At 40.3% G+C, this 271,648-nt stretch overlaps 2 protein-coding genes across 3 annotated transcripts; both read left to right on the top strand.

The window, feature by feature from the left end:
* The first annotated feature begins 33,850 nt into the window (after positions 1–33,850).
* On the top strand, positions 33,851–171,720 carry cntn5 (contactin 5). 2 transcript variants are annotated; one of them, XM_028574571.1, is made up of 25 exons: positions 33,851–33,936; positions 34,133–34,548; positions 68,315–68,433; positions 79,679–79,885; positions 85,644–85,767; positions 85,875–86,050; positions 100,728–100,823; positions 114,109–114,312; positions 120,064–120,166; positions 125,881–126,062; positions 132,755–132,891; positions 133,047–133,176; positions 135,908–136,052; positions 142,874–143,001; positions 143,404–143,579; positions 146,524–146,644; positions 148,592–148,750; positions 156,948–157,097; positions 158,445–158,515; positions 165,485–165,719; positions 165,814–165,923; positions 166,406–166,592; positions 166,750–166,862; positions 167,852–168,020; positions 170,824–171,720. In XM_028574571.1, exons 3-25 carry the CDS (start codon positions 68,379–68,381, stop codon positions 170,925–170,927), a joined length of 3,282 nt encoding a protein of 1,093 aa, XP_028430372.1. In that variant the 5' UTR covers positions 33,851–33,936; positions 34,133–34,548; positions 68,315–68,378; the 3' UTR covers positions 170,928–171,720. The 2 variants fall into 2 exon arrangements, with proteins under 2 accessions (XP_028430372.1, XP_028430371.1); XM_028574570.1 differs by having other exon boundaries at positions 143,404–143,591.
* Positions 171,721–212,726: 41,006 nt separating this feature from the next.
* LOC114552206 (rho GTPase-activating protein 42-like) lies at positions 212,727–247,811 on the top strand. The gene is made up of 3 exons (XM_028572839.1): positions 212,727–212,994; positions 243,302–243,397; positions 247,723–247,811. Exons 1-3 carry the CDS (start codon positions 212,841–212,843, stop codon positions 247,809–247,811), a joined length of 339 nt encoding a protein of 112 aa, XP_028428640.1. The 5' UTR covers positions 212,727–212,840.
* Positions 247,812–271,648: the final 23,837 nt, after the last annotated feature.

The raw sequence follows: 271,648 nt of genomic DNA, 5'->3' as shown, positions 1-271,648 counted from the left end.
GGCAGCAGCGGGTAGCTCCTCCTCGCTAGCAGCGGTGCGGCCGTGATGGTGCTTGTAGCATGGGTTGTAGCGTTGTTGTCACTGTCAGCGGCGGGCATCACGAAGAAGTTTGTTAACTTCGGCAATTTAAAAAACAAAATGTTTTGCTTTCCTCCCGCTTCCTCCTTTTTTCAGCACCGCTTGGGTAGTTTCGCTTCATTACTCTACTCTGTCCACTGTCTGTCACTCTGCACACACACTCTGTCTGTCTCAATACATACATGGTCTGTCTCTTTCTTTTCTCCGTTTTTTGGCGCAGTACATTACAGCCTTGTCACTTTCGCAGATGCGCAGTAAGTGAGATAATGGAATAGTCCAATGTAGTGAGGTGTGGGGGGGGGGGGTGGGGCCCTCCGCTCTGCGAAACTAATGATTTGATGCCATTTTTTGCAAATGGAGTTTTAGAAATATATAATTTGCGAAAAGTAAAAAAAACAAACAACCTTAACCATAAGTTAATGGGGCATTTTGGGGGCCCCTAGGCAATTGCCGACCTTTGCCTAATGGTAAAGTCCGCCCCTGGATTTACTGCAGCAGGAACATTGATATTGGCAAACAGATGACCCAAGTACAGGTGAGTTTGTGAGCAGGGTTATGATATGAACTAAAATAAAGATAAGATAAGCCTAGTGTTCACAAGAGGGATAATTCAGGTATTGCAACACAAATTAAGAATAATTAAATTCAATATGAGATATATACAACTAGTAGAAGATAAATGAACCATACAAGAGCAATTAAGGAAAAATTATGAGGTAGTGGCAGGCTAAAATGACATATAATCAATAACAGGGAGTCAAGTCAACAGTGTACACCAGAATAATATATACTGTGATTAAGTAATGATACTTACTATCTGTACTAATATAACAAAACAGAAAAATAATATAATGTATGATGCAGTATGAAGAACAACCGAGTCCCATATGACCCCAAGAGACTTTAAGTGCAGCTGTTGATGATGTTCACTACAAACAAAACTTACAGATGGTTGTAGTCTGTAGCCAGCCGTGCAGTAGGTCGATCTGGAGCAGCAGGGTGACTTCTAGCTTTCATGGGTTGGTGATAAGACACTGTGCAGCTATGATGCTGGTCAAACAGTGGTCGAGCCCTTCAGCCCCAACTGGAAGAGTAAAAGAAAATACTTGTTTTTTCTGTTCAGTTTGCTTTGTATTAATTAACCCTTGTGTTGACTTCCGGTCACAATGACCTGTTTTCAATTTTTGTTTTATATCAGAAAATATGGGACGTAGAAATAAGTGCTGAAAATGTGTACAAGAAAAACATAACAATTTAAAACGTTGGGAAAAGCAAAAACAAACGTCGAGAAAAAATAGTGTTTTTTTCAATGTTGATGGGAAGACAACACAAGGGTTAAAAAAATAACCGCTATTTAAGGAGCAAATAAGAAAGCATATCATTTTACTATATTGGTGAAATTGTACTTAACGTTACAACTTTTTAAACAGACAGATATGAATTAATAATTTTAGGACTAATGTTATATGAAGGAATGAAGACTAAATTATGATGACCAACACACAACAGTAATGCAAAAACTGATACAAACAATCCAGTTTCTTGTGTTCCTTCAGTTATATTACAGTTTAGGTTTTACTATTGGCTCTAATATGAAATTAGCCAAATCCCCAGGAACATGGTTAACCAAACAAGGAAAAAATACAAAGTGGGGTCATCACATATACACATAGGCCTACTGTCCGTCATATGTCGTTCAATCTAGCTAAACTCTATAAAGAAAATCTAATTGTTTATGGACATCAAGCTAGGCTATATGCTAGCACCATATGCTATGTGCTTAATTTATGTTACTCACCCTCGTATTTGTGGATGTAACTTGATATGTCCCACTTCAAACCTTTCTCCCGTTTCCTGATGGGTGCAGGTGAAAGTGCGTCGACCATTCCATGCACATTGTTGACATATACTAATAATAAAGCGATGGACGTTCTAACGTTAAGTGAACGCACCCTCAACGGGGCAGGGATCATTTCATTGGTCAACACTACAGCTGGCATTCTATTGGTTGGGGAAATTTGACAAGGCGCGCAGAGTCAGCCGGAAATCTGTCCAAGCAACAACATATCTTAGTCCAAGCAGAAAGTTTGAGCACAAGCAGAGCAAATCCAAGCGCGAGCAGTGGCTATTTGAGTGTGAAAGCAAAGTTTTGAGGGAAATTATTACAAAATCTGAATGTAAAATCAGTGGCAAATGCTGTCAAATTGAAAGAATGCGCTGTTGAATATAGATAGGAATAATACTCCATACTACGATACGTTTTTACAGTTTATGAAACTTTTACTACTGATACACGGCAGTGCAGCCTGCCGCGTAGACAGACAGCAGTTTGAGCTCTGACAGAAGGACAGCTCTGCGTCCGTCAGCATTGGTTTCTCACTGCGCCGCCGATCCCCAAAGCAGCATGGTCACCGGGAGAGTCTGCTACAGCCTGACTCTGCAAACAGAGATACCATTAGCGCTATACAGCGGAGTGTTCAGATCCAGTCAAATCAGCGGCAGCCGCATGTGTACATACAGTACAGTAGTTGCTGTGGATGAGAAGGAGGCTGGCTGCTGTAAATCAGACGTTTTTCGCGGCCGTGATTTTCCTTTGGCGTTGACTAAAACCTCTTTGGGGGGCGGCCAACACTTTTTCTATGCATGACAAACCCTGGAGACAATGGAGGTGTTTATGGCGAATTCTGCGAGTTTAACCTTTAGATGGAGGTGGCTCAAAATTGACACAGCTAGTCTGATGTTTTTGATTTACCTTTTTACCTTTTACCTTTTCTTTTAATTTTGTATTAAAAAGAGACTAACTTTGGAACACAGATCACTTGATTTGACTTCCACAGACTGCTGAAGCCTCTTATGTCTGCAGTACTTTTAGTACGTTTGCACAAAACGAGGACTGTGTCCCTCATCACTTATATTGGAAGTGCATTAAGAATGGCCAGTATGAACAGGAGGAATGTTAAAGCAAGCAAAACCGATTTTTATGTCCATATGGGCACCTGGCTATTGTTTAAAGACAGACTTGAACATTTTCAAACTTTAAGTTTTTGTATTACTCATTTTCCATAAGTGGGTCAAAAAGTTACCTGAATGCATTTCCTATGGAAATGTATAGGGATCTTTCATTAGTTACTTTTACTGTGCACCATATTTGCATCACCACTTACTTAGCCTACATTATTTTACACAGCAAGATCATTTTGCATTTGATAAATGTGTTATCTATATTCTAACCTCAGAAAGAAATTATATCACTAAATCGGTAACTGCTTTACAGAACATTTACACTACATATTACCTTGCCAGCTGATATTTTTGTTGATGTGTATTAACTGTAGCCGTAACTACACAGCTTAGTTAGCTTAGTAACTAAGTAGCATAACTTGGAGAGAAGAACTTCAACTGTAATTTTTTTTTCATTCTAAACAACCCAAACAAATTTGTATTTATTTTGTATTCAGGTGGTGAATATATGGATATGGGGTAGAGGTAAGTGTGGAATGTATTTCTTTGGTAATTTGGGTGAACCAGCCATCAAATTGTTCAGTAAAATACCTCAACATCTTAATTGCAGTTCCTTACAGAGATGCTCATTTTCATTCTGAAGTTGTCCCTCCAAATGAATATGTATATTACATTGTTTGAATAATGGCAGTCACAAGGTGTTGCAGACAGTGTATTTATTCAGCAATATGCTGTTGTAAAGCAGAACACTTAATGGGGATGGGATTAATGTTTTCAAGTCTTGGCTCGGGAGACAAAACAGCTCTAAAATGAGCTACACACCATTTGATAAATCATTCATGGAGTCAGACCAATGCATTTTAGTGGTAGAGCACTCAGTCCTATAAGACCCCCCTGAGGTTGACGTCATTTGTTTAGTTTGCTTTTGCTGAAAAAATATGATAATGTACAGGAAGAGCTATTTAGGGAGTGGAATGGCTAACAGCTGCCCAGAGGTGAGGTTCAGGGATATCACTGTGTTAGTTCAGGGTGTTCCTCCATCATCTTTAAAATAAGACGGGACAAGAAGATGTGTATGGGAGTATCCACGTTAAAAGAGAGGAGGGAATAGAAGGTATTGATTTATGGCGGCTTGCAGCTTTTTCCCCTCATTTATCATGCTGTCCCTGCGCACGCTGCCTTCACTCCCTGGTAGGGAGCTTCCCTTCCTCTCTGTACAGCCGGCCAGTCATCCTCATGTCTGAGTAACAAGCTGTGTGCTCAGACCCCCAGCACTTTCCTCCAACCCCCTTCCTCCCCACTTTACTGTCACACTTCTGAACCCAGAGACACACCATGACAGGATTACTCACAACACACTAGGCTCTGAAATATGGCAAAGCCAGATATGTGTGGACCAATACCTCCTGTCATAGCCCATCAAATAGCTTTTTAATTCCCAATTCATCAACAGAATTTGTTTTCACTCAATGTTTGTCTTGCATAGGCATAATTACATGATTGGTTTCATAGAGGATCTTGTCGTTTCACCCGAAAATGTAGCTCCGTGAAGATAACACATACGACTGATATTTGCACGTGGCCTTCCAGAGAGCAGGTCTGACTTCCCTGCACAGATCTCAGGTACAAGGAGTAACAAGCCCTTGAAACAAGTGTCAGCTCCTTCATAATTCAACAAAACAAAGTGACAATTGCACCTGTGTGATACTGGCTTCGTCTCATCATGCTGAAGTAGTCTGATGCTAATTAGCACAATTTCTCGCTGTGGGAGGTCTAAATAATTTAATTGCTCAACTTCATCGCTACATTCAGGGAGCTATTCCTCTAAAAGCATTTATTATTCCCTCAAATTTTAATGACCTCCTCCAGAACGTCGTACACTTTTATTGCGATTTTTACTGCTGCATTCATTTAAAAAAAAAAAAATTGTGTGTTTTATTAATGCATTCAAACGCAGAGGTCTACAGAACCCTGTTTATGAATATTCAAATCTGGCTTTGCCCTTTTAATAAGTAAAAAAGATGGCACAGCCTTTAGTGATATGCCGTCAAGGGAAGAAAAAAGAATCTTGAGGAATATAACACTGGGCCATATTCTCTTAGTTTTTCTTTTCATTTTCAAGCTTCTGTTTTGCATCTAGAAAAGATAACATGATGACATGAAGCAAACTTATATTTTTCTTTCTGGTCAATGATGGGAACGGGAGTGTCAACTCAGTTTGACGCTCCCGTTTGAGTGAGATCTAACTCTTCATTCACGGTGATGCCAGTGGCTGGGGTCATCTGCCCTTCACCCTTACAAAGGTTTCATGAAGCTTCGCCGCCTCCCTCACCTAACATTACCATTGCTGCATCACCTCATCTTCCATGAATAGTATCCTGCAGCATAGCAACAGCACGTTCTCATTCCTTTCCCTTCCTTCAAGGCCCTCGCAAAGTCAACCCCAATTTATTCGCGAGGGATGGACTTATCGTGGCTCTTGCCTACCTCTCTCCGCCTCGCTCCACTCTGCATAGGGATAACAAAGTCCTGCTGCTCATTCACATGCAGCTGTTCATACTGTATTTCATATATCTTGACTCTGAGTCACAATGATCCCTGCTCAGTTCGACTAAATTAAAAACAGCAGCTGCATTCAGATGAATGGGAATTAATAATTTAAACGATAGAGTTAAATGCCTGCAATTCAGTGGAATATTACATCCCTTCTGTATCATTTTAAATATCCATTCACCGAATAATCCTTCTCTGGGGACAAGATTTTAGGTGTAGTTTCTACCAAATTGTAACTAGGTACCTCTATCTAGCAATGCAGATAGTGTTGGTTCTACTTTTCCAGGCTAACATTTATGAGGATTTCTATTTGTTTTCATTTTGGTGAGCACCACAAATTAAATTCCATTCACCCTTGATATAGTGGGCCGTATGCTGAAATCTCTCAAAACGTGGGCAAATAAACCAGGGGTCCATTTCAGAAAGCAGGTTTAGTGAAAACTCTGAGTTTGAGGGAAACTCTGGGTTTTCTGTTTCAGAAAGAGAGGTAACTTAATCTCAGAGTCAGTTACTATGGCAACTGAGCCTGTGAACCTAAGGGGGTAAGCTTCACTTCAGAACTCAAACCTCCGATGGCGCCATTTTGTTGCTACAAAGGTATCACCTCCTGTTATTGTTCCACTGACCGCCATTTTTTTTTTACGTCACTTGACTGCGAATAACTTTACATCTGAAGCGTTTAAAGACTCTATTTGTCCATTGTTTATTTCTAAAGAAACACGACAATGTATAAAAGGCTCCATTACCTTGTACCTCACGTTATGGCTCCGTAGCAGACGTTTTTGTAAAAATAGGCTAACGATTGTGTCATAACGATTGTGTCAAGTGACTTACTGTCGCACAGTAGAGGAATTACCGTATAGTACAGGAGAAGCTCGCAGGCAGTTTCGACTTACATTAGCTGTTTAGGTTTAACGTTAACTTGCATGTTAATTAGCAATAATTAGCCTGTGCTTATGTTATCTCTTTACATATAGATACACTGTCCGTCTCTGTAAGATTGGAAATGATTGAGATTTCTCTTGGCACAGCTACCAGAAGACTTACAACTTTCAGACACGTTGCTCACGTTACATTTACGTTGTCTCTGTCAGTTGGAGGCTGCGCAGTAAAGCAAGAGATCACCGGAAAAGTGCTTCTAATAGCCTTCACTGGTCTCCGTCCAGAGCAACGGGGTCTATTGGTCCATTATATATATGTCAATGTGTGAACCTAACCGGGTTGGGAGCAGGTTTTCTTCAATAAACCTCAAGTCTCCTCCTTCTGACACAGCGCTCTTTCATTTCCTCATTCATTCATTCAGTCTGTTCAGGCGCATTTTAGTGCAGTTTGTTATCTGCATGAATAAAATAAACCAGACTATAAAACTTTGTTATGTTATATAATTACACAAACCAGTAAGAGCCATTAAAAAGGAGTTCCACAGTATTGCAGGTGAATGATGTAAACCCTTTGAAATAAACGATTATGAATTATAATTCTGTTAATGATGGTGCTGCCGCCTCAGAATGGGATTAGTAGGCGTAAGACTTTTTCGCTCGCAGGATGCACCTAAATTAAATAGATTATAGATTCAATACCATTTCACCGGTTATACTATACTTATGACTAAATATGATATTAATACACTATATAGGAACTTACGCATTTACTCAAGCAGCAACTTTCTCCCGCGCAAATTCTCTCTTTGCGGCAGCCGCTGTGTTGCTTTTTTAACAAAATACATGTTCAAATAACTGTATGTGCGCATGAGTATTTCCACCAACTAGTTTGTTTTTGGTTGTTACCATGGTGAATCGTAGTATCATGGCTCCATTCATGCTGCCTTTTTATAGTGGTGGTGCACAAGCTTAACTTTGAGTGAACCTACTCTGAGTAGATTGAACCAACTAAAAATCAGCTGTTCTGGAACCAAAAACTCAGAGTTTCCCATCTCAGGGTAAATCAACTCAGAGTTCAGGGTTAGACTCACAGTTTGTTAAACCTCCTTCCTGAAACGGGCCCCAGAAATATCTGCATGGCTACAAACTTCTACGAGTAAGTTAGGAAATGTGTGGTTTTTCGTTGCTGTAATTTGCATGAACTGACCTTTTAAATTGTTTGTTTTGTAAGGAAAAGTAAAATGTGTCTGAATTAGGGCTGGGCCATCGGGAGAAAATCAGATATCACAATATTCTTGACCAAATACCTCAATATCGATGTTGCGGCGATATTCTAGGGTTGACAATTGGTGCTTTAACTAAATATCTTCACACAGCTAGAACAGTCTGGTAAGTTCAGAAAAGTACATCACTTTACTGTAATGCAGCCTTTAAAACCAGGAAAAGCGATCACGATATTACAATATCCAAAATCTAAGACGATATTGAGTGTAATATCACAATATCGATTTAATATCGATATATTGCCCAGTCCTAGTCTGAATCAATCAATGTTCTGTCTACTTTCAATTTGCAGCTGCAACAGACTTTCCATGCAAATATACAGTATATCAACGTGTTTCTAAGACTGTTTTTGAATAACGTTGGGCGGTTCATGTCTAACAACAGCACCACTGAAATGCCAAGGCTTTTCTCCTCTTGACTGTCGAGTGTGGATGTCAAGCAACCGGAGGGCTTGACATCCTCATCCTTTATTCACCCTTACAGCAAGGTGGTGTGGTTTTATCTGCTTTGTAAATTGACAAGCCAAGAGGATGGAGAAGAAATGCAATTTCTCCCCGGGATCAACCCCCATTATTAGTATAAAACATGTTATTTTTTTTTCTTTTTGCCATCACCTCATGTTGAAACAAAACCTACTATCTCCATGAATCTCCATACTATCTTCAAAATCTCCTCAAAAACATCATCAGACAACAGAAATAAACATGTCAAACAAATCTTTTCCGGGGGGGAACATTTTACTTTGAATTTGAAGACTCAATTCTCCCTCTCTTTTCAAACAGGTTTCCCCAGCAGAATGCAACTAAATCAGGTGCCTCTCCGCTCAAGGACAGAGAACTTTCGAGGGAAAAGACTGGAGCACACTGATTGATTTGCAGCCTTTAATTGTGCAAACAGACTAACGTTTCCCCCATTTTGTGCCAGCGTGGCTATCCCACTGTGAGCATTGTCAGTCTTTGATATTTCAGTCTGAATAGTATCAACCTGGGCCAGCAGCTGCTGCTTCTGGATTTGCTGTGTTGGCTGACTGATTCCGAAGTAGGAAAATGCATCCAGATCTTCCCCTAGATTTTACTGTACCCACATCATGCCAGCCTCCCAATTTGGTGAATACCAATTCCTTCAAGAAGAATTCTATTCTGACTAATGAAGCCAAGCTGATTCAAAGGCAACTGGGCTGCACAAATTGAGCACAGCATGCCTTTCATTCCATCTCCTACCAGGAACAATGTTCCTGTTAGAATTTATTTTGAGATTTTTTCTTTGTTCACTAATGTGTTGCCGCACGCTCTTCTTTGACAGGCTCCGGATGCCAAAATGAATATGTTAGCATTTTTTAAATGGCAAATCTTCATTACAGACAGATAAAACACCAGATCCCCCTTTGCCTCTGTTACATGATCCGATGGAGCATGTCAAATCCAAGTAGCAGCTTGTAGCGAGCAGATCCATTTCAAAGGTCTGCTTCATCCTGTCCACGCCGCTGCTGTCTCCGGGTGATGGAGCGCATGTGTCTGTGGCCACGCGTGCTGGCGAGTGCTCCAGATCACCCGCTGCAGGCGTGACCTTCCCTCTCTCGCTGCTTAACCTAATCAATTATGGTTCAGAACAGAAGCCAGGAGAGAAGGGAGACAGAAAGCCCACGACCTTGTCAGAGCCCTGAGGAGACTGTGAATAATTCCCTTTGAGCCCCATAAAGAAGGTTTCCATGGCAGGGGGAGAAGAGTAAAGGTAGCTTGTTAAGCACAAGGGAAGAAAGCTGAACAATAACATGTAACGTACATACGAAGGTAAGATCAGGAGCCACTCGATAATCAGAGGAAACCACAAGCCTGAATCATGTCAGCTATTTAGTCTGGTGTAGTAGTCTGGATCAAAAGATTTCCAGGATAATTTCCTGACATCCCTCCGCTCTGTGTGTTCCCTTTGCTTCGGGAAGCAACAACAAACTTCGACTGCTGAAAATGGCAAGTTTTGAAGAACATTTAAAGTGTACAACAAGGCAGGCCTGCTTGGTTCTTTCGGGGAATGATTGTAAAGATTTACAAAGATTATGTTTATGGCATTTACCCTCTAACCAAGATTATTATAGTTTAGCATTTTTCATTAGTTTTTATTTTTCATTTCATTTTGACTTTTTGTCAATTCAGTTTAGTTTTTAGTTTTTAAAGCGGGTTTGCTAGTTTAGTTTTTGAAAATGCTTAGTTTTAGTTTAGTTTTAGTGTTAGTTTCTTTTTTTGTAATATGGGTTATTTTTCGGGGGGTTCAAAAAGGTCAGAAAAAGTATTGTGTAATAATAACTCAACAAAAACATCGTACAATTTCAGAAATATGTATTCACAATGTATTCAACAATAACACCAGTACATAAAGTGTAGCCTACATATGGTCATAAATATGTAAACAGTCTACACACAACCCAGTCTCATGGCAGTTCGTGAAATGGTCACGTTATTTAATCTATTGATACGTGTTCACGGGGACGTTTTTATTGTTTTTTTCGTGGTGGCCAGCAAGAAATGTAAACTAATGTATTGAAATGGGAAGCATATGTCGTGGTCACAGCATGACTACGGTAGCGAGTAGTATGAAATGCTGAAAATCCGCGTAAGGAGGTTGTTTGGGGTGGTGGATGGGTCAAACAATTCTGGACTTTCACCCTGGAGGCCGGGAATCGCGTCCCGCGTGTGGCGTTTTGTTTCCCCGTTAACAGTCCCGTTATTGTCGCGCGTTCCCTGCGGTCGTCTCCCGGCGTGTGAGGCGTCCTTTCCCCGTTGTTTTTTTCCTTAACCCAACCTCCGCCATCCCATTATTGTCGCGCGTCCCCCGCAGGCCGTGTCCCGGCATGTGAGGCGTCCTCCCCCGCGCCCGTGTCCCGGCGTGTAAGGCGTCCTTTCCCCGTTGTTGTTTTCCTAAAACCAACCTCCGCCATCCCGTTATTGTCGCATGTCACCCGCTGCTGTCTCCCGGCGTGTGAGGCGTCCTCCCCCGGGGTGTGGCGTTTGCTTTCCCCATTAATCTCCCCATAGACCATTTTGTGTTGGCCATCACAAAACAAACGACAAAAATGTCCCCGTGAACACGAATCAATAGATTAAAAATAACATGACCATTTCACAAACTGCTGTGAGACCGCGTTGCAACACAAGACGCCACAGTAAGTGCAAAATGTGCAAGTGACGTGTTCCAGGAAAAAAAACTCAGCAGCCAACAGACTAAAGAGGACATACATAAACAGGTGTTTTGAACTTTGGTTCGAGTAAAGTGGCAAACCCTTTTGAAGTCAATCGACACAGTTGTGTACACATCCCAGTATTAATGCACATATTAACCCCCACTTCCTCCCGCTATTGGCGTTACTGCATATTTACTAACCACCAACGGGTCGCCGGTGAAAGCACGCCTGTAGTGTTCTCTGAGGCTTTGTGTTCTCCTTTACCTTGTTAAGGTAAGCTAGGTTAGCCTCCTTGTGTGCGCTTCTCAAATGTACTTTCAAATTCGTTGGGTTTTTCCCTTTAATAAATTGTCCACATATTTTACCACCTTCCACTGCAAGGCACTTGCTTTTATCTGACACAGTCATAATCAAATAGGACTCCGCCATGATGCCAGTCGGACATGTTGTGTTCAATTTGACGTGGAATGTCGGAATTTCTGGGTTCCCAGTCGGAAACTACATGTCTACGGAAAATGTCATGGTCAGAAAGATATAATGTTCTTTGCTCTGTGAAAGACATTGACAAAGACGAAAACTAAGGACATTTACTCGATAATTTTATTTTTAGTTAGTTAGTTAAACAGACACTACAGTTTTAGTTTAGTTGTCGTTTTTTTGTAATGCCTCATTTTCATTTTTATTTCAGTTAACGAGAGTGTATTTTCCCACCTAGTTTTCGTTATTTCGTTCATTTTCGTTAGCGATTATAACCTTGCCTCTAACAGGGATGTTTTGGGACCGATTGCTGTGGACAAAGTACACATGGTAAACTGGTAAGCAAATGACATTTAACCATGTATCCAGCTAATTTAAATAGTTCACGTTACTGTAGTGTGTAAACAGTTAACTTTATTTAATATTGTATGTGGCGTTTTCTTTTGTGGGGTGCAAATGTTCCACAAAAACAAGTTCCTTCCTAAGACTATTGTACAGAGCCACCGTCGCTGCGTCAACGATTGTGATTGGTTTAAAGAAATGCAAACAACCCACAGCATTTTTTTTCTCATATCCCAGAATGTATGTGTGGTGTAGCCAGACCATACTCCACAGTGCTGTATTATGTATACCATATTAAAGCGGTGGAGTGGAGTTCATGTCCTGGAAGAAGAAAACACAAGACTTTCACCCAGGAAACTGGTGTTTGTGTCCCGGGAGTACTACTTGAGGGGGCCGGTGTTTTAACCCAAACCACAATCTTTTCCTAAGTAATCGTTTTGGTGTCATCACTGCAGGACAGTCACCTTTCAAACTGAACTGCAAGGGCCGCCAAAAGGACCATCACCTCACGGTGTTCTGTACCTGGCTCACAGTCACTTTTTTTCCTCTTTAATTTAACTGTAAATACCGCTAAACTTGATTGTCATGGCTGTTGTGGTTATGATCACATGTTTATGTTAAAGTGCAACTTGTTCACATTTTATTAACATATTATAAATGTGTGTTTTTATGTTGTGTTTACTCATAACTTTAAATGACTTGATGTTTCATTTAGCCTGGCCCAGGCAGGTTCAAATCTGTTGGATCTCTGTTCTAATGAGCCAACGACTCTCCACTATTCAGAAAGTGTGACTTTTTCTATTTGTGTTAATTAAAGGTACACCATAAGGTGTGCCAGAAATCTGTAGATATGTACAGACGAGAGGAGACACTATAGCGCTCACTGACTCCTTTATGTAATGCATTTGTAAATCATAAATTATATTAAATTAGCACGTAGTTAGCTTGGGTGAGAAACATTTTTTTTCGACGCTATTAACACCTTCAAGCAATGACAGGATCTGCAGCAGGAAATTGTTGTCTATTTATCAAAACAGTGTTATAAGTGTTGATGCAGCTTAAAGCTCAGTGGCCTGGATCTCCACTGCGCTGCAGAGCTGCGACTCCACCCCTCAGACAGGTACAGTAATTAAACAGGCCACAGTGCAACAAGTCTTCCAAACCATACGGTCATGTGGGTTGTTTGTCTACCAGAGAATGTAACCTAACCAGAGAATGTCGGTTGTCGTTTGGAACATAACGGTTGTGGTTTTAAAAAGGTTGTTAACGTTGTGAAACGGTCAGTTTGGTTATATTTAGGCACCAAAACTACTTAGTTAACTTAAGAAAAACATTTGGGTTTTGGTTAAATTCAGACATGACTTGACTCCGTTGAGCCAGGATAACTGGGAAATCCCAGCTTAATCCGCCATCTAGGTTTTGTGAAATAGCCCTCAGCCACACCCGTCGCTATGGGCGACGGGTGTGGCCGGGCCAGCCCCCAAAAATGCTTGTGCCCCCCCACTTGAGGCACAGATCTCTTCTCTTCTAAAAAATGACTTTTATTTTATATTATCATAGTTGCTAATTTTGTGTTGCATTAATGTTGCATTCTTTATCATTAAAACATAAAAAATATAAATAATGGTGTGATTTTTGTTTGATTGATGGGAATCTACACTGCAACAGCCTATCACGGCCTTACTAAAAAGAAAGTTAGGCTACGACGTGACGTAGCCTACGTCAGTGTAGCCGCTCAACAGTTAGCGCACATTTTTTGAAAGCTGGATGAGTTTTTGCCGGCTTACTCGCTTCAGTTAGTCACGGATATCCGTAAGTGGTTGAAAAGCCCACCAACATTCTCCTCTGCCAAATTGGATACGACACCGACGCCTCCTGATGTTGTCGTTGGAGAAGGAGCCCCTGGACGACAGTCTGAGCCTGATGCTAGTAGCTCCATGGAGCCCAACCCTGGGCCTGGCAGGACCTGCAGGTCAAGTGCAACTGCGACTGGGGCAGCATTTGGGCCACAACTAACTGTTGAATCAGGGGGTGTGACGGACAAACCCAAACAGGTTGTGTTGAGGAAATATCCAGTCAAAATGTTTGGTTAAAAAAAAACGATAATTTTCCTCTAGCTGGTATTTGAACAGGGACTGGCTTGCGTAGGATACTCGGTGGAAAAGGACTCCGCATTTTGTTATTCCTGCAGGCAATTCACATCTGTATCGGACGCCACCTTCTTCATTAAGGGGTTTAAGATTTACAGACAAGGGCTTGAATAAGCATGCAGCTTCAAATGACAGGAGGGACTGGAGAGAGGACAGGCTGCCTCCACTCAAAGTACCGGTTGGTTCAAAGTCTCTGTGTGTGTGTGTGTGTGTGTGTGTGTGTGTGTGTGTGCGCGTGGATGTCTCATGGCACATGCATTGCAAGGCATATCCTTCTGTTGACTGCTTTAAAATGCAATGTTTGAGAGATGCTTCTGGTGTTACATCTAATATGTTGTATAGTCAAGTGTTTTATGGATATTCATAACATTGCTTCTATGTAATGTGTTGTAGGCTATATAGGCTACCTGGTCATATTGCTGTTGGTTATGTTTAACGTGATGATTACGTACGAATAGTATAACAAGAGTATATGATTATTATAAATATACATACTGTACGCTAATAATAATTGTGCCCTCCCATGTATTTCATATGCCCGCCTTAAGACTGAGGTCTGGCGACGGGTCTGCCCTCAGCTCTCCTGGGTAAAAGCATAGACAGTATATAAGAATGGACCAACAGATCCCGTTGCTCTGGACAGGGACCAGTGAAGGCTATTAGAAGCACTTTTCCGGTGATAGCCAGATTTACTGCGCAGCATTCAACTGAAAGAGACAACGTAAATGTGACGTGAGCAACGTGTCTGAAAGTTGTAAGTCTTCTGGTAGCTGTGCCAAGAGAAATCTCAATCATTCCCAATCTTACAGAGACGGAGAGGGTAGATATATGTAAGGAGATAACATGGGCACAGGCTAATTATTGCTAACTAAAATGCTAGTTAACATTAGTAATTAAACCTAAACAGCTCATGTAAGTCAAAACTGAAATCTGCTGAACAGAGTCTACACTCATCTGGACACGCCTGCGAGCACTGTGAGAGTCATGTTCTTTGACTTCTCCAGTGCTTTCAACAGCTCATGTAAGTCGAAACTGCCTGCGAGCTTCTCCTGTACTATATGGTAATTCCTCTACTATGTGACACAGTCGTTAGCCTATTTTTACAAAAACGTCTGCTACGGAGCCATAACGTGAGATACAAGGTAATGAAGCCTTTTATACATTGTCGTGTTTCTTTAGAACTAAACAATGGACAAATAGAGTCTTTAAACGCTTCAAATGTAAAGTTATTCACTGTCAAGTGATGTCAAAATGAATGGCAGTCAGTGGAATGCTAACGGGAGGTGATGGCTTTGTAGCATCAACATGGCGCCATAGGAGGTTCGAGTTCTGAAGCGAAGCTTACCCCCTTGGGTAAAAGTCCGGTGTTTGTTTGACACTTCCACCACCCCAACCTGCTTCCATATGAGGAAGTTGGTACTCTTACACTTTGTCACATTACTTCCTGCTTTGCTCCCATCATAATTACTAGGGCCACTAGACATCGCCACCACTATGAACAAAAAGAGGAGTCATTCGTTCAGTCATGGTACTGGGTTGAAAACATGTAGTTGAAATATATCATTGATGCTGTCCCTAGGCTGCCTGCACTCACAGCCCACTCTTTTATTTATTTATTATTGCAGACCACTATTCTCTATCGTGCAGCCCACTACAGACCGCAGTCTGGTTATCATGACGTGCCGTGTTTTGACACAAATTGTCACCTTGTACACTTCAATCAGTGGTGCTTGTGAGGATGCCACCGCGACATGAGAGCAAAAAGAAGCTATAAAAAGGAATAACAGCAAGCGCAAAGGCGGCGTTGAAAAGGCGAGAAGCTCTAGAAAGTGACGCAGCCACTGAAGACTGAGCAACTTTTGCTGCAGTCTTCAGTGGCTGCGTCACTAACTTTTGCTGCAAACCAGCGTTCATGTTTATGAATCAAACTTTTTCTTGTAGATCCTCAGCAGCAGCCACTAGTCCAGTTTGCTGCTAACAGTGAAGACCCAAGCAGCAGCCATGAGCCCATAACTCCAGAGTGGACAGGTAGGATTGTTCATAAGCACTAGAATTAAAATAAAGAGTATGGTGTAGACCTGAAAAATGCCCAGAGATAATGATGCCAGACGATTCACACTGATGAAACTTACTTGACTTGATTTAGAAAGCTTGGTAAAAACGGGAGATTTGTGCTTTTTTTAAGTGTCAAAGTGTGCATAGCTGCTGTCAGTGTGGTAAGTTGTTGTACCACAGTGTGTGAACAAGTAAACATAATCAGATTAGTTACAGTATAACCACATTATATGCCCAAATGTTACTTGTGACCCATTATGCTTATCATCAAAAGCAGTATAGCAAAGCTCACGACTGAAGGGGAATAGGATACATGTGACATGAAATATTTCACAGATTTTATTTTTTATTTTTATTTCCTTTCAAGGTTTGGATATCTGATAGATTTCTGATATTGTTGAACATCACTGTGTTGTTGTAAAGATGTTAACTGTTATAATAAATCTACATTGTGAAGCAACACTTACTGTGTTTGCACTGAATTTGAAATTATATTCTACAAAAATACACTGAATTACAAGAGAACCGTGCTCTATTGCGGACTTCTATACTAAGGTTTTAACTACATTATTTTAATATAGTCAGTCGTGAAATAAACTGGGCCGATCTAAGGCATGAAACTCCAGTGCTGAAAATGAGTCTCACTCCGGCCCTGGTTGAGTGCATAGCATTTTTATACTTCTTAAAACATGTCTGGAGGGGATCTTTAATAAAGATTGTTTTCTTTATGGGGGTGTGGCCTTGACCAGCTGCCACTTTGCTCGTTTGAAAGCCATGATGTCTCTCTCTCATGGGTGGGCCAAATTCTCTGGGCAGGCAAAGCAGAGAAGGGGAGGTAATAATGAGGAGATTCCACATCGGCCCATCTGAGCTTTCATTTCCTCAAAGGCAGAGCAGGATACCCAGGGCTCGGTTTACACCTATTGCCATTTCTAGCCACTGGGGGAACGCATATTAATGTTAAAAAACCTCATTGAAATTTTCATGCAATGGGACCTTTAAATGAACCTTGCTCCGTAGTTTTGTGAACATGCAAGCATTCTGTTGCTTATTTCACACTCAACCAGCTCCACACACAGAACTGGAGGCTGCATTTAGGGCTCAGGGGAACCATTTTAAAGGGCACATCATTGCTTTGTGCTAAAGGAATTTGTTTGGGGATTGCAACCAGCAACCTTTACAGTCCTTGTGCTCAGCCTACATCACCCTGGTTTAACATAATCATCTGTAATGACTGCAGAGCTCTCTTTGACAAACATTGCTACATCCTTTTTATAAGGCAGTTTAAAAAGCAGGGTAGAATTATACGAGTTTATGTTTTACACAGCAGTCATTCATTTGAAATTGTTTCGCTGAAGGGTTGTGTTGTAATGCAACTCGGAGCTATTTCAACAGCTTGTCTCGGCATGAATTCTTGTCTTTAGAGCAGCTTATTACCTTTCACTGCTGTACTGTAGCCTGGGGAGGGCAGAATGTTGAGTTTGCATTACTACACAACCAATTCTAGAAGGTTTTTTAGATACCCTACAGTCTAGTGGGTATTTTACATCAGCAAAGTTTCTTTTTAATAGACAAATGCAACAGCAAATCATGCAGCGTGACACGGAATATAAAACATGTTTTCTTTTATGCACAAGTATATTGACAGGAAATTTGTGTCCTGCTACTGTCTTTCATTCTTGATTTGTTTGACAGTTTACAGTTCAGTGAACCAGAGGCAAACTGTGACCTGATCAAGAGTCAGATCTTAACTTAGGATATCAGGGTGATCAAGTATGCACATTCCCCTTACCACCTTGACCCAAAGAGCTGCAAACCACACAAATAATTTCATTAGTAAAGGCTCAATTGGAGGGTTGACACTTCCCATCATCTAAGTCAGTGATTTTCAACCACTGTGCCGCGGCACACTAGTGTGCCGTGAGAGATCGTCCTGTGTGCCGTGGGAAATTATCCGATTTTAATTAATTGGTCCAACAAATTTTCTTATTGAGTTACTGCAAATAATTTTCCATTGTTGCGCATCTGTGCCTCAATATGACTGGCAGAGAAATTAAATACTATTCTGTGTCAGTAGGTGGCAGTATAGCACAATAATGACCTTGTTGATTTAAGACAATAGAATTACTGCCTGCCGGGCAGTAATTTTGCGACCAAAATTTGAGAGTGTGCGACTGAATTTTACATCCAGTCGCACATGTGCGACCAGTAAATTTGCCCCCTTTTTTTACACGTTAAACGTTGACATTTCGGTACCTGAGAGCGCGTAAGCGCAAGCTTATCTGTCCTCTCTGAAAATTGACAGAGAGCAGAGCTCTGACACACACGCACACACGCAGAGCTGCAGACGATGCAAACTACGTCGGCTCTGCAGTTTTGTTGAAGTCACAGTGAGTCACGGAAATGCCGATAAAGTGGTTTCAAGTGTGGTTACTGTTTTTCATAACTTCAAGCAGACAGCGTTTGCTGTGATATGATATTAATGGCGAGCCGAAAGCGGTCGCGGTGATGTTGATGTTACACTTCCTCGGAGCCGAGCAGGCACAGCAGTGCTTTCTGTGCCCTGGTGACTGACTGATAGGCTGAGGTTGTAAGGCAAGGTAACTTTATTTCTACAGCACCTTTTGGTTGTGCCCCTAAAATTTTCAGTTGGGGGCCACTATGCTCCTAATGAAAAAAGTTAGTCTGGAGCCCTGCTGCCACCTTTCGCGCGCATCCCGCAGTGACAGGATGTAAGCAGTATGGCCGAGATCATCGATGTAAGCCTGCAAAAGCGATGGATACATTTTAAAAAAGGAAAAATGCAGATTCTGATTATTAGGCTGTAATGTATCATTTTTGGTTGGTGGTGTGCCGCGGGATTTTTTTAATGTAAAAACTGTGCCGTGGCTCAAAAAAGGTTGAAAACCACTGATCTAAGTGCTTTTTCTGAAGCTTTTCCATGCTGCCAAAAAAAAAAGATACTGAAGGAAACCCTGCTTTATGCCCTTTATCCAATTGAGTGAGCAAGACAACCATAGGTCTTTGTTCAAGCAGCAATTACAACTCATATTTATGTTTTATAAGTGGCAGAGCCCTCTTGTGGCCTCCCATAATTATTATGTGAGCAAAGCAGGAAGTAAGCTCAAGTATAAGAGCACCAAATTCCACGTAAGGAGGCAGGTTAGGGTGGTGGATAGGTCAAACAAACACAGGACCTTCACGGTCAGTGTAACGCTTATCAGTTCAATTTTCTAGGCACAAACGGACATTTGGAAAAACAGAAAAAAGGGTTCCAATATCCAATTTTTCATTTTTTTCCACATAAACAAATTAAAAAATTGGATCTTTAAATGGGTGATAGAATGCAAAACCGATTTTACCCTGTCATTTCAGTGGGTAAATAGGACATACATAAAAGCTCAAAATCCCATTGACACCCCTTTACTATGAAAATCTCATATTTTGAAACTGCCGCTGAAAACGGGCGAATCTCAACAAAGCTAGTTGCTTCCCAAGACCAGTACCTTTGTCACGCCCATGGGTGTATTAAGAGAACAGTCACACCCCCAACATTTACATAGGCTACACAACTGACCTGAGATCAGGTAGTCTTCTGAATCTAGGTCGCGCAGATCTCTGCTATTCCATTACAAAATTCACTTCTGAAACTTTTTTATGCGAGAAATCTGTGTTGAGCTCAAATATGGGCCGCTTTACTAAAATGGATGGCTAATTGCAAATTTTGTCCTAATGTGTGTCGGAGTTCAGCGGCCGGTGCTGCCTGTGTTGTTGCCTCGCCGCCTGGCCTGCCTTCCTTCACAGACCCCGGCCTGCTGTGAGCTCGATTGAGCTCCGTTACGGCTGGCAGCCCACAGCACTCCATACCCGCACCCTTTTTTGGGCTAATGGACTACCAAACGCAGCTGCTCTGACAGAGCTCCAGGGCCTGCAACTCCCCTCTTCCTGCTAGCTAAATGCCTGGTGTATGTGAGTGAGAGCGCGGTCAGCGAGCTTGTTACGCTAGCAATCTCTTACCACAGGTTCCAGTTAATATTTTAATGTGTGTAATTATAATTTGTTGAGTTATTTAAACAAACGATTGGGGAAATAAACGCCGCTTGTCCGCGAGTCTCATTGATAGAGCCTGCGGCTGGATGTAGCTCTATCAATGAGAGCTAGCTAGCCTCCTCTTAGAATTCCTCTGAAATTCACAAACATTCATTAACTTGAAATCGGACACCGTTGTTAGCTTTATAAGACTAGATGGCGCTCTCTGTTCAAAGAAAAAGGTTAAAAGGAATGGCAATTCAGTGTGTTTTCAACCCTTTGTTGAACAGAGAGCGCCATCTAGTGAGCTCAGAAAATAAAGACAGTGGTTCACGAAGCTTCATTTGACCATCACTAGTAAGCTGACATCAAAAGTATATACATGGCATTTAGGAAACCTTTATTGCAACCTTGGCGCGGCAAGATGTGCAGACATAGTGCAACAGTAATTTTCGTTTTTTAATGTCCTGCTGCTCGCATCGTCAGCCAGGAATTATTCTTTTTTTACTAAAGCAGTATATGGAATCAGATGTAATATTTATAAAATATCTGGTCATGTCAGATATAATTATTCCACTCATTTTTTAAACAATGCAATTACCTGTTTAAGCCGCCAGGGGGGCAGTGCTCCCCCTGCCCCACAGCAAACTCATGGGTCAGACCCATCTGGTAGCGAAGGAGGGCCGAGACTGAGAGCTAACTTCCTTTTCTACAATATGTAGTAGGGGGTCCCTCATCCGTCTCTCTTTCAGTTAAGGGGTCCTTGGTTTAAAAAGCGTTGAAGTCCCCTGTCCTAGACCTTGGTCCCAAGGGGCCGCTGAAATCAACACAAACTGAAAGTTACATAAAGCCACTTTAAGACATGAGGACGGAAAACACTCCTGTGGGTCGTATTAGAGGATAGGAATAAACGAGCTATATCATAGTATGGTTTGGAAGACTTGTTGTAATTGCTGATAATTACAGTAAGGCATGACTATAAGTAATTAAACACTTCTTCTTTCTTTGGATTCATGTAAAGAAGGCTGCGATCAGAGCGATAATCATATTGTGTGGTCAAATCCAAGTGTTTGAAATTCTGGAGAGCAAAAAAATTCATTTCTGTGACACGACTCTGATCTCATCCAGTGAGAGATCCCAAAAGGTGTAAGCAAGAAAAGCGTGTTTAAAGAGCAAACCACACATGAATAGTCTGTCATCAGGAAGACAATGCACATATGGTGGAATGAATCCCCTGTCTGCTTAATTCTGCAGTTGGTTTACCTGCAGTTTGTCTGGCCTCCACACTGATTCCGGCATCAGCCGATGGTAGCTTGTTTGTTTCTAACACATCAATCATAGTCACCTCCTAATGACTTATTCATTAACTTCTCCAAAACACACATCTTGATGACTGGAAGGAGCATGTTTCAAGACACACTGTTGCCGAGTCTGCAGTCAGCATTCTGTGGAATTAAAGCCACTATTAATCAATTTTAGCCGAGCTGGAACCGATCCCAGACGCATGATCCTAAGAGCAAAAGACTGAGAAATGTGGGGGTGGAGGGAAGGCAAATTCAAATACTAATGATGCCTTGTAGACCACAAATAAACCACGATAACAGCAGATAGATGGATACATACTGTAGACGATCCGATAGAAATTTGGCTGGATGTTTGCCTCAAAGATTCCCTGATGCTTGCACTCCTACACTGCTAAATTCTTAGCTAAATGTATAGTGATACCACCATAGCAAGTGTCATGACTTGCAATTTGTTTTTACAGCTCTGGGACGGAGATATTGCTGTGATCAGACCTGGATTCAAAGCGTTGCTCTAGGATACAGAACGCCTTTCCTGAGCTTCCTGCAGGGAAAGGAGGACAACATGTGTCCAGCTGTCAGGCACAGCTGCAGGCCTCTGAAGTGATACCGTGGGTGGCTGCAGCCTGCAGTGGGTGGTTGCAACACAACTCATGAGGTGGCCCCATCAATTGGGTTATGACAGTGCTGCAACCCTGTTCATTGTGTCCTTGGGTTTGTGCTGTTGGGTTACAAGTAGGGATGTCTATAGAAATATGGCTTCAGTAGTTTTCTCTTTTAAAGGAATCTATGTCATTTGGTGTAACATTGCATGCAGCTCCAGCAAAATGAATGAATACATCAGAAGGAGGCAAAAACAGCTCTATTTGAATAAGCACAAGTAATTTCAAAGCAGCAATTATACTAGTTTGTGTGTTTTCTTCCGCCCTTGGAAGAAATTGGTCAGTTTTCTTTATTGGTAGCATGACATGTTGTGTTTGTTTTTTTTGTCTCTAGGGACAAATTTTTTTTCATTGTTCAGGCCAAAATTCTGCATTGCCTTCAGCTTTGAAAAACAGAGCTGAGACAACTTGACTTAATATACTTGTCTCTGTGAAACACTGTCTATCACTCGACTTTGACGATGGCTGTCACATATTCTTTTGTATATGCTCACTTTATCAGAGCTGTGATTTGGATTGGATTCACAGGTGGAGTGAGCGCTGCCTCTCTCATTAAAACGGCTCTTGGCTGTGCTTTGACACATGGATAATCCAACAAGGAATCAATCATTACATAGTTACTGAGGTAATAGGTGAGCAAATATGTTTCCTGGTGGCTGTCCTTATTATTCTGGCGCTAGTGGGACCCCAGGAGACAGTAGAGCCAGATGGAATTGAGGTGTTGTCACTACTGAGTGAACAGGTAATGAATTACTCCAGGACAAATGGGCCGCCACATGGGAGATGAGGAATCCTCCCACAAAGAGTAGAGACAAACGGTGAATATCAGCATCCACTAACACTCTTTTGCCTCAACGTCATTCCTGTATAGATATGATTTGTTTTCTCTAAATTGACAAAAAAATAATTGAATGGCAGGGGGTGTGAATGACTAGAAGAATGAATGACTTAGGTAAGAACCCTCTGTGATGGAGATAAAGGCACAAAACAAATATCTTCCAACTAGGGCTGAGTAATATATCGATATATAATCAATATATGAGACTAGATATTGTCTTAGGTTTTGGATATCGTAACATGGCTTAAGTGTTGTCTTTTCCTGGTTTTACAGGCTGCATTACTGTAAAGTGATGTCATTTCTGATCTTACCAGAGTGTTCTAGCTGTTCTATTATTTGCCTTTAACTACTTAGTCATTATATTCACATAACTGATGATTAATTATCTAAAATCTAGGCTAATTGTGAAGCTATTTTGTTAAAGCACCAATTGTAAAAGCTAGAATATCTTCGCAATATCGACATCGAGGTATTTGGTCAAGAATATTGTGATATCGGATTTTCTCCACATTGCCCAGCCCTACTTCCAACCTACTTTGGTATTGTAAAACCCAATTTCAGATGCAACCAAAGGGATTCTGACATGTCTTTTTCAGAACTGCTTGAAATTCCACGATGCATGACACTGAACCTTTCCAATTATAGAGTCCAAGCTCTCCTCCCTTTTTTTTTTTCTGGCTCCTGTTCTTGAAACCATCTGATTTGTTATGACATTAGAGTAATGGTATTTCTCTGGTGACAGTCATTGCTGAGGGATATGATTACGCTGTGGTAATTATGATTGTTATTTCCAATCACAGCTGAATGGAGTCAGAGTGTATTATTTCGGCAGCACAGACAGCACCAGAGTGACTATCTACACTAGATGATTCTGATGCGAGCGATTTGAGATACAAGCGTTCTGCTGTCCCAAGCACTGACAGATGCATTCTGTATTTCTGCAGGGAGACAGCAGACAATCTCACATTCTCTGCAGGTGGATCTACTGGTCGCTGAGGCAGCTAGATGACTTTGACAACATTTCAGTAAGGGGAGAGTGGCGCACAGAGTGGAGTGGGATCTTATATTCAACATAAGCATAAAACTTTGAGCCGTATTCTTCCATCCATGCGAGAGACGTTACCACCTATTAGACATTTTAAAAAGTATTTGAAAGCATTTCTTTAATGCTTTAAAAGTCTTGTAAATGTTATACATACATACATTTAATTTTATTACATGGACACACAACATATAATGTGGGTAGACAGAGATAGGGAGAGGTTCTTTTTGATGGTGGTTGAATAAAATCTAACAAGATGCACTTTTGTGCAGTGTTGATCCAATAGCATCAGAACAGCGTGAAAACCAAGACACTCTTGTTGAACAAAAAGTTAAAAAGCCTTTATTTATACGACTATTGCATAGCAAAGAGTAAGATATACGCACCAACCCATTGCGACACACAGGCCTTCTTTAGGGTGAATGGTAGACACAAGAGTGCCTTGGTTTTCACACTGTTCTAAAACAATATAAAATGTGATGATTTTAGGATTAGACCAAGCTATCATCTGTTGAGTTATTGGACTGAAATTAAACTTTAGTTTACCATTGACATTTTAGCCTTGTTTTATTTTGATATGGTAAACACATTAGCACACTTGCCTATTAACACATCCAGCAGACACAGAACAGCATTAGTTGTGTTTGTGTGCTCCTGATGAACTCTGTTTTGGTCTCCACCAACTCCTGAGGGAAATATCTGGCTCTTTAGTTGCTAAATGCTCCACAATGTTCACCAGTCTCTTAATGTGTCTGTCTGCTTTTTGATGCAGAGTTGTTTAACTAAAAACAGCTGTCTGCTGCGGGTAAAAACAACATTATGAGATTGGTGGAAGTGAACCAGAAAAGAAAACGGAATGATGAGCAGAAAGATGCTACAAAGCTAGTAGAGCTGAGGGAAACGAAGAAGGAAGAGTCAGCTGATAATTCTTTGTGGGTTAATCAGTAGGAGCGACCCCTTTCATATTACACATTTGGCCCATTGTTAATGTAAGAATATTGATTATAGTTGTTAAACATGTATTGGCCATTGATGTCACTCATTGCTGAACTAAAGACATTTGCAGTTAAATTTGACTTTCTGTATGCATTTTATATTTTCATCATAGGAGTTTTTTCATCCTGTAGTAATTATTTAAAGTGGGTAATGTATGTCAGAGAGCCATGTAAACATGTTTCATCCTGCTATGTATTTTGTCATAAGGACCTGATAACCTAACATGCTTACCCAATAATTATGTTATTGTAAGGTATAGAAGAGAAGTTCTATTAGGTTAAATCATATAATTAAACAAATTTACATTTGTTTATATATGTATTATTAAAAATAGGTCTAGTATTACAGCAGTTGGGCTAAATCTACATTTTTGATTTTCCTCACATTTACATTTACATTTAATTTCGTCTTTGTCGTTTTTGATTGGCTAGCTCAGAGACATTTACCTTACTGTAAGAATCACAGGATGACATATCACATTAAAATCTGTGTAACAAACCATCTGTTAGGTTACAGACACATGAGATGAGAACAAGGAAGTGTTGTTGTGAAGCTGATGAAGTGTGAGGAACATGAAAAGCTGGTTAAGGACGAGATCCGTTATGGTCCTGCTGTTTTTTTCTCTTTAAAGCTCTAGTGCGTAACTTTTTGATATTAATGAACATCCGTTATATTCAAGCCATTGTCAAATGAGTTGCTACAAAGCTAATTAAGGCCCTGTTTACACGATGACGCTCGCGGGTGAAAACAAAAAAAATATTTTATCGGATGTGCCTTTCGTTAATACGGTGACAGTGTTTTTGGGGCTTAAAAACGCAAAAAAGTGAAACCACCCTCCAGAGTGGAAATCTTAAAAACGCTCCACTGTCGCGTTACCGTTTAAAGGGTAAAAACGCAAAAGTCTGAAGACAGAGGTGTGGAGATAGACGAGAAAAATGCTTCCAGGTAGTCTGTTGTTACGGAGTAGGCTACAGAAATTATAGGCTCCTGTTATCTAAAAGAAGAAGCACAATCTTTAAATGCAGAGGAGGGCCTGCTTCAGCCTCTTCTGCCCACTGCCTCTCGCTCTCAAGCAGCGGCTGAAGGTCCGCGAGGCTCAGGGTATTGGTAGTGCTCCCGTGGGTGCTGTGCTGTGGCTTATCACGGTCAACTGTGCCAGTCATCATCAGTCAAACATGCAACTCCACTTCCTTGTCTTTCCAGACAAGCTTTTGTTGTTCGCTAGGGAGAGAAGTAGAAGGAAGGTTCTACATAGGCGCGCGGACTTGGTGGTGTATACATATAGTATACCTGCATACTATATCGAATTTCACACACTTTTGCGTCACCATATGCACGCAGATTCCCCTCCCCCCCCAAAAAAAAACAACAACTCTCGTCTAAACGCAGAATAAAAAATGAGAACGCAACGCCACTTTTGCGTTTTCACTTCAGATTGTTTCTGTCTAAACATAGCCTAAGACTATCAACTCCACAAAAACTTTCTCTGTATTTCTCTATGTTCAGAGGATTGTGGCATCTGGCGACTTTACCACGCAGAAACTTGAGTGAAGAAATGACCTCTTCTGAAGAATCCATCATGTTTTTTTAATCCTCCGTGTCCTCCTTGACTACTAGCGACAGAAACTACCCACTATAGCTTTAAGGGTGATCCAACCACCACAGTTAAATTAGTAATAGTGTTCTCCATCCTGCCAAGAAAAACTGCATGCGGTGACAGTATAGTTTTTGTTACCCTTTCATGAAAAGGAAATTATCTTTTCTGGAGCTTCCAGCCGATGGGCTCAGTTGTCATTGTGTGACATGCATGGAATGTGTACTTCAGGAGATCGTAACCTCTGTCTCTGTACAAAAATGATGTGAACGTTGTCCCTGGTCTTCCTCTGGCTGTCCATTGACTCTTTGATCATTCCCACTATCAGGGCTGTGAGCAGTTTAGCTCTGCTGTTCACACACAGATGATGTTTCCCGGTCGTAAGAGCAAGGTATAGTTTAAGATTTTTGTGGTCATTTATGGTAATTAGTGCACCTGGTGGTGGCGAAGGAAGCAAGAGTGATCTGTTCTTCTGTGTGGTTTTTGTGAATGAGAGAGGGGGTGACGGGGGAAGTCTTATTTCTGCTGACTGCTGTAGAACGCTTTTCTAGCGCTGTTTTTCCGCTGTTTAATGCCGTTTTTCATATGACCTTTGGACACCTTTCTGTATGCCAATAAAACACTTGATGGAATGTCTTGGATACACAGCTGTTTGTTTCTCTTGCAAATAAATCAACAAAACACAGTCATTTGGATCCGTGATCATTAACAGCAAGCGCATCTGGCAAGTTAGTTTCCCCTACTCAGCCTCTCTGCGGCTAAGATTTTGGCTTTCAGATAGTCCACCGGTATCTGTGTTTCTTTTTTATTGTCCAGGATCTTTGAATGATCCACACATCTGTCACATGTGATGTCATACACCACTCCAGTCTTCATCTCAGCAAAAAGATAACGGGTGGACCTTGACTTGAGATTATTTTGATCCCAAGGTCAGTATATTATATACTGGTTATGTTAAATTCTAAATATTGGCACTAAGTATATCAATGCCATGTGGCGTTGGAGCAAAACGGGCTTTTGTACCCTTAAGCAAAAAATAAATTCACATCAAGGACCCTTCAACTGACACAAATTAGACCATGGACTCCATTTGATAAGATTTTGTCCCAGGGTCCTGCATCTGATAGGATTTTTGCTTTTAGATGTTTTATTACAGAAAGTGTATGAAACCCATGACCAAAATAGCCATACATCCTTAATTGTGTTACTTATTGATGGAATTATAGGAAAAATATTCCTCTTTTGGCTAGGGATCCCCTGGAAGCCCTTCAGGGACCCCTGGGGGTCCCCGGGCCCACTTTGGGAACCACTGCCTTAAAGAGTTTCCTAATGAAAACATAGCGTCCTTTACTTTTTAAGTGACTGTAAATTTGTCTCCAGCTCCCTGACAGGTTTGATATCTTTAATTAATTCAAACTGTGCTCTGATTTCTGTTGTTCTCTCCGCCCCACACACTTGCTTTAAATAGACTTTAAATATTTCATCCCTCAGTGAGACTTCTTGCACTCCCTTTGCATACATAAGCACTATACCCAGCAGATGTTGGTGTTACCAGTAATGAAAAGAATCAGTCCACCAACCAAATTATAATTTACCACATCTATCTAGTCAGCATCTGCTGAGCAATAAATATAAATTGCTTAAATTTGCTAAGCATGTTAATGTAAAACTCACCATCTGTACTAGTACCTTAATGCTTTCCTTATATTTATACGTATAAGCCAGAGACTGTGAACGCCAGACAGATGCAAGACTTACATCAGCAATAATAAAACACACTTTCTATCTTAACTTACTAAATTAACTTAAATATCATCCATATATTAATTAAACAGAAATGTATAATATATAAACATACATTTCATTAAATTGCATCAAAGATAAATGCTATCTTTCCATGTTGGAATCAGAAGTTGGTGCAGCAGCCTGTGCAGTAGTGAAGTGGAGAGCAGTGTAGCACAACACAGCTCTCAGGGGTGTGTAATGAAGATAAATTAAGACGTTTTGTTCGTGGATACTAGTGCTGTGTTTGCTCAAATGCTGAGGATTGCCATCTCCTTAGCCTTTTCTTGGGAAATTAGGATTCAGTCAGCTGCAACATCACACACCACCTTGCAAACCGTAGATGTCAGATACTTGCGTCTTTAGAAGTGTGAAAGTGTTCATTCCCACACTGACAGAATGAGACAGACTTGAGTGAAGGAAGATTATGTAAAGAACAGGTTCTGCCAAGCGATATGACGGATCAGACAGCTGTTGCAGACGTGCTGTTGATTCCTATATGACACCGCTACAGTAACCTTTAGGACTGGATGCTCTCAGAGCGCTATTCCAGTTTGGAATAAGGTGCATCTATTATAAAGGAGGACAATTTAAACCTTTATACAGTTCCATTCATCTGCTCAACAGTACACAAGACAAGTCCACCATTCAGAAAGTGAGCTTCACTGTTTAGCTGATGACTAGAGGTGACAGAGCTGTTGAAACAGAGGCTTCTGCACTGTGGAATGCTTTGCCTCATGTTTTAAGAGTGATGGCCTCTGTTAATATTTTTAGAAAAGCAGCTAAAAGATGCATCTTTTTAGTCAGGCATTGGTTTAGTCACATTGTTGACTGTATTGCTATGTACTTTACACCTTTGTGATTTATTGTGATTTACTTTTTTGTAGTTTATAATGATTATCAATTTGTTTTAATGAAATTATTTATTTTGCCTGTAAAACACTTTGTGATTCTGTCTGTCATAAGTGCTATATAGATAAACTTTACGTACTCTAGTGGTCTTCTAGTGAGCCTACATAAAATTGAAATGATGGGTTGTGTTGGAAATTTTAGTTTCCTCCGTTTTTTCAACAGCTCACAGATTTTACCCGCCAACGTCATATAAAGTTTGGCTAACAGTTTAGAAAGTCCTGCATCCTGTCATACAACTCATGTCCACACGTGTTTGTCAGGCCATAATTTCTAATAATTTTCTTGCTGAAGAGTACCACCTCTCTAATTATGTGTGACTGCTGTGTTCTTACCACCAACATGTTGTAATTTTCTTCATTTTGGAGGAGTTTTTTTGGGACCTTACTAAACTATAACAGTGAAAGTTTAAGCTTTCTTGTTTACTATAATCCTTGTAATTATGTTAATTACGTGTTCACAGTTGATTACAATGTTCAAGAGAGGAAAGAAAAGGCAGATCAGACAAGGGGTAGAGGGATACCTTTGTGTAAAATCAGCATGGGAGCTTCGCTAAATGTGTCCTTTACTCCATTTAGTATGTCATTATATACAGTAGTCTAACATTTTTTAGGTAGTACCTAAGTTCCGAAGGTACCTTAGGTACCTTAGGTACCTTCGGGCCCCTCGGTACCTTGCAACTGCCTCCGGAGTCCTCTGGGATAACATATCCCGAAAAGACTCCTTCTTCAGTCGGACAGCTTCCCTGACCACCGGTGTCCACCACGGTGTTCGTGGGTTACCGCCCCTTGAGGCACCTAAGACCCTAAGACCACAGCTCCTAGCCGCGGCTTCAGCAATGGAAACTTTGAACATTGTCCACTCGGGTTCAATGCCCCCAGCTTCCATAGGGATGCACGAAAAGCTCCGCCGGAGGTGTGAGTTGAAAGTCTGTCGGACAGGGGCCTCCTCCAGACGTTCCCAATTTACCCGCACTACCCGTTTGGGCTTACCAGGTCTGTCCAGAGTCTTCCCCCTGACCCAACTCACCACTAGATGGTGATCAGTTGACAGATCCGCCCCTCTCTTCACCCGAGTGTCCAAAACACACGGCCTCAGATCAGATGAAACAATTATAAAATCGATCATTGACCTTTGTGCCTAGGGTGCTCTGGTACCAAGTACACTTACGAGCATCCCTATGTTTGAACATGGTGTTTGTTATAGACAATCCATGACTAGCACAGAAGTCCAACAACAAACAACCACTCTGGTTTAGATCAGGGAGGCCGTTCCTCCCAATCACGCCTCTCCATGTGTCTCCATCATTGCCCACGTGTGCGTTGAAGTCCCCCAGCAGAACTATGGAGTCCCCCATACAGGACTCCACTCAAGGTCTCCAAGAAGGCCGAATACTCCAAACTCTTGTTTGGTGCATATGCACAAACAACAGTCAGAGTTTTCCCCCCCCACAACCCGCAGGCGTAGGGAGGCGACCCTCTCGTCCACCGGGGTAAACTCCAACATAGCGGCGCTCAGCTTAGGTAGTGTGGTTGGCCCAATTACAACAACTAGCCTAACTGCAAATGAGTTACAGCAACATCTACAGACAATCCAGATTTACTTCCTCATAAAAACTTTGATTCAAGCTCTCAGGTATTATGGTCACCATGACAGTCTAAAGCCTGCAGTATACTGCAAACAAATCCCATCTCACAGGCAATATAGCAAGTTTTCATCTAAAAAAAAGATGCTGCAGTGGACTCTTGGTATCGCAGGCTTGGTATCGTATTCCTGTTGCCTGGTTAACAAATTCATGTGATTAGTGGTGCTTTTAACATATGGCTTTAAGGAGCATGTTTCTGATTTATCTTTGGTTTAATTACACCTTATCTTAATTGGACGTAAGGTAGGTGGACCAGCAACATAAATCAGCTGCAGAAAACTCAGAAAGAAATCCATCCACTGAATCTGGCTCCTGAATGTGTAAATACTGTTGTTTTTACAGTTTTATCCACATTGTAAAGCTTCACAATAATGTACTCCATCCCAAATATATTACTGTAGAGTCAAAACATAGCGTTTGAGACAGAACCGAGTTCATAATTATTAATTGACTGCTTGTGTTTATTGCTTCAGGACCTTTTCTTTTGTCATTTTTGCATGTGGGAAGAGGACTGCTCTGCTGAAAGGATGCCACTGCATTAGAGATAATTGTATAGTATATATTCACTGTGTTGAAAAGATAACATTTTCCTGCCATGTAGTTTTAAAGTACAAAACAAATTGAATACACCATATCCGTTGAATCTAAAACATTACTCAGCACTGGTGGGCAGAGCCCAAAACTACTAAGCTTAAGCTAACAGACATCCAAGATAATATTCCCGTCCTGTGAAATATATTTCACTGTGCATACTAGAAGCAAAGCTCTCCAAATGATATCAATGCCAACAATCAACGCTGTTAAAAGGACTCTTAAAAGACTGCTTTTAAAAAGATGTCAGCGAGCTGATAAAAGCTACAAGCATTGGAATGGATCAATTGTGCAATAGGAAGAGCACTCAGTCATGGGCACTGTTTAATTAATGATGGAGGATAGAGATAGGCTGTTAGCTCCATATTGTCAGTCAAAGACTCACAGCAGAGGGTGGCAATATGAGCTATGTAACTGACACGTGAAACAGAAGGAACTAATCTATACTCCCCAGTCTAGTACCATTAATGTTCTGTTAAGAGGTTGGCTGCATGACACACATTCATTTCTTCTGAATGCAGATGACTAAACACAATTAATAAATTCATCATAAAGGATAAAATACATAGAGTTTTTGTGCTGCTTCACACTGGACTGAACATAAAACCTTAATCTTGTCCATACTTAATTTAATTGACAGAAAACATCCCACCTTTTAAGCTTTACACAACTATTTATGCCAATGTACAGTACAAACAGGTAATCCAACAGATGGAAATAATACAACTCATTTTCTTTCATGTTAGGCTATATATTAATTATGTTCACATTATCAGTCTGGTGGTTCGCCAATATATTCACCCTTTTATTTAACATTTCTTACTATTTCTAGTCTCTAAATGAAAAATGAACATAGTATTGAATAAGAGCATGAGAGAGCTGCTTCAAAATAAACAAATAATTCAATAGGCAGGCTACAAATGGAACAACAAAGAAGAAAAAAGCTGAACTAAGTGTCTCAAGCTTCAAACAAAAGTCCTTTCCAATCTGATTCTGAACCTCAATTAGGTAGTAAAGCGGCCTATTGATTAGTAAAGATTGGATCTGCGGCCAATAGCGACCACTGACCATTAATAGATACTCATCCTGTCAAAATATCTCTGTGCAAGACAACAAACCCCTACTTGTCACCTTCACACTAATAGAAGTTAGTTTGTGGTGAACAGCTTGTCAATATCATTTGAAAGGAAACAAAGACATGATGATTGGAAAAAGGTCACATTAAGTCACAATGTTCAGTGCACACAAGTGTAAACAGTCAGACAGACCCAATAATGAATAGTAGAACTTTCGCTTAATACCTTTAAAATAAATACAACACACTTGCAGTTATGCACTGTGGCCACTGCAATGGGGACTGACCAAGGGGAACTTTTTCAAAATCGACAGAGATGTAGTTACGTACTGTGACCACTGAAGGGACACGCGTTATTATAGTCAATGGGCAGAGGTCTATACATATGCACTGTGACTACCTTAATCAATTTTGTCTGAAACGGTAGCTAACGTTAAATAGTTTTAACCCAACTGGAAAAAACGTTTTCAAATAGGAACAAGTGGCTGAAACGGGTAATTGCATTGTTTTAAAAAAATGAGTGGAATAATGGCATGACCAGATATTTAAAATAAATATCTTAGCTAAATAACACAAAACAACTAAATGGTGGTAGGTAATACATCTGATTTTATATACTGCTTTTGTAAAAAAAAAAATATCTCATGAAAATATATATAAAAACGAAAATGAATGTTGCTAGTCTGGACATCTTACCGTGCCAAGGTTGCAATAAAGGTTTCCTAAATGCCACATGTGATGTCAGCTTACTAATTGATTGCGGGTTTTGTGTAGATTTGGAATTACGTTTATTCCACTTTGTTTAAACTGCGAAGTGGAGGAAGCCATAGTGAGGAGTCCATAGCAACCAGTTTGTGTGTTGAATGTTACCCAGTGTCCTTTGCTGAATGGTCTCAATGTTTTATTGTTTTGTTTCATGTGCATACTAGTTTACTGGAGGTAATGCAGTAATGCAGGAAGTGTGCATTTAGTTTCCATGCTTATTGTGTTTCCACAACAACGTTAGTGAGTTAATCTACTGAAATGGCCACCACACCATAACAGAGGAGTGGGATGCGTCAGATTAGAAAGCAGAGGTATAACCTCACATGTTGTTGATGTAAAAATCTAAACTAATCTGTATATTTTTGCTAAACGCAAACAAATGCAGAAGATGTCGATAAACTATTTGGGGAGAAACTATTACTGGCGAGGGTAGGGTCATGTTTATTTTAACTAAAGTTCCCAAAACTCCTCCGGTGGCCTCATAAATAAATAACGAATAGTCCCTAAAATGCTTGGTTGTTTTTAACAACTCTAAACAATTTTGATTAATAAATACTGAACAAGCTTGCTAAAAAAAATCACAGCAGTAACAGTTATCGCTGCAGATGATAACGTTAGTCTAACTATAATTTTAGCAGTTCATGTCCTTCTCTCCAAAGTAACGTGCTAAAATTGGTTGTCAAAACAGCCAAAATCAGCCTTGTTGCCTGCACCTGCTATAGTGGAAATGTGCTTTTTGCACACAGCACAGGTAACGTTATTGTTTTTACTCCTTTCGTTAAACCAACTTTACTAACGTTAGCTATTCTGCCTTTTCAGAACGGCAACAACCCGCAAAGAAACAAACAAACAAACAGACACATTTAGACAAGGATAACCAACGTTACGCAGTGGCAGAAAATGATGCCACTCCTTCTAACTAACTGAGGGCCACCTTTTTTCCTCAGCACCAGTGAGAGGGGATGCTGCACAGCAGAACGAGCCTCAGCCGGCTGCAGCGGTGGAGGCTGACTGAGAAGAGACCAACGTTACACCAAAGCTCCGTCCACCACGACGCACAGCCCCGGCAGTAAGCTCCCTAAAGTGGAAGAAAAGGTTTGGTTTCGCTCGAAGGGGAAAGCGCTGGACACCGAAAGAAAGAATGTCTATGAATTCGTATTTTTGTACTTGAGGATGTACTGTTTACGCTGGCTAACCAGATAGAGCGACAGAGACGAGGACCCGGACTTGATATTCTTAATACCGCTGCCATTCCGCTGTTTGGGTCGGGAGGGAGAGATCACTACGGCGGTCACCACAACCAGGATAACCTGGGAGAGAAGAGCAAAAGAGACGAGGGGCGACTTTTTTTAATTTTATTTCCGTGAGTAAAGTATTTTACTTTCGGCTTTCCATTTGTTTTGTTCATGTTGTAACGTTAATGTAGCTGCAGCTGTATGGGTGAACACAGGTTGTTCAAAGAGAGTTCTGCTGACAATGCTCGTGATAATAGTATTAATAATTCCACCTAAAAAGAGCTGAATATTTTTGGATGGTGTCATTTAGCTAGATATCAAAGTTCATGTGGTTTTGATTGACAGCCTCATGCTCTTCAGTCTGGGTTATTTCTCCCCATGTTGTTTCAATAACTTCTGGCTTTTCATAAGGAGTGGAGTCCAAATTAAGCATGTGGGCGATGGAGAGTGTCAATATGCCCAAACACACCACAAAGTGTTACAATTAAACATGCTGTGTATTATGCCTAAGGGGAATAACCTTTTCAGGTTTGTGCTCAAATTAAAGGTGTCATACACTGAACCATCAACAGCCTTAAAAAAAGAGAGACTTTGAAATGTGTTAAATACAAAAGTGGGTTTGAGGTCAAGCTGCTTTTGATAGGAGCTTAAAAGGATCCATGAACATAATTTGTGAAAGAAGAGAGCTCCCCTGTAAGGGCAGAGGCAGGTCTTTTTTAGTTTTTTGGAAGTGCATCTTTAGGTTAGCAGAGCAGGAGGCATCTAACAAACCACTTACCACACAAGTAGACCCACAGGATTTATCTAATCAGAGATATGCAAATTTCTCAAACTCTAATTTTGTGGCTTTGCTGCGGTTGAATGTTTAGTATAATGCTCTCATCTGACTGTGCTGGTGACAGTCGAGTTGTGCATCATGGCTTGGGGGCGCGCAGACTCTTGTTTGATCTTATTGATTTGGCTTTTCCAGGACTGTTTTTGGAGGCTGCTCAGAGAGCATGTGGTATTATTAAGCCATTATTCAATTAGGAATATTATTTCCAATTTATTCTCGAAGTTGATGTGACTTTCTTTTAAATGACAGCAATTAGCCAAATGTTGGCAGATAGAATAGAGTCTGCCAGAGGAAAATACAACCTTTAAAAGTGTGTCTGCTGTCAGTGAATCCCCCTGCTGCTTTTAGAGACACTTAGGAGCAACATCATATTATTTTAAGGCCAGTATCTAATTTTAAATCCACTAAGTATGTTACTACAATATCCAAGACTCCTGAAGATTTAAACTACAAACCTTTGGACCAGTTTCCATTTCTAAAAATACCAAAACCAATGTATGCATGCTTTGTTTGGTCTCTCCAGAATTTGACTCAAATATAGTTGTACTTTGGAAACATTAGGGCTGGGCAATATAGATTGATATTATATGGATCTCGTCATATGAGACTAGATATCATTTTAGATTATAGTATGACATATAACATAAGTGTTGTCTTTTCCTGGTTTTAAAGGCTGCATTAAAGTAACGTGATGCTATTTTCTGAACTTACCAGACTGTTGTAGCTATTATTTGCCTTTACTTAGTTAGTCATTATATAGCCACATTATTGGATTAATATTAGGGCTGTCCTCGACTAAAGATATTCTTAGTCGAGTAACACTTATACAATTTTGTCGACTAATTGATTAGTTGATTTAATTGACAGAGCTCTGCGCTTTGAGAGGTGGTTAAGACTAGAAAAGCACAATATAAATATAGTTAATTAACCATCTGTAAAACTGAGTTTCTTCACAATTAATCCTGCAAAAGCACCACTTTAAATCTTGTGTTTACCATAAATGTGCTCAGAAGTTTCTTAGAAATGAGTAATTAAGCATGAATAAGCATAAAAAATCAACTAAGAGGTGGCAGCCCTAATTAATATTATATTAATTGTGAAAATGTTTTGTGAAAGCACTAATTGTCAACCCTACAATATCGTTGCAATATAGATATCGAGGTATTGGGTCAAGAATATCATATTTGATTTTCTCCATATGGCCCAACCCTAGGAAACACTGCTGATCAAACATCACTGATGTAAATGGCATCAGAGAACATGACAGATGTACTGTACAATTCCAACATGTGGCTTATAGAAATGTTCAACAATAAGAGGAGAAAATGTGATAGTAATTTGTTTCTACGGAAGAAATATCTGTTTTCTTGTATTCTATGAATTGTGCTGCTCAAAATTCTCGTGTTGCATGTGGTGGGTCCTGATCGCCAGGTTGAGTTACATATGTGGTGTATATGTACAGTAAGTGTGTAAGTGAGAGTGGGACATGCACAGAGAAAAGTAGCCTACTCAGTCTTTTCTTGCTTCAAGCACAATTCCATTCACATTCTTTGAAGGATTGTGAGTTGAGCACATCTTCTGAGGTTATGTCACATGTACTGTACTGTAGTTGTTTTATATTGTTTTGCTACATGGACGCAATCAATATTCAATTTTGCGACTATTTAAAGAAATTGTTGCAGAGTCAGGAAAATCATTGTTTTTTTGTTTTTTTTACTTACACATACTGCTCTCTTGACTTTTTGTCAGGTTATTTTGTACTGACATCAACCAGTAAATCATTTCACTGTACAGGCAGGCACAGTATAAGCTAACACTTTAATTAAAGAATAGGAGCCTGTTTGACTCTGGAGTGCTTAACATACACTATGTTACCATGCAACAAATATTAAAGGTCTGTCCATAATTTACAGCAATATAACTATTTCTTTGGATCTTACCTATGCGGCCGTAAATCAGTGTTAACATCTTGTAACCTACGTCACAGTCTAATGCTGCCACGATTTCCTGTTAGTGTTATACAGTACAGCATCCATTAAGACTTAATGATGGAAGCCTTGCAAGGCATGCTTGTGATTTCAAATGGGCCATAATTTGCCATAATGTTAATCTAGATATATATATTACATGAGACCTAATGTGCTTAAACGGTTTTTATATCAGCCCACTACACTGCTTAGTTTAATTTCCTGAGATCATCTGAAAATGGTTAATCTCCCCAAGAGATGTATAGTTAAAGTCGCCTGGCATAGTCCTAATCACAAGGAGCTTCACCTGCATTCACCTGCATATCAGGGGAATAGATGGAGGGAATGAACAGCTGGGCCTGTTTTACTTGGCATGAATTAGAGGTTACCCCTATCCTTATCGGATGTAAATCAGTTTATTTGCTTGCAATACATGCTGTAAAATGTTTGTAAATCCACCGCAGGTGTGAGATGAAATGCAAATTGGTAGATTGGCTAACCTTGATTGAAAATTGAATATGTCTTAAAGTTACAGCTGTCCCATCTTCTTAAATGAAATCATTATTGACGAGAGCCAACGGACATGGATTTACAGTATAGCTAATTGAAAATGACGACTCTGGTGGAGGCAAGGCCTGAAAGGCCCTTGGGACACTTGAGAAAAATGCACACAAGCAGTGACAAGAGAGGCTATGGATAGAAACTGTCTCAGTAAAACATTGGCACCCAAGGGAGTCCTATTTTCACTTACAAATCTGAGACTAATAAAAGGAAAATGGACAAAAAATGTCATGCAGATTACACTTTGTACTCAACATGTCCCTCGTGTGTTTTTCTTACGTTGTTTGCAAATATATTCAAAGGCAGTGGCACAGGCTTTACAGTATACAGAGCACTATGTGTGTATTCCTCTATGGTGACACAAGTGATGCTAAGAAGTGTTGGGAAGTTGCTGAGCATCCTGAAATCTGTAAACAACATTTTTTTTCACTGTCCAGAGAATGCAAGTGTGCAACTTTGCTCTCAAAACACAACAGTGACTAAGAATGTAGGTCCTGGGCCTCTTTCCCTGGTAAGATTTGAGATGACATGCATTTGCTAGATTATGGACTTTCTTTTTAAGGAATGTTGGCAATCTTGACAGTGGCTAACCTTTCATTGGCTTCCCTCCTATCTAGCACTTTGTAAAGGAGGCCCACTGCTGGTCTCGCAGAGCCGGGAAGACAAACGTCCCCCAGGACCCATCTGACAACTTAATTTATATAATTGCTCAGAAGCATCTGCGTAAGAAAGACTGACTTTCAGCACCCTCCTCCACTCCACTTGTCACTGTTATGAATGACTTGGATTTGATGTCCAATGAATCAAACCGACAATCTCAAGTCACGCTGATCTTGCCATACCGAAGCATGTGCGAACTACATAAGAAGCACTGCTAATTTGATTACAGTGTTGCATCCTTCTGATGGAAAGCAGTTTCAGTCTCCTATCCTTAATCTTGTATTTTTGTCAGTGCTCTGATCTTGCTCTTGTGATGCAGCCAGCAGATTTTTATACAATAAATCCTTGCACCACGGAAAATGTGTACATATGTTAAGCAGTAATCTAATTAAAATGAGTGACATGACAGCATCAACGTGCGGCTCTTCTCTCTTGATTTATTTGCAGTGTACAGTTGCTTTGATAGTTAGCAGCTGATCTAAATGGCTGAAATAACTTGTTTTGGTTGGCTACTATGTCCCACAGCCTGGGGTTGGTTAATTATGCAGTCCCTTTATCTGTTTGTCTTTGTGCTGTCCTCATTGTGTTAACTGTGAGCAAGTCATCTGCAGATACCTGCAGGCTCATGTGCCACAGCTGAAATGCGTGGTTGGGAAAACGTTTATTAATTGCATTTATGTAACGAGGCTGTGGGATTTTGAGTAGTATTTGAAAAAAGAAAAGCTCACACATGAAAACGTGGTCAGTATTTGTTAAGATATTACGATCTATTGGGACATAACAACCGTTGCCTCTAATATAAAAAAATTGTAACATAGCACCCTTTACACAAAGGATTAGGGCTGAAAAGATTAATCGATTACTTGTCACTCTTGTAATTTAAATTAATTGCCAACTTTTTTGATAATCGGTTTGAGAGATTTTATATGAAAATATTTATGATTCCAGTTTGTTATGTGAATATTTTCCGGTTTCTTCTCTCCTCTGTGACATTAAACTGAATATCTTTTGAGTTGTCCTCAAAACATTTGAGGATGTCATCTTGGGCTTCGGGAAACACTGATCCACATTTGTCACAATTTTCTGACATTTTAGAGAGCAAACAACTAATCCATTAATCGAGAAAATAATCGACAGATTTATCGACAATGAAAATAATCTTTAGTTGCAGCCCTACAAAGGATTTCTACATCAGTCACGTTACTCGTGTTAAAATGTGGTACTGAAGTAGGTTTGATTTGTCTTTGGAACTAGTTTGTCAGTGAAGTGAACACCAAGTGTTTGGAGATGGTGTGGAGAGAGTAGTGATGATGGTGATGGTAGGGAATAGCCTGGGGATGGAGTGTTTTTCAGTAGGCAGCTCCTGATTTTATGTGACAGTAAAGGGCCTTATCTTCCAGGGCCATGATGAAGCACAACACCCTTAGATTTTTGTAATCTTATGAACGTCTAACAATCTCATGCTTTAGACAGATTAGTGGGATGAAGGTGTAAAACGGGCTATGCGGTTTCAGGGGAGTCAAATACAGGGTCTCAGGCGATATCTGCATCATGCTGATAGTAAAAATTGAAAGATTAGCTGAAATTACTGATGCACTTCTGACCTTCAGGTTCAGGGAGTCAAATAATATGATTCGTTTTATGACATGTTTTGATTATGGTTTCGCTAGTAAACAATTCTGTGTGTGGCAGACAGTGTATGGCACTGTATCTGTGTCTAAAATGTTGGAAAAGCTAGAGCAGAGAAAACATAAATTACACTCAAAAAACTTAAAGACCAAACTTGTTAAAGAAGTCCACTGGGGACCAACTTACAGTCATTAGAATTGAGAAAAGTCTTTTAGGTAGTTTTCATGCTCACATTTATTCAGCTTAGGTCGTGCCCAAAATGGCTTGGGTGCTGCAGCTAAGCCTTATTATGGTAGGGAAAACCCAGCAATAGCATGAGAGAGCTTCTCACTCCCAGTCTCTTTTGTACTCTACATTTAATTCTGTTTCTCATTACCTCAGACAGGGCATTTATCCCCTAAAGAATAAGTTGGGGGTGTTTTTTAGTTTTTTTACCCACTTAAAATTCATTGGAGCCCAAACCTTTCTTAACAAGTCTTTTTCTTTGTCTGTGGTATCTTAATAAGTCAAACCTCCAAAGACATAACAGAGTAACTCTGGGCCAGCATCAGTAGTGTCGACAGAAATCAAAGGCACCTCGAGAGATCAATGAATTTTTTTCACGTAATTTGTTATTATACCTGATTATGTGTAATTACCTTGTTACATTTTGATCTTTAACCCTAATAAAAAATGTCTTTAGGCCCTGTTGGTTAACAATCCTCTTTGCCAGCTCGTTAATGTCAAATGGCTTCTCAGCTTCTTGTAAAAGCATGTCCTAAAACAAAGAACATGCAACATCCTTGCACATTATATTTATTAGATCCTAAACCCTGTGTTGCTGCATGATTCATATGTTTTTATTGGGATTTTCCTTTTCACCCATCTTAACAAAGCATCAGATGAGTAAGATTTAGTTTGGCTCATGTGACAGACTGAACCAAACCAGTTTTTGAATCCATAACCCGTAACCCCTCAGGTCAAAATACTACTCAATAATGATCAGATATTTATTTTTTAGTCAATCCCTTCTTAGTGCCTTCATGATGAAAATGCAAAGGGGCATCTTTTGCAACCCAGTGGGCATTTTTTTAAAAGAAAGCAGAGATGCTGTGCTGTACATTAATAGGAGGAGGATTGTTTTAGGGTAACCTTTCTTACAGTACTAAGTCATGCATCCTGCAGACTCATGAGTTGCTACAGTACGTTCCACTTTAATGCCTCCTTTCTCCCGAGAGATGAAATGTGTATGGTGGTATCTGTCAGAATACAACTAACAGGGCTGCTGTGCTTAGCTGTGCTTGTGCAGTACCTCCGTGTTCATCGGCGTGTGACAAACACTGGATTTATTCTACTAAAGTGTGGGAGATGTAGAATAATTTCCTCAATATCGTTCTATAATGCCATGACATAACGGCACTCATATGAATAGGCTAGATAATGGTTGATGTTTAGTGCTTTTATGTTTTCTACCAGTGACTTTCTGATGAAAATCTGATAGATTGACTGTACAGAAAGTGAATGACCCATGTGTAAACTGGCAATATTATACAAAAAACGGCATCATATTCTACAGGAATGTCAGTAAATAGAATACATGCTTTTACAAATGTAGGACTGAAAACCAGTAAAATGTCCTCCAGATATTAGCATGATGTGAAACTTCATTAGTCATTGAGATAAGACGGAAGCACTGACGCATTTTACAGGAAATAAAGAAAAGCAAGCTGCCCAATGAAGCATTTATTCAAAGCTACTATTGTGTGGGGAATGCTGAGGTTTGATTTGACACAGTTTCCTTATCAGCTGTCAGCTTGCTGTGGGTAACATCATGGCTGCAGTGATCCTTAAAAAAAACTGAATAATATTACAAAAACATTACTTTGTGCTGTGATGGTATTTCTCAGATTTTAAATTATTGTTCTGCATTTCAAGGTAGCTCTGGCCGTTATTTCAATATGCACAGTTGTTTCTTCACATGGTTGACATTTTAATTTACAAGTCAAAGTTCACCCTTCCTTGTAACGTCTCTCACAATGATTAGCCCTTAAAGGTCCAATATGTAATATTTGTAATGTAATAAATCCAAAAATGACACCAATGCCTCATCAGATATTAAGGAAACGTGTTAAACTGAAATACTATCTTTTCTGACAACAATGCTAATGTCAGTATTTTTTCTTTTTGAAATTTACATTCCGTGACGGAATTTATGTTTATGTTTTGATCTGTGTGTTGTTATCAACGGCCCAGTTTGACAGGCAGGCCGGGTTGCCAGATATACCTGTAAAAACGCAAACCCAGCACGCTACAGCTGTAACGGTAGTACAGCCATGAAAGCAGCAAACAAACGAACAGGATCAACGGAGATAGATTCTACATGACATAAAAAAAAAGAAAACAGCATGTTTCTAACAGTTGCGTGACCAGAGACGTAACAACCCCCTGGTAAATATTGGAGATGTATTTGAAAGATGGAGACAGCTTAGAGCCCAAAAGGACGCAGAGTTTGCTTATTTTCTCCTGAACAGGTAAGCATTAGCTTCAGGCTAATTTATCACAGCTACTAGGGATGGGCATTTTTTGTCATTTCAACATTTGTGTACTCACATTGAATTATATAGTTAGAGTACCCGAGTTGGTTACTCGCAAAAACAATTGAAACATAGCCAGTAAAGTGATCCCGACTGGTCCTGGCTAACGCCGTTATGCTAACCCTCCTAACTGTTAACGTTACCGGGAGGACCAGGCAAGCAGCCCATGGCTGTTTACAGCGTGTAGCCTCTTCAGCGGCCGACAACGGTGAGTTATTTTAAACCACGAGAGGGGGGCTGTAAATCGGAAAGAGAGGACTGTGAGTTTGCAGTGTGTTTAGCGATTGTTGCCGTAATTCTAAACCAATGAAGTGTGTTCCGTCGGCAAGGTAGTGGTATTTTTAGCGTTTCGTATTGTAATTCTAAGCCGAGGAAGTGTGCCTGACTGGCGTGTGGAGAGGACAGTGAGGTTGTTGTGTTTTTAGCGGTTCATACTGTAATTTTAAGCCGAAAAAGTGTGTCTGTCAGTTGGTTACAGAGCTCCGCGTGAGCACGGGCTTTTATGACTGTCAATATAGCCAGCATCTACCGTTAGCTACTCAGCTGTGCTGTGGAGTAATGTCTGGCTATGTGAGACTAGCATCTACCGTTAGCTACTCCGCTGTGCTGTGGAGTAATGTCTGGCTATGTGAGACTAGCATCTACCGTTAGCTACTCCGCTGTGCTGTGGAGTAATGTCTGGCTATGTGAGACTAGCATCTACCGTTAGCTACTCGGCTGTGCTGTGGAGTAATGTCTGGCTATGTGAGACTAGCATCTACCGTTAGCTACTCCCCTGTGCTGTGGAGTAATGTCTGGCTATGTGAGACTAGCATCTACCGTTAGCTACTCCCCTGTGCTGTGGAGTAATGTCTGGCTATGTGAGACTAGCATCTACCGTTAGCTACTCCGCTGTGCTGTGGAGTAATGTCTGGCTATGTGAGAAAAGCGTCTAGCAACATTGTTGGGAATGCTGCAGTCTCAGCCTGGCAACCAACGTGAACTTCGAGTCTGGGCAGGAGGGGGCGGGGGAAACGACTCTCCAGTATTTTGAATTGGTAGTGCAGTAACTATTTTAACCGCTAGCTGCCAGTATTACATACAATATTACATATTGCACCTTTAATAAAAAAAAAATAAGACGAGCAACCTGTGAGCAACGGCTGAGAGGCTACTAAACTGTCTTAATTTTCCAGCAGTCCGGTAGATCAGTAAATGTAGCCTAATAGTTAACATAATGGAAGATTAAGGGGAGTTGTGACAGCAACAATATTGGTAGCAGATAAATTGAAATAGCGAAACACAGCTTTACACTATCAGAATAACAGAAACCATTTAGGTCATAGTCTGTTGTAAAAACAACAACAACTTTCATTTAACAATGTAACGTTAGCTTTTTAAATTATTCAAATGACTCACTGAATTCTCATCTGAGCCTTTTGATAAGCAGCTTCCAATTGGTCAACAACTGGAGGTTTGTAGTTAATCGGCTACTTAAAACATCTGCTGCAGAGTATGGTGGTGTATGTATCTGCTGAATCTAGTTAGTTTAATTAGTCTTTCAACTTTAATTTATTCATTATTTAAAACTTTCATTTATTCATTCACACACACAACATCTATGCTTTGGCTACATACTGTACTGTTTTATTAGGTGATTTAAAGTAAGCTGCTGTAAAAACAGCCTGAAGAAGAGTTATCAGCCATATTGATTATGGTGTCTTTTTAGCTAATATAATCGGCCAAATGTTTTTGTCTAATGCAGTTTGAATGACTGAAACACATTTTTGAATCTTATAGTTTAGGATAAAGATTTCTATTTGCATTAATCAATTTTATTGGTGCATCATCATCATCACATTTACCTTAACAACTATCTATAATTTGTTCATTACAATAAATGATCATCGATGTAAAGAATTATGCAAAATGGAAACCTCCAATTCAGTTGCTAATGTTAGCCAGCAACATCTTCACTGTATTCTCCATAGAAGAGATGAAGGCACTTGATCACTTAGGGAGCCAGACAGCGGAGATCACATTCAAATAAATGGAGAATTAATTAGTTCTATATATCATTGCCGTTGCTGCAAATGTGCCATGGGACTGTCCATAATTGTACTGGGGATGAGTGTGTAACACAGAAACTCACGGCTACATGAGTGGCTGTGGTGCTCTACTTTTCAGCCGTGACTCTTAAAAAGTGATGGCACGTTTACAATGCTGATTCCCGTCACAACACTATCACAATTCTATGAAAGCAATTTTTCGAGGATGACAGGAGATTGCAGGATTTTCCAAAAGCACCTTTGCCACTATACGTTACTTTACTATAGTTACCATAGCAACTTGTGCCCTTTTGATTTGAGGAGGAGAAATCAGGTCGAATTATGGCTATGTTAGATGTGAGCTTTACCTCACAATAAATGTAATGGTCGGTTTCCTCTTTCCAACCTGTCACTCAGTGTGCATCTCTGCTTCTTACCTTAATTTCCTGCATTCAGTCCGATATCAACATAATTAAGAAACATTCATTTGAATTAGGAATAAAAGCATTTTTGCTATTTCACAGAGATTCTACCATCAAAGCAAGGACTTTTAAAAGACCATCTGTGCCTTCACTTTTTCTCTTTGCCTTAAGTATGCCATCAGGGGATATTTTAGTTTGTACCTCTGCTATCTCATTGTTAAATGGAATTTGTTAAAGACTTGATAAGTGGGAGCATATAGCACCGCTACAGAGGGAAACATGTCATATTCAGATATATTGTAAGATTGTGTAACATACAGGAGAGGAAAACTTGTACACAAACCTAAACGATACACTGAGTCGATTGCCAAGGACTCCCAAAACGACATATATGACATTTAACATTGTGAAACATTATGCATTATACTGCATTGTGGCCGTTTGTAACACGTGACCGCTGTGGCGGTTTGAGTCACGTGAGCGTTCAATTAAACGCAACAGTCACAGTTTTAGGGGATTGGATTAAAATTAGTCACGGATGTAACTATGTCATGCACTTAGGTCAGTAACAAAGTCGGTTATTTAAAAATGTGACCGTTGATTTTAAACGGGACACGAACACCAGCCTCCTTGGTGAAAGTCCTGTGTTTGTTTGACCCTTCATTTAACCACCCCAACCACCTTCGCTCCTTTTTCCCCTTGATAACTACTATGGCCACTAGTTGTCGCAGCCTAACGACAAACATAAATATGGATCGGTATATAAGCTGCTTGCACAGTCAACCTCTATGACTGTTTTCTGGGTGAGGACATTCCGCTAAGAAGCAACTCCAGCAGATAGTTTAAAATTTACGTGGCTCACGTGAATAGCTGACGGTGTTGCTATGTGATAAGTTATGGTTTCATTTGTTATTCAAACTTGCTGTAACCAGAAGGTGTAAAGTCACTGATAGCTGTGATTTTCTTTAAATTAGTCATGACCATTTAGTTTTGCATCTCAGTTGGCCAATCTTCTATCTTTATTATTGTTATTATTGTTTTTTTCCCTTTGTTTTTTATCCATCCTTATACATCCAGTTAATGCTAGTCTGTATACGACTTAACAGAATAAAACATCATTGATATTGAGATTGTTTGTTGGATTCAGATGAATTCATTTTAAGTAGCCAGTCCTTTTGATGCTGACAGTGTGACACCATGCACAAGTGGGTGTATTAATTACTAACCTGAGCTGTAGAGATCCAACAAAGAGCCTTGAGACAGTCCCATCATGTGCCAGATCACATACTCATTAAAGCTCAATTTTCGGCAGAGCTCACACAATACTAGTGAGACACGCAGGACCTGTGTTATTTAGTTTCCTGTGAATAAGGACAAATTCAAGCGCTAAGCTTCAGGTGCTCAACACTGGGATGTGTGTGGATCTCCAGGAGCCTATGAAGGCCAACCTTATGATTCTGCAAAACTGTGGGTGCTAAGATGTAAAGTAGATGCTTGGAATATTCTGTATGTAAATGTGATGTATACAGTATCAGGCTTAGAATATGTTTGTGCAAAGACAGCCTCTTTTCAATGCAAAAGTTAAAAGAAGGTTAAGCGCCCAACACAGAGATATATTACGTAGGATATTTCTGGGTTGATGGGTCATTTAGTGTGTGCCAGCCACTGCCTTTAGCAACGCAACATTTTGTAATTGTTTTAAAGAAGGAATTGATTAATTCATATATATTCTCCAAGGAAAGAAATTTAGATTGTAGGTCTTTTTTTAGGGGTTGTGCCCTTTGGCTGATTTAAGTGTGATATTCTAAATGTGTTTCATTTTAATTACAACGATTGTGCAACTGCAAAATGTAATTTATATCAGGCTACATTGCATAATCTACAAATTGGGCGTAGCAATTTATTGAGCACGGACAGATGTAGCCCCGCAAGCCATTTTAGAGCCAGTAAATTCACCATATTGCATTACTTTTCTGCCCTCCTTCATCTGATAGGAGACTTGGAAAAAAACAGAACTGTTACCTCTTTGAAGGATTAGGACCCCGACATGCCGTTTGGTGCCACTGGGCCATCAATGATTATCTACAGCCGACCATTGCCCAATTGTTTTAAGTTGTGCTTTTGAGACGACACGCTACTACCAGCTGTAATGCTTATTATGAATGAATACATAATTGAACTTGAAATGTAATCTGACATGGTTTAGTTCAAGACTGCTTTAATCTTTTGGAGCCTTCAGCTGTTTACACTGTTCCACTCCAGACAACTTTGATTGTTACAATACATAACAGCTTTAACCTGCTGAGTTGGCTAATTTAAGGATTCAGGGTAATATGTAGGCTCTGGTGTTTTTCAGCAGTTTCTTAGGGTACTGATTATTATTATTTTCTTATTTGAAGGGTCAGCTGCCCTATTACAGTACCTTATTGTCCTTATTATGGATGGTATATGTGGAAACTCTTGGGTAACACAGCATGTGTTAAACATTAGCAAGAGTTGGTGCAGTGTTAGTTCTTTACTTTTTTTTTTACCGCAGAAGATGTTCTCCAACAAATACTTACCATGAACGAGATGTAGCATCTGATGTTGAGAACAACTATAGCCATGCATGTGGTGTTAGGAATGAGTCTGGCTTTTACTGTGTGAAGCAGGTGCAGGAAGTGTGTTAATGTTGTAGTTTCTATTAACAGCAAAATAACATCACAGTGGGTCAGCCGTTAACTCCAACAGCTTGTATTCGCTAGCTTCTGCACACACCTGCAGGATGTTTGTGTGTGTTATCGATTTTTCTCAAAGGGCCATGCTGATTGGCTGTCAAACTTTACATACTAGATACAATGAGTTTTTGTTTACTTTAAAGTAAGCCGAAGAAAGAATGGCAACACTATGTCCAATAAGCAAACTTGAATCACAACACATCAGCAGGTTTTTAGCTTACAGCTTTATTTTTACTCTGAAGCAGAGTTTTATCACAATATCCTACTATTAGAAAAAATCAACGTAAGACAAGCCTTCTGTTTATCTTCCTGAAACTAGTAAATATAACATGTCCGAAGATTCCTCAGGAAGATGCACCACTCGAAGTGGGAGGCAGTGTTCATGAATGACAAACAATAAAAGAGCGAGTGGTACATCCTTGTCTTTGACTTAACTCAAGTGGGTGAGCATGCACAGAGAGAGTTATTTTCGGAAAACAGAGTTTAAATGGAGAACATTTACCTGGCAACACCTTTCTATTAGACTAAGAAAGGGTTCAAATTAATTTTGGAAAGTTCGGATCAAATTGTTTATACATCTCTGACTGAGTTCTTATTTTGATTTATTGGGGAATTAAAAGGGCTGATTTAAACCCAGCGATTAATAAGGTTGATATGAGACTGGAAAGGAAAGGGATGGCAAACAATTACAATTTATCAAATGAATGGCCAGAAATGTTGATTAATTAAAATAAAACAAAATCATGAAAAACCAAAATATATAAATGAATTATCAAAGAGCAACCTAAGATAATTTCTCAAATTTGAACATGCAAAGTAAAGCGTATCCCAACAAATCACCAGCTGCTCATTAGATCCAATGAACCGGAGCAAAGTTGGCTCCTTGATTAAGCTCAGGTGTGGGTAATCAGGCTGTTGCTGGAGGTAAACATGCCATTTACAGCCCTGAAGGTCTTCCAGTGCAGTTAACACTCTACAATCTGTTTTTGCTGTGTCACAAATGGGAATCTAGTAAAATAATATATCAAAAGAAATAAGGCCACCTTAGATGGACTCATGCTAGGGATGTTAATAATTAACCGTTTAACCATTAACTGACAATTAATTTCTGACTTATTAATCAGTTAAAAGTATAATATGCAGGGATTTACTTATAAACAATATATAGAAAAAGTCAATCATCTCAATCATTACTTATGACCCACTAGAAGTGTGTGGTGGTGTCTGTACAGTCATGTGAAAAAATTAGGACACCCATGCTAAAGTTCACTAAAAAAGGGAATACAAAAATCATCTTTTGGAAATTGATCTTAATGCCTTAATTAAAAAAATTAGGAAAAATCCAATCTTTAAGGACACCAGTTTTCTTTGTGAATGAATAATGTATTGTAAATAAATAAATGTTCTTCCTTAAAATACAGGGGGCATAAGTAGTACACCCCTATGTTAAATTCCCATAGAGACAGGCAGATTGTTATTTTTAAAGGCCAGTTATTTCATGGATCCAGGATAATGCATCCTGATAAAGTTCCCTTGGCCTTTGGAATTAAAATAGCCCCACATCATCACATAGCCTTCACCATTGATTTGCATTGAGAGATGATTTTATGGAAAGTACCCCATGCCAATCTCTTTTTCTTATTTTGCTGTTTGCAGGAAGTTTTAGGGCGTGGTCAAAGAGCTTTTGGGCCATCAGTGGGTGTCTAACCCCCAGCCAATAACAGCGTGCAGCCAGTTCTCATTCCCAACCGCCACTTTGCCCCTCAGCCTCTCACATTGCTGCACAAGTCTGACACATGCACAGACAGGATGAAGCTCTGCATTAACTCATAATCTGACAATGTGGCACTTTCCCATGGAGGTGTGGGTGTGATTATTTGTGCTTTAGAAAAAAAAACTGCTGCGAAACAATCAGAAAATAGTGTATATTCCCCTGACTACTGCTTAACATGGCACCCTATCTCTTCATTCACTCTCTAGCTCGTTCAACAACCGCTCTCTCTCTCTCTCTCTCTCTCTCTCTCTCGCTCTCTCACACACACACACACACACACACACACACACACACACACACACACACACACACACACACACACACACACTGTCTCTCTGTTTCTCTCTCTCTCTCTCACACACACACACACACACACACACACACACACACACACACACACACACACTCTGTCTCTCTATGCCTCTCTCATGCTCTCAAACAGTAAAGCTATACTCACTACATATACCTTTACAAATATAAAAAAAAAAGTAATTAAAAAAGGTTTGTTGCATGGGAAAAGAAAAATAGGCTGTACAATCTCTCTCTTGAACACAATTTGGGTCAGCTTACTAGAAAATATCACAGGTTTAGGCAGGCGTAGGCATGGGCCAGTTACCGTTTTCAAGTTATACCGGGGTTTGAAAAAGTCAAGGTTTCAAAACCACATACCGTTCCTAAGGTATGAGCTGTTTTTTGTGGACAGAAAGTGCAGTTTAGAAATCTTTTTCCCTGCCAGTGTACAGTGTGTTTAAAAATAAAATATGTTCAATGGAATAAAAATGTTTTTTACCTAGACATTTAAAAAAATAATAAATTTCAAAGCTGTAATTGCAATACCGTGGAACCGTGATATTTTTGCTGAAGGTTATCATATCGACTCATGCCTAGGCGGGCAGGTCAAAATGTGACAGCAGTGCTCAGAGAAAGCTTATTATAACGTATGTCTACAGAAACATTGCATGCAATCCTCCGCCTTCTCTGTCTCTTACTCTGAAACACACACAAACCTTGGAGAGCGCCTAACTCTTCCTAGCGCGGCTAGCAAGTTGTGTTTTAAAGGGGTGGTTCAGAATTTTGGACATAGGACCTCATTTCCAAGTTAGCCACGGTGTTATTTATCCTTTATTAACCGGCTTCCTCGGTAGCCTAGGTAATATCACTCCGCCGCTGCTGTAGCCTATGCTACCAACTACAGGGAACCAAGTATAACTATTGCAATGCGATTGCAGGGTAGTTTTATTTAACATTATTCTATCAACACAGACATTTACATCAATAGTCTGGCGTTATAATTTATTTGCCTCGGGTGTACTGTGGAGTGGGTAAGTAAAGGGTTTTAAGTGGCAGGCTAGCAGATACTGTTGATGACTGGATGAAAAGTGTTGAAAACGTTCTCCACTGATAAAGGCTAACTTGGAAATGAGGTCCTATGTCCAAAATTCTGAAGCACCCCTTTAAGCTCTTTCTTTCTGCAAAGTTTGTGGTTCTCATGACCGACTGCTAGACAACGCTCACAACAGAGAGCTATTGACAATTCCATGCCACTATATCGATGAGGACTGGCAGGTGAAATCAGCTGTCCTACTAACACGAAGTGTGTCAGGCAGACACACAGCTGACAACCTCGAAGCTGAACTAATTGATGCGGTGGAGACTTGGGGACTGGGAAAGCTGCTAACTCTCCCAGACCGGTGAGCTGGGACTCAGTTGGCTGCTTGTCCGTTAACGGTTAATGATCGGTTAACGAGGGTCAGCTATCGGTCAGAAAAAGGGCAGAGAGGGCAGATGTTTCTGTCCAGGTCTAGGCAAGTCAAGGCAGGTTTTTCTATATAGCACACTGAGCAAAAAGGCAATTTAAAGGGCTCAACATAAAACATTCAGGAGCAATTAAAATCAATTAAATTCATTCAAACATTGAAAAAAAAAAAAGCTAAATAGAACAAGACAGGTCTTCAGCTGCAGTTATTTAGTTAATGACATGGCTTTTCCTCATGTGCCACTTTTACTGGACTTCTAGTGTTGCTATAGCAGGGGGTATTCAATTAAAATTCAAAAAATGGTCCAGTTACTAAAATTTCCTCCCAGCAAATGTCAGAACCTCATAATGTCTAAATTGCATTGCATGGGCCTGTGACTGCCCTGCCAGTAGTTTGTAACTGGGTTTGAATGGAGGTAGTGCCATTCTAATGCACATGTGCAGGTGCTCATTGGTGAGCCTGGAACGGTACTTGATTTTAGTAATCATAGACCGACCATGGAAAATGGTCTCAGACACAGTGTGTAGGCAGAGGGCAGCAGGTCAGTTGCTTCATGCTCCATGCTGTCGTCTCTCTCACTTCTCTCTGTTGTTCTCTCTAGCGCAGTTTTTCCCAACCTTTTTACTTGACCCCTTTTTCTTTCATTGAATAAACTGACAACCCCTGACTAAAGTACTGTACATATTGTATGGATATTTCATAGAATATTGTATATAAATATAAATATTCAATGCATAACAATAGTTGTATAGAACAACTGATAAACTGTACAATTAACCCAAATAGGGCAAATAATGCAATAACCGCTGGAAGTTTGTGTAAAACAAGCGATTTGGATGAATTTTGAGCAGATTATGTCCTGGGAATATTGCATCCGAGATGCGGTTTCCTCTTATTTTTAATACAATTATCTGAATTATATGTTATGTATTTTGTATTTTTATTTTTATATATATAATACTATAGGCTTCTTTATTGACAAATTCAGTGTTTTCTTCTACCTGACGCCTTGCCATGGTTCTATTTTTGGCCATTGCTCTTTGGTTGTTGTTGTTTTTTGGCAGAGAGGGAAGGCTCTGGGTATAAAGCTTGTTTTCATAATAATCCAAACTTTAAAAATAACTTTCATTTAGTTTTTCTTTAAAGAAATGAATGAAAGGCTGAGATGAACTGTATATTAAAAAAAAGAAAGTTTTTTCACAACTGTTAAAATCAAGAAAGCCTTCCAACCCTCCTTGAAGCTTTGGCTAAAGTCTGGCTATACACCACAGATGCATTATGGGATAGGAGAAAAAAACACTGGGTTGTTTGCATTTCTTTAAACCAATCACAATCGTCTCTCGCTAATCTCCAGAGGCAGCGGCGGTGTCAACGAATATTCTAAATTCAAATATATATTCAAATAGTAAAAAGAAACAGACCTTAGAATGTGAAAATGTATATTGGAATATTATAAGAGGGTAAAGAAACAGCACTACCAATTTCAGTTAGTCATGCAGTGTCTGCTTTTATTGAAATACAGATCCATACTTGCAACTTTTTTTATCAAGTGTAGCTAATTAACTTTAATTGTGTAAGATGAAAATCAGGACTGATGTCTGGTGTGCTCTCTGCAAGATGGCGTCAATACTGTTTAGCCTTGACTACAGATGGTTTCCTAGTGAAAGAAACAACACTTGGTTAGTCAGTTCTACAACTAAATGCTTTGGCAGAACTCTTTAGTGAACTTGTTTGTGTCCATGTACAATCATGCACAAAGTGAGTGCTGACCAGTTGTTCTGATTTTAAACTATCGCAGCAAAAAAAATCAATTTCTTTTAATTACAGATCTCTACAATAACAGAGCAATGCTGTTATCTAATGCTTGCTTTTAAAATGGAGATCATTTTGGAAAAGGCACAATGTTGCCCTTGTAAAACACAATGGAGTGGGTCGGGTGTACCAGCATTACTCAGCCACAGTCGGTTTCAAAGAAACCTTTCATCTAAGGCATATTGATTGGTTTCAGAATTTATTTTGTAAATGCACTTTCAGTAGAAATAAAGACTAGATCCACTTACTTGCTTAAATATCACATTTCTTATCCAGAGCAGTAGCCTATAATGTCAAATGTGCTGGAAAGATGTAAAGCGACAAAAAAATTGTTAAACTGACTGTGTTGACATCAAAACTGTCCAAGCTTTATAGTTTTGAAAATGAGCTTTATACTTGTACATTGGCATGGTGTGGTATTACTTATTGTTATCAATTTCTCTAGACAGTGTGTTTTGTTGCTTAATTGTTTTAAATCATAGGATTATTACAAATGTTACTATTATTATTAGTTTTGACCTCACATGCTTTATTATTAGGAAAGACTTTCACTGCTTATGCACACAAACCTGTGGTGTACTGTGAGTAACCCAATAGGTTTGGGATCATGCATTTTCTGGCTTAATGGTTTTGGCCCTATAGCCTCATATGTTCATAAACATAAGCATGTACAGTATATCTACGTTTACTATACATACAAAAATTTCACCAGCTTACGTTTCCTTATATTTTGAAGACAACCCCTGGATTTATGAGCCATGGTGAAATGGCTAGATACATCATTTTGTTTAATGCCACTTTTCAACCTTTAACAGGCTTCATGATGGTGTGTGCTCCCCTGGCAACCATCTCTAGCTCACGTCTGTGCAATTCCCTAAGTGGCCTCTGCAGTGAATCCAAAGTTAGAATGACTTGACATCCTGGTTGTTTGAAGAAAATAATACAGTACATTGTTTGGAAGAGAGAGGTGAGTGGAAAAACGGTAATAGGGTACATCAGTAAGAATAAATCACTTTTAAAAAAAAAAGGATTTATTCGGATTTTATTTGTTTGGCCAGTTACAAATAGTTTGAGTGGTCTCAAATGAGAGACTAGATGGCAGAGATGACAAGACAGGTGACATTTAAAAGTGACATTTTAAAATGTGTCTAACTGAGTAGGAATGGAGTTTTTGCGATACATAATATTATATCATATCATATAAACTATTCATTTCAGTTCAACTTTGCTCACTTAAATATATTACCCAGCATTTCCAACAGCTATTTTATGTTTTTTTTATTTCGTTGAGATATGCATTTGGCCATCTCTTCATAAATACACAAAATAACAGTTTTTCCTTCCTGTAATCCCCGACAGCTGCAGAGATGATGAACACCTTTGTGACTTACTCCTCCCTCAGTCCGGGAAATGACTGTCATTTCGCCATGCAGTCTCAGTGTGCATCCCTGCATTGATTCTTGTAACAAACAGTGATGGATTTTAACAACCTCAGACTAGTCATGTCATGATGATTTAGGTTAATGGAATATGCCTCATTTTACTACTGACATTTGGCACAATCAATAATTGGCGGACTGCAAGGTAATGTTAAGGGAATTTAAAAAAAATGAGTTTCAGTTACTTAATAAGAGAGGAGTGTATGCTTGCAGTCCCTCTTAACCTATTTTCCAACTCATTTCGGCTTGCCCTGAATTCCTCCACATAACTTCTTGTATGTGTGCCACTTCAAACAGTAGCACCTTGCTCATCGGGCTTTGAAGTGTCAGCTGTGTCAAGTTCTCATATTCAGTCTTCTCTAAGGAAACATAAGCATTTCAGGCACATACTTCATGCTCCCTCCTTTTGTCACGAAAGCCATCACTGGCTGATCATGTAATTTTACCACTGTGAATGGTGCTAGCTCCATTCAGGTGTGCTCTATCGCGTGTTGAACACAATAACTGCCTGTGCTGCTCTTCTCTTTAGTAATTGTCTTTTGATTGAGGTCATCGGGACAATTAAAACCATTGAGGGGTGAAAAGTGGTAGCAAGAGACTTGATACAGCTATACTAGGTAGTAGAAAGGATGAACAAAACGTACAGAAGAGATAATTGTGTTGGGAGCCCCGCTGAAGTCAGGATAAGGCACTGTACAAAATGGCTTTGTCTGAGCTGCTTTATCACAGCATATTAATCATAGCCTTATTCAAAGAATCTATCAAAGGTGTCATCAGTGATCAAGGGAGCTTAATTTTCTGATATGAAGTTATATTTCTGTAATGTCATGAATTCTCTTCGACCTCAGTTCGAGTGCCACAATGGCATAGCACTTTTTATGAACATGAACAATTTGGTGCCAAATGGCGAGTCTAAATTATCATGACTTGAATCTGTGATGTCCCTCTAACATAAAACAAGAGACTGACAAATATGCTGTCAACCAGCAATAATGGCAACATCCACTTTGTTTCTTAAATCTGGAAAAACACAATTGGTTGTGTCAGTACGGGAACATTTTCTCATGATGATTCGCATCTCTACAAAATTCCATGGTGGTATGTCAAACGCGACGGGAGATATGATTTCCCTTATTTGCTGCAGGTCAGTTTAGGCAAATCATTGTAATTTTGTGAAATGCTGGTTCTTAAGCATACGACACATCACTCAAGCAAGTTTTGTCAATATTGGGTCAGTAGTTTCTGGGATGTCGCTATTGACGAACGAGATAGAGACGGATAAACTGTTCAAATAATGAATAGTTTCTGAACATTCACACACCGTTTGACTCAAGTGTAGCAGTCAGCTGAATGTCACGTATGAAACCAGAGTTTGAAAATATACACTCATCTCCAGGAATTCCTCCTGTGTTGTGTGACAATCACATTTTATTTGTTATCTACCCTGGCCATTCTGTGTTTATGTGTACCAGTGAAGCGTGGGCAGAACAAAGTTGTCTCTGTGTGGGAGATGGCGGTGGATCTGTACTAATACACACTAAATAGTCTGAGGGTGTATGAGAAACAATGTTCAGGCTGAAGATTTGTAGTTTTCATGATGATTTATTGCAGGGCTACCAAAAATAGACTTAATTGTCTTTGTTACAAACAGTGGCAGCAATCGTCCAGTTTACACTATATACAAGGTTTTGGGGCCTGATTTGAACCAAACGTCTAGACATCCTTTCCAGCTGAATGGATGATAAAGCATCAAAAACAGCAATGAATCAAAAAGCATTCTCATGAACAGGTTTGTGTGATATTGTACGATAACTGTTGCACAACCATTTGTGTGATTTCATACAAAATGATAACTTCTTCCGGGACACAAACTCCGCTCCACCGCTTGGAAACCCTGTGTTTCAGGACCCACCCCGACCTCCTCCCTGCATGGATCTTTGTGGTTTAATACAGCGGCAATCAGTCAATGTGCTGCATACAGTAATAAATTCGTGGAAAACATACCAATTACTCTGTATTACTTTTCGTAGCTATGTACGAATGGTTCATGAGAACAGCCTGAATAAATACACCAATTGAAAGCATCTCACTGAGGCTTAAGGACATAGCCCTGATGGTTATAACATTGCAAATTTCCTAAAGACCAACTAATTAACAAAGTGTTTACCTCAATTAGATTTTCATTACCCATTTGGATAACCATCAATGACCCTTTTTTAATAATCATCCCTGGAGTTGGATTGTTAAAAGAGTCTGTTATAAGGCCTGTCTTCACACTCATTGGAGAGTTGTTATGAATAACAAAAAAGGCTTTAAATGGAAAGATGTCATTTCTCTTGGGAATGCTGATAGGCACTATTGTTCCATTCATAGATTGTATGCCTGTAAACCTCATCAATAAAACACTCATCAGGAACATTCACGTTGCTCTTGTTAGTCCAGATGCAGGACGGTGTTATCTTTCTCATCAATGTCAGCCTGTAACTGAGACTGAATAGGGTGTAAATGATTGGCTACTTGATACCACTTAACAAGAATACTTGTAAATGTTCCAATTTCAGTGAACATGTACAATGACAATAAAGACTATTCTTGAAGAGAAATTTCACCCGAAACTGAACAAAGATTATGCTTTTCAGAATATTTTGAACAGCAAATTCAGCACAGTGCCTCCCTAAGCTGTAAAGCTGAGCATCAAGACTTGAATCATGATGTCATCAGGTGACCTTTTTGGAGCTGATCCAGTGAAACTGAATTAATGAATGATGCTGTGGGCTCAGAGGATTTTCGTCTTAAATATTGCATCCAAATGAGTTTCATTTGAATGTAGGGCTTTCAGCTGTGATTCAGAAAATGTCCCCGTGTCCCAGTAAAATCACCATGGGTGCTGTCGTCCTGTCCCAGGAGTTGTGTCATTATTCACTGTCCATGAAGCAGCTCCAGGATTTGCCTGTAAATGACATTACTACATTCTGACTCTGCTTTTCAAGGACAGACTATTCATATTCAGTTTATTAAGCTGTGGACTGCAGTAGTAAAAAAAACATGTTTGAAAAGTGCGTGTCCCCTTTCAGTGGTCAGTAAATGAAATGTAGCTTGTGCCACTTAATAATCAGTAACAATAGTAAAAGTAATAGTCTGTTATAGTCCCTTAATAAAAAGTCAATTTGGGGCACACATTTAATCGTCTATCTTTAACCGTCTCTTTTAATTGGTGAATGTCCTATGCCAACACAGCATATCCCCGACCCGTATATGTTTACGTGGTAATGAAATAAACCTATAGAACTGTTTCAGCCTAGTTTTCTGTTGCACAAACAAGTGCATGCTGTTTCCTCTAGATTTGCTCTGGATTTCCTCAGGCAAAATAGAGATTTTCTGGTATGTGTGGTGTAGGCCTAGGTGCAGATATCCACAGGCATGCCATTATGCATATCCGAGTCATATCAGAGGTAGCAGGAAATTAAGTGAAGTGTATTTTCTTCACTTTACACTTGTTGACACCTTGCTTTGATGATTTCAAGTTTTCAGGATTTTGAACTTTGCGGTAATTATAATAAATTATTTGGCAAAACCCTGAACTTTTACAGCTCTTCCTTCTGCCTTGAGTTTTCTCAGTGGAAAATAAACCACTAACCACTTTGGCCACATCCACATTTATAATTTTTTTATTTTGTCTAAAATGTTTTTAAAACAAAAAAAGTTGAATGCTTTTCAAAGATGAATGTTTGTAATTCATTTATTTTATTTATTGTTATTAGTCCACATTCTTCGAGCTCTTAAGGAATGGCACTTGATTACTTATTGAAAAAAGAAAACATTGGCAGAGAACATACTAACTAATTTTTTACTACACTTTTACTAAACCTTTTTACTTTACATTGCTGAGCAACTTTACTACAATCTGGTTTCGACGTTTTCTCTCTTCATTGAAGGAAAACCATTTCTTTCATTCCTTATTCACACACACAAAGAACTAGTTCTAAGAATAGAAACATGTACTGTACGTAAACATGACATTAAATGTTTAATGAGTCACTCCCGTTACGCTGCTTAGTGTACTGTACAAGGCAGTTGCAGAGAATTCTCTTCAGATTTTCCTTTCATAATGTAGTGCATTCTCTATGGTAGAGGTTTGCATTAATTAATACAGGTCTTTCTGGTCCGAATGCAGTTTTGAGTAGTGTAGGCATGTTTTAATAGTTGTGAGCAGTGAAGTTGGAACGCTTTGGGTGTGATTTAAAAAATATAATGAATGTAGTTTATGTGGAGATAGTGGGATATTTTATTGATAAGCTTGACCCCAGTCAGACATTGCCAGAAGGTTGAGATGATGGAAAAATAAAAAAAATCTTGTTAATCTATGTAAGCTTTTTTCAACAAATAAATAATGCAGCAAATTAATTTCATTTCCCACTGTTTGCTTGAAATTGGCTTTTCAATGATTTTATTTGCATTTAATTTCCTGGTGTTTCTAATATGGGCCCAGTCAAGAAGTCTACTGGCCACAGCTTCTGGAACAATGGGGAAAAGACAATAGAGCACCAGAATTTGGAAATGTGCAGCAGACAGGACCCGTTCTAAAACAATATGAACACTGACATTGCTCATAGATTTGGCTGTGTTCACCAGCTGCTTCCACAGTGCCTTTGATGGCTTTATATATGCTGTTTACCTCATCCCCGGGCTACGTGCCATTTCTAAGTAGACAAGTGAAGGAATGGGAACTCAACCAACTGAGGGGGTTGATAGTGAGTCAAATGATACACAACCTGCCTTAAAGGATAAAGTTGCGTACTAGCTTTCATTCTATTTGAACCCCTTCTTAATCTGCTAACTTCTTGCTACTGTGTAGCTCCATTGGTATTTGCTGAGGGAGGGAAGAGCTCAATTTAAGTTACTCATCTACTACTACTCATCCTATTAGTTGTTTTTAAGAGTTTGCTATGGCTTTAACACGACTTAGCTAAAGGCTAATCTAGAAATTATGCTCATTTAACAAAGAGCTTGTTTTGGTCAAAAGGAGTGAAACTGCGAGAGTAATCCCCCCCGCATTATCATGTTTTAACTTCATCCCCTTGCACTCGGATTAAAACCTCCAGTGTGTGTAACGAGACTCATCCTAGTCGCTTGTATAGGCTGGAATACAAAAATGGCTCCAGCAATTTGTTGTCTTTAAACTATTATTAAACTATTTTATTTTTTTCTGAGAAACACTTGAGTAGATAGGACAACGTGTAAAACAGATTGTTTAGTTGTGCAGCTTGACTGTTGCTGAAACCCATTTAGACATATGCTTTTCTTAAAATACTGTCCTTGTTGTTTAATGTTTATTCAATATCAAACTAGTTCCAAGGCGTTTACAATATGATAACAATAAACCCCCTCACAACCACGCAAAAAAATCCTAATATTTTATGAATTACTTCTAATTACACAGAAACTAACCTGCCACAATAACTTATAATTGTGATTAATCACTAGGTCTGTGAATCTTCACTGGTCCCACGATTCAATACCACGATGCGTCACCTCCTCAATATTATATATTGCTATACATGGTTTTCATCAACAAATCCAAGCAGTCAGATATATATGAACTCCCCTTTTTTATTGTATCTGCTCTTAAAAAAGACACTTCCTGAATGTAGCGGAGTCTGAACACAGAAGACATCAGACAGGCATAAATTTAAAAAAAAGCAGCGACCGGAAAATCCACAAGTGACATCGTAAGGCAATAATCGATTATGGTCTGTCACTGCATCGGTGCAGAATCGTCCAGGTCGGCATCGCGATGCATTGATGCAATGATTAATTTCAACCTCCCTAGTAATCACCATTTTGAAATGGTTGTATATATTATTCACATCAAGCTCCCTATCAGGCTTTTATCTTTGATACAGACAAAAGCCTTAACTTTGTGTGCTTTACACTAACATGTTGCTGCTTTTGTTCACACTACTGTAGAGCCATGGAGGGAGAGTTACACAGATCTACTCAGGCCTGGAGTTGGCATAGTAACTTAAAGGGTAAATCCTCACCAGCTCTAGTTTTATGCATGATGACATGCACAATTTCCTTAACATTTACAGTTGAAAGTGTATATGAGGGGATGGAGAGACCCTGTATTGTCCAGGACCAAGTGTCAACCAAGCTTTGAAGTAGGTCAAGGTATGCTTGCGGGGGGGAGGGGGCTCTTCAAATGAACTCTGCTACACTGGCATGTGGTGCTTCTGTGTCTGCTTTGTTCCAGGTCTGTGTCCACCTGCAATATAGGCAAATGTATCTCCATGTACAAAATTGTAGAACTAATTAGCTATGCAATTTCAAATATTTACAATATTACAATGCATTAGTTCTACACAAAAAACTAAGTCTGATATTCATATTAGTAGAGCAATTGCTAATGGGGATTTGTACAAAATATCTGTAATGTACACACTCTGTCTTCAAGTGTTCGTGTCACAATATCCACAATCAATGAGCAAGCACAGCAGAGATAAGTATCACAGAGAGCAGTGAAGTGGCATTCACTCACTGCCTCTTACACATATTTTTCAGGATGATTATATTCAAATGGTTACTGAGGAGAAAGATGTTTGCTTCTGGTACTGCTAGGTTCTTGTTCTGCTGCTATTGGTTCCATTACAGATGCTATTAAAACTGTGCTATTACTATCATTACCACTACTGTAATCACTACTGCCTCTACCACTTATTATTGTCATTAGCACAAATTACATGGTTGGTGTAAGCGCTTGCATCTAGTATTTGTAAGAAAAACCAAAAGCTAAAATGTTATCCCTTTTTTATCATTTACTTTATATGTATTTCATATAAATACTCAACTGATTGTCATCGTACATTTTTCATCTGTTCTAAATGTACTTTAAAAAGGATATTTATTTAAGTTTTTAATGCTCAAGTGGTATTTGAGACTCGATGTCCGTGTACTCTACTACAATGGCACGGATTACATTCCTGGTCTCATTCTAAGATCGACTCACCTTCCTTGATGCACAAAATGTATGCTAATTAAAATGTTTAAAGGTGAGATATACGATACGTGTGCAAACGATAATTACATTATTATTATTATTATTAGATCTGGGTATCTTGGTAATACAATTGTCATCCTGGCCTCCGCTTGCCTTTATCACTCAACCTTTGTTGCTCTTATACCTTTGGTAGAAAAATAAAAAGGTTAGATCCATGACATCTTTCAATAGAGAGACAGCCTAGTTGTTAAATAATCCATAACAAGTTGGTGAATTTCCCCAATAATACCCGAAATGTCAGTGCTGACAAACATGGAACATATACAATAACAGTACAGAAATACAGGCTCACAATGCAGTGATCAGATCATTCATACAATTTTAACAAGGCTGTCAGAAGCACACTACTATGTCGCTTTCTTGTATTGTCTTGAAATTACACAATAATATTGCTACAAGCGGCCGATGAGAATAGAGATACTGTGGTTATCAGGCGATGTTTGTGACTTGTGTCTAACCTCACCCTGGGAAACCAAGTCTGCTTTTGTTTCATGTGTAACAAGCCCTGCGCAAACACAGGCATGAGATTAAAGTAGAGGCATTGCATTCAGAACCGTCAGTGCACCCTGCGACCCCCCTCATTAATGTCCATCTGGCTGGGCTGTGATCGATGGACAGAACTGTGGCAGAATCCAGCTCTACAGCGCCCTAATGTGCATAATATAGCACATACCTGGAACAGTTCCAGGGTACTATGGGGTGCGCTGTTTTGAAGGATATTCAAATTAGAATAATTGTCTGTAGAAGTGGTGGATTGTGTATTTGTTATTGTAGTGACCCATTTAGCTATAAAAAGAAATGCCACCACGGTTGCTGATTGATAGCCTCTTTGTTTTAGTTTTAGCAATCGATGACGAAATGTGCAGGGGTTTCAATACAAAGACAATTGGAAAAAACGACTGCCCCAACTGGCAGGCGGTTCAAAACAAACACAACCAAAAAAACATTAACCGAAATGTCTCTTACAGTTAGGCCATGTTTATGCTTTGCTTGTCATTCATGGCATGTCTCGTAGGCTACCTAATTGAGCCTACTTTTTCATGTCATTATGGCTCTATGCCTATACGCCTTGCATAAATTAGTCTCTTGTGAATCACAAAAAGATTCTACCATTTATTTCTCCTGTATAAAGTATATGGTTGACTGGAAAGTGAAAGCTGAGACCACAAAGGACATGTCTGGCAGAGTTCTGTGAGACACTGAGCAGTCAAGGAGGGTGAACTTTACATTGTCTGAGTGCAGACCAACTTTATTTGATATACACAAGGGACACATGCTCTCCGATAAAAACTTGACAGTAGACAAGCGAGATTCACTTCCCAAACCTCAGTTACTGTAACTCACAGGTAATTAAAGAAGTAGTATTTTCAAGATAATGCATCTTCGCTCAACATTTTGTTTCCACATTTACTGTAATCATGACTTATACTTTACATCTAATGTGCATTTGCAATACGATGTGTTTTGACACCTTTGCAACTTGGTGGTCATTTTTTCTGGGTCTGGTGGACCCACCACATTATTAGGCTTTTAATTCAATACAGCCATAACAATTTATGTAAAAATACTTAATAGATGTTTACTTTAGCTCAATTACCAATGATATATACATCATTTATGGTTCATATTTGCCATTTAACCCTGTGAGATCTCATTTATGATCATATGATCATTTTCATTTTTTACGAGAAAATAAGGAAATTCAATTATAAAAAAGGTAAAAAAAATAGAAACAAGATTTTTGATCATCATTGGTGCTTATTTCTTAGAACTTAATCAGAACAGGTGAAAGTGCTTTTTAACATTGTGTGGGAATAGCAGGTGCAGAAAGACAACATAGCCTACAATTAAATACACTCGGGTCCAGTAGACCCCAACACCTCATATGTAATAGTTATTTGTAGGGGTGTACCGTGTGCAGTCATTGAAAATAAGTTTTTTTTTTTTTTTCTTCACAGAAAATGAGCCAAGGCCAATGAGTTTGAGTTAGAAGAAATAATAAATAGCATACTTTTTCTTTTAGCAAACATTGAAAACGGTTCCCACAGACCCGAACAACACAAGGGTTGAATATTAGATTATTTCTTACCACTTTTTAACAATGAGTATATGTTCATATCAATGCTAATCTGACGGTCATTCCTTCCTACTCTCCTTCTTCCTAAACTGTGAATAAGCCACTCAAATGCACCTTGCTTGTGTGTGAGCTAGAGCTGCAACTAACAATTATTTTAATTGTTGATTAATCTGTCAATTTTTTTTCTAGATGAATGGATTAGTTGTTTGGTCTATAAAATGTCAAAAAACTTTGAAAAAGTCGATCAGTGTTTCCCAAAGCCGAAGATGACGTCCTAAAATGTCTTGTTTTGTCCCCAACTCAAAGATATTCAGTTGACTGTCACAGAGGAGAGAAGAACCTAGAACATATTCACATTTAACAAGTTGGAATCATTTATTATTAAAAACAGATTTAAACAATTGGTGGATTATCAAAATAGTTCCCGATTAATTTAATTGTTGACCACTACCTGATAAATCTTTGCAGCTCTAGTGTCAGCCGTGAAACATTTAAGCTTGGTGCGCCGCTTTTTGTAAGACGAAACATCAAACTATGTTTTTCAAGGCCAGTACCGATACTGATTATTAGTAGTTAATGGAATTGATATTTGGAACCAATATGCATTTACTGTGCAGTAAAAATGAAAATCTTTTAGTCAAAATTAATTAATTATTTGGAATGTTACAAACTCTAACACAAAAGTTTGTTTAAATGCTTTAGGCAATTATTTAATAAAACTGAAATTTTAAACATAATGCACCGTCAAAAATAAATAAATTAAACCCCCCAAAATAGCTTCCTGAAGTTTTAACGTGCTAACAATTTGTTTGCAGGCGTTGCAGACTGTTAACAGAGCTGTAGTTGAGCCAAAGTAGCGCACCTTTTAATGAATTAACTTTATTGGTTATCTGTCAAATAAAACACTGATGCAGATAATCTGCAAATTGCCAAATATCGACCCCGTAAAGTAATATATTAAATACATTACAGTCAGCTCCACATTCACTAGCTGAAACATTAAAATGATGAACACATACATGTGTCAATAATTTTAGTCCTAAAATATATATTATAATGCAATATAAACTTTTTTGAAATATAATTTCAAACCTGTCAAAAGTGCACCTGCCACCCAATCCATTTTGTTATGTCAGCTTTTCCAAAATGACATATGTCATATGTAAACAACATTAATTTTCATCACTTGAAGTTTAGCCTTTTGGAATTGTGTCCTGCAATATTTTTGGAATACAGTCTGACTTGAAAAAGACAATGACTGTGTGGTTTTGGTAGGACCCGAGGTTGAATATATATACTATTGGCTTACTTTCTAAAATGAACCAAGCCAAACATGCATAATTTGCAGTTTTATGTGGGTGTGGTATGTTATTGGAAGAACTTTGTCTAATGTTCTGCAAAAAAAACACTGCAGGCCAGAGATGATAAAAACAAAGGAGCTGCTGGTGGATTTCTGTAGGAAGAGATGTGCTTTTGATGCCAGTTTGCAACGCAGAGCTGATGTGGAAGTTGTTCAGTCCAACGTGTACCCAGGGGTTTGTTTGACGACAAACTGACCTATGCAGCCGTAGTCAAAAAGTGCTGAAAAGAAGGGACACCTTTCCTGAGGTGCCTTGTGTGAGTGTTTTAATGCATGCGATAGGCTTTGGCTCGTGTTCTATCACACTGCTACTGTCTGTTTTATTTTGATGTGGAAGGTCACAGTGCGGTGAAGGAGGATGCAAACATTTTCCAAAAAGGAGAAGAGTTTTTACCAGCCTGGGCAGACAGCTGTCTAGACAGCAGACCTTCAGCTATTTAATTCTTTGCATTGGTGAAAAAAGAGGGTGAAAACACTGACGTTTGTTAGCTGTTTTCCAGCTGTAGAGAAAAGGATTATAACTTGCAGATAAGAGTAGCAGAGTACATATAGCGAACAACGTGCAAAAGACAGCAAAAACAGCTTATATTACAATGATGGAAATGGATAATTGGGTTTCTCTTTTTCTCTCTCTATCTCTCTCTCTCTCTCTGTTTAATTCTGTTTTTCTTTCGTTCTGTTTCTAAATAACAGTCCTAATTGCTAAGTAACTAATTGTAGTAGCACTGCTGGTGCATTCTGGGAGGATAGGGAGCGAATGAGGTAAGGCAAAGACGAGGAGGCATAAATGATGAATGTGAGCCGACTCCTGGTGGATCTGGACATGCTTCCCTCAGCCCTCAGAGCTGTCTGTGCCACCGCATTAATGATCTGAATGACAGGCAACTCCAATGAAGATGAGAGAGCCTGTTAGCGAGATAAGGAAAGAGAGAGGGAGCATACATCCGAACATGTTGACAAAGAGACAGAAAATATCAGATGCATGGAGAGCTACTGCTCTTTGAGTGGAAATGAATGGCACAGAAAAAGAATAACAAGCTCAGCACATCTTACTCTCTTTATACATCAGCAACATTAGCATTGTTTGCAAATATAAATCCACAAGTCCAGAGAGCAGTATTTTACACGTCATTTTTGCCTGAATATAAGTTACGGTGGTCAGGCTTTGATGCTGAATTCAGCATCAAAGCCTGACCACCGTATTATTCAATAGCACCTTTGTAATTACAAAGGTGCTATTGAATATTATAGCAGTATAAATCATGTAGTTTTGGAATAAATCGAGTGATGCATTTACAGTATATTTACATTTCTTTCAGTATTGTTGAAACATTTCTTGTTGGTGCTCAACCACAGAAACCCCAAGACAGAAACAAACAGTTACCTTATGTATAGAGCTGCAAATATGAATCAATAAGTTGTCAACTATTAAATGAATCGGCATAATTGATGAATCGGTTTGAGTCATTTCTTTTATTAAAAAAAGGTAAAACATTCTCTGATTCCCGATTCTTAAATGGGAATATTTCTTAGTTTCTTCGCTTTTACACATTTTTCACCATTTTCTGACATTTTATAGACTAATCACCTAATCGATTAATTGAGAAAATAATCTACAGATTTATTGTAAATTAAAGGTCCCATGACATAGTGCTCTTTGGATGCTTTTATATAGGTCTTAGTGGCCCCCTAATACTGTATCTGAAGTCTCTTTCATATAGGCCTTATTGGCCCCTAATACTGTATCAGAAGTCTCTTTCCCGAAATTCAGCTTTGGTGCAGAATTACAGCCACTAGAGCCAGTCCCACAATGAGCTTTACTTAGGATGTGCCATTTCTGTGAATGTAGCTATTGAGGAGGAGAGGGGGGGGGGCAAGGTGGATGTTGGGGGTGTGGCCTTGACCAACTGCCACTTTGCTTGTTTGAAAGCCATGATGTCTCTCTCTCTAATGGGCAGGCCAAATTCTCTGGGCGAGCAAAGCAGAGAAAGGGGAGGTAACCTTGCTCCTTATGACCTCCTAAGGAACAAGATTCCAGATTGGCCCATCTGAGCTTTCATTTTCTCAAAGGTAGAGCAGGATACCCAGGGCTCGGTTTACACCTATCGCCATTTCTAGCCACTGGGGGACCATAGGCAGGCTGGGGGAACTCATATTAATGTTAAAAAACGTCATAAAGTGACATTTCTATGCCGTGGGACCTTTAAAATAATCGTTAGTTGAAGCCCTACTTACAGTATGTGTGTCATTCCCTCCCAGTAAAAGGCCTGGTTTAACTAGTATGCAATGTGCAAGGTTTATTAAAATGCGGGTTAACAAAGCAACAAAAACAACTTAAATTATCTGGTGGAACAAATCTAACTACAGGTTAAACTAACTAGAAACTTTTGAAGAGGAATGGACTGTATGTATGGCATAGAAGGGTCTTGAAACAGAAAATAACTCAAACTCAAGGCCATTCCGCTATGCATGTGCTCCACCTTGTTCATTATTTTTGGGACACCTTGTGTTGAAATGCTTATGTAGATGATTATTGAATTCATGTATTTATTATTATTCACAGCAGCAACACATTCTTTAGACTGCAACAAAATATTCACACTGTGTTTGCAGCATACATGTGCCAGTTTGATACTCTGAACATGAGAAAATGTGTGGGTGTGGATGTGTGTGTGTGTGTGTGTGTGTGTGTGTGTGTGTGTGTGTGTGTGTGTGTGTGTGTGTGTGTATGTAACGTATTTTAAGAGCTGTGATGCACTGCAGGTAGTTAAAGTGTGTGTAGTACCATTAAACCAGCAACATACATAAACAGCAACATGGGCTATGTTAAATTAAATATTTAAAATAAAAGATGTTTTGAATAATAATACTGCTTTTGCACCCCATACAGTATGTTCTATAAATAACAAGAAATACAGACACAGGTGACTCGGCAAGGTTCTCTTTATTTTTATGCATAATTTACTGCCAAGGTAACAAAAACTGCTGTTCCATGTGAAGGTATGTTTTGCACAGTGAGGTCACAAGAAAAAGTCTAACCTATTTTATTATTTTACATGAACTAGTGGAGTGAGGGTATCATTTATGACCCATCCTTTATTGATCTGAAATGCAGATATGTGATTTGGATTGACAGTTGTAGAGCTCTACAGTGTGCTTCGGGATGTACTGTACGTGATAACCAGACATATATCCTCCCACCAATGGATGTTTCTCTCTGTTTGTAGGCACAGCTTTAATGAAGAAGCACACCTGCTAACATTCTGGCAGAAGGGACCCTCTTCAACAAGTATGGGGTCACCATGGAAACCATTTCTCCTCCTGTCTGTCATCAGTAGCCTTTCAGGTAAGAAAAACAAATGTCAGTGTTTAGAGATGATGGTAAGAAATATTTGTCCAGAATGTGTTTAAACACTGATATTAGAAGAAATGGTACGGTACACACTGCAATCTACTGTAATGGCATAGCATATTGTAAATGTGACACAGCTGGGAGATCATCATTTAAGGATGTGAGAGGTCACATCGACATCTTTGAAATGAAGAATGTTGCATTTAAATCTGAGTAGAAGGGAAGATACCATGGCTCATTGAACATTCCTATTAGAGCCCGACCGATATATCGGCGGGCCGATTACATCGGCCGATATTAGGCATTTTCCAAACTATTGGTATCGGCATTTATAATTGCCGATTTAAAAAACAAAATAAAAACGGACGAAACACCCTTTAACCATGTTATGAGTGTTGACATTGCATAGTTTGTCCACCAGAGGGCGATCTACAACGTCCCTGTTGGCAACAATCGTGTTTAACCCTTTAAGTTTCATATCTTAATTTGTTGTTCCTCTGTTCTGTTGTGACAATAAAACAAACAAGTTTATTTTTAAACTGCATTATCATATTATTTTAGTGAGGACTCATAAATAACTACAAATAACTAATGTTAGGGAAATCTGTTTGTTTTGTGACGTGTTACTGGATTATTATTATTTTTTAAATATATATCAGCCGATATATCGGAATATCAGATTTTTAAATCACCAAATATTTCTATAGATATCGGCCTTAGAAATCCTTTATCGGTCGGGCTCTAATTCCTATTCTGTCAGGCTTTTGAGTCTCAGAAATTTTACAGGGGTTTTGATGCCCTTTAAGTCAATGATGTCTAAGATGGCTGTAAACTGCAGGTGCTCTTAGAAAAAGCATCAGCTTTTTTTTCCTACTGTAGTTTCATAATTTGAAGATGGAGATGAAGAATCAGCAGGGCTGATTAGCCTGTCAAAGTACTTGAGAAATACTTTCCTACTTAATAATTATTACGAGAAGTATCTTTTGTTAGTGCCTTAGTGGTCCAGTAAGAATCGAAACCTCAGCCTTTCGGGGCTCTGCTCCATTCACCGAGTTTGGGTTTTCTGGTAGAATATCTTTACCGGTGCGATTAGTACTACATGGACAATTTGAATTTCCACATCAAGCAACTCCCTTGGTCAGTCTAGAGCATGTGTTTGCCGGTCTAATGGATTCTGCCCTTTTAATAGTTCTTTCAACCCACCAGAGGAGGGTTCATGCACTCTGTGGCTCACTCCGAGCTTTGTTTCTGGGAGTCAAACACAGCGCTGACCTCACTCGTTAAATGGAAACAACCGTTTCTTAAGTTTTGCGCCTTGTCTCTAGGGACTGTTAGATTCTGAATCAGTTGTGTACTGTTTTTTTTTTAAGATTATTTTTTGGGGGGCTTTTTTCCCTTTATTTCAAAGTGATAGTGGATAGACAGGAAAGGTGGGAGATAGATGGGGGATGACATGCAGCAAAGGGCCACAGGTCGGATTTGAACCTGGGCCTCAGCCTACATGGTTTCTCTTACTGGGTGAGCGAGAGGTTGCCCCAGTTGTGTACATTTTTAGAGGAGAAAGATGTTTTTTATATATATGTTGAGTATGATGCTTTGGTTAAGCTGTCACAATAAGCACTACCAATACTAGGACGGAAACGAGGTCTTCCCTTCGTATAAGTGGAAGGGTTTTGAAAGGTGACATTTTTTATATAGGAGTTTTGTGTTGACGCCTTGACTCCACTATAGCTTGTAAATCTCGCAAAGAGCAAAATCAGTATGAAGATGAACCAAGGTAATTCATTGTAACTTGAGTGCTCTGGAATCACACTACTGCTCTTTCAGTCAGTAACTTGGAGGATGCTGGCCTTGGGTAAGACAACAACTGGTTTTCATAGGACTATTTCTGTAGGCCATATTGTGCATATTGCAATGATTCATTTTCAAGTCTTCTGAATTTCATTGGCATCAGGAATGTTATAATGATTAACTGTTAACCGACAATAAGAATTTTGAACGAATAATACTATCAGTTAAACGGTTAAATAGACAAAAACGCTATACCAGTGGTTCCCAAACTGAGGGGCACGTCCCCTGGCGGGGGCCGGGAGAGACAAATAATGCATGGTTCTGCTGCACTGCTACATAGACAAGTTTGTAAAAGGACTGCGAGGTAAAACGGAAAACAAATGATGAAGCCACACCACACGCCACAACTACCAAAACAAGACAAATGGTGTGACATATGTCATCTAAGGAGCCTGATTCGACTGCCGATTGTCGTCTCATTGACTATCTATTTGCAGGGAAACGCTTAATTGTGGCTCCCCTCTCCCTTTTTAGGAGCCACTGTGCTATACAATCTATTTCTTACCTACTAATTGCATTGTAAGCTCTTCTTTTATCTGCTAACTTCGTGGCTCTCTGCTGGACGGTGCTCACAGCAGAGAGCTACGTGAAACATGCCACTATATCTATGAGCATAGACAGGATAACAATGCACTGTACAAAAAGCAACAAAGCAGTATATATATATCTAGATTTTCTGGAACAAAAAACAATTAAAATATTCCAAGTGTCAGACAAATTTATTACAAGCTCATGTTTTTTTATGTTCATGTTTGTAAACCTACAGTAATTTCCTCTCCATCGAAACCATGAATGTGAATATGGATTTTTGACATTGTGAAGTTGCGTGGGATCATTGGAGTTGTTGCCGATTGAAATGTATCTGTTTAAGGATGAGTTTATCTATTATTATTTTTTACGTTACGCTTATTAACGTTTATTCATGTCATATCATTCTAATGAAATAGCAGCAGTGTTTCCACACATAATACATTTGATTATACTTGTGGTATTAACTAATCGGTTAGCGAGCAAGCATTGTAACATTAGCCAGCAGCTAAAACCACAATATATTTTACATGTCAGTGTCCCCTCTCGGATGTTTTTAGCACCGGTTTGTTGTACACCCCGCCGCTGGGAGACTTACCACCTCCAGTGGGGGTGGGGCTGGGGGTGGTGGCATCTCCGTGGCGGACCAGAGACTAGTGATAGACCGTTTAATCGGTTGGCCGATTGTGGCAACAGCACATGTTGACGGATTTCTCTGGATTGTTTTTTTAGGGAGAGTTGTTCATTTTTTTAAAGATAATTTTTTGGGGGCTTTTCCCTTTATTTTTGAAAGTGGATAGACATAGAAAGGGGGAGAGAGATGGGGGATGACACGCAGCAAAGGGCAGCAGGTCAGATTCGAACCTCGCACCGCTGTAGGACTCAGCCAACACGGGGCGAATGCTCTTACTGGGTGAGCTAGAGGCCGCCCCGAGAGTTGTTCATTTTATCAAACACTTACTTTACAACAATTGCTACTAATGTTGGAGCATAGGTAAAAGTTGAGGTTTTCCAAAAAACGGCGCTTAGAGCCGAGTATGCTTTTAGAGCTCACAACTGTCAGAAATATGTCAAGTTTTAGTAAAAATGTCGCACTTCAAACTAGTTTTCAGTAATATCAGCAACATGAGCCTTGATCAGCCACTCCCAGAGGTGTGAAGCAGTCTTTGTCTATTATGGTACTTTTGACAGGATGGCTTGTGTAATGTATTATTGAGCTACTGTTCTCTCTGATTATTCTGAAAAACGCTCACTTTGAAGACAACTGTTCCCCTGTTCTATTTTATTTTCCTCTGTACCTGTCTCCACTGCCCAGTCCTCATTCATTTCATAGATATTAAAATCATGCAGTAGCAGAGAGGGCAGCACAATTAGATTTCTCTCATGTTTAAAAGTGGGCTGGGCAGGCATGATGTCTGGGGCCATTTCTTCCCCCCCTCACAGTCTGCCTCTGATTGAAATACATTGTTGCTTGGAGTGTTAAGTGTGGAATGGTAATTCAACTGTTCCGCAGCTAACTCTGAGTTATCTCAATATTAAACGTGTGTTGCTGGGAATATATATGTGTAGTGCTGTATAAGTCATGCATGAAGTCATTTTCACCAAGGGCAAAAGAGTCATGCACCAGAAATATGGTTGCGTACGGGGAAATGGATGAGTATCTGCATGCACTATACACTACACAGCTTGACCATGCAATGAATATATTGCTGCCAATGTATAGGCTACCTTTAAACATTAAAATACAGAGCTTTGTTAAAAGTCACTCCCAAGCAAGAGAGGTTAATGCCCCAGCATCCCAGTACCCAAAATAACATAGTGAATACCTAAAACAACAATGCGTAGCTGCAGGTTTGTGTGTACAAATAGACACACTTTGGGATTTATATTTGGGTCCCACCATCAGGGACTAATGCACATTGTTCCAACTGGCAGGAAAACCTGAGCTGTGACAGCCTCTCTTACACTCACAACTTGAGACAAGGAAATGAAAAAAGGAAAGGAAAAAAAGTAATAGTTGATTTCTGTAAGCATGAGAAGTTGGGGTCAACATTCAACTCTTCAATTATATTTGTTGTGTACAGTGAACAAAACTACAATCAGTACCCGGGGATTTAGAATTTGGCATTTCAGAGTACACCGATCGACATTGAGCCCACGTGCTGACGGCAAAGCTTGTTAAAATATAGTCTTGCTTAGGGCTGCAACTAACGATTATTTTCATGTCCGATTATTTTCTCGATTAATCAATTAGTTGCTTGTTATAAAATGTCAGAAAATGGTGGAAAATGTGGATCAGTGTTTCCCAAAACCCAAGATGACGTCTTCAAATGTCTTGTTTTGTCCACAACTCAAAGATATTCAGTTTACTGTCACAGAGGAGAGAAGAAACTAGAACATATTCACAATTGACAAACACATTGACATTGAAACATGACTCAGTCAGATTCATCAATTATCAAAATAGTTGGCGATTAATTTAATAGTTGACAACCAATCAATGAATCGATTAATCTTTGCAGCTCTAGTCTCACTATCATGTGCCACATAGCCTTAAGTCAATTACAAAAGGTTGTTGTGGTTTGCTTAAAGTGCTCATATTATGCTTTTTGGCTTTTTCCCTTTCCTTCATTGTGTTATATATCTTTTTTGTGCACGTTATATGTTTACAAAGTGAAAAAGCCCAAAGTCCTCCCCAAAGGGACTTACCATCTCCAACAGAAAACACTGTTCACAAACTGCTCCAAACAGCTCTATTGTAGTCCAGCCTTTACTTCAGAGACAAACGTGCATCACTTTGTAACACACGTTATAATCCTCGCCTAGCTGCTAGCATGGCATGCCCTCAAACTGTGCTTCTGACTGGCTTGTAGTGCTTACCTAGGTACTGTGCATGTGTGACTCCCAACGAAGATGGAACAGAAGTGTGATGCCTCACTCGGTAGCTAAAACAGAGAGCTCAACACACAGGGTAAAAGGAGCGGAAAGAGGGGCTGCAGCAATGTGCAGTACAACAAAAATATGGTGTTTTTTTTTAAATAAAACCATGTAAACCTATTTTGATATAACCTCTAAATACAAGTATGAACCTGAAAATGAGCGTAATATGAGCACTTTAATATTTTAGATACAGAAAAACGTGTGACATCCAATTTTGCGTCATGTCACTGTCGAATTATGTCGCACGTCCAATATGGGCGTTGCATTTAAAGAATGAATATCGGTAACAGAGCATGCTGGATAGAGACTCCCAGTCTTCCCATCAAGAGGCATGACAACCTAATACCATACATCATACTGTGGTTTCATCGTTAATCTGGCAAGGTTGAAGCAACTCATGAAATTTCCATAGTACACCAGGCATCAGGAAAAAAGACGGGCTTTTAGTAAGTAGTCTGCCGGGATAGGAGTTGAGGTGAGGTTGCATATGATGTATGGATTGTTCAATCTGTAATGATATTCCGTTGAATAAATGGTCTCAAGCATAATCAGCTTCAGTCAATATAATCTCCCTGTGAAGGTCTTCATTAATCTTACAGGCTATGGCTAATCATGTCTATCTACTTGAGTCCCCATGAGCGTCTCACCTACTTACATTATGTTATTCTAATTAATTTTTAGCACCACGTCTGTCCAGGCGCTGCAGACAAGCCCAAGACTCGCACGTTGTCTCCTGTGCTGTGCCAACCCAGGTCATTGGGTTATACAAGTAGATCTAATCCAAGAAGATGAGTTCCTCACTGTTTCCCCAGGTCTGCCCTCTGTTCACTTAAAACATGTCATCTTCCCTTAGCCTCACCTTGTTTCAAAGACAAAGTCTCCTCAGTTGGTCAAACTTCATGAAAACCTGGACTTTATTTAAATGCTGAATTTCTATAGTATACCAAAAATGTCATGTCCATTGAAGTCAACATACAGTCTAACATACGTATGATAATAAGGACAAGGTACAACAGGAATGTTTGGCTTTTTGTTCTTTGTTCAAGTATAAAATGGCCTTGTCTTCTTTGGTGATGTTATCGTGAAAGGTGGTGTTGAGACCTGAAACGATCACCGATGGCATTGCTCTAGAGTTCCCTAAATGCAGCAGGTGCAGCCCTTTCTACAACAATGAGTGTGTCTGATTTTGCACCCTTTGAAAGATAGGGATCAGTAAGGTCTGCAAGGGTCATTGCTTTTATCAGATGAAGGTGACAGCTGACAAGAGCAAGTGCCTGTCGGCTTCAGGAGTCAAACAAACAAAAGAGACTATTTTTTAGTATGCTGTATTTGTCAGGGTTTAGCCCCAGTCTGGAATGTTATTTTCCAGGGAAAAGGAAATTTACCTTTATAACTTGCAGTTTGACAGAACAATGTGCAAAATGTACAGGCTCTTATTGACAGAATATCCCTGTACAATGTGTAAGCTAACACGTACAGTATAAAAGAATTGACTTATCATTGTATTTGTTATTTATCCACAAATGGGAATAAAAGTCCGTTACCACTTAAAATTCTATATTTTTCTTCAATATTCCCTCATGGATTACATTTACATATGTTGGGTGCACACTAAAATGCTTTTACTTTTGAGTATTCTCATTGACGAAACCATACCCAACCAAAAATATATTCATATTTATTCACAATTTGATGTTATGTCACAAAAATCCATCAATCCATGTAGTCAAGATTTGTTATTGGCTTATTACTGTAGGGACCCCCATCAAGTATAAAGCTACATCAAGTATAATCCAATAAAACACCTTTCACCTCCACTGACTCCACTATTAAGACACATTAAGATAAGCCTTTATTGATTCCCAGAGGGGGTATTCTGTATTAATATTAAGTAATAGGGGATGGAAAGATTAGAATATTAGAAATTCCTTTTTTTATATTATATGCACACACATACAATTAAGCAGCACATCAAAAATACATATTTGAAAACTATCACTGAGTCAAATAAACTCCTATCTGATACTATGCAAACATACAGTCATTGAATATATCAGAATTGTGACAACCTAACCACATAGCCATAATCATATTACAGAACATTAAAGCTTGGATCAATTGCTTAGATTATGTCACATATGCACAATGATACACTAAACACTCCTGTAGCTTCTTTATGGTTTTGGCCCGGTCTAAATCTGCAACAAGAGATTGCTTTAATGCTGCATCCCAGTGTGTTTTTGCTACGTTTGTTTTGTGAGATCCTCTACTATTTTATCCAATTTACTTCTCCATGTCCAGTATTGCTTTGAGCTGGGCATCAAGTATCAATTTGAGTTTGATTCAGGCTGCAATAATTTAATTAGAAAACAATTTATTTGTATTGATACAGGTCAGTCTTTGATTTCCATTTGTTACTGTACAGTTTGACCACATTCACAATAGCATAATCATTATTATCAATCAAAAATGTAATCTAATAAATGTACTTACAGTATATTATAATTTATTTCCACGACTAGCATTGAGATTATGTGGCATGTTTGTGGCATCTCCCATTTAGTACTGTAAGAGAAATTATCCTTTTGTCCTGAAATGGTATTTTAAACCTTGACTAAATGCAGTCAGTGCAGCTGTCATCTTTGAAAAGGATCTACTTATGTTATGACAAGCTGTTTTCTTGTCATCTCTCGCTGCTTTTCTCAACCACACCGGAGAGAGATGCTGGGTTGTGCTGTCACATATTCACAGCGCCTGAAATGGGCCGGTACTCACCAGTACTCACCAGTACTGCCGGCACTTCTGATTTGTGTCCACATTAGTACCCTTACTTCTAATTTTTATTACCAGTATTATCAATAGGCTGATGTCGTAGACTGTATGTACAGTCTGATATTTATACCAAAATAGTATATATTTCATGATGTATTGGGAAAAAACAAGCAGTTCTTTGTAACATGAAACATTTAGCACCCCTATATGGGCTGATGGAATGATCCTTTGTTTCATAAGTCACATTTTCAGACACTGTGACAATTCGACCGTGAGATTGGCAGTCAAATCAGGCTCCTTAGAGCGAATACTCAACTATTCAGGGTCAAACCTACAAGATATACGTATAAATATAAATATATCAAAGACTGGATTGTGATGCAATGATGATGTTATGCAATTTGAACTTTTTTGGTTCAATTCAGGCATTGTATATGGGTGCAGTAAACTGACTAAAGTCCAGTGGACAGCTGCTGTGAGAGAAACAGGATGATTAGTGGGACTGGTGTAAGCCCCCAAATAATTTTTTTACCCTTGTTTTGCTGCTGTAATTTACTGTACATTTTCAACAACAAATGGACCTAAATGAGGGACAAAACTGGCTAAACAGAATTGCCTTAGAGGCTTATAATGCTCAGGAAGTCTACATTGCCAAAACATAAATAAAAATTGTGACAACAAAAAAAGTATTAGTACTAACCTTAACCTATCCAAAAGGAGAACACAATAAATAGGCATTAAACCAAGTTATTTTTTAAAACATGGCTTTTGAGAAATGTTGTAAATCACTGAATACACAGACTAATTAGATATAAATAAACCAAACATTCTGCAAAACCTTTGTTCAGCATCTTCAAATTTGAGATAAATGAACGTTGGACATCACAAAATCTGCTAATATAGCTACTCATACGTCTACATGTTATGATTAAGGTGGCATTCAGCTATGCATCCAGCTGTCAAAGGAAATAGTGGATTGCTCTGCATTGTTTAGCCAACCGTGGGCATCAGCAGTGGTAATGTGGTTTACACTCAATTGAGCTGATTCTCATCCAGATACTTATTTAACTTACTACCAACCAACTACTAATTGCTTTGCTTATCAACTTTCAAACTCACAATACCTTTCATTTCAAATGGAGTATATTCTGCTTCTCCCCACAATATGTAATACAGTAATTGCCCGCGCTCCATTTGTAGATAGGAGTATTTCTGCAGCTGACAAGTCCCCAGGGGCACGTAATTATTTTTCAGTTTTGTTCAGTTCTTTTATAGCACTTTATCATGTAGTGCAAAACACTCCCGCCCCCCTTTGCAGAACTCTGATTAGACTCTTGCTGAGTTTAAAGCTTCTAATCCTTAGCATTTTTCTTTAAGCATTATATCAGAACAGAAATGGTTCCATATCATCAGTAATTTCAGCTTTTTTTTTGCTGTATTGTACAGTTGCTTTATAAAATATGTATTGATTGTGTGTGAAATATCGACTTGTTACATTTATAGTACCAAAAAAGACAACACATTGGCACATTACCCTACATAAAGTGGATTGAATTCCTCAAAAGAAAGTCATAGGAGAATACAGTGACAGCAATGACTAGTGACAGCCTCAAGTGTAGTTTACATTTCAGAGAGGATATTATTCTGAAGCCCCATGGACTCTTTTACTCCAAACGAAGCTGTTTCTCTCCTGTTCTGTTTCACTTCCAACATTCAATTTGAGACTTTGATGAGTGTGATTTTCAGAATAATGCAGAGTATGTGTTGTAGCTTGTAAGAAGTGCATTTTTTCACCTAAGGCGTCGTAAGCGCCTTTACACAGTACCTTTAATGGTGACTACTTTATCTGCTAGATGCTCCAGAAAAAGACTGATTGGAAGCCAAAGGGGAAAGACTCCTAACATCGAATTAGGAATAGAGAATAAAGAGGTTTTCACATAAGAAGTTAGGGTATTTCTTGGTAATTTCACTTCTTGGGGGATGATTTGAAAACAGATTTTTTTCGTAGATATTAGGCATAAAGAATTGATGCCTGGTTGTGGATTTTTCTTCAGATATCTAGTACATCAGGAAAGGAAATGCATTCTAGGTTTTTCGAGCTATTCTGCTCAGAGCTGTCTCTGAATGGTGACACCTCCTTATTCTGCTGTCTCTACTCTTTGTTTCTGTTCAGCAAGATTCCTGTCTTGTAGAACACTAGTTTGTTGAAAATTATTCCTCATACAGTAGCATGGGAAACTGATGCATGCTCATCCGTTTTATAGAGGAGGATAACACAGAATAGTACTATAGATTACAGACATATTTGTATTCTTTCTCTCTTTGATTTGACTGGAATAATTGAAGATACTTTTCCAAATATTTATCCAAGACATTGTTTTTCAGTCCAAATTGTTGTCACTTTTGAGTAGCAGATACAGCAGGTCACTCAGTTATGACTATAGTCAAGTCAAGTTTATTTATACAGCCCAATATCATAAATCATAAATTTGCCTCAAGTGGCTTTACAATCTGTACAACATACGACACCTCGTACGTGTCCACAGCTAATTTCCAAGCTCCTCATGTTGATGTAAGAAGTCGGGCAATGCATTCTGGTAGCGCCGTGGCGACTTTCGAGTGACGGGGCGTCGAGTTGCCCACTCCTCATGTGCAAATAGGTGACGTCCAGGCTCCTTTGTGCAAAACTCACAAAAATATTTGAATAGCTCTGAAGTTGTAGATCTGAAAATAAAGACCGATTCAGCGACTGCACATGTTATTTCTCGCAAGAAAAAATTTCAGAAACAAATGTGAACTATTTTCGTAAACTCAGCGAAAATAGCCAAATGAGCCACCATATTGATCTGTTTTAAAATCCACAAGCAGACAGACCCACGAGTGACGCGTTTGTCCAATCAGGTGCAGCCGTCGCAGTTGTCTGAGGGTGCAGCCTGTTGCCTTTGCTTGTCAGTGGCACCGTGCCACTGGACACACACCGTAGACCCTCGCTTCGCTAAAGAAAATGGAAGAAACCTCAGGAAGGGCAGCAGAGGAGGGATCCCTCTCCCAGGACGAACAGACATGCGCTAGATGTGTGTACGTACATAATAAAGTTACAGTTTTTATGATGTATCTCCTCACTGTGTTTCACCTTTTTTTTCCCCAGACTTTGCAAGAGCTGTTGCAGCACGGCCTATATCATATGCAGCCGTGTTACGAATGAAAGCAGACAGCTCGTCAGTGCTCCACTCGCGCAGCAGACCTCGACAACACCACAGTGGTGGGCTGGTGACTACTGACTGGCCCGCTTTCTCCGGTCATCCCCTGTCAGCCCTGAGTCTGCTCAGCTCTCAGGAGGATTACAGGAGTGAAGGTAAACCTAATGGTGTGCTCCATCCCCACACTTTGTTTGCTCTTGTCTGAAACAAAAAAAAGTTTTGCTTCTTGGTTTGTTAAAGTTCATTCACACTTACAAACACATTATGCATAAATGTAAAGCAACCTCACAAATAGCTCACTAATAGTACAATTTAGGAACTTCCTGTCTTCCTGCATATATTTCATTTGCAGATTTAGCAAAGGATAGTGAACACTTGAGTACACATTGGCATAATTTGCCCACTGTTTATTTAAGAAAACGGGAAGAGGAAGCTGAATGTGATTCTCTGTAAAGAGTGGTTTGCCTTCCGTTTATTTTGTGACAAATTATTGTTGTTATTGTTTGCTATCAAATGTCAGCATCTGCCTCCTTCTGCATATTTGTTGAAAATTATTGTTCCGTTAAATGGATATTAGGCTTTAAGAGGAATTGATACACTGTGTTGCCTGGTTGTGGATTCTTCTTCAGATATCTAGTACATCACAAATACTATGCCCATGTTTTTTCAACAGTACATGTATTTTCTGCAGACTTTAGGAAATGCATTCTAGGTTTGTCCTGCTACTCTGCTCAGCATCTGTCTCCTTCTGCCAAGAGAGCGTTTTTGTGTAATGTCCCTGTTATTAGTCCTGGATTACATTATCAGTTCTGACGGACTGCCTTGATACAGGACTTTGACCTGATTTCTTTCAGGTAGTCTTAGTGTGAGTTTCACTTGAGTTCAGATGACATTGCTCCTACTTGCCAAAAATGAACGAAAATAAAAGAGTGGGCACCCCAGTGTTGAAAAAGAAAAAAAAAACACTCCAAACTTGATTGGTGTGAATGCACTCTGCTATCTGTGCTCTGTGCCAACAGTCTGCCATCTCTGGTCTCACTTTATGTGTGCAGGCCTTCTGCCTGTTTAGATTGGGTCTGGAAATGAATCTCACCTATCCATCATCACTGTGCACGGTCTGCAGTGACCAGGGTCATGCCCTTTGTGAAATTGAAGTGGGATCATGGCAATATCCAGCTCTCTCTGTGTTCCTGTCAGTATAGAAACTATAGATATGATGGATATCTTTGTCAAAAGGGAAGATTTAATATCCCCAACACAGCATGGAAACACACTGTCATAAATCTACATGGGTCACTTGCTTACATCCTGACTTACAGTATGAGTGATTCTAGATGATATAATGACACATTGATGCTTGGATATATGATTAGTCACATCATGCTTATTGCATCTGGAGTGCTTAATTATCGTAATGGAAATCTGAAATAGCTGCTGAATTGGCAGAAAGGATCTTTGGGAGTAATGAGTTAGTCACATTTAAAACAGGCAGAAAAAAAAATTGCCTATTTCTTTCTTTGTGCCTCTGTGTCAGTCTTTTTTACTTTCTGACAGCATTATCACTATGTAGCCATAAAATGACTTACATATCTATTGCCAAGGTGAGAGTAATGTCTCTCCGTTGTCAGTAGTGACAACAACATTATACCATTGCGCTGGATTGATGTTCAGTGGATGAAATAGATGCCAAAAAGTAATACACCTTTGGTGGCTTAAAGGGAATATTGCTTTTTTTTTGGATCTGTGACTGACAGATGGCCATGGCACTTGAAGTTGAGTGATTTATACAACTTCTATGCTTGAGTACATGTGTGTATTTCATACACACAGAAACACAGAACATATGTCCTTGAGCACTGAAGTCAGTTTTTTCTTCATCCAACTCTTTTTTTAAATAATCACAAAATATATTGGACACAAACAGGTGGACACAGCTCCAGTAATTAAGCAACAAGGTGTCCTATAAAAAAACAGAAATTTACAATTAACTTTGTCAATGTTTATTTACTCTACATGTTGGGACACCTCTGTGCTTATACCACAGTGACTATCCCTAAATAAGATGTCTGTGCTTCAATTGTCCATTTATTAACTATTTTGATGTCAATCTAACAATTAGCTTCATCTGTCATCTGAAGCAGAAAGCTGAGTGTTTTCCTATGGCTCTCAGCAGTATACTGTAAGTTATTACTGATTTAGATCAGGTACAACTGCAAAACGGAAGATTCAAGATTTGTTGCTTGGGAATGCTTCAGTGTGCTCAAGACAGGACATCAACAAAGACACAACAAAAGCCATTGAACATATATATACACATACGGCATCCCACACGGGATCACACTTGACACAGGCAGATAAAAAAGGTGTCCGGTTAAAGTGACGTGGTGCATAGGGATGCAGAGCGCAAATCCACAAACTTTACAATAAATAGATAAAATAAAGCTAGTATGGGAAGTACAGTGCAGTCAGGAGAGATTGGCTTTGTGCTCCAGTACACTGGATTTAAAATTAAACAATAAACTTTCAGCTTTATTTTGAGGGTGTTTACAGTCACATCAGATGAACATTAGGGGAATTGTTGCCCTTTTTTTACGCTTCATCCCCCGATTTTAGGGTAAATTAATTAATTGGAAAATGTAACGTAAAGCGGAACTAGACGGCATCATATTCAATGACATATAGTTGTTAGCAGACATTTGGTATCTTCTCTGGTGATGCTCTGCTGGGCCTTGGTAGTACCTGAACTCATTGCTCATTTCAACTGAAAACTTATTGTTTCCTTGGAATAGAGATTATTTCATCATATGTCATGGCCCACTCCACATAGCGGCAGATGGAGCATACTGGTATTGTGTTATTTATGAACTGTATATGCATGGAGAGACAGAGAGCTGTATAGAGAAATGTAGAAATCCAGTGCTATTTGTTAGCGCTAGAAAAAGCACTGAATTGCTTTGCCTCATATGCACAGCAAGGTTTGCAACTTAATATCGGCTCATTTTCCTCCACTGATTAGGGTGTTATTTCAAAAGCTTTTTATTTCCCTATAGAGCAGTAAATTGCTGACAAAGGGTTAGTGAGATTATACATACCCTGAGAAAAAAAAGCCATGATTCTTTGTTTGTCATCAGATCATCATCAGCATCTAAATAGTGAGAAGCAGTCAAGACTGGTGACTTGCAGTGTTGTATTATTTATGCACCAGATCAAATATAATGTCAACCAAACCTAAATGCTTGATATAATGACGTCTCCTTAAACAACCAACATGAATATCTACATACTGTCAGACATTCAGCTGCTGTATGGCGCCGTGACAAACACAGCACATCATTAACTATCTGTTTACTGTGCTTATATTCTTCATAAATCCTTTATCTCACAGAGAAACAGTTCTTCTGACGAGCACAGGAGTCTTCTGTAGGGTCTGTGATCCTGAGACAATATACTTCAGAAACCTTCTACAATAAGTGCATCACTTCTGTGTTAACAGAAGGCTAGATCAAAGAGTAGAGCACTCTGAAGGAACAAAAGAGAATTTTAACAGGGACTGTCAGGCAGAAAATACTCGTCCAGCAGGCATAACGATATGTGGGCGTGTTTGTGTCGAGGAGAGTTCAAGTCTTACATGTGAACGATTTTAAATCACCAACAAGAGCAGTTTAGATCAAGAAACAGCATGGCTAAGTCATAGTCATACTTGTACTGTATGTATTAAATAGCATTTCACAAATTCTACATTATATTGGCAAACTTACTGCAAAAAAACATAAATATCCCAATATTCCCAATCCTCACTTTTTACAGTATTTTCAAGTGCAACATGCTGTAACACATCCTCTGGCTGCACGCCATTAGCGACTTTAACTAGTTTGTTGATAGGCAGTGAGGAAATGTCATTATTTTCATTTTTAAATCATTTTCTCATTTAAAGTTATTTTTGGGGATATTTAATCATGCCTTGGACCTACTTGCTTGTCTAATCTTAACTGTGGTACTCTCTACAGTAGTGCTATTTATTCTGTCCTAATGATATTGTAGCACATCTTTCAATTATATGTCCGTGATTTATGTAGATCTCTCCGTTTATCTGGGTATTTGTATTAATAATCTTTGTCAATACACTGCCATTAAAGCCTCTTCACTTGTAATGGTTATTGCCAATTCCCTATTCCCATCTGTGGCCCAAGGGCAGCGCACCCTTCCAGCCACAAAAACAACAAAAGTGTGGCAGCACTCATTTTGCAGTTAATGGCAACCTGTGGCTTAAATTTCAGATCATCAGTGCTCCAAATGTCAAATTTCAAATAATTTCGGATACATGGACTATGCTATTGTTACGGCCTCTCTAAACAAACAAAAACACTCTAAAATTACTTCTTAAATAATCAAAAGAAAAAAGGGGTCGGAGATCCCAGCCAATAAGAACAAAATATGGGGAAGTCACTGAGCCAACCCCTCATACTGTAGACGCTATGAGTAATATTAATGCCCAAAGATAAGAGCAGTTAGATGCCCAGAATTGACCAATGTCTGAGTCCCAGATGGGGGAATTTTACCACAGGCTTATTTCATTTCATGTAATTGTGCTTGTTGAGTTTGTAATAAAAAATAAAATGGAGGCCTGCCATGCACTATTAGGAGGATCGTAAACAACGTTGGATGACTGACAAAAAAAAGGAAAGATTGTGTTCTTATAACATTCTCTCCCTAACCAATAAAGATTTGTCAAGTTTCAGTGGTAGGATGGTCCAATTATTCTGTAAAAGGATGGAATTAGACAATTGAGAAGCGGTAGTTGTTTACCACTGGAAAGCATTGTTTGAACATATTTGCTTTAATGTCAAATGTGAATTTGGGTTCTAGTGGGAAACAAGCCACAGAGAGAGCAGATGTGTTCCCTCCCAAACCAGGCCAAGAAATATTACTGCAAAGCTAGGACCCAATGTGTTAACATTCATGTTAACAGCATTGTTCGCTCATCACTTGGCCCTCAAGGCAAACAGCAGTGAGCCCAAAAGATGAAAAAGTAATTAGATGATAGCTTCAAGGTTGAGTTTAAAGGTGTGACATTTCTAAACGTGAATCATGTCCAACCAGGTTAACTGTATCCTCACATAGGATCATATCTAACGTAAGAAGGTGTTATTTCTCATTTATAAAGCACTGACTGGTCATGGACCAAAATACATGCTAGAGTCATTGGTTTCCTGTGAAGCATCCAGACCCCTCAGATCGTCTGGGTCAGGTCGGTTGTGTGTTTCCAGAACTAGGACCAAACAATGTAAAGCAGCATTCAGTTATTACGCTCCTAACCTGTGGAACAAAGTCCCTGAAAACCTGAGGTCTGCTCAAACGGTTAGCTCATTTAAATCCGGGCTAAAAACATTATTGTTCACTGCATCTTTCTCATAAATCCGATACATTATATATTTTTTTTAATTCATTCTTGTCCTTAAATGTAGTGGTTGATTTAATTATTTTAATGTGTATTGTATTATTGATTTTAATCTATTTTATTGTAATGTTTCCAAATTTTAACTATTCTTCTCCAAGCTTTGTCAGGCTTTGAGGATTACCAGAATGGTTTCTTAATGTTGAACAACCAGATCAGTATTACAGTGTATCACAATAGTGTCATCACCTGTTGAAACAAACTGTTGTCTGCTGCAGAATGTCCTGCTAGCTATGGTTGCATTCTATTTTGTTGTTTATAATGCCATGACAATATGGAGCTGTGCATCTTCCTTTTCTCTTGTTTCCTATATCAGAGATTGGTAGGAAATATGCATTTGCTCTAACCAAGCTGGGGAATAATAGAAAAAGTAATTGGATGTTAAAACGGAGTGGCTCTCATGTTGTGATAATGTAATTGCAGTCTTCCTTGTCTTTATTTCCTTTTTTTTCTCATAGAAAGTGAAGAGTTTGGCCCTGTTTTCATCCATGAGCCTGACGATGTTATTTCTCCTTTGGATTCTGATGAAAAGAAAGTGGTGATGCACTGTGAAGCACGTGGGAATCCACCACCCACATACAGGTGTGACATACATTTGTCTGTCTCCTAATTGCAGTTCTATTTTCACAGCTCATTAGCGTGCCATTCATCACAAATATATTACAATCTCCTATTCTTATGTCTTTCAGTTGGTACATCAATGGGACAGAAGTGGATGCAGAGGCAGACTATCGCTACAGCTTCATTGATGGAAACTTAATTATTAACAATGCAAGTGAGATCACTGACTATGGGAAGTACCAGTGTAAAGCAGAGAACAGCTTTGGGACCGTCCTAGGTCGAGAAGCTCTTTTGCAGTTTGCATGTGAGTAGACCTTTTATTTATTTATTCAAACGTGTACAATTCTACATACACAAGGTCTAATAATATATTTTATATACTCTATAAAGTAGCATGTAGTTCTGTTTGTATGTGTTGGCAAATGTACATTTTAGTCTGTTAGACTTAGGGGGGTTAAGAACATGGCTCTCATACGAAGCAAATAATTAGCTGCAAGCTCTTTGTCTCTCTGAGTTAAAATAAACCTGTTTGGTTGCAGGGGTAAATAAACACTACGCTGTTTACAGTAAGGTTTTGTTGCTGAGTTTAGTTCCCACCAGCTCCATCTGATACTGTTCAGTTGCATTGCTAACAGGGTATGTGTCCTTAAATGCCATGTCTCAATGGTAAATGAGAGCAAAAAGCGCATTTCTTCCCCCAGTAATCCCCTGGCCTTACTCCAAAACATCATCACAGGCTAAGGCAGCACACACAGAGAGACCAGGGGCACTGGGCTCAAAAGGAAAATGCATTGTTGGTTTTCTCTGCAGTTTCCTCAGGAGCAATGGCCATAATTGCCTTATTGGCATGTCTACAGGGAGCTTACCGTTCTCACTTTCTGAAATGTTGCTAGAAGGTAGAGTACATGGTCTCATTTGTTGTTATGGGTAGAGTTAGGTCAATTTCCAGTGTCACTGGTCCGTTCCGGTGTATTTTATTTTATGCTAACCAGTTGAACCGGCATTTGTCACTGTGACGCCTTCTGGCAAATGAAAAAGTAGCCTACATTAGCAGCCTGTGCCGATGCCGTCATGGCACTAAATCACACTTGTATTGCAACCACTGTTGGGCAGTAGCATTACTAGTTTTACTTATTTTCGATAGCGTCGCTGTTTTCTGAAACAAATAGCTTTTCAGTAGCTTAGCTCCCATATTTTAATGAAGTAGTGCAGTAGCGTCCACACAAGCTACATTTCCCAGAGCATTTCTGAAGCTCAAGCGCACCGGAGCTTTCTGCTGCGGTCTGAAATAAAACTGCTGAGGATCACTGACGCCACCGCCAAACACAGACGTGTATGTCGTGTACATGGATTTATAAAAAACATAAATAGCTGTGACGTAGTAAACTACTTTTGCCATGTAAACTACTTTGCTACATTTCTTTGGGGTTTAACATTAGCTTCATTGTAGTAAAGCTTCATTTAATGTAGAATAACTGGTAGCTTAGCTCACTAATCTTTATAGTAGGTAAAGGAAGTTAAGTAGCATGCCTAACATTGGTAATAAGCAATATGACAACGTGTTTAACAAACACACTAACGGAGATTCTAGTGTCTCTGACAGCCAAGCGGCGCTATGAAAGAGATCACATTTCAGTAGAGGCGAGAGGGGGAACGGCGCACGTTGTGTTTGTTTACTAGGAGACGATATGGCAGTCTCAAAGAAAACTAAAACTGAGCCACCGATATGGTAACATTTCGGATTTCAAGTCGACAAAAGAAGTTAGCTGAAAAAGACGAGGTAACTTGTAAACACCTAAACGGTAAATAAGAGAGAAATAAAGTCATGGCTTACAGGAGCATTACCACTACCATGTGGTCTGGAGTCGCTACACTCTCTCCTCAGTCTCACTCAGGAGCGGCTGAGTCAAGTGAGACACCTAGTGGTAAAATCTGGTAAACCGTGGGTGCCCGGGTAGCTTACCTGTTTGAGCATGTGGCCCATGTACCAAGGCTCAGTCCTTACCGCAGTGGCCCGGGTTCGATTCCAACCCACGGCCCTTTGCTGCATGTCATCCCTGTCTCTCTCCCCTTTCCTGTCTACAGCTGTCCTTTCAATTAAAGGCAAAAAAAGCCCCCCAAAAAATCAGACGCTCCCCTCTGGGCTCCCGTAGCTCTGAACGGTCTCAGCCCTCCCCCCGCACGTTTGACATAGAGATACACAAACAACATGGCAGCGACAGGGACTAACATTAATTATAATATATATATATATATAACTAGTTGTTTCATTACTTACTTATCCGTAATCTCCGCCGAAATGACCGGCAGCTCGCGGTGCTCTGTCCCCGGCTGAGAGTCACCTATTCTCGGATAACTGAACCACCAGCTACCGCTGACCTGACGGAGCACCATGCGGGGCACCACAGGCGGTGTTGAGGAACTCTGTTGCGTCTCAACACATCTACTAAATGCCGCTGATACGACGGAGCTGTGATGGTGGTCTGTAGCAGCTTAAACAACTAGCATTTTTGGCCCAGGTGGCCCACACCCACCGTGATTGGTCGGACACATTCCCTGCAGACAGTCCTCTTAAAATATGTGTGCATTCTATGCTATGAGTTGCCTAGTGTTCTGTGTTCATGTGATCATTTTGGATCCTTCAAGAGGGGTCTCAAGACTTATCTGTTGATCTTACACTTAAATAATTCATTCATTCTTAGAGTTATGATTTGTATATTTATGGTATTTTTATTATTTTTTATTATTGATATTTGATATTGTATTGCCATTATTGTTATTATTACTATTTTGCTTAATATTGGCTTAGCAACTTTAAAAACAGTTTACTGTTAATTAACTATTGTAAGATTCATATTTTGTCGCTTTGGACACAAGTGTCTGCTAAATACTATAACCACAACCATAACCCTTCCCAAAAGCTACAATAAAGCGGAGTGTAGTATACTGTATGCCCTGGAAAAGAGCACCAATACAAGAGAAGCTAAAAAACATTTCAAGGAACACTGATGCTTGTATCAACACAGATTTTATAGAGACACAGACTTTTCAGCTACCCAACAGGCTAACCGCTAGCATTTTTGATGTAAGCTTAGCAGTTAGGTTACCTGACAGCCACTAACTTTAATGTTACAGCCAAACTGCTTGTTGTCGTTATGACGTGACACACACACACACACACACACACACACACACTCCTGAGAGTCCCTGTTAATTTCCCTACTCCTTCCACATCGTCATCTACTCTCTTCCATCTTTTCCTCACTCGCTCCCATGGCCCTGTCATGGTCACTCTCCTCCTTCTTTCTGCTACTCTGTATATCCAGCCACCTCTCCTCCTCCTCAGCTTCAGGTAATGCTGATGTTGAAGCAGCTACTACAGCCCCAAACATGTCAGAAATGTTGGCACATTTTGAGGAATCCGCCTGTAGATTCTTAATCCTTTTCTCCTGTAATTTCTCTGCACCTTCCTTGCGCTTTGGTGGTCGTTTGTCCATTTTAACGTGAATGCTAAACTTCTCGCATAATATTACAGCTCGTGTCTCAGGGCCGGGAGGCGTGGCCATAGTGGGATTCCTAAATTTGCGGCCAGGAGTGGGGAAGGGGGTTCCTGGATTTGATTGGGTCAGGCCAATAAAGAAAATTAACCAATGGGCCGCTATGAGTTCTTTATTTTAGTTCTTTTTTATTAAAAAATAAAAAAGGCCTATTTATATTGACGATTCGGCCCAAAAGTGCGTCGGCCCACCGGGAAAATGCCCGGTATTCCAGATGGCCAGTCCAGCCCTGTCTCACGCATCCGCTTTGTTGTTGAATATATAGCCCTATGCGTGTGTATGAGTCAAAACAAAATAAAGTTGAAACTTGTTTTGAACATTTTCTTTGTCATCTGCAGATTGATTTTAAGTAGGGGGAGAAAAAAATCGGGGATTTTATTTTTAGGCCATATCGCCCAGTCCTATCCAGTATACTGGTCTGGTCTGGCTCAATTTCAAACTGGTTTAAACATTTTTTACACTGGCCCAAGCCTTGTTATGGGGACTTACAGGAATTTCTTAGGAAACAAATGGCTAGATTAGCTAGATGTTGTTATGTTTTTTTTCCTTTACAAACTTTCATATATATCAGCATGATCAAAAAAATCTGTACAAAAAATCAGGAGTAGACCTAAATCAAATATAAGCCAGACTGCATTGGCAGGCAGAAATGCCCAGATGGTAAAGCAGGGACACCCACTTTAAAAAAGTGCTGCTGCTTTCAGAGGGACAGAAGCTGCGCCTCAACATGTATACTTATCTGTCCTCTCAACTGTCCAGATTGTTTCCTCCCCCTCTCTCCATTTGAGTGTCAATCTGTAGCCTATGTAGAGAAATTGAGCTTCAGCCTTTTTTTCTGATTGAACTAGGCTGAAAATGAGCAATATAACATGTAGGCACTCAGGCCCTGAGACATGGGAAGCTATTTTTATTTTGCATAAATACATTGCATTTGCACTATATAATCCATCAGATTGATTGTGGCTATATGCAATATTCCTGGGGAGTGTTTTGCATTTTAGTTTTTTGGAGTCAGTTTTTCTATGCACCTTCTTTATTGTGCAGTTCATTTGTTGAAGTTTGCGTTTCCGTAGGTATACTTCTTTTTCTGATCAAGATATCTGCAGTTGCTCATTCTGTCCCACTTAAAACAAAGCTTAGTGAATCACAGATGTGTCATGTAGTGACAGTTATTCATTAGAATTGTACAGCAGCATTCACTTTTTTAATGTTTTCCTCCATTTAAATGAAGTGGAAACCTACTGCTTAGAAAGAATGACACAAATTGGAAAGTATAGACCTTTTCAACAACTGTCCGCCTAGCAGCAACTTACATGACTACACAAGTATCTAAGTCCAGCACCTTAAGATGGACCACCTGTAATGGCTGCATTATCCTGGCTCCAAAAATATCTGAACATATTGAAGTCAATCTGAAGCAAACCAAATCTCTTCAAATTCACATTGGTCCAAATAGATATTTTTCGCATCTAGTTAATTTAGTCTCTATAGCTCTATTCTTCTAATGTGCCTTGGCATATTTTTAGTCTTAAAGCATTTTAAGGCTTAAGCAGAGGGTCTTTGGGGTCATGTTTGGTTAATTGGCAGGTGTGTCACCTGAGACGATGGCCACTTGTTTGTCAAACATCAGCTTCACCCAAGCTCCCTTTGCACAAAATTGGATTTTCTAGTCCTAGGGGTTTGGAGCCACGGCCCCTAAAATATCACTCGCTGAATAAACGTGTGGCTATCTCAGTTGTACTGTTGAGTCAGCAACAAATCCCACATCTCACCAACTGTTGTTGTGTTGGTCAGAAATGTGTGGGAGAATTAATGATTCTCTGTGTAATGGTGGCACATCACACTGTTAAAGAAACACTGAAACTATATTCAATCCAATTTTATTTGTATGTGTATATTGATAGGAAATAGAACCGTTTCCATAAACATCACAGGTCAAATCTGTGTGTATATGATACAAAAATGCAAATTGTGATAAATAAGTGATGAAAAAATAAGTATTACACATTTTCTTCATATAAAAAATATCATATACATTCCTAAATAAGCTTAACTTGACATGGGAGCTTAACAGTTGTTGCTGCATCTTGACCTTCACTAAGCTAAAAAACCTGTCTTCATCCCATGACCAAATTTCCTTTTCCTTTAATTCTTATCTATGGCTATTTACCTTATGAAGTGACACATTTTGGTGTGGCTGATTCTTCAGCTTTAAGCAGTACAAATATCCAACAGCATCAATGTGAAATAGCCTCATAGTAAGTCTACATTTCTTTAAAATGTGACCCTTCAAAAGGCTAGCCACAGAAACAAAGAGAGGTGCCCTGCAGCACACATTTGGATGCAGAATCTGCCTCTCTCTCTCAGCATAACAAATGGTGGATATTTATCACTCAGTGTGGAGCTCAACTTTTCCCTCCCATTTCAGGTTGGCGCTGCACATTTTCACGCCTTGACACAGCCGTCTATCGCTTTAACTGGTTCAGATATACGAGCAATTATTTTCTTCATAAACTGAGTGTTTTAAAGAAATAATGATATGCTTGTGTATGTTGTTTAAGACTTGAAATGGACTGGTCAACTTATTTGACTTATGTTCAGTGTATGTTGAGACATCCCATACAGTCAGCAGGCTCCTTGTAGCTCTGTTTTTAGTTGGGGAACATTATACTCCCAATTAGGGTTGTGCCGATGGACGATATCATTGTCCATCGTGATGGCTGGCCGACATCGCGATGGAGAGCCACCATCGTGATGTCGTCCCCCCCCCTCCTCCCCGGTCAAACACACTAATCCTAGTTGCGGGCGCTGGACGGGAAATTGACAAGTGCGTCGGTCTTAAACTAGCAAAGACACAAAGACAAGACATAGGGCTCCTTAAGTGGAAGCTACTTTTTCCCCCTTTACGTGCAACCTAATTATAAAAAAGACCATCGCTTTGAGCAGACTGCTGATTGGCTGTAGTGATACATTCTCTCTCTCTCCCTGTCAGTTGTATCTCGCTCTACCTTCTAGTAACGTTGGACGCAGTGGTCTCGAGTGAGAGAGAAAGCATTAAAAGTGGAACGCTATCACACTTTCCTTTCTCCCCTTATTGGACTAAGTTTGTGGACACTACTCTGTGCGTGCATCAATAACTAAGTCTGATGTCCTGTAGGTACGGGACGATGTTATGCAGGATTTATGAATGTACGTTAGCAACAGGCTAATTCACGATGGTGCTATTTTATGTGTGAGCTAATATTGCGCATCTGTTCATGTGCGCTGCAAGAGTTATGTTTCTGTTTATTGAATGCGTTATTCAGTGCAAACATAACCGAGAATGTAGTTTAAACTCAGTAATGATGGTATGTTAGGTTATTACTGTCGCTCTGTTGAAGGCAAACGTCCCACTGTACTGTCGTTATGCAGATCATGGACATCTGATTGACTTTACTGCACCGTACTTAAGTGAAAGTAGGTCAAGTTGTAAAACCTACCAACAGGGCACCATTTACAGAGGGCATTTAAATGTATCTCTAATCGTTTCTATGTTAACTGTTGGCCCGTAGTAGTAGAAAAAAATATTTATGTAAAGCTACCGCTACGATATCATCGTCCATCACGATGTTTTACTGTAACCATCGTCAACTGCCAATTTCGGGGACATCGCCCAACCCTACTCCCAATTACAAACTGTACCTTCTATAATTTCAAGCAGATGCATGCTAATTACTAGAGATCTTCAACTCTTACAGTTTGCATATACATTTTGCAGGTTTCAAGTAAATACAAATCCTACTTGCCTAAAGTCAATTTGTTACTGGCCCCTATGCAAATAGTTTTTTTTATTAGTGGTTATCAAACAACGACAAAGACTAATTTTATTTGGGCTGGGTTGGTTTAAAGGAACACACCGACTTATTGGGAATGTAGCTTATTCACCGTAACCCCCAGAGTTAGACAAGTCGATACATACCCTTCTCATCTCCGTGCGTGTTGTAAGGCTGTCTGAAGGTTCCAGCAGCATCAGGCCAGCACAGAACATGCAGGTGAATGGTTCCAGCAATCCTACTACTCTGAATAAATGACAAAATAACGCCAACATGCTCCTATTTACATTTTGTGATTTATAGAGTCACAGCGTGTGCAAAAAACAACGTAACATGAGACACAGCCGTCTTCTAACTGTAAACAAACAGGGAACTATATTCTCAGGCGGAAGAATATAGTACTTGGGCGGAGCGATATGCTCGCAGCAAGCCTGTCTGAGAATATAGTTCCCGGTTTGTTTACTGTTAGAAGATGGCTGTGTCTCATGTTATTTTGTTTTGTGTACACGCTGTGACTCTACAAATCACAACATGTAAATAGGAACATGTTGGCGTTATTTTGTCACTTTTGTCAGAATTCGGAGCAGTAGGATTACTGAAACCAGTTACCTGCAGGATCTGTGCTAGGCTAAGCTAATGCTGGAACCGTCAGACAGCGTTACAGCACGCACGGAGATGAGAAGGGTATGTATTGACTTGTCTTACTCTGGGGGTTACCAATAAGTCGGCGTGTTCCTTTAAATACATTTTTGGCACTGGTACAAGTTATGTACCTGTTGCACTCCACTATACTGTAGTCCAGAGGGTTGTTAAAGGAGACACAGCCATCTTCTAACCGTATACAAACTGGGAACTATATTCTCAGAAGGTGAAGCACTGCTACTTCTGCTACTTGGGTGGAGTGATTTGGTCGCAGCACACGAGAAGCCCCGTGGTGAGGAGAGAGAGTAACAACGGTGCTTTTCAGGTGTTGAGCTAATCACTCCGCCCAAGTAGAAGAGGTTGCAGTGCTTCGCCTTCTGAGAATATAGTTCCCAGTTTGTTTACGGTTAGAAGATGGCTGTGTCTCATGTGACCTTGTTATTTGTACACGCTTTGTACAAATCACAACATGTAAACAGGAATATGTTGGCGTTATTTTGTCACTTATTGGGAGCAGTAGGCTAGTTGGAGCCGGTTACCTCCAGGATCTGTGCTAAGCTAGGCTAGGGGTGCGCCAGACGGAGTTAGGACACACACGGAGATGAGAAAGGTATGTATGGACTTATCTAACTCTGGGGGATAGGGTGAATAAGCTAAAGTGCCCATAAGTAGGTGTATTCCTTTAAGTCAAGATGTCAAACTGAACACAGCCCTGTTTCGTGCAGAGTGGACCAGCCAGACTGCATGGAGGAAAGGTTCAGTCAAGATTTGCCACAGTATATTCTATTCACTGGCCGTGTACTCTGCTCCAAAGATGTTTCAGTACGATGCTTTTTTTCTTTCTTTGTTTTGAAATTCGGAGCTGCTGAACTCACACTTGGGCTGTTTTTCAGCCGTGACTTTGAAGGCAGCAGGCAGAAAGGAGGCCTCTGATCTTTCTCCCCTAAGAGTTCTCTCTCTGCAGACGTGAGTCTGGCTGAGGCTCAGGTATCGAGCCACTCTGAGCAGTACAGTAGTAATGAAATTAATCGGATGCTTTGACTTTAGCATTGGAAGACCCACCCACCCGCACACAACACACACACACACACACACACACACACACACACCTCTGAAATGTTGTACAAATGTGGAATGATTGGTAGTTAATGCCTATTGATTAACTTCAGACTGATCTTGAAATAACTAATTTGCATTGAGCACTTGCTCCTGTGCTTGCTGCAAATTTCATCACTGCATGTCTGGATTTTAAACATTTATGCGGACATAGGTTGGCTTTAATGACCATGTTGTTTTCACTGGAATAAAAGGTCACTTTACATACCTGTAGTTTGCAAAGGGAAATGATTGGTCAGAAAACCTGATCTCATGTGTCCATAACATATGAATGCTTCAGTAATGACACCCCTTGACGATCAATCATCTGATCCACTTCCTCAATACATATGCAGTTTCTGTCTATACTGTTCTGTATATGTGTTTTCAAATATGTGTTGTCTCTCTCCTATATGTACAGTATAGGGTGTTGACACAGTGTATTGCATGTGTTATAAAAGTAGCGTAGTGTGGGCGTAGCGAGTGTTTGGTTAAGGGCAGAGGAGACCCATACTTGAGTAAAAGTACAAGTGCTCTATCAAAAAAGTGACTTGAGCAGAAGTTGAAGTGCTTTTTAAGCACCCCACTTAAGTGGAAGTACTAAAGTAGTCAACATTGTACTTAAGTATTGCAAGTATTTTATTTTAAAATGTACTACTCAAGTACTAAAAGTAAAAGTATTGTGTTATGTTGTTATTAAAGAAAGAAGTCAAATTTTGAATATCATATTGTTGGAGTTCAACTTTTTACTTGGTATTAAGGCAGTCACAAGCTGTACATTGCTGGATATGAAGGAAGTTTCTGAAATAAAACCCAAAAGGTACATTAATGTCACAGCTGTTATAACTACTATTATCTGAGATAACAGTGGGTTATTAATCACTTATTAACAAATACTGAAATAAAATGTGTGATGTAGTGGTAAGTTAGCAAGCTAGCAAAATACAGATAAACTAGCAGCTTCACATCACACGGTAAAACGGTTAACATTCAGGACTCACTGCAGACTCAAACAACTCAGGAATAGCTTAATCTGCTGCAACAATAGCTAAATAGAAAGAGTACCATCTTACATCGTCTAATTATCGTACGTAACTAACGTAGCCGTAACTACACACACTGGAACCTACGCAGTCTCCGTAGCGTGAGGAATTCACAACAGTAACGAGTAACGATGCAGCACATAAAAATTTATCAGAGTTAAAGTATTAAACTCATCGAAAATATGTACTCAAGTAAAAGTGGAAGTAGGAGAAAACAATAATTCTCCAGTAGAGTACAGATACAGCCTTTTAGTACTTAAGTACAGTAGTGAAGTAGTTCTACTTCGTTACTATACAGCTCTGGTTAAGGGCAAGACAGAGAGAGTGCCGGTGGATGCACTCAGAGCAGACAGGTGTTGGCGATCGGAGCGGATGAGAAATTAGCAGGAAAGTTATCAAGTGGTAGGGAGTGTACAGTTTCTCCAGGAATAAATGCTGCAAGTCATCTTGATCTGTTTTCAGAAAGACCAACATTTAATGCTGTGGTTCAAAATGAGAGTTATTGTTACCTAGGAGTAGTCTCTTTAACAAAGTAACATTTATTACGCTGTAACACCCTAGATGAGTAATCCAGAACAACAAATTGTTAAAAAATAGCATGTTCAATTTGGTTCTGAGATCCCTGGTTAGTTTGCTATACTGTTCCTTAGTGGATATTTTACAGTAGATAGTGCTTTTGTTTTCAGTTGAACAAAGAGCAAGCCACAGTGTTCAGGCGAAACAGTTCTCTCCTTTTGTTGAAGCCTTGGAGTTGATACGTCCGTAAGTAAAGATGTGAAATGTAGTTAGAATAAGTGTTTTCATGGGCATTATTCTGTGAAAGAGAAAAGTTATTTCAGTAGCTTAGATGAATGTAGGCTACACATGCTGGTCATCTGCTTCACTTTTCAGCTTTCTAGCTAACTTAAAGGTGCATTCCCATTAGGGTTGGGTATCCTTTGGGTTTTTTCCGATACCGGTGCTAAAACGATACTTTTAAAATGGTGCCGGTGCCTGAACGGTGCCTGAACCGATACTTAAAAAAATAGGGTAATAGGGAATAGGACCCGGTTTCGGTACACAACCCTAATTCCCATCGAGGTCTATGCTAAGTTTATAACTGTACAATTCTTATTATATATTTACCTGAGTTACTTACTATGCTGGATAGTCTTGCTCAGTCAGACACGGCCTACCAAGAGCCTGGGTCTGTCCGAGGTTTCTTCCCAAGAGGGAGTTTTTCCTCGCCACTGTTGCACTGCTTGCTCTTGAAGGAATTACTGTAATTGTTGGAATTGTTGGGGCTTTGTAAATTATAGAGTGTGGTCTAGACCTACTCTATCTGTAAAGTGTCTCGAGATAACTCTTGTTATGATTTGATACTATAAATAAAATTGAATTGAATTGAATTGAATAGTTGTTATATGTTCGATTAAAAGACTTAGCATGTCTTAGTCATGTTACCTGTGAAGAGAAGAGGTTAAAATGCACAGGCATTTTAGAAGTAGTTTACATCATTACTAGTGCTGTCAGTTAAACACGTTATTAACGGCGTTAACGCAAACCCATTTTAAACAGCGTCCATTTTTTTATCGCAAGATTAACATTCTTTTTGGCCTAGAAAAGTTTGTAGTTTTTTTTTTCACATGCTGTTGCAACAACTAGTAACGTTAGAAAAACTACAACACCACACCGGATCTAGCTAGACCGGAAACAAAACAACAGGCACGGCGCACACACTTGTTTGGGCTTGCGAGCCGGCCAAAGAGTAGTAGGCTAACGTTAAAGTGATGGTTCGGAGTAATTTCACCCTAGGGTCCTTTGCACCATGACCTCGAGCCAAACACTCCCCCAGAAGCTTTTTTCACCTGGGTCGAACATTGGGAGAGTTAGCGTTATCAGCTGAATAGCTTAGCGCAGGGGCTAATGGATCCGAAGTGTCTCTTAACATTACCCCACTAATAATGCCCGAAATGATACCAAACATCTACTGTAGTACAAATAGGTTATGTACTCATAAAACGATGGATTGTAAAGTTTGTAGGTACACCAGAAGTTTATGTAAATAACACTTGCCTGCTGGCTTCTGCTCTCTGCTGTTGTTGTTGTTGCTGCTGTAAGACGAGTGCTTAGGGCCGTCTGCAAATTACAAAACCGAAAAGAGATGCAACAAAAATATTATTTACTATACTTATTTTTTAAAGTAAGTGCTGTAGAATAACTAGCAGGAGACAAGTTATAATTGAGACATTACCTTATTTAATCATTAAATTAATAAATATTTCTGTTGCATCTCTTTTTACTCTTAAATTACTGGGATCACTACAGAAAACAGCAGATGAACAGAGTTCACATTATTGACACCACTGACTATCCCTGTAATAACTTTGCTGCAATTTAGCACACTCAGTCCAGCCATACACTAGCTGTCCACCTAGTCTTGTTTTTGTTTTTTATGTTGGCTGTTACTGCTCATGCTAACCATGACTTATTTATTCCAAACAGCCAGTGTAGCTGCTGCCTGAAATGTAAAATGTATAATTTGCTGGAGATGTTTTCCAGGAAAGACCTGCCCTATTACTGGGTGTTCTCAACAACCAGTGTAATGGGTCTCTTAAAGTGGATAAACTGTACTGTAGATGGAATTGTTATCATGCTATTGTAGTTTTAGATAGAGAGTAGAAAAATGAAAATATATATCTATATTCAATATTTATAAAATTAGGCCAGCCTTTCTAAGAAGACTTATGTTTCCTGGCTGAATAATTGAAGGGGAAGGAATATCTACAGAAACACACACACACACACACACACACACACACACACACACACACACACACACACACACACACACACACACCATTCATTTTAGTCATTACAGTATATTATACAGTCTATTTGCTAAGTAAAGCTACAGTAGAGAACAGTGAGCCACGGTTTAAAAAGGAAAATAAGGTAGAAGCTAGTAATGCTGACAAAAAGACAAGGTGGTGAAAGCTGATGGTGAACATTATAATAGGACAAGCCAGCAGCCCCCACTTTGAATGGAGGCACCTAACATGGAATTGACAGTCCAATCTGTGGGAAATCAATTTAAGGTAAAAGGTTCAATCAATCATAGTGCATTTTAAACCACACAGGAGCCAAGCTAGGGTGTCTAAAGTCATCTGCATTCGAGGAATTGTAGCTTTGTGTGTTCCAACACTGTCACACTGGAGCTGATAAACTGCCTCTTCAGTGCTGGATATGCCTTGTTTTAAGCACAGGAAGTGCTTTGTAGTGTAGAATGAACGCTTGCAAATCCACGTACTGTCCTGGTTGATTCTACTCAAGAAGTGCAGTAAACCACATGAAATATTTACTCTTCCGCTATTCTTTTTTTTTTTTTTTTTTTTTTTTACATGGTTGAGCTATTTCTTCTTCAAATTAACCATTTGTTTTGTATTCTTTTCTAATATTTGGTCATATTTTTTCTTTAGAGCTAAAATGTTTATAAAAAGTTACATGACCAATACAGAAATAGTTTTGAAAAATAAAGAAATACAGTTTGACAAGATATCAGCTGTGTGCTATATTTTAAGATAAAGGCCGCCATGAACTATGCATTATTAAACGTGCCAGAAAATTTAGAGGAAATGCAGGTTTCACAAGTCACTCGGAGGCATAATTATCCCACAGGGTAATAGTAAACACTGCCTCTCAAAGTGATGAAATGGAAGTGGTGCAGACACAGAGACCCGCCCTGGGTCAGCAGTCTGTCGCTTTATTTCCCACACGTTGGCATTGCTTCAACTAGAAATGAAGCAGGTGGCATCGGGGTCACGAAGGCCTGAACCTGCTTTGTTCCACTTCCACGGACAAACAAAACTACCGCATTAGAACGTTCAAAATAACGTTAGTAAAGGAGATTAGTTACGAGAAAGTAACATCACATTACAGGATTTCTTTTTCTGAATTGAATGATTCATCATAAGTCAATTCTAGAGCGTAAATTTATCGATCAAAATCAATTCTTCCAAACAGCATGACAGCTCTTTAAATGTTAGGAAAACATCTAAACTTAATTAAGTCAGCAATAATCTTTTCATATTAAGACACCAGTTCGAAGAAGTTTTGTTATTAAGTAATAATTTCAACAACTTTAAAGGGGCTGTACAAAATATTTAGAACACTAATATATTTGTGTAAGCAAATTTGCTATGTGAAGATATAGAGGAGTAATAATGTCCTGAGCAGAGAATGAAGTCGGACTTCCTCTGTGTTGTTGTTGTAGTAATCAGAGTTTCTCTGTTTTGTGTTTTGATAGTCCGGCCGCGAGTGCATGTGTCGGTATCTGACGCAGAGTGCCGCGACAAAGCAAACGGTCTGCGAACGGTTTGTTTTTTGTCTGAATCTCGAGTATAGCCCCTTTAAGGGCTTCCTTGCCTCTTGTTCTGGCCCAGGCTTCCCTAAGTATGTTCAGATTGGACAAATTGACATACATGATGTACTGTACGTCCGTAGCATTTCATGCAAATGAAGAAGTGTAGTGTGGTAGTGTGCCATGCTTGGGCTAGGCATGTAAACCGTTTGATGCCAGAGACCCACCCTTACTTTTTTAACCATGATGATGATCAGTCGGAATTGCTAGTGCAGCCACAAGGGCGAGAAGCCACAAACACAACCAATTGTGTGGGAACACACGACCAACCCCAAGGGACCACCATTGGGGAATCGGATAGTGGACCGAAGCTTTACCCTGGTGCCACCAACTCAAAATTCAACTATGTCATCTACGACTTCTACTATGTATCATAAACTGTGTTATATTATACTGTATTGCTGAGAAGCATTGTGTTTGTGTGCTGTTCCAGATCTCGGGGCTTTCAGTGGGAAGACCAGAGGCGGCGTTTCCGTGCGTGAAGGCCAAGGTGTGGTGCTCATGTGTAGTCCTCCTCCTCATTCACCAGGTAAGATGTTAAACCTTCACTCAAAGCCAGAAAAAAATCATGTTTTCTTCTCTTCACTGCCTTTAGGATTGTCAATAGACTCTTCACTTTTCATCACCATTCCTATGACAACAAGTAATTGTTATTACTCTGCCAGGTGAATTTATTTATTTATTTATTGCATTGTGTTTCCATGGTTAGTTTTTGCACCCGTCCATTCTCCTCTCCATCTATCCATGCTATTCAAATGATGAGCGTGATAAGTTATGGTGATGCCAGAGCACAGATTCTCAGAGATCAAATTTGCTGGATCATTAGAAATGTAAAAGAAATGTTACACAACCAATTATTTCACTCTTTAATGGCATATCTTGAATATCCCTCTCTGCAGTTGTCCTCTAATGTAAGCTCTTATGTGAGCCATGAATCATCCAGGCTTTCTGTTTGCATCAGCTCTGTTGTACCGCTGCACTGCACCCGTGGGAACGTTTGCCAAGAGTGCGCCTCAGCTCCTGCTCTGGATGCCATTTTCAATGACATGATAGCAACCAGAGATTTAGTGACAGAGTAGCTGATAAAAATAAGATAATTAATAAACAGTGATGCTTAGTGATTGACAGATTAAAGTGTAGTGCAAATGATTCTCATCCTTAAGCACAGTTGTTGCCTTTGCTCCAGTTGTATGGCATTTTGATTTGATTGGTTTTCATGTTGTGTGTCTGTCTGTCCCATTCTTTTGAATGCGATATTACAGGAGCGCCTCAAAGGAATCTCTTTAAATTAGGCACTCAACTAAGGTTTAAAGTTCTTCATTTGTCATGTGCACAACAATAACAGACATAGTTCTTGGCAATGAAAATCTTAGGCCTCAGACACCTCCCACAATGCTCATTAAATAATTTTTAAAAACACACGTTAAAGCAAAATCTGAATCTAAGACAGAAGAAAAACAAAATAGTGCAAGTTAAGATATAGGGCTAAAATATAACAAGTAAAATATGAAGGAATGAGTTAATTATACAATAAATACATTTGTGTAGACAGTTTTGTCTGGACTCAAGGATGAGGATTAAAATTCAATTGTCAAGGGTCAAGGATATTGTGACCTCACATTTTTGGCCATAACTCAAGAATTAATGCGCTAATTACCAGCGTTACTCTAGCTACTAGCTTGCCAACAAGCTTTATTCGTTTAGTCTGTATTCTTAAACCAAACAGTATTAAACCCGAGGGTATATTATGACCAAGTTTCACACATGTGTCTAATAGGATAAAATGATGAAGTGATGACATTTTATAGCCAGAAGGTTAAAGGTCAACTTGACTGTGACATCATAATGTTCTTTCAAAAAGCTTTTCTGGCCATAATTCAATGCCATAACTCAGGAACAGAATGGGAGACATTTGGTCGGGTGCTGAATTATTGACACTAATTGTTATGGGTTTGGTGTGTTTTGTCTTATTTTGGTAATCTGTTTTTTCTGTTTTGTATTTTTGCCCTGTTTCCTGTTTTATTTTGACGGTCTTGTTTTCTGTCTTGTCTTGTTTTACTTCCTGTGTTTTCCCGCCCTTGTGATTGCCCTAATGTGTTTCACCTGTTTCCCAGCCTTGTGTCACCTGTGTTGTGTTTCCTCGTTGTTTCCTCTTTAGCCTGTGTATTTAGTCTTTGTGTCCCCCTTGTCCTGTGTCAGATCATTTTGTGTGTTTTCTTCTGTACTGTGTCAGCGTGTCAGTTTCCCAACCGTGTTCTCGTCCGTGAGTTTTTGGTCAGTAGTTTCTGTTTCTGGATTTCCTCTGTTCTTTTGTTGTTTCTCTCTGGGATTAGTTTTTACCTGCCCTCTCAGGTCTTCCTTTGTTTATGAGTGTTTTGTTTTTTTGGGTCAATAAATCCTCAACTCAAACCTTCTCCTGCCTACCTGCCTGATCGCCTGCATTTGGGTCCACCATTCCCTGCACGACATAACCCTAATCTTGAAACTGTGGTGATTTTGTAGATCTTCTGTGTAAAGCATTCAGGTTTTGCCAAAAAGTACACGTAATACCTTTTTTAATAAATTGCTTTCAAAATCTTCACTACATATATTACATATGAGCATGGACAGACATGGATGTAAACAGCAACTAGACTGGTTAGCGGAGGCATACAAGTGCGTGGAGGTAATTCTAGTTCACACTGCATTAACAGGTTTTTAATTTTCCATCTCAACCAAAGTTTCCTCTAAATGGTTAAAATAGAAATTGACATAAAATTAGATTCAAACACTGGAGATGTTATGTGAGATCAGTATAATGGAAATAGTGATTTTCTGTCATTTAAGGTTTGTTACAGTCTTGCTGATGCAAGCTGTAAAAATTTACCCAGGCTTCAGTCATGATGACATACTGTGAGACCCCCATGTTCCATTGTGTTAGATTGACCGACTGGATCAATACAGAATATGTAATATTAATAATCAGTCAACCGCTAAAAGTGCAATTTAGAACAATGACACTTTACATCAGATATCATCAAATAACCTCAGTATCAAACGTCTCATGTGGTGAAACACTGTAGCGAGTCATTTTAATACTATAATCTTTGCTTTCTTGTTTTTATTGTATGAATAAATTTGCTAAATTAAATGTGACAGAGGTTGTCAAATCAGCATTTATTACAGTTTTTTCCAACAGCTTACACATGTTTTATTTTTATTTTTGGGATATACCATGTACACGCTGTTGTTCTAAATCTAAAACTCCTTTGTCTTTCATAGGCTTATATCTACATTTACAATGTTCTAGAGGGAAAGCAATCTGCTGAGAGTGGTTTAAAAGTGCCCTGTAAACAACACTGAAATGTTACAGTGCAAAACTACACCGCAAATCTCCAAAACCATGAGCTATTTCTCAGCCTTTCACTCAGTTTTCAATTACATAAAACACTTTTTTCAAAACATTACACACAATTCTCTACCTAAGATACAGAAATCTAACAGGAAGTGACTTGCTTTCCTTTTCTAAACACAACCAATCAAAATGCTACACTTATTTACCAGGGCACACACACATTCCTCACATTTGCAAACACATTATGTCATAACTGAACACTAACCAATCACTGCTTTAGTATAGGCCTATACATAGGTCAAAGGTCAGATTACCTGTTTCGAACAATGGATGCCAACAATAGACAGAGAGCAAGGGGAGTAGGAGGGAGAGAGGGTTGACAAGAATGAGGAGGAGGAGGGAAGAAGAGGAAGGAGAGCCATCTCTGATGAGATCAGGGCCACACTTATTCATCATGTGATCAACCATGGATTGACCATGAGAGAAGCCCATCTTGAGTAGCTGTAAGGTGGCATCCATACTGCATGCAACTATCTAATGACTATTTCAGCATTACAAATCAATCAGACTGTTTTGCACAAAGTGCATACAATTCATACTCCCCCCAACACACAAGCACGCACAAACATACACAACACACACATACACACGCACGCACACACAAGCACACATATTCTTTATTCTAAAAATGATACCTTTGGTTTACATATGTTTGTACTTTTGTTTTCTTGTTTCATGTTACTGTATACAACACTGAGCTACTCTTACAAACGTAATGTTTTAATTTTCTGTTTTACTGTAACATTACATTGTTGTTTACAGGGCATTTTTCAACCCCTGTACATGGTATATCCAAAAATGTACTATTATGAAAAAAAGTGTTTGTCATTTGATGCAGATGCTTCATTTTGAGATGGGTTTATGGTATTTTGAAAGCAGTGTTTCATTTTGAAGGAGATGTGAGGCATTTAGCATTTTGTGTGTGCAGTTTTGTGAATTGTGTGTAGAGTTTTGAAAAAAGGAGACATAGTTTTGAAAACGTGTGTAAGCAGTTGGAAAAAACTATAAGTGTCGCCCTGATCTCATCAGAGATGGCTCTCCTTCTTCTCTCCTCCACCTCCTCCTCCTCCTCCTCCTCCTCCTCATTGTCATCCCCTGTCTCTCCCTCCTCCTCCTCATCTTGCTCTCTGTCTATTGTTGGCATCCATTGTTCAAAACAGGTAATCTATATCTAGCTTATATATATATATATATATATATATATATATATATATATAAGCCAAAAAAAAAGTTCTTTTACCAACCGTGGCTAATATATATATATATATATATATATATATATATATATATATATATATATATATATATATATATATATATATATATATATATATATATATATATATATATATATATATATATATATATATAAAATATATATATATATATATATTAGCCACGGTTGGTAAAAATAATTTTCTTTGGTAAAAAGAATTATAAATATAATTATATATATATATATATATATATATATATATATATATATATATATATATATATATATATATATATATATATATATTAGCCACGGTTGGTAAAAAGAATTTTTTTACAAGCTTAATGGTCCTTCAACCATACCTATAAAGCTTTTAAAGCTGACATTTTTTGGCTATATTTAATACAAGCAGTGGTCTTTTAATCATCATGCTACAGTCAAGTCAGCATTGCTTTACTAGCTTTGTCACATAAAGATTATTAAAACTGTATAAAAAAACTGAACCATCACCTTATCGTGGTGGAGAGGTTTGTGTGTCTCTGTGAACCTGAGGGCTGTGTTGTCTGGAGCTTTGTGCTCCTGGTAGGGTCTCCCAAGGCAAAGTGGTCTCAGGTGAGGGGCCAGACAAAGAATGGTTCAAAAACCCCAATGAAAAAGCTAAGCAGAGATGGGTGACCCTGCCCGGAGGAAGCCGGGGCCCCGTCTGGAGCCAGGCCCAGGCGGTGGGCTCGTCGGCGAGCGCCTGGTGGCGGGTTTGCCACGGAGCCCGCCGGGCACAGCCCGAACAAGCTACGTGGCAACCCTCTCCATCCCATGGGCCCACCACCTGTGGGAGGAACCGTTGGGGTCGGGTGCGATGCCACATGGGTGGCAGTGAAGGTCAGGGGCCTCGGACGGACCAGACCCGGGCAGCAGGCGCTGGCTCTGGGGCGTGGGCGTCACCTCTCTGTGGGGAAGGAGCCGGAACTGGTGCGGGAGGTGGAGCGCTACCGGTTAGATCTGGTGGGGCTTACCTCACGCACAGTCTTGGTTCTGGAACCATACTCCTGGATAGGGGTTGGACTCTTTTCTTCTCCGGAGTTGCCCAGGGTGTGGCGCCGGGCGGGTGTGGGGATACTCACAAGCCCCGGCTGGCGCCGCTGTGTTGGAGTTTACCCGGTGGGCGAGAGGGTCGCCTCCCCACGCCTGCGGGTTGTGGGGAAAACTCTGACTGTTGTTTGTGCATATGCACCAAACAGGAGTTCGGAGTATTCGGCCTTCTTGAGACCTTGACTGGAGTCCTGCATGGGGCTCCAGTGGGGACTCCATTGTTCTGCTGGGGGACTTCAACGCACACGTGGGCAATGATGGAGACACCTGGAGGCGTGATTGGGAGGAACGGCCTCCCTGATCTAAACCAGAGTGGTTGTTTGTTGTTGGACTTCTGTGCTAGTCATGGATTGTCTATAACGAACACCATGTTCGAACATAGGGATGCTCATAAGTGTACCTGGTACCAGAGCACCCTAGGCCGAAGGTCAATGATCGATTTCATAATCGTTTCATCTGATCTGAGGCCGTATGTTTTGGACACTCGGGTGAAGAGAGGGGCAGAGCTGTCAACCGATCACCATCTGGTGGTGAGTTGGGTCAGAGGGTGGGGAAGACTCTGGACAGACCTGGTAAGCCCAAACGTGTAGTGCGGGTAAATTGGGAACGTCTGGAGGAGGCCCCTGTCAAACAGACTTTCAACTCACACCTCCGGCGGAGCTTTTCGTGCATCCCTGTGGAGGCTGGGGGCATTGAACCCGAGTGGACAATGTTCAAAGTTTCCATTGCTGAAGCTGCAGCGAGGAGCTGTGGTCTTAGGGTCTTAGGTGCCTCAAGGGGCGGTAACCCACGAACACCGTGGTGGACAACGGTGGTCAGGGAAGCCGTCCGACTGAAGAAGGAGTCTTTCCGGGATATGTTATCCCGGAGGACTCGGAGGCAGTTGCAGGGTACCCGAAGGGCCCGAAGGGCTGCAGCCTCTGCCGTGAAAGAGGCAAAGCAGCGGGTGTGGGAGAAGTTTGGAGAAGACATGGAGAAGGACTTTCAGTCGGCACCAAAGTGCTTCTGGAAAACTGTTCGCCACCTCAGGAGGGGGGCGGGGAACCATCCAAGCTGTGTACAGTAAGGATGGGACACTGTTGACCTCAACTGAGGAGGTAATAGGGCGGTGGAAGGAGCACTTTGAGGAACTCCTGAATCCGACTAATCGCCCTCTATGTTAGAGGCAGAGCTGGAGGATAATGGGGGATTGTGGTCGATTTCCCAGGCGGAAGTCACTGATGTAGTCAAACAACTACACAGTGGCAAAGCCCGGGATTGATGAGATCCGTCCAGAAATGCTCAAGGCTCTGGGTGTGGAGGGGCTGTCCTGGTTGACACGCCTTTTCAACATTGCGTGGAAGTCTGGGACGGTGCCAAAGGAGTGGCAGACTGGGGTGGTGGTTCCCCTTTTTAAAGGGGGACCAGAGGGTGTGTGCCAATTATAGGGGTATCACACTTCTCAGCCTCCCTGGTAAAGTCTACTCCAAGGTGCTGGAAAGGAGGGTTCGCCAATAGTCGAACCTCGGGTTGAGGAGGAACAATGCGGATTCCGTCCTGGTCGTGGAACAACGGACCAGCTCTTCACTCTCGCAAGGATCCTGGAGGGAGCCTGGGAGTATGCCCAACCGGTCTACATGTGTTTTGTGGATTTGGAGAAGGCGTATGACCGGGTCCCCGGGAGATACTGTGGGAGGTGCTGCGGGAGTATGGGGTGAGGGGGTCTCTTCTCAGGGCCATCCAATCTCTGTACAACCAAAGCGAGAGCTGTGTCCGGGTTCTCGGTAGTAAGTCGGACTCTTTTCAGGTGAGGGTTGGCCTCCGCCAGGGCTGCGCTTTGTCACCAATCCTGTTTGTAGTATTTATGGACAGGATATCGAGGCGTAGTCGGGGTGGGGAGGGGTTGCAGTTTGGTGGGCTGGGGATCTCATCGCTGCTCTTTGCAGATGATGTGGTCCTGATGGCATCATCGGCCTGCGACCTTCAGCACTCACTGGATCGGTTCGCAACCGAGTGTGAAGCGGTTGGGATGAGGATCAGCACCTCTAAATCTGAGGCCATGGTTCTCAGCAGGAAACCGATGGAATGCCTTCTCCAGGTAGGGAATGAGTCCTTACCCCAAGTGAAGGAGTTCAAGTACCTTGGGGTTGTGTTCGCGAGTGAGGGGACAATGGGCGGGAGATTGGTCGGAGAATCGGGCGCAGCGGGTGCGGTATTGCATTCAATCTATCGCACCGTTGTGACGAAAAAGAGAGCTGAGCCAGAAGGCAAAGCTCTCGATCTACCGGTCAGTTTTCGTTCCTACCCTCACCTATGGTCATGAAGGCTGGGTCATGACCGAAAGAACGAGATCCAGGGTACAAGCGGCTGAAATGGGTTTCCTCAGGAGGGTGGCTGGCGTCTCCCTTAGAGATAGGGTGAGAAGCTCAGTCATCCGTGAGGAGCTCGGAGTAGAGCCGCTGCTCCTTTGCGTCGAAAGGAGCCAGTTGAGGTGGTTCGGGCATCTGGTAAGGATGCCCCCTGGGCGCCTCCCTAGGGAGGTGTTCCAGGCACGTCCAGCTGGGAGGAGGCCTCGGGGAAGACCCAGGACTAGGTGGAGGGATTATATCTCCAACCTGGCCTGGGAACGCCTCGGGATCCCCCAGTCGGAGCTGGTTAATGTTGCTCGGGAAAGGGAAGTTTGGGGTCCCCTGCTGGAGCTGCTCCCCCCGCGACCCGACACCGGATAAGCGGACGAAGATGGATGGATGGATGGATAAAAAAACTAAATATTTGCTTCTTAGATATTGGTAAATGGCAGTCCAGCCTCAGGAGGCTGTGAAGCCTTTATTTTGATGCATATTTATCTTTATTCTTTTTATTTTAATTTTTTCCAATACACAATACAGGTAGGATTAGAATGTATCAGAATCAGAATCAGAAAGGGTTTTATTGCCAAGTATGTTTTTTAACACATACAAGGAATTTGTTTTGGTGTTGTCACATTCTCTAAATGTAATATTAAACAATATAAGCAGGGGCCATTCTAGGATCAGACCTTTAGGGGGGCTCAACCCCTAATGAGAATGTGACACGGATATGTATTTAGTATTTTAACAAGAGGATAAATGCAAAATATTGAAAATACGAAAAAAATACGAAAGTCCCTTAATGGACTACCAGAATCCAATGAAATGATAATGAGGTGTAAACACTAAAGAAATAAAAAATTAACCTGTCAATTTCCTTGACTGGGTTACAGGTGCGTAGCATTGGCGACAGCAACACAGGATTGTAAAGCTGTTTCTTTGAACCTGTAATTGTTTGCCCACTGTCACTAACAGACAAGTTTGCAAACTTTTGCTTGAAGCACTAAAATTGAGCACCCCTAAAAAGGGTCTAAAATCGCCACTGAATATAAGTATAGCTATAAACGATATACACTCACCTAAAGGATTATTAGGAACACCTGTAAGATTTCTAATTAATGCAATTATCTAATCAACCAATCACATGGCAGCAGCTTCAATGCATTTAGTGGTGTCATCCAGGTCTAGACGATCTCCTGAACTCCAAACTGAATGTCAGAATGGTAAAGAAAGGTGATCTAAGCAACTTTGAGCGTGGCATGGTTGTTGGTGCCAGATGGGCTGGTCTGAGTATTTCACAATCTGCTCAGTTACTGGGATTTTCACGCACAACCATTTCTAGGGTTTACAAAGAATGGTCTGAAAAAGGAAAAACATCCAGTATGCTGCAGTCATAGGAGGCGAAAATGCTTTGTTGAAGCCACAACACGTACAACCTTGAGGCGGATGGGCTACACCAGCAGAAGACCCCACCGGGTACCACTCATCTCCACTAAAAATAGGAAAATGAGGCTACAATTTGCACAAGCTCACCAAAATTGGACAGTTGAAGACTGTAAAAAATGTTGCCTGGTCTGATGACCCTCGATTTCTGTTGAGACATTCCGATGGTAGAGTCAGAATTTGGCGTAAACAGAATGAGAACATGGATCCGTCAGGCCTTGTTACTACTGTGCAGGCTGGTGGCAGTGGTGTAATGGTGTGGGGGATGTTTTCTTGGCACACTTTAGGCCCCTTAGTACCAATTGGGCATCGTTTAAATGTCACAGCCTACCTGAGCATTGTTCTGACCATGTCCATCCCTTGATGACCACCATGTACCCATCTTCTGATGGCTACTTCCAGCAGGATAATGCACCATGTCACAAAGCTCGAATCATTTCAAATTGGTTTCTTGAACATGACAACGAGTTCACTGTACTAAAATGGTCCCCACAGTCACCAGATCTCAACCCAATAGAACATCTTTGGGATGTTGTGTAACGGGAGCTTCATGCCCTGGATGTGCATCCCACAAATCTCCATCAACTGCAAGATGCTATCCTATCAATATGGGCCAACATTTCTAGAGAATGCTTCCAGCACCTTGTTGAATCAATGCCACGAAGAATTAAGACAGTTCTGAAGGCGAAAGGGGGTCAAACAGGGTATTAGTATGGTGTTCCTAATAATCCTTTAGGTGAGTGTATGTACACAGTATGTATTAAATTAAAAATATTTTTAGAAATAAAAAGAACATTACAGCAGAGAGAGTACAGTGGCATGAAGAGCCAGGGGTGGAGGGTGGAGAGAGTCAGGGTGGTTTCCGGGCCTTGTTATAAGGCTAGTGGCGGATGGGGGAAAAAACTGTTCATGTGGCGTGAGGTTTTGGTCCTGATGGACCTCAGCCTCCTGCCAGAGGGGAGTGTCTCAAAAGAGTTTGTGGCTGGGATGGGAGGGATTGGCCACAATTTTTCCAGCACGCTTCAGAGTCCTGGTGGCGTATATGTCCTGGAGCGGCGGCAGATTGCAGCCAATCACCTTCTCTGCTGACCCAATGACACGCTGCAGTCTGCCCTTCAGTTGTAATTCCTCCAGTTTGGTGGGCAGTGAGCGCACGTTAGAGAGGAATATTCCCGGTAACGGTGTGCGTAATCCTCGCTGGCGCACCGGCCCGTTTCCCTCTCCTCCGGCACCTCGCTGTGTGAGCGCACCTTTGACCAGAATGTCCAAATTTCCAGTGAAGGGAGAAGAAAAGTAGGAAATAAGTCCGATGGTGTTGTTCCCCTGATGTTCACAAGCTCTTCACTAGCGAATGAGATCTGGGTACCATCGCAAGAAACAGAGTTAAAACACAAAACAATGTGCACCAACACACCGTGTCACCCTTTTGCAGCGCCATCTGTATCAGGTTCATGTGTTTCTATGTCTCATACATTTATATATATTCATATATTTGTTCAACATTGCTGACATTAAATGAAAAATGATCCCCAACAGCTAAAATAATTAAAAAAAAGAAATGCCACAGCCATAAAACGGGCCAGTGTGATGAATGCCTTGGTGAGTCAGACCGTGTCACTATTGAAATTCACATTGTATAGGGGAGTGTTAAACAATGTTTGGGTTAAATTGGTTGGGGGAGGAATCAAAGACATTAAAATGCCACTTAAATCAGATAGGTATCATGAGTGAAAATAATTTGGATTCACTGAGATGTAAAAAGTTTATTATTTTCTATTTCATGGCTTTGAGCGCTTGTCGTCAGTACCGTGTGTCCAGGTAAATAGGGTTTTACTTTAATAAAGCTTAAGTACTTTGAACAAAACTATGGAGCTCTGGTGTCTTTGATGGTTCTAATTCTCTGTAGCAAAACACATCTTGATTCTATATTCTATATATTAGTCTCTATTTTATAGAGACTAACATAGATAAAAAAAACTAGACAGTTGGTCTAGTTTGTGTTGTAGCTAACAATCTGGATTCCATCACTGCTTCCCTCTTGCTACAAAACGAACTTAATGCGTCACACATTTTAACCCACCCTAAGTATTAGGAGCAGCGGATCCGGGGAGCGACTTGGTGTCAGTCTCTTGCTCAGGGACACTTTGACATGTGGCCCGGAGGAGCATGGGATCAAACCGCCAGTTTTGTCGTTGAGGTGCGACCGCTCTACCTCCGAGCCACAAGCCACACAAGTAGTCCTTTTAGTATATTACAGTAAGCAAATGATGCTGACTTTGCAAATGCATCTGTTGACAACATCTCAGCAGATGCATTTGATTCAGTTTTCTACATTATTGCAGCCAAGGACTTTGAGTTCACATCAAGTGTTGAATTGAGTTCAAATCTTTCATCTGAGCATCTTTGAAACAGCAGGAATTTATTATTTACCAAGAGGTCATTGATAGGCTAAAGAAGATATAGACGTCTCACAGACACATTATGCATGCAGCATCAAAGTCCATCAAGAGTTTTGAAATAGTGTTAGGCAATATTGATTAAAAATAATTTGTCCCTGAGTTTGACAGTCAAATCTTTTTTAATATAATGATGAATGTGCTTGTGTAGAACTACGCACGTTACACACAAAGCAAACTGCATAATGCCATTGTCAACTCTATCTTCATCATACTCATAGTCATGCATCCAACCGTTTTATTACCCACGTATTCCTATTCGGGGGCACTTTGCCAACTATTTCTGGCTCTTTTTTTCTTCTCAGCTTTTTTTTTTTCTGCAAACCCACATTTTGTTTTAAGCAACCGTGTAATCTTTCTTTTTTACCAACTTGATTGCTGTCATCAGCATGCGTTGTAAAGAATACTAAATACATATAGCACATCTGTGCTGCCAAGTCTGCCAGGGATCAGGAATTTATATTCTACACTGTCACTCACTGTTATTCATGAATAAAATATAAAAGATTCAACATAGATGCAAATATCTTAATAATCTGTCAAAGATTATTAGCTCTAAAGTCATAGAAAAAGCCTTTTCTGTGCCCTGTCTTTTTTTGGTCAGAATGTTCAATAATACAATACAATAATTAAGAGAAGAGTGCTCGTGTATTTAATGACCCATTACACATACACGCGTGCACACACACACACACACACACAGCCAAGCTCACTGACATCAATCCAGCCTGGAATCTCAGATACCGGTTGGTATCTCCAATTTATTAAAATAACCTTGCTGTCAATAACAGGCTCATTAGGTATAATTGTTTTTTTTTACCTTTAGGTGCCTCTGTATTATTTTACAAGTCTTTGTATATACTTGCAGTCATTTTGCTCTGATGAGCAAGCTGATTCTTTGTGCTGTACAAAGCCCATTACTTCTTTCAATTATTATCCATACGTTTTGAGCAGTGACTAGTACAGTATGTATTCTGCTGAAATGTATATGACGAACCCTATCTATATTTCACAGCATAGCAATAGTCAACAGATCAGATCAGTGAAGTCTTGCTCTTCATGCACAGAGACCGGAAGAACCATTGCGGTGCTTCAGTAATTATTTGCCATGCTTTGCAAAAAAACTTAAATCAGTCAAAATGGAATACTCCATACACTCTTCTGCGTTTGCCAACTGCTATTATTCTACAAGGATTGACTATTTAAATTATTACTGCCCCTTTCCTTACGTTAAATTCTGTTGATTCTTTTAAAAAGCAGCTGAAGACCTTGTTATTCAAACAGGCTTTGAGTTAGACAAGGGTTTTTTGACGGCTGTCTGACTGTTTTCCTTTATATTCTTATGTCTACATAAATAAACTTTACTTATTTATATACTTACTTATTGATAGCGTAAAGGGCGAGACTGAGGCTAGATGTTAAAGACAGACAGTTGCTAGCTAACAAACTAGCCAGCCCCCTCTCTGCAGACCTCAGTTGATCATTTTTCATGTAGAAAATAGGTCTTACAGAGTTTTCTCAGGATCACCAGAGTTATACTGTATGCTTTTTGTGAATGTTTCTGTAATCATTTTTGTTCCACTAAGCGGATGATTGGTCCACCTAGCTTTACCAGAGCTCCCTTAGCCAGCATGTTTCCATGTAGATCCAGGCTGGCCTTCTTGGTTACCGTAGCGACCCGGGTGTCAGAACCACCCACCATACTTCGTCTTTACCCGTTTCCACATCTCATGGCTTGGACAAAGGGTTGAATTTTGGAGAGGCACCAGAGGAATACACTTTCACCATTACTCTATAATGCACATGATTTTGGCAGAGTAACGTATATATACATACAAAAAAAGGTTCTGCTTTTTGCTAATGTTGATGTTCTCCACTTACTTTTGTAGAGATCATCTACAGCTGGGTGTTTAATGAGTTCCCCTCCTTTGTTGCTGAGGACAGTCGGCGCTTCATCTCCCAGGACACGGGAAACCTGTACATCTCAAAGGTGCAACCCTCTGATGTAGGAAGCTACATCTGCCTGGTGAAGAACACGGTGACCAATGCAAGGGTTCTGAGCCCTCCAACACCCCTAACACTGAAAACCGACGGTGAGGCTCTCAGATTTATAGCACCTTTCACAGACGATAGGCCCTGATTTGTATAAATGCCCTAGGCAGACAAATCTAATGGATTTCACTGGATAAACCACACGGAAAATATCCCAGTCCTCTCTCTGTTGACTTGAAAGTGTAACATTTATTTATTTATTTATTTAGATCTATTACAGTGCTTCCTCCCTCTGAACTTGTTTGGCGCCGATGAAAATCTAAAAGCATATTTTATATTCTGCTGCTGCATTTTATTGTATTATAATGCGACTGGATAAAAAAATTTCAGCTCAGATAGGTTAATAAAAGTGGGTCGGTCTTCTGCTTTCCACTGAGCCTCATGTTACTGGAGGGCGTTATGAATTCCATACACACCGTAAATAGATAGTGAGCAATGCTTTAACATTAGTGTGGGGCGTCTTCTTTGCTCACACTGTGCTTTGGTGAAACTGGCCGTCAGGGAAATCATTTTCCAGCATAAAATTAACTGAATCAATGGCCCTTGCTGTGGATGGGATTTCGCTCTTTTATACTAGCCTCTCAGGAGCCATGCTGCGGAGCTGTTTGTTGGATTCAGGTGTGGATTTCACCTACAGGCTTTTTACATCTGACTACACAGAGATACGTCCATCGCTTCACACAGGTGCCTGTCATTGTCAGGGTTTTTATAGAGCCACAGTGAAGCTGGGAAAAGGGCCTCTGTGCCTTGGAACCACATTTGTTCCAAATGTTGCAACACAGGTTTACCTCTTACAGATTACATCCCTTCCAGCAAGATTCCTACTCTCTATTTGCATAACCTTGTATGAAATGGCCCTCAGAGACATACATAATACTTAGCACATAAACCGTGTTAAATTGGTTTGGGTCTCTCATTAAACTGAGATGCATAATACAGTCAGACGGGCACGTGGTCAGTCTGCTATCAGCATTTGAACGTGGTGGTTGGTTAAAGAAACAGACGAATGTTTTCTTGTTGTTTGTTGTTGTTAATCATTTCAATGATGATTGATCAACTTTGCAGCACCCATGATGTCCATCTATAATGTCACTATGACACTTGGGCAGAAGGACAACGTTGTCACCTGCAACACAACATGGTCAAATCAAATCTCCATTATGCAGTCCATTATGCCAAAGAATGCATTGGCATCACTCGCCGCTGCAAATCTCATGATGTTCAGCAGGCTTCTATATTGTGAATTTGGGTCTAAAATGCAGAAAATTGCGTTGGCACACCTCACAGCAGACACCCAAATGTTCCCATGCTGTGTGCACACCTCAGTCATTGGAGTCTGACCAATCAGACACTGCAATCTGTGCCTCAGTAAAAGTGAGTGATTATTACACAGTAGACAGTTCAAGCTGGATCTGTGTGCAGCTCACCACTGTCGGCTCCAACCCTGACTCTCTTAATCAAAACAAGCATCTGGGCTCCATTATACCCTGCTGGAAGCCATTGATCGTCAATTCGCAATCCACCTTGAGCAGAGTGGGGCTAAGCACTGAACTCTGCACTAATGCACTGTTTTAAACGGATATACAGTTCTCCTCAGAAACACAATCCCTTTGATGTATCTGATTAGTGTAAATAGAAGCAACTGCATAATATAACTGAATAGCACTATGAAATGGCACTGAATCAGAACACATGTAGCAATACTACAGCTAAATGAAATTACTGTAAATAAAACATTCTGAAATATTTGTCTGTTATGCATCAGTTATGATAACTTTCTTTTGATTAAAGGAACATAAGCCTCAGAGAGTTTTGATGCAGTGACACACCACAGTGTGCAGATGAATGGTATGGCTTTCCTCCGTGGCCACACTGCACGGTTAGTTAGCTAGCTAGCCACTAAGGACAAGTTGAGGCAACAAGCCAATCACACTACAGTAGTACTAGCCAATCACAGTAGGCGGAACAGTTCTTAGGAGGAAAAAAATAATGCCTTTCCGATGTACAGCCAATCACAAGTGCTACGTCATCTCTAGTCTCGCTTTGCCAGACCCTCCTCCAAAGCATGCTGTAGGAGGGTCTGGCTACTCCACATAGATGGGAGGAAAATGTGCTCTGGTTTAATGGCCGATCTGGCAAGCCGAGCAAATCTGGTACCTACACTGGCTGCAGAGATGTCTCTCGGGCAAGCGAAAGAGAAAGAAGATGGCAGTGCTGTGACTGAGAGAAATAACATGTTATTTTCTGCTTGTTTCACAGCAGATACACTCTAAAGCAAAGTAGCAAATCTATGTTGTTGCACAGGGGCATGACCACAGCTAGCCCCCAGCCAGCAACTACAGCAACCCTAACCCAGCCAGCTCATCCTAGCACCGGGTGCTAACAACGCTAACAGCAATAACAGAAAGTTTGCTGATCTGTCGGGGAACAGACCATCAGACCCCAGGTGCTGGTGTCTGTGTCACAACGTTTAACCGAAGGTCTCCGGGCAGCCTAGGAGCTGCTGCCTGCAAGTCCATGTTTCGATTGACAGACTCCTAGCGGCAGAACATTACATACTGTACGTTTAGGTAGTTTATTATAAACGTATTCCAATGGCGATTGTCAAAGATAACAAAGTAATTTAATACATGGTATAACACTAAACAGTACCTAGATCTAAAGATCTGTTTACAGCAGTAGGTCTGTGAATTATCCATCTATAACTAAACCTCTTCAATTACAGTGATGTGAATATATCCAACATTGATGTTGCCAACAAGGTACAGATTGGGCTTTTAACCATTGTTTTTAGATACAGATAAGTGGTAAAGCTTCCAGTTGGGCTGCATTACTGATGGTGTTATTTTTGTCATAAGACATTTTCTCTCTCCACGCCAACAGTGATATCAGTGAAACATAATGTTTGCAGGCGCATGTTATCTCCATATGGGCATGTTTTCTATACTACACTATAAATTGTTATTGAACCCCATAGGCCCATAGCCATATTGGATGTCAGCATGAGTATTTACAAACCCACGTCTTTAGTGGTGTAGTCAAAACAACTGATTGTCTTTTGCCCTGAATACACAACTGATATCAAGAAAGCACTAGTTTGCAGTCTATACATACACCACAGTTATGGTAAAGAACAGCATAATTAAGAATCTCTGTCAGCAGTAAAAGGACTGGTCTCTTCAATGCTTTTGAAAGTTACAATTTCAAAAAGTATTTTGAATGCATTGTGTTTCCCTATTTACTACCTTAACCCCAAGGAGCAATGTTTTTGTTCTTTTTAATCGAATCATCAAAAATCAGTAATCAAAGTCACATTATCAGAAATCGTCTGGTATATTACAACATTTTGTGCAATGTTAATCATGCTCCTTTACTTGTATAAAACATAGTTGCATTGCTATTCCAGTATAGATGGAGGATCAATCAATACCTGTAGGGCAACTTCCTCAATGATTAAAAGTAAGAGGGAGTTGTTAGTAAACTACTATAATTGCACTATTGCATGGGGAAATCAGATTATTTTACTATTGTTCTATTTTTTTAACAAAGTTGCAAAAGTTATCTTGCGTTAGTTCTTCTGAGAGGCACTAATGAAAACGCCTGTGTATTACTGGATCAGAGAGCTAAAAGAAATGCTTACTAGATTGGAGTCTTAGTAAGTTTTAGTTTAGGCATTTTATTTTGAAATTGGTTTGCAAAGCATAACAGTTAAAATGACATTTTCATGTGATTAATAAATGAAACTGAAACTATAAAAAGGGCTGTTAATGTTTTAGCACACCAAGCCAAGACATTATTTCTTTCAATTCTATCAGGTCCAGCCACTGAGACTGAATATGATATTGAATATACTATGACATGAGGCAATGAAATATTGAAAATTCATTATATGTGAAGGGCTGCTTTGGAGCTATAAATGTTGAGAATGAGATTGAAATTGAAAAGTTCTGTGGAACAAATATCATAAAACTCCTTTTCCATACATAGTGGGCCACAATTCAATAACCCCACTCCTTCTTTGCAGCATTCATTTTATCACATAAAAAGTGTCAGGTACACATAGGAGGTGTAATTATGGCTTCGCAAATGTCATGCCGGTCATTTGTCTTACTGGTCATGTGTGTTACAGTGCACGTGGCGTAGCACTGCATGTGTTTTGTCGTGAATTCAGGAAGGTGCTGGGGTTAGCGGTGTGTTCATCAGTGGTGCTCACATGAAAGGATTGTGTGTACATTTAACATTCTTCTGTAAAGAGCAAAATGCTCATGTAATATTCATATTGCAAACTCCCATTTAATAAGACCGACAATAGTAATTAGATTCCAGATGAAGGTGTTTTCCTTTGTTACACCAAATTTGCTCAATGCCATCTGACGTATCATTCTGGCAAATGGATATAAATGGCCGCCTCGACATACAGATGAATAAACAAAGAAAACCCCTGGCTATGACTTAGAGCAGAGGTGTTAGTCATTGTGGCACTTAGCAAGACCGATAACACGTTATCACTTGTGTCCTTCACCAGGTGTTTGGGAATTATAGAGCGGCTTACTAATTCCTGAGGACAATACACTACTTTACCCCGTTCTCACTGGAGAATATGTGTTAGTACATCATTTTAATGGTTTTTTTCTGTGATGTACCATGGCTCTGCCATTTCTCATTCAGTAGACTTTGTGGTTGTGCATAGATTGCAATATGCTACTGTACCTATACAGACTTACTATTACACTACATAAAAATAATAATAGGGCTGTCAAAATGAACGCAATGATTGTCTATATTCACGACCTTCCACTTCCGGGATTGCCGCCGGAAATTCCGCCGGATGTCCTCCTTGTCGGCTGGATGGCTGTTACCTAACGCTTTCTTTGTGTTGTAATTTTAATCTCCGGTGGATTTATAAGGACTATGGTTAACTGCTCCTCAGATCTCTGCAGGGTAAATCCAGACAGCTAGCTAGACTACCTGTCCAATCTGAGTTTTAGATTAACGCACAAGCGTTCTGTGATTTGGGCCTCGGGCAGCTCCGTCATTTTTTTAATCAGGAAGTGATGCAGCAGTAACGCTTTTGCCCATAGACTTATATGGCGATATATACGTCTGTAAATCAGTAGATACATTTTTTAGAGTGTCACAACCCCCGTGAATTGACTCATTTCACCATCAGAATTTGATCCATGCCCTCATATAACATCGGGAATAAATGGGAGCTCCGCCTCGAACGCTGTATTCATATATCTCTATCTATACATTTGTCTGCTCCATGTTAATGAGAGATACAAAATGTCTGATTATTTGCGAGTTAACTATGGACAATCATGCAATTAATTGTGATTAAACAATTGACAGCTCTAATAATAAACAGTTTATCCTGTATATGCTTTATTCCAATATGCTACTCTATCTAATTGTCCCGTTGCTCTGTATTTGATCTAAACCACTATCACTAACCCTAAGATGGATAGTTGAAAGATATGCAAGATGGTATGCATAATGTGCACTCTAACACTTGTATACTGCATCATTTATTGTGCCAAATGTAAACAATACATTTCAAAGAAATGAAAAGCCTTTACATCAGGCAATTTGGATTCTTCTTTTTGTTCTTCTTTAGTTGCTTACATACTCATAAAACAGGTACCTGGGCAATAGGAAGTGAGCCTCCCTATTATTTTTAAATCACTATGCCCAGTCTCTGTGTAGCACATATGATGGGAAATGGGGGTAAGTAGGGGTTTCAATCAGCTTGGTTCTAATGTCTGCAATTCCTCTTTCTTAACCTTTTCCAGGTGTCATGGGTGAATATGAGCCCAAAATTGAAGTGCATTTCCCTACTTCTGTTCTGGCTGCCAAAGGAGTCACTGTCAGGCTGGAGTGCTTTGCTCTGGGGAAGTAAGTAAACAAGGACATATTGCACCAATATACAGTAGGTAGTTGTTTGTTATTACGTCATATTAATCACCAGAAACAGTAAACTACATTCTATCACTGCTCTGTTGCTAAGAGATCCTTCAGATAAGACTCCTTGTGTTTTTCTCTCCTCTTTAAATTACATTATTCCATTACCTGAAAGGGAACCAGGCATATCTTGTCTTCAGGCGGGATGTTAAGTGAGTGAAGAGAAGTGCAGCACCGTAGCTCGGCTGTTAGATGGCATGTTAGTGCATGGAGTGGGGGGGGGGGGGTGAATAGGGAATTCAGCCCTAGGGACCTATGTGTTGTCATAATTGAGAGTCCTAATGTAGCTGTGTTTCCTGGCTGCTTTCAGAGTCTGATGAATGTAGAAAGTCAAGGTTATATCTATGGAAACAATGAAGTTGGTAATAGTTGTCTGCCAGGAGGGAAAACACACTTTTGACCACAGAGACTTCAATCCAAACCACTTACCACAGTTACTAAAGTTAGCATTGCTGGCTGTAGAGTTTACAAAACCATTGTCTTTTTAAATCACTAAACTCATCTTTGTTTGATTCAAATTATTTTCATTAAAAATAAATGCAAACCATGTACAACCTGTTCTTCTCCAAAGCAAGGTTGAGGGGGTGTTTGACATTACAAGAAATCATTTTCATTGTGCAACATAATTATCATCCCCACTCCATTTTGTTTGTAATTATTCAGCATGAATTATTCATTGCTGACTCCTATCTTAAGTGCAAACAGTCTCTAATCTACAGATGACTAAGAACCTCATCATTGTTGTCCTTGATTTCAATTAATTATCCACACATTATAGTAAGTCGTTTCCTAAATATATAGACACTGCCTTATAATCTCACACCCCTTACTTTTTCATATCAAGCTGAGCAGGAGTTGTTGGATGCTTGTAAGAACAGCCAAACGGCGCGAATCCCTGCTCTGTGCTTCCCTCAATGAAGTCAGTTTGAGTCAGACAGTGATGCCAGTGACCTACGCTTTTACATAGAGATGAATGATTTATCAATGCACACTATTAGGAAATGCCAGTCTTTATATAGCACTGAAAATGAAGTTAAAATGGGTTTTGTTCTCCTGTTGATCAATATTTATGATGGCACCAGGAGCTAAGACAGGGCAGGAAAGCTCTTTGTGTGTGAACGCCAAAGCTCCTTGATATGATTGTCGGTTGTGATATTTACCAGCGACAGCACTTTGTAGGCCACAGTCAAGAGCAAAGAGAACAACGAGGCAGTGAAGACGAAAAAGAGAACAAGACCTTGTAATGTCGTATTTTATAGTAATGTCTGCGAGACTGATTATTAATTACGGATTTGTAACTTGTATGTTTGTGTATTCGGATTATCTGTTTCCATCCATTGTTTAGTATTGTGGAGCGTCACTGTGCTGCTGATGTTTCAATTGCTTCATATACATGAAAAGATAAATATAACCAAGCACAACTTTGGCTGTAGAGGGGCCTCATTAGCACTTTCCTAATAGGCTTATCACATCTTTTGTGTGAACAGGACTTATATTCAAACAAATGATGTGTGGCCTAACAAGGCTCAATAGGCATCTACATTAGAGCTGTTAATAGACGTACTGTAGATCAAAGTTAGAAATAAGTAAATAAAGTCAAAATTAAGCCCATTTTTTAAAGAAATACGCCACCGTTTATTGAAATAGGGTTATTCACCATCTCCTCTATATTTATATAGGTGGCGCCTGACTAAGACAATGCATGCACTGAGAAAAAAATGCGTTTGCCCACCTATATAAATATAGAGGAGACGGTGAATAACCCAATTTCAACAAACGGTGTCGTATTCCTTTAAGCAGTCAAAGTTGGAAACCAAATATAGTGCTAATTTCACAACAAAATATGCCACTGTTCATTGTCATCATCTGAACTATTAGTTTACTGTTTTTTTCTGGCTTCTAGCTTTCAGTCAATGGATGGAAATCCATAGCAAAAAAAATTCCATAAGAGATTCATGTTTGCTTCTGTTACACAAACCGCCTTTACTTAAATAATACTAAAATATAGTTAGTTATTTAAAGTAATATATGGTGTTCTCACATACATTTTGGTTCTGCATCTTAATTGTCAGTTGATGTAAAACCAGTATCATTCCGCGAGTGTGTTTTATTTAAATAAAAGATTATCAGGATAGTGCCCGTGAATTATTATAGCCATCTATAGATGATGATATGCTAACTATAGATTGTTACACAACACAAATTCAGTTTAATACTCTATACAGTCTGATTTAGAAGAAACTCTGGGAAGTGCAGTGATGTTAGTTGCATTCATTTCAAGGGATGTTGGAGTATGTAGTTCAAAAGGTCTTGCACATTTGATGGGTTACACATTATCCCACTCATTTCCACTCAAAATATAATATGTGACATGTGGTGGATGATTTCATCCAAATTGCCTTAGAGTAGTGGATATACTTTTAGTTTCAGTGACCCCAGAGGGAATCAAACTCTTGAAACCCTTGCAGTTATTCCTCATTGAGTTATACAGGACCACATTGTCAGCAGCAACGTGAAGTGCCTCTTAATGACACACATATTATACTCTTGGTACTATGGATAATGTTTTTGAAAGACTTTTTTTTTTGCTCAAATCTTATAGGTATAATGTGGCTTTGGGCAGATGCTAGATTCTACCTAAGGGGCTTTCACATCTGTAATTAGAATCATTTGACCTAGGGCAAAGAAATATTAATTGTAGCATTGTTCAGCCATTTCAGTTCCTTTTCATACCACACTGTTTGCTCTGGTCTGAATCAGTTGATGAGTTAATGAAATTAACCAAAATGAAGCAACACAAGTCATGGACAACATTCACATTATTGGCCACACCAAATTTCTATGAGGCTCTGCACCTCTTTACGACTCCAAGATTATCTGCAAGTTGCCATGGGGCTATGTTGCTAAAGTGTAATCTTGTCCTCATCCCATAATGCACGGCACAGCTGGTTTATTCCAAAAATGTGCAGTTCTTCCCGCAATTGGGTCTGTTCTAGGTTGGATAACGCTCTCACCATAAACCAACCGCTCCAGAGTTGGTTTAAAGCATACAGAAACCAACTCATTAAGTAGGTCTCGATACGCTTGTTTGGTCCGCTTTTGGTGCGCATCAGAGTGTGATTGCTGCATTCACACCTGCCCAAATGAACCGCACCATAGGGAAAAACAAACTACTATACTGTAGTGCGAATCAACCAAACTAAATGAGGCAGGTGTGAAACCCCCTAAGAATAGTGTAGGGACCAAACATTGAGAGGTTAGCAAATGAGCTACTGGAAATGGAAATGGAATCATATCTAGATCTTAATGATCTGCAGCAAACCAATTTTCAACCTTTATTATAGAACAAGTCGAGATGAGGGCACAGCAATTGTGTGGAATGCTAATTGAGATGTAATCTACAAAGCTTGCCTATGGGCACATTCTTAAATTGAAAACTGTAACACCCTACATAAACTCCAGTGTGTAACTCATTTACGATGTTAGTGTATGAAATGCTTAGTTTGTACACTTTGATCAATTTGAAATGACCTCAGCTTCAGAGTTCAGGAGTTAATAGCAACATTTTTATACAGAAAAAGTGGTGGGGCAGAGTTTCTCCTTTCTAAACTAAGTGAGCCTACAGTTACCCCCAGTCCCCTGCCTGCCCCAAGTCAGGTGCTCATTATTAAGCCTCCAAAGAGAAATCCAGCCTTGGAGTCGGGAAGATTCACCCCTTCTGTTCCAGCCCCTCAAGGTGTCTATAGATATGTTCGGTTCTCTAGCTAAATTCTCCATCAATAACATAAAAGATAGGGCTTCATAACAACTGCATGCCATATTCATGAGTACTGATTCAATCTCTGTCTGTTGTTAGCATTTGTTTATGTTGTTCTTGGGGGCATTGGAATGAAAATGCCAAATGCTAACAAATGGATCCACATTAGACCACAGATATTTTATTTTACCTCAGGCAACTGAGTTTTGCCCCTAGTAACCATACGGTATGGGACGATGTTTGTTGTTGATTCACCACACTATGAAAATGGATAGCTGTCTGAACTGCAGATGGGAAGATACTAGTGATCACAGTGAGTTATGATAGTTTTCTACATTATGTGACTGGATTAATGTATGGCTAATTGAAATAGGTGAATTTTGCTTTGGAATGTATGTTATCGAAATATAAATTAAAGTGACAATATTGTGACTACCCTGTCACATATGTTACATGTGCTACTATGATTTAAACTTTAGATCAAGACATTATTTGTTTAGGGAAAACTTAGAAATGTGGGGCTCCAATAACTGAAGTGTGTTTGAAACTACGGCCTATTATTCTGTATGTTGCTTCACGGTCTCAGTGATGTGAGGAAACCTAAATGCATGCTGCAAGGTATTGAGTTATCTATTCAAAAAAAGCAAAAGCAAAAAAAACAAAAACAATAAAAATGTGTGACACAAAACTTGTGTCCAAAATGAAAGAAACTCTTTATAAAGAAATGCTTTTTGTTTAATACAAAACATGCTCTGAATCCTAATTTGAGTCAGTTGCCGCCAAGAGCGCTTCAATGTCCTCGTGAATTTAGAATTTAGAACAGATAAAAAAAGCTCAGGGATGTAACATTTCCATCTTGGCTGAATGATTGATGGGTTCACTGGAGGTTTGTATGGTGTCACATTTCCATCTTTCAGACACCTGTCAAATCTAGTTATCATACCAGAGCACTACTGATACTGGCCGCATAGTCAGACATTCTCTCTCCCTGCATGTGCAAGTCATCTATCATACGGATCTATAGGGCAATCCATAAATAAACAGGGATGGATGACATTGCTTGAAGACTAATCATAAAACTCGCTGTGGCTGTTAATACCCTGATTTGAATGTTGTCCCCGTCCCTCTGAAAGCCGGGCTCTAATGTGTGGGTTGTTTGGTACGGTAAATATATCATGAGTGGTCAAAAGGTCAGCCATTCACATGACGAGCAGAGCCAACATTAAATACTCATCATGGTGTGTCAATACCTAATTACAAATGAAGGACTTCGGGTGTCTGCAGCTCAATATCTGTTACAGTAAGATGTTATCATTTTAAAATCTCTCATTGTTGGGCAAATAAATCATTTTTTTTCATTATTGAATAATCTGATGATATTTTTTTCAATTAATCATGTAGTCAAGAAAGGAATGTGAAAATACCCACAACAATTTCCAGAAGCCTACTGGGTTGTATTCAGATTAGTAAAGTTTTTTTCTCAAAAGAATTCAAGTAACTTAATAAATAAATAAATTGATAGAGCACGAGGAATGAGTTGAACCTATAACCTGACATGCTATATATGAAAGAGACTTAAAATTATATTCTCCCACAGATGCAGACTAGAGAATCTATCAGGGTATCTTTTTAAAATTGATTCAAGATAAAGGTACATGAAAAAATCTGTAGTAATTTTAATTATTATTACAAGATGAGGTCTTGTTAGATTACAGATTCATCATGAGTACATTTATCTTCCTTAATGAGAATGTTCTTCTTTTAAAGAAAAAATATTATTAATAGTGAATTGCATCATTGCAGCTCACATCCTATACTGTGTGTAAATACTGCTTGCTCTTTTGTAACACTGTACTGTTGAGTATATAATTCCACTCTTCCCTCCTCACAGTCCAGTGCCAACAATCACATGGAGGAAGATAAATGGCAACATCCCCAAAAAAGCAAGACTTCGGAAGTCCCAGGCTGTGCTGGAAATGCCCAACATTCAACTGGAGGACTCGGGAACTTACGAATGCAAAGCTGAAAATCCAAGAGGAGGCACTGCTTTCAAAGGACACCTACAGGTCTACAGTGAGTCCGAGCATGCTCTTATTCTGTGTATTTGTTAATCTTTTCCATTGTTCAGCGATCAAACATTATATAGGAGTACAAGTGTTGATGCGTAGCATTCCAGGGGGTCTGTTTCACTTAAAATCTGAATTTATAAATCCAGGATAACCGATAAAGCGAGGCTTGACCTAGTTTTATCTGTGCAGCCTGGCTAGTTGCGTTTCAGAAGGCCAAGTCAGGCTGAGGAGGAGCGACTAGGTCGAGCCAGGCTGAAGTAATTTGGATAGATGCGCGTTCACGGCTTTCCTTAACAGACCGCAAGGTCGATAACAGATTTACTGATGCTAAAATGGAGAATACGCATTGTACATACTTTACACAGAGTGAGCAGCAGCATCTTGTGGAAGGATGATAACACACTATTTGTAAAAAAGAAACACGGCCGCTGTAATGAAACGGCGAGAGAAGGCATGGCAGACGAACGCGGAACAAATAAATGTAGCCTAAAAATATACACGCTGCTCTGGATTGAAACCGTCATAATCATACCATTCAAGGATTAGGCTACTGATCATTTGCACATATTAACCGTTGCACTCTTTGCCTTAAAACTAAGCAGAAGATAATGTTACTCAGGAAATTTACCATGAATGAATACCATCAATTTTCTACAATGTTAGAATATGATGCGTAAATATCTCTCTCACTCTGTTCCTCCCTCTCTCTCATGGGCTAAAATATACATTTCCTAAGTCATATTAACTTCCACTGCTCGCTGTTAATGCAAAGTGTACAACTGTTAATTTTTGCAAATGACAAGTGACTCATTGAATGCTTTCAGTTAAGAGCAGTAGTTCGTAAATGTATAGGCTAATTTTAGACTATCATTCAGTCGGTCCGGTTCTCGTGTTTTTTTTTAAATTTTATTTATTTTATAGAGGACGAGTTTCCTTCTTTACATATTATATGCTTTGCTCCCTCGTACATAGAAAAGACAGACACTGAAGAAATTGGAATCTAAAATCTAGAAACTATGAAGATAATTAAGTGATAAATATAATGCACATTGTAAACATGACTGTAACAGAGTGTATTCATCAGTTATTTCCCCCCAGCAAAATATAAGGTCAAAAACCATTGAGGTTGTCACATGAATGCAAAGTAGTCAATATATCGTTATTGCTTCAGTGAACTAAGACTGCAATTTGGGAGGATTGTACAATTAGGATATGTAATAAAATTGTACAATCCTCCAAAATTATAGACGTTAAAGAATACAAAATAACGATCAACTAAAATAATTTAAGGTGCTTTGATCCACTATAGAAACACACCTATACAGCACTTTATATATTGCCCTTAGTAACAGACTTCATTTAAAACACATTTGGCAACTTTATCAGCCTTTTCTAATTATCTCAACAACTGCAGTAATATATTCATCAAACTTCTAACAACAATATGAACAGCAGTCTTCATACAGCAATATAACAGTAGCAATGACTGTCACATGAATAATTATAAAGAAAATAATGGTTACAACTTTAAATAACAGTACTTAAATAAACAGCATTATGCACCTGTTGTATTTTAATGCAGGCTGATAACAATAAGATAAAACCACTGCTGAGTGAACAGAAAAGGCAACAGGATTACTATTGTTAACTCCAAGTCTTCCAGAAGTCCGCTGTTCCCAGCAGCAGCAGCCATAAGCCCCGCCCACCTATACACAATGTAATTGGCCTGACCAAAATTTGTTTTTTGCAGCTTGAAAGTCAATGGAGAGTGCCTAGACCCCCCCCTGGCTGCCAAATAAATTTGCTGCCACTAGGGGGAGTCTAGATTTCTAGGCTATGAATGTTGAATATCGCAATAACAATTTAATGTACAGCCCCAATTCCAGGAATATTGGTCTGGACATAGAGGTCTTACCAACACTTCACCGTTTTGAAGTATTTTTCATAATGCAATCTTTGCTAGTTACAATATTCTCAATTTTAGTCCTAATCCCTGTGAATTTTCCTAACAGTCCAAGGACTCATTGTACACACATGGTGTATATGTTCATCACCTCAACAAATGAGCTGTTGATTTTAGTATGATTCTCTTAAACCAGACGTGTTTTGTTCCAAAATGTTCAGAACTATGTCTGCAAGTTGTTTTTAATAGACTATTGTGGCTGTTCTTTGTCTTTTTTTCAAAGATTTGTCATTAATCTTTTTTTTCTCTAGTGTTACATCGATCCACGTCTTTTTTGCAAAAACAAGTTAAATGAACATTTTGGAATTGTCTGTTTAAATTAGGTAACACATTAATTTGAAGTTATTGGGAATATCAATAATTAGGACCAAATTTTCTTGATTGATCTACTTTCACATTGTATTGTTCTCAGTATACATCTAATGCAAGTTTACACTATAATTATTTATTCAACTACCTCTAAACGTATCAAGTAAAACATTGAGTTTTGTATGAACTGAGATAGATAGACTTCAGATATTAGACCTCACTTAAAGAACAATTTCTAGTTTATAACCACAGAGAGGAACTAGTAAGAGGGCTGAATTACTACCTTTGCCCATTATAGACAGACTTATCTATGAGGTTGTGTGTCCTCCATTCCTCTCTGCCTGTGCCGTGTGCAGAGCACCAAGATAATGGACTGCCTCAGCCTTGGTAGGACACATTTCCAAGGCCATGCACTTCTTGGCAACCTCCATTCTGTTGACATCACAAGGAGAATAGGAAGCTAATTTGTAGCAGCCTCACGCTAAATGTAATTTACACAGGTCAGCTGGAAGTTTGAACTCGCATTGTGAGGGAAACCTTCCTGACCATAATCATTCTATCAAACCACACACAAAAAGGTATTCTACCGAAGGTGCCATACAAAAAGAATAGCACAGAACGTGCTTGGCATGTGACTGTAGGAGAAGCAGCTCAGTGGCAGGGTTTCCTCCTCTCTGCACACACTGTACAAGTAATACACCACTGTACAATGTACACCATTGGGTCTTGAAAGGTGTGTTATACACTAATCAGGATAAAAAATGATTTTTGTAATTGTTATAGTTAAAAGAAAACAAAGATAAAGCAAAAATATATCAGAAATCTATGTGGAAGCTTTGTCTAAATGAAAAGAAATCACATCAGTAGTGGTGTCAGAGCCAGTATTCCTTCTGGGCTATATAACTATATGCAGTATAAGAAAGAAACACACATACAGCCTATACAGTGCTCAGATCTTGAGTTGAGACAGATTCTTTGCAGAATGTGGAGTTGGACAGGAAGTGTCGATGTAGCCTTGGAAACACAAGCAAGTAGGCTAAAGAGAAAAAAGAAAAGAAGAAAAGCTCCATGGTTAAGGGCCCCCTAGGAATGGCAGTTGCCTAGTGTGCATATGCCATGGGCCAGCTGTGCAATTCAGGGAGAAAAAATAACGTGTTACAAAAAAACATAAATGTGATCCACACTTGCAACCCCCCAACAGTGAAAATTTCCACGGCATTTTCTGTGATATGCCAAAGAATATTCATAATTTAATCAAACTTACTGAATGGGTTGCTCTCTCAAAAGTATTTGTTTGGTTGGTGGGTGCTGTATACTTCATCCAGGTCTCAGAAACAGTACACCATTTTAAACCTTCCCCCTCCTTCCTTTGATGTCTGCCGGTGAGCCAGCACCTCATTAGAAAAGGTGTGCATGTTCCTTCAGTTCTCCGGGGTTAAAGAGCATAACAGAGGAGAGGATGTCATATTAATGGATACAATGAGATTTATAAAGTATCTCTGTTAGTGCAGTGCAAAGGTACAGGACCAATGAAAGTCATTGTTTCTGGGGTTGATTTCAAGGAGGTTTATGTAAAGTTACAAGCATCAAAATACTGTAAAGAAGAATGAAAACCAAATGTGCGATATAAAAAGGCAGCACCAGGGGTTGATGCATACTGTAGACCAGGGGTCGGCAACCTTATTGAGAGTTATTGATCATGGTGATCATCAAATCATGGTTGAAATGCTGAAGCACTCTCTCATCCACATGCCAAATTACAACGTTCACAGTTGCGCGACCTGTTATTTAGGGTAGTTTGATTGACTCGTATCTCTGACTGGGAACGATACGAAGAGGATTGCCAATGGCCGCTGGGGCAGAAGAACTAACGCTAGTCTTGTTACTGTAAGTAGGCTACAATAAAACCAACGCAAACACAGCTCTACTCTGCAAATAGCAATTTTTTACAAACAAGCTAAAACAAAAGCTGTTGGTTTGTAGTCTAACTGTTTATCTTAGTTTGCCGGGAATCATGAAATTTGGACACATTTTTAACTGCTGGCTAAACGAACCATCCTCTCCGCTGGAATGGTAAATCTATGGATATATTAAGACCAAAACAGATGCATGTGGCTACTTAATATGCACGTGAATGACGCAATCGTTATGTTCGCGTTCTTCATTCTTGATGATGATGCTGGTTGTATTATTTTGCAACAGCATTGTTTCATTGCAAATGAGGCATACAGGACCTGCCTATCAGTCCATTCATCATTAAAGCTGGGCTTTTCCACATCAACTTTTCGCTTCAGCCTCTTTGACAGTGACATTTTTACCTGACAACAGCCGTTTCTTTCTGCAAGCATTTTCCACCAATCAGGACGCTGCATACTACAACCATGTTTCCGTTGATCATAATAATAATATACAATAATAATAATTACAATGTCCTGATTATGGGAAATAAATGTTATCACATGTTGCTATGGAATAAAATGACAGATTCCCTGGATATGCAATTTTGATGTGATGTCATAATTAAACTTAATGTTGACATGGCACACTAATAAACAAGAAATTTTGAAAAGGGCACTTCATATCAAAAAGGTTGCCGACCCCCCTATAAGTGAAACCAAAACATCTAAATCGCCCCCTGGTGGCTGGCTGCAGTATAGGTCATATAGGCCCCCCTCCATATTAGCGGATGTATGAAAAAGGATTAGGGCCACATATGTATTTGACTTCTGAGTTTAAAGTCAGAATTGTGACATTAAAGTTAGAATTCTGAGAATAAAGTCAGAATTCTGACTTTAAACCCAGAACTCAAATACATTTTTCACATTTGCTCTAAACCTTTTCCGTAAGGATGGGACATAGGCCAAACTAAAATATCTGAGTACACATCTATACATTTTTCCCAAAGATAGTTTCTGTCATTTTAGGTAGTTCGTACCTCACTGATGTTTTTTCAATTGTTCATTTTTCTTCTAAGTTTGGTTTTTATTAGTTGTTTGATGCTATTAAAACATGCTAAAAACGTCATGATTGACAGCTGTGACTGACTCGCAATTGGTCGTGGGTGTATGGGCGGGACTTCAATACCGCAACTCCATTGCCCGATCACTACTGTGCAGACTCCTTCTCCAACATTACAAGATGGCCATGCCCATATCCGTAATACTTTGGCTATACTTTTGTACAGTGGGAAGAAGTGGAGATGTGGCAGCACACAAAAGAGGCACAAAAAAGTAGTGATGGCCAAATGAAGCTTTGTGAACCGTTTTCTCTTTTTTTTAATCCCACTAGATGGGGCTCTCCTTCAACAAAGGGTTGAAAACACACTGAATTGCCGTTCCTTTTACCTTTTTCTTTGAACAGAGAGCGCCATCTAGTGAGCTCAGAAAATAAAGACAATGGTTCACAAAGCTTCATCACTACAAAAAAGGGTTTAAACACAGTGCCAAAGTTTATTTTTGAATTTTCTTCATAAAAACCAATAACACATAGGAAACTCTTTCTTTTTAAGTATGGCTACCATATTTTTGTTCTTTATGGACTATAGCATTTGAGGGATTACAAAAAAGTGCTTTAGTACATTACATCTAGAGGATGGATACTAGAGCTGGGCAATATGGAGAAAATCAAATATCCCCATATTTTTGACCAAATACCTCAATATCGATACTGTGGCGATATTGTAGTGTTGACATTTGGTGCTTTCACTAAACATGCATACAATGAGATTTTTGATAAATAATCATCAGTTATGTTGATATAATAACTAAGTGGGTAAAGGCAAATAATAGAACAGCTAGAACAGTCTGGTGTGTTCAGAAAAGTACATCACTCTACTGTAATGCAGCCTTTAAAACCAGGAAAAGACAACACTTATGTCATATTATGATATTACGATATCCAAAATTTAAGACGATATCCAGCCTCATATATCGATATCAATATAATACCGATATATTGCCCAGCCATAATGGATAACCGAACCGAGCCCGTCAGATGGATGGGCCGGGTTCAGACAGATATTTAGAAATGGTGTTTGGGTTCGGGTCGGGCTCGGTCACATCAGCGCGATAAGGTATTGAACATTTTAAATTAAACAGCTTATTAACGTGCGCTTATTGCCTCATGTGCGCTCATCTGTTGACATTTCCGAATGCCTTCCTACAGTTGCTTAATAAAAGCAACAAAGTGTCATTAGTATGAGAAAAAAATTAGATTTTAACTGTGTTGGGCTCGGGTCGGGCTCGGAAAGAAAAATGCGGCCCAATCCACACTCTAATTACATCCACTGTCTTAAATACAACTTCCTACATTGTGTGTTGATGGTGGGTTTGTGCATGCCTGTTGTGAGGTGGTCATACTTATGCCTTGTGTGTGTTTCGAGGATATATTACTTGTTCTAAATCCTTTTTTTTCCTATCTTCAAGCCCTCCCTCAGTGGGTCAGAATGATTAATGATACTCAGATGGATAGCGGAGAGAAGCTCCAATGGGAGTGCAAGGCCATGGGGAGGCCCCGGCCCACCTATCACTGGCTTCGTAATGGTTTGCCCTTGACATCCCAGGTACCTACCTTACTACACAGCACCCTCTCCTTTTTTTGAGTGTACCACAAAACATCAGAATTATTCCTATGAAATTACACGTCCACTATATGCAGCATTCATTATGTGTCTATATTTCGATATGATGTTACTTAATACTTTTCTTTTTGTTACAGGGTCGAGTTGAAATAGTGAATGGAGAACTGACCATTCACAAAGTGCAGCAGACGGACTCAGGAATGTACCAGTGTGTTGCAGGAAATAAATATGGGACCATCTACAATAATGCTGAACTCAAGATTTTAGGTAGTTACTGTACACCTTTGATTTCTAATATAGATTGCACAACACACGGCATTAAAAGAAATGTGTGTAATTTTTACAAGGCAACTACCGGCCAGGCATATTTCTTGATACTCTGCAAAGAACAGAATGGCAGACTGAGTATTGGCATCTGCATAAAGTACCGGATGATAGGTAAGGGAGATTGAAATGCAAGTGGGGAACGCTGAACTGTGAGATGTGCTGATTGCCAATCAATGGCCCCTGATTTAATCCAGGCAGTGGACAGCATGAATAAAAGAAGGGCCCTTATGGTTATATTCAATGAGGTTGTCTGCACGTATCAAGTTGAGGAGAGTCTGGAACAGTTCTCCGTTATATCCGAGGAGAATGAAAAGCAATGACTTGTAGGTATAGATTTATACTAATGGCAGAAAACACTAGAAGAAAGACATCAATGGTTTCTGCGATGGAGTTTAATGACTCCATTATGCTCTATCATTTGTCATCAAAGCACAGCCTACATCGCAATCCTCATTACTTAGGAAAAACAAAGCTTCACTTTGGGCAGGACCTGCATCAGGTATTTATGAGTATATTATCATTTCATAATCAATTATAATTATCAGTAACTAACACATTGTACAATGACTTCATTATTTTAAGCAATTATTTGCATCCTTTTTTTGTAAATAGCAAAACAGGAGTCACATGCATTTCAAAAATAAATAAAAGGACACTAAAAGCCAAGGATGCTGTGCTCTTCAGACTTGCATGTAAGGCTTCAGGCTAAAAACATAACAGTGGTACTGAAAGGCTGTCCACTGTTCTGTGTTGCACTATTTTCTCCTTGTCATCTTCTATACTGGGATACATCTGGTGACACCCATTCCCCTTTCGTGTTTCCCAGAGGGACAGTTTGATTTAATGCCCTTTTTTGAAGGGGAATCTGTGGCATTTTGAAAATCTTATTGCAAATGGACAAAGTTTTTTCGTCCAAAATCCAAAACTGGTTGTCCCTAACCATCATTTTTAAATCTGGGTGGAACAACCACTTTTAGTTGATTTAAATTCACAGGGTTGTCTGCAAGAGTGAGAAGTTTAGTTAGATTTTAATAAGCTTTATATGAGCTGATGAGGAAGTGCTTTTGCCTTCCTTAGAGTCACAGTCACAATGAAGATGTTTGGAAGCTGGTGATGAATGTTTTCATAACTACACCCCCCAGGCATGTCTTCCAAGTGACCTGTGCTCTGTGGAGCTGTCCACAATCAAACACTATCAGGACAGATTACATGGCTAATAACAGCCTGCAGATGAGCGATCACTGGAGGCTACGCGGGGGCAGCGGCTGCCCTCACGTCTGTGATCTTGTCCCAGATCCAGCTCTTCTGGGACGGTGGCGGGTGAAGCAATAAAACTACTGCTGCCACCAGCTACAGGCGTGCTCTTATTTTGATTAAAACAAATACACACAGCAACTGCTCTGTTTTCTGCTGCTTTTCATGTCTAGAGGGACCGCTGCCACTCAGGCAACTACTCAGCCTCAAAGACACAAGTGTTAGAGGGAGCGGGGTCAGCCTGTAGCTACAGATGGGATTGAATTGTCATTGTGTATCATGTCACCTATAAAGCATCTTTCAGGATTTGACTAATCACAGTTGACAGAGCCTTGCAGCCTGTAGATGGCCTTGATGTGTAATGCAGCTGTATACCAGTACCACATCGTCTTCAGTGCCTGAGGCCTTATTTAGACCATTAGTGCCTAATTCATTCTCTTGAGTGAGCCATGATTGTATTTATTATTCACTCAGGCAGCCTGGTTAAATATGGGTTAAAACAATTTTCATAAAAGCAGTTCAAATCATCCAACCATGTCATCGTTAACATTATGACTATTTATTACTATGACTATTTAGTATTTAGGCTGCACCACACAATGTATATTTATAGAATTGTAGTGGATACTGAATTAGCACAGAATTAAGACAAAGTATGGTACATTATGCATTATATAAAAGCATCTTTAGCCAGTGTTTGTGTAGAAGCATGCTTTGGAATATTTCATGTGGGAAATCTAGTTATTTGTAACAAATTAGCATTCTGATCAAGCAGCGTGGGGTGTCAGTCTAAACCCTCTAGCATTCTTTAAATAATTACTTTGAAATGCCACAGTTGAACACGTGTTACAAGAATTCAATTTATAAATGTATTACATTTGAACAACACATATTTAATTAAAACTATATTAAGAATGTTTTACCACTAGGGGAAAGAAAGACAGACAAGCTAGTCAAGTTGTGCTGAGATGTTTCTTGCGCATTCAGCAGAAACAACAACATGAGAATCCTATTGGTTCCATTCTGTAGGTAGTATACCATTATCTTATTTTAGGCACGGCTACTCACATGTCTGTACAAGGCAGCATTGTTTTTGTTAGTTTGTTTGACGGAGAAAAAATAAAAGGTGAATCATTTTCAGTTTAAGCCCTTTAACTTTATTCATTTGATTTAGTGTTTAATCTAAAGATAGATCAACGATTGTACATATCTTACAAATTAAATACTGGACTTTATGTCTATTTACGTATCTCAACTGATTCAAAAAGGAGTTAACATGCTTGTTTTGACAAAAGCCAGACTTTGGAAATAATAAATCACATGCGATATGAACATTAGTTTGTTGAACAAGATATGACTGCATTATTTTCTTTCTTTATTTTTAAATGTTAAAATGCTGTGTGACTGTCTTCCACAGCGTCGGCTCCTGTCTTTGTCCACAATCCCATACGGGTCATTGCCACACTTGGAAAAGATGTATCACTAGAATGCAAGCCCAGAGCATCGCCCAAACCCCGGGTAACATGGAAGAGCGGAGACAGAAGGATACAGCAAAGTAGAAGGTACAGCTGCAACTCTTTAGGGGCGTCATGAGTCACTCGCAAATAGAAGTGGAATGTGTGTGTGCGTGTGTCTGTGTGCGCGTGCGTGTGTGTGTGTGAGAGAGACAATTGGAATGCATTGTTATATGAAATAATAAAAGGACATTGAGGTATTGATCAGTTTAAGGAAATTCTGCATTTGCACGCAGCTTGCAAGTGCCCCAAAGTAGCGCATGTGTGAGCACCTGGGTCCACAGACTAAGGTCATTATACCAAATCTCAGGCAGACTCTTACTTTTTAGCACAACATGATTATAACAACATATACTGAATTCATAGCAACATACTACATATTCCATTAATCCATCCATCTTCATCCGCTTATCCAGGGTCGGGTCGCGGGGGTAGCAGCTCCAGCAGGGGACCCCAAACTTCCCTTTCCCGAGCAACATTAACCAGCTCTGACTGGGGTATCCCGAGGCGTTCCCAGGCCAGGTTGGAGATATAATCCCTCCACCTAGTCCTGGGTCTTCCCCGAGGCCTCCTCCCAGCTGGACGTGCCTGGAACACCTCCCTAGGGAGGCGCCCAGGGGGCATCCTTAGCAGATGTCCAAAACCACCTCAACTGGCTCCTTACATACTGCATATTGACAATTGAAAATGAAAGGAACATTTATCGATAACACGTCCAGATGAAAATGCAAATGTTGGGCTAACGGACTGGGGTTCGTGTCTCGTTTGAAAATAAAAGTCAAGGGCGAGTTTCTTCCTTTTTTTACTTTACGGAATAAACTTAACTACGTGACGTTAAGCGTCACATGCGTAGCCGGAAGTGAAGTCACATCTGATTTTAACCCAAACCACAATCTTTTTCTTTACTGAGTACTTTTTGTGCCTAAACATAACCAAACCGCGACGTTTCACAACGTTAATGTGTTTAAACCGTAACGTTCTCTGGTTTAGATATGAGGAGGGAAACGCTCCCGTAGGTCGTATTAGAGGGTAGGAATAAACAACCCAAATTATCGTATGGTTTGGAGGACTCGTTGTGATTAAATATCTGACATACTTCATCACATTAGTGGCATAAAGCTTTACTCTCCATTGATTTGCAACATTGTCTACAATAGCCTAATATAACCAGACATATTAAAGAGATGGATACATACCTCAGTAGAAATGATATAGTCTTTATAATTGCACAGTTTACCGTCATAACATCCATGTAATATCACTAAAGTTATGATCTGCCTTGAGCCCATTACTGTGCATCCAACATAGCAATATGTTGCAGGGCATGTCTCAGTGTCTGGAATGACTTTTAGGAAGAATTCATTTTTGCTGTTATCAGTGGGATAGACTGTGTAGATTTTCTATTGCAGACAGTGGTAGATTTACTGGAGCTCTGTGTTATAAATAGTATCCGATTTTTATGAAACAGAATATTATGAGAGAAAGTTAATTGCCATGCAAAATATGTATGAAGTCATGAAAGGTTTGTCTCCCTCAATATCTTTATATTGTTTGTCATCATAGTTTCAAGGCAAAACTTCAAATGTTATCATTCTAGCTCCAGCCCTTCAGGAATTGTATACATGTCTTGTTGTAACACATCACAGTTTCATTACTGTAACTGAAATTAAGTGTCACTACTAGAATAAAACACCTTAGGTACTGGCAAAGCTCCGGAGACCCGTCCTCAGCCCCACCTCCTGCTCAGGGATGCTGACAATTTAGACCGTACAATTGCATTTGGAATTCACACGCAGTTTGATGCATCATCTTTCATGAGAAACACCTCTCTGTTGCACCTCGAGCAGGCTGAGCGGTGCGAGGGTCCATCAATCAAACTGAGCGACACCGCTGAAATTATCAGTCGCTGCTGAGCATCCCGAGTTTTGAGTGAGAGAACAGAACATTTCTTTATCAGCCAAGATTCAGTGGCCTGTTCAACAGCAAGGGCAGCCAGTTGATTATCAGATCCTCAGTGTGTCGCTCCTTCAAACCTTCATGCCGCTCACAGGTGAATGAAAACAAGTACGAGTACTCAGGAATTAGTTTAACACGCTAATTTCAGGGGTTGGTGCAACTATTTCATTTTCCATCAAAAGAAAAATCCTCAACGCTCATTTTGGACGTCTGTATTCTATAAAAAGAACTGGCCTCAGTAGAACTGATGGATGGGGGATACGTTAGTGAGTGTGTTGCCCTAAAATGGTGATTAATGACCCTGGCATGTCTGGATCTGATAAAGCCTTTGAGGTATTTTGTCAAAGCCTCGCAAATCTATTTTTCAGTGTTGTTGGCGAACACCGCGGGGGAGATTCATACCTGTCCGAACACCTTGATCTTGTTTTTATCTGACTTGACATAAAGTCATGTCTTGAGAGGGCAGAAAATTGTTCACAAACAATATTGGCAAAGCAGTTAATTCCTCCCCTCAGAGAAATTTATCATTCACTATCAAAGGGATACTTTGCCGATATTCAACTAACTTAGTATCATAATAATGTTGGTAGTATGTGTAAAACAACTGTGTTAAAATTCCCTCCATCGTACTGTAAGATGGAGGGAATTTTAATCAGTGCCCAGATCTCCCTGATCACAGGCCAGCAAAAAAACCAGAAAAGTGACGTGTTTTTTTCTGCTGGTTCTAGGGCTGTTGCTGTAACTACAGACAGCTTACAGACACGTAGGGCCCTATCTTGCACCAGTGTCTTTGCTAGTTTAAGACAAACACAGTTGTCAATTTCCCCGTCCAGCACCCAACGTCGTTTAAATAGCAAAAGCACCTGCGCCCATCTGTGCTGTGGTCTTACCTGGAGGTGTGTTCAGGTGCATTCTTGGCGTATTGCTATCTTGAGGCAGCGGGAAGTGATCGCACCATTGACCAACAAAAACCTGGTCTAAAGTCAATAACGCAGCATTTTATTGTTATTTTAAAGGAACACGCCGACTTATTGGGAATTTAGCTTATTCACCGTAATCCCCAGAGTAAGACAAGTCGATACATACCCTTCTCATCTCCGTGCGTGCTGTAACGCTGCCTGATGGTTCCAGCATTAGCTTAGCCTAGCACAGATCCTGCAGGTAACTGGTTCCAACTAGCCTACTGCTCCCAAAAGTGACAAAAGTGACAAAATAACGGCAACATGTTCCTATTTACATGTTGTGATTTGTATAGTCACAGCGTGTACAAAAAACAACGTAACATGAGACACAGCCATCTTCTAACAGTAAACAAACCGGGAACTATATTCTCAGACAGGCTTGCGGCGAGCATATCACTCCGCCCAAGTACTATATTCTTCCGCCTGAGAATATAGTTTTTTGTACACGCTGTCACTCTATAAATCACAACATGTAAATAGGAACATGTTGGTGTTATTTTGTCACTTATTCGGAGCAGTAGGATTACTGGAACCATTCACCTGCAGGTTCTGTGCTGGCCTGATGCCGCTGGAGCCGCACAGAGATGAGATGAGAAGGGTATGGACTAGTCTTACTCTGGGGGTTACGGTGAATAAGCTAAATTCCCAATAAGTCGGCGTGTTCCTTTAACAGAGCATTAGTAAAATGTGCCCAGGCTCGTGCACAGCGCGCGCACACTATGCTTGTTACACACACACATGGAAGCGCAGCGGCACACAAACATGCAAAAGATTCCAAATAAAAATATTACGGTGCACACCTATGAATTAATGAAGACACTAAGTACAACCCTGAACCATGCGCCCGGCGCACAGACCCTTTTTTCCAGCCGTCAAACTAGCAAAAGTGGATTTGGACACGCCCTAAACGCACCTGCGCCATGCACTTAGATCGTTAAAATAAGGCCCACAGTCATTAAAGACCAACTCTCTCTCTGTGGATGTGGATGTAGATGTGCAACAGAAAACCACATGAAGGTGTAACTGAGGAAACCAAACACATTTTCGGTTTCAACAAACATCCAAAAGATTACAAATAAAAATATTACAATTTGTCAAATAGTATTATGATATGATCTGCTCGCATGCTTTCACTTCATGGACGTAAATCTCCTGTAAATCTTTTCTTCCTGCTTAGCAAAATGTGCCAAGGTCCAAACGCGCCTGGCTTTTAAAGGGAATGGGAGATGAGACTCTGATTGGTTTATTGCATGTTACGCCCAAAACACACCTATGAATTAAGATGATTAAGTACGCTTTTGACCCTTTTGAATGCCTGGTGCACGGACCGTTTTTCCCGCTGTTAAACTAGCAAAAGTGGTACACGCCCTAAACGCACATGCGCCAGGCGCTTCACGCCGTGCACTTGGATTGATAAAATAGGGCCCAAAGGGTATAGAAGGGGACCAAGAGAGAGAGAGAGAGAGAGAGAGACGACCCCCGATCTCTGTGTTTCTCTCTCTCTCTCTCTCTCTCTCTCTCTTCAAACTCAGACCGAACTCAGATTAAACTGTAAAACTAGACAGTGCTGATCAAATATAAACCAAGATTATATGTATCAGTGTTGTAGTACTCGAGATCTTCAAGTCTCGTCTCGAGACCACACTTGTCTCGGGTCTCAGATAAAGAGGACTCAGGATTTTATTTCAAGACCACAAAGTTCATCGAGCTCTCGTTACATAACCCACCAGCAGGAGCGCTCATTGGTCTACTGTATATTGAGTTAATAAATTGGAAAACTGTGTTTAGGGGGGGCAACTGGAGATCAAGGGTGATTGCTATCTGAAAAAGGCGAAATAAGCATACGAGCCGTGCGTTTTCAGGTATTGGCCAGGGTGACTCCTGCAAAGATTTTCTGCCATTACCTATGCTAAAGTAAAGAGTTTATGGATAGAGAGACGTTCTATTCTTGGAAGAACAGGGGAGGAATCGAAACAGCTTCACGTTTATCTGGCATTGACAGCTGTGCTGACTTAATGAAGGTTTGTAATTAACATGGATTTCCGCTAATGTTCAGGGCTTTTGTCTCTTAAACAGAAAGTATTAATCCCATTAGTTTGAAACTATGTGAAAACCCACACGCTCTTTGTTTAAGAGTCAGACAGCGCATAATTTGGCAATTTTTTATAAAAACTTGTGAAATGTTTAAAAATGTATTATAGGTTACTGATTTCATGTGTAAATAATGAGCATTCTGTAGCAGTCTATTTGGCTTCAACTCAGAAATCTCGCTTCAGATTGAAAAAAATATGTTTTCAAATGCTATGTAGGTTTTCTGTGATCTTCTGATGATTCCTTTAAATTTCCTAAGGTTGAATTTATTTGCATATTCTGTATACCCAGCAGTCCCTATCTTGTCCTTTCTGCCTCGGTGTCCTTGTCGGATGTGCATTTCCTCCCTAATCTGAAAAATGTCTCGTGGCTGCAGATTGCTACTGAATTGTCTGTGTGTGGCAAGATTTGGTCACGCCTTTGTGAGTTTCTCTTTGCCAATTTCAATCACATTGCTCATGACAAAAGATAGAGCTTAGTGTTGTAAATATAAATGCCAAACAGTATGAATGAGGGACAAAAAGACGAGAATACCTCACTCCTGCCCACCATCATTTTGATTGGATAAATAAACGTGATTTTTTAAATAATAAAAAACATTGTAAATATTCATCCCACCTCTGTGAGCAATGCTGTAAATCAAATGTGATATGAGTATTTTGATTTTGAATATAAGGGGGTTTGTACCAGACACTGAGCGGAGAGCAGTGGCTCTACATAATTCCCAATACTATACTTTTATGTGATTCCTGCTCTGCAGCCATCTGCATACACACGTGCTTCCAGTGTTGTTACATGCTATACTATCTGATGTCAAACACTTAATTCTCCAGCTATTATTTACAAGTCAGAGCGAAATGTTAATACCATACTGCTCGTGTCCTTCGGCTGGATAAAGGGGCTACTTATGAATGCATGCGCGCGTGGTGTTGTTTTTTTTCTCTCTATTACGCTTGTGTTTCCCTGGAGGACCACTCGGTGGTATGCAAATCTTGATTTGACAGCTTTTGCTGTAGATTAATTAAATGCAGCAATATTTAGGGTTTGTCAAGTGGATTCTCAGGAAGTTTATTTAGGTTTATGGAAATATTGATGCAGACGAACAACTAAACATAACATGTTTTTTATCTAACGTTGTGTAGTGTTCTCCACAAAGTGTGTTCCGAAGTTTTCCTTTTTTTTTAAATTACACTGTAATTACTCAAATGGCAGCCTATTGTTTTATTTCAAAAGGCACCAGATCAGATATAGTGCATCATTGTACCCAAATTGGAAGTCAGAGGAATACTGTATTTCTTTGTTCTTGGCATCAATACGTCACCTTTTTTTTTTTTTTTTTTTTTTACTGAAAAAGTGTCCCCATTACCTAAACCTCTATCTGTAACAGCATCTGTGTTTTAATCCTCTTCAATATAGGGCTACTTAGTGCTATCTGCAGATCAGATTCATTAAAACATTTAAATTGTTGATTGATCTTTACTGAAAAGGGTTTATTTGCATTATTTTCTTATTGAAGGTTACACAACAAACACAGACACTGTTCTTGACATCACTTCCCAGTCCACTGAGCTTTTTCTTAACACAAACAACTTATCGTCAGATGTTTTTTGTCCTTCAATTCAATGATAATAATGTTCTAGCTGTAAACATTTTTTTATATTTCATATTTTCCACTGGAATCTCTAAGTGGATGATTATTTCAAAAATATCTGAGCAGTTCATTTTATCTCATCCCAAGTGAGTATTATTATTCTTGTAATCCGACACAACCACACACATATAACCTCATGCCTCAACTTGTAGAGCAATGCGTGAATTTGTCTCTCATAACAGTATTGATTTTTGTGCACTTTCTCGCAGGATTATGTTGTTACGGAACAATACTCTGAGAATTGTTAACTCCAGCCGAGCGGATGAGGGGAGCTATGTGTGCCGGGCAGAGAATCAGTTGGGCTCGGCAGAGATGACGGCCATACTGTGGGTAAAAGGTAAGTCATGCCCTGGGGGCCTTTATTTTCTGCCAAATTAGCACAAGTCGGCCACCAATAAACAGTCCCCAATGTCATTTCCCCCCCCCCTGCCACCTTTGCTCGGGTGCCAGGAAATTTATTGTGCTTGCTCAACCGTGAACTAACGGCTCTCACATTCAAGAATCATATTACAAGGTCACACTTTAACAGCGTAAAGGCCTTTGTCTCACGGCTGCACTGTACACAGTCTAGACCACAGCCAAGCAGGATATTTAGCCCACAAAGGTGAGTGTTTTTTGCCCAAGTTAGGGTTTGGGCTTCTCATGATTGCTGTGGCAGTGATGCCACAGTCGGATGCAGCTGTTTGACACTAGCTTTTGGTTAGCCTGAGGTGACAGTGCAGCAGCTTTGTGCTTCCAGAGGCCATGCGTGTGGAGCTTAGCCCGAGCAGAGTGGAAGTGACCGTGGGGGAGAGCGTGGTGCTGAGCTGCAAGGCGACACATGACACAACTCTGGACGTGGCTTTCCAGTGGTTCTTCAACCAGAAACCAATCAACTTTCAACAGGATGGCGGCCACTTTGAATACATCCAAACAGTAAGAGCAAGAGTAAGAGCAAAAGTAAGACTAAGAGTTAATTAATCATATTGGTTATGGTCCTATCTCTTTATCTACCTACCTGTCTGTCCTTCTGTCCACCTGCCATCCATTGTGGCTCTATCTGTCTGTCTGTATAACTGTTTGCCTGGTAAGTGTAAACAGATGGCTGTTTTCTATCATTGAATTGACTCCTTGACCATATGTGTTGATCTTGTGGATCAACTTATTGAAATCAACATTATTTTCCAGGGTTTGAGTTATAATCTGAGCTTTGTGGGGGACTCTAAAATAACTAACGTTGGGGGTGGTGATTAATAAAAAAAAATAGGGTTCGAAGTACGTTCACGGCTCGCACACTCTCATCAGCAGGCGTAGTTGGTGCAATATAATATAATAATAATAGAATATTTTGGATTCTTTAAGCATATATATTCCGTTAATGTAAATAATACTAAATACATTGAAAAACTTTTTATTTTATTATTAGCGACCCCTACATATTTTACAGCTTTAATGGAAGCTCAGCTCCCACGTACCTTGAACCCTGGTTGTTTCCATTTGCACTTTTCATATATTGAGTTTAAATACACTTGTAATACATCCGTTCCGCTAAAGGTCAGACTACCTCAGTTATCATCAAAGACATGCATTGAACCATATAATCATGTATATCAAAGTCTAGTCTATTGTTTTGAATTGCACCCGTGAAATTGTATCTTTTAACACAAATAGAGAATGACTCATACTGGCTTTGAAAGGTAATGAGGCTTGAAACACACAATGATTTTGAATAAGAAATAGGAAGGAAAATAATGTCAAAGACAAACTTTGAAATATATATTTCTGTTAATGTGCATTATTGCTTTGGTCAACATGCAAAATCAAACGTCATCCTCTTTATTAAATTAGGGGTTTTAAAAAGCATGGATACAAATCCATTCACAGCAACTGATAATAGTCAGGCCCCTCCTGAATTGTACGAGTCTAATTGTACTCATTGACTACATTTACGTGCAGTATGCCCTTATTCCGAAAAAGACGATATTCCGACTAAGCTGTTTCCATGTGAGTATTCCACTAATATTCCCGTTTACATGTAGCCGTGCAAAAGTTTTTTTCAAACGTGTGACCACAGCGTCCCTCTTTCATTCCTTCAACCACCTTCTTGAAAAGGTCGGCGTAGTGATGTTTGCGCGTATCCAAAAACCTGTTGACATCCAAGTCTTTGATAATGTTTAAAAGTAGTTTCTCTTTCTTATCGGGTCTCCAGCCTTGCAAACTGTTGGCTGGTTGGTTTGTGTACAGAAACCATAACAACGCACAGAGCTAACCATAAGCCTGCAGTAAAAACTCAGATTGAGACGCATATGCGCTGTATACATGTCCAAACAATGACTCTAAAACCTGAATAATACTGGAATACCCCACGTCTTAATCGGAAAATGCTATATTTGGGAAAAGGCCTTATTTGGAATATCCAACCGGAATATGCTGTTTACATGACCTGTATCAAATTCGGAATATTGTCATATTCTGAATAATAGTGGAATATTGGTGTGCATGTAAACGTACTGAGTGTTTCTGTTGGTTTGCCTGTCTGTTTGACTTTAGTCATCTAGAATAGGTCAGAGATAGAGGGTCAGGGATCCTCCGAGGGAGATGTCATATAAATTCACCCAGCCAAAAACTGAATCTACCCAAACAAAGAGGCATTTAACATTTGCCTCCCTATAATGTCATGGTTGCGTTGTTAACTTTGCAATTCCACCTTGACCTCTAAACCTTTATTCTCCGTGCTGGACCCCTGAGGGTCGCTATGTTTTCGGTGTTCCTTTTTTTTTTTTTTTTTTTTTTTTGGTGTCCTAGGAGATTAAGAGTGATGACAGTCAAACATGGAAAGCATGGGAAAAGAATGTCACAGCGGGCAAATTTAAATGGTGGACCCAAATGCAGGAGACCAGGAGGCAGGTTGATTGAACAAAAAGCAAGCTTTTATAAAAACAGCTGGATTTAAAAAAAAAAACAGACAGGCAACACAAGAATATCCGGAAACACTAGAAGGACAATAAACTGGAGGAAACTACACACAGAAAGCCAGGAACAAACGCAGACAATTTGACACTGAACCAGAGAACACGTCTAATATACACAAATAAAGGAGGGTGGTAACGAGGGACAGGTGACATGAGGAACCAGCGAAACACATCAGGGCGGGGCAGAAAATGTAGGAAACAGGAAAACAGGAAACTAACAAAACCCAAACATAACCCAGGATCATGACTAAGTGTTATACCTTATGTGTTTATACTGAATTGAAATAGTCAGTTTACTCTTTTTGATGTATCCCTTTTTATATGCGAACATAAAAAAACGACATTTCGAGTTTCAACAAGCTTACTTTAGTATTATATTTTCACAAAGCAGTATCTTATATTTCCCCTCCCCGTAATACTCATTAGAATATCATTAGTGACTAAACCATAAAATGAAGTTGAAAACAAATTTGCAAGAGAGTGGGGAGTCCTCTTTATGTCCCTATTCCTTTACCAACAGTGGATGTTAAAATCCCATCTGTCCTGATGTGTCCTCTGCTACTACCCATGCTCTGGAGAAAAAAGTATTTGCAATGACAATCCTTTACAGCCACAACAGATTCCTGGTTGATGCATGGTTTGTAATTTTAATCAGGTTTCGTGCTAAACAGCTGCCTGTAGACCTTGAATTATTCCCAGCCTTGCCTTAGGCGTTTCTCATTTCAACAGAGTGAAAATACGACTAGCTGAGGAATGTAGCAGCAAGCAAGCACCTGAATTAAACACGAATCTCTCAAGCCACATGAGCCTCTACAAGATGTAAAGCAATCACACTATTTCGTGTCAAGCACATTTACTGTGGGCTTGCTTAATACCTACGTTTTTATCCTTTTCTTTCCCAATTGCAGCAGTCCTCCACAGTGGATCTGATGATTAGGAGCATTTTGTTGAAGCATGCTGGGAAGTATGGGTGCCGGGCCCAGACCAGTGCTGACACTGTGTTTGCAGAGGCGGAACTTCTGGTTCGAGGTGAGCTTGTTATGTGTGTCATTGCACCAGTACACTGTGATGTCGTGTACACTCTTTAGTGGAGGCGGTGACTCACTGTCGCCTTGAAGTGAACCACTATGTTAATCTCATACCGAATTATTCATCCAGTGGAAATGGACAGGAAGCCATCACCAACAATACTGTGAAATAATGTTCATGGTGTCTGTGAATGTAGGAAATTGGCTCCAATTTGATTTAAGTGCAGCAGAAGTTTGCTCCTGGTGGAGACAATTGCACAGCAACGATTTCTACACCCCTCTCTTGACCTTTACATCTTGTAATTTGTTATGGTCACTGTGAGTATGGCTGTACAGACGGTCTGTCTGCATGAACAAGTTTAATATGTGTTGAACAGATTGGCTGAAATGTCTAGTGATCAGATTCCAGGACTGTTGAGTCTCGCATTGCCGGGGCTCTCTCGCATTGCCGGGGCTCTCTCCCCAGCGCTGTGGAGTAAGGTCTGGGTTGTTTGCATTTCTTTAAACCAATCACAATCATCTTGGGCTGCGCTAAGCTCCGGACGCAGCAAAATAGTCTCTGGAAGGAACTTGTCTTGGTGGAAAACAACACATACAATATTAAATGAAGTTAACTGTTCACACAATACAGTAACGTAAGCTATTTAAATTAGCTGGATACATGGTTAAACATAATTTGTTCTTTCCAGTGTATCGCCGTGTGTACTTCCCTGCACAGATCCTGGAGGTAACCGGTTCCAACTAGCCTACTGCTCCGAATAAGTGACAAAATAACGCCAACATGTTCCTATTTACATATTGTGATTTGTATAGTCACAGGGTGTACAAATAACAAGGTCACTATGCTTTTACTATCTAGTAATTGTTGACTCTATTACTCCAACTCTGAGCGAACTCCAGGCGAACTCTCTGCTCCTCACCACAGGGCTTCAGGTGCTGCTAGCAAATCACAAGTAGCAGAAGGAGCAGTGCTTCGCCTTCTGAGAATATAGTTCCCAGTTTGTCTACGGTTACAAGATGGCTGTGTCTCATGTGACCGTGTTATTTGTACCCCCTGTGACTATACAAATCACAACATGTAAATAGGAACATGTTAGCGTTATTTTGTCACTTATTTGGAGCAGTAGGCTAGTTGGAACCGGTTACCTCCAGGATCTGTGCTAGGCTTAGCTAGCGCTGGGGCCGTCAGACAGAGTTAAAACACGCACAGAGATGAGAAGGGTATATATGGACTTGTCTAACTCTGGGGGTTACTGTAAATAAGCTAAAGTCCCAATAAGTCGGCGTGTTCCTTTAAGCGCTAATACAGGGGAGGATATATGCCATGGTGTGGCCACACTCAAACAAGGTTACTGTTCCTATAGCGACACACAATGCATGTTAGTGGCCCGAAATGCAAATGTACCTTTCAGTGCAATCTTCTAATGGGCACTTTTTGGGGACACAGTACATTGGATTTCATTGAGCGCACCAGCTGCCAGCTTTTCATTTACAGCTGTTCCCCCTAGAGTCCTTAGATGTTTCCTGCACTTGCAGATTACATTTTCTTCTGAAGACTGAGGTAAACACATGTTCAGCTGTATTAAAACACAGGAAACTCCAAAAAAGAAAGCTTCAATGTGCCTGAATCAGCGTGAAGTCCTTGGCAGCTGATCTGTGTCAGCCCCAATCCTGGTTCAGTTTAGTATGTCGTGTTCTTGTCTGTTAGTGCAACAGAGAATTGATGTTGTCACCATATGGCACATCCTACTTAATGCTTGCATAGTTGCATTCATTAGTGTATCTAACAGCAACAAAGCAGGATTAAGACATCACAATATGGACCAGGTGGAATTGATTCAAACAGCAACAGAGATTGCTTTTGTTCTTCCCTTGGGTCATGACATTACTGAAGCATTGCTGGTTCAAACCTGTAATTTGATCTGTCTCCTACCCCTCTTTCCACCAGGTCCTCCTGGACCCCCTGGAGTGGTGATAGTGGAGGAGATCACTGATACCACGGCCACCTTGTCCTGGACTCGTGGCCTGGACAACCACAGCCCTATCAGCACCTATAATTTACAGGCCCGCAGCCCATTTTCATTAGGCTGGCAAACTGTCAAAACAGGTAATCAATAAAGAGCAAATTGCAGCCTCTAGATCTCTGAGGTTAATGTGGGGCCATATACAAAGGCCTTAATCCTGCCCAAAGTCATTTACGGAGATGGTAAACCTGCCCAACGAGAGCAAGGTTACTGCTTTCAAGAGACACAAATAAACATTTTTGTGGCGAGGCATGTTTATATATCTAAACATCGAGGAATCTGTGTGTTTGTGTGTGTGTGTGTGTGTGTCTCCCCCGTGCGCAGTACAGTACGGGGGCGGGGAGTTGCTACATTCCTAGATGGCTGGTTGCGGTTCAGTACTAACGGAGGGCCTACAAGTCTCTGTACAGCAGCGGGGGCGGGTTCAAAAAAGCAACTTTCTGTAGAAGAGTATTGTCCGGAGAGAGTGAGGTCTTTCTATCTCTGTGGTGGGCGTGTCATTAGTACTGCAGATAGGGGCTGTGCAGGAGGAAAAGTCAAATAGACACTCTATCGCTTCTAACTTTCTCTGTAAATACAGCCAAACTCACAGCACAGCTGTTGTCTTTAAGTCATGTGTTTGGGGATTTTGTCAGATGATGTCGCAGTTATAAAATCATGATTTCAGCAGTGAAAAATAAATAAACAAACATTCTAGGAACCAAACAGGCACGCGCTCCGAACGGGCATTGCACTAGTTCCCACTAAGAGACTTTTAAAAGCAGAAGTAATGATCAGGGGTCTCATTTATAAAACTGTGCGTAGGATCCTTACTAAAAGTGTACGTACGTCCAAAAGCCCAAAATGGCGTACGCCGAAAAAATGTCAGATTTATAAAACCTTGTGTACGCACACCTGTAAGCAATGTTCCCTTTATAAATCAGAGATTACCTACAAGTGTGCGTACATGGATCAGCCTCTTATCCTGCCCTGTACACGCCCATTTTTAACCAATCAATGCAAAGCACCTTAGTTATTTACACTGTGTTCTCCCGTTATCTAATGCTAGAGTATTTGATGCTATCCTGTATTCCATGCATTTGGGCCATCTCCTCCTCCTGCGCTCCGTAGCGGACAGTGGCTCTCATTTATGAAACGTGCGTACGACCTAAAACAGGCGTAGGACGGGCGTACGCCGATTCCTACGCAAAGCTCGGCATTTATCAATTTGGACGTGAGCGTAGGCTGCGATCAAATCTCACGTCTGGTCTGAACTCGTGTACGCAAGTTTTTGAGTCAGTGTGGACCTGCGGTGCAGCATATAATCAGTTTAACAGGAGAAGGAGAAGTCATCAGTTGATCACTTATCAGCAATGGCAGATCTGGCTCTTTTAGAAGACCTCTATGCGCCGGTCTGCAACATTGTTTTAGCCTGGGGGGTTCTGCACAACATCACACAGGAAGACACGGTGCCATAAATGTAGCGATGGAGCCAGATGACCCGATGCCCAGAGAGCAGTGTCCAGAACAACCCCAACTGAGGGCTATATGAAGGAGACAGGATATTATTCCTCACTTTTAAAAGGTAGCCTATAGTGTTATGTTTGGCAATGATATTCAATACAGGAAACATGACGATGCACAACATTTGTATTTATTCTTCAGGTTTTTGTTTCTCTTTCAAGTGAATGATTTATTTCTGCCATTGACCAAGTTATTTTGGCTTGTTTTTCCAGCCCCTCTGCTGTGAGGAGACAGGGTCCAGCACAGGGGGGGGGCGGAGGACACTCGCTCTCCCTCAGCTGTTGCCTCGTTCCGACAAACACGAGTAAAATAAAAGACACTGCATAAACTCCGCTACCGTGTGTTTATTTAATTATAGGTACACCTACATGTAGGCCTAATAGATTGCGATAGAAGCCTGTATATTACTATTAGGACTATAGAAAATGTGTCAAGGATGTATAAATTAAATAGGCTAAACTTCAGCTGGAGTCCGATTTACTACGGCAACACTGTTGACCGCATCAGTGATCTCTCTTCATCCCGCATTCTTTCTACAGCCTTTAATACCAGTTTTCAGGCTGCCAAATAGTACACACGTTAGTGCAAATGAACCAGAGATATCAGGGTTTCAATCTCCACCTCTGAAAAGTTCCGCTTCTCAGCCGGATTACGTCTCGCCATGTCGTAAATTGTAGGGGCGAGGCCTCAAAACCCAGAATATATTGGGGCGTGATATTTAAATGACGATCGTTTCCAGCCGCCGCATTTATCAATGTACGACCATTCTTACGCTCCGATTGGTGTGATACGAACTTTTCATGAATCCCACGTGAAGCCTGTCGTAAGATGATTTCTGCGCTCATATCTGCGCTGGTTTCTACGTTAGGTTGATAAATGAGGGCCAAAGTGACGGCGAGACAGCGCCGATTAATTATTAAGAACACATTTTTATTTAAGATTTGAGTTGGATTTTACAAGGTGTTTATGGAACAGTTATCATTCAGTACAAGCGCAAATTACACTGCTGGATTTCATCTTTATGGTAATGTGGATGATATGGAGTGAAAGAATGGGCGTGAGGCATCAATACTAGAAAATATTACGAGTAATCTTATTCCCATTTACTCTCTGCAGTCTGACTTCAGTTCACCACCTCACCATCTGCGTCGCCAATTCCTATTTTGTCTCCAAAATGTGCGTATGCATTATTCAGAGTTTGCGTGGAGGACCGCACATTCTCCCGTCAAGTTTGTTTTTTATAAATCACAACCTTTGCGTGGGAAGTGGCGTATGCACATTTTCAGCCCTACGCATTTATAAACGTACGCCACGTTTATAAATGAGACCCCAGGTGTCTTGCACTGTTGCTCTGGACAAAACTCATCTTTTCTCAAATACCTGTTGAAGAAGTTGTAATGCAGTTTTTTTCTTTCTCTTTGGTTTTATGTGTGAACTTGGCTGTAAAGTAATTTGGAGCCAATACCAAATGTCATTGCTTTGAATTTTATTCAGTGTCATATCAGCCGTTAGTGGGAAATTAACCTTTAAGGCTTGAATTATAAGACTTATCCATGTTCATTTAGTATAAATGCACTTTCACTGCTTAAAAAATTAATTAACTTCATTTTTTCCCTGTACCTTGACAGAAAAACCATCAATTACTATCACTTAGCGTCAAAGGATGAAGGCTTGCTAAGCATTGTGTGTAATCCATCTTAATATGCCGTGTGATAATAATAGCAGAGTTTAAGGTGTGATAATGATTCATCCCCACAGATATATAAATCACACTTTGTATACACTCCTCTCACATTATGTCTCTTCAGCCACATTTAATACGATAAAGCACAATTAGGAGTTTGTGATGTATTGTCAGTGTTGAACTTGTTAAGATTAGCATGAAGGGGATTGGGCTTTTAGCTCGCCCTCCTTGCAAACAGAGTTATCAGCTCATGTTTGAAGAGCAGCTTGCTTGACAGAGTGGTCTCAGTATGAGCTGCTTTGGATGATAAGAGTGGGAGCTCCTCAGCTTCACTGAACAGTGCCTTAGTTAGCACAGAGAGACCTCTGGTTCATTTGTGACACGGATATGCTTTTAGTCAGTGTTTGTTTGTTGTCGCAGGATCAATATTGACGGAGGTCGACTTTGGCAGCCCTCAGGAAACTAGATCAGTTGTGTTACCTGCTCGTAATTCTCTTCAAAATACATTAAATTCAATTACATTTTATTTATAGTATCAAATCCTAACAGGAGTGATCTCGGGACACTTTACAGATAGAGTAGGTCAAGACCACACTCTTATCATTTACAGAGACCCAACGATTCCGCCACAATACATTCATAAATCTCGACTTTTTTTTCAGTCTCGGGATGTGATTTGTAATTGCATGGCTCTCCAAGTCCTCTGTAGATACTGTGAAAATGGACTGAAATCTATGTAATGAGTTATACTTCCTAATGTGCTCTAAATCTGTGAGTAAGCTGATGTACAGACATCAAACATGCACATTTTCAAGTAAATGGTGTATCCACATCACCTGGTGTAAAAATCTGCCAAGTCACAGTGAATCTGGAGAGAAGGCGTCATACTGTGTAGTCCTTAAGATAAGACAATGGTTCTTTTTTGTTTTTTGGCTCTGTACTCCAGCATACTGGATTTGAAATAAAACAATGGCTGTGAGGTTAAAGTGTCAACTCACAGCTGTCACACCCAGGTGTAAACAGTGTAGGAATTGTCCCCCAGTTTTAGGGAACAAAACAGAAAGTAATTGTTGACACAGTATTGAAGCCGTCATATATAAAGTCATCATATGTCATCGTATATAATCCTTTGCAGTTAATTACTGCCTGCAGGCTACAGCCCAGAGACATCAGCAGACACTTGGGGCCTAATTTACTAACACTAGCGCAGTTTGCGCTGCGTCTGTTTATGCGAGTTCGGTAATAGCGCACGCTGTGCTTCCACATTTTGCGTAGTATTTATCAACCCTGACACCCATCAGGCAATCAGCGTCTTTCTCCGCCCACTATACCGTAAATTGCGCTGTAGCAAAGCGGTACTTGTGCTATGATATGGCTGAGTGCAGACTGCGATATTCCCACTGCTGTTGCTATGAAATGATCGTGATGCCAATATCTGTAATTTAGCGAGGAGTTTAACAACTGCTGAAATGGGATGTGAACGCTGAGTGGGAGATTCAATTTCATCTTTGATTTCTTCTAGTAACCTCTAATATTGCATGGCTGCTTGATCTGTAACGCTAAATGATGTTGTGTTCACTGACAAAGTGTGATTCTTGTGTTAAAAGCATTTTCAGCCTCGCCTATGTCTTCGTCTTGCTCAAATTACTGTTGCCATTTCACCAGCGGCAGAAAGGTCTACGAGGAAACTCGACTGCGGCTGGTTCAGACCTGCTTTTAAGAGCCGGAGAATTTCCCCCGCAGAATAGAAACGCGCTCTTACTGACAGTCTTTGTAAATACCGCGGAATATATAATTAGGCGCACTTTGCGCTTATCCTCCCACCTTTTTGGGTGGAAGTCCCACTTTCCCCACGACCCTCCCACAAACGCATATTGAAAGCACAACTTGTCTCTTCTCGCTCATGTGGCAGACAATCTGCGATTTTACCCAAGTGCGCCCTGTTTGTAAATAGCCCGCATCGGTTACGTCCGTCTTTGCGACCAATTGGCGCCTGGAAACAGGCGCAACCGGCTTGATAAATCTAGCCCACGGTATCATCTCTGGTGATGCTCTGCCAGCCGTCCTCCCTTATTGCTTGTTTCAGTCTGGCCTTGTTGGTTGATTGAGGTCAGGTGACCGACTTGGCCAGCGCAGAACTTTGAAATGTTCAGCCCAAAAAATACACCCTAGCTGTGTTCAAAACCACTCCCTCACTCACTCACTCACTATTACCTACAGTATATAGTGTTTGTTAAATAGTGAACTATATAGGGAACGACCAAACGAGATTTCGGACACTCACTGAAAACACATCGTTGCGTGACTTGTGTCAGGTGATGTGCCCGTTGTTTGTGTGACGGAGGCGGGCGCGCCCAGCATCATGTGAACAAATCAAAACTAAAATACTTCTATTACGTCCCTGAAACAAACACAGCACTCATGAGAATAGTAAAAGGTTGTATGTATGTTGCATGTTACATTTTCACTGTTTAGAAAGGAAAGTCCACTCCATTTTTCCTTTTCATTTTTCGCGGGTGCTTCTGCTTCTTCTTCTTCTTCTAATTCAATTCAATTCAATTTTATTTATAGTATCAAATCATAACAAGAGTTATCTCAGGACACTTTACAGATAGAGGGCCCTATTTTAACGATCCGAAACGCAAGTATCAAACGTGAAACGCAAGTAGCTTTGTGGGCCGATCTCCGGCGCTGTTGCTATTATGCCGGCGGGATAAATCATAGACAGTATATAATGGACCAACAGACCCCGTTGCTCTGGACGGAGACCAGTGAAGGCTATTAGAAGCACTTTTCCGGTGATGGCCAGCTTTACTGCGCAGCCTCCAACTGAGAGAATGTGACGTGAGCAACTTGTCTGAAAGTTGTAAGTCTTCTGGTAGCTGTGCCAAGAGAAATCGCAATCATTCCCAATCTTACAGATACGGAGACTGTAGGTGTATGTAAGGAGATAACATGGGCACAGGCTAATTATTGATCACTAACATGCTAGTTAACATTAGTAATTAAACCTAAACATCTCATGTAAGTCGAAACTGCCTGCGAGCTTCTCCTGTACTATACGGTAATTCCTCTACTATGCGACAGTAAGTCACTTGGTTATGACACAATCGTTAGCCTATTTTTACAAAAATGTCTGCTACGGAGCCATAACGTGAGGTACAAGGTAATGGAGCCTTTTATACATTGTCGTGTTTCTTTGGAACTAAACAACGGACAAATAGAGTCTTTAAACGCTTCAGATGTAAAGTTATTCGCAGTCAAGTGACGTAAAAAAAAAATGGCGGTCAGCGGAATGCTAACAGGAGGTGATGGCCAGTTAGCAACAAAATGGCGCCATGATGGCTCGAGTTCTGAAGCGAAGCTTACCCCCTTGGGATAAATGAGTCTTGCGCCCGACGCAAATCTAAAATGGGTTGGTCTGAAGTAGCTAGGTGTGGTTTTGGCGTAACGTGCAATAAACCAATCAGAGCGTCATCTCACATTCCCTTTAAGAGCAGGCGCGCTTGTTCCATGGTGGATTGCTATTATGACAGCGGATTTGCCTGGCGCACGCCAGCGGGAGCTGTCTGGGATGCGGCAAAGTAACAAATGCCCGTCTTGACCAGGTGGCGATGTTGCTGCGGCCTCTCGGGCGCATCTCCTCAAGTCTGGAGAGGATTGCTGCAGCCATGGAGCGTGGTCCTCCAAACGCACCACCTGCTCCTGTTGTGCCCCTTCATCCTCCCCCCCCCACTCCATCTCCATCCACCCGCTCCACCAGGAGCACATTGCCACTCCCGGACCAGATTCCGCCGGAGTGTCCAATCCCACCGTAGTTCAACATCACGTCTCCTTAAGTCCTCTAATATTTCCTCATTTATGTCATCAACACATCCATGATTCATGGAAATGTTGTGTAAAACACGACAAGCCACAAAGAATGCTGCGACTTTTTGAGGACTGTACTGTAAAGTTCCTCCTGATTTATCCAACCACCTGAAGCGCATTTTCAGTAATATTTTTCTTTGTAATTATGCATGGTTGGCAAAAATGGGAACTGCTGCGTCCATGTAGATGGGAGAGGCTCCCATCTATATATATATATATATATATATATATATATATATATATATATATACAGTATAGGCCAAAAGTGTGGACACACCTTCTCATTCAATGCGTTTCCTTTATTTTCATGACTATTTACATTGTAGATTCTCACTGAAGGCATCAAAACTATGAATGAACACATATGGAATTATATACTTAACAAAAAAGTGTGAAATAACTGAAAACATGTCTTATATTTTAGATTCCTCAAAGTAGTCACCGTTTGCACATTTTGATAACTGCAAACCCTTGGTGTTCTCTCAATGAGCTTCATGAGGTAGTCACCTGAAATGGTTTTCACTTCACAGGTGGGCTTTTTCAGGGTTAATTAGTGGAAGTTTTTCCCTTATTAATAAAAAAGCAAAGGGTGGCTACTTTGAAGAATCTAAAATATAAGACATGTTTTCAGTTATTTTACACTTGTTTGTTAAGTACATAATTTCATGTGTTCATTCATAGTTTTGATGCCTTCAGTGAGAATCTACAATGTAAATAGTCATGAAAATAAAAAGGAAACGCATTGAATGAGAAGGTGTGTCCAAACTTTTGGCCTGTACTGTATATATATATATATATATATATATATATATATATATATATATATATGGGGCCTGTGCTCCCTTTGTTTTGGCCATGGCATTTGACACACTCATGCTTATTGTCCTATGAATGCTCTAAAGTCCTAACTAATAATGACTATGAAAAAGAATTATGGTATTCTTTCTCTCTCCCGCTCTCCCTCACGTGCTGTGAGCCATGCTTACGTCACTGACTTTGAGTCAGCCAAAATTGTATTTTAGATTTACATAAAAATGTAAAATATAATACATTTTCACATTTTTGGCCCGTTGCCCTTTATCCAGATACGTTTGGCCATTCATATGAAAGAATTTTGGCACCTCTGTTTCACATACTGCACATAATGTAAACAGTAGTACAGGACTTGTTATGTGGTGCTTGTCCTGGTTAAATAAATACATAAGCAACCCTCTTGTCTGCAGACCCAGACCCAGTTACGGGGGACATGGAGTCAGCCATGGCTGTGGAGCTCAACCCCTGGGTGGAGTATGAGTTCAGGGTGGTGGCCAGTAATGCCATCGGGACCGGAGATCCCAGTGCGCCTTCAAGAGGAGTTAGGACTAAAGAAGCAGGTAAAGCCATCAATGCTGGATAAACACTACATTCTAGTCACATTCTGACAGACATACACATTCACCCAGAGTCCAGAATCATATATAATATAATGCTGATGATTTATTGTAGCTTGAGAGCTTCCACTAGCTGGTGTCCCCACTTCATGAACATGTCATGTTCTCAATTTACTCAATTTGAATTGGGCAAAAGGGATGAAAATCAGCTGCTTACCTGAATTGAAAAGCGTAGTGTTTCTGCTAAAGCAGCCTGTCCTTTAATTCAGATTCAGATAACTGTATTAGTCCCCAAGGGGGCATTTCAGTTTTACAGCCAACCCATCCATTAAGGGTTAAACTTCAAAAGTGCATTAGCACACAATGTATATAATGTAATGTTAAAAAATAATAAAATAAAATAAACAATTACTGCAGCAGTCATACATCCCCCTGTATACAGATGATTCTCTCTCTCCCATAACATCCACACATTTACACATGACCCAATCATTACACACACCCACACACACACACACACACACACACACACACACACACACACATTCACATTCACATTCACATTCACATTCACCTGCCAGTGACGGAACAGAGCAGCGGAGAAGAAGAACCAATTTTGTTGTAGTTATGTGTTTTCATTTCAACAGTCTTGTATGTTGTTAATGCCCTGAGGCAAAGACACAGAGCAGAATCTGCTGTTTATGGTGAGCAGAAATGGACTGAGACGGTCTGGATCAAGTGTGCCGCTTCACTATCTGCTCATTTGTCGTCCATAAAATGTTATAATTACAAAGGTCAGCGGTCACTTGGAAGTGGCTTATTTGTCGGTCCTATCGCTTCAGCATAATTAACGGACTAATTAGTACTGTAACTAGACACACGTGTGCTAATTCATCCTTAAAATCATACTCCAATCAGATCCAAATGTCAACAAAAGAGTGCAAAATTCAAAACAGAGCACAGGAACCTATTATCACTCTCAATTTGATCAACAGGTATTTGAATGCAGGCACAACACAAAACAACACAAACAACAACTGAGTTTTTAATGTTTTCTGATGCTGTTAACGTTTTTTAAAGTTTTTTAAACGCGTCATTTAAACAGTGTTTTATTTTCAGTAATGATCTGTTGACTCACAAAATGCATTTTTTAATCATTATGACAAACGTAATAATTATATAACAAAGACCAAGTTTAGCTCAAATGTATGTGGTCATGAACGACATGGACTACTGTCTGAAAGGGATTTTATTTCTGTATTTTCATCTTTTCTTTCTTTCAAAAACTGGTTAAAGTGAGTTGCAGTGTCAGGTCAGTGATGCATTGTTAACCTTTTCTGTTTCACACAGTCCCGTCAGTGGCACCAGCCAACGTCAGCGGCGGGAACGGCCGCAGGCATGAACTGGTCATCTCGTGGGAGGTAGGCTCCCCTGCCAAACTGCCTCTGTAGCTCAAGCGTGACAACATACTGTATGTGCAAAATAACGCAAATATCACAGTGGGTCTGGTGTTTCAGTTGATCAAGCTCAGATTTATGTTGAATAAACAGTTAGAGTTAATGGGAGCTTTTATTTAGTCTGCTCTCACTAAAAAATAATCTTTGCAGTTTCCTGCTGTATCTAGAAATGTCAACAACATGACATTCCAACTGTGGAATGTTTTCAAAGCTCCTCAGTGAGGATATAATAATGATATATCTTCATGCTGTATAAGAGAGGGCTTTAATGTGCTTGGAATTAAAGATGCTTACTGCACAGAATAATCTCTCCGTTTCTAAAGAAACTAATGCAGAAACTGCCACAGGTCATGCATTAATTATACTGGAATTCAAATTCCAATTATAATTACTAGGAATAGTTCACTAAAGTTACCAGTATAATTTGAAGAATTTGAATGTAGAACTTTACCATCTGCCAAATGTCATTCCAGTCAATAGATCAACATTTGGAGTGCTAAAGATGCTTGCTTCTAATGAACCTGTGCTGATGTTGATGTCGATGTGTTGCATAATGTCTTCTGACCCCAACTAAAGGTGTTATTAGTCATCAGAGGAGATGATCAGGGATCAGTTGCTTTCCTCTAATCCGCAAGTAATGAGACGGATAAGAAATAGAAATGTGTTCAACTTTATGTCAGAAGATATACTAATTGCCAACTGGTGTGTATATATGAGGCAACATTTTTTTTAAGTAATATTTCACGGAAAGTCATCTCAGTCCTTTAATCTCTGGCTCAACAAAATCACTGTGTGCAGTGAAGTTCACCGTCCCTGTTATCTGAAGGAAAATAAACTCTCCCACCTTAAGAGCAGGTTTACAGTAATCTGTAGTATCACACTGATGATAATAATAGGCATGCTGAAGTCCTTCAGTCCAGATTGAAGAAGGAACAAGTTGAGATAATATATACAGAGCATAATAAACATAAATGCTGATTCGTCATCATGGGATTTATGAGTTTATTTTGATCCTGTAAGCCAGTGTTTCTCAACCTTTCCTGCGTGTGACCCTCTGAAAAAGAGCAGTGTCTGCAGTATCGAAAACCCCAGCATTAAAGCACAGAATGATAATTATTTTTAGGATTTGTACATGATTAAATGTGGGAAGGGACCTATAGGGTGTAAATATTCATCATTTAACTTGAGAAAGTATTACTCACCAAGATTAAAAATGTGATAATAAATGTGTATGTTAAGGGAATTTATCATCATCCACCCCGCTGCTAAGAATATTTCTGAACCCGCAGGTTGAGATTCAGTGTTAAAATCCAAGAGTGAAAAACAAACCCGCTGAAACAAGGTTCCCTTTAAACATCCATGCTGAAATAGCTCCGCCATTGTTCCCTTAGAAATGAAACTGTCACTAAGTAATAAATCCTTCATGTGAATGTGACTTAATAATCATGTAGAAGTTGCTACTGCATGTGCCATTTATTAAAAACCTTCACTTTTTGTTGCCTGGGAATACTTGTCAGACATTATTAAGGGGGGGTAAAGCACGGTTGATGGACAACGCTAGTCCTTGTGGTTCGTAAGCTTAAAGGAAACAGTTTAATGATTTTAAAGTTTTACAGATGATTGCATTAGTTTACAGCCAGCTGCATTCACTTGAGGTGAGATATGAGGAGTAGCTGCAGTTTGACTCAGTGTGTGCCGGGGACCTGCGTCCTATTCCCCGAACCATCACAGTGGGAGCTCATTAAAACAACAACAGAAAGATGCAGACTCAAGGGAGAAAATGGTGAGAATAGTCTTAGTCCTTAAAGGTAGGAGGACGGAGGTATTGAGCGATTTGCTGGAGTATTTAAGGAACAGAGTTAACGTAGGAGGTTGGCATCATCTAAACTCAGACGACTTCTTCCCTGTTGATAACATCTTTTACATTTCCTTTTTCAAACACTTGTGGCTTAGGTCTTTCTGGGGGAAAATTCAGCAGAATCCTGATTGATTCATAGATTCTCTTTTTTAGATTTTAATGAAAAACAAAAAGAAGTGTTTTTCTTGGCTGAAAAATGATTTGCATCAAGTAGACCTTGGCAGGTGTTCTTGACTGTGATTTTTCTCATTTGTATTTTTGTGTTTTTATCTAATTGTCAGCTTTAAAATCTGGTTCCTTCAATGTGTCAACACCGAACAAACCCCCAAAACAACCAAAAGTAACTCTCAACAGTAAACAATTGACAATTTGTATGGACAAAGACTCCATAAATACCGGTAATAGTCCATAAACAGTATATTAGGTAAGAGACAAGGTGGTTATGTTCTAAAAAAAATAAATGTTAATGTTAAAAACTGTCTAAGGCCGGCGTGAGCGTGGCGTTTCTGTTGCGTGTCAGCTGCGTGGATTTTTCTATTTCTATACACACCAGCAGGCACGAGTTTTTGGGGCAGCTCGAGCCGCGCAGCGTGCTAGCTCTAACCTGTTAACATGGGAGCCGAAATATAAACGGACACGCCACGCAGCTGACACGCTCACGCAACGCATCCAGTGCGTAAGCTTCAGTCTGACTCGTTACTGTAGTCAGTGTTCCTTACATGTTAATGTCTTACTGCGTTGCTGAAGGCTTGTTCTAAGGTTGAAATAAATATACACTCAGCCGATAACGGGAGCACACACACAGTTGTTTGATACTGTGACGTCTCTACTGTTTCCAGCAGACAAGCAGGTCAGCTGCACAGCTGTAGAAACAAAGATAGAATAACCCAGGTGGGTTGATGCTCTGAACTCCCAGGAAGCCGTGACCCTTCTGATAGAAAAGGGCAGAAGAGATGCACATTATATCCAGCGGGATAACACAGAGGTGGATGTTGCAGTCTGCACAGCAATCTGATACCAGGAGAAAGTCTTGGAGGGAGAGAGGGTATTGTGGGGGGGGCTCAGGTTAGCGTGCGTCATTAGAGCAAAGTGACCTTTCTTCCATTTGAGAGGCAAGCCATGGTAGGCCCATCTGTTGCAGTATTCTACATGATTTTCTCCGACTTGCTTTCATCAAAATTGTATTCTCCATTTGAGTGTTTGAGCATGTTGAGTCTGGAAGAAAGGCTTTAATCTTTTCCAACTAGAGTTGTTGCGATGCCAATATTGGAAATGCCTCCCATTCTGCCTAAAATGCTGGATTGGGTATCGGCGAGTATGTGAGTTTATGCACCAATTTGATATCACGTAATTTAGCTCCGAAAAAAAATCTACTCTAAAGTAGTTTATATTATTTTTACGTTATGGCTTAGTAGATAATAAAATAAAGTTCTTTGGCATTCATTCTCTGTAACTTGAGCGAGGCCATATGAACAATGATAGCAATCATAGCACATCCATACATGGTCAGTAGTATACGGCTGTTAAAAAATATATATATATTTTTTTTTATTATTATTATTTATTTATTTTGTGGTAACAGATCTGTACTCGATATCGGCTGATATGCAAATTTAGGAATCGGTATTGGGAAGGAAAAAATCGTATTAGAACGTGTAGTTCCAACTAGGGAGCCAACCAGACAGGAAAGTCCTTTAGTCCAATTGGGCAGGGTGCTTTTCCATAGGATCAGAGGTTGAAGTGGTTTATTGTAAAGAGGAAGCACCTGTATGAGATAAAAATGTAACTGTATTGGTCCCAAGGGAAATAAAGGCATGGCAGCAGCCAAGACGATATTGGTATAACAAATAGAGCCTATTCAAACAAATACAACAATGTTGTATGTTGATTCTTTAATACAAATCTCAGATTGACTTACTTGCGGTTTACAGACTATGTGCATGGTGTTTTCTTGTCACTGGCTCCCGTGATTTTAAGATTTAAACAGCTTTGTGTCCAAGTGCTGTTAGTTTTGCAGATTGTCATTACAAGCAGGGCAAAGACTCCTGCTTCATCATTAACAATAGAACAACCCCAGGATCACAGCTCATTGCATTTTCAACAGGTTCCCACTTATTCTGTTGGAAATTTGTTTAACCAGCCAGGGTCTTAGAGTTTGAGGGCACAACTTTGTCACGATTGCAGAATTTGCTGACAAAGCTCAAAGAAAGCCAGCTGGGCCATGTATTACACAGAGCTGCATCAGCCGGGCCAGTGATTAAGATGTTGTTGGTCCCAGCAGAGAGGCACAATGGTTATTAACCTTGAATCTCAGTCGTTTCCAATGAATCCCGGTATGTTTATGAATATCTCTTTGTAATTTTAAATCTTGACAATGGTTGTACAAAACGTACTAACTCCCCCACCAAATAAAGAGAATATATATAGTGTGAACTGTTTCCAAGTGGACAGCTTGGCTCTCAGCCAGGTTCAGGGCACAGCATGTACAGAATTACTATGAGCAATGCTGAGAATTTGCAATTGAGATCAGTTGAAGGGTATATTAACAGGGGAACAGTGAACAGATGTGGAAGCAACTGACAGTTATTCTTGTAGTTATTAAGTATGGGAGCCCAACTGCCACTGGGAAGATAACCTTCACATGAGGAGAAATGCCCCTCAGTGGCACATTATGGGGGATAATGTCCATTCCAGATGGGATGGTGTTTGGTGGTAGACCATTTCCTGTTTATAAATGAGTTATAGTATGTAAAGAATGTCATTAGAGGAGCAAGTATAACACAGTGAAGACCTCCTCATAAATAAATGCAGGACCCCATGTTGAAAAAACAAAAACATGATTGGTGCTTGGTTGGACATTAAACCCTAATAAAGAGTCATTTCAATGTATGCATGAATTTGAGTAATTACAAAAAGTGATTCTTAGTGAAACCATTTCTTTTTTAAGGACTCTCTTGATGAGACTCAAGAAACTGTATATCTTCAGCTTTTCAGTAACAAACCTCCATGATTGGAACAGTTTGTTTCTTCAACCTCATTAAACTGAGTGTGGGAGTTTGATTATCTTGTCTATTTTTATTCAGACAGTTATGCAGATCAGATCAAATCACTTCTGAAGTACAGAGTGAACCAAAATGAAAGTACTTCTTCAAAAATGGGGTTTCTTCTCTGCCCATTGTGACCTAGAATAATTGGTCACCCATCAGTAAGTTTGTCAGTTTTCAAGAGCATTGCAGGACAATGCTGAGACGCTCTTCTTAGATGCAGTGTCCTCCTTTTGGCACTTGCCAATTTAAGTCGTTTTAGCTCTGCCCTATTTCTTCTTGTTTCTGCTAAATGCTCTTGGAAATAAATCAGGACTTCGTCAGTGATCAATGGAGATGGATATTAAAGGCGACGGAGCAGGAATGTTAGGCCTTTTTGACAGTCGAGGCATGTGAGCGCATGGCAGTTCTGCCTCTCCAATCATCTGTGGAGAGTTGTGGGAGCCTGGACGGCCATGGTGGGCAGGGTAATAAGCAGGATGAATGACTAAACAGTCTCCGCAGCTTCATTCAGCCGTCTCATTAGAGTCGACGGCGAGAGACTGCATTTTCTAAGGGAGCCATTGGGAGGACCATTAGTGATGCCCCCACAGTCGTTGCCACTGAGCCCAGCAGGCCCCACAATTTCATCCACAAGACGTACCTCAGTTAGATCAGCCCTCACACACTGGGTCCACACTTATCTGTGACTATCTCAATTCCAAAACCCGCAAGTGTTTCTAGATTTAACTAGCTAATTTGTTCATGCTGTTTTTTTTTTCATGGCTTTAAAAGTATTGCCAGCTCTGACAGTAACTTTGATGGAAGCTAATTCATTTTCACTGATCATCCCTGTAATTAGTCACGGTGATTGGTCGTTGTTGAATGAAATGTGAACTACATCTCCATCCACCACCAACCCCTCTGTAGACTAGATGTCTAATTTGGGGGATGCCTTCAGGGGACAATATTACTCTGAAGCCTATGCAAATCAACACATTATAGCATGCAGAGTTTCTGTTGCCAAAAACAGGTGTACAGGTGTTTGTGATTTATTACGTTTAGCCAAAGATTTAATCCCTGCAGCTCATCTTTTAATTAAATTCTAGCTCACTTAATGAATTGGCCTTTGATTTGATTAAGCGCGGAGCAGCTGTGGCTCCCAGTTTCACCACTTCAGGAAAACCACAGTTTGGCATTGAAGCCAACACATAAAACTTGTGTCTCAAAAATCCTCCTGTCAGACATGGAAAGATAAATAGCTACATAATGGGCACAACTGAGCCAGATATGATTTGTTTCCATTACTCCAGACTGACTGCATCTTTATTAACACTGGCAGACAGTAACAGTAAATGGGTAGGAAATTGAGAGCTGGTTACGGGAGGAGAGGAAAATGTTTTCTTCAATGAGAGCCTTGTAGAGCCAGAGTACTGGTGCTATTACACATAAACCAGGTTTGCATTTAATCTCAGTGAAACACACTGAGGAATGTAACTAAGTACATTTACTCAAGTACTGTACTTAAATACAAATTTGAGGTACTTGTACTTTACTTGAATCTTTTCTTTTTGTGCCACTTTCTACTTCTACTCCGCTACATTTCAGAGAGAAATATTGTACTTTTTACTCCACTACATTCATCTGACAGCTTTAGTTATTTTACGGATTAAGATTTTTTTTTTCACACGAAACACAAGTAGTTTATAAAATACAATGTTTTATGATAAATAAAACCACCCTACAGTACGTACAAGTACAGCTGAAACGATCAGTTGGTGAATCGGTTAGACGATGGACAGAAATGAATTGGCAAGAGGCCATTTTTCCACATTGAGTACTTTTATTTTTAATACTTTAAGTACATTTTCCTGATAATACTTACATACTTTTACTTAAGTAACATTTTCCATGCAGGACTTTTACTTGTAGCAGAGTATTTTTACAGTGTGGTATTAGTATTTTTACTGTATTAGTATTCTACTAAAGGATCTGAATACTTCTTCCACCACTGCTTTTGGATGATTGTTTCTTTCTTTCCGATTTGTTTAGCCTGTATCCGAGGAGTTCCAAAATGGTGAAGGCTTTGGGTATATCGTTGCATTTCGTGCCAACGGAACCAGAGGCTGGAAGGAGAAGATGGTGACTTCAGCAGACTCTACTACGTACAAATACAGAGACGAGACCTTCCCTCCTCTTACCCCGTTTGAAGTGAAGGTGGGAGTGTACAACAATAAGGGGGACGGGCCGTTCAGCAAAGTTGTCATCATCCACTCTGCGGAGGGGGGTGAGTTCATATTGGTGGTTGCGTTGATTTTATAAGTACAGAGGAAATGTTTTTCCGCATTTCATGATTGTCGCCATTTTGACTTGTTTCACAGAGCCGAGGGATGCACCGTCTGATGTGAAAGCGTACAGCATTTCTTCATCAGAAATTAGGGTCACTTGGAAACCGCCCAATCCTGGCCCCGGAAGACCAAGAGGATATGAGGTGCTTGGGAATTGTGTGCTTGTGTGCACACCAAAGCTGCAATGACTAATTGATTAATCGATTAGTTTTCAACTAATAAATTAATCGTCAACTATTTTGATAACAGATTTGTCTTTTTTTTGAAAAAAAAGTAAAAAAAAATTCTCTGATTCCAGCTTGTTAAATGTGAATTCTTTCTAGGTTCTTCACTCCTCTGTGACAGTAAAGTGAATATATTTGAGCTGTGGACAAAACAAGACATTTGAGGATGTCATCTTGGGCTTTGGGAAACAGTGATCCACATTTTTTGGCATTTTATAAACCAAACAACTATCCATTAATAATAAGAGAAACTAATTACAGATTAATCAACACTGAAACTAATCGTTCATTGCAGCCCTAGTGCACACATGTACGTTCACATACAGTATCTGACATGTTGCACATGCGTGTGTACTGTGTTCTTTGTGCGCGGAGTTAGAGTCATTAATTTGTGTTAACAGGTCAGCTACTGGAAAGACATGGAGCAGGAAGAGTCGGGGAAAAAACAAAGAACTGTGAAAAACGAAACGTCAATGGTGTTGACAGGACTAGAGGGCAACAGTCTGTATCTCATCAGTGTAAAAGGCTTCAACAGCATCGGCCAGGGTCCTGCCACTGCTGCTGTCACAGCCAACACCAGGAAGGCCCGTGAGTACAGCACTGACTCTAATCACGTAATACTATATATGGAATACAGGCTACCTGTTAAGTTCCCTCTATACTCCCTTGTAAAACAGGTAGTAATTGACCTAGTTCGTTAAAACTTTGTTTAAAAGTGTGTTTGAGTGTTGCGTTCTCTTCTCAGCTCCCGCTCAGCCGCCAACCAACCTCATGTGGATTCAGGAGGGCAACAACGTGTCTTTAAACTGGGACCCAGTGAAGGCAACAGACAATGAATCGGATGTCATCGGGTACATGGTAATGATCAATCTCTAAAGTCACGTTTCTTCAATTTCCCGACTTTAAGACACATAAAAACATTTGCGCAAAGACTATAGATTTGCTAATTGAGAGGAGCCACTAGTTTCAGAAGTATTTTTTTTACCACTTTAAATAGAAACACTGGATTCTCCTGGATCATTTAATAATGCTTTAGGTTTATGTTATGACCTTTTAGTTTTAATTATTATTTTGTTTCTGAGAAGTCATGCTTTTACTGTCAATTTGGTATGACAACAACCGGTGAGAGTAGCAAATCAGAACTGTAGCCATTAAAGAAACCTTTCATCATCACAGTTGGAAACAAAATATCACACAAAGATTTATGTGTCTAACATTGACCCAGAATCCATAAAGTGAACAAATATAAACTGTTGAATATATTATAAGGCTACTCTGAAGTATAAACCTTAGTTTCAGCCAGCTATCAGTTATCAGCATACAACAAAATGAAGCTCAGTGATTGGACATTTTTAACTGAAATGCCCTTTGTAATCGTAGCTGAGTCATCTCTACTAACATTACCATGCACATAGTCTTGTAACTTTGACTTTGTGTTTAAAGAATCAGATATTTAGTTGCTCATCTCACCTAACGTTGTCTTTGCAGAAAATAAACCTGGACACCAGAAATAACTCCTCCCATTTAGCTACTCTATTACTGTTTAAGAAAAAGGTTTTCTTTAACATCTCTACAAGTATGTACGGAAGAGGATTAGGGTCAAACATTTGTTTTTTTGAGTTTAAAGTCTGAATTCTGAGAAGAAAGTCTGAATTGTATGGAAAGAAGTAAAAATTCTGAGATTAAAGTCAGAATTCTGACTTTAATTCTGAGAAAAAAGGCAGAAAATTCTGACTTTAAACTCAGAACTTAAAACCATTTTTCCCACATGTGGCCCTAATCGTCTTCCATAAGTATGAACTGTAATACATGTAATCCTAAAGTGGCTATATGCACATGTCCTTCAGGTGTTGCTCAAACAGGAGGGCAGAGGCCACAACCAGGTGACCAGAACTATCAACCCTTCCACCATGCTCTCACTGCCAGAGGGAGGCACCTACATCATCGAGGTGCGCGCCCTCAGCGAAGGAGGAGAGGGAGCGCTCAGCTCCCAAGTCCGAGTGGTCACCTCCTCCGGTAAGCTTGAGGCCGGACAGTATCCTCCCCTCTGAGGCACACCCGTTATTACGTGACTTCTGAAACCCAATCTCTATGCACGGGCTGTCTTCTCTTTGTAGCGATCTTATGTTCTGCCCTTAATTGAGTCACCGCAGCTGTTGTGCGAGCCAAGTTTTCTTTGGCTAATACTGTTTTAATTACATCGCCCACACAAACCTTCCTACTCTTGCACAGCCAATTAACTTCAAAGGAACTGGACGAACAGAAAGTTTGCACTTCTGAGTGTGACATTACCAGCCAGCTTTTTAGGGCAATGGATTGCTGTTTTCTTCCTTCCTTGTCTCCGTTTTCCTTCACTGTCCCTTTTTATTAAGCAAAAACAAAATAAGGACTATTTTGTCTCAGCGCCAAACACATTGAGACCAATTCATTTAAAAGATCAATGGAGTTATTAAGCATTAAAAATACAGTTCCGTCATTTTTTTTTTTTGGCAGTTTTGTTCTCATCAGTATTGATGCTGTGTCTCAAATCGTGCACTTCTGTTCTTACACTTGCTATTTTGAGTAGGGATCGAGCAATACTGGTTTTTCAAGGCCAATGCCTATACTGATTATTAGTAGTTAATGATAACTGATATGCATTTACAGTGAAAATCAGATTTTGGAATGTTACAAACTCCAACACAAAACTTTGTTTAAATGCTTTAAGCAATTATTTAATAAATGAGCAGAGGGACAGACACAGACCTGTAGCCGAGCCAAAGTAGCGGACCTTTTAATTAATTTACTTTATCGGTATCAGGAAAATAAAATGCTGATACAGATAATCTGCATACTATATACTACTATACAAATGTAATATATACATGTGTTTTTTTCAATAAGTAGCACTTTACTGCCGCCAGTTAGACAGAAAACATGCCAGTATATGTTTTGGCGGGTGACAATTACACCTGGTGGAAATGCCACACCCAGCTGCAATTTACCATTAAAGGTATGGTAATATGGCGTTATACTGTATATGTGCCTCATTCCTGAGCGAGTCACTGTATGTTTTGAGCACAGAGAACTATACTTTGGCCATTACATTACATTTTGAACAGAAATTAACACTCGCAAAAAGAGAAAACAAAAACCTATTCCGTGCTCAATAAATGTATTTGCATATTTGCTATTATCCATATTAACGTGCAATAATAACCCCTCTCACGCAGTTTACTCATGTGCCCTCTCAAAAACTCTTTCTCTGCGCGCATGTAGACGCTGCTGCGCTCCGGTCATGTCTCTCTCGCTCTCAACCTCTGCACTCTGTGCACGCTCAACTCCAGACACACTCGGTCAAATTTTCCGTTAGGGCTCCTGCGTGGTGTGAGCGTGTCAGCTGCGTGGCGGGTCAGTTTTTATTTCGACTCCCATGTTAACAGGTTAGAGCTTGCACGCTGCCTGCGTGACACGCACGTCTCGGGCGCGGCTCAAACCACGTCGAAAACGCGTGAATTTTGACACAAATACATATAAATAAATGACATTTTGATGTTTGAAAGTCTTGAGGTTTTGACATAAATGCAGATATACAGTAAATGTAATTTTAATTTTAATAATAAATAATTATCGATTTACAGAACAAAATATTCTGTAGCCTATTTTGCCGTCAATACTGCCGACGTTGTCTTTGCTGTAATCAAATCAGTATATATTTATGTTTAACATGAAGTATACTACTGTTTGAGTGCAGTAAATTTCCACAACTTCCACAACAAGGGGGATCCAAATCACGTGACTTTTTTCAATGGGAAACATACACGTGTACAGACAAGGCTAGCAGCTGCTCATTACTTCGCTATATCTTTAAACGTCTGTGTTGAGCTGTTTTAGCTGATATATTGTTTTAAATTCATTTCATTTATTATTTTGATTAGTTAAGCTGCACCACAATATTTCCAAGTACCCCCTGGCAACAGCAGAAATACCCCTTGCTGGGGAATCACTGCAGGTGTTGTGTCAAAGACTGTTCCCCCCGTAGATATGCGTTTCCTGCTACTTGCAATCTAATTGGAGACAAACAGCCAATCAGGATTGACTTTTAATTCTCCGATTGGTTGGTTTTGTGGCACACTTGTAACGCTGTGAAAATTTTAGCGAGTGTGTCAAGACTGAAGAGGTTGAGAGTGAGGGAGACATGACTGGAGTGCAGCAGCATCTACCGGAGCCCAGAGAGAGTTTTTGAGAGGGGTTATTATTGCACGTTAATATGGATAATAGAAAACATGCAAATACATTTATTGAGCACGGAATAGGTTTTTGTTTGCTCAAACGAAATTATTTTTTGCGAGTGTTAATTTCTGTTCAAAATGTAATTTAATGTGCTTGCAAAATATAGTTCTCTGTGCTCAAAACCTACAGTTCTTCGCTCAGGAATGAGGCACATATGTAACGCCATATGGTAAGCCATGTTAATCAATACACTTTTTGTCAAATTCAGTCAATATCTCCTCACGGTCACCTAGCTCTCTAGTTTCTGTGTGGGCCGTCTGGAAGCTTCTGTAGGGAGGTGGGCGGTTGTATTCGTTTGGCATTTGAGTTCAAATATCAGCAATCTTTGCGCAGCATTGCTTGCTGCACCTTTAAACAGACAAAGAAGTTCCAGTCATTTCCAGTCAGTGCATAACGGGCGTGCGCGATTTTAGAAACACTACCCCGTCAAAATGTATGCACTACAAAAGTCAGTGCACATTGTACACAGTGTACTACATGTAAGTGTACTAAACAGAAGTATTTGAATTTAGACACACTGAAACTCTAACCCCTTCTTTTCTCTTAGGTGTTCGAGCAAAAAGCAACCAGTGCTCAGTGCACTGCCTGCCACAGAGCCTAACATGGACAGCACTGCTCCTGGTTCTTCTGGTGCCTTCAGCTTCCTGGTGACGCCACTGTGCCATCCTCATTTCCATGGAGGGAGCCACCAGTCTTTCGCTCCCTTATTCCCTCTGACTGCCTGCCTGCTTTGGCCTTCCCCATCCCAAAGGGGCCCGAGGCCTGCCAAAGGGGGGTTGAGTCTGCCAGTTATCATGCAGCTCTATAGAGTTCATCCTTCCCTTGTTTTCGTTTGAGGCCCTGGACATTTGATTTGCACAGTTCTTTCCAAGAAAGTAGTGTTGTACTGTAGTGTACATTGTGTGGAAAGATTTAGTTTCATCATTTAATCACGTGTTCCTCTCATTGACTGGCATCTAACCACTTCCAGACGGCTCCTACAGCTCTGGGGCTCTACAGAGCATGAACAATTCCTTGAAAGCTGCTGTGGTAGTAATACAGGGATCAGCCGGCCTGTTTCTTTTCATTATTTATCTGCATCAATTTACCCCTTGGCTGCCTAACAAGCAATGCAGCAGAAGCTCAGTAGAGATAAGTGCATTGTTTTCTTATTCACACACTGAGGAGAAAAAAAAAGTTTTTTTATGGAACCAAGAATCTTACTATTTCCAGACTTGCTTTTTGTACATTGTGTTACCTTTAGAGAAAAACACAGTGGTGTGTGTCAGCTATGTCAAACTCTCTGTTTTTTGGTAGTGATTAAGCAATGCTTGGTGATACAGTTTGTTGACTGTTGGATGTATGGAGATAGGAAACAGGTTCTTACCTGTAGTGCCCGAAAACATCAATAGACAAAGACAACTCTTGGTGTCAGTACAAATAAATGTGATGTATATTTTTTAAATGGTTGTTGTTTGTACTTTCTAACATTTAGAAAAGTGATCTTTCTGACAACACTAAAAAATAGTAATTATTTTCATTATTGATCGGTCTGCTGATTATTTTATAATGAACCGAGTCATCATTTTGTCAATACAATTTTTTCTCAAAGCCCAAGGTGACATCTTCAGATGGCTTGCTTTGTCTGACCAACAGTCCTGGGGTCTCATTTATAAAACTGTGCGTAGGATCCTTACTAAAAGTGTACATACGCCCAAAAGCCCATAATGGCGTACGCCAAAAAAAAGTCAGATTTATAAAACCTTGTGTACGCACACCTGTAAGCAATGTTCCCTTTATAAATCAGAGATTACCTACAAGCGTGCGTACGTGGATCAGCCTCTTATCCCGCCCTGTACACGCCCATTTTTAACCGTAAATAGTCAATGCAAACCACCTCGTGAATGCTGATCAGTATGTTAATGACCCTGGCAGTTGTTCTTTCGTTACACCGAATCATGCCGAATCATGACAACTGGCGGAGAAAAAAAAAAAACCAAAAACCTCTCAGACGCTCGGGAATTGCTGCCAATTGAATTATAATTTCGACCTGTTGTCGCACAGTGTAAGGAAACACGGATCTATAGATTACCTTTATTAATAAAATCTTCCAAATCAGCAGGCATTACGGCACTCGGGGACAGCTTCGATATACCAGACGTATATAATAAGATTTAACAGAACTATATATTATATCCAAACAAGCCTTAGTAATGAAGTTGAAGATTATATATAATATTTATTTAAAAAAACACTTAGCTGTCTGACATTTCCCTCTGGAAACAGCCGGTTTCACCCAGAGTGGCGAGGACCTGTATTTGGACCGGGATGGCACGGTAACGGCGCGTTGCCCTCTCTACTGGACCCAATTCAGTACATAGATCCAAGAGTGCAGCTATATTACTATTACAGCTATATTAGGGAATCTAAATCGGCATATGAGCCAGTCATCGTCATGGTCCCTGAAGTCTCTTTTTCTCCTGATTCTTCCATTAGCGTAGTCCTCCTGCACGGCCAGCAGTGCCATCACGCAGCATTACGCACGGGTTCACCGCAGTATTTATGGCCCTCATTTATCAACCTAACGTAGAAACCAGCGCAGATATGAGCGCAGAAATCATCTTACGACAGGCTTCACGTGGGATTCATGAAAAGTTCGTATCACACCAATCCGAGCGTAAGAATGGTCGTACATTGATAAATGCGGCGGCTGGAAACAAACGTCATTTAAATATCACGCCCCAATATATTCTGGGTTTTGAGGCCTCGCCCCTACAATTTACGACATGGCGAGACGTAATCCGGCTGAGAAGCGGAACTTTTCAGAGGTGGAGATTGAAACCCTGATATCTCAGGTTCATTTGCACTAACGTGTGTACTATTTGGCAGCCTGAAAACTGGTATTAAAGGCTGTAGAAAGAATGCGGGATGAAGAGAGATCACTGATGCGGTCAACAGTGTTGCCGTAGTAAATCGGACTCCAGCTGAAGTTTAGCCTATTTAATTTATACATCCTTGACACATTTTCTATAGTCCTAATAGTAATATACAGGCTTCTATTGCAATCTATTAGGCCTACATGTAGGTGTACCTATAATTAAATAAACACACGGTAGCGGAGTTTATGCAGTGTCTTTTATTTTACTCGTGTTTGTCGGAACGAGGCAACAGCTGAGGGAGAGCGTGTGTCCTCCCCCCCCCCCCCCCCGTGCTGGACCCTGTCTCCTCACAGCAGAGGGGCTGGAAAAACAAGCCAAAATAACTTGGTCAATGGCAGAAATAAATCATTCACTTGAAAGAGAAACAAAAACAAAAAAGAATAAATAAAAATGTTGTGCATCGTCATGTTTCCTGTATTAAATATCATTGCCAAACATAACACTATAGGCTACCTTTTAAAAGTGAGGAATAATATCCTGTCTCCTTCATATAGCCCTCAGTTGGGGTTGTTCTGGACACTGCTCTCTGGGCATCGGGTCATCTGGCTCCATCGCTACATTTATGGCACCGTGTCTTCCTGTGTGATGTTGTGCAGAACCCCCCAGGCTAAAACAATGTTGCAGACCGGCGCATAGAGGTCTTCTAAAAGAGCCAGATCTGCCATTGCTGATAAGTGATCAACTGATGACTTCTCCTTCTCCTGTTAAACTGATTATATGCTGCACCGCAAGTCCACACTGACTCAAAAACTTGCGTACACGAGTTCAGACCAGACGTGAGATTTGATCGCAGCCTACGCTCACGTCCAAATTGATAAATGCCGAGCTTTGCGTAGGAATCGGCGTACGCCCGTCCTACGCCTGTTTTAGGTTGTACGCACGTTTCATAAATGAGGGCCACTGTGACGGTAAAACAGCGCCGATTAAATATTAAGAACGAGTTTTTATTTAAGATTTGAGTTGGAGGTGTTTGGAGGTGGAACAATTATCACTCAATACAAGCGCAAATAACACTGCTGGATTTAATCTTCATGATATGGTGTGAAGAAATGTGCGTGAGGCATAAATACTTAAACATATTAAGAGTAGCCTAATCGTTATTCCCATATGTAGGCTACTTTTTGCAGTCTGACTTCAGTTCACCACCTCACCATCTGCGTCGTCAATTCCTATTTTGTCTCCAAAATGTGCGTACGGTGCGTACGCAAGGTTCAGAATTTGCGTGGAGGACCTCACATTCTCCCATCAAGTATGTTTTTTATAAATCACAACCTTTGCGTGGGAAGTGGCTTATGCACATTTTCAGCCCCGTTTTGTGCGTACGCCACGTTTATAAATGAGACCCCGAGATCCAAAGATAATCAATTTACATTCAAATAAAACAATAAAAAAACATTACATTTTCCACATTTGAGGAGACAATGTTACATATTTTTGCTTTAATTTGGAGTAATCTTATAGCCTTAATTTAAAAGTGTTAATCATTGGTTCATTTTTCGTGGTGTTTATTTTTATTTTTGGTTTTATTTATTTATTTTAACATGTATTGTTTCATTGTTCTTTTTAGTCTTGCTTATTTTTTGCAATTCATTTGTATGTCTTCTTTTTAGTTTTCATCGGAGTTTAAATTTTACCCTACGAAGCATTTTGGGCTGCATGCTTGCAGGAAAAGTGCTATGTAAATAAAAGTGAGTTGAGTTGATAAATAGCGTAACGATTATTGGATAATGAAAAACTTCAGCATCTAAAATCTATCCAAATTCACCAGGACACTTTGGTCCTATATGTCATCTGTAATAGTTTGCCGCTGGTCTATCAGACAGTTGTGCACTTTGAGAAGCCTTTCCCAAGTGTTATGTAAAGTGTGGGTTGATTGAATTCCACACACGTGGCATCAGAGGCCACCAAACTTTCTGTGATAAAAGAACCACTGCAGAGCCAAACAGAGCAGTATCAAGAGTATCTCTCCCTCCTCTCAGGCTCCTCTCTCGCCTCGGCTGCAGGAAAAGCTTATCTTTCACTGGGCACAAATCCAAATGAATTTGCCTCAAGTGTAATTAATGTTAGAATGGAGATCCGTAGTCCTAAACCCCTCTTGCTTGAGCAGACCTTCTGCTTGCTCTGCCTCCAGCTCCCTGGGCTCTCCATCACAGAGTCAGGCTAACCTGGCTCCCTCACTCAGGTTCAGACAAGGCTACTAGCTCAACCACTAGAGATAGGACCACACAGCCAAACAGAGGACGAACACTGCTCCGAGCTGTATCTATCCCATGGATACTCCTCTTCTCTCAGATCTCTCTGTTTTGGTTACATTCCGAGGGGGAGGATGGTCAGGTCGCTCTCCTCTTTCTAACTTGTACATCATTTCCGTCTGTAGTGCAAAGCATTAAGCTGTTTAATGTGGATGGAGGGGTTTTGCGGTGCTTTTAGCCTGTTCAATGATGCCGGCTCAAACACATACCTCCACACAAGTGCTAATGTACCGACCTTTAATTATTCATGCAGCACCTGTCTGTGTTGGTGCATCTGATTTATGATAATGGATTATGTATCCTGCAAGGGGACCCATTTGCTTCAGAGAGCCAGAAGGTATAGTGTCAGCAATTAAAACATGAACTCCCTCTAGGTTAATGTGTGTGTGTGTGTATTCTAGTGTATTCTGCTGGAGAGCAACAAAAAGTCAGTTTTACAGTTTAAGCCCCTCACACACCAACCCCACGAGGTCCAAAAAGTGCCTCAGAACACAACAAAGCGATGCCGACTTGAGCGTACGTTCTGCGCGTGAGCGAGACGTAATCTGTATTGTCGCCCCCCAAAAAATTAAAACAGGCAACTGATTGGACAAACGCGTCACGTGGGTCTGGCTGCTTCAACCGGGCATAATGGCGGCTTCGTTCGGAATACGATCTCATATTTTACGAAGATACAGTAGTTCACCGAAACGTGTTTCTGAAAACATTTTAAGCGAGAAATAGGCCGTGCAGCTGCTGAATCTGTCTTCATTTCAGATCGACAAAGGTCAGATTAAAAGATTTTCGTCAGATTTTGGGAGGCTTAGTCCTTCTCGTCCCGCTCGTCATTTCCGGGTTAGCGCTCCACCAATCAGATTGGTCACTGAGTCCGACTGTCCGCCCTCCGACCCAGCAAGTCAGGTCGGACCAAATGAATGACGACGGCACGGAACACACCGAACAGACTCGAGTCACTGACCTCGCCAGACTGCCCAACGGCCGATTATCTGGTTGGTGTGTCAGCGCCTTTAGATTACCCAACATGCAATTTCAAGGAAGTTGTACAGTAAAAATATATCAAGCTCTGGTTTATGAAGCTGAGTCACTGTTAGCATTGACATGTTACTTTTAATGACTTCAATATGGTAAGGTGGTCCTATTTACTGTCAGTACGTGCTTTAAATGAAGCTAATGTTTGAATACTTTGTCTTTTTAAAGGGGAAATAGTTTTATCCGCAGGGTCAGAGCCAGAGGTTGTAAACATTCGGGGCTCAGCCCAAACCTAGAGGCTTTCTTGGAGCATGCTCCATTTACAGCAGCTATATGCACTATTTTTCAAGCCATATCATAATGGAATGACTACAAATCTGTACATCATTTGGGAAAAAACATGATAGTTGCCAAGGGAAATAATCATCCTGTTTAGTATCTAACTGTTCTCCAATTGTCTTCATCATTCTGAAACCAGAACGCAACAAATCCTGACACCTAAAAAGAGGCAACAATTAGTAGTCTGATTATACTACCTTTAAGTTACATAGCATAGGTAGGGTAGGAATTTGGCGTAAACAGCATTACTGATCTTGAAACCTATTTTTAAAGTTCACAGAATGAACGGCGATATTTCCCCAGTAATAGAACTATTGCTTCGTTAATTTGCCACTGAGGGAAAATGACACAAAGTTGAAGTTATTTAAAAAACCTAAAAGATTTGGGGCTTTTGAGAAAACCTTCTGGGCTGAAGCCTCAGCCCCCCCAACTGAAATGTAATACACCTCTTTCCTTGATAGGGTTAGCAACACACACAAACTAGCAGCAACCCTCTCTGCTCCAGGGACACTTCAATGGGATGGACCCTTGCTTTTAGGACGACAGGATCTGCAAAGTAGAAGGACATATGCACATGTACTTTATTTATAATCTAATGCTGTTGCAATAAATATAATTTTTTGACTTTGAATTTGGACAAAGATGGTCTATTTAGGGCACATTTGCACATACTTAGGTTATGGGAAGTTTCTCTCCTCTCTTTCCTCCTAATTTTTAAACTTAAACCTTATACACCAAAAGAAACCTTCAAATATGATATCCCAGAAAGTATCAGTTGATACTACTTTTGTCTTCATTCATCCACAAATGTCCTTTAGCCGTCTAAAAGTATTAAATTGTCTCGGTGGCATTGTTGTTGAAGGATTGGCTCCGTGATTGAGAGCTGAGCTGTGACTTTGCTTTTCAGGCGGGTCACAGTTTAATACTCATCCTGAAATTGCAGTGAGAGGTAAACTGTAATATTATATGGCAAAAGAGAAACCTGTGATTTTCTCTCTTGCATTTGATATTTCTGTTTGCACAAGAACTGAGTTGCATTTACCAAACCTGTTACATCACACATTTTTGGAATACAGTTGTGAAATAGTTCAACAGCTGCTTTAAATGACACTAAAGTGGTACAATGCAATTTTTTTTTTGCAATTGTGAAGTTGAATCAAAGCAGGAACCAGCAATTTGTCAAATTATTACCAAATAAAGAAGCCGGGGATTAAACTGAGAAAATGTTTGCGAATAGTGTGTGTGTGTGTGTGTGTGTGTGTGTGTGTGTGTGTGTGTGTAATTATGAGTTCTTAGGAATTGTCTTTTTCAGGACCACTCACAGAAAAAAATATAATTGTGGTTTCACACAAATTCAATGTTGAATGCATTTTGTCTCAATACGCTTTAATTAACTGTTCCTTAAAGGTGCAATATGTAATATTGTGTGTAATACTGGCAGCTAGCGGTTAAAATAGTTACTGCACTACCAATTCAAAATACTGGAGAGTTGTCTCCCCCGCCCCCTCCTGCCCAGACTCAGCATTCACAACAATGTTGCTAGACGCTTTTCTCACATAGCCAGACGTTACTCCACAGCACAGCGGAGTAGCTAACGGTAGATGCTAGTCTCACATAGCCAGACATTACTCCACAGCACAGCGGAGTAGCTAACGGTAGATGCTAGTCTCACATAGCCAGACGTTACTCCACAGCACAGCGGAGTAGCTAACGGTAGATGCTAGTCTCACATAGCCAGACATTACTCCACAGCACAGGGGAGTAGCTAACGTTACATGTTGGCTATATTGACAGTCATAAAAGCCCGTGCTCACGCGGAGCTCTGTAACCAACTGACAGACACACTTTTTCGGCTTAAAATTACAGTATGAACCGCTAAAAACACAACAACCTCACTGTCCTCTCCACACGCCAGTCAGGCACACTTCCTCGGCTTAGAATTACAATACGAAACGCTAAAAATACCACTACCTTGCCGACGGAACACACTTCATTGGCTTAGAATTACGGCAACAATCGCTAAACACACTGCAAACTCACAGTCCTCTCTTTCCGATTTACAGCCCCGCTCTCGTGGCTTAAAATAACTCACCGTTGTCGGCTCCAGACGCTCAAGAGGCTACACGCTGTAAACAGCCATGGGCTGCCCGGTAACGTTAACAGTTAGCAGGGTTAGCATGGCGGCGTTAGCCAGGACCAGTCGGGATCACTTTACTGGCTATGTCTCAATTGTTTTTGCGAGTAACCAACTCGGGTACTCTAGCTATATAATTCAATGTGAGTACACAAATGTTGAAATGACAAAAAATGCCCATCCCTAGTAGCTGTGATAAATTAGCCTGAAGCTAATGCTAACCCTAACCCTTTTTTTTTTATGTCATGTAGAATCTATCTCCGTTGATCCTGTTCGTTTGTTTGCTGCTTTCATGGCTGTACTACCGTTACAGCTGTAGCGTGCTGGGTTTACGTTTTTACAGGTATATCTGGCAACCCGGCCTGCCTGTCAAACTGGGCCGTTGATAACAACACACAGATCAAAACATAAACATAAATTCCGTCACGGAATGTAAATTTCACAAAGAAAAAATACTGACATTAGCATTGTTGTCAGAAAAGATAGTATTTCAGTTTAACATGTTTCCTTAATATGATGAGGCATTGGTGTCATTTTTGGATTTATTACAGTACAAATATTACATATTGGACCTTTAAGGCATAATTTTCTACCAATGTATGTCTGGTTAATAGTCTTATAGTATAATTAAAAGCTTATGTGTGATGTAAAACCTGCGGTAATGAAATATTCTCTAGCTAAGATTATTTTCTGAGCTATTGAGTGAAATATTAGTTATTTCCTCTCTTTGCAGTGCTATAAGACATTCTGGGTTTTTTGGTAGATACATGTAAAAATAGAACTGATAAGACATGTGATACAGCTAGATAATTTGTGTTTGCTCTAGGAGGTTCCTGTGATGTTTGGAGTTTCGGCCTGTTGGTCCCCGCCGGCAGTGGCAGGGATGGCGGAGAATGAGAATTAGGGAAGAGTGCCATGTTCTGTTGAAGACTGTGAACAGAGGGATTAAAGGAGCAGCTTTGCGGAGAGAGTCAACATCCAGCATTGTATTGCTCCAGTCCAGTAATTATCAAAGTTATAATTGAAGTTGTCATTTGACCTCTAAACCCAGCTGTACTGCCAGGATTCCACAGTACACAATGTGTTGTTCTGTTGAGCTTTGCGGGACATAAAAGGATCATTCCTTCTTTTTTTTCTTGTATTGTTTAAAGTCCCCTCATTGTACCATCCACAACGTATTCATCAGACTGTTATTCTCCCTTTGGGCTTCACTAGTCAACAATATCAATTGCTTGGCCGGTCCAGCCAATACTTTGATCAAGAGTTTTTTTTCTTGACAACTACTGTTCAATTTGTTTTATTTACTTATTTATTTGACGGGGAGAGTGCATATGAATGAACATTGCTGTAAAGATGCCAGAATTAGCCAATAGCCTAGTTTACATCTGTGGTCCATGGCCAGATGTTACAATAGACTCCCTAAAAGTAAAAGAAAAAAACAAGGAAACGTTAAATAGGACTCGTGGTAAAACATTGATAAAGTCGACATGTTACATTAGAAAATAATGTCAATGATAATACAGATTTTTTGTGTGTGGATTCCTTTCAAAAAAACTGGAAAGTGTCTTTGAGTGTTGTATATAAATAAAATGCATTGTTATAATTATTATTATTATCATTATCATTATCATTATTATAAAATGACATAACAACATTGCAACAGGCTGGCAGTAGTCAAAAAATCATGAAGTACGTGAAGTAATCAACAAGACAACATTAAGCAGCATTAATAGAAGCATGCAGGCAGAATGCAACGTTGTGACGAAAAGAGAGCTGAGCCAGAAGGCAAAGCGTCGAAAGGAGACAGTTGAGGTGGTTTGGGCATCTGTTAAGGAGGGAGGTGACTCAGGCACGTCTAGCTGGGAGGAGGCCTCGGGGAAGACCCAGGACTAGGTGGCGGGATTATATTTCCAACCTGGCCTGGGAACACCTCGGGATCCCCCAGTCGGAGCTGGTTAATGTGGCTCGGGATAGGGAAGTTTGGGGTCCCCTGCTGGAGCTGCTGCCCCCGTGACTCGGATAAGCGGACAAAGATGGATGGAGGGATGGATGACATCTGGCAACAGAAGAAAGTTCTTCATCAATGAGCCACTGCTTCAATTGAGAATTTAATGACCGCTAAATAAAGCTAATGTGGATATTCCTAATCCCAAATCCTAATGTTTTTTTGTGAATCCCCTGCCTTTTTCTGTAGCACCACACCAAGGAATACATTGTAGTTTGTAGAGAAATCTAATGAGATTGTTTGTGATTCAAATGGTACACTGAAGCTCCCCAGAGGACGAACCGGGACTGGTTCTCTAGCTTCACATTTACGTTGCATATTTTGAATGTTTGTATTTATAGTGGGCTCTTTAAGAAAGTATGTTGTGGAACTGGTTTTACACATCTGTTGTTTCTTTGCAATACTATTAGATATATTTGAAAGAAAAGAAAGAACTGCATCATTTAATCTTGATAATGTGCTACAGTATAAACATATTGCAAATATGTTTATACTGTAGCACATTATCAAGAAGCAACAGAGCCAGGGACTTAAAACACAGTATCCATCAAACATACAGCATTTCAAACTAAACTAAACATGCACTAGTTGAAAAACTTCATTATATTTTTTCCAGAACAAATGCTCTTGCCTGTGTGATAGCAGATGGTGTACTGTACTATTAGAGGGAAACATCTTAAGAAACCCCAGCTAATTCAATATACTGTGAACCCGCCCTCATAAGAAATTAAAAGTAAAAGTGCCCTGCTGTGTAGCCTCATTAGGGATGCACATTTAAGAGTAAATCTGAAAAGAAAAAGACAAATCTTGTTGATTAAACTTTCCAACCCTTTTAGATCAGGCCTTGTGTTATTTAACTCCCAGACTTTACCAAATATAATACTGAAACGTAGTAATTCAGTGCATTGTAGAGCTCTATTTCCTCAAAGCTCTATTTCTATTGCTCTGACATAGTCTCGACCCAAAAGTGAATACTAAAAGCCTGTGTAAGCTTACAATTATTGCGAGTTTGAGGACTACCAAAATGTTTGGCCCTTGCTGAACCATATGATGTCGAACTGCAAATATTTCCAAAATGGTGGGGTCTGGAATGCTGCTCAAAAAAAAAGAAAAAAGTTAACATTTCCACTGCATGTGTAAATCCTGTCAGGAAGTAAAAGTCACATGTGGTAAATTGTTTATAAAGATCTTGAAATTGAGCCAAATCCCTGCAGATTGGTGAAGGTGGTGATTATATTAGGAGATCCAAGCTACTTTTCTCCAGACCCATTGTGTGAGGAAATAGAATGGGGTGGATTTGTAAATCTGGGGGTGATGTATATACAGCAGGAGGAAGAGGGCTGCATAAGGAGATTTAAAGGCCAAGCAACAAAGCAGTAGGCTCAGTGCCGACCTCTGCCAAGAGTTTATAATCTCCACAGTTAACCACATTTCACAGTCAGTATTGCACCATGTTAGCCTGGTTGACACCAGAACCTTCTCAGCTGTAATTGAGAGTGGGTCTGGGAAAGGTTCATTGACAATTCATTTCCAGAGGGGCGTCACCAACGGACGCCACTCAAATGCCTCTGGGCGCATTGGATAGTCCTTCAACAAATCAGAGCAACGATCCGGGTGACGCTTTTCACATCCACCAAAAAAAATGTGATTTTGGTTTTTGGTGTCGTCCCTCCAAACCCTACTTTCTCCTTGCAGGTGTTGCATATTGCAAACTTGTTATCTTCTGCACACGCGCTGAAGAATTCCCAAACAGCTGACATGTTGCAGGTTAATTCACGACGTTCCCGACATGTGGGAGAATAGCGCGGAGACGCGCTTCACACCGCGAGCGGGTATGCGCCACACACGGCGGAAAAGTTTAGAGAAAGGAAAAAGAGACTGTGCTGTGCTGTGTGCTGTGCTTTGAGAATTGTAACTCGTATAACTTATGGTGTCAGTTAATTGTAGAGTTGACCGGCATGAAATCGGCATATGTTACACTGACCTGCAGTTCGCTGAGCACGTGAAGCACGGCTTCGGTAGCCGTCACGTTGAATGTAAACAAAAAGCTGCTCGCCGTCGCTGCGCTATCGTCGTCATGTAAAGCCCGCCTCAGCGGTTGTGATTGGTGTAAAGCCCGCCGCAGCAGTTGTGATTGGTGCCTCAATTTTGTGAACATTGGAAATGGGTTTGAATGGGCTCTTCGCCAGACTGACTTGCAGAGCAAATCTCAAATTTGCCGGAAGTTTGTCAGGGTTTACCCAGGCTAGCACCATGTAGATAACCATAAAGGTATATGAAGGTTGACCAACATTTCACTCGATGGTGGCACGAGAGAAAGTCACAAAAATCCTGATGGAAGCATACACTTGCAAAAGAAATGTCTGCTTCAGTAGATACAAATTGAACCTGTTGGTGGTGCTAGTCTATTGGACAATGTTGGTTATGCAGACAGATGCAGGTGTTTAGTGTGCAGTAGTCTATATCCATGACCTTCGACTTCCGGGATTGCCCCGTTGCCGCCGGATATTCTGCCGTATGTCCTTATTTTTGGCCGGATTTCCGTTACCTTCCACTTCCTTTGTGTTGGAATTCTAAACTCTGGTGGATTTATGAGGACTATGGTTAACTGCTCCTCAGATCTCTGCAGGGTAAATCCAGACAGCTAGCTAGACTATCTGTCCAATCGGAGTTTCCGGGGCTCCGTGCAGCTATTAGTGCCATGACGATTGCGATTGGTTTAAAGAAATGTCAATAAACCAGAGCATGTTTCTCTCCCATCCCCGGATTGCTGTGGGGACTAGCCAGAACCTCCTTTGCAGTGCTGTGGAGGAAGGTCTGGCAAAGTGAGGCAATGTGTGCAGCAGTGAAGAGTAAATGCACAGTGGTACAACACATTTAACACCACAGTTACAGTCAAATTCCATTCAACTACCATGATAACATGCTAGTATTTCATGTTTAGCTTGTTAGCGTGCCCAATTGTCACATACTAATGTCTTGCATATAAGCATTGTGGGGATCTGCCACTTTAAGGAACCTCTGGCTTTGGTTCAGACACGCCCACTCTGTGTGCCTCAGTAGGCCTTATGAATGAACACTGCTCACCTGGGAGGAAGTCCACCATGTTCAGTGGATCTGTAAGACTATTAGCCATCAGGCTAGCTTTACTAACCCTGACATTACCAAAGTCCACATGGTGTAGTCTTCACATCCTACAGAGCTGAATATTATGTCTTGCCAAACCATCAACAAATCAATCAGGGAAGGTCCAGGCTGTCAATCACATGGAGCTGCCTACACTTCCAATACCAGATACTAAAGGTAGGCTAACTGTACCTGCTCCAGTGATACACTGAATTTAATGAAATTAGTTCATTAGTGGGAGGCAGTTGACTCTAATTTGTTTTTCTGTTAAGCATTGCAAACTCTTGACCCCTGGGAGAGAGCTTTAATCCACCCAACTTTAGAAAAACTAAACTTGCACTTCCTATATGATATTGTTGGCTAGAAAAAAAGAGCATTTTTTTTAACTCACTGTGCTCTGATGATGTTTATAGTTTATATTGTCGACTCTGTTTGTCGGTTTGTTTGGCTGGATAACAAAAAAATACTGACCCGACTTTCATGGAACTTGGTGGAAGAGTGTGGCATGGCCCAAGGAAGAACACATTTCATTTTGGAGCGGATCTGAATCACGGGAGTGACGCAGAGATCAAAAATTTGTTGAGAGAATGCCACTAGTGGTACAGAGGCATGGGCCGATCTCTGGAGTGGCATGTCCATCAGTGCATTGGCATAAACCAATCCCCTGGTGGCTTATGCCACTCCGTACAGCAGCATATGGCGAGCCCCGCTCTTGTTCCAACAGCACATACAGTTTCCTAACGGCAGGCGCTGCCTAAAAGTGAGCCGGTGGGGGGCGCTGTTTTTTTATTTTTTGCTAGTGCGAGTGGGAGCAGGACCAAGGAAACGGTCCCATGCAAGGCTTTATATGGCATGACCTTGGTGGAGGTCTGGGCTCTCTGAGTTCCCTTCTAGTATCTTCATGGGTTTGCTCATCTCCATTGTAACATGTTATCATCAGTCAGAAGAAATGGGTCCCTGTTTTGTTTGTCAAGAAACTCCACAGGGAAATTTAAAGTGCTGGACCACTGGAGGTGTTCACCTGCTGGTGACCGTAAGTGACGTCATAAAGATTCATCCCCTGGGGAGCATTAATATCTGTACCAAAGTGTCAGACTGACAGACTCACCAGCATTGCCATCCTGAGACTCAGGCTAACATTGTTTTAAGTGTAAGAGCTGAGTGACATTTAACTTTCCCAGGCAACACATTTTTTATTTTAAGCCCAAAGCTCAGATGTCACTTAAGTTATTTCTTAAACGGTAAAGAAAGCTAAACTTTACATCTTTAATACAATGTGAGAAGGTTGAGCATAAGAAACACAAGTAAATCAACAGACTGTCACATGCATGCCTTTTTGACATGTGTCACCAATCTGGGTGCAAGGGAATGCAGGGTGCCTGCAGATGGTCACATCTAATTGTCTAGGTTGTCTGGTGGAGTTACCTGCCTCAGAACAGAACGAAATTCTTTAATACGGCACCTGTGATCCCGTACAGTTGGATATGTGGTGTAAGTTGACAGAACTACAAGCATTTCTCCGAGGTTTCCTGTTGTCTATAAATTATACTGAATCAGTCCACCTTCACCATTATCATTACATTAACTTGGGCATATTCAGTTTGTTAAGATCTTAATAACAAGTGGGTCTGAATGTAATGCCCAATGTTTTATTCATTCCTTTTAGATTCAGATTAATCAAAGTCTCATCAGCTCCCTAATGCACTGGCTTCTTCCTTGATTGAAGCGTCCTGACCTGTCGCTAAGACCTTGCTGCAGCCCCCACCCTCCACTCTCCATGGGGGAAGGAGAGAAAGGTAAATGCTGGGTTCATCCTCTGTCTGGAGCCTGGCTGTGCAAGGGAGCATCCAGTTCATTGCTTGGCCCTTTACAGCTTCATTGCCTATTTTACAGTAAAGCCAGGTGCAGCGAACCTTTCATGGGGCTGACATATTACCTGATTTAAAGATTCCCTGGGTGGCAGGCCACAGTAAAACCTGGATCAGTTGAGGCAATCTGAGGGTTCCTTCAAAGTGAAACTAAGTAATAAAACAGTAAAAAGGCCACACTCTCTTTGTCTCCCTGCTCATTTTTGCTGTTTTTCTCCAAGCTTAAATTGGCTGGATTATCAGAAAGCCCCATATTTGCCCATTTCAGACTCTGCAGTAGAAGAGGTCTGTGAATTTCTATGACTGAAAGTTGAAGTACTTTCACACACTGGCAGTTGTGCTCTTATTTTAGCTTGACTGAAATGTGCCTGATTTTAGCTTAAAACATCTCATATTGTAAAAAGTGAGATTTTCATTCCTTTTTTTATTTATTATAAAGCAGATTGAATTTCTACATAAATACTGTGAAAGTATCAAATCACTTAATCCACAGAGAAATGCACCCAGCCCGTATTCAGGAACTGTGCCTTCAAATGAGCCGTCAGGACTTCCGTACAGTTGTGATGTCACAACTACACACTATATATAGGTAAAAAGTGGCACTACAGTGCCGTTACAGTCATTTCCCGGCTGCAATGACGAGTTGCCGAGAGTGCAGATGCGGAAGACCCAGCAATGCTGACCAATCAGAGCAGATTGGGCTTTTCAAAGATAAAAGGTAAATATGTATAACAAGACAGACAGTATGAAAAAAAAATTGTTTTTTGAACATTAAAGCATGTTCTAGTAGAAGCCCAAAATACAACCCTAAAGCAGAATGCCTTCCAGTTGGGTTTTTGACCACACCACACCACATGTCTTTAATGACATCCACTTAAACACAGATTGTGGCAAAACTTAGGTCTTAGTATTACTTGATCTCAGTGCTGCATTAGACACCGTCGACCATGACATATTACTAGACCAATTGGAAAACTGGGTTGGCCTTTCTAGCTCAGTACTAAACTGGTTTGTATCCTACTTAAAGAATAGGGATTACTTTGTATCTATAGGTAATTATGCATCTGAGCATACAAATATGACGTGCAGAGTTCCCCAAGGCTCTGTTATGGGGCCTCTTCTGTTTAACATCTATATGCTTTACACTGGCTCAGATTATGGAAAACAACAAAATAAGTTACCATAGTTATGCGGACGACACACAAATTTACATAACCTTATCGCCAGGGGACTATAGTCCAATACAAAAACTAGGTGCATTGATCAAATTAACGACCGGATGTGCCAGAACTTTCTTAAATTAAATGAAGAAAAAACTGAGGGGTTGTTTTTGGAGCAAAAGAGGAACGATTAAAAGTCAGCGCTCAGCTTCAAATGGCAATGTTAAAAACAACAGACAAAGCCAGAAATCTTGGTATAGTCATGGACCCAGACCTGAATTTCAACAGCCACATTAAGACAATTACAAAGTCAGCCTATTATCACGTTAAGAATATATCAAGGGTTAAAGGATTTATGTCTCAGCAGGAGTTGGAAAAACTTGTCCATGCTTTTATCTTCAGTAGACTTGACTACTTTAACGGTGTCAATCCAACAGCTGCAACTGATTCAGAACGCTGCTGCTCGAGTCCTCACTAAGACCAAGAAAGTGGATCACATCACCCCAGTTCTGAAGTCTTTACACTGGCTTCCAGTGCCTCAAACAATTGATTTTAAAATCCTTTTGCTGGTTTATAAATCACTAAACGGTTTAGGGCCGAAATACATTTCTGATCTGCTACTACACTATGACCCACCCAGACCTCTCAGGTCATCTGGGACAGGTCTGCTTGCTGTCCCCAGAGTCAGAACTAAACAGGGGGAAGCAGCGTTTAGTTTTTATGCTCCACATATCTGGAACAAACTCCCAGAAAACTGCAGGTCCGCCGCAATTCTCAGTTCTTTTAAATCAAGGCTGAAGACCTTTCTTTTTTATGTTGCCTTTCTTTAAATAATTATTAATTTCTTATACTGCACTGTAACTTTCATTCTTGTATTTTATCTGTTTTAAATGTTTTAATCATTTTTAACTGCTCTTTAATGTTTTATGTAAAACACTTTAAATTGCCCTGTTGCTGAAATGTGCCTTATAAATAAAGCTGCCTTGCCTTGCCTTCAAATGGAATTTGCAATGTGCAAAGTAACAACAGCTGTGTCATTTCAATGCTATAATTGTGACATTGAACCACCAAGTGATTTTGTAAGGATGTTGCTGATGGAGCATTTCAAATAATTTACTGAAGCACTCTTTGTTTCACGATGCATAAAATCAAAATGTATTGTCTGACAGCCCACATGGAATGTATAGAACATAAAGCACTCATTAAATATGATCTCCGTTAAAAAAAAAAAAAACGGAGCAAAAACAGCAGCATCTATTCCCTCTATTCATAGTTATTTCAATTAGCTCCTATGATTCCTAAGAGCAAGTATTTATTTTAAAAAGACGACTGAGCTTACGTATGTTATTCTGAAGGTCTGTAAACGCTAATTCAATTCAATTCAATTTTATTTATAGTATCAAATCATAACAAAAGTTATCTCGAGACACTTTACAGATAGAGTAGGTCTAGACCACACTCTATAAATTCCAAAACCCCAACAATTACAGTAATTCCCTCAAGAGCAAGCATTAGCAGTGGCTATTGCGACATTGCTAACAAAAGGGAAACCATTACCTTAAGGATGAAAGAAAGGAGCATATGCATGTTCGAGTTCTACAGTAAAGACCTTATAACAGGCAAAAAACAGATACAAGAACTCAACTTAGTCTCCATATGCTACTGTGTGAAACATGCTATACACAGGTACAAAGGCCAGTTGTTAGATGTGTTTTCACAGCTACATTGTGAAATATCCTCATTGATTGTGGTTTAAATTTACAGCAGAATGTGAAATGTTGTTCCTTGGGCAATTTAAAGGCTGTACATTATAATCAATTTACACAAATTACAAAGAAAACCTCTAGTTTATTGTTTGTGTGTCGCTTATAGGCTCCTTTTAACTTCTACTTAAGACGTGTAGAATGTTAGATAAAGCAAAGAATAATCATAAATTAGCTTACAATACATAACCACCTCACTACAATGTAAGTTAGTCAAATGTAGTTTGTGCTTACAGTATACAGTTTTCACTGGAACTTCTTTCTACCGAAGAAATAGTCCCAATGACACAGTTTGCAGTGAGGTCAAGTATCTGGGATGAGATACATTGATGAGTTGAGTTTTTGAATGGTCATTTTTCGAATAAAATGACCTCCATTGAATTGGGATGGCAGCAGAAGATTCATAGACTGAAGTCTCCAAACTACAACAGGGGTAAGTGAGAGAAAGACAATTTTGACGACCCAACCTTTTTAAAAGTCTACAACTCTAAATGCAAACTTTATTCTCTTTGACCACAGGAACACTTGAAAGCATAAACTAGTCAGTGTACACCTCAAATGCCAACGCAGCCAACCAACATCTAAAGGCTGAATCCAACACTGATACTTGTAGAATCAATGCCGCCATCGATACCATACACAGACTGCCAATGCGCTCGAGGCTTAAATCATTCACCTGTGGTGTCTTACGCAGGGTGCTGTCGGTACATCTTCCCCGTATGACAGCTGCACGCCATCAAAGCCCAACAGCAAACCCAGGTGTAGTCCCAGCCGAGCTACAATGTGATCTCAGAAACAATCAATATACACGGAGATTGCAGCTGTAAGTAAGACCGTGATGAATGAGACAGACTTGGAGGTGATTGTGCATGTCTACTCTGATGGTGGTGCATTTAAATTGGGCTGTGCATGTAAATGTTTTCCCTTAATTGGTAGCCAGAAGAGCTTTATCACCCGAGGTGAATACAGATCTGCAACACAGCGACGGAAAAGAAATTCAATTCAGATTTAATGAGCTGTAAGGGTGGAAATCTAGGTTTGTGCTGATAGGTTGAGCACGGAGCCACTTCTCTTTGTACTGAGACGTAGAGATTTTCTCTTTTTTCAAACTCCAGTGATTAATGTCCTGTGTTTGACCTTATTGACTTAAAGCTCAAATGAGGAAATTGCTCTCGAGAGCAGTGCACTTTACCCTTCATTCAGACCAGCATGTCTCATGTGCGGATCGTGTTTCCTTGAATGGCAGATTGGTCAGACCCATTTTCCTGTGCAGAGGGGGTAAAAAGCCAAATTAATTTTTAAAATGCAATACAAACCGCTGGGATGGGCCGCAGATGGCTTACTGTGTGTTCAAGTGGACCGGACATCATGGTCTTTACTATTGATGGGGCTTCTTGATTAAAGTTGTCTCTGAGACAAATCTGCATGCTAGACAGCTCCTTTATGGTTGTGACAAAGCGTAGGCAAAAATACACAACAGGAAAGGGCCACGGGGAGCTCCAAAGTAAAGATCTGAAAACAAAGCAGATGCCCATACTGAAAGAATTCCAATAAATCATCAAATAATAGTGGTTGCTGCTGGAGCTATCGTTTTCACAAATCACAGCATGCAAACTCCTCAAATGCAAATGGCCACACACACACACACACACACACACACACACACATGATGCCACACATGAGAATATATTGTTGAGACTATTTATCCATTTTAACAACCAGGAATTCTTATCAGGCTTGGGGAAAAACAATTGTGAGTGCACAAAGAAAGGTGATTTATGGACATCCTTTTTGTGTTAGTGAAATCTAAATGATCTGATACCGCAGTGCAATTGAAATTGTTGTAAAGGCACTGCATGGCAGCACCAACGTCAACCTCAGGTACTGATAGATGACTGTAATAAAGTGCAGCTACAGCGCTGTATAACGTGGCATTTTTCAGCCTATGTTGAGGATCCTGGAGGTTATGAGTAAAATGGAGATTTTGCATGAACGTACTTAATAACAAGACGGCCATTTATCCTTCAAAAACAGAACCACTGAAATCAATAGAGCCACTGATATGTTTTCTGTATTGTACACTGGCACAAAATCAATGTAATACGGGTTTTCAGAATATCCTGTTGGACGTCTTAACTTGTGCAATTGGTGGATAATCTTGGGAGATTTCCTTTGGGTTTCTTCTCGAGCAGCCGTACAGTTTGTTTCAAGCGGTTCAGTTAAAGGGCTTTCCACGCCATCGGAGCAACTGTGTGATTACTGCGCGCTCTTATGAGGCTCTGTGTAGCCTGCTAGATTGCTGGAGCTAATCTCAGTTTAGCATTTCCATACAAAAGCTGTCTTTGTGGTTACTCAAACAATGGCAGACCACTAGAAGCCTCAGATCAGGCCGTTTGTGAACAGAATGGCATGTAGCCCTCAGTTCCCAATCTTCCTGAAACGACAGTTTGTACATGTAAGCCGCCGCTCAAGTGCTCTCCCAGCGGACTGTCCCCGATGCCTTGATCCTTTGGCATCAACACTGCTGTGCTTATGACTCATTCTGTACGGACAGCAGTGACAGCTCTATTTCTACATATTTGTTTTACACAACACATGCTTTAAATGAAAGTGACTTGAAATGTCTTACAGAGAAGTACTAGAAGTAGTAAAAAAAATGAAAAGCAGGAACACAGGAGCAACATGGCGGTCAGATCAAAAAAACAAATGCATACATGCATATAGCTGAGTTCTTCATTTGTTTAAATGATGATGCTAACTGATGAGACTAACCTCTTCAGGTAGGTGATAATAATAATAATAATGTCACTATCAATAATGCATTTTATTTAAACAGCACATTTTAGAATACTCAAAGACACTTTACATTGTTTAAAAGGAAAGGCAATCCATAAAATACACACACTAAAGTACACGCACATTAACACACATTACATTAATACACATTAGTCAGATTTGTTCAAATCATGTGATTAGAACATGGACAGATTGTGTTTGCGGATAGAGTTCCAGAGGAAGTGGGCAGCTATGGAGAAGGCTCTGTCACCCCAAGTCTATAGACGACGTTTCATTTACGGGATAGTTCCGGTGACGCCGGATGTCCCTCATTTTCTGCTGGATGTCCCTAACCTTCCGCTTTCTTTGTGTTGGCCCTTAAACTCCGGTTGATTTGGGAAACATCCTCCGAGCTAGAACCGACAATCAAATTATATTTATTTTTGAGAAAAATTCTCATCACACACTCGACAGCCATTTTAATTCCAGAGCTTGCCTCCCTACGTGTACATGTTCTGCCAAAACCAGTTCCTTCCCAAGGCTATTTTGCAGCGGCACCGGGGCTCCGCTCAGCACTGCCCAAGACGATTGTGATTGGTTTAAAGAAATGCCAATAAACCACAGCATGTTTTTCTCCCATCCAGGAATCCTGGGTGGACTAGCCAGACCCTCCTCTACAGCGCTGTGGAGGAAGGTCTGGCTGAATTGTATCGGTTGTAGAACAGGGAGCCAGTGGAGGTTCTGGAGGACCAGAGTGATGTGGTCACAGGAGCCTGAATGGGAAAGCACACGAGCAGATTCCAGAGTCCTAACGGCAGGCCCCACGATAAAATGTTATCACGATACTTATGTCTCGATACGATATTATTGTGATTTTAAACATATTGCGATATTCTTTTTTTCCAACTTCTATTTTTCAATATCTGTTTTATCTAAAAAGATACATTTCTCTCACTCAGTAAATAAACTCAACTGCACCATCTATTGCATTGGTTGTCAACCTGGGGGTCGTGAGATAATTTCTGGGGGTCGCCAGATAGTTGGGGAGAACAAAAGAAAAAAAAAATGTATTTAGACTGGGGAATGGTTTTTACATTGGTGTGTGAAGTTTGGCACATTTCATGTGTTATATTCAGAGCTTTATTTGTAAATCAGGAGGTCCTGGAACACAGAAAGGGGTCTGTAGGTGGGTCGGGGGGAGATAAAAAGTCACAAACCAATCAAAAATCCACCCAGCCTGGAGCACATTGGACAAGACTAGGTGCTAAAAGTAAGTCAAGTAAGTCATTAAAGCAAATCAGTTTTTTTACATGTATTAACGCTCTGAGACGCACCAGTGCGTCTAAACAATTTTTGACAAAACCCCTACTCAAAAAGCAATATTACAAAATTTCCTTTCAGACATGTATTTACTATTTTAATCATATATAACCTAAGACTTTGGTAAACTCATTTCAAGCACCGAAACAATTCGTACAACACATCATAAGTTAAGGGTTGTTCTTTACACATTGTTCTAGAAAACATTTGGCCGTCACTATACAGAAAGCTGAGTTGGATATGAAACTGTTTGATTTAAGAAGATATGTGAAAATGCCTTTAGACCTCAGAGTGTAATCAGAGCATTAAAAAAAAAAATCACTCAAATCAGCAGGGGGTGGCGTGTAGAAACAGCTGTTTACACCAGTTTGCAGAACACCAAACTAATTATTCTGGGGGGTCGCAACCTGAAAAGGTTGAGAACCACTGATCTAGTGGATTAAAAAAGCAATTGATGTTATAATTCTAGTACCAAAAAGTTTAATTCTCATGTGCAATTTATATTATAAAAGATTGATACTTGGCGTCCGGGTATCGATACAGAATTGTCACTGACAATATTGCGATATTATGCTATATAGATTTTTACCCCCACCCCTACTGCAGGCTTGATCATCTCACCTGCTTTCCCTCCAGACACTTAAAGAGGCTAAAAGTCTGTGAACACACACTCACAGCTCCTGGCAGGGCAGGGATGGAAAGCGTTGCAGCAACTATGCCGTTCTAGCATAATGTTGTAACATGCTTAGCATTTCCACTGGGCCTTGTTGAAATCCATACTTGGTTTATCATTCCTGCCCGTGCATACTAATCAACCCTGTGCTAACTGACGAATCCGGCGCTCACCGGCTATTTATAACTGTTACTGGGATCACAAATAAAAGCGGAGAGGTTTATAGAAAACTAAAGCAACAACATGCAGAGTTGTAAAATCCAAGAAAGGGAAATAAAATAACACTGAAAAAAACCTGTATGACCATTTCCAGAGAAACCAGAAGAAGCACATTAAAGATCTTTTAGTTTAGTGGGCATATAAAAGAAAGAACATACTCAACATTGGCTCAAGGGTTAAAATGTACCTTCAGTGTGCTGAAGTTGAATCTGGCCTTGGAACATTTCCACATCATCCTCTCTGGGCCCTATTTTAACGATCTAAGCACGTGGCGTGAAGCGCCTGGCGCAGTTGCGTTTAAGCCGTGTCCAAATCCACTTTTGCTAGTTTGACGGCGGGAAAAAGGGTCCGTGCTCCGGGCGCATGGTTCAAAAGAGTTGTATTTAGTGTCTTCATTAATTCATAGGTGTGTTTAGGGCGTAACATGCAATTAACCAATCAGAGTGTCATTTCCCATTCCCTTTAAAAGCCAGGTGCGTTTGTACCTTGGCACATTGCTATTATGATGTGGCAGATTTGCACCGTCATATTTTGTAATCTTTTGCATGTTTGTGTGCTGCTGCGCGTCCCTGTGTGTGTGTGTGTGTAACAAGCATAGTGTGCGCATGCTGTGCACGAGACTAGGCGCATTTTACTAATGCGCTGTTAAAATAACAATGAAATGCTGCGTTATTGACTTTAGACCAGGTTTTTGTTGGTCAATGGCGCGATCACTTCCCACTGCCTCAAGATAGCAATACACCAGGAATGCACCTGAACACACCTCCCTGTAAGCCCATGGGCGTCGGTGATACTTGCTATTTAAACAACGCTTTGGACACTGGACGGTCTGCGCTGGGTGCAAGATAGGGCCTTGTGTCTCAGTCTTCATCTTGCTCTACTGTTAATGAATGCAGAGACACATCAATGTGTCTGCGTCTGTACACAGAAAAGTCTCCTTCGGTAAAAAAGTGGCTCAAAATCGATATTACCATAAAGATTTAACAATAGCAGAATGGCTACATATATTATAGATGTAGACATCTAAATAACAGCCATCATGGGGATTGAGTTTAGCCATGAAAATATGCAACTACTGTAGCTGCACATTGTGTCTTTCTAAAGGTTTTTATAATGTATGTGCATTATCTGCTTTTGAACAAACTGCATAACACATCCAGCATCATGATATTTACGTTTAAAGGGAATTACACTATTCTTATTATTGAAATTGAAATTGTACATTTTCATTGAATGTTTTAAAAACAAAAGTATAATTTATTATATTATTATCTTCTGCATCCAGTAAAACAAAGTCTTATTCCAGAAAATTGAGATTCTACAACATCTGTTGAAAATAACCCATGTCATGGTTTTCAGAAGTTGTAAATATATCCATATAAAACATAATAATCATATAACTTGATTGTTTTGTATCATTCAGCTGTGCCCCATCCCTCTCTGAGCACCCTGTTTATAATCTGCAGCTGTTTTATGATAAATTCACAGAGGGATTTGTCACAGATGTCTTTTTTTCCCCCTTGCTGCAAAACCTCACATTTAACAATGAGATATGTTTGGAAATGCTGCACATCAAAACACATGACACATGAAAGCTAAGGGTAACATCTGCTCTCAAGAAAAAGAAAAAGGATAAATCCGCACATAGGTTGAAAGTGAGCTATTGATGGTGTGATAGCTCTGTGCATGGTATTTCTTATGTAAACAGAAACAATGTTTAACACAGAATAAACTGTATTTGTGAATATACATATCAAACCTTTCTCAGAACAATAAACTGCATCCAGTTAAATATCCAAGACATTGTCTTGATTGTTTTGGGCATCTTTTGTCCTGACATGCTCATAAAGCCTGACACCGTAACAGCAGCCCGAGCTCAACACAACCTTTTAGATTAGCATAAATCTTTAAAGTGGAAGCTGTCACTCATTTGGTTTGACTGGCATTACTGGTGATGTGAGTCAAACGAAAGGTGCCTAGATAAGCCTTTTGTCTTTGTCAGTTAAATGCCCTGACCTTGGATTATTGAGCTTCTGTCAACTGCAGTCTCCACTTTCGGTTGCTTATTTACCAGCTTTGTGCTTGTGTAAGGACATTCTGCTGAAGAGATGGATGACAGTTTTGAAGCTGTCTTTACAGACACTCAAGACTGTCATTAGTCATGACCTCACCTGGCACTCGGACGGAGGCTTATTTTTCCATGTTTAGCATAATGTGTGTGAGAGTGAAAATAATAACTTGACATTTGAGAGCAGCATCTGCTGCACAGCGGGGGCCGTGATGTGAAATGTGGTCTTGTTTGTCCATTTTGGGAAAATGTTTTGGACAGCACTGAGAAATGGCTGGGCCCATAATGTCATTATGCCTAGTTAGCTAACGTTATGCCTGCTTGGATACCAAACTGATTTAACTAATGGACCAAATCACCACTGTATGGTTATAAATGCATGGGGTTGTTGCAGCTGGCTGTGGGTTTCCAAGGCTTTGGATATGTCCTTAAACTCCACATATTAAAGAGTGGAACTACTTAATGTGATAAATGGTGCAGTGTATGCAGGCTGTTCTCATGAACCATTCATACATACAGCTACGAAGAGTAATGCACTGTAATTTGTATGCAATGGTGGAATGTAACTAAGTACATTTAGTCAAGTACTGCACTTAAGTACAAATGTTGAGGTACTTGTACTTGAGTCTTTTCTTTTAGTACCACTTTCTACTTCTACTCCGCTACATTTCATTGAGAAATATTGTACTTTTTACTCCACTACAAGTACATTTTCCTGATGATACTTACATACTTTTACTTAAGTACTCTAAATCCAGTGGATTTATGAGTACTATAGTTAACTGCTCCTCAGATCTCTGCAGGGTAAATCCAGACAGCTAGCTAGACTATCTGTCCAATCTGAGTTTTCTATTGCACGACTAAAACAACCTTTGAATGTACACGTTCCACCAAAACAAGTTCTTTCCCGAGGCTATTTTGCAGAGGCATCGTTGCTCTGTCAGATGCTTAGCACCGCCCAAGATGATGTGATTGGTTTAAAGAAATGCCAATAAACCAGAGCACGTCTTTCTCCCATCCCGAAATGCTGGGTGGACTAGCCAGACCCTCCTCCACAGCGCTGTGGCGGAAAGTCTGGCAAAGCGAGACTTTTGCTTAAGTAACAATTTTAACAGTAACAGAGTATGTTTACAGTGGTGTATTAGAACTTTTACTTAAGTAAAGGATCTGAATACTGTTTCCAACATTGTTTGTATGTATTCCATGTATTTATTCCTGTATGCCCCATATTAACTGCTGCTGTATAAGACCGCAAAGAATCCCCTAACCCTAACCCTATCCTAGATATCAAGCTGGGGAGCAGAGTTCTTTTTCAGGTGAAAACACAAGACTTTCACCCAGGAAACCGGTGTTTGTGTTCCGGGAGTACTACTTAAGGGGACCAGTGTTTTAATCCAAACCACAATCTTTCTTCTAATCTTAACTAGTCATTTTGGTGAATAAACTTAACTGTGGTGGCAGTAGGACAGTCACCTTTTGCCAGCTAAACTCAACCACCACTAAAACAGCTTTCCCCTCACTGTACCCTTTACCTGGCTCAAATGTTAATAATGGACACGGTAAATTCATAACATCTAAAGTCTGCTTACAGTTATGTCAAGCATGACATTTTATGAACTTTTAAATCATTTGCCTTTTCTTGTTATTTTGGGGGATGTGTGTCTCTCTGTTGTGGTCTGACATTGTTAAACATGCATCTTGTATAACAATTACTTGATTTTTATCGTTAATATTTGACATTGAACTGTGACATTGGTCGACAGCTCTCGGATGGATTCCCAAACACAGTAATGTGGTACGAATGTACATTACAATGACATGGATGGTCATTGGGGTTCATCTTCACCTTAAAGGTGCAATATGTAATATTGTATGTAATACTGGCAGCTAGCGGTTAAAATAGTTACTGCACTACGAATTCAAAATACTGGAGAGTCGTCTCCCCCGGCTTAAAATTACAGTATGAACCGCTAAAAACACAACAACCTCACTGTCCTCTTCACACGCCAGTCAGGCACACTTCCTCGGCTTAGAATTACAATACGAAACGCTAAAAATACTACTACCTTGCCGACGGAACACACTTCATTGGCTTAGCTAGAATTACGGCAACAATCGCTAAACACACTGCAAACTCACAGTCCTTTCTTTCCGATTTACAAACCCCCTCTCGTGGCTTAAAATAACTCACCGTTGTCGGCTCCAGCTGCTGAACTACACGTTGTAAACAGCCATGGGCTGCTTGCCTGGTCCTCCCGGTAACGTTAGCAGGGTTAGCATGGCGGCGTTAGCCAGGATCAGTCGGGATCACTTTACTGGCTATGTCTCAATTGTTTTTGCGAGTAACCAACTCGGGTACTCTAGCTATATAATTCAACGTGAGTACACAAATGTTGAAATGACAAAAAATGCCCATCCCTAGTAGCTGTGATAAATTAGCCTGAAGCTAATGCTTACCTGTTCAGGAGAAAATAAGCCAACTCTGCGTCCTTTTGGGCTCTAAGCTGTCTCCATCTTTCAAATACATCTCCAATATTTAACAGGGGGTTGTTACGTCTCTGGTCACGCAACTGTTAGAAACATGCTGTTTTTTTTTTTTTTATGTCATGTAGAATCTATCTCCGTTGATCCTGTTCGTTTGTTTGCTGCTTTCATGGCTGTACTACTGTTACAGCTGTAGCGTGCTGGGTTTACGTTTTTACAGGTATATCTGGCAACCCGGCCTGCCTGTCAAACTGGGCCGTTGATAACAACACACAGATCAAAACATAAACATAAATTCCGTCACGGAATGTAAATTTCAAAAAGAAAAAATACTGACATTAGCATTGTTGTCAGAAAAGATAGTATTTCAGTTTAACATTTTTCCTTAATATCTGATGAGGCATTGGTGTCATTTTTGGGTTTATTACAGTACAAATATTACATATTGGACCTTTAAGTGCGACCAGAGGGTCTTATCTTCCACTTTGTCCTTAGCCTAGTCTCGCATTGCCAGACCTTCCACCACAGCGCTGCAAAGGAGGGTCTGGCTAGTCCACACAGCATTCAGGGATGGGAGAAAAACATGCTCTTGTTTATTGGCATTTCTTTAAACTAATCACAATCTTGGGCGGTGCTAAGTGTCAGACAGAGCAACGGTGCCTCTGCAAAATAGCCTCGGGAAGGATCTTGTTTTGGTGGAACATGTGTACGTTCAAAGGTTGTTTTAGTCGTGGAACAGAAAACTCAGATTGGACAGATCAGTCTAACTAGCTGTCTGGATTTACCCTGCAGAGATCTGAGGAGCAGTTAACCATAGTCCTCGTAAATCAAACGGAATTTAAAATTCCAACACAAAGAAAGCGTAAGGAAACGGCCAAAAAGACGTGCATCCGGCGGAATTTACAGCGGCACCGGAGCAATCCCGGAAGTGGAACGTCTTGGATATAGACTATCCTTAACCCTATTCACACGGGACTAGTATTACCAGGGGTCCTCGTGATTTAGAATGGCACAGTTGGGATGCAGTATGGTTCATGGTCTTTGAGGCATCAGTCTATTGAGTTTATTCAGGATTATATAACCACTGATGAGGCCGGTAGTGTTACGAATTTGTTGTCTCTCATCTGTGCCAATGCTCAGGATTTAGCCTTTCTTTCCGCTCTGTGGCAGCATTTATCCTGTCAGATGATATTCTGTGCACCACACTGATGGAGACTGTGCAAACCTTAAGTTCATTTGAATGCTTAACAAGCATGGAAGCATATGCTTTATTAATATCTGTGTTGAACAGAAGAGGACAAAAAACAGCGGTGACTGGTGTTCCTTTCAGCCACACACTGCTTTTAGTGCTTTTTAGGTATGGTACCAACACAAAGACTTTTTTTTTCCCTTTTCAATTACCTGGCTCAAAGCTATAGGGATCCCAGAGAAAGCAAACAAAGCTTTTATCAGTCAATCACCAGCAGTGGAGGCATGTACTTGTGTGCCTTTAAATTGGAGTCTATGAGGTTATTAAGCCTTTCCTTCTTCTGCAAGAAAAACTGATCTCTTCTGAGGGAGCTTTTCTCAACTCCCTGATATTCCTTCACACATGAAATAGACCCAATAACAGCCGAGCTCCAGGCTGAGCCTGAACTCCAAAGTACTTTTTGTTTCATCGCTAATGGCCAAAGGTTGCCTTTGTGTCAGTTACTGAATGTGACCAATACCTACAATATGCCACTCAAATTCATACAAAAGATTTCTGAAAACCTAAAATAATGCTGAATAGTGTCTATGAAATTACATGTTGAGGTACTTCTACTTTACTTGAATCTTTCCTTTTTGTGCCACTTTCTACTTCGCTACATTTCAGAGAGAAATATTGTACTTTTTACTCCACTACATTCGTCTGACAGCTTTAGGTACTAGTTACTTTACACGTTAAGATTTTTGCACACATAACACATGTAGTTTATAAGATACAATGTTTTTTTAAAAACAATATAATGGCCTACAAGTCCAGCTTAAATTATTAGATAATTAAATAAGACCATTAAACACACAACTGTTTGGATCCTTTCCAATGCAGGACTTTTACTTGTAACAGAGTATTTTTACAGTGTGGTATTAGTACTTTTACTTAAGTAAACGATCTGAATACTTCTTCCACCACTGGTAGCCACCGAGTGTTACCACATGTAACTTCACACTTACTGTACGGTAGGTGCTTTTATTGCTTCCCTGAGAAACAGAATACATCTTCTTTGCCTCTGGGAGCTCGCAGTATCGTATGGATGCATTTTTGAATTTGGGGAGAATTGTTTGCTTGATTTCACCTTTAGCATGCTCTGTGGAAGTTAATCTCTTTGGCCCCTCTCTCTCTGTCAGCAGAAGAAATATATTGGATAGAGAAATGTCAGGTGACAAAACTAATGGGCTTTAAATTTAACCATGAGAAGAGAACATGATTGGAAAACTTTCAGAAGAATGTAAAATTATACCTCAGCGTCCCTGAGGAAGAGTCTGATGCATCGGAGGACCTGTGTAATTCTCTCTCTGATGAAAACCCTTAATACTGATTCATCTGATCAAGAGCGTCTCAACAGCTATCTCAGGTCTGCTTGAGGAATACTAATAAACCAGGCACAACTTTGTTCGGAAAATAACTGAACACACCTTAAAAACAACATCGTTTGATCACCCACGGCTTATAACTGTGACTGCCGTGTTGGATTTTTTTTTGTCTCTGCTGAAAATAGATTTTGTGATTACTTTTAGCCAACAATAATGTGTTTACCGTAATATTAATGCCTACCCTCAAAAATGAAATATCAACTGTATTGACCCAAACAGTATCAGAAAAAAAGAGGCCTCTTGACACAATTAGAATGATTAAAGATGCAGTAGGTAAGCCTTATAAAACTAACTTTCTGTCATATTTGCTGAAACTGACCCTATGTTCGAGCAGAGCTACATGAAGCAGGTCATTTGGATTTTCACAATCCTACCTACAGCACCTTTAAGTAACTAACTGTTAACACCAGTCTGAAAAACATGTGCAAAAGCTGCAAATGCTAAATCTCACTCAAACAAAGACGAGCACAGTTTACTGTATAACTGAGTCATGTTCAGTTATTCATGCTAATGTGAAATAAAATGCTGGATATGATTCATTTTCTGTCTGGGGAAAAAAGTGCATCCCTAAACTTTATCAAACTTCTCCCAGTATCAAATCATTTTCACAGAAGCTACTAAAGCCCACTATTTGATGAGAAAAAAAGAAAAGCCATGGCATCATTTTCAACCAAAATGGCACTGGAAATGGCTTTCTGGTCAGAAGCTTGGTGTCAGAGAAGCTGCCAGAGAGAAGGATCCAGTTCTACATGCAATCTGTTGTTTTCTGTTGGGACTATATTGATCCTTTGCTATTAACTCCCAGATGGTTAAAATGAATTGTCCAATAAATTACCCCAGTTATTGCATGCAACTGTTTTTTTTTTTTTTAACCATGATTTTTTTAATATAAGAATTCCTGTGAGTCCATGTTTTTCTAAGAGTAAAAAGGTGAGAATAAACCCATCAGAAAAGTAAAAACAAAAATCCTCTTACGGAGGAGTCACATTTAAAAAATCTATTTGGCTTTTCTCTTCCTTCCAAAGCAAACATCATTTTATTTTTCATGGTCAAAGGGCAGGTGGATAAAATCTGTTTCTGGGGCCATGAAGAGCAGTGAATCATCATTTTCTAATGATGTGCTAGATGTGAAATATTCTTCTTTGAGCTAAAATGGAATCAGTCTTTTCTGAGATTCAGAGGAAATCAAAGGCAGCTGACAGCACTTGAAGTACATCTGGTTTTAAAAATAAGAACAAAGGTTTCTCTAGTGTAGTACCTCTAAAATCTCTTAAGCCCTCTTCTCTGTCTCCCAGTTTCAGATGTTCACGTTCAGTGCAGTGCTTGGTGATGTAGCAAGACATCCTCACAGTGTGGGGCCAAAAGATAGAGGTGCCAAACAGTAGTTTATTTGGGTCGACAGGGGCGTGTTGCGGCTGAGAGGCCTCTTTTTCAATTTCTACTGCTCCAAATTAAAGCCAAAGTCCCAGCGAAGCACACAAACTGTTTGCTTACAAAGCTGTTAGACCATCTCTTGTAATTTATCATCCAGCCTTACGCTTGTGCCTTGGGTCTGCCTGGACAGGTATCACCTTATGAAGGACAATGAGGACAAGCCTTCTTGCTGGGAAGCTTTGTAAGTCAAAAGCTACAGATGCAGAGACACAGACGAGACTTTCATGTGTGCTGGGTTGCATTTGCTCTTTCCAAAGGATGTGTCCTTTACCTGACATCAGACTCGACTCGTATGCAGCCATGGCATTTCAAGCTAAAAAAGCTTACCATCCCATTTTTTTCCCTGTGCAGTGAAAAGCAATAAATGGAATCCCTGTGGACCCTTGCACGCTTTAGAGATGCCTCTTGGTGTAAAGAGGAGGTAATCACGCATAACTGCTCAAACGTCATCTGGACATGGGAGTCATAAACGAGAGCCCGGCACTTGCCACTTTGGCAGATTGCACTGTCAGGAGGTAAACAACGGAAAGAATGAGGAAGGACTCATCTGATAGGAAATGTCAGAGCATGATTGGATTAAAAAAAAAAAAACAACTTCTAAATTAGGGTCATTAATCATGAGCTGTGAAAACAGTGACAGGTCTTGTTCTCAAAGGCTCTCCTCTGGAACTAAGCTAAGTGCCACCCGGAAATTGTGCAATTACCTTAATACCTGATTTCGATGAAGAGTACGCATGACAGTGTCAATTGTTAATTGGGGAAAACAGCTCATATTATTTAAAGGTAATTGCCATCACAAGAAGTCTAGAGATCTAATCCTGTCTCTTTTATGAAGCATCCGTTTGTCTCAAATGCATAATTAACACAACGAAATGGCCTTAAATTCACCTATATGTGATGCTGTCAGCGGTGGAATTTTACTCAAGTACTGTACTTAAGTACAAATGTTGAGGTACTTGTACTTTGCACACAAAACACACAGTTTATGAAATACAATGTTTTATTATAAATTAAACTACCCAACAATATATTAGCCTAAAAGTACACACAATGATTAGTCGATTAAACACTTAGTTGATCGACAGAACTGTTTGGATCAATTCCAGTTTTAAAATGTGAGGATTTTTCTGCATGGAGTACTTTTTTTTCTGATGATACTTTTACTCAAGTAACATTTTCAATGTATTTTTGCAGGGTTGGTATTAGTACTTTTACTTAAGTAAAGGATCTGAATACTTCCACCACTGGATATATCTGATGCTGTTCTACACTGTGAAGAAACTGCTCCTCTTTCACTATTTCTGCCAAACTCACTCTCAAAAATGACCATTCTTCCCATGTTAGATTATGGTGACACTTTATACAGGGTTGCTTGCAATTGCACTCTATCAAAACTCGACACTCTCTCTCTCTCTGCTATGCGGTTTGCCACAAATGCCCCTTTCAACAGACACCACTGCTCTATTCATTCACTAGTCAACTGGCCCTCCCTCTGGTATCGCATCTTTTTAAAACCTGCCGCCGCTAACAACTAGAATGCTCTGGTAAAGATTCTTAAACTGGACAAACTCATTTCCATTTCATCTTTCAAAAACGCCATCTCATCCTTGTTCTCCGACATATGCAGTTGCTTTTCCACATCATACTTTCTTTCACCCACTTCTCTTGTTATACATTTTAGTCTGTATTTGAAATTGTATTTTATTTCATTTTAAACTATATATATGTCTAATGTACTTTATTTCCTAGCCCTCCTTTCCTTCCCCCTTGCAGGTCACATTGTAAATAAGAACCTGCTCTTAATGACTTACCTGTAAAAATGACGGTGAAATTAAAATTTTAAAAAAGCACAGCTAAGGCTGATACTAAATGCTATGTGAAATGTCTTCCTCTGGCATAGTCAGAACAGTTGGCTGTATCCCAGCCAGTAATACACATGTCAAGTGTGACATCTTAAACTCTATCATCTCTGCACTCTCAGAAGGAAAATTGAAAGCTGCGCGATGAGTAGAAAACTTATTTTTTTCGTAGTCCATCTCACAGTCATCATCATTCACCCAATAACCCGGTCCAGCACTGCAGAGCGCACACAGCAATTAACTCGGAGCAACAGGGTTTCCACTAATGTATCACATTTCTCTGCTCACTGTGTCGATGTAACAAACTGCACCCCTGAGGGCTGCTGCTGCAGAATGATGGCACGGGAGCTGGAATTGACGGGGGCATGTTAGGAACCAACAGCCCCCCCACCTCCCCCACCGCCAGGACACCAGACATCTTCTCACATGCACTGACTCCCCCACTGTGTGATGCAGTGATTCCAGACGAAATCTAATCAGAAGCTGCATGACTTGCGCATAACTCATTGCCAAGCTAATCAATGCTTATTCTGCATGGATTATTGATATCTGTTGTGAAATACAAGCCTTTGTTCCATGTGAGCTGCTGATTCTCCATCAGGCAAGGCCAGAGTGGCCCTGTTTAATGCAGTGAGAACTAGACTGAGGACGTGGGAAGATGTGTGTCCCATATCTAATTTCCCCCTCCACGTGTGAAAGATGTCTCACTCGTTTAGTGTGTGCAAAAAGCCTGTGTGGTTCGAGCGTGTGTGTATTTTTACAGGCAGTCTCTTTATGGCTCTTAGTTTTTTTTTTTTTTTTTTTTTTTTAAGTTTAGTTTATTTGGCAGGACAATGTGCAGTTACATTAAAAAGATGGCTGCACCAGATTTAGCATTATGCTACTTTCCATCTGTAGTCCTCCACAATTGACATAACAGAGTTGAGTTCATGACAAAAACAATAAACCTAACATGTTTATACAACAAGACAGTTAAGACGATATAAATAGACTATTTACACCAAAGGTGCAATACACAAATATACACAACAATGGAATAAAAAGCGTTAGTGAGAGCAGGTCTGATGTTCTAAAAGGAAGTATTTAACTGCCCGCGAGAAGCTTTTAAAATTTGAGATATTCTTTAAATTGTTAGGAAGCCCATTCCATTCTTTGACTGCTTTATAGGAAAGGCTGATTGAGAAAAAACTGATTTTCTTTTGGGAACATTGCAATCACCCCTGGATACAGACCTCAAGGCTCTGTTTGTAAATTTAGAGCGTAGCTGTACATATGTTTTTAAAGGGGGTGGAGCGGCATCATTAAGAATTTTGTGAACCAAACGGATATTAGAATACCTGATTAAATTATCAAAGCTCAAAATACTGTACTTCTCCAGTATACTACAGTGGTGGTGCCGTCTAGGTTTTTTGTCTAGGATTTTCAAAGCTCGATTATGTAAAGATCTAAGAGGATTTAAAACAGTTTGTTTGGCTTGAGACCATGATGACATACAATACAATATATGCGATAAAATCATTGCATTAAAATAAGATTTTGCTGCTTCCAATGACAAAGAGCTTCTAATGTGCCTGAAGTTAGCAATATTAAATTTCAAAACACGACAAAATCTTTTAACATGTTTTTTAAAATCTAGTACAGGATCCAAGATCACTCCCAGGTATTTAACTTCTTCCACATTTTGGATCATATAACTATCCACATAAATATGTATAATACATATAATGTATTTGAGAAATACATTGTTACCGTCTTCTCCGTATTCAACGTAAGGCACGACTTGTTCATCCATTCTGTTGCTTTACTCATTGCCTCAGATAGTTTAGCAGCAACAATATTAACATTGGAACCGTGTGTATATAAAACCGTGTTTTCAGCGTACATCAAGACCTCCACGTCCTCACAAATGGAAGGTAGGTCATTGATGTACAAACTGAAGAGCAATGGCCCCAGAATAGACCCCTGGGGTACCCCTGTAATACAGGATCTAAACAGTGAAGTTTTATCATTTATTCTTACGCACTGGTAACGGTCTGCTAGATAAGATTGCAGCCAGCTAATAGTGTTTGCGGAAAAATTAAAATTCCACAATTTTGTTAGCAGCACTGAGTGGTTAACGGTGTCGAATGCCTTACATAGATCCAAAAAAAGGGCCCCAACCACTCCTCCCTTATCTAGACTGGATTTGATCACCTCAAGGAAATAACAACAAGCCGTGCCGGATCGGAAGCCAAATTGCATGGGGGGTAACATATTTCCATAGTTAAGGTGCTCAATCAGCTTTTCGGCAACAATTTTTTCAATTACTTTAGAGACTACAGGAAGTATACTTATGGGTCTATAATTTTTAATGTCTTTTATGTTTCCTGATTTAAAAATGGGCGTAACAATTGCCATTTTACAGGAAGAAGGGAAAGCACATTCTCTAAATGATTGACTATGTGCACAATTGGTTCAGCAAATACCTCTTTATATTTTTTTAATAACAGCGAATCAAATCCCCATGAGTCCTTTGCTCTCGAGATCGAGAGTGATGTAATAACTTCGTTGACCTTGCCTTCATTTACACATTCGAAGTCCAGTACTTCCACGACGGTGGATTGTGATCCTCCTGTGGTACCACCAGCCGTGGCCCCAACAATGGCTGCATGGGGTGTTAAAAGCAGCTCAGAGGGGTTACTTAATTCCAGTATTGAGGAAATGAAGTAATCATTAAACATATTGGCAACCATTAAGCTGTCATTTACAGTGACTTGCGTTCCAGGTGTAAGTTTTTCATTATTGTCAATGTTTATGTAAAATTCGATCGGTCCTCTTTTAATCTGCTCTTTCCCCGAAAGATTATTAATACACTTCCAAATCATTTTACTATTCCCTTTAGCCTGGTTAATTATATCTAAAAAGAAGTCTGCTTTAGCTCTTCTGAGCTGTCCTATGACCTTATTTCTTAAAAATCAACTGGTCAGTCCCCAACCTAGACTTGAGATACTTTTTTAAGGCAGCATCTCTTTCTTTCATTAAAAGCCATAACCTCTCACTAAGCCATGGTAAGGTTTTTTTACTTTTAAATTTTTGCGGCTGCCTTTTTGTGTATTTAGAGAGAATTTGGGTAATTGCATTTTTAAGAGTGCTAGAGGCCTGCTCACAGTCCTGACCACCGACTAAACCATTTCGAACAGTAGTATTTATTTCAGTATCCAAGAGCTCCATGTCACGGAATAAGTGAGATATAGGTCTTTTCTCTATTTTGATTTCTATAACGGGTTTTGGGGAGTTTCCTTGAGACCAGTGTTAGATTATGGTCTGATAAACCGGTTATTAAATTATAGATTTTATTGACACGATGACTCTGACTTATTAGTAAATATCAGATCTAGTAGTGTTTTAGTGGAGCTAGTTATTCTAGTTGGATTCCTTATCATTTGAGTCAGGTTAAACTGTTTAGCCAGGTGCCTTACTCTATTAGAACGCGTTTTATCCAACCAATTTAAGTTAAAATCACCTATGAAAATAGTTTCCTTGTTGTTACAGACTTTAAATACATCTTTTAACTTATCAAAAAAAGTATCCTTCTCATTAGGCGGCCTATATAATACTACAACATTAAAAGACATTTCAGGGGATAAACAAATCGTAACTCCCACACATTCCAAGCCATTTTCGGGAAGAACCATCTGCTGACATTGGATATTCCTTTTAACATATAATAGCACACCCACTCCCTTTTTATGTGGTCTATCTCTTCTAAATAAATTGTAATTTTGAATATTATAAGCACTTGCAGGGGTATTTTTTTTCAACCATGTTTCGGAGAGACCTAAGTGGTCCAGATTTGAGTCATATAATAATTTTTCCAGTTGTTCCGTTTTAGATGGGAGACTTCTGATATTGATGTGACCGCCAAAAATCCCCTTTGGTTTAGCTTCCGGGTCCCATAGAATTTTCGCATGGTTAACAGTTTGTAAAAGTTTAGTTTGTAATTGTCTGTTTGATACCTTAGTAGTTGTAGGTTTTGGTGGTGGAAGTTTTATCAGCCCTGTCGCTGGTCCCATGAGCCCAGCTGCTTGTAATCGTAGCTCCGGTCCCAATCCACCGTCCGCCGCTGGAGGCAAAAGCTCTGATGTCAACCCTCCGCTAGCTGCCGGTGTTTGAGTCCCAGTTGTCAGCTCACTGCCCGCCGCTGGAGGCCGAAACTCCGACGCTAACCCGCCACCAGTTGCAGGTATTCGTGGTTTAGGTACCAACCCACAGCCCGGTGCTTGATGTGGAAGCTCCAATGCTAGCCCGCCTCCAACCGCAGGTTGATGCAGCTCTAATGCCAGCCCGAGGCCTTCCGCAGGTGGGGATAGCTTCAAGGCTAACCCGTAGCCCGCTGCAAGTGAATGAGGCTCCAAAGCCAGCCCGTATCCCACTGTAGGTTGACATAGCTCTGAATCCTGTCCACCGACCACTGCCAGTTGGAATTGCTCCAGTGGTAACCCGGGACTCGCTGCAGGTTGAAGTAGTTTCAACGCTAACCCGAGCCACACAACCGGTGGTCTTGGCATCGTCGGAGTTAACCCCCGCAGTCCGGGATTTAAATCAACATCCCCAGCCAGCAAAATCATTACTACAAAGTGCAATAGTGCAGTTGGTCTCCATAGGTGCAGTCACAGAGAAAGACACGTGCACTGTTTCTCCGTAGACTCATGTTTGCATGACTAATATGAATGTGTGAAAGCCTTTATGAGAGAGGAGTACAGGGACACAGTTCTCTATTGAGTATCATCTTAATTAAACCAAATTTCCCTCAAAGACTCTACAGGCAGCTATTTTAGATTTGCAATTAGCCATGCTTCATACAGCTAACCGCTCGTCCACAAGTCTCAACTGGTGTGTTGTTAAGGCAATATTTGAGAACACTTTGTGGCATAATTCTTCTGAAAGCAGCATACAGCTGGAATGCACTGCATAATTAGCTTTATTTTTTGATAAATTACCTGATCACTGAACCGTTGCTTTTCCCACGGTCATATCCCAGCAAATGGATAGTGCATGCAAGGGCATTATTACAGCTGCAGTAATCACATATCCCCAGGCAAAGCTTTGTCACATGCAAGTTTAATATGGATTTTAGTGGTGGCCACACTAAGTGTTACACCTCCCAATACATCACTCAAGGTTTCTCATTCGGTTTCATTAGCAGACCTAAGATTTCATCACAGTAAATGCATATGTGTAAAGAAAAAGATGCAGCCGTTGTTGCTGATTCCTCAGGTGCAGCCGGAGGCCTTTTTTTGTTCCAGTTCCATGTCCTCACAGTTATTTGACTGTAGCTCACTCCCACCACAACTTAGGCATTGTAGGGTATGTGGGACGAAGACTCAGAAATAGAACAACAGTGAGTCAAACCTATAGACTAAAATCAGAGGTGAAACAATAACCAACAGGAGGCAATAGAAGAGGGGGATGTAGATAATCCAGGCAGACCTTAGAGCCAGTATGACCTTACATTGGGGAACCTCTGTACTGTAGCATATATCCATTGTGTTCTCCAGATCCAATCTTTTGCTGTATGGTTTATTGTGATATTACATCTCATGAAATGTCCCATTTATGCAATACATTCTAAGTTGGACATCAACATCTTGAAGCTGTAGACCTGTCTCATTCAGTCACAGGACACAAAGCAAGCAACCTTTTAAACCCACTTGTTTTGGCAGATTCATAATGTCATTGTGGTCCCCTAGGTGCAGCAGGACATGCTTGTCGAAGCTCTGACAAAATATTCCTGCTATACTGCTTACATGATTTGTAATGTGTCAGATAAAGCACCCTAGCATGACTTTCATATAGTTCATCATGAGTGCAGTACATTGAAAATGCAGTTTGACCATAGGCCAACTGGCCGTTACTGGAATATGATGCTAATGCACACTAACAACGGAGCTGCAGCCACATGACGCTGTCCAGGAAGGTTATCTGTCTCCGATGATTTATCTCTCTGCTACCTACAGTCAAAGCAGGTATCTTATTAGGAAAGGTTGCTAGTTAGTTATGGAGGAAGACGGGTACAAGGTATACCTTCCAAATCACACTGAGCAAAAGCCCATCCCCACTCACAGAGCTTATGGTCTGCTCTTGATAGCGCAGCATTAAATTATTAATGTATTTTCATTTGTGTGTGTCGGTTCTAGCCGATGCTGCAACGTTGGCCTCTCAGCGGAGATTGTTTTTAATACTTTGCTCAAAGATAAAGCCTCTCCTCAGCCCCCTGATGCTCGAAAGCACCATAAGTAGAAAGAGTCTTCCAAAAGATTTAGTGCCACTGGTGACAGAGCCTCCACTTCATGCCTACCAAAATACTAATTTGGAGTGTGATATCATTATCACTATCCTTTCCTGCTGCATGAAGAGAATGTGACAAATTCCACTGACTCCAATTAGACTCTAGTTTAATTACGCATTTACCAAGGTATTAATTCAGATCCCTCTCCTCAAACCCTCACTAATTCCAGTATGATGCATTGTCACCCATAATTTCTACACAGCATACAGTTCATTACTTAAAATAAGCAAGACCACTGGCATCATTAAACCAACAATCTGGTTGACTCACAGCTCAGAGGGTGTAATCATAAGATAGAAAGAAAGTGTAATACAGCAAAAAATAATTTTGTGTGATTGTTAAATTGGAGCACTGAGTAATGACAAAGAGAGTTAAATATTGCAAATTTGTGAAAAAAGCCTATTACAGAATTTGGATGTAAAGCAAAAACAAATTTGTCACAAAGTCCTACCAAGAATAGCATATTTGGCAAGTGTAAACAATTTCAAAGGTCCCATATTATTATATATGTCTTTTTTATTATTATTCAGAAACGGTGCCTTTAAACGAGTCGTCAGGACTTCTGTATGGTTGTGATGTCACAACTATACTGTGTATATGTAGAAAGTGCTGCTACAGTGCCGTTACGGTCATTTCCCGACTGCAGTGACGGTTGAGGCTGACTAATCAGACCAGACTGGGCTTTTTAATCGGGAGAGGGCTTAGAGAGAAAGGCAGAGTGTTTCAGTCAGAGGGTGAATACAGATATATTCAGACAGACAGTATGAGAAAATAATGTCTTTTTGAACATTAAAGCAGTGGGCCCAATTTTAACGATCTAAGCGCACAACGTGAAGCACCTGGCGAAGGTGCGTTTAGGGCGTGGGCGAATCCACTTTTGTTAGTTTAACGGCGGAAAAAAGGGTCCGTGCGACAGGCGCATGGTTCAAAAGGGTTGTACTTAGGTACAACAGGTTTTACAACAGGCTCAAGATAGCAATACGCCAAGAATCCACCTGAACCCACCTCCCTGTAAGACCAGCACGTCCACGGGCGCACAGATGGGCGCAGGTGCTTTTGCTATTTAAACAACATGAGCGTTCACAACTGCGTCAGTCTTAAACTAGCAAAGACACTTGTGTCGTCTTTGCGCTGCGCTGCGCAAGATAGGGCCCATAAACATGTTATAGTATAAACCTGAGAATGAAGAGATTATGGGACCTTAAAAAAGCTCAAAGGTGGCCCAAGGCATAAGGAACACGGCCACTATTTTGTCATAAGAGAAGTATGTTTACATATAACTTTCTCATGGTTTTGTACTATTTTTGTATTCACACAGAAACAGACCTCTCTTCAATAGGCCTTTCTCACAGCAGACAGGAACCTGAAATCAAAGCAGCTAAATGGAATTCAGCCGTCATTCATTATATTATTTACACCTGTGCTTTTCCTAGTGTGACAAGTCAAAATGTCTCCCGTGGAAAAAGGCCTATTTCCACCCTGTTAATGTAGGCGTTTTTCCTTCTTTTAGTGATTTAATGACACAGGGTGATGGGGGTCACATTCTGCTAGAAACCGCCCTGCTTTAACTCAGGAATACTTATCAACCCATACTAATGCTTAACTAATAGGAAAACATTTTCTTTATTTAGGTGAAATGTAGTTTGAACTGTATTTTCTTTTTAACAAGGCAGGTTGAGGCATAATACAGGCAGAAGAGGAAGGAGAATGTCAATCTCACTGATGTTAATGCTGCTTGTTTTTTCATCTTAATAGTTTTAATAGTTTAGAGTAGGCTATGGGGTAAACTGGAGTAGTATTTTTTTGTATTAGGCTATTTATAACTGTCTGTTTAGTTTAACTTATTTACTTATTGGATTGTGAACTTGTCTATGGCGAAGACTGGGGGTAGCTTCTTCATATCGCTTTTCAAAACGGTGTGTTATTGTTCGAAATAAAGATTTCATTTCTAAAATCTAGTGCCTGAATATTTGAGTCAGAGATGGACCGACTGCTGGTCTCCAGAAACGGGTTCCAAACTCTCCTAAACTAACCAGCAGGAGTCACACGGCCGCTATTTTTTCTCATAGGTAGCCGAAAAAAGCCGGAGAAAGTCAAAGCGGAAGTGAGGGACTAATGCGGAGCAGGACAACTTTTTTTTTTTGGCTGGGGGAACTTGGAGACGGCTGCATCACATCGGAGCTACGTGATGCAAAGCAAAGAACTTTTGTACGCCGAGTTAAGTTTCAAAGGCAACTTTTGTCGTTGAGGCACAATGGGACTCCCCACGCTGGAGTTCAGCGACTCTTTCCTGGACAGCCCGGACTTCAGAGAGCGGCTCAAATGCCATGAAATAGAGCTGGAGCGGACCAATAAATTCATCAAAGACCTCATCAAAGATGGGAACATGCTTATCACTGCGCTCAAAAGTAAGTAGTCGCACACGGCCCTTTCCTTTTTCTGCCCTCCTACGGGTCCACACATAACCTCCTTCTAACTGGAAGTACCTGAAAGCCGCAGGCGACCTGTGCATTAGAGGATGCATCCATTCCAGCTTGTTTTAAGTCTGAAGCTGAATAAGCCTGTGGTCTCCCATTGGGAAAGCATTTTGGCTATATTGCTGGTGACAGGGTTTAAATCCGTACAAAAACCACACGTTTCATTATTAGGAAATATTTGCAATTCCAAGACAGTTTTTTATATATATATATATATATATATATATATATATATATATATATATATATATATATATATATATATATTTTGCCTTTTTGTGCCTGGCTCCACTGCAGGGAGGCAGCATCCATACAGTAGAGTGAAGATCAGAGTCCAAACTGTCTTAGGTGGTGTGTGAGGTTTTACTCTGCTCTATTAGCTCATCATAAGGACACAGCCAGACATCTGGAGATCATTAGTGCAGAGGTGGACTTTGAGATATCAGATATAATGAGATATGTGCCTTCACCATCAAACCTTAAACCCATCAGAAGTGAGAGAAAACTCTTTTAACAGCGGTGGAAGATGTATTCAGATCCTTTTATGTTAGTAAAATGAATACCACACTGTAAAAATACTCTGTCACAAGTAAAAGCCCTGCATTAAAATGTTACTTAAGTAGAAGTCGGTAAGTATCATCAGGAAAATGTACTTAAAGTATTAAAAGTAAAAAAAAGTCTTCACATTTTAGAAAGTGTAAATGATCCAAACAGTTGTGTGTTTAATGGTCTAATCGTTTCAGCTGGACTTGTAGGCTGTTATGTTGTAGGCTAGTTTAATTTATAATAAAACATTGTATTTTATAAACTTCATGTGTTTTGTGTGCAAAAATCTAAAGTTGTCAGATGAATGTAGTGGAGTAGAAGTAGAACGTGGGAGAAAAAGAAAAGTACAAGTAGCCTACCGCAAATGTTTACTTAAAGGACAATTCCTTCGCCATCTTGGGAAAACAGTCATGACTAGTCGAACGACGAACACCGTACTTGATGTTACTGGTTACTGGTTACACGCCGTTTGACTGGTCGTGACTGTTTTCCCAAGATGGTGCCTGCCTGTTTACCGAACGGTGCTGTTTTTATAAACTATCTTAAGTGTCTGTACACTTACAAAGTGCTCAATGCTTCTGTTTACTTGTAGGGACCCTCATTATGCTACCTTGGAAGTGTGGTGCTATTTTGAGCCTTGTTAGCGGTGTAGAAATAGCGATTTCTTTTTACTTTCGCATGCCCCGACCACTAGCTGTATAAGCTAATTAGCGGATTGCGATAAAACTGGTCACATTTGTTTAGCATGAAAACATATCACAGAGAACGGTCGACTCAGTACCCATGGGTTATTAACCCCTAGGTTCATTTTGCGCCGGAATTGTCCTTTTTAAGTACAGTACTTAAGTAAAAATGTACATTCCACCACTGGTCCTTAGTGATGGGCATGAATGAAAACTGTACTGTATGACCGTCTCGATGAGGATGCAAGCACTTTATCATGGGTCATTGTCCTCTCAAATTCCAAGCTCTATCTCCAATCCCACTCTTCTGATTCAAGTGGACTTCCTGTTCTGCTGATGTCTGAAGGGATGGGAGGTGGGTCTGTGAAATGGGGAAAGATTAGAAATATAGGCCTAATAAATATGGAAAACAGCTGGCAAGGAAGGGGATGGGAAGACCACAGCAGCGTGTTGTAGTGCGCTCACTAACACATCACTCAGTGCAATAATCATTTTGTTCACGGTTCAACCAAGCATGGCCCTGTCAACCTTTACTTTGAGAAAGCATCATCCTTTTCATGCATTCAGTATTTTCATCATCATTCCTACACATGATAGGTACTGTATATGTTTTGGCTTTCTGCTGCTTTTGTGGACAAGGCAGTGACTCAGTCAAAAATACCACCTGGGCGGGGGGGGACATATTGACAGGTTGAAGCTGCAATTCAGAACTTTTTCTTGTTTTAAATTCAACAAGCAATTTGTTGTATTTTAGCAGAATACTGAAAGCCAGACTGATCTCATAAAGTGGCGTATGTATGACACGCCAATTTGTATGCCATTTTTGTATTTGTATTTGTATGCCATCAACGCAGTTCGGCAGTTCGGCCGCCATTGACCTACATTACGTGTGAATTTTAGCCGTAGCAAGTAGTATGAAGGGACATAAGACCGCGGATGGGGAAAACACCGGACTTTCACCCAGGAGAGCCGGATCGTGTCCCGCATATGCCGTTTTTCAGCCTTTTTTTATTTTTAAGCCTTCCCCAATGTTTCTTTCCTAAACCCAACCGTTTATTGTTTTCCTAAGCATGTGACATTGGTCACCGTCGTTTTTTGCGTGTTTTTGTCGTTTTTTTGTGTTCCTAAAGCCTTTCCCAATGTTCTTTTCCTAAACCCAACCTTTGTTTTTTCATGTTTTTTTTTTTTTTTTTTACACGCCTGTGATGTTTTTTGCGCGATAGTACGTCACGTTCCCGCAATAATGGTGTGTATGTTTACGCAAAGTCATGATGCCATGTTGGTTACACAGATAAATAGATTTTGTTCACACTGTTCCACAGTTGTGCGCATGCGTCTACCTGTTTTTACAGTCTATGTTCTCTGTGGGGACATTTGATGTCAACAAAAACAGTGAGGAGCACTTAGCATTTGGATCATCATGCCTTACCGGGCAGCTGAAGGCCAAACCTGTTTCATACCTTTTTCTGCAGGAAAGCTGTTGGGTCAGTGGGCAGGGTCCCAAAGGTGCACAGAAATGCCCTGCAGAATGGTTTATTCATGGCAGATACTCAGTAGCAGGATGTTAAGGTCCATGCGCTTTAAACCGAATAAGACCTCAATGCTCCAGGTTGTGCTATGCATATAAGACAGTGGGGAGTGAATTGAGACTTTGGTTGCTTTTGATTGATTTATTGATGCAGAAAAATAACCGTATGATTAAGGTCCCAGGAGTCCGGTCTCTTGAAAAATTAAAAGTTAAAATCGAAAAAAATGTAAATCCACTGGGGTTGATCCTCCAATGTGCAAACTATTACAGTAAATACAACCAAAAACTTGGCCACAACTCCACCAGTTATCGGCAGGAATGCTGGGTTGTATTTGTCTTGCCTTTTGTAGTGATTAGTGGAACAATCCTTTAACTGGAAAGCCCAGTTTCAGTCAGGGGCGGAGTGAGAGCGCAGGAAGCGAGCAGACGGAAGTAAATTATTGATGGTCTTTAACTCAGGATGCCACAGGATGCCACAGAGGTTTATGACCCTTTATGACCCGCCATCAGTGGTTATATTACTGGAAGACCTTTAATGGACCCTTTTTTTAATAGTCATCATCTCATGTTTCAAAATTGAATATTATACCATAATTCATCCGTCTTCACATGTGCGGTCTGAGTGAATGGGGCCCGTTGAGCCAAGGTTGACTCATGTTAATACATCACCTGTAAAATGGTTCTTCAACAACTGTTAATACGTTAGTAACTAGCTACAGTTGTGTGTGTGTGTGTGTGTGTGTGTGTGTGTGTGTGTGTGTGTGTGTGTGTGTGTGTGTGTGTGTGTGTGTGTGTGTGTGTGTGTGTGTGTGTGTGTGTGTGTGTGTGAAGTCAGTCATATCTCTAATAATAAATTGTATTAGTATGGTGCATTTAAAAACCAAAGTTTACAAAGTGCTTTGACAGAAGCAAGAAACAAAAGTGTACACATCATTGTAGTAGTGGAATCAGCCTTTAAGGACAGAAAAAAGTGACAATTCAATAGACAAAATGAAATTAACAGGTGATAGGGTAAAACGACAATGAGAAAGACGGCATCACGTAAAAGCAAGTCTATAGAAATGTGTTTTTAAGTGATCTAAAAGAAGTAACTGATTCAGCGAGCCTTATTTCCTCGGGCAGGTCGTTCCAAAGCCGAGGTCCCCTGATGGAGAAGGCACCATCACGTCTTTGTTTTGAGCCTCGACTTTGGAACGGTTGGAAGGGCCCCGTCCGAGGATCTAAGGCTGCAAACTGGCTCATAATGGATTCAGCATTTCAGTGATATAGAAGGACCAGACCCTGACGAGCCTTAAAAGTGATCAGTAATATAATATTAAAATCAATTCTGAAACGGACAGGGAGCCGGTGAAGTGAAGCTAAGATAGGAGTCATATGATGTTGTCTGTTTAAACCGGTGAGAAGCCTGTTAGAAATGGCACTTTTGTTTCTTAGTTACTTCTTTGTAGGATTAACCATGTAGTAAATGACAAATGGAATTATATTTACCAGGCTTGACTCTTGGTTGTGGCTGAAATAGTGTCACATTGCTAGACCTATCTCCAGTAATGTATGGAGTCTGGCTGCATCGCTTATTGTTCTGGGATAGGGGGGGGGGAAAAAAGCTCCGGCTTGTTTGCTTTTCTTTAAACCAATCCCAATCGTCTAAGCTCCGGACGCAGCGACTCTTGCAAAGTAGATAGCAAAGATAGCGGGGAAGGGGAGGAGAATGGCTGACATTATGTCAGCCTTTATCCCAGCCCTGTGTATCTGGTAAACCAGACTCTGGCTGAAATAATGTAGTAAAAAAACTGTAGTCTCAGCCATATCTCCATTATGATGTACTAGTGCAGTGCCTGTTCAAAACGGGCCTGTTTGGATCTTTATTTTACTAATTGATCTCTTAGAGTGAATTTAAGTTGGGCTTTTATTGGACAGGGAGAAGCGAAGCTAGCAATATGCACTGCTGTTGACAATATTGGAGTTTATAAAGTTGTGTGGGCAGTCTTGGTTCACACGGAGCCTCCGAGTTTTGTTACCCTTGGCTAGAGTAGTTAGCACTCATTAGCTCAGAGGGCTAACTTGGCTTGTTTTACTTTTTAACATGAACATCTTTGATGACCCTGAACGTCTCGGCGAACAGCGTTTAAAAAAGTCTGACGGCCTGCTGCACGCATGCGAGTCACCATATCCAAACGCAGACTCACTCACAGATTCCCGCTTTTTATCAGTCCCTCCAGAAAAACGCGATTATGCGATTGCATAATTCAATGCATAACCAGCCAAAGTCCGCATATTTATGCATTTTTTTCAAGTACGCCGCACTTTTGCTGCATAAATTTTGCCGATTTCCACGCAAAATATGTGGGGCCTGCATGATTTCATAATCCCCATAATGCAAAGTTGCAAAAAAGTTGAAAAATGTTGCGTTTACTTAACACAAGAGCAGCCATTTTCCCCTGTTGCCATGGGAACGTTATGGAGTGACGTTATGGAGTGACGTTATGGAGTGACGTTATGAAGTGACGTAATTACGCGACGTGAACATCATCGAAAAGCAGGGTGTTGGGGGATCACTTTTTTCCCTCTTTTTCATCAAACCGCAGTTTTTGCAAGTTCCCGCAATTTCATCGCATAAAATTGCACAAATATCCTGCATATTCCATCAAATTTTATAAGAAAACATGCCGCATAATCAAGGATTTTTGCCCACAACAATCACAAAAAAACTCTTTCTGCAAGGACTTTATAGCCGTGGTTCCCCACCTTTTTGGTCCAAAGTTCCCCCCCACAGCTCTGTCAGATGAACCCCCTTCATCAATTCCCAATGTATGTTCCAAATGTGTAACACTATTCATCGTATAAAAGTGGATAATATTGATTTTTTTTAATACTTTTTGAACTGTCAATATTTAGGTTGGTTTGGTCAGCAGTCAGACTACTATTACTTGACTGAATGTTTCAACCATATATCCATTACATTTAGCTAACTATTTCAGCTGTTTAGTCAAATCTTTTAGCTAACTATTTCAGCTGCTTATGTAATATTGTAAAACTATTTAAACGTGTATCCATTACTTTTAGCGACTCATTTGAACTGTTTAATCCTTACTTTTTTCTAACTATTTCTACCGTTTATTCATAACTTTTTGCTACCTGTTTAAACTTCTGTGCTCGCTTGCTAACTAGTTTTCAAGCACTCTTACAAAACTGCAACATCTAGTGTTCAGGTGTTACAGCGGATATATTCTTTTAATCAAATCATAATTTCAATTTTTTTCACATTAGTTGTGCTGCTTCACAATCTTTCTATGTACCCTCTGGCAATAGGGGAAGTACCCCCTGGTTGGGAATCACTGCTTTATAGTATGATGTTTGTGGTCTAAACATTCCCAAATCCCATTCCATTTTGAATATAGTTATTTGTCGGTATGTATAATGTGTTCCAGGTGTGAGTACCATCTATCTGCAGATGCGGTAAATAGCACTGCGGTACTGTCTGTGGCTGCCTGGCACTGACTGTTCACACCTGGTGTAAATAACAACTGCTGACTTGTATTAATCCCTCTGCTTGACTGCAGTAATTGATTACACTGAAGGTTCTAATTATCCCCTTTGTGAGTAGGGTAGGAGAAACCACAGATACAAGGCAAATAATGATGCATTTCAGATGTGGAAGGTAAGTTTGTCCACAAAGCGCCTGGGCAGGTAGCCAGGCATCATTGGAGGCTATAACGTTTTATACTTGAAATTTACGTGGTAACATTCAAACGTTGAGAGGATGTGGGTAACATAGGATGTCCAAAAAAGTCATTTAGTACACATGGGTTTAATCAACTGACTTGTGCACACTGATTTGCAGTTTTAGGTCCAAACTAACCATAATATCAAGTGTTTGTTGTTGAGACTAAGCGACAGTCACAATGACTAAAAGTAGCAGCAAAAGCAAATTAATAGTTTAACATCCTGGGAAATGTGCTCATTCTCTTTCTTGCCGAGAGTGGGATGCCAAAGATGGATACCATTCTCATGTTTATACGTGAATATAAAGCTACAACCTGCAGCTGGTTAAATAATGTTCATGTTATCAAATAATTGTATACATAACCATTGATTACACTAAAAAAGACAATTTGAACATACAAGACTTTCTATATATACAAAATAATGGAGATGGCAGAGGAATGCTTTCTCCCCTGTACCTCATCCATCATAGTTGTATATCAGAACACCTCATCATGTTTTATCACTTACATCAAACACACACAGAGCACCACGGGCACCCCATTTGCAATCTTCTTTTCTCACCACCTGTCATGTACTGTAAATCCAATATTCATTAGCCTTTTAGCCATGGATTGACTGGCCAGCGTCCAAGAATAATATTTGAGACTGTTTAGCTGGCTAGATGACTTTTTCTAAACAACCACTTTTTGTTGACTTGGCTTTTGTCATTTCACACTGAGGCCTGTAGCATTGCTTGCGTATGAGCTTGTGTCCTGAGAGTGGCAGCTATTAGGGCTGGGCAATATATCGATATTATATCGATATCATGATACAAGATTAGATTTTGGATATCAATATATCGTGATATGACACAAGTGTTGTCTTTTCCTGTTTTTAAAGACTGCGTTACAGTAAAGTGATGTCATTTTCTGAATTTACCAGACTATTCTAGCTGTTTTAGTATTTGCCTTTACCCACTTTGTTACATCATCCACATTACTGATGAGTATTTGTCAAAAATCTCATTGTGAAAATATTTTGTCAAAGCACCAATAGTCAACCCTAGAGTATCGATATCGAGGTGTTTTGTCCAAAATATGGTGATATTTGATTTTCTCCATATCACCCAGCTCTAGCTGCTATATACAGCAGGCCCATTGATTTAGAAGACAAGCCTATCAACTAGGGTTGGGCATCGTTTAGATTTTAACGATTCTGATTCCAATTCTTCCTTTCAATTCCGGTTCTTATCGATTCTCGATTCTGATTATTTCAGTGGTGGAGTTGAAACGGGTCACATGCTTATTTCACAAATAAGAGGAAAGTTTTATTTTGATTCAAAGGTGGGTTGCAGTTTGACGGGGCTTTTTCAATGTAAAATATAGCCACACCAGAGCACCGCTTACTGTGCGCCATGGCTGCAACACAACAAGTGCCTGGCCGCTATGAAAACCAAAACTTGCGCATGTTAAATTTGGAATCCATGATCAGATTTGAAACCAAATCCTCCAAACGATTCCAATAAAGAAACGATTCCAATGGAATTGTAATTTTTGAAACGATTCCAAGTAGGAATCGGTTCTCGTTGCCCAACCCTACTATCAACATCCTTTCAGAGGGCTACGGGTGATGTCACAGTTGCTCCATCCATATTTTCTACAGACCGGTTTAAACTGATATGCTAGCAAATCGATTATTGTTAAAAGCTGTTCCAAGTGGCAATGCCAAGCCACAAACCTATGATTTTGTTGTATAGTAGGCCTTCATTTTAGCTATAGAACACATACACTAAATGGATCACAATTAGGGCTGCACAATATATAGTTCTTTTTTTTTTTTTTTTTATGGTCATTGGCGACACATTGTGAAAGGCTGCGACATATCCACAACGTTCCACTTCTGGGATTGCTGGAGTGCAGTCAGAAATTCCGCCGGATGTCACTCCTTTTGGCCAAATATTATGTTTTTTTCCGAGGGAATATTCGAACGTCATTTTTGAGCAATTTTGACAGCGCTAAATTGCACACAAAACTCCAAAAATGGGCTGGACAAAATTATTGGCACCCTTTCAAAATTGTGGATAAATAAGATTGTTTCAAGCATGTGATGCTCCTTTAAACTCACCTGGGGCAATTAACCGGTGTGGGCAATATACAAATCACACCTGAAAGCAGATAAAAAGGAGAGAAGTTGACTTAGTCTGTGCATTGTGTGTCTGTGTGTACCACACTAAGCATGGACAACAGAAAGAGGAGAAGAGAACTGTCTGAGGACTTGAGAACCAAAATTGTGGAAAAATATCAACAATCTCAGTGTCAAAATCAGTGAATTATCAAGAAGTTTGCAACCCATGGCACTGTAGCTAATCTCCCTGGACGTGGACGGAAGAGAAAAATTGAGGAAAGGTTGCAACGCAGGATAGTCCGGATGGTGGCTAAGCAGCCCCAAACAAGTTCCAAAGAAATTCAAGCTGTCCTGCAGGCTCAGGGTGCATCAGTGTCAGCACGAACTATCCGTCGACATTTGAATGAAATGAAACGCTATGGCAGGAGACCCAGGAGGACCCCACTGCTGACACAGAGACATAAAAAGGCAAGACTACAGTTTGCCAAAATGTACTTGAGTAAGGAAAACGTCTTGTGGACAGATGAGACCAAGATAGAGCTTTTTGGTAAAGTACATCATTCTACTGTTTACTGAAAACGGAATGAGGCCTACAAAGAAAAGAACACAGTACCTACAGTCAAATATGGTGGAGGTTCCAAGATGTTTTGGGGTTGTTTTGCTGCCAATGTAGGGCCCAGTGTCAAAAAGCTGGGTTAGCGTCTGACATCGTCATTGTCCAGCAGGATCCAAAATTCCAGGTGAGAGGTGTAAGAAGCTTATTGATGGTTATAGGAAGCGATTGATTTCAGTTATTTTTTCCAAAGGGTGTGCAACCAAATATTAAGTTAAGGGTGCCAATCATTTTGTCCAGCCCATTTTTGGAGTTTTGTGTGCAATTATGTCCAATTTGCTTTTTTTCCTTCTTTTTTTTGTTTTGTTCCAATACACACAAAGGGAATAAACATGTTTATAGCAAAACATGTGTTAATGCAATACTTTTCAAATACTTGATTTTCTGGAAAAATATCAGGGGTGCCAACACTTTTGGCCATGACTGTATGTGCAAGTGTGAAAACTGTGTGAGGATACATGCGCGTGTGTTTTTATGTGTGCTTGGCTATGTGTGGTGTATTTGGCCTGCTGCATTACTCTTCTGAGCCAATGTATGAGAGCTGCAGTGTAATGATTGTTTGAACCCGGCTTGTTGGCTGGTATTTGAAATATGTTTGGTGGGCTGATCAGAGTTCTATGGTGCTGTTGTATTGGCGTTCGCTCGCTTAGTAAACCACGGCGGAGGTGTGTGTAATGTTGGGCTATTTGTGTCGAGGGAAACTCAAAATTTCAGAGCACCCTCACTGAAACGCCCAGCAACCCCAAAGCACCAGCAAAAGAACATCTCTGGTGCCGCCACTGTATTTTGCAGAGGCACCGTTGCTCCGTCCGGCGCTTAGCACCGACCAGGACGATTGTGATTGGTTTAAAGAAATGGCAATAAACCAGAGCACGTTTTCCTCCCATCTCGGAATGCTGTGTGGACTAGCCAGACATTCCTTTGCGGCGCTGTGGAGGAAGGTCCTGCAATGCTAGACTAGTTGAAAGAAAATATCAGTGGAAAAATGCACTTTAGAATGTAGATGTCATTTATTTTTATTGGTGCCTTTTGTATTCAATTCAATATTTAAGTTGTTCAATAATAGATTGTTTCATTTGTGTTAAATATCGACAAGCAATTTGTTGTATTTCATCAGAAATCCGCAGAACTAAGTAGACTTTAATATCTGTTCATCGCCAGTAATATCGTTATCGCGTTCAACGTGTGTGTGGAAAACACTGTACACTCCAGGCCCACAGCTGGTCCCGGAGCAGTGATGGAGTCCTCAGAGACCCGCTCAGGCTCGGGCAGCCTATGTGTGTCCTTCACACATAATTTGTACAAATTTGTAAAAATAATGAACCAACTGCTTGTTCCTCGCTCATAGCGGTAGCAGGTAGGGCATGTACACTGCCCTTCCTCCAGCTATGAGCTGTTTAGGCCCGCAGCTTCAATTTGCTGCAAAACTGAAATAATTCTCAAATTGAAGGGTGTATTGCACGTTAAAAAAGTTCTTCACGGTTATTATTAAAAGCTTCTTTTTAAAAAAAAGAATGTTGTCCTTTGAGAAGATTCATGAATCCGACTAAGCATTTAATTTCCATGAGCTTTACAGAATGCAGCCAGATTAGCTCAGTCTAAACTAGAAGACAGCCCATTATTATGTAAGCTGCCTGGGAGTCTCTGCCGCCTTCCCATGCCCACGCCTGTTCACCAGCCAGAGTGATACTTCCTCCCTGGGATACATGCAGTAATGAACGGCTGACACGCATGTGTGTCACTATAAAATCGACAGCGTTTAGCAAGTCTGTAAACAGCGTCTTTACTCGTTCCGACTGTGCCTACATAATTCTGATGTACTTATGCATCTGAATATAGCCATAATTAATGACTGTTATTTTATTAAATGAAGACATGACGTGTAGGCTTTTTGTTAAAAAGATTTCAGAAAAGCGTTCAGCTTTGGGAACTATGAGTGTTTGTTTGTCTGAGGACAGATGATGCTCCCAAGGCTCAGCCACAGGAAATGACCTGTAAACATGCTTGTATAACCATCCCCCATTCTCCCTCAGATAGCTGTGTGTGTGTGTGTGTGTGTGTGTGTGTGTGTGTGTGTGTGTGTGTGTGTGTGTGTGTGTGTGTGTGTGTGTGTGTGTGTGTGTGTGTGTGTGTGTGTGTGTGTGTGTGTGTGTGTGTGTGTGTGTGTGTGTGTGTGTGTGTGTGTGTGTGTGTGTGTGTGCCGCACTGTGTTGCAGGATTATACCATTTATAATGTATTGCTGGCGCTTCGACAACTTTGATGAATATGAACTCATGTAATGGAAATGAAATACAGGAGTGCGTTATGTGACTTGTTTAGCAATAAAGCTGAGCAAAGCGGTAGGCAGAGCTCACGCACCACTGCAAGGGACTCTGGTGTTTTTTGTGGCCATATTTTGATAAAAGGATTAGACGTTGTATTCCTAAAAGCTGCTTCCCCTCAGACTGTGCAGGGAAATGTGTTTTGTCTCCAGATTCCAGGTCTGTTCTGAAGTACTCTGTCAGTCAAAGTGATTGTCACACCAAGCGCAGCATTCCCGTGCACGCCCGTGCATTGGTTGCTTCTTCAGACTAAAAAAAGGATAAGGTGATCTGTTGTGTTTCTCCTCCACATCATTAAAAATTCACTATTAGGAAGTGCTCCTTTCATTTGAGCTAAAGTGCTGCATCTCCCCAATTGCAATGATAGTATATTAGGCTGAAACAACTAGGACTTAGTCCCAATGTCTTGCAAGGCAAGGCAAGGCAATTGTATTTATATAGCACATCTCAGCAACAGTGCAATTCAAAGTGCTTTACATAAAACATTAAAAAGCAGTTAGAAATGAATACAAAATTAAACACAGAATACAGTAATATTCTTCACAGTGCAGTACAATGAATTAAAACACGTCAAACGTCAAAAAGATAGGTCTTCAGCCTTGATTTAAAAGAGCTGAGAGTTGTTACAGTTCTGTAGACTTCTGTGCAAGTTTGTTCCAGATACGTGGAGCATAAAAACTGAACGCTGCTTCCCCCTTTTAGGTTCGGATTCTGGGAACAGCAAGCAGACCTGTCCAGATGATCTGAGAGGTCTGGGTGGTTCATAGTTTACGAGCAGATCCGAAATGTATTTTGGCCCTAAACAGTTTAGTGATTTATAAACCAGCAGACGTATTTTGAGTATCACTGAGAATCTGAGTCACTGGAAGCCAGCGTAAAGACTTCAGAACTGGAGTGATGTGATCAACTTTCTTGGTCTTAGTGAGGACTCGAGCAGCAGCGTTCTGAATCAGCTGCAGCTGCCTGATTGATTATTTAGGGAGTTTCCTTGGCCTTTGGAATTAAAATAGCCCCACATCATCACATACCCTTCACCATACCCAGAGATTGGCATGGTTTTATGTTGGTTAGCCTAATAGCTTGTTTGATTTGCATTGAGAGAGGATTTTATGGAAAGTACCCCATGCCAATCTCTAGGTATGGTGAAGGGTATGTGATGATGTGGGGCTATTTTAATTCCAAAGGCCAAGGGAACTTTATCAGGATGCATAGTATCCTGAATCCATGAAATAACTGGCCTTTAAAAATAAACATCTGCCTGCCTCTATGGGAATTTAACATAGGGGTGTACTTACTTTTGTTGCCAGCGGTTTAGACATTAATGGCTGTGTTGAGTTATTTTGAGGGGACAGCACATTTACACTGTTACACAAGCTGTACACTTAATACTTTACATTGTAGCAAAGTGTAATTTCTTCAGTGTTGTCCCATTAAAAGATATAATGAAATATTTACTAAAATGTGAGGGGTGTACTCACTTTTGTGAGATGCTGTATATGTAAGGAGATAACATAGGCACAGGCTAATTATTGCTAACTAAAATGCTAGTTAACATTAGTAATTAAACTTAAACAGCTAATGTACGTCCAAACTGTAAGTTGCGTGGTTATGACACAATCGTTAGCCTATTTTTACAATAACGTCTGCTACGGAATAATAATGTGAGTGGATGGCGGTCAATGGAATGCTAACGGCGGGTGATGGCTTGTTAGCATCAAAATGGCGCCATAGGAGGTATGCGTTGTGGAGAGAGACTTACCCCCCTTGGTAGTAACACTTGCTCTCTCTCCTGAGATGATTGACCAATCAGTGACGAGAGTCATCGCTTTGATCTCCTGCCAATCAGACTGGAGAAGGGGACAGATACAGCAGCTGTAAACTGACTTTTTTATCTCATTCTTTTCCCGTTTTCGGACTTGTTGAAGTGATTGTGAGTGTGTGTAGCCCAGAAAGTAAGTTAAAAGTATTCGGTAGCTTGTAAAACTGTCATGGGTTTTACTGCCTCGTTATCTGTGTAAACGTTAAAGCTACGTTTATTCATATTTCAATAAGTGTTCTGCTATGATGTGGATAAGTTTAGCCCATGTTACGACATGCCATTTATTTCGAGTGAGAGAGATATATTATTGCCTTGGTAATATTGCTGTTGCTGTGTTTCTTATTGCATAGCTGATAGATGTGCAGGTTGTTTAATATTACTTGTGCAGCCACGTGTTGATATTCAGGTTGCGTTAGGGCAATTTGCTAGCAAGGTGCAATGCCAGTAAACATTCTAAACATTCTTATATTTCAGAACCACATCCAACTTCACATGTAACGTCAAATACAACTTCATAGTTAACTTCATGTTCGAGTTGTAAATAAATCTTCCTGGATCTCAAAGTCAGAAATCTCTGGTTCAAGTTCTTACCGGACAGCCTACAGCAGGCCATTGTTTCAGTAGCCAGTTTTCAATAGTTTTTACAAGCCAATTGCCTATATTTTTGTAATATAATAAACACTGTAATAGTTTTGGAAACTATTTCAGCTTGTGTAGGCCTATCAGTGCTTTCTGAACATTCATACCGTTACATTCCTAAATGTGCTATACATTCTTGTGATGAGCCGAAAGATTGTGTGGTAAAAGATGGTGAATTCACGTTGACTTAGCCTACGCAGATGCTAAACTTAGACTCTGGATGGCACATGAGAAAGCCTCCAGCTCCTGGCCCCATGGCCTGCCAAGTTTTATCAGAATGTGTTTGGACAATGGGGCGGTTTAAATTAGTTTTGCACACCTCTTTTTATTTTTAATTGTCTTACTTTGAAGCATGCTCTTGGCTAATTGTACTTCGCCTTGATTAGAGCAAGAAGTCCTCTCTCAAAATAGATGTTTTGTGAAATCTCATTTGTGAAAAGTCCAATGCCAACTCTTACTACAAATGTGAAAGTCTTTTTCTTTCAGAGGCAAGTTCATCTCTGTCAGAACTTGTATCAGATGTGTTGTCTGTGTGCGTTCTGAAAGAAAATCTCTTAACTCAGTCTAAAGGCTGTAGACTTGGTGATAAATGGTGGAGGCTGGCCTGGCCGACTTTTTTTTCATTCCAGCAGAATTGCAGGGCTAATAACTCTCGTCTTTTTCTTTGGAGCTTAAGAATAGGCTGTGGCATTGCATCAGGCTCATATCAAAGATCCGTTTCTTCTCCTTCAATAGATTTAAAGAATTTAAGAAAGATGAAAACATTACAGGAGTGTATTGTGCAAGGATACAGTAGATGGGTATACAAGGTATATTTCTCCCTGTCATATTCTGAGCATTTCTACAACATATTGAGATTATAGTTGATGTAATTAAGCACACATACAGCAGATTTCTGTTAAAGGAATACGCCACCGTTTGTTGAAATAGGGCTTATCACGGTCTATCCTGGCTGTAGATAGGTGGGCCAACGCATTTTTTGTCTCAGTTCAAGTAATTATGTTGTTTTTTTGTCTTTTGTTGGCTCACTTTTACTCACAACATGCTAACCGGCAACATAGGATTCCATTCACTACGCCAAGCTAACTAGCGGCGGCGCTGACGGTGTTGCACCGGACTAAAACAATGCATGCACAAAAAAATGCGTTGGCCCACCTATCTACAGCTAGGGGAGACCGTTATAAGCCCTATTTCAACAAACGGTGGCATATCCCTTTAACATATACTGCTTATATTTATTCCATCAAAATACCAGAGACATAGTGTGCTTGAGTGGCATGCTTCTTAAAAGGACTTCCAAAAAAGGTCCAGGTATAATTAGGGCTGGGCAATATATCAATATTATATCGATATCGTGATATGAGACTAGATATCGTCTTAGATTATTGTAATATGACATAAGTGTTGTATTTTCCTGCTTTTAAAGGCTGCATTACAGTAAAGTGATTTTTTTTTTTCTGAACTTACCAGACTGTTGTAGCTGTTTTATTATTTGTCTTTACCCACTTAGTCATTGTATCCACATTATTGGTGATTATTTATCGAAAATCTCACTGTGTGTAAATGTTTTATGAAAACATGTTTGTTACAAGTTTAGTAACTTTTGGATTCTGAGTGGATCCAAACGTGTCCGTTTGTCAACCCTACAATATTGCCGCGACATTGAGGTATTTGGTAAAAAATGTCGTGATATTTGATTTTCTTCATATGGCCCAGCCCTAGTATTAATCCCTAACATGTCGTTACACCACCCTAAACTTGCTTTCTTGCTTTGGAAAGAAGTGGTGTGAAAACTGTTTTAATATTGTTAAATTGTCCTACAGGGACTACGTTCTGCCATATTTAAGAGCTTTCTGTCACTTCAGAATTAGTTCCCAGGTTGACCAACTGCTACCTAAAGTGACTGCTTGCTTCTACTACTACAGCAGCAGCAGCGAGTGCAGTTATTAGATAAGGCTTTGTTTCAGGCAACAGTTGGCGGTGGGAAAGGTTTGGTATGCTCCGGGAGTGCGAGGCCCCGTCTGGTTGGCCCTCCTCACACAGCTCTTCTTCTCCCCTGCTGGGCGACTGGCAGGAAAACGTATTAGTAAGCAGGTGGAAGAGGCCTTACCTGAAGGGCCGCTCCCCTTCCCCATTACAATCCCTCCACATGGAATCAAAGTGGCACAATGCACCCTACTGTTGCATCAATGAGAACTCTCCGTCTCTCACTAAGCTGGGTGCATAAAAGCGTTCCCCCTTTGAAGAGCTTCTCATCTGAAATCAGCAGTGGCTCACTGACAAATAAAGTAGCTATCGTGTCTCTAACTTGGATGTTAATGTACAGGCAGACTGTGAACTTGCCTTTCGTTTGTTTGCCTCAAAAAAAGAGACACATATGTCTAGTAAAGTCTGAGAATGTGCCTTGTAAATATTAAACAGAAAATACCTTGAGTGCATTCTGTATTTCTGAGTCATTTGAGGGGATGTGTAAATGTGTAGCTACTTAGCAAAAGCTGAAGATGAATTCTTAAATGAACACTATGCACGTGACCTGACGTTTTAAAAGCTTTTCTGCACAAATTTGTGCTAAAGCACCTCATTAAAACCTCTAAGAATATCAGTAGGTGTGAAAGCACAACAGGGTTGCTGCTTAGTAATTACTGTTGTGATGAGTATGTCAGTCAAACACAGAGTGCTGGGAGTTCCATTAAAGTGATGTTCAACATGTGCCCGCCAAAAGGACATTTTTTTAGATACTTTTCTGTATGAAATAGCCAAGATTCCTTTATTTGTCATAGGGGTGGGTGGGTGGGGGGGAGGGCGGGGGAATCGTTACAGCATAGTATTGCGCTATTTTCCGTGGCAATACTGTATCGATACACAGACGGCAAGTATTGATGTATTATGATATGATATGTGTGTTGGTCAGTCTGTCTGCTTGACAATCTCATTTTGCAGCAATAAAATTGAAGTGAGACGAACAAACAGAGAAATGTATCTTTTTAGATGAAACAGAAATTGGGGAAAATTTGGTAAAGTTGGAAAAAAGGTAATACATTACAGAATATTGCAATATGTTTAAAATTGCAATAATATTGTATCGTGCCATAAGCTAAGTTATATGTTACAATATTTTATAAGCTTGCAGCCATGTCTACAGACAGTATGTCTGTACGGTATGTCTCTGCATACGCGTATATTTGTCATATCACTATTGGTTTATTAGCAGCTTTATGCCTGCTCTTTGTTAGTGCAGTTTGTCTCTCTTTGGTGGTGTGATTTTTGAGACTGTTTGGTCAGCAGTTCAGCAGTTTCTGACCAATGCCCTTGCAATTGAGGTCCAAATGCCTTGTCGTCCTTGGAGGCATATTCTCACGTTACATTGAAACATGAAGCAATTAAAAGACAAACGCTGCTAATTGGAATTCAACTTAATGTAAGCCACCTTTGTATCTGGAGGGCATTTCCGAGATGCCACGTCACTGGGCTGCTCTGGGGGACGCAACAACGGGGAAATGAAACGCCACAACGTGGAAATGAAACGCCACACGCCGGCGACAATAACGGGACGGTTGTGGTTAGGAAGAGAATAATGCGGAAAGGATCTGCAACACGCGGGACGTGATCCCCGGTCTCTGGGGTTAAAGTCCTGTGTTGTTTGACTTAGGTCCAAATGCCTTGGCGACCTTGGAAGCATATGCATGAAGCAATTAAAAGCCAAACACTGCTAATTGGAATTCAACTTAATGTAAGCCACCTTTTTGTATCTGGAGGGCATTTCTGAGATATTGTTCTGATAAGAAGAGATAATTCTTTTCCAAAAGTTCTAATATTTGATATCCTACTGGGCAAAGACTGGTGTATTTTCTATCGTTTTATGCATCATTTATATAATTTATTTTATGCATGATAACACAATATGAATAGAAATTGAAGCACGACTAAAGAAATTGTGTAGTCAAGCATGATTGTCATTATAGCTCAAATAGACAAATATCATTAGAGACCAGTGTACCTGGGAAATTAAAGACAAATCTCAATATTTGTATATTGTAACCGTATGATTCAGATAAAACCTCAGAACTACACGTACATGGTTTGTGGCAGTCCAACTGAGAATAACTAAATTACTTTTGCAGAATGTGTTCATGTAATTCAACACAATTCAATTCAACAACTTTATTAATCCCACAAGGGGCAAATAGTTTAGAGCAGCTACAGACAGCACACACATACATAACAGCACACAAGCCTACATATAGGCCTATACCCTAGAGAGTAGTTAAACAATAAGCGAAAAATTGATTTTATTCATTTGAAAGTCGAATTGCAGAAGGGATAAAATAATTAGAGTGTTGATGCATGTCCTAAAATTATATTTATTGTCCCTAAAAGCTGCTGAAGCAAGCGTGCATTCAGCCTTCTTTCCTGCAGTGTGGCCTGTGTTTTGACATGGGTTGTCAGCTGATGGAATTTGGTAGTATGCTGTTGCCCTGGAGACAAGATAACGGGCGTACCCAGGGTGCTCTGCTGTGTGGTGACTGACAGCCGTAGTCCTCTCCCACGTCTCCCACACTGGACACTAACTGGGCTAGCTGCTCTACGCATGCAGCCGCGTCTTGGCTGGGTGGTTACAGCTCTTTGATTAAAACCTGCATAGGAGGGCCGTACACCATAACAATGTTTTTTTCGGTTTCCCCTTTGTGCATGCCAGCTGTGTGAAGAATCATTACAGCAGGTCAAATACGTTGTTAGGAAAATTGCATGCAGGATAGGGTACAATGTTTACTGGGTGTAATAAAATTAGAAGGCACCATTTGGTACAACTTGTATAACGAGAGTATTAATGAGTCAACATTTCTATTTTTACCTCTGTTACTCGTGCAATACAATATCTCTTTCTTTTCCTATATGGTAAATAACATCCTTAGAGTCTATCAAAGTTACGCTTCTTTCCTTTTATTACTTCCCCGAACAGAACAGCTCTTTTTCACCACACGTACTCAACTTGGAATGCACCAAATTCCAGCTTGTGTCAGAAGTAGGGCTGGGTACCGAAATTCGATTGAATAAATGCCTCGTCATTCAATACCCAATTTCCATCCCTAAGGAATAAATCTCATCAGCGTCAGTGAGCCAATCAGCATGCAGCATGCTTCTACCAGGATCTAACAATGCTACTGACTGTCTATCGTTACACGTCGTAGAGACACGCAGGGAAAACTCTACGTTACACAGAGACGGGGTTCACACAGTAGGAGCTGAAAAATGAAGAAAAAGATTTGTGTCGCAATGTGTAATGTTGGAATTTCTTTCTGTTTTATAAAATTGGTATTGAAAAAAAGTATCTTTTAGGAACCTGTATCAAAGTCACGGTATTGGTATCCGTACCGGTATCGAAAATTTTTGAACCATACCCAGCCCTTGTCAGAAGAGATGTGGAGGAGTACGATGAACTATCTGGGGAACCATGAAGTCTCTACTTCCTATACACCCAATGAAGGTGTCTTTTATTCCTTATTTTCTCCCTGTCTTCATGGATGGAAAGCTTATCTGCCCTGCAGCTGTACGACCCATAGCATCAATACCATCTCAGATGTTATTTACTCTAATCATTGTAACATGGGGCTGGGTGATATAGCAAATAATGTAATCACTATACATTTTCCCATTTTGATCTATATTGATATTTATCACGATATAATGTTTTTGCTGATACAGCCCATTGGAAGTGCATATTGACTGAAGCCGGAAGAAACCAGAGGTTTAGTTACACTTCAGAATATAGTTTATTAACATATAAAATAAAACCTATCTTTACAATATTCAGCCCAAAGTTTGTTTTTTGTTGAGGACTCAACATTACACATTCAGCCCTAAGTATGGGCAGTAATGGCATGACACAGACTGATCTCAATTCGTATACCATTATTGGCGTGTTATCAAGACGCATACTCGCTTTTTAGCTTGTTTATCAACGCCGTTTTGCCTCGATTGACTTACATTACCTTGTGATTGCGTGTGAATATACGCCGTAGCGAGTGGTATGGAAGGGTGAAAATCTGCGTAGGGAGGTTGGTCGGGGTGGAGGATGGGTCAAACACCGGACTTTGACCCAGGAAAATCAAAGTGCGTACAGATAACACGCCACTTGGCTTAAGAAAGTGGGCGTGTATGTTTACGCGAAGTCATGATGTCGCGTGGCATGACAAGCCTGCACAGAGCACCATCTACATGAAAACTGGAGGACTTAATAGAGGTTTTTCTGAGTTTTTAATGCACTTGCCTTGTCATTCAGTTTACTTTAATTTGATTTGCTTAGTTAAAAAGCTGATGAAAACAGTAACTTCATTCATCCGTATACTTGGATGCAGAATGCCAACCGTAAGCACTGACATTTAAACGGGTAAGACAGCCAAGTGTCTTTGCCTGCATTGTTTCCACAAGCTGCAGCGTGTCACACTGATTGTACCTTTACTGCTTGCCTAAGGTTAAAAAATACAAGCTGTTCATTTATCTTCATTTATACGGATTCTTTTTCCATTTATCTCTGCTACTCTGTCTTGTGATTACTTCAAGTGACGTGGTTTCTTTGTAACTGCATGAGCAATTTCTTCTGCAGTACCAATGACTAATGAGACGAGGGCCGTATCACGTGTGGCGATTCCCGAACTTAGTAACAAATGCATAGAAGTAGAAAATGAACACAACATTCTTGTGCCGGGTCTTTCCTGAACATTGCCCTAATTAACTTATAGCAAATATTTAGTCCATACATGCAGTTATTGGATACAGGCACGCAGAACTGAAGGCTCGCTGATTAGCGGTTAGCTCCAGTTAGCTATAAAGATATGGAATATATATATATATATACATATACAGTACATATACAGTACAGGCCAAAAGTTTGGACACACTTTCTCATTCAATGCCATCCATCCATCCATCTTTGTCCGCTTATCCGGTGTCGGGTCGCGGGGGGAGCAGCTCCAGCAGGGGACCCCAAACTTCCCTTTCCCGAGCAACATTAACCAGCTCTGACTGGGGGATCCCGAGGCGTTCCCAGTCCAGGTTGGAGATATAATCCCTCCACCTAGTCCTGGGTCTTGCCTGAGGCCTCCTCCCAGCTGGACGTGCCTGGAACACCTCCTTAGGGAGGCACCCAGGGGGCATCCTTACCAGATGCCCGAACCACCTCAACTGGCTCCTTTCGACGCAAAGGAGCAGCGGCTCTACTCCAAGCTCCTCACGGATGACTGAGCTTCTCACCCTATCTCTAAGGGAGACGCCAGCCACCCTCCTGAGGAAACCCATTTTGGCCGCTTGTACCCTGGATCTCGTTCTTTCGGTCATGACCCAGCCTTCATGACCATAGGTGAGGGTAGGAACGAAAACTGACCGGTAGATCGAGAGCTTTGCCTTCTGGCTCAGCTCTCTTTTCGTCACAACGGTGCGATAGATTGAATGTAATACCGCACCCGCTGCGCCGATTCTCCGACCAATCTCCCGCTCCATTGTCCCCTCACTCGCGAACAAAACCCCAAGGTACTTGAACTCCTTCACTTGGGGTAAGGACTCATTCCATACCTGGAGAAGGCATTCCATCAGTTTCCTGCTGAGAACCATGGCTTCCGATTTAGAGGTGCTGATCCTCATCCCAACCGCTTCACATTCGGCTGCGAACCGACCCAGTGAGTGCTGAAGGTCACAGGCCGATGATGCCATCAGGACCACATCATCTGCAAAGAGCAGCGATGAGATCCCCAGCCCACCGAACTGCAACCCCTCCCCACCCCGACTACGCCTCGATATCCTGTCCATAAATATTACAAACGGGATTGGTGACAAAGCGCAGCCCTGGCGGAGGCCAACCCTCACCTGAAACGAGTCCGACTTACTGCCGAGAACCCGGACACAGCTCTCACTTTGGTCTTACAGAGATTGGATTGCCCTGAGTAGAGACCCCCTCACCCCATACTCCCGCAGCACCTCCCACAGTATCTCCCGGGGGACCTGGTCATACGCCTTCTCCAAATCCACAAAACACATGTAGACCGGTTGGGCATACTCCCAGGCTCCCCTCAGGATCCTTGCGAGAGTGAAGAGCTGGTCCGTTGTTCCACGACCAGGACGGAATCCGCATTGTTCCTCCTCAACCCGAGGTTCGACTATCAGCCGAATCTTCCTTTCCAGCACCTTGGAGTAGACTTTACCAGGGAGGCTGAGAAGTGTGATACCCCTGTAATTGGCACACACCCTCTGGTCCCCCTTTTTAAAAAGGGGAACCACCACCCCAGTCTGCCACTCCTTTGGCACTGTTCCAGACTTCCACGCAATGTTGGAAGAGTCGTGTCAACCAGGACAGCCCCTCCACACCCAGAGCCTTGAGCATTTCTGGACGGATCTCATCAATCCCCGGGGCTTTGCCACTGTGGAGTTGTTTGACTACATCAGTGACTTCCGCCTGGGAAATCGACGACAATCCCCCGTCATCCTCCAGCTCTGCCTCTAACAAAGAGGGCGTATTAGTCGGATTCAGGAGTTCCTCAAAGTGCTCCTTCCACCGCCCTATTAGCTCCTCAGTTGAGGTCAACAGTGTCCCATCCTTACTGTACACAGCTTGGATGGTTCCCCGCTTCCCCCTCCTGAGGTGGCGAACAGTTTTCCAGAAGCACTTTGGTGCCGAAAGTCCTTCTCCATGTCTTCTCCAAACTTCTCCCACACCCGCTGCTTTGCCTCTTTCACGGCAGAGGCTGCAGCCCTTCGGGCCCTTCGGTACCCTGAAACTGCCTCCGGAGTCTTCTGGGATAACATATCCCGGAAAGACTCCTTCTTCAGTCGGACGGCTTCCCTGACCACCGGTGTCCACCACGGTGTTCGTGGGTTACCGCCCCTTGAGGCACCTAAGACCACAGCTCCTCGCCGCAGCTTCAGCAATGGAAACTTTGAACATTATCCACTCGGGTTCAATGCCCCCAGCCTCCACAGGGATGCACGAAAAGCTCCGCCGGAGGTGTGAGTTGAAAGTCTGTCGGACAGGGGCCTCCTCCAGACGTTCCCAATTTACCCGCACTACACGTTTGGGCTTACCAGGTCTGTCCAGAGTCTTCCCCCACCCCCTGACCCAACTCACCACCAGATGGTGATCGGTTGACAGCTCTGCCCCTCTCTTCACCCGACTGTCCAAAACATACGGCCTCAGATCAGATGAAACGATTACAAAATCGATCATTGACCTTCGGCCTAGGGTGCTCTGGTACCAGGTACACTTATGAGCCTCCCTATGTTCGAACATGGTGTTCGTTATAGACAATCCATGACTAGCACAGAAGTCCAACAACAAACAACCACTCTGGTTTAGATCAGGGAGGCTGGAGGGTAGATCAGGGAGGCTGTTCCTCCCAATCACGCCTCTCCAGGTGTCTCCATCATTGCCCACGTGCGCTTTGTCACCAATCCTGTTTGTAATGCGGGTGGGGGGGGGTTGAAGTCCCCCAGCAGAACAATGGAGTCCCCACTGGGCCCCATGCAGGACTCCACTCAAGGTCTCCAAGAAGGCCGAATACTCCGAACTCCTGTTTGGTGCATATGCACAAACAACAGTCAGAGTTTTCCCCCAACAAGAGAGCAGGCGAGGGGAGGCGACCCTCTCGTCCCCCATGGGTAAACTCCAAGGGTACAAGCGGTTTAAATGGGTTTCCTCAGGAGGGTGGCTGGCGTCTCCCTTAGAGATAGGGTGAGAAGCTCAGCTGGGGGCTTGTGAGTAAACTTTTGGCCTGTACTGTGTGTGTGTGTGTGTGTGTGTGTGTGTGTGTGTGTGTGTGTGTATATGTGTATATATATATATATATATATATATATATATATATATATATATATATATATATATATACACACACACACACACACTATATGTTTACTTAACTGTTGTAAAGTTCAAAGATAGTGTTTAAAAAGTGCAATCCACATGTTTACATATGTTTATTACAGTAAATAATTAAATATTCTAAATACTACTAAGTGTGGTAAAGCCACATATTTGTTTTTATATTTCTACAATCTGCACTTTAGTTTGTGTGATCTGTTTCTGACTTTCATATGAATGTTTACACCAGGCTTGCTCAGTGCTCAATATACTACTGTGATTGAAGTAGTTAAATAAAAGATGTCATTCATATAAATTCATGCATCACCTAATTTCATCATCACATCCAGGCCTGGCCTCCAGGAAAGAACCGTTTGTTTAATCTATCTAATTGTGTGTTATTCATACTATAAAATGATTTATTGTTTGTCTTTGTTGAATAATACAGAAGACAAAGAGCTTAAAAAATAATCTCATATTAAATCGCAATATTTGGGAAAGAAATCGCAATTAGATTATTTTCCAAAATCGTTCAGCCCTAGTGCTTTTTTTGGAGATGCAAAAATAAGGACATCTGTCAGCAATCAGCTTGCCAATCTGTCCTGCTGAGGATAAATCACGATAGGATACGTATAAAGATATTAACCTGGTACTGTAGGAAACTTTTAGCCTATTAGTGTATATATTCAACAGGCCCAACCTATGCAAAATGTTGTTTTTTATATGCTCACGTTTTTGCCCTAAAAGTTTTGTTTTCAAAATGAATAGCCAGCAGCAGCCATGCACAGGATGAACAGTGAGCTTGACTGATAGTGATGATAATAATCCATTTAATTTTAGATGGCTTTATCTCCTCGTCATCAGTTCCCTTGCTGCTTCAAGTGAGGTGAGTGAGGATAACCAGCAAACCCTTGTGGGTAGTGTAGTATTTAGGAATAAATCAACGTTTTGTCCCACTTCTGGGCTAGCTTTTGCTCCAGTGGCTTTCTCAACCACATCTCCCATGAGCCCTTGATGTGGATGTGCTGTCAAAGCCCAATGGGAGCTAATTAGCTAATGCTGAATGCTAAATTGATCATTATTTTTTTTACTTTGTTGAAATGATATGGTGCTCAGAATTGACCACCAAGTACAGACGCAGATGCCATGGTAATGTGTTTTTCGGCAATAAAATCTGTTTTTCATTTCACAAAAGGAGCCAAGCTTCTCAAATGTTAAATGTTGTCTTAACACATGCCGCCATACAAGAACTTTGTCGGAATTAAAATTAATATAAACGTTATTCAAATCGGGAACTATCTGACTAAAGAAAACACTAACCACACCACTACATCTACATGTTTGGTAATACTCTGTGATACTGACATGTTTCAGTGGGCACTGAGTAGCCAAACTTTATATTGGATTCTGTTACTTAAGAATTATTACAACGAAAGTGAAGACCAGATGACTGTGTTAATTTAGGTTTATATTTTTAAAACTTGACTGATTTCCTTGGTTTTTGGTATAGCTCTAAGGAAACAATGCATTCAGTTGACTGTTTGTTTGTTAGGTCTGGGCCTGTCTGAACGTCAGAGCCAAAAGATCATCCATTATTGATGGCCCTGCGAGCATATCCAGACAACTGCAGCCAGCTATTGATTTCAAATCAGCAGCGTTTGAGTCAAAGCAGGAATGATAGGAGCACATCACTGGCACAATACATCTTCTGGAAAAGTTCCACTCTTTGGCGCTCAGGGCAGACTCTGCAACATTTACAAGTGGCCAGACATACTCGTTCAGTATAGTGCAGATGTCTTTAAGAGCCTTTCAATCTGCGGTCTCACCTTGTTATTCTGTTCCTACTAATAACAAAAAAACACTGAAATACAATATAACAATGCTTGCTCTTAGGTAACAAAAAATATACTCGCCAACAAATCTCCCCTGGTTCTTTGTTATCAGGCTTTCCAAGCAATTTCTGTTCCCGTGGAGAAGAGAGCATTGGTTTTTGTGAGCTTTTAAGGCCGGTTTGTATGTCTGCTACATAAACTGTTTAGGGTTCAACACAATATCCATTATGGGCTTTCAAACATTACCTCAAACAGTTGAAAGTTGAAAGCTTCATCATGTTATAGCTATTATCTTTCAGTCATCATAATTATCGTTGATAAAGATCCAATTAAATATTGGTTGAATAGTAGTTAATTTGTTAAAAATGTGATGTTTGGTTGGCTACTACCTAACATTACTGCTTTTATTTTGACAGACGTGTCTAATGTCTGCTTTTTTTGTTGCTGTAGTAAATATGGTTATGTTTGAGATCCTTCTTAAATGTATATTACCAAGATATGAAGCACATACAGTACAGTATGAACAGCATGTGTAACTGTAAATGTACAGTTGACAGTAATTACAATTCCAAACCCAGCGAAGCTTTTTAAACTGAGTCACATCAGTACAATGTATAACAACCTCAACCTCTGCTTTTCATATACAGCAATATATAGTAGAGTAGTCTATCACATGAACATAAGTTTCAATGTCTACAGTATGCAGTGTATATTAGCGTGTGCATTTTCCTACATTCCAGGCAAGAGACTTTTATGTTTGCAGACGTGATTGTCAGTGAGCGAAGAAAGGAGAGAAGCAATTAGTGGGCCATTGTCAACAGTGGACATGAGAAAAATGTGTACATTTCAAACTGTGTGGGCTGACAACTAAAATGTCAGAATATTTTAGAAACTCCATTTTTGCCTTTAATTATGAACTGCGCAGAATTGTGAAAGGTTAAAAGCCTCCATTATGTGCTGAAGCTCCATCCCACTCTTTAAAGTACCTGTAAACATACTGTAGGTTACTTTCACCTGAGCAAGACTAAAGTCACAGTGCTAACACAGCAGACCCACACACTAACCTTTATGGAATTGAGGCATGGAACAAATTGAAATGGGTTGCATAATAAAAATACTAAATCAGAAGTGATTCATGCACTCGGTCAGCTACTCACAGGTTAACACTGCTGTTGCTTTGCCTCTTGCATTAAAAAGCGGCTAAATTTTTTTTCCCTCCAAACATTTTTTGATTTCCTTGTGAGTCTAACTGAGATCAAACCCCTTTTACCACTTACTGTATGTGCCAGCATGCAGATCATTGCTTTTATGGGTCTATGTTTTCATGCATTTATGAGTCATATTAAAGATGCAATCCAGATTTCATTTTACTTTCTAAGAGTGTTTATTTTTTGCCTTGTCGTTTAGTTTGAGTAGTTGTTAAAACGTATTTCACCATCATAACTCAAAATGCATGCCATTATACAAAAGTTTTCAAATATTAAAAAGGAGAATCAGCTCCTCTGCCTCAAACGGAGAAACTTTTGTTGAGATCGTACATGTTATTTCAGAGAGAACTTCTTAACCATAAAACTCTGCTGTTGAGCACTTCATCAGTTACGCCTTTATGTTGCCTAATTGCAAAGTTCAAGTTTTTGATACTCCACATAAACTTTAGAAAGATTTTCCCAATTAGCATTACAACTCAGCAAAATATAAGAGTCAAAAGCACATTTAATCAACTAAAACTGAATACCAATACCAATACCCCGCTGGGGACGCCCCACAATAACGGGATGGCGGAGGTTGGGTTTAGGAAAAAACTTACAGGGAAAGGCCGCCTTAAACACCGGGGAAAGGGCGCCTTAAACGCCGGGAGACGCGCCACAGTAACACGCGGGACAAAACGCCACACGCAGGGACGCCATCCCCGGGAAACAAAGCGCCGCAAACGGGACGCGATCTCCGCTCGCCCGGGTGAAAGTCCTGTGTTGTTTGACCCGTCCACCACCCCGACCAACCTCCCTACGCGGATTTTCGGCTTTTTATATTACTCCCTACAATTTCGTACTGTGGCCACAAAATATGCTTCCCATTGAAATACATTACTTTACATTTTCGTGTTGTCCACCACGTAAAAACCGACAAAAACGTCTCCGTGAACACGTATCAATAGATTCAAATAACGTCACATTTACACGAACTTCCATGAGACCGGGCTGGACATTTATGGGCCCAGTTTGTTTGTTGTTTTTGTTTTTATGTATTCCGTGGATAGTAGAGAAGGGAAGTGGGAGGTTTTATGTTGGGTGGGCAGGGTTCAGGAAATGAAAACCTTGTCATTTGTGTTCCATTAGTCTTGCCAGATCTTCCTCCACGGCTCCGCGGAGGAGGGTCTGGCTAGTCCACACAGCATTCCGGGATGGGAGAAAAATGTGCTCTGGTTTATTGGCATTTCTTTAAACCAATCACAATCGTAACTTGTAATACAATTGTGAACATAATTGACTCGTAAGGAACTTGTTTTGGTGGAATATGTGTATGTTCAAAAGTTGTTTTAGTGGTGCAACAGAAAACTCTGATTGGACAGATAGTCTAGCTATATTTCTGGATTCACCCTGCAGAGATCTGAGGAGCAGTTAACCATAGTCCTCATAAATCAACCAGAGTTAAGAATGCCAACACAAAGAAAGAGGAAGGTGATGGACATCCGGCCGTAAATGAGGGACATCTGGCCGAAAAAGAGGGACATCGGGCGGAATTTGCGACGGCACCTGAACAATCCCGGAAGTGGATCGTCTTCAATATAGACTAGTGTTCCATAGACAGTATTGGGTTTAAAGCTTAGTCTTGAATGAAATTTTAACAGTTTGGTTGACTACTCATGACAACCAATGAACAATTGCTCTTGGCCAATTCTGGCTCATTACTGATAAGTCATAGGTACAAGACTGTGTACGTATAAATTTTATGGGAAAAGTCAACCACAACTCCCAACAGCAAGATGAAAGCAGAGGCTGAGCTTTGTAGAACTTGTTCAATTGAGTGAATGTTTGAAATGTTTAAACAGTTTGAATTAATTCTCTTTCTGATTTTGGATCGTTTTTGGATCAATTCAGCAACTATAGTGCAGTGTTGTTCCGTGTTGTGTGAATATGCTTAGACCAGGGGTCTTCAACGTTTTTTAAGCCAAGGACCCCTTATCTAGAGAGAGATGGAGCGGGGACCCCCTGCATATTCTAAAAAATTAAGTTGCTTATTAAACTGGGCTTACAATAAAAGCCTAAAGCCTTTACATACCTTTTTTAATGCATAGAAAACTAAGCTATAAAATAAATTGTTGGTATGATTTTATAAATCATCTTTTAATGTTAAACATACATGTGGCACAGTGAATCCTTAGGATTAACTCTAATACCTTAGAGACTAACTAACCTACAGTATTGGCCAGTAAGCCTATCATCAATGTGTTTTTTTCACAAATTTATATTTGCTAATAATATGTTGGATTCATATTAAGAAATTTTATTTTTTAGAAAAACTTTCAAAATTTGCTAAGAAACTCCCTTCATCCATATGCCAGATGAAGGTCTAGTACCGAAACGTTGCCTACTATTGAATTTATTTTTTGCAAGTTAGACAGTTTGCGTGAGTTTCTTTGCAACTTCTGACCTACTTTTCCCCCTCCGACGCACCTGTCTCACATTATAGATGTATGAAGAATTTTTCTGTACTGAAAAAAGTTTTAAGAGATTAACAATGATTTGGAGGCCCCGCTGCCCTGGCTTATACTGTTTAGAACCTTTTTAGTTGGCTTCTTCTCTACAACAATGATTGCTAAGGCTCATGGGTACTGTAGTATTTAGAGCCATTCAACATACTGTACTAAATTGATTGAAGAAAAATGTCTCCTGAACAAATTTCAAAGTCATCGTAGTGTTGTCAAAGTATCTAGAGTTAATTTAAAGTCATTAAAAGTAATGTCAAATTGGACAAATACTTCTGAGACCTGGAAGGATACCAATTTTCCACTGACATCACCTGTGAATGTTTGTATAAAAGGCAGGACTGCTTTTTTTCAGATGGAAAGCTGGAATACAAAAAGTCAAATGTCATTTAGAAAAAGTTATGACAGCACTTTATCACAACTAAACTCCTGGAATGCCATAAACATCATACATTTATATCAAGCAGTGAGAGTATCCAAAGATTTCAACCTTATGTTTACTGTATCATTTTTGACACAAAGGTTAGGCAGCTCAGCTCGGCTTAATTCTCCTGGACAGATCTCGGTATTATGATCAATGGGGACGAGATGAAGTAAATTTAACAGGTATTGCAGTCACTTATAGAACTGCTACTGTATAAATGTCAGTGGGCATGGAATTGGATAGTCAGCAGATTATAAAAGTGCATTATTTCTGCTCTTCTGCTCCCTTAAGTTGTCAGTAGTCTTCTTAAGTTCCACAAGTTTATGCTGTAGTTGTAATATCGAGCTTGGATTTTCTACTTTCTATTTCGCTGCCAATTTTGTGTCCATGTGTTCAATGATTCATGTATGCAATGTTTTATTCTGACGCTCAGACCTTCGGATTTTCCAGATCTTTCTGCTGCTGTCCAGAAGTTCTCCCAGTCCCTGCAGGAGTTCCAGTTTGAGTGCATCGGTGATGCAGAGACAGATGACGAGGTGAACATCGGTAAGTTTGGCCAGGCCACGGAGGGCAGATTTCTCTGTCTCTCTTTGTCTTTCATCATCTTTCCTCTCTGCTCTTCCCAGTCAGTCAGATTGTCTCCTCAATCCGAACCTAGTTTTACATTTCTTTAAGGATTCTCTGGGGAGATACTTGAACTAGTGCTGTGCAATGAATCAAATTTTGATTGCGATTTTTGTCCCCTTACAATCCCAAAAATAATGTAATCGAGAAAAACGATAATTTTGCACGTTACATTTTGCAAGTAAACTCTTATTTGGCCTTGGCTTCTGTTCTAAAAAAGTTCAACGGTTAAAGTGTTAAGGGACATTTCACAGATCAAGGTGTTTTCACTGTTTATTTGTTTCACTGTTTTTTAAGTTCAATAAATGCAACATCTTTCCAATAGTCAATGTCAAATAATTTTGTCAAATAATTGTGAAAATTATTTTTACCATAATCGAGCAGCCCTAGCCTATACCTTGAAGACATTTGTCTGTAGTGCTGACACGTATCATAAGAGCCAAGAACCAGGTGCTCAAAATGTTATTTTATTTGAGCAATTTTACATCCGTGAAAGTAGATAATGGGAAATGGAAAACCTTTGGCGAGTCTGTGGGAGCTGGTTTTAGACACTATTAAGCATACTCTGTAATCTGCAAATTCTTGGAATGGGATTTGGCTTTGAGTATATAGATCTTAAAGTTATCTGTGATGCATGTATAATTAATGCTATTGATTATCTTACGATGCTTCCCCTGTATCTTTTTTTTAAAACCCTATAAAAGATCAAGGGGACTAATTGTGATCAGTGTCAGAGATTAATGGAGGTGCGAACCTCCTAGCCTCCAAAAGGAATATGCAAACAGCTGTGCAGAGGGCCTCTTGGCTCTAATGGGCAGGGCTCCCAGTCTGGTCTCTTCTTCCTATTCTTTTTTTGCACTGCTCATTATCCCCAGCTTGGGTCTTTCTCTCCCTGGCGCTGGAGAATGCTGAATTACTGTCCATCTGTGAGGGCTAGACTGGATATCGACCTCCTCTACATGAGGCTGTAATGTTCCCCTTGAATGCGTAATGAGTAGTCCTGCTTTCCTTTTTTTCTCCCAAAGCCAAAGAGGCTGCATGCAATTATGCTTATTGGAAAAATCCACACCCAAGTCCAAGCCTCATTAGAATCAAGCATGCTTTAATTGGAGACAATGCACCCCTTCCCTGGCCTTCAGTCAAGAGGGGTGTTGATCTCTGATTGAACAATGGATATTTTAGCTGCCCACCTGTTCTCTAGCTGGACCAGCTCAGTGTTTACAGTGCAAAACCACAGGCACAATAGAAGCCAGTGGTTTGGCCGTGCCTGGGGCTCAAATGACAGAGCCACAGGCATCTGTTTGGAATCGTGTTATTGCTTGCAGATAACAGTACATTTAGTTGGGAGGACTGATTCTTTTCCGTAGAATTGATTTTCTTTTTTTTTTCTTTTTATCAACGATTGCATTCAAATATTTTCTGTTTAAATGGTACCGCTGACGGCGACTACATGATACCTGCTTCCAGCAAAACAGAGTGAAAGCAGAAAATGCAGAAAATCCATGTTATTTCTTCTCTACAAATGAAATAAATGTCAGACTGACTGACATGTGATGTGCATTCTTCTTAGAAAACAATGAGTTTTTAGAAATGTCTCAAGATATATTGTCTCTGGGCGCCCGGATAGCTCAGTTGGTAGAGTGGGCGCCCATATGTATAGGTTTACTCAACGCAGAGGGCCACGGGTTCGACTCTGACCTGTGGCCCTTTGCTGCATGTCATTGCCCCCTCTCGCTCCCCTTTCACAACTGTCCTATCAAAATAAAGGCCGAAAATTATCTTAAAAAATAAGATATATTGTCTGTAGAAGTGTATTACTCAACTTTTGAAGTAAATCGCAATACTCATTAGTATCAAGAGCTGTTGATATTGCGGCGATATTGTAAGGTTGACAGTTGGTGCTTTCACAAAATATTTACTCAATGAGATTTTCAATAATTAATCATCAGTAATGTGGATATAATAACTAAGTGGGTAAAGTCAAATTAAATAGCTAAAACAGTCTGCTAAGTTCAGAAAATGACATCACTGTAATGCAGCCTTTAAAACAAGGAAAAGACAACACGTGTCATATCACGATATTAGGATATCCAAAAATCAAGACAATTTCTAGCCTCATAATTGATATCAATATAATATTGATTTATTGCCCAGCCCTAATTGAAACGCAATAAATGAAAATCACAATACAAATCGAATCGTCAACCATGTATCGTTAAAGAATCGAATTGGGACAAAGGCATATTGTCCAAACCCTAATAATAAATAAATAACACTTAAAAAGCTTAAAGACAAAACTTGCTAAAGAAGTCCACTGGGGACTAACTACAACCATTAGATCTGAGAAAAGTCATTTAGTTACATTCATTCGGCACACGTGGTGCCAGAAACGTCTTGGGTGCTGTGCATAAGCTGTTTAATGGTAGGAAAAGCCCTGGATCACGGAAAATAACACTAAACACAATGTCATATTCTGCAAAACGTTTAATTCCTTGCATCCACAAGCCACACACGCAATGCTTACACAAGTAAAATAACACACTTAGTCCAATTATGGGGCAAGAAACATACTACTCATACTACTACTGCTGTGTTCCCCCACCACCTCAGCCATGATTACTATTTGAGAAAAAAGTGAAACCGCCTGTTGAAATCAATCTAGTCATCAATGAAACTGAGCTTTCTAACTGACATAGCTAGACCCTTTGTGTGAATGCCAGCCATGATCTTGATGCAATATCGGTATAGTTCACTTTGATGCTCCCAACTTCCCCACACAACATCCGCCTTCCTGTATGTGCTGCCAGACGGGTTCACCTGACCTTTTATTGATTTCACGCTATGACTTCCTGCAGTGACATTCACATTCCATGCCAGTTATCCAGAAATCAATGGGGCCAAAAGATTGATGTGGCAATAGAAATTTAGATTTTTCGAAAAAGTTACATGCCCTTCTCTCAGAAGGTCAATCCTTTAGTGTCCAAGAGCTGTTCAGATCCTTTTGGAGTGGAACAAGTCAGATGAGGTCTAGATCTAGATCTGGAAAGTTAAATATCAAGCAGAAAGGCACCATTTAAACCCATTCAATTGATTATTAGAAAATCATCTTATAATAGGCAGAAAATTGTACAGTACAGTACCCTTTATTTCCATATAAATTTCCACTCTTGAGGTTTTATTTCCTTCAGTGATTCATCAGGTCTATTGCCTTTCTTCCATTTACCAGTGAATGATATGCAAGCTGTAACCTCGCTTTGACTCCCATTTCCTTTCGTCGGAGTCTAATCTTGTCCCATCAACGGCTCCAGCTGTGCCCTTTACCCCCTGAGAGGTTTGTGCTGTTGATAAAGGAGCTAGTGGCGTTAATAGGAGACCAGCTTGCCTGCAGGGTCACTGGCACAAAATCATTGCTCCCTGGTCTTTAAAAGCTCTGGTGTGTAAATGGACCAAAGTGTCTAAGATGATGCATGGGTCCCCATGCCAGGCCGTCGCCGCTGATTATGATGTTACTGTGTTGGCAAGCAGAGCAGCTCGACCGCTGCTAAATGGCTGGACGCGGGGTGACACGGGGCTGACCAACAGAGGCCACACTGTATCTGGCCCTCTATTTAATGAAGCTGTGAAGCTATCAAGGCACAATTCTCTGGCAGATAAGATTCAATGTATTGTATGCGGAATTCATCCGGCCCTGTAGAATGTAATATAAGCTGCTTAAGTATAGCCCAGATGGCGTGAACATATCTGGACCCCATCAGTCACTCCTACATTGTGACGGTGTATTGTAAAGCCTAGCAGGGGAAGAAAATAAAGGGAAGCAATCAGTGGGTTCCATTCAATTGAAGTATTTTTTTTCTTTTTACTGCAAGTCTTGCTTTTAAAATGGACAGCTGCATGATTTTATTAGGTTCTAAAATGTGCTGCACTGAAAGCTCTGAATCTGCAGTGCAAATAAACATTTTAGCACCAACAGTGCTTGTGGGGTGTGATGAACATCTGATGTTTAACGACTGAGCCACTGTGTAAAAATAAAATATCCTTTTTTTTTTTTTCATCATCTGAACATAACAACACAGTGGATCACTGTGTACTTAGTCAATGGTGAACATATTGTGCAGGATGTTTCATTCATGTTGATGCATTATTGACCAAATATATTTCACCTTTTAGTACGATCTAATTTACTTTATTTTTACTTTTATTTTATTTTTTATGATATGAAATGATCTTTCTTTTTTTTTTTATTTCAGCCCAGTCATTCAAAGAGTTCTCCCAGCTGTTGACCACTGTAGAAGAAGAAAGAAGACGCTTGGTAAGAATGCATATTTTGATTTTATAGATGATTTTGTAAATGTAGGAAACAAAGAGAGGAAGAACACACACCTGTCTGACTTTAACACTCTGTGGGGATAAGCATTTGGACAGAAATTGGTTTGTGCTGTCTTATTTGTAATAATTTGGACTGGCTAAGACATCTGGTAAAAAAAAATGGAATCTCCATTTTCCCCATAAACTGAGCAGTCAGTAGCTCCATTTGATTTGGCCACTTTCTCTGTTCACCAGTCAGTCACCTTATTCAGCTGTGGAAAGACATTGGTGCTCTATCGAAGTACAAAGAGGTTGGAATTACCCAAGAAACTCCTCAAAGTGTTACAAAGTGGCAGAATTAGGAAATGAAAGCGAAAAACAGGTGCAGGAACATGGAATGCCTGGTACTTTATTGGTGTACTTAGATTGTGATAAGTTTCCCATTTATTTCCCTATGTTTGCTTATTTCGGAGTAATTTGGCTTACCAGCTTCATGGTTCACAGCACAACTTTCTGAGATTTATCTCAGTGTTGCTCTGTTTGTGCAGAAAGAAGCCTGGGCCTGCACTTAGACATTTTGGAAGGTGCCTCAAGGCAGGAATTACTTTATTCCACATACTTCAGCTGTGCATCTGATTTACCGAGTCGGATATGCAAATGAGATCAGCTGCAGGTTTGCAGCCATAGGTTTTTGTAACAACCTGAGACATTTTCATTAGGACTCCGAGAAAGAGCAGACTTTTTACAGCCACTTTTATTAGTATTTTTTTTTTTTTCTTTTCATCTAAGGGTGTGAGTGTTTGGTACCGCAAAGATTTACAGTAGTTTGGAATAACACTTTAGATGGAGAGCACAGATGGAGTTTTTTAGGACAAACACTGAAGTTTAAAGTCATTCTAAGAATATGAAAATAAAAAGTAGTAGTTGCTAAAACACAGGCTCGTGCTATAGAAGTTGATCTAATTTAACCCATTTTGCTCTTTAGGGAGCATTTAGTCTATGGCAGGGGTCGGCAACCTTAGGCACGCGTGCCACCATGGGCACGCGGCACCTTAACCAATGGCACGCTGGCAATATGTGTGCAAGAAAGTTATTGATGTGGTGAAATCATGGTTGAAATGCTGAAGCACTCTCTCATCCGCATGCCAAATTACAACGTTCACAGTTGCCGACCTCATAGGTGCCGATACCGTGGGTGCTCCGGAGCTTGAGCACCCACAAAAAATACTGAGCACCCACATGTGCCAGACTGCCAGTTCATTTTTATATTAATTTAATATTAAACATTTCAGGTGGTGCTAAGTGGAGCGTCTGTCATAGTGTGATTGGTCATGTTGGTGGCATTGATTTATAATTTCCCACGAAGCTGATTAAACTTCTCATCTCCAATCCTATCTGTGAGAAGTGGCGCTGTCCTGAGTTGAAAGCTAGCTTACTTTACGGCGTGTGTGTTCGTGTCGGCCACTGTCCATTTCCTAAGGTTCTGAAATGCAAACATTGTTGACTACTTTTTTTTTTTTAAACTGTGTGCGCGTGTGAGCACCCACGGAGGAAAACATAAATCGGCGCCTGTGCGCGACCTGTTATTTACAGTAGTTTGATTGACCCATATCTCTGACTGGGAACAATACAAAGAGGATTACCAACGGCCGCTGGGGCAGATGAACTAACGCTAGTCTCGTTACTGTAAGGAGGCTACAATTAAACCTTCGTGAGTTAAAAGTCAATACTTATCAGTGCACTCACCTGTGTAGACCGGCATAAACATGTAGAAAGCGATATTTCAATCTGCTCTGTCTGCTCAGTCCACTCTTGTCCACCGCGCTGTTTTACGCAAACACAGCTCTACTCTGCAAATAGCTAATTTTTACAAAACAAGCTAAAAGAAAAGCTGTCGGTTTGTAGTCTATTTTTCTTAGTTTGCAGGGAATCTTGAAATTTGGACAAATTCTTATAAACTTAAGCTGTCTGAAGAAACCATCCTCTCTGCTGGAGCGGTAAATATGGATGCATTATTAGACCAAAACAAATACATGTGACTACTTAATATGCACGTGAATGACGCAATCGTTATGTTCGTGTTCTTCATTCTTGATAATGATGCTGGTTGTGTTATTATTTTGCCACAGCATCGTTTCATTGACAATGAGGCATACAGGACCTGCTTATCAGTCCATTCGTCATTAAAGCTGGGCTTTTCCACTACAACTTTTCGCTTCAGGCTCTTTGACAGTGATATTTTTGTCAGCCCATTTTCCACCAATCAGGACTGCATACTAAAACCATGTTTCCATAATAATAATATACAATAATAATAATAATTACAAGGTCCTGATTATTACAGATTCCCTGGATATTACATTTTGATGTGATGTCATAAAAAAAATTAATGTTAACATGGCACACTAATAAACAAGAAATTTTGAAAAGGGCACTTCATATCAAAAAGGTTGCCGACCCCTGGTCTATGGCGACGCAGTTTTGTTTCCCAGATTGTTCAGGTGCCGCCGGTAATTCCGCCGGATGTCCCTCATTTCGGTCGGATGTCCGACTTTCTTTGTGTTGGCGTTCTGAATTCCGGTAGATTTATGAGGACTGGTTGGTTTATGAGGACTGTGGTTAACTAGTAGTAGGTTAAAATGTCACCGAGATGCAGCGCAAGAGTTCAGTAGGGGGACAGTGGCAGGAATGAAGCTTCCTCTGAACCTGCCGGTACGGGTGTGAACCGGCTGTGGTTGGGGGTGAGAACAGTCTTTGATGATGCTGCGTAGCTTACGCAAGCATCGTTCGCCCTGGATGGTCTCGATTGCGGGGAAGTGAGGAACCGGTGATGCATCGGGCAGTTTTAACCACCCTATGCAGTGCTTTCCGCTCATGGGCAGAGCAGTTGCCATACCAAACTGTGACACAGTTGGTGAGGAGGCTCTCGATGGTGCAGCGGTAGAAGTTCATCAGGATCTGAGGAGACAGGTGGACCTTCTTGAGTCTCCTCAGAAAGAAGAGACACTTGTGAGCCTTCTTGATCAGGGTAGAGGTGTTCAGGGTCCAAGAGAGGTCCTCAGAGATGTGGACACCCAGAAACTTGAAGCTAGTGACACGCTCCACCTCAGTCCCATTGATGAGGATGGGGGGGGGTGTGCCAGTTTTAGACTTCCTGAAGTCCACAATGAGCTCTTTGGTCTTCTTGGCGTTGAGAGCCAGGTTGTTGTCAGTGCACCACGAGGATAGGAGCTGGACCTTGTCCCTGTAGGCCGTCTCATCGTTGTTGCTGATCAGAACAGTCACCGTAATGTCGTCAGTTGCGTGTCAGTTGCGTGGCGGCTGCGTGGCGTTTTCTATGTCTTTGCACACCAGAAACGTGTCTGACGCGGCGCTGCTGCTGCTAGTCTTGTCTGTACACATGTATGTTTCCCATAAACATAAATATATATACTGATTTGATTACAGCAAAGACAATGTCGGCAGTATTGACGGCAAAATAGGCTACCAAATATTTCGTTCTGTATTGACAGGTGCAATATTGGAAAATCATTAATTAATTACATTTATATCTGCATTTGTGTCAAAACCTAGAGACTTTCAAACATCAAAATGTCACTTATTAAATGTACTCGTGTCAAAACGACATCTAAACATCTTTTTCGTATTCTATTTTGACTGGAAACTCTTCCAACACGCTTGCTTGTCACGTGAAAAATAGGCGTCCGTTCTATTTCTAGCATGCACGTGTTTTTGGCGCGGCTCGAGTGCAAGCTCTAACCTGTTAACATGGGACCCGAAATAAAAATGGACACGCCACGCAGCTGACATGCTCATGCCACGCAGCCAGTATGCAGGAGGCCTTAGTATTAAGTGAAGTAATTCTAAGAATGTGAGAATAATGTGATTCAAGCTCTCGCACTGTGCATCATTTCCATATGGATGCACACATTTACTGTACCTCTGCTTCACTATTGCGTTGTATAGATTTTACAGTAATGGCTGCTGAAACATATGCTCATCCTATAGATGTTCATATAAAGTCTCACATTGATGTGAGCATTTCCCTGCTGACTTTCAAAGTGCAGCTTAATTTTACGATGGAAAGAGTTGCCCTTTGAAGATGTGGGCCACCTCCATGCAGGCCATGTAGCTTTATGGAATATCGTGTAATCCTAATCAATTTGACCAGCATAAAGGCACCGCTCATAAATTCATATGGCCTATAGAGCATGTTATTTTCCCCCCAAACTTTGATCTGTAAATTATTTAATTGCTGTAGATGATACATAGGCTGTAACACCCATGTCAGTCTGAACCATTATTATCTGGATAATTTAGCAATTTTGCAGAGCTTGGAAATATTTCCTCCAGGAAGGGGGAAAAAAAAAGGATGTGACATACTTGCCAGTAAACTCCGTGCAACACAGGGCTAGTTGGCTCTCATTGCCCATGGTCCAAACTAGACTCATATGGTCGTGACTCCGCACTGTTAAAAACAAAAAAGTGTATGAAAACGCCAAAAGAAATATTGGAAAAAGAACTAAAAATAACCTTCTTGTAAAAATACAGTAGTTTTCCATAATAAAAATACAGTTTGTAGATTTGTATTTGATACATATTTCTGTTGCTTTTCAATCTTTTTTTTTAGGCCATTTTAGGCCTTTATTTGATAGGATACGAAAGGGGCGATAGATGGGGAATGACATGCAGCAAAGGGCCGCAGGTCGGAGTTGAACCTGTGGCTACTGTGTCGAGGAGTAAACTTCTATATATGGGCGCCCGCTCTACCAGGTGAGCTACCCAGGCGCCCTTGCTTTTCAATCTTTAATGAATGATAATTACACTTGTAAAAACTAATTTTCTCCGTTCACTAATTTGATCTAATTAAAGAAATGTATTTACAGTATTAAACTTGAATTTAACAGTTTAGTCTATTAAATTAAACATTCGTATTTGTGTCTTTTTATGTGAGAACAAATGTGTAAGTTCTTTAAAAAAGTGGAAATTTGATGGTTATTCACAGTTACCATTTTTTTTTAGTTCTTTGTGTTATAAGAATACAGGAATAATCTGTAAAGTAAAGCCAAATCATTTTTCTGGTGTAGTGATGGTCATTTGATGGCTGGTGAGGATGATCAGGGCAGATTTTAGCTACGATTGTTTTTAAAAACAGCCTGTTTTTTTTTGCATGTCACGAAGATGAATGCATCCAGTACATATTTTGGGGTCTTAAATCTCCATGGCACGAAGAGGGAACACTGCGTTACAGCATGACGTGTTTACGGCATTTGTATTCACAAATAATAGAAAGCCAGAAAGGCGAGAAATGCATATTAATGCAGGTGTTTGCAGTTCTTCTAAAGCATCTAATTTCAAAAGGTTCAAAGAAACCAAAACAAATCCAGATGACAGGCAGCGACACGGCTGAACTGCCGACAGAACTGAAATTACAGTACATCACAGCTGTGAAGAAGAAAAAAAACGCAAGACTGCAACCGAACGCGCAATTGCAAAGTAATGTAAATAAACTTCATAAATCAACGCATCCCCATGACTAGTCACAGATGCTATAGGATGCAGTACTTCATTCAGCTGTGATAGATTTAATGAGCAAGAACCTATTCATAGCACAGCCACCCTCCCTGGTATACTGTATCCCTGTCTACCGGCTTGAAAGGCATCCTCTTTGCATCATCTCTTTTCTCTTCACATAGCAGTCTCCTGTCTCATCAGATCACAGGAACACGCCTCTGATCCTTGCATGTTGAGCTGCTGCTTGATTGTAATGTTGGTAAAGCAGAAAGTAAAAGCTTATTCCCCACTTGCACGCATTTCAAATCTCTTGGGATCCAAGTGTCAGCAACGTAACTAATGCCATATGTAAACGTAGTATTTTTAAAATCCTTATGATATATAAAAAAGGACTTTTTGATATAGTTTTCTAAGAAGATTACTGAGGTGGTGCTTACTTTGAACTGAAAGTAACTTTCTTTCTTTTTTTCTTTGCTTGGAGGTGTAAAACTGTGATTGTGCTTTCATTTTCACGCTCATTTTTATAAATATAGCCAGTTCAGCATATTTCTACATGTCAATATCAGCCACAGTTTTCACAACAGTGCCACCTTTGCATAAATTGAGCTCCATCATGAATAATCCCCAAAAATATGCGCTTTTATGTAGTCGAGGCTAAAGAATCCGCCTCAGCATGGGAAACTGCATTAAATGTCCTTATCTCCTCTGTAGCAATTTAAAATGCAATCAAAGTGAAAATAAGAAACTCTATCCAGATGCCCAGCTCTGTCCTGCTGTTGTGCATCAGGATAAACATTGGACAGTGGGGATGTCACAAATTCGATTTCAAATCGAAGATCGACGAAATGAGCTTTCGATTGCGACTATTACGAAAGCAGAATCAGTGTTTCCTCCAGTATTTTTTATTCTCTCTCCACCCCCCCACCTACTTGCGCATGTCTGTAGACAGAAAATAAAAAAAACACAGTGTAACTTACCGGCTGGTAGCATGCAGCTAAAGACACAGGGTGACGTTAGCTTAGCGGCTGACTGCAGCTTGACTTTTCCAGAATGGCCACTGCCAGAGTCAAAGAGGACGGAGAAACAACAGAAGTGGAAAATCCTCCTGCTTCCCTGAGGTCACCGGTGTGGTAGTCTAAACCTACCAGACCTATCTCCACAGCGCTGTGGAGTAAGGTCTGGCTACACCACACATACATTCTAGGATAGGCGAAAAAAAACAACCTTGATTGTTGTCATTTCTTTAAACCAATCACAATGGTATTGTGCTGTGCTAAGTTCTGGACACAGCGACAGTGCCTCTGTACAATAGTCTCAGGAAGGAACTTGTTTTGGTGGAACATTTGCACCCCACAAAAGAAATATTAAATGAAGTTAACGGCAAACTCAAAACTCAAACTGTTGTTTCAATGTACCCTTCTGCCATCCAGTGGCTCTTATTGTGGCGTCGCCGTCACCGTTGGGAAGAAAAAGAGAGAAAATCGAAAATGGACAAAACTTTATCATTTCACAAATTCATCATGAAAAACAAAGAAGGAATCATTTTCCAGGATAGGTATGTGGTCCACTGTGCTACGGCTGATTTAGCTAAGGTACTGTACTTTTTGTGTCATGGTTTTCTTTCCATTATAGAATTAGTTTCCTAGGCCTGCTATTATTCTTTTGGAATTTCTTTCTCTCTTCACTGGTAATAAGCTCAGTCAACAGTTTTGAAATACTATAATAGCTACCTGGAAATGTATTGAACATCAAGTTATGCAGTAATTCAGTTGTAATATTGGGAAATACAGCTCTGTATATGTCTCTAGATTGAATTCACATTTTGCTTACACTGAAGGGCCCAGAGCATTTCTTTCATTCATATTCTTAAAGTAGTGTAAATATTCCTATTGACTTTTTTATGTGCTGCTGGATTACAAATACACAGACTGAGCTTTGCAAACACTCAGCAGCAACCAGTCCACATACCCTCTGATTTACAGATGGCAAAGAACTATGATAAACAGCTTGTATAGATCATGTCAGCAGTGTTATGTCTTTTCATGTATATTGTTCTATTACCATGTCACTTTCGCACATCCTTCTTCTTACTTATACCTCACTTTGCACCGACTTTGTAATGCCTACTTAATCTGCACTTTATTGTAGCCTAATGTATTCTGTATTCCTGTATTGTATTGAATCTGAAACTGTATGTTGTCCTGCATGCTTATGCGTCTCTTGGCCAGGTCGCCGTTGCAAATGAGAACCCGTTCTCAATGGCCTACGTGGTTAAATAAAGGTTAAATAAATAAAAAAATGTTCATCAAGTAAGATCCAGAGCTGTCAGCTCCTCTAAATATTTTTTCTTTTTCTCTATGCAAAAGACAAAATGGATCCATCAAAAAGACGCAGGCTGAAATGGCTCCCGTTTGGTGTGACAAGCAGCAATTCAGGAGAGTTTGTAAATGCTCTGAAGAAGTAAATAATGTCAGATTTGTCTTTAAATCGCACCCTTTTGTAGAATAAATACAATGGAATGCAGTAGTTTTCATAAAGTTGTCATAAATAAGAATGATAGCCCATGTTATGCTACCAGATATATAGACCACATTTATATTGTTCTACAGCGGTTGAATAATGCAATGTTTGACTATAAAAGACACGTTGGTGGCAGAGGAACTAATAGTTGAAAGCACATGAGAAATAAAAGAACATATAGCGATCTTTGGTGAAAACTTTCCCTTTCATGACTTGCATTCATGTGTTTCACTAACAGCGAGTCATGTCCGCACACTGTTCATCACATCTGATCAAAATGCAGTTGAGCTCATTAAAGTCACAACAGAAAGTTACAAAGTTACGAAGTTACAAAGAACCATTAGCAGAGACACTTATGTTGCCAGCCGGACATTTATTTAGAAAGTGAATAGTAGTTCTTACACACATTATATTGTATGCTGGTTTCTGTATCAGTGCAGCCTGTTCTCATTAACCATTCGTACATATCGCCATGGAAATGAATGCACTGTAATTTGTATGTTTTCCACATATTTATTACCGTATGTGCCACAGTGACTGCTGCTGTGTAAGACCGCTCTGGTCCATGTAGGGAGGAGGTCGGGGTGGATGGGTGGGTCATAAAACACCTGGCTTTTAAGCAGGGGGAGCGGAGTTTGTGTCCTGGGGAAAATCTTTCTGCAACAATTTGTGCCTTTTCTGCATCAATTTATGGTGCACATTTCTGTGAGAATATTCTGTAAGATATTTGGGGGGGATGCACTGGCCAGTTTTGATTAAATTAAATTACGCCAATGCTTTAGGGGACCAGTGTTTTAATCCATACCACAATCTTTTTTTTCTAATCTTAACTAGTCGTTTTGGTACCCTGTACTCTGTGCTCACAGTAACCTTTTGTCGGCTAAACTCAACTGTAAAGACCGCTAAACTTAACTGTCATGTGACTGGCTGTCTCGTGACCGGCCGGCGGTCGCCGTTATTACGTAGGATATCACAGGAATTGGTGTGCATATGTTTTCATATGAACCCGTTCATGAGAATGCGTTGATCAGTGTAACATATTATGGCATTTCCAAGCATATTGAGCTACACAGATACAAAATCAGGGATGACCGCACACAAAGTGTAGAGATGAGGTATGTGTGATTGTCCGGGAGAGAGTACCAAACGCGCATATATCTATCTATCTATATATATATATAGTCCACATACCCTCTGATTTACAGATGGCAAAGAACTATGATAAACAGCTTGTATAGATCATGTCAGCAGTGTTATGTCTTTTCATGTATATTGTTCTATTACCATGTCACTTTCGCACATCCTTCTTCTTACTTATACCTCACTTTGCACCGACTTTGTAATGCCTACTTAATCTGCACTTTATTGTAGCCTAATGTATTCTGTATTCCTGTATTGTATTGAATCTGAAACTGTATGTTGTCCTGCATGCTTATGCGTCTCTTGGCCATATATATATATAGATATAGATCAGCGCTGTCATTGCATGTTCATCTGGTTGGCTGGAGGGTTTTATTCGGCTCTTTTATGTAATTTGAAAAATCTGTTGGTCTGCAGAACTCAATTAGCGCATCTCAAACCAACACATGTTCACTAAGTGTATGAAATCTATCTTAACGAGGGAAGTATACTCTCTGCAAAACATGAAATATTGTGAATTATACTAGCTCAGACTAGCTTTGTGCTATACTTTTACCGCATTGGCTCCCAGATGGTGTTTCTATTTGTAAGGTTTGTAACTGCTAATAGATTATGGCAGACAGATGTGGCAGCTGTAGCCACGCATTGATAAAAAAGAAACCTGTCACACTCACGCTGAGTGGGTATTAACTTTCAGCAGCAGATCCTGAAATCAAACCCAGATTCCCTCCATTCCCCTTACTCCCATTTCACATCTGGACTGAATCTACAAACTAAAAATAGAAGGACACAGACTGATAAGAGTCACTGAAACCCAGACATTTCAAAGCCAATGGAGAGGAAACCTGTATGTCTCAAATGGAGCCTCCTGTCCTTTGTGGAATGTTGACTAGCATACTGTATACCTACGGTGCCTCTGCTGCATGGGATAGACTCAATTTCTGTTGGCCTTGTCAAGCATGAAGCGTTTTATTGTCTGTTCTGTTGGCTTGGCGGGTAGCCAGCCATGAAATCTTTTTTTTTTTTTTTGCTTCTGCACTTTGTGATTGGCTTACCACCTACCCAAGTGTGTTATTTCTACGGGAAGACTTCCCAAAATCTGTCTTTTTTTTTTTTTAAAAGATTTCTGCAATAATCCCCCTGCTGATAACCCTTTCAGCAGCATAAAAAGAGTGAAAGTGCTTTAGGTTATGCATGGTTTGAGTAGGTTCTGCACTGCTGAGTGTGGATGGCATTTAGGAGTGGAAGGGCAGTGCCCTGATGTTGTGGCTTCCGGAGTGATGATTGTACCCCGGTAAGGAGCCTTTTATGGCTACGCTGGAAAACCGAAAGTGTTTTCCTGTTGTTGATGATGATGTTGTTGTTGTTGTTGTTATTTCATTGAAAGGGAAAAAAAAGCATTAAAAATCATCTTTTGTTGTATCCCAACTCATATAATTCTTACTGTCATGTAAATGTAAACGATTACATTAAATTGCATTTATGGGTCATTGTGCTTAAAATGAATGCTGTATTTAAATAAAATTAAAATGTAAATACTCTCATGACGTATGATATCGTACGAGAACGTATGCACACTAAAACGTATGATATCATACGAAAACTAGGAGACCGCCGGCTGGTCACATGACATCGGGTTACAGAGCTCCATCACTCTGAGCGGCAGTTGCTAACTGTTTAAGCCGGTACAGAGCTTCCTGCCACCGGCTACAGACCTCCGTCACAGCTTCTGGTATTAGCGGCAGTTAGTAGATGTGTTTAGCCGCTACAGAGCTCTGCTACGCTGGCTACAGTGCTCCACATGGTGCTCCGTTAGGTCAGCGGTAGTTAGGTGGTTCAGTTACCCAAGAATAGGTGACTGTGAGCCGGGTACAGAGCACCGCGAGCTACCTGTCATTTTGATCGACATTACAGTTAAGTTTAGGCAACAAAAAGTGAGCATCATGCAACGACGAGAGTTACATTTAGGCACCGAAACGAAAAGTTAAGTTTAGGAAAAAGATTGTTAAAACACTCGTAAAGGCCCTGACACACCAACACGATTATCTGCTGTCGGACAGTCTGGTGAGGTCGGTGACTCGAGTCTGTTCCGTGTGTTCCGTGCCGTCGTCAGTCGGAGGAGCCGTCGTCCTTCATTTGGGCCGATTTCACTTGTTGAATCGGAAGGCGGGCAGTCGGACTCAATGACCAATCTGATTGGTGGAGTGCTAACCCGGAAATGATGAGCGGGATGAGGGTGACTAACGCCTCTCAAAATCTGACGAAAATCTGAAATGAAGACCGATTCAGCAACTGCTGAAGGTCGGCTGTCGGGTTGGTGTGTCAGAGCCTTAAAGAACACGCATCTCCCGGGTGAAAGGCTTTTGTTTTCCCCGGGAAACAAACTCCGCTCCCTGGCATGAAAGTCCTGTGTTTTAACAGCCAGCCATGTTAGCAGCAGTCAATGTGGTGCATACAGCAACAACAAAAATGTGGAAATCATACGAATTAAAGTGCTTCACTTTTTGTAGCTTTTCAAACGTATGGCTCATGAGAACTGGCTGAAATAAACATGTGAATTCTTAAAGAAAAAGGTCAAAAATCCCACTTATAGACCAGAAATAAGAGCTAATTTCTGTCTCAATTTCGTTCCCAGTTCCCAATTTTCACAACAGTGGCACCTTGTCAGAAATTGAGCTCCATCATGAATCATACGCATGCTCTTTTATGTAGTCGAGGCTAAATAAACATAGACTCAACATTGAAAACTGCAATTATTATTATTATTATTAATTAATCCTTATCCCTATCATAGCAATTTCAAATTCCATCAAACTGGACATCACAAACTCTATTCTGACTCCCTGCTCTGGGCTGAACATTAGACAGACTTTGGAAATTGAAAAAAAAAAAAAAACTTTATCATTCCACAGATTTGCCACTGAAAAACAAAGAAGAAATAATTTTTGAGGATATGTATGTGGTCCGCTGCACTGCAGCTGATTTAGCTAAGGTAGCTAGCCATAAAGCTTCCTATCTCATTTTTTTGTTCCATGCTTTTCTTTCCCTTATATACTTTTTTGTTTCCTAGGCTTGCTATTATTCTTTTGGAATTTCTCTCACCCCATCGCTTAAAAATAAACCTGCATTTAAATTAAAAGAAATCTAAATTAAAATGTGATTTTTGTAATTCTTAAAGGTCCCATCGCATGAAACTTTCACTGTATGAGGTTTTTTAACATTAATATGCCTTCCCCCAGCCTGCCTATGGTCCTCCAGTATCTAGAATTGGTGATAGGTGGATATCCTGCTCTGCCTTTGAGGAAATGAAAGCTCAGATGGGCCGATCTGGAATCTTCCCTTTATGACGTCATAAGGAGAAAGGTTACCTCCCCTTTCTCTGCTTTGCCCGCCCAGAGAATTTGGCCCACCCATGAGAAAGAGAGAGACATCATGTCTCTCTCTTTTCTCTTTTCTCCTCTCTCCTCCTCAATAGCATTTAAAGCTACAGACACAGAAATGGCACATCCTAAGTAAAGCTCATTGTGGGACTGGCTCTAGTGGCTGTAATTCTGCACCAAAGCTGAATTTCAGGAAAGAGACTTCAGATACAGTATTAGGGGACCACTAAGGCCTATATAAAAGCATCCAAAAAGCAGCATGTCATGGGACCTTGAAAGAAAATGGTCAGAAATCCCACTTGTAGACCAGGACTTACACCAAGCAGATATCCCGCTTTTAGTGTCCGGATATGTATTTTTAAAGGGTGAGACCTGCTGTGCGCCTTTTATTATGCCCTCTGCTGCTCTTGTAATGTGATCAGTATTTCAGGAAAAGAGTGTTACCATATTAGTTTTAGCCAGAGTGTGTTGAGAGTATTTTTAGACAAAGAAAGCCTCAGCTAGGCCTCATTGCAAGTTCAAAAAGGATTCCTGAAAATGAACAAGACTCTTTAAATTGCTCAAGGACCCTGGCCATGCATGGCAGACAGAGGAAAAACTAAAGACGTATTTTGTGTTCAATGGACTCTCAGCTCATTAAGGAGTCAGATATGAATGATATGAAGTCACTATTAATAATCTTATTTTTCATTATTCAAGTTTTAGAAGATAAAGCATGGCAAACTCTGTGTTCTTTAGAGTGTTCTCTCCAATCTTAGACAGTATTCAACAAGCTGTAGCGTCTACATTTTTCTCCGTAACGTGTGCAAGATACATGTTGTAATTCCGTCCTGGTTTTCCTGCTCTTCTATGAGATAAACAACAAAAGCCCCCCTCACAGTCCAGTCCAGTGCTGCGTTGCATTTATTTCCCATGTTGAGAGTTTTCCTTTGGTTTACATTTTCTTTGACAGCCTTTAAAACACGTTTAATTATACATAATGTGTCTATGCCACAGAGCTGGAAGCAGAATGGTAGAAAGTGTGTGTGTGTGTGTGTGTGTGTGTGTGTGTGTGTGTGTGTGTGTGTGTGTGTGTGTGTGTGTGTGTGTGTGTGTGTGTGTGTGTGTGTGTGTGTGTGTGTCTGTGTGTGTCTGTCTGTGTGTGTGTGTCTGGGGCGAGGCATGTGCTGCTGCTGTTCTCAGGATTTAACAGTACAGTAACTCAGCTCTGTGGCTAACTTGTGTGCTGAGCTGTGAACTGAGGAATGTCCTGTTGACCCTGAAACAACAGTGTGAAATAAAGGCAGCCATTGTTCTTAGCAACATCCATGGTGGCTGGTTTAATGAAAGTCTCAAAGTATTTGGAACAGACAGTATCCAACCTTTGTGCTATCCGCCCCCACAACTTTAGGTAGCATGATAGCACTGTTTATATCATTATTCATCTGTCAGGTATACTACTGAAAGTCAGAATTGGATTTGGTATACTGTGTATAAACAATAGAGAGAACAGAGAGAGGAAATCCTCCCGTGATTTTCTTTGTTTTTTATTTGATGATTTAAAAGGGTGATAGAATGATTATATAGGGTATTTCACACTGTTCCCTATGGTCTCCTAATGGGGTATGTAACATTGGTTGGGCTGAAAATGGCCTGGTTGATATTTTATTGGACCTTATGCATCCCTGAGTTTTGGCACTATTTGTAACAAGAGCTTTTCTTCCAAATATGGTATGGTCATGAATATTTAGATGAGCTGCACGTACATACACACACTAAAGAAGTGACAGAATCTTATATTCCAAACACTGCAATGTTTCATTATCAAATTCACTTCTGAGACTTTTTTTATGCGAGAAATCAACTATATAAAGCTCAAATATGGGCCGTTTTACGAAAATTGATGGTTAATTGCAAATTTGGTAAGACGTGTCAGACTTTAGGAGCTCCACACAGTCTGACGAGAAAGCGGCAGCCTGCTGGGCTCTATACCCAGGGCAAAGTCACCCTTTGTGGATTACTGCACTACGGGGCTCCGCAGCCGGCATAGGCCTACCTATAATATATTTACAGTTTGAATTTCGTCATGGCACTTATATCCTAGCTACCCCAAGGTCTTACAAAGCTAACGTTGTGTCCGTTTTCAATGTAAGGCATTTTTATGAACATCAGGTGTTTTGTTAGAAGGAGCAGCTAGCTAGCTAGATATGTCCCATTCAATACAATGGGAAAAGATTGCTGCTAGCTAGCTACACTTTCAGCATAACTATAGTAGCTATATTTACAGTTTGAATTTCGTCACGGCACTTATATCACAGCTATCCCAAGGTCTTACAAAGCTAACAATGGTGTCAGATTTCAATTTAATGAATTTTTGTGAACACTAGCTAGGGGTTTCGTTAGGTGCGGCTGTCCCTTCAATCCTATGTGTACAGATTGCGGCTAGTTAGCTTCATTTTCGGCATTTGAGTATATTTACAGTTTGAATTTCATCACGCCACTTATACAACATCTACGTAAAGGTCTTATGAAGCTAACAACGGTGTCCGATTTCAAGTTAATGAATATTTGTGAACTGTAAGGGTTTTGTTAGGTGCGACTGTCCCTTTAATCCTAGCTATGTGTAGCTACAAATCACGGATAGTTAGCTTCATTTTCGTCGTAATTCGAGTATATTTACAGTTAGAATTTTGTCACGCCACTTATACAACTTCTACCTAAATGTCTTATAAAGCTAACAACGGTGTCCAATTTCAAGTTAATGAATATTTGTGAATTTCAGAGGAATTCTAAGAGGAGGCTAGCTAGCTCTCATTGATAGAGCTCCATCCAGCCGCAGGCTCTATCAATGAGACTTGCGGACAAACGGCGTTTATTCCCCCAATAGTTTGTTTAAATAACTCAACACATTATAATTACACACATTAAAAGATTAACTGGAACCTGTGGTAAGAGGATGCTGGCGTAACAAGCTCACTGGCCGCGCTCTTACTCACATACACCAGGCATTTAGCTAGCAGGAAGAGGGGAGATGCAGGCCCTGGAGCTCTGTCAGAGCAGCGGCGTTTGGTAGTCCATTAGCCCAAAAAATGGTGACTTTGCGTGGGTGTAGAGTGCTGTGGGCTGCCAGCCATCTACCTCACAGCTGGCCGGGGTCTGTGAAGGAAGGCAGGCCAGGCGGCGAGGCAACAACACAGGCAGCACCGGCCGCTGAACTGCGACACACAGTCGGACAAAATTTGCAATTAGCCATCCATTTTTGTAAAGCGGCCCATATTTGAGCTTTACATAAGTTTCAGAAGTGAATTTTGTAATGGAGTAGCAGAGATCTGCGCGACCTAGATTCAGAAGACCTGATCTCAGGTCAGTTGTGTAGCCTATGTAAATGTTGGGGCATGACCGTTCTCTTAATACACCCAAAGGTACAGGTTTTGAGATGCTTACGTAAGCTTTCAGATTTGTTGAGATTCGCCCGTTTTCAGCGGCAGTTTCAAAATATGAGATTTTCATAGTAAAGGGGTGTCAATGGGATTTTGAGCTTCTATGTATGTCTTATTTACCCACTGAACTGTCGTTATTCAACTATGACAGGGTAAAATCGGTTTTGCATTCTATCACCCCTTTAAAAAAAGAACCACATAAAACACTGCACAGAGTAATTACATAGGCTCACATTAAAAATGTTGTGGCAGTAGCTCAGTCAGTATGGAGTTGGGTTGCGAACCGGAGGGTTAATGGTTCAAGTGCCCCCATACGGACCAAAGTATGGTGACTGGTAGCTGGAGAGGTGCCAGTTCACCTCCTGGGCACTTGCCAAGGTGCTCTTGAGCAAGGCTCCGAACCCCCAACTACTCGGTGCGCCTTTCCATGGGCAGCTCCCTCACTCTGACATCTCTTCATTAGTGCATGTATAGGTACTGAGTATGTGTGTGTAATTCAGGCCTGTGTGTAATGTGTATAATAACAGAATGAAAAACATTGTAATTTCGACTTGCGGGATTAAAAAAGTATACATTATTATTATTATTATTATTATTATTATTATTATTATTATTATTATGTTTTTATAATAAAAACACAAAGTCCAAAGGTACCAATACCGTATCTTCGAGACCGGTTTCTGAACTACACATTTTTCAATACCAATTTTATAGATCCATTTTAACAAAAAGAAATTACAACATTACACATTACGTCACAAATCTTCAGCATTTATTTTTCAGCTTTTTTTTCATTCGTGAGCTTTGTCTCTCTGTGTAACGTAGAGTTTTCCCTGCGTGTCTCTACGATGTGTAATGTTAGACCGCCAATCACAGACATTATTAGATCTTGGTAGAAGCATGATGCATGCTGATTGGCTCACTGACGCCGATGAGATTTACTCTTTAGGTATTTCAATTCGGTATTGAATGACGAGGCATTTTTCAATACTCTATACTAAGGAGGCAATTCTTCCAGTGCCAAAGAAAGTACTGAATTCAGTAGCCAGCTTAAGGCCGGCTTCACACTGGCTGCGTGGCGTGAGCGTGGAGTTTCTGTTGCGTGGATCTTTCTGTCTTTTCACACCAGAAACGTGGCGGCGGTCCTATTTCTAGCATGCACGCGTTTTCGGTGAAAACGCATGCAGGCAGCGGGGTAGCTATGCCGACGTGCTTCTTTCTTTCTCGGTCATAAAAGGTAAAACACATTTAGAATTGAAATTGAGAATCCTGCATGGTTACTATGTAACCATTTCTTTAAGACCACTTTAAACGTGCTCAGTGAAACACTGTTTCAGATTATTCCACTGCACTGCTGCACTGTAGACAAATGTGTTGTTACCCATTAGACTATTGAATCAAAAAGGAATACAATCAAGCTACTTCTTGTAAAGTGGCTATGATTTTCTCTTAGTGTTGAACCAAATAATTAATGAATCCTTGTGTTTTCTCCCTGTCGACCATGAGCTTGTTGTCCTTCAGGGTCGACTTAAAAAAAAAAAGCTTTCGACACTTTTAAAAAAATGTTTTTGTTGCTTTTTTCAACGCTTTTTGAAATTCATGCTCAATAAACCTTATTTACATGACAATATATCAAATTTTTTTAGTTAAAAAAAGCTGAAATTATGAATTATTTGGACTAATAGTTAAGACCAGAGGATGTTGAGTGCATCACAGAATGTCCATGTTTAGTTTCAGGATAAACTGTTGTGACATGTAATCAAACACCCAAAATGTTATTAAAATGTTGTATGGCTTCCATACACCATACATTCATTCATCCATGTTAATTTTGGGCAATTTGGATGTAAGAAACCCATATTTCTGTTATTAAGAACTTTGAAAACGGGTCAAATTTGATTCGAGTACAAAACAAGGGTAAGTACTTTGGTATAGCTACCATGTTTTTCACAATTTTGTAAGTACTGTAAGCAAAATCTTTATATAAGTGATGTTCTTTTCCACCGTCAACCAGTTAAGTTTTTTCAAATGAACGGGATCAAGATGTGTCCGTGGGTTAACTTTTAATATGTAAGATTTAAATTGAAATTAAGTCTTATAATACCTAAATAAATGCTGTTTTACAAATAGAACTGTAATGTAATGAGATCCAACAAATGATCTTTTGGGTTCGTGATGCTAATTTAGGCTGTGGGTAATCTTCTCGGGAGCAGGTTATGTTGGAGATTAGAGATCAACCGGTGTAAAAGCACCGCCTACTGACAATCAATACTCGATAGACAACGGCGTCACCGTTCTTATAGAAGATCAGGCGGCGCTCGGTGCGCGGCGAGAGAGCGAGGTGCGCTCCGAAAAGTTAAAACATTTAGAGACAAAACCTGTTAACATTCCCTGATGGGTATCTTTATGAAAGATATAGATTTTCAGCGGAGGGAATTGAGTTGCTTTGTCAGCTTCTTGAGCCGTATGTTGCCAATGCCACACATCGGTTTGAATTATGTTTTTATATTTATTTTGGTTTCACTTTATAAACATTATCAACAAGTCATAAATGTTGATGACATAACGCTTTTAGTAAGTGTCATTTGGTTTTAGTTAGGGTTCATTACTGTGCTCGATTGAAGAAATTCTTAGTTGACTAACGCTCATTCAATTGTATCGACTACTCGATTAGTTGATTTAATCGACAGATCTGTAAATCTGAGTTTCTCCGCAAGGAGTCATGCAAAAGCACCACTTTAATTCTTGTGTTTACCAGAGATGTCCTCATACTTCTCTTGGAAATAAGTCATTCAGCATGAAAAAAGAATAAAACATGACTAATCGACTAAAGAAATCTAAGTTGACTAAGACCAAAACGACCGATTAGTCGACTAATCAACTAAGAGGGAGCAGCCCTAGGTGTCACTTGTCATGTCGGTTTCATGGCAGTGTCGTGTGTTCATTTTTTATTTGCTCCCACGATTGCTTAACGGCCAGGGTTGCAACTGAAAGAATCTAGGCTACAGCAACGAAATTTTATGGAAGTGTAATTATGGTCAGATCTTGGGGTTAGCAATATCACTGCCCCATCAGTCAGGCACTGATGGGGCAGTGATATTGATAACCCTTGTAATTTACACATTTACAGCGTCTGCAATTTTTTTTCAGCTTTCCTTCCTGGGTTAGGAAGCAGCAACTGTATTGCGTTTTGCCTGTATCACGTGTCTGTGTTCTTCATATTTCTGTAGGATTATCGTTTGCTCTTCTTGTGTAAAATATGCGGCTCTGGTAGACTTGTCCATGTTTGTGATTGGTCAAATGGAGCAAACACCGCCCCTTTTATGTGAACGTGGTGGTCGCTGGATTGGGAAACCCTGGGTTGACTGAACTAGTTGTTAACCACCGTCGTGTCACAGCTTATGCGGGGACCGCAGTTGTTAGGTTAGGGGAAGCCGGGTAACTGAAAGAGATCCAGGGCATGTTAATCTGGATTTGTAGTACAGGCCTCTGGTGTATCTCCGGATCACACGTTTGCTGAGACAAAGCATCAGAACAAATCTGATATCGAATGTCACTGTTTTTAAAGGCCGCTCAAGCCCTGCACCGCAGTGATTTCCTTGGCTTGTCACTGCTCTCGGTGTCTTTAGACTATGTTTCAGTATAACAAGGTTCACACATTTCTCTGATGGAGAGCGTTTTCTCTTCTGATCTAAGCTGTTTCTTGGAAAGCATGGAGAGCAAAGAATGCATTTAGACAGTCACTAGTAGAGCAGATTGCTGACATGTATTTTCTTGCCGCTTGTCTCTGCTACGGAGGGACTGGATGCCACAGAGCCAGGCGTGCTGAAATACCTCTGCTATTTTATTTTATGATACATCAACCTGAAGGTTCACCGGGCATACATTAATTAATACATGAAATATGGTGCTTAAATATCTGTGTTACCTCGGCTGACAAATGATCTTGCTCAATCAGGGCTCTCAGTGAACTCCGCCTGCCAGCTTTACTAACTCACTGACAGCTAGCTACATTTTTTAGGATCCAATTGAATTTTTTATGGCGACAGTTGGGTTGGTGTTGTAAATGTTTAGCTTCGCTGCATTAGGGACTGCAGTGTGGGGGACAGCTGTGCTTTTGCAGCGTCCCTCTCCACATAATGCGGTCCACTCACACACCGGACTGACAGCAAAGTGTCCTGCTGTGACACACAGGTATCATGAGTAAATAATATTTTTAGGTCGCTGTCATTCCTCCCTGCTGTAAGTTTATCTGTTCAGAATAATAAAAGTTTCACTATTGGACAACTAAAATGTATGATTTGAAATACATATACACAGTAGAGGTTGACCAATACGGATTTTTCAAGGCTGAAACCGATTATTAGTAGTCAATGAGACCTATAACCGATATCTGGAACCAATATGCATTTACAGTGAAAATGAAAATCCTTAAATCAAAATTAAGATTTTGGAATGTTACAAATTCCAACACTAAACTTTGTTTAAATGCTTTAAAGTGCTCATATTATGCTTTTTGGCTTTTTCCCTTTCCTTTATTGTGTCATGTATCCTTTTTTGTGCATGTTATAGGTTTACAAAGTGAAAAAGCCCAAAGTCCACCCCAAAGGGACTTACCATCTCCAACAGAAAACACTGCAGTGTTTCCTCTATGTTGATTGGCAAGTGGCGGTCCGCCACGGTTGGATTTCTCCCGCCACGGTATCAGAAATATAAATACAAAAAGCCGTCTATCAGCAGTGATTGTAAAGAGCACGTCGACGGAGAATAGCGCAGACACGCGCTTCACAACGCGAGTGGGCACGCGTGCCACTCGGAGAAAAGGGAGAAAGAAAAAAGAGACAGGCTGTCCGGGGGCCACGGTTGAGATGGCATGTGTTTATTCTTGAGAACTGTAAGTCGTATAACTTATATTGTCAGTTCATTTAAGCCTGTATTAGTCTATAGTTCTGGCACATTTTTAGTTTCACCTTCACCTGCTAGCTAAATTGCAGGTGGCTGTTGATTCAATACAACGCCCTTGATATCATATCGTGGCATAGTAGGCTAAACCGTGATTATTTCATACATTCATGAAACATATTGGGGGAAATTCATTCAACATAATTCACAGCCAAATAACAATTAAAAGTATGTTATTAGAACATTTATAACTTAACCTGGCACTGCCTCCGATTTTGTGTCTGCTGCGGTGCGCAGCGCTGTTCGGACCGTGCGCCGCTGCTCCCTTTTTTTCCTCCATAAACTCCGCTCTCAGCTCCTCTCCCAGTTGCTGCATGAACTTCCTCCGGGACATTTTACAGCTGGTGCACTCCTTGGAGAGGATGTGTGTAGTGATTCCAGCCAGTTGTAGCATGTATAAAGTTATATGTACACGTAGACAGCTACCGTCTACGTGTACCGCGCCTTTCACAGAGCGATCGCCTGGTGCTTTTCTTCTGATTCAGAACCATCCACGCCGTTGCCTACGTTACCGACTCTGGCTTTGCCTTCGGCCCATCGGTGATGCATTGCCCACACTTGTTACTCGAGACCGCTAGTTTACGTTTCTCTGACAGAGACTATGATTATTACTAAACAACCAAGATGCATCTTCAACCACGCAAAAGATTAAAAACAAAACCGCGAAAATCCGAGCGGTCAATATGACAGTATGGCCAAAATAGGTAAAAGTGATTGGGTTTTCTTTGCCTTTTGTGTAATGTACAGTATATACAAGTCAGGTACCAGCAGGATTGTATTTCTTTTATTTAGCAAAGTTATTACACATGAAAATTTCAAAACGGTCACCGTCCTGGCCGTTCTAGTGTAACCCAGCCTTGGAGTTTTTTTTTTCCAAAAGCCAAGAAAAATTAAATGCACACTGCAAGGCTGCAGACTTTGCCACTGAGGCAAATATGCAATTAGTTTCATTACGAATGGTTTCATACTTAGCCTACTTTGGGTTTTGGTTTCCCTATGAAGAATTTCTTGTAAAATTCATTTTGTAGACCTACAGTTCCTCAGAAATACAGTTCAATCAAAACAAAATCAAAATATGCCTCCATTTGTGTGAATAGAGGTTACAGATGTGCCCCCACTGCTTAAAAAAATCCTAGAGGAAACACTGCACTGTTCACAAACTGCTCCAAACAGCTCTACTGTAGTCCAGCCTTTACTTCAGAGACAAACATGAGTCACTTTGTAACACACGTTATAATGCTCGCCTAGCTGCTAGCGTGGCACGCCCTCGTGCTCTGCAACTGACTGGCTAGTAGTCCTTACTGTGCATGTGCGACTCCCAACAAAGATGGAACAGAAGTCTGATGTCTCACTCTGTAGCTAAAACAGAGAGCTCAACACACAGGGTGAAAAGAGGAGCTGCAGCAATGTGCAGTACAACAAATAGCTGGTGTTTTCTGAAAATTAAACCACATAAACCTATTCTGGTGCAACCTCTAAATACAATTATGAACCTGAAAATGAGCATAATATGAGCACTTTAAGCAATTATTTAATAAATGAGAAACTTTGAACATAATACCTATTAACAGATACTCAGATAGCGTTGTGGGCGGGACATTAAGTCCGACTCAGTTGTCGGGGAAACCGAAGCAGAGGGACAGACACAGAGCTGTAGCCGAGCCAAAGTAGACCACTTTTTAATTAAATTAACTTTATCAGTTATCAGGCAAATAAAACCTAGATAATCTACAAACTGCCAAAAAGTGGCCTGATAATCAGCCAGGGCCGATAATCTGTCTATCCCTAGTACACAGGATTACACACAGTGCAATCCAGATTGGAGCTGCAAAGATTAATCAATCAATCAATTAGATTCTCTGATTCCAGCTTGTTAAATGTGAATATGTTCTAGTTTCTTCTCTCCCCTGTAACAGTAAACGGAATATCTTTGAGTTGTGGACAAAACAAGACATTTGAGGACGTCGTCTTGGGCTTTGGGAAACACTGATCCACATTTTTCACCATTTTCTGACATTTTATAGAGCTAAAAACGAAAACGAAAAGTTGCGAAAACAATCCACACATTAATCAACAGTTAAAATAATCGTTAGTTGCAGCCCTAGTCAAGCTTTGCAAAAAATGGTTTTATAACTACTACATATAAGTGTTAACATGGTCACCCCATCAAAAAAAAAAAAAAAAACCTGCAGGATTTCACTGTAAATGTACCTTAAATGTGTGTTGCAAAAAAATAGCGATATGTTCTTTAAGTACCCCAGCCCTTCATTTGGAGAAAGCAGTTTAATACACAAGGATACACACACACACACGCACACACACACACACACACACACACATATATATATATATATATATAAACAGCCAAAGCAGCAGATTCCAAACTCTGGTATCGCAAAGCATTACAATATATCAGAGGCAACCAAACTGTACTTAAAACAAACAACAGAAAATCCTCCTGGGACCCACAAAGGAGCTACTGTCGCCGTTTCAGCGGCTGCTTCACATCCTTGCTTAACGACGCGCGCTCCGATGAAATGTGTAGGGCAAATGTGTCACATTTACTCTCACACTGTTCTGCAGAAGCTTTGTTTTTATTTCGTAGCTCATAAAAACAAAAAGTTAGGGGAAGATGACTTCTCAGCCTGCTGCAGGTGCCAGTGCTGCACCAGGTAAAGATTGAGCTCTGCGATGAGATTGTTAACCCCCTCTGCAACACGCCCACACACGCACCCACACACACACACACACACACACACACACACCTACACCTCCCCCCTTAAAAAACATTCTGCAGACAGAAGTGACTGAACACACAGCTAGAGCACTCCCTCTTTTGATAAAGGTCATATCACACCGTCAGCAAGAAATGGCACGTTTCATTGCGTCATGATGATGAGGGCAATAATGTTTATTATGCATTTAACAGATTA

The sequence above is a fragment of the Perca flavescens genome, chromosome 3 (assembly GCF_004354835.1).
Source record: "Perca flavescens isolate YP-PL-M2 chromosome 3, PFLA_1.0, whole genome shotgun sequence".
Classification (NCBI taxonomy): domain Eukaryota; kingdom Metazoa; phylum Chordata; class Actinopteri; order Perciformes; family Percidae; genus Perca; species Perca flavescens.
Note: the sequence above shows the minus strand (reverse complement) of the source record. Positions and strands in the feature narration are given on the sequence as shown.

Coding starts and splice junctions, on each gene's coding strand:
- cntn5 (XM_028574570.1), top strand. CDS start 68,379: ATGGGGTCACCATGGAAACCATTTCTCCTCCTGTCTGTCATCAGTAGC. Junction 85,768..85,874: donor AATCCACCACCCACATACAG/GTGTGACATACA, acceptor TATGTCTTTCAG/TTGGTACATCAATGGGACAG. Junction 133,177..135,907: donor TGCTGAACTCAAGATTTTAG/GTAGTTACTGTA, acceptor TGTCTTCCACAG/CGTCGGCTCCTGTCTTTGTC.
- LOC114552206 (XM_028572839.1), top strand. CDS start 212,841: ATGGGACTCCCCACGCTGGAGTTCAGCGACTCTTTCCTGGACAGCCCG. Junction 212,995..243,301: donor GCTTATCACTGCGCTCAAAA/GTAAGTAGTCGC, acceptor CGGATTTTCCAG/ATCTTTCTGCTGCTGTCCAG. Junction 243,398..247,722: donor AGATGACGAGGTGAACATCG/GTAAGTTTGGCC, acceptor TTTTTATTTCAG/CCCAGTCATTCAAAGAGTTC.